This window comes from Canis lupus, chromosome 28 (genome assembly GCF_003254725.2).
Source record: "Canis lupus dingo isolate Sandy chromosome 28, ASM325472v2, whole genome shotgun sequence".
Lineage (NCBI taxonomy): Eukaryota > Metazoa > Chordata > Mammalia > Carnivora > Canidae > Canis > Canis lupus.
In genome coordinates, this window is record NC_064270.1 from 16,539,221 (window position 1) to 16,779,615 (window position 240,395).

A 240,395-nucleotide genomic window follows, 5' to 3' on the forward strand; every position below is an offset into this window, starting at 1 on the left:
GAAATGTGACTCATTTGTGGTTGATTGTACATGAAGAAAGTCTATCTAGGGATTTTTGGGAAAGGCTTATTTCTTATAAGGAGACAAGTGATAACCTTTTCCTTTTTCAGGATGTTGTTATGTCTGGATATGATGTGGAACTGCTAAAACACTATAGCCACAAGAGCACCACAGTGAGGAGATGAGAAATGAAAACATCCTTGTTCCTCATGACAACACCGAGTGTCAGATTAAATAGTCATGGAGCCACCCTATCTCTGGACTCCTTGTATGTTGAGATTATAAACTTCCTTATCATTTAAGGCAATTCGAGTTGGTATTTTCAGCTATTGGAGTTGAAAGCATCCTCACTGATACATAATTGTAAATAATGGTATTCTCCAAACTTAGATGCATAATAAGTAATGATATTGTCTAAATATACACAGATGCTGTTGTGAATAATAAAATGTAAATTCATTTTAAGTGTTAATGAAGTCAAAGTATTCCTCTGGCATTGCCTAATTTTTTTTTAAAGATTTTATTTATTTATTCATGAGAGAGAGAGAGAGAGAGAGAGAGGCAGAGACACAGGCAGAGGGAGAAGCAGGCTCCATGCACGGAGCCTGATCCTGATGTGGGACTCAATCCCAGACTCTGGGATCACGCTGTGGACTGAAAGCAGGCGCTAAACTGCTGAGCCACCCAGGGATCCCCCACATTACCTAATTTTTTAATCAATTGGTTCCAAAGGTACAAATATTATCATGTGGAACTCTGTAAAGTGCTTTGACCTTAAGAAGAGATATTCACATTTCAAAGGTTGAGAGTGAGTCACTCAAATGTAAAGATTCAACTATAGCTCTCTCCTTGTCAAGACCATAAGTACACAAGATTTACAAGTACCAATTCTCTAAAGATGCTAGAATATTTGAGATTAATTTTAGTAAAAATTGGCATACTTTTAATGTTAATACCATAAAATTTTGGAACTCAAGAGGTCTTAGAGATCACCTACAGATAATGAAAAAGAGAAAACTGAGACCCAAAGAAATGAAATATATTATTGAATGTCATTAATGGTAGAGTCAGGATTAAGATGTAGGTTTTTGTTTGCTTGTTTTGCTATGGCTTTTGGGGAAATGTTCAAGAGAGCTGTTTGGGGCTCTTAACCATCCTCACTACTGAGGAGCTTGAAGGATTACCAAACATTGTGGACTAGGCATGTGCCTCTAATATTCTGTGCAGGTTTTAGCAATTCTCAGTGATGAACCTAAGCAGAAAAACCCTGCTCTTCATGATTTTACCATCCATTCATTTGTCTTGGGGGAAAGAAGTAACCTCAGACATTCTACATTCTAACAAGATACTTGAAAGGGCAGGATAGTTAGTGTGGCATAAAATCAAATGTATTTTATAAGGTAATTTTTTGCTATGTACTTTATATTTATCAGACTATGGTTACTTCATCTATATTAAATAAAGCAGCCATAGCTGAAAGAATATGTGAAATGGGGTACTAACACGTAAAAGAAAATGTTATCATTTCTGATTTTCTCAAATCCTCCACCTCTTTGGCCTATAGAGGACTTAAAGTTTTATTTTTTTTAAGATTTTATTTATTCATGAGAAAGAGAGAGAGAGAAAAAGAGAGAGAGAGGCAGAGACATAGGCAGAGGTAGAAGCAGGTTCCATGGAGGGAGCCTGATGTGGGACTTGATCCTGGGACTCCAGGATCACACCCTGTGCTGAAGGCGGCGCTAAATCGCTGAGCCACCCAGGCTGCCCAGACTTGTTTTAAATGGCCAAAAAATGATAAAGATCCAACAACCCAATGCTAAGTATCACTGTTCATCGGGAAAATGAAATATCTATAATGATATATGACCTCACACAAAATAGCTAAAATCAGCAACAGAAAGATTCATTCAACAAAATGAATCTCACACAAAATAGCTAAAATCAGCAACAGAAAGATTCATTCAACAAGTGTTGGTGAGGATGTAGAGAAAGAGGAAACCTCTTGCACTGCTGGTGGGAATGCAAATTGGGGCAGCCAGTAGAAAACAGTGTGCGGGTTCCTCAAAAAGTTAAAAATAGAGCTACCTAAGGTCCAGCAATTGCACTACCAGGTATTACCCAATGAATAAAAAAATTCTAGTTCAAAGGGACACATGCACCCCAATGTTTATAGCAGCATTATCTACAATAGCCAAATTATGGAAACAGCCCAAGTGTCTATTGCCTGATGAATGAATGAATAAAGATATCTCTCTCTCTCTCTCTCTCTCTCTCTCTCTCACTCTCACACACACACACACACACACACACAGGAATATTACTGAGCCATAAAAAAAGAATGAAAGATTGCCATTTGCAATTACATGGATGGAGCTAAAGAGTATAGTGCTAAGTGAAATAAGTCAGTCAAAGAAAGACAAATGTCATATGATTTCACTGACATATGGAATTTAAGAAACAAATGAGCCAAGGGGAAAAAGAGAGAGAGGGGGGAAGGCAAACCAAGAAACAGACTCTTAACTATATAGAACAAACTGATGGTGACCAGAGGGGAGGTGAGTGGGAGGATGAGAGAAACAGGAGATTGGGATTAAGTAGGGCACTTGATGTGATGAGCACCAGGTATTATATGGAATTGTTGAATCACTATATTATATATGTGAAACTAATACGACATTGCATACTAATTAACTGGAATTTAAATTTAAAAAAGAGAGAGAGGAAGAAAAGAAACATTGTTAAAAAAAATCCAATAGTCCTCTTTTCCCAGAACTGATAAGAAGCAACTTTAATTTCACTATAGTTATTTTATAATAATCTCATGTAACTTGGAAGAGTATCATAAATAAGGTTCAGGTCATCAATAATAATACATTACCATAATTGAAACAACATTTTAATAGGCAATTTTGGAGGGAAGTAGACAATCTAAACACAAAATCTGGAAAAACAATCCTAGACTGAGTAGAGAGATCTGAGTTGATTGCAGCCGTATTGACTTAACTATATATAGAACCTTATACCAACATTCAAGGCTTCCTGTGTTCTTAGCAGTAATCTGTGGCTAGAGAGCCGTGTTCTTGGCAAAGGAAAAACACAAAAGGGGACTTTTCCTTTAAAGGGATAAAAATGCCGCAGGTGTGTGATCTTTGGGTTTCCATTTTTGGTTTGTCTGAGTTAACTCAGACATCTGAGAAAGAGCTGGGAAAGTTAGGTTGTTTATGTAAACCTTAATTTACCTATCAGACTCAGGATTTTTTAGGTTAGAAGAGAGATACAAATGGGTGACTGATGAAAGACAGGAGAGTTTCCTCTGATTCTCAAACAAATGGGGTTGGGAGTTAGGGTAGTGTGGGAGGGAATTTCCATTAGTTCAAGATCTGATAAGTCAAAGGGGATTTTACCACAAAAGCTAGGGAGAGATTTTGAAATATAAAGTTAATTTTGTCAGATCTCACACGGCCAAGAATCCTCACAGCAATTATCTCCTTGTGCTCTCAGAAAAGCCCATCAGACTGCCAGCTTTATTAAAGTCTGCACACTATCCCAGAATACCATCAGGCTTGTTCTAGGAAATGCAGGGGAAGAAATGCAGCAATCATTGGCTATTTAGCAAAATCAGCATAGTGTTAAGCCTGACAATAAAGCTAAAAAGTTTAGGCTTCTTGTGACAACTTGGGCAGGAGGCCTTGCAGGTAGTCCCAGATTTTCTGTCCCCATGTAGAGATGGAGACTGTTTTGCTCCTGGACATCAGAGTCCAGTTAGAGAAAGAAGAATACAAGTCAGAAAAGCTAATCTTACCCTATGGGCAAGACTGGCTGGAACAATTTGGTATCAACAGATCTTCAAGGTCCAATTACAAATTGAATGCCTGTGGACACCATCCTGGTTAGTCTGTTTAATGAAACTGAGGAGCCAATCTTACCTCATTTCCCACATAGGACACTTGACTTGTCCTTTGGACCTCCTCAGCCCCTGCTCATACTCTTTCTGCATCACTAACACTTGAATGCACCTGTTTGTTTTCTTAAAGTCCTTGGAGAAATGGGCTGGGTTTTATCTTTTTTACTCCATTCCCAACACCAAACACAGTACCTATCATATAACAGGCATTCAAAAATCTTCCTGTTTTCCTAAACTCCTGATTTGTATTCCCAACTGGTACCATCTACCTCCATGCACATCCTGTGGGCACTTCAACCTCCACATGCTAAAACCCAGACCTGTCCTGCTACCCTCACCCTCCACCGCATCCCCTTCTCTTGGCCATGTCCCTGATGCTGTATTCATGTTTGTGTCTACAGCCCCTGGTCTGTATCAGGCTCACTGTAGTAGTGAGAAAAGATTCATTCCAAGTGGAATGAGAAATAAGGAAAAAGAGAACACAAGAAGTATGAGGAAGAAAAGTAAAATGCAGAAGGGAGTCATGAAGTAACACAGAAAACAAGAGGAGAAGCAGAGGGAAGAGGAGGATGATACGCAGGAAGGTGAGAAGGATAATTTAGATTGGTTTTCCCTAAATTGGGAGGGATAGGATGCATCTAGAGCCCTCAACAGAAGAGCTAGAACATTCTTCCAATTTCTTCCACTCCCTTCCAGTATTTTCTTAACTGCTTCCAATTTGGGTTAGACTCTCAATGTTTCATGAGCGATACGAGAGAAAGGACTTGTGGGCATGTTTCCACCTCCTCAGCCATTCCTGGATGCACAGATAATATCAGCAGCTGGGCTCTTTTCCACTGTGGAGCCTGATAACAGGTGAAAATAAAGTGTGATTAGACTCTTCATTCTTAACGTAGGAGTTCTTGAGATCAGGCTCTGAAATGAAGATTTGAAACAAAGTTAGGTTTCATTTGCTTTTCCCATGGGGGATGACTCTCTATTTTGCCTTAGGTGGGTTGAAAGGACAAGATCTTGCTTGCTTTTCTGGTCCTAGAGTTTTTACAGTCTTGTAAATTTTTGTATGTTTTCTTTTTGGGTTCTATTGCCAGCTTATTCTAAGTCTGATGCTCTAATCTCTTTGAGTGATGACATGTCATAACTGTAACCCCAAGACATTTTCAGGTAAAGGCAAGATGCAGGCACTCCTTAATTTTATTTGTGGGAGGTACATTCTAGCCCACAGGGAAATGCATAAGAAATATTCAGTCATTGTAAGGAGCTTGGTCAAATCGTGCTGACATTTGGTAGTTGCAAAGTGTGTTTAGATCGGTGAAAAAGAGCATTTTCCAGAGAAATTAAAAATTATCTTTTTTTTCAATGCTTGTTCCCAAAAGAGGTTTAAAGGATTCCTTTGATTTTTTTTTTTAAACCAGTGAAAGCACCTGGTATTCCTAAGGCAGCCATCCTTACATGCTGAGTATCAATCTATACACCCCAGATTCCTGGCATCCCTGGGAGAGGTTTTTCTATTGGAATGGAGAATTTTACTGAAATATAAATGGGAAAGAGTTTGTAAACTAACTCCCTCAGCACATGAGGCATGACGTGAAAACCAGCTACAGGAGGTCCCTTCCTGCTAAAAGTCCTGGCCCAGAGACTTAAAGGATATTCTTTCTTGCAATCTTTTAAACAAAACAGTACAAGTCCTCATAATAATAAATTATTTACATGACAAAAACTCTATTAAAATATTTTGGTATATTTCTGATATAAATGAATATTAAAAAAAAGAACCATTCAGCTTGTTGCCTTCAGGCATGGTGCTCGCAAAGAAATTAGGCAACAGTATAGTTAAGGCTCAGTGGAGTCCCATACAATGCACAGGATTGTCCAAAAAAATTGGAGTTCAGGGGTAAGAATCCTTTTCATGTAAGAAGAACAACACATTCTTTTTTTTTTTTTTTTTTTTTTTTTAAGTAGGCTCCATACACAGCGTGGAGCCCAGTGTGAGGCTCAAACTCACAACCCCAAAATCAAGACCTGAGATGAAATCAACAGCCAGATGCTTAGCCAACTGAGCCACCCAGGTGCCCCAACACATTCATTTTTCTTTTTTTAAGATTGTATTTATTTAATCATGAAAGATCCACAGAGAGAGAGAGGGAGAGAGGCACAGGCACAGGCAGAGGGAGAAGCAGGCTCCATGCAGGGAACCTGATGCGGGACTCGATTCCAGGTCTCCAGGATCTGGCCCTGGGCTAAAGGCGGCGCTAAACCGCTGAGCCACCAGGCTGCCCCATATTCATTTTTAATAAAACAAATGACATCCCCCATACAACAGAAAAAGTGAGTGCACAGTTCAATCTTACATAAGTTGGATATTCCACAAATCATTAACTGCATGGATGGACACTGCATTCCGTTAACATTGTTTATAGTTGTGCAGCTCTGTTTACCTGAACACACCTGAGAACTTTGTACGTTAAAAGGCAGCTAACAGCGTTTGACAGAAAACAGATGCAGCCTCAGGGGCAGAAGCCCTTTGGTATCTCACAGACCTTCTCAGCTACATCTGAACTCCAAGATCACAGTTTATCACTGGGTAAGAATATTTTCAGAAAAGGATAAGTCTATATATTTGCTATTTTATTTTTAAAGATTTTATTTATTTATTTATTTATTTATTTATTTATTTTTTACTAACTGGAATTTAAATAAAAATTTGAAACAACATCAAGAAGAAAGAAAAAGTGGTTTTCTTTTCTTACAGTTCTAAATAATTCCTCATGATCTTGTTGTTTTAATATTCTCCATGGAGAAAAAGCTCATTAAGCCTAGGATCATTAGATGTCAATCTAATCCTTTCCAATGTTTTGGTTTAGTAAAATTCGTATTATAATGAGACCACACGAGTGGTAATTTCTATATAATTTCACTTAAAATGTTTGTAAACTCATCCTGCCTCATGACAACTTTGAATTGCCTTTGATTTTTTCTTGACTTTGGATTTCATTAGTTCTATTTACAGATTGTGTTTATATGACATGGTTTTTTTGGTTGTTTCTGAACACATTTGGTGTTTCTGCTTTCTCTTCTTCTAATATATAATCAACACTCCTGGTATGTTGTTCTTTTCAATGACTGAAAAGTGGGTTTATCTCTAATCTGGTGCTCATAATCACACATCCAACAAAGTTCACTCTAAGACCAAATTGCAGTCATTAGATTTTCCACATTAGTCCTGAATACTTACTAGCAGCCACCACTATTTGCTTCTTTATGAACGAAGGCAGTTGAGAACAGTTATCTTCCTTTCTAAGTCATTTCTAAGGTGCTACCCTGAGGAAAGCAGGGGGAGGAGCAGAGGGAAAATCTGCCATCCAGACCTCCAGGTTGAATACGGTTGATATTCACATATTAATACATATTAAGGTATATCAAGCCTTTTGAGATGACTGTACCAGGAGTAAGAACTTGCACATCCTGTCTTGAGTCTTGTGTTGATTCAGAGCATGACTCAGTGATCCTCAGTGTGGGGGCTGAGGGTTGATGGTTCATGGCAGGTCCTCCCTGAAACATAATAATAGAATATTGCGCTGGAATATTGACACATCTTCTAACTGGCATAGACAAATGCAAGGTAGGCTATCTCTGAAATTTCAGACCTAGGAAGCAATGTTTTTTGCCCAGTACTTGGCACTAAATCCTTAACTTGATGTTACTTAAACCACTGGCTGATAACATAAAAAGAAATTTATATCCTCTCTGGAAAATAGCTATAGTTATAAAAAAGACAAAATCAACCAGCAATGGGAAAAAATAATCATTATAGAAACTGTATGAAGCTAATAAACTAAATACCAATTTAAATTAAAAATAACATGTAAAATCCATTCTATTATAAAGGTAGATACATGTCATTATGCATTTGTCAAAACCCATAGAATGCACATCACAAAGAATGAACTGCAATGTAAACTATGCACTTCACTTAAGAATAAGTATCAATACTGGCTTACAATTATAACAAATGTATCACACTAATGATGCAAGATGCCAGTCATTGAGGAAACTGGTTGGTAGGGAGAGAAAACGGGGGATATATGGGAACTTTGTACTTCCTGCTCAATTTTTCTATAAACTTAGAAGCGTTCTAAATAATAAAGACTATTAATAAACAATTTTTCATATTCAATGAGTACATATAATATAGCTATGTAGAAATGCTTGTTGCTACCTCAAAACTTTGGAACTTGAAAAACGAATAAATCTTGAAGCATGAAGAGAAAGTTATTGATTCATGGGCTGCTTGTCTTTTGTTTTCATTGCTTTAAAAAAATACACACATACAGAAAGTTACACAAATTATAATAATACAGCTTAATGAATAATCACAAAGCGAACATACCTTCCTAACCACTATCTGGGGCAACAAATAGAACTTCACCAGCCCATAGCAATTCCACTTTTCAGGAACTTTTAGTACCATAAATTAATTCTGTGGGTTTTTGAAATGATTAGGATGGAATTACATGATAATAATCTTTTGTGTATGACTTCTTTGGCTCAACATCATAAGATCCATATTGTCATGTGTAATGCTGTGCAGCTTCCATTGTATTACATGTTATTTATATATTGACATTTGAATTGTTTCAGTATATGTGCCTCAGAAAGCCAGCACATTTGAATTGTTGCAGACTTTGACTATTATGAAAAATGCTACCACTTTCTTATACATATCTTTTGTTGCACATGTGCACAAAGTTCCTCCTGGACCTATACCTTGAAGTGCACTTGCTAGGTTATAGGGTATGTACACATTTAATTTTAGTAACTAATGCTAGGTATTTCACAAGAGTTTACATTCCCACTAGCAGTGTGTAAGAGCTTCAGTTGGTCTGTATTTGATTCAGACTTCCTCTCCCTCTGCTCCCCTACTACACTGACTTCTCTCAAATAAATAAGTAAATCTTTAAAAATAAATAAATAAAAGATCCTTCTTTCTTAGCATATCTCCTTAGTGTTATCTTTATCATAAATCAAGTCTCTACTTCTACATGAGTATATTTTGGACTATGCTTCACTATTATCCATCTCTTTGCTTCGATTCCACAGCGCCTAGATATCAAGATATCTTTTTTTTTTTTTTAAAGATTTTATTTATTTATTTGACAGAGAGAAAGAGAAACTGCACGAGTAGGGGAAGCAGCCGGCAGAGGGAGAGGGAGAAGCAGACTTCCTGCTGAGCAGGGAGCACAACACAGGACTTGATTCCTGGGATCGTGACCTGAGCTGAAGGCAAATTCTTAACTAACTGAACTACCCAGGTGCTCTTCAAGATATCTTGATATCAATGAGGTTAATACCTTGTTCTCTTTCTTTAGTTCCTCTTTTTTTTTTTTTTTTTTTTCCCCAATGCCTCTTGGCCATTTTTGGGTCTTTGCATTTCCACTTAAACTTTACAATGAGCCTGCCATACACATACACAACATCTACTATGAATTTTTAAAAATGGAAATTGCACAAAATCCATATACCAATTTGAGGGAACTCAACATCTTTAAAATGTAGTCTTTCAATTCAGGAGCCTTTGTCTATGTCTCTACTTATTAAGCTCTATGAGTTCTTAGGATGATGTTATACAGCTGTATGTATTTTATAGTTTATATGCTTTACAAACATACTGTTAATATGTTTTAATGGTTATTGTTTATATGCTTATATGTTTTATAAATACAGACTTGATATGTTCCACAATTTTATTTAACATGAATTAGTATTTAACTTTCTCAAATGCTTTTTATTAACCATCTATTTAGATGGTCATATGAATTTTTTTTTCGATCAATACGGTGAACTATGTTGATTATCAAGTGCTAAAATAGCATTATACTCCTGTAATAAACCCATTTTGGTTGTTCTTATACACTTCATGATTTGATTTGTTTAGGAATAAAAAATATTAAGATTCTAATTCCTTAAGTTCAATGTTGATAGAGCATAGAAAAAGATTTTGTGGACTGAAGGATTTATTTCTGGTATGTTTAGCAATATCAGGGCTTATATATCTACAATAAGAAAAAGTTTTCCAGGAAATTCTTCAAAGGGGATTGTAAATTTACTTTGTTTAAAGCTAAGGCTAACCATCGAGCTTTTCTTATAAATCCAACTGTAGTCTGGGTACAGAAGCCTTAGGAAGAAAGATTGTTACTCCTAATTTTTGTTAGGGTGTCCGATTCACTTCATAACAATGAAGCCAGCACTTGAGATAAGAAATTAATAAAAATACAAACAATGAAACTGTTGTGCATGATCCTTCAATGTGAAGCATTACTTGCAAAAATGAAACTGAGTTAAACAGAAGTGTTCATCCAGGCCTTCAGCAGTATGAAGTATCTGGAGAAGCCTAGACTTGGGTCTCAGAATTCATGTCATGTTCTTTGAGCCATTTTATTTGTGTCTGGAGAATGAGATTTCCAAATCCTTTTCTTCCATGTCTCCAAATTAACATGGAAGACTTATTGAGTGGGTAAACATGGAAGAAGTAATACTGGGCCCTATTGTAGAGATGAGGACTGCCCAAGGCTATTCAACGGATGGGCTTTGTGCTGTACTCAGAAATCAGTCATACCAGCCAACACCTAGAAATGTGCTAGACTCACCTACTTATCAAGAACAAGCGTCGATAAGTTACTCTGAGCCTCAGAGAATTTATGAGAGGAAAATGAGTCAAGATTTAGTCATTCATTTTCCAAAGCTTGAGCAGCTACCTTGAACAGCACTGTTCTCTCTTCTTGGGGATGACTAGTACAGAGCATAGGCTAAAGCAGGATGTGTTTCCTCTATGTTCCCAATTCTTCTTACTCTCACTCTTTAGGACATCATCATATATAATGACTCTCAGAGATACAGATGTACTTATCCATTCACAGAGTGTAGCATAAGTGAAGAAGTGTCTAGCAACTTAGATTTCAGTTTTAAAAAAACAATTCTGTATTTTTTAATAAATTTATTTTTTATTGGTGTTCAATTTGCCAACATATAGAATAACACCCGGTGCTCATCCCATCAAGTGCCCCCCTCAGTACCTGTCACCCAGTCACCTCCACCCCTGCCCACCTCCCCTTCCCCCACCCCTAGTTCGTTTCCCAGAGTTAGGAGTCTCTCATGTTCTGTCTCCCTCCCTGATATTTCCCACTCATTTTTTCTTCTTTCCCCTTTATTCCCTTTCACTACCCTTTATATTCCCCAAATGAATGAGACCATACAATGTCCTTCTCCGATTGACTTATTTCACTCAGCATAATATCCTCCAGTTCCATCCACATCGAAGCAATGGTGGGTATTTGTCGTTTCTAATGGCTGAGAAATATTCCGTTGTATACATAAACCACATCTTTTGTATTTTTAAGGCAATATTCCTTCTAATATAATAGGGGATTAGGAGAGGAACACTGGGATTCTCCATGGATAGTTTAGTAAAGTCTAAAGGGTGCCCTAAAATCCAAGACACTAAAGCTTTAGACTATGGGATGCTGGTAATAGCAGACCATGTGCTTCTACTAGTGGTCAAGTATGGTGATGATATGGTGCTCTTGGCAGAACAGAAAAAATAAAGCCATTTTGTCATATGAAATAAGAGCAATAATACTAGCAAGAAAACTGACCAAAGTCTTTAACAAAACAAACAAAAAAAGCCCCCAAAACTTTTAAAGTTGAATGTTGAATATTTGTTGAATGTTAAAATATTTGTTGAATGTTAAAAAAAAAAACACTTAAATCAGTTTACTGATGTTTCTTTTTTTAAAAAAATATGTTATTTATTTATTCATGAGAGACAGAGAGAGAGAGAGACAGAGACATAGACAGAGAGAAAAGCAGGTTCCATGCAGGGAGCCCGATGTGGGACTTGATCCCTGGACTGTGGGATCACGCCCTGAGCCAAAGGCAGATGCTCAACCACTGAGCCACCCATGAGTCCCACTGATGTTTCTTAATGTTCATTTGCTATGTAGTCCACTAGCAGACACAGAAGTGTTAAGAAGAGTATGTAGAAAAAATTGTAATTGGAACTATCCTATTTCTTTTCTTTTTTTTTTTTTTAAAGATTTAACTTATTTATTTGAAAGAGAGAGCATGAGAGTGAGAGAGAGAATGAGAGCACAGTGAGAGAGGGAGAAGCAGACTCCCCACAGAGAAAAGAACCTGATACAGGTCTTGATCTCAGGACCCTGGGATCATGCTCTGAGCTGAGGGCAGATGCTTAATCAACTGAGCCACCCAAGGGCCCTGGAAGCATACTATTTCTTATTTTAATTTTTTTCTGTAAATTTAGAAAAGATCACCTACTTTCAATTTTACTTGTAAAACACCTTGAACCAGCTCACAGAACACCATTGTTCTATGGAGCACAATTGAGAAAATCTGGCTAAATGAAAGAGACTGAGAAAAGTTCTCTAATCAAGCAGCTCTATTATACTGCCCCTGCCACTTGTCTCCATCTTTAGTTTTAACATAATCACCACCCAGCACTACCATCTTCACCATTATGTGGAGAGTTACTATCCGGCAAGTTCCATATTAAACACCTTATCTGCATCATCATATTTAATAGAGTAGATATTACCGCATTTGATAAATGAAGAAACACTTTTAGTGAGATTATCATTACTATCCCTCTAAAAGGCAGAGTTGAGATTTAGATCCAGGTATATCTGACTCCTCTGTCTATTCTTTTAACTGCTTCCCTATACTTCCTTCTTTATAACCTGGCATACAGCAACAGGAGTAGAATATAACAACCCATTATATTTTGTAAGCCTGTCAATGAGCTTACAATAAGAAATGTCCTCAGACTCTCTGGATCCCTGTAGACATAGCCATACAGCTAGCATCTGATGATTAAGCTTTTCCCCACATACAGATATTCCAGAATAACTGGATCAGATCAACTGGATCAGATCTAAGCAAGCCTACAAAGAGAACAGATGTTAACTAAACAATTCTATTTTCTAAAATATTTGTGTGATTTGATTCCTGACTCTTTCCAGCAGCTGGTAAATTCTCAAGACAGAAGTAACCTTCAGGTAGTTCATGCTTTTATCTTAGAGTAGTTGTCCCTCAAATATTTCTTGAATTAACAGTTCAGCTTCTCATATTAATTCTTGCCCTTCAAGCAGCTTGGCATGATAAATGAGCAAAGCATCTGGGAATAAATTAAAAGGTTTGGTTGAAGAAACAGGGTTTGGGAACCTAACCTGGGCAAATTGGTTACTCGGTAAATGCTAGAGTGTCTAGAACTACTTCTAAACACGAGTTATCCTCCATATTCTTGGCTTCAAGAATACCCAAGGCATATCTGTGTCCTATAATCAGGGTCATATACTTGTAGAATATATGACAGAATTAGTTGTAAAACAAAACAAAAAAAATGTTGTGGCAGCTGGGTGTCTCATTCAATTAAGTGTCTGATTTATAACTGAGAAATGCTAAACCTGATTAAAGTGTCCGACTCTTGATTTCAGCTCAGGTCATGATCGCAGAGTTCTGGGATTGAGCCCCAAGTCAGGCTTTGCATTCAGCAAGGAGTCTGCTTCTCCTTCTCCCTCTGCTAATGCTCCCTCTCTCAAATAAATAAATTAATTAATTAATAGATAAATAAATAAATAAATAAATAAATAAATAAATAAATAAAAAGATGTTGACTGAAAAGCAAAAAGAAAGATTCTGTCAAGATTGTTGTGAAAACAATGAAATACAGCTCAAATACCATCTTTTTCCCCATGAAACCTTCTTTGACTCAACCTTCTCAGAATTTCCTGAGGACTTTTCCTGTGCCCTTAGCACTTTATCTCCCAATTAAACCCCAAAAACCTGCTAAGCTTTTTGTGCAGATGCTGGGGATACAGAAATCAAAGATGTAGTTCCTATTCTCGAATAACTCATGGTAAAATATGTATTATTTCACAGCTACAGGGGACAGTGAAAGAAGAAGGGCATTTAACTAGCTAGCAGACTAGAGTGAGGAGGAGAATAAAAGGAGAATGTGGGCCACTGGGAAGGAGGTGAGAGCAGGTGGGGATTTTGACCCTTGATCCTAGTCTTGAGGTGGAAATAGGAATTAGGCCTCTGAAGGTGTATTTGTGTGTCTGCACATACACATATGTGCCTATGTCTTCCAGGCAGAAAAACCAAGCAAGATGATCAGGAGAGGAGTCTGGCCTGTTTTGGTAACCACAAGTACATAATTAGAGAAGGCTTGTGTGCAGGGTGTGTGCTGAAAAGTGGCACAGATGAAGCTGGAAAGGTGTGAGTGATTTGTGCCTGGCTTATTTCACTTAGCATAATATTTTAAGGTTGGATAATATTCCATTGTATCCATATACCACATTTTGTTAATCCATTCATCTGCTGATAGTTATTTGGGTCATTTCCACCTTTTGGTTATTATGAATAACATTGCTGTGAATATTGGTATATAAATATCTGTTTGAGTCCCTCCTTCCAATTCTTTGGGGTATATACCATGAAGCGGAATTGCTAGATAATATGTATGTTAGGAAAAAAACCGAACTTGTCTCCTGTGTGTCTCCTTTAGGCAAGTAGTCGGTCCCCAGGTTATCCACAACTTCTGTCCAACTTGGCTACAAATCAGAGGTACCTGTGACCTCCTCCCCCTTGGATTCAACTATCTGCTAGAGCAGCTCACAGAACTCAGGGAAACACTTGTGTTTACCAGTCCATTTATTATTATATATATTTTTAAGATTTTATTTATTTGAAAGAGACAGCATGAGCAGGGGGAGGGGCAAAAGGACAGAATCTCAAGCAGACTCTGAGCTGAGTGAAGAGCTCAACACAGGGCTCAATCTCATGACCCTGAGATCATGATCTGAGCTGACATCATGAGTCAGATGCTCAACCACTTGAGCCAGCCAACTGGTGATGCCCCACTTTACCAGTTTATTAAAGGATATGATATAGGATACAAATGAGATGAATATCCAGATGAAAAGATGCATAGGGCAAGGTCTGGGAGAGTCCTAAGCACAGGAGTTTCTGTTCCTGTGGAGTTGGGATGTGTCATCCTCCTGGTAACATGGTTGTGCTCACCAACCTGGAAACTCTTTGGGATTTTACCCAAACCATTGGGATTTTTACCCATACCATTGGGATTTTAGGGAGGCTTCCTCACATCGACATGATCAATTATTAACTCTGCTTCTAACCCCTCTCCCCTCTCTAGAGAAGTGGTTGGGGAGGAGGTGTCTGAACATTCCAAGCTTCTAGTCACGGCTTGGTCTTTCTGGTAACCACCCCAGTAGTAATTTAAAGGGCACAGTGAAAATTCTGCCTACTGTTAATATTTCCCCATCCCTTGCTCTATTAGGCTGCTACATTATAACTTTCTCTCCTCACTTTGGGATTTTCATTAAATCTTGAACTTTCATAACCTTTTGCATTATGGATTAAATAATCATTTATCCTTAAATTTAACCTTAATCACTTATCCTTATTTATCCTTAAATAATTAATCATTTATCCTTAAATCATTTATCCTTAAACATTCTTAAAATTAATCATTTGTCTTTAAATTTGAATTCATTCAAAACACACTTATTGAGCACCTACGGTAAGCAAGAAACATTAATAAAAGCAAGGGCATGGGTCCCAGAAGATGATAGTACAAGTAGGCAGACTAACCAGGAGTATGTTCTGCAATGGCAGTGGCAGGTAGTGGGAGTTAGCCTGAGGCCCAGGGCTTGGGAGATTGGGACTCTGATGATATGGGAAGGCTGCTGAGAGGAAGGAAAGGTCATTGAAGAAAAAAAATCCTCCACATAGCAAATTTTCTCAGGGCTCATACTGATTGAATCTATGTGATAAATGCTGATGTGCCTAATTTGTCTTTGTAAACTCCTAAAAAAATATATTTACTTTTCCATCTTTAGCACCTCGAACATCTTCCATAGTGTCAGTTTTAATGATTGTTTCTATTGGGAATTTTATCTGTAATTTTAATTTTCTGTGAACTGAGAATTAGTGGGAACTGGTAATGTCAGGTGTACCAAAATGCACCCAAACTTGAATTAGAAAAACTCAGAGCTTGGAAAGATCACTTGTCTCTCCACAATTCATAGATGAGAAAACTGAGACCATAGAATTTAGTTGAATCTGCCAAAGTCACAAAGCACCTTAGTTGTTAGTAGTAGGGTCAGTAAAGAACTCAGCTGCTCTGATTCAGTCCTATCCCTTGCTACAGCCATACTTCCAGCAGAATGAATGAATCAGAGAAAAACAGTTGTAAACATCAATGTGTATCATTTGTATTCACCTAAATTTGTATTCAAACAAAAATCCTAAATGACTTTCCCATTTTCCCCAATTTAAACTGATAACCCATGATTATGTCATGTTTAAGCAACCTCACCTTCACAATTTGTGACCACAGCCCATTTAATCCCCAATTCACTGCACACAACAAAGAAACTCAACAAAGAAAAGGTTTGGAATGCTAAAGAAAACTGAAGTAAGGTCTGTGGCTTTACGGCCTTACTCATTTAAAATTTTACCTACTGTAAAATTGGGTTATCTAATTTACAAGATATAATCAGTTTTAACCCAATTATTATAATATTGCATCAGTCCTAAGAAAATATAGGCATATCTACAATGCATGTTTACATGTTTATTAATCATTAAATATTGAACTTTCATAACTCTTTTTATTCGATTGTATCAAAGATCTTAAAGAACATGAGGTATGCATTTCTCATTAAGGAAGAAATCAGGACTTTCTCAGAAGATAGCCCCAATCAATGTACCCAGGTTTCTTGGTATTTGATCTGCTATTTGAACCTCAAAACCCAGGTTAAATCATAAAATAACTTGTATTATGGCATAGGCAAGCCTAGTAATCAATAATCTGTTATAAAAAATAGTGTTTTGGGACACCTGGGTGGCTCAGCAGTTGAGCGTCTGCCTTCGGCTCAGGGCATGATCCCAGGATTCAGAATCGAGTCCCACATCGGGCTCCTTGCAGGAAGCCTGCTTTTCCCTCTGCCTGTGTCTCTGCCCGCCCCCCTCTCTGCTTCTCATGAATAAATAAATAAAATCTTTAAAAAAATAGTGTTTTAAATACAAGACTTTTATTCTTTCTTAGGGCAAGAAACATATAGTAAAGATGTCTTCCTCCTTCCTTTTCCTTCTCATTCTTTCCTCTCCTACAGAATTCTTGGCACTGAATTTTGAACTCTTGAGGATGGGTTCAGTTATGAAGGTAGTGATCCAGGAAAGCTTCCTATAATCTTAGCTTGAGCAGTTATTGATGGGTTTATAAAGCTTGCCTTCAGAGCTGCTAAATAGTATGCAAATACTCAATTTTAGCTTTTTAGTACAGACTTATGATGGTCCAACTTATGAATTCTCAACTTTACGATGGTGCAAAAGTGATATGCATTCAGTAGAAACCATGTCAAATTTTGAATTTTGATCTCTACTTTCTTGTGATGCTAAGCAGTGGTGGGGAGCCACAGCTCCTAGTCAGCCATGTAGTCACGAGGGTAAATAACCTATACACTTAAAACTGTTCTGTACTCATACAACCATTCTGTTTTTCCCTTTCAGTACACTATTCAATAAATTAGATGAGATATCCAACACTTTATAATGAAGTAAATGATTTTGGCCAACTGTAGGCTAATGTAAGTGTTCTGAGCACATTTAAGGTAGGCTAGGCTAAGGGAGATTTTTGGTAGGTTAGATGTATTAAATGTATTTTTGACTTAATGATATTTTCACATTACAATGGATTTATCAGGATGTAACTCCACCATAAGTAGAGAGAGATTTGTACTCTCATTAGTCCATATAACTCTAAGCTGTAGTCTTTCAAATCTGTAATAATATGCTATTTTCACTCCTTAAAATCAAGTCACTTCAGGTACTGGCTCACCACATCTACTGTTTGATATCTGTGAATTTCTTTTTCTGAAATGAATTCTCTTCCTGGGAGTTTATTTTGGGAACTTAATCCCATTCTCAGCACAGAAGAATTCTATTTAGGTTGAGGGGATCAGCAAGTCTGATTCTTTCAAATTATAAAAATGGAAATAGTCATGGCAGATTATATTGGTCGGTAAAATTGGTTTGGTTAGGATTGATTCATCCTGAAAATTTGTGACTGAAAATAAATTGCTATCCCTATAGACAGTTATTGGAATGAAACAAAGTCAGCTTCGCATACCTGCAAAACCTAAGGGAAACAGCTCTGGGTGAAGATAATATATACTGGCGAAGCTGCTTTTTTTTAAAAAAGAGGAAATCTTGCCAAAGATTCAAACTCATTCCTTTCAGGGCAACTTAATTGCACAAGCTTTATGTTAATTATTGTTATATTAAAGATTTGGCAGCTTTACAAAAATCTTAAACTTGTATATGCAGGTTTAAAATACCCTATTTCAATGGCTCAGAGTTAGGCTAGGAAAGCATTTCAGATAATGGCAACCTGTAGTAATGCTTTTTTTTTTTTAAACCTATGGGCAGCTTATAATCTATAGTTCATTGGAATTTGCTTAACAAATGTGGACGTGATTAGTTGCCTGCCTTCCAAAACCCAAACCTGTGTTCTTTGGTTTCATGGCATGCTATCTGCTCAGTGAGAGGCTTTCAAACGTCTGAGAAGATCATGTTTGCTGGTGAGTATTATCCCTGCATTTGATCTGAATTCCACTCACAGTAGATCTTTGGTAACATAGAGGTTGAGTTTTCAATATCCAGCATTCATAGAAAGACATAGATTCACAAGTTATAACACAGGGTAAGGAAGAAAGTAAGCAGTGCAATGGAGGTAGATTAAGCCAGTATTCCCAGGCATTGTGGAGTACCGGAAAACAACTGAGTGACCTACTCTTGGTTAAAAAAAAAAAAAAAAAAGATAAAAGGAAAGTTTGTAAATGACCCTAAGAAAAGGATAATTTTTTAAAAGATTTTATTTATTTATTCATGAGAGGCACAGAGAGAGAGAGAGAGGCAGAGACACAGGCAGAGGGAGAAGCAGGCCCCATGCAGGAGCCTGATGTGGGAATCAATCCTGGAACCCCAGAATTATGCCCTAGGCTGAAGGCAGGTGCTAAACTGCTGAGCCACCCAGGGATCCCCAGAAAAGGATAATTTGACTTAGACCCAGTCACTTACATGGAAAAGTGAAAAATAACTGAGATAACGTAGGTTCTTGATAGCTGCTATAATAATAACCAATGTGGCACATAAGGGGAAATTTGGGAGGTGGGAGGTTTGGGAAGAGTTTGAGTTAAAGGTGTACATTGTTGAAGGAAAAGTATCTGTCTTAATTTTATGTTAATGACATTTAAATAGCTGGGTGAAGTCTTGGAGGACTGGGTCAGGGTGAATGTAGCTATATTCTATGTTTCTTTTCCAGAATCCTATGCATGGGAAACACATATTTTCACTATAAAAAAATAGTGATATAATTTGTCAGTTGAGGGTCACTAGCATCATCACTAAGTTTCACACTTATTTTTTCGGTGGCCACACAGGTGTGATGGAGTGGAGAGCTGGGTAACATCGATGTCACTGACAAGTTAGGCACAGTGTGGGGAACATGGGCATGAGATGGTCTTGGAGCTGCAGGAGAGAGGATCAAGGAAGAGATGCCTTTGCTCAAGCCGTCTCCCCCATCTTTGATTATGCCTCTCCAATGGATCCTCCCTAGAGATTCAGATCTCTTGGTCAGGGGCTCTGCATTCAAGGGGGTTTGGTACTGCTCATGAGGCCCATGATGAAAACCTAAGACATTTCATGTTGCCTTTGAGAGTGGTGGGCAAGGGATGAAGTTTCAATTTAGCAGTCAGATCCTGAGCTAGACCAGAAAATTCCTGGTTATAGGCGGATTCACAGATATTCTCTACTACTATACTTATCATCAAAGTTTGCCAAAGGGTTAGAAGAACAGAAGAAAAAAAATCAATAGTGTCCCAGAATATAGTAGAAAGTTACTTTAACTCCTTATTTTCCTGGTACCATTAGACATTCTTGCTTTTCTTTCTAAAAAAACATCACCAGGAAGAAAGCTTTTTGTACTCTCAAGACTGAAACAGTAATGAGAGGTAAGGGTAGAAAATTGCATTGACCTTTTTTTGCCAGCACTTCAAACAGATTTCAATACTGTGGAATTATCTTGGGAGTTGTTATCTCTCAAACTTCAGGTAGTTAAAGATGATTATAAGACATGTTCTGTTGCTTAAGGATTTGCTGACATCTAATGCTTTTTTCTCCAAATGAATGCAGCAGTGACATTTGAGTTAATAAAGGATCTGAGAAAGACGTGGCCTTCAGCTATACTTTTACCATTACCATTCCACAGTCTAACTCCTCTGCCACGACCCTCCCTCCCACATACACCCAGCCTCGTTCCTCACCATTATTAATCTAACCTGAATCACTCTATTCTTCTCCAAGGGAACACACCCCAGTAGCAGCAGTGAATCATAGACGCTCTTGCTTCTCTAGTCTCTAATGGACTTGTCAAAATGCCAGATCTAATATAATAAAAGGACAGGAACTTCATGTAAAAGGAACTTGTTAGGTTCTTGTTTAATATATTACCCTCAATATTAGTTATCATATAAGTTTTCTAGTTGTTTGGTGGTGGACAAGTTTTTATCACACTAATGCTATTGACCCTCCCCATATCTTCACACTCTAAGTAGCCATCCTACTCAGTAAGGCAACCTCTCAGGCATGCCTAGTAGCTAAGTCAAGGGCTCTTTCCTCTTGAGGTAGAAAATAAAAACTGTTCTTGCTTAATGTCACTAAAGAATACTAAGCAGTTTACCCACAAAGGTCATACCTTGATTTAAAAAAAAAGTCTTCAACAGTCTCTACAAGTCAATCAATTATACATTATAAAATTCCATGTGAGATCTTTAAGCAATAGAGAAAAGAAATAGAAATAGTTTGTCAGTTACTCAAAGGGAAATTTATAATATGACAGAGCACTAAAATATATCTTCTTTACCATGGATAGGTCTATGATAATTGAATTCATGGCAGAAGAAATATAGAGGAGACGATTTTCAACTTACATACAAATGTCAGAAGATATTGAAAGCCACTTAAGAGAATTTAGTAGATTTTTCTTGAATGTTATAAATTTGTATTAAGTTTTGTTTAACTTGCCCTAATGGACATTATAAATCAACTTATTCATATGGATTTTATACAATACCTCACCCAATGGGATTTTATTCCTGGTTTTTAAAATGTGTATTTAGGAGCTTACGGGTGGCTAGGTCAGTTAAGTGTCTGCCTTTGGCTCGGATCAAGATCCCAGAGTCCTGGGATTGAGCCCCACATACGGCTCCCTGCTCCACAGAGAACCTGCTTCTCCCTCTCCCTTGCCTGCCACTCCCCTTGCCTGTCAAATAAATAAAATAGTTTTTAAAAAGTTAAATTTTAAAAAGTCTGTTTATATTTTTAATTGTTAAGCAATAATCTATGGATGCTAGCTCTATTTATATGATATAAAAAATTGTGTTAATACAGAAAAGTTAATGGAATGGGAGTTAGGTCACCCTGAGATTACAGTTAAGATTTTTAAAATAATGCTACAGCCAAGAATTTTAAAAATAAGTAAATCCAGTGAGATGAACTTTTAAATTGTGGCTTAAACATGTGTGTGTGTTTGCATGGAGAAAGAAAGAGACAATTTTCTTCTTGCTATTAAAAAAATAATAAAAAAGTCTCATAAAGATTATTAGGCCTATGTCATCATTCCACTGACAATAATCACAGACAAGAAGGGAAGAAACATTTTACCACTCCCTAATGAATAACAAAGTAGCTAACAGTAGCCTTGGGTATTGGAGAAATTAAAAAACACACAGGGAAAGCCTGCCTTAGGTTAATATTAATTACTATTATCATTGACTTCTATTGTTCCAATTGCTCTGTATGGTAGAGTAAGGAGTCCTTGCCTTCTGGTTTTCTAGGGCAGTATTTTTCCCAGCCTGAAGTTTCAAGTACCATACAACGTCCAGTGTCACAAACAACAAACTCCTGATAAGCCAAGAGATTTCAGGTGCCTAATGTCATGGAAATAGTTGCTAGGCTTTATCTAAAGGTATAATGAAAACTGTTCTGGGGCTATATTCCAGATCCCTTACACTAAGTTGTGGGTGTAAGGTATGTTTCCACTTGGGTTTGTCTCTGGAGTAAGTGAAATACAAACTTAAATGTGGGAAGGTCATTCAGTTCTAACAACATTGGAGGTTAGAGATGTAGGTCAACAAACGCACATTTCTGAAACACAAATTTTTCTGAATACTTATTCTGAAGTTCTTTGAAAATCAGGCCAACACGATCGCATTTAATATACCAGTTCACATAATAAGCAAGTCAGAACATTTCCAAGACAAGATGTTGTTTTCCTTTATGCAGCCAGCAAAAACACAGCTCTAAGCCTGGGCTATCATGATAAAAGGACTGTGGAGCAGCTGATTTTAGAGAATCATAAAAACAACCCAACCTTATGCCCCGAGGTATAACGAATATGCAGAGTCTGCATTGTGCTTCTAGTGTCAGGACAAATCATTCTGCTCTTTTCAGTGTAACTGGTGCCAATGGATGAGGAAGGGGAGAAATAAACGTACAGACTGAGACCTGGGGCTTGGTGAGGTGAATAACGCTTGTATCAGAAAATCATGAGTTCTCTTTCATTTTGCAAATACCTTGAGACTGATCTATGTAATTTTTGAAAAACTTAGGAGAAGTGGACTATATATTATTAATTATATATGGAGGCACCAAGTTTTCTGCTGGTTACGGTTTAAATCATGTGGGGTTTTATGGAGTACAGCATCTTTTTTTAAAATCTGGGGAGATAAGTGCAAGGATGAAATAACTGTATGATGCGTACCTTCCTATCAATTAGGGAATGGTGAATATCATGGTGTATATAAAATAACAACTATCGAGGGCTTCCTACATATCTTGTTTTCGGTGTCTGTGGCGAATGCTCATTTAACCCTCCAATTGCCAGGAGGTCAACGTACTATCACCCCCTATTTTACAGATGAGGAAGCCCAGGCATAGACACTACTTTACAAAGCATATAAAATAATGTCAGGATTTGGACCCAGGCAATTTGCCACCAAGCTTTACGTCCTTCCTCACTGCACTCGGTTGTCTTCAGGTTCCCGATTTCCGACTGCTCAGTCAATCCCTCAGGGCCCTGGCACTTCTGTGCTATGAGGTGTTTGTAGAGAGACCGTATCAACGTTTCCAAAGGCCATTTATGAGGGTTGAAAACACCAGCTCCTTAAAAATCCCCGACTTCCATGTGACTCAGAAATTACGAACCGTCTTTCCCCAAACCCAGGGCTCCGCCCAATTGACTTAACTTTGTTGTTGCACAGCAACAGACCATCGCCACCAGGAAGTGAGGATTATTTCTTTTTTTTTCAAACCTTTTATTTATTTATTTTTAAAAGTAATCTCGGGCAGCCCCGGTGGCTCCGCGGTTAGCGCCGCCTTCGGCCCAGGGCGTGACCCTGGGGACGGACCCGGGATCGAGTCCCAAGTCGGGCTCCCTGCATGGAGCCTGCTTCTCCCTCTGCCTGTGTCTCTGCGTCTCTCATGAATAAGTAAGTAAAATCTTAAAAAAAAAAAAAAAAAAAGTGTTCGCGGCAGCAAAGGCTGGAGAGGTGCGCAGCCGCACGGGCCTCCTGGAAAGGTCTGACACGTCGGAGTCTCCCCCCGCCTCAGCTGAGCCGACCGTGAACGCCAGCCACGGGCGGCTCCGCGGCTTCGGCCCCGCCGCGTGACACTGCGACGTTAGCTGCGGCGAGCGAGGCCCGAGGGGCCGCGGGGCACGCCCGGGCTTCCTCCCTCACACACAAACACAAAGAAGCCGGGAGGGGAAGGCGAGGCCTGGAACGTCGGCGAGGGAACCCGCCCCCCCGCATTCCCTCAGAAGCCGCCGCCCCTCCGCCCCATTCCCTCAGCCGTTCCCTCAGAATCCGTCCGTCAGTCATTCAGAAACTCAGCCCGGCCCGCCCCCAACCCTGCGGAGGCTGGCGGCCGCGCGCGCCCTGTGCCGCCGCGCTCCGGCGTTGGGCGGGGCAGAGCGCCGAGCGACTGTCGACCGGGCCAGTCACACGTCTCTGCGGGCCCCGCGTGACCCCGCCCGCTTCCGCCTCCTCGCGGCGCTGGAGACCGCGCACGCGCAGTCCGGCCGCTCCCGGGGCGCTGAGGCACGCGGCGCTGCGCGTCGGTCAATCGGACCAATCGCGCGTCTCTTCCGCTTCCCCTGCGGCCCCGCCCCCCAGGGCAGCGCGCGTTTTCCGCGCTCTGGGAGGTGGAGGAGGGAGGTAGAGCGCGGGCGGGCGAGAGGATGGGAGTGTGAGGGGTGGGCTGCTCCGGGGTCTGCGGGCGCGGCGAGCGGAGCTCCCTTTGTGCGGGCAGGGCGCCTCCCAACCCTTCCTCTGACCCGGGGGGCTCCCGAGGGCTAGTGTGGGTTTTCTGCTGTGGTGGAAGGAGGAGGAAAATGCCCCCCTCCCCCCCCCCAAAGTTGATGCGTTTGTTTGAGGAAACAAACTTGTGCCAACTCTCCTTTCCAGGGTCAGTTCGCTGCTCAAACGACACAGACGGGCGTACACTTACCTGCGCTCCTGTTCCTTGTTCCTCAGGCCCCGTGGTCATTGGTTCTAGTCACACAGCTTTATAGGGCTCAAGGTACTGTGACAGTTCTGATGATTTTTTCGGGTCAGGATTTGAGTTTGTATTTCCTTATAAATTAGAGTTCCTTAAGAATCCCGGAGTTAGGGGATCCCTGGGTGGCCCAGTGGTTTAGCGTCGCCCTCAGCCCAGGGCGTGATCCTGGGGTCTTGGGATTGAGTCCCGCGTCGGGCTCCCTGCACGGGGCCTGCTTCTCCCTCTGCCTGTGTCTCTCATGAATAAATAAAATCTTAAAAAAAAATGCCACAGTTAATTCTCCCACCCCGTACACGACAGATCTGAGGATATTCTAATGTAGATAAAACAAGTGGAGAGCGTTTCTATAGGGAGATGCCAGCTCGTTTGTCCTGGTAGTCACCACGTGGACCCACACGGTCGTAGGTAGGAAGGTAAATGGAAAACTGCAAAACGAGCAAGAATGGACCCCAACTAAGTGAAGTTGTGGCTGGCTTATTCGTGGAGGTGATATGTACAGCAGTAAAAAGTTCTTTTACAGAAACAGTATGTATTTACATTCTGATTGGTTATTTTTTGTTGTTATTTTTCAATTTTGTAGAGGTAAGCCAAGATTGCGTTTTCAAGATGGAAAGCCCATCCGACCCAGCCGTGGTTTCACCTAGCACTCCGCAGGCCTGTGCCAGTCCACCATCTCCCCGCCCAAGTAGTTCAAGAAAACAAGTATGCATATCCGAGCTCTTGCATGGGAGCTATTCTTTATTTCTAGGTATTGTGCCAGCAGTGGGTTTAATTCTACTGAAGACTGTTAATCAACGTAATGTGTAGATCAATAAGTAGAGATTTTATTGACTATTAAGTAATTTTAGGCCTTTCTCCTATGATAATGAGTTTGAACTACCCCCACCATTTTCATCTGGTATCAATTATGTTCATTTAGTTTCAGATCAGGTTACTACAAAATTCCAAATTGAGCAAGTTTGAATCTGCAGTATTCTGAAGGTCTTTGGTGGCAGGGAGCTAGGTCTTCTCCTTAATTTGTAACTCTGAGGCACTCAGAAGTGTCAGGAGTGTGACAGTTGCTGAACAGATGTTTGGGATGACTGGGGTAAGTGTCTCAACACTGTTTTGGAAGGGTGCTGACTTTGCTAAAATAAAAAGAATAAAATTAATGGGGCTTGCAGGAATTGAAAGACATTTTGTGATGGTTACTTTAGATCCGTGGAAAGAGAAAGCCATCTAGTGGTGTCAACTATAGTAATGTTAAGGTCTTTATTTCACTATAGAAATGTTAAGGCCTTTATTTCTAGCAGATTTATTTACACAAGAATGTTTTTCTTGATTACTATTTTGTGCTCCTTTTCAGCCGATGAGTGCAACACTTAGAGAACGACTAAGGAAAACTAGATTTTCATTTAATTCCTGTTACAGTGCGGTAAAACGTCTTAAAGTAGAGAATGAAGAAAACGATCAGACTTTTCCTGAGGAACCTTCAATAGAGGAAAACTGTTTGGATTTTCAAGAAAATTTTAAACACATAGACAGTCCATTCAAAGAAAGTACATGTTTGAAAAATACCTTCAAGAGTATCAGTGCTTGTGAATCTAAGTCTCTTGATACTGAGTCACGCAGTGATCTCCAGAGTGACTTTGTGAATGAGGATCTTTCCAAACAAGGATTAAGTGAAGAAAGAGCAAAATTGGTGAAGCAGATTGAGGAGAAAGAAGATCTTCTTCGGAGGCTAAAACTGGTCAAAATGTATAGATCAAAGGTGAGAATAATTTCAGAACCACTTCTTATTTTTTAAAAAATAAATGATAGGAAAGTAATTTCAAAGAGAAAATAAGTTTATTTAAGCATAATAAACAATAAGCCAAATATTGAGAAAACTGTCCTCCACCAACTGTAACTCAAATGTAAGTCATAGATTTAGAGAAGAGGCCCCTAAACACCAGATTCAACTTTTAAAAAGTCCCAGCTATCATTTAATATGCAGTTGAAGTTTTTCTAATTTCCAGCCTGTAGCAATATTAGTTTCAAATGAGAGGCAAGCACAGTGAGACCGAAAGTGTGACAGCTGTCAGTGAATGATTTAAAAAGCTACAAACAGGCCACAAAGTATAATAATAAATATTTTTAGTAATAATCTTGTATTCTTCTAACTTATTAAAATGTTCCAGTATTTTGTTTGATAAGACAAAGAAGTTAAATTTTAGATTTCAACACAGATAGGTTGAATTAAATAGAGGTTGGGCACTTGGAAGAAGGTAACCTTTACTGACGTGGATCATTTATGTATATCTAGTGGCTCCTTCTTCCCACCAATGTGGAATAGATGGTGGAATAGTTCATCTTTATTTGCTGTCTTGAATTTTTAGGATTTTTCTAAATATAACGATTTGGGTTTTATGAGAGAATGAAATGAATATTGAATATTGAATGAAAATGAATATTGAAAAATATTAAGTTGAATATTTTTATATTACATTGAATATATTCATTTTTTAAAAGTACAGCTGTAATAGAAAAAGCATGTTTTAACCCATATTGTTGCTTCTGAACATAGTTTTGCCCTATTTTATGATTTGATTTGTCCCTGAGGGTAAGAATGGTCCAAAGCTTGGACCAAATAAAATAGCCATAGAACTCAATTTCTGGGTCATTGTAACCATTCCACTTAAAACCATCCTACTTTTTCCTGGGTAGAAGTCCCAATCCTGACCGTGTGTTACCCTTTAAACCTACTCATTGATTAACAACTTTCATTAAGTATGTTAAAATAGGATGCCTCGCTAGTTATTGACTGATTTTTTTTTTATTTATTTCAGAATGACCTGTCTCAGTTACAGTTGTTAATACAGAAGTGGAGAAGCTGTAGCCAGCTGTTGCTTTATGAGTTGCAGTCAGCTATGTCTGAGGAAAACAAGAAACTCAGCCTTACTCAGTTGATAGACCACTGTGGGTTAGATGATAAACTGCTACACTACAACAGAAATGAAGAAGAATTTATGGGTGTTTAATTCATAATTTTTTTCTCTGGAATATTTTTGAGAATGACAAATTTACTTAACACATCTTAAAAGGAAGGTAGAAACCATTAGGGCTTAGAGAAAGGTGTCTTGATGAATGTCAGTTTAGGGCACTCTGCAATGTAAAGTAAGTTCTAAAATGAAAATTTAGTATTTTGAATAAATTTGCCAGAGAAAACTTGACATTTAAAGAAATGTGAAAAAAAATTAAATCATGTTTACAAAGTAATTGGGTCATTTCTGGAGGTCAATTTTAATACGTTTTGTTTATTGTGGTAAAAAAAGTTTTAGAGTTTTATTTTAAATGTTAAAAATTAGTTCAGTCTGGTGAATGTCTAAACCTAAAGTTGTCTAAAAATGCTGGCCTGTCTCCTCTAAGTTTATGACCCTTGTTTCTATCCATTTACCCCACATTTCCATCTGAATGGTGTAGCAGGTAATTAAACTTATTTATATGTCCAAAATTTCTATTCTTCCCTGTCTCTTCAAATTTATTGCATTCATTTCATTTAGTGAAATGGCCATCTCTCTCTTAAAAACAACATATCCTCATCCCCCACATTAAGACATACAAGGTCCTTCACATTCGTCTACCTTTCTAGCTTCGTCTGTTCATTTCATAGTGACTCCTCAGCCAGAAACCCACCTTCATAGGGCTGCTTCTGCCTGCTGTATTATACACTGTTACCTGTCATTGTGGCTGCATACAGAAATATGACCCAAGCTGGCCCAGTGTGAGAATTGGAATTGTGCTTAGGAAAAGAAAGCCCATCTCTTTTTGTGGCTGAAGCTGTTGTAGGTAAATTTGGAAACAGAAAAGCTGGTGTGTTAAGAAGGACAGTATGTGCCCTTACCAAGAAAAGCAGAGGTGATAGATGGAAAGAACTTTGTGGATCAGTGTCTTCCTGGTTCTACCTGCCAGTCCTTCTGGAGGGCCTCCTCGGTTTCTGCTTTTGGACTCTTTTAAAGGGTAAACATCTTCACTTAGATTAAAAAAAAAAAAAAAATCCTGAAAGAAAGTATTTCCCTACTAGTAGGAAGATAGTCATTACCCTGAGGGCCCTCCCCCTCCAAGTGTACCCTGTTTTTGGCCCAGTCCTGCCCTATATCTAACAAACCATTAATATTTGGCATAGCAGGAGACCTTAGGACCCTGTTCTTATATCTATTCTCATTGTTAGTGTCCATGCTGGTATTACCCTTCCCCTCTTGCCACACACACAAATTCTTACCTTCTAGACACTGCCATTGTCTTTGTGATGAACCCAAGAGGACTGGCCCAGGCCTCAGATGGGCCTCCCCTGGCCCTGAGAGTCCCACATGGGTATCTCTAGGGAGCTGTCCTGTTGTGAGCTTATCAGCCTCCATTGCTGCTTACTGCACAGCTAGAAGGCCTAAATGTGGGAGAGTTGAGAGCAGATGGGGACATAGTAATGGGCATTTTCAAGGCACTGGCTGGGTGCCAGGGGCTCTAGCAGATATTCCTGCAACAGGAGGTGGGTCATGGAACATGGATTAGACTTCTGGGAGAGTTTGAAATAAAATGAGGGACTCTATTTTATAATTTGTTGAATTTCACCTCTATTTAATGGGATACATTTATTTTAAAAAATCACTGAGTACTATATTTTTATTCATAAAAATGAAAAAAATACTGTATTTTTATTCATAAAAACTTTATTCACTTAGCAATTGCTTTGTGCCAGTTTAAAAAGTATGTTAACTCATTTGAGTTTTAAAATTATAGGCATCCCAATTTTAAAGGCATCCCAAATTTAAGCTAAAGTAGTTATTTAAAAATTAAGTAGTTATTTAAAGCTGAAGTGGTAAACCCAGGATTTGAAACCAGCAACCCAGCAGGAGAGCCCTACTAAGTCCTATACTTAGAACTGTGCTATATTTGTCCCAATTAATTACCTTACTACTTGACAGCATAGGTAATTTAAAGAACTATAAAAATATAATTGCTGTTAGTTCACCAGAAGCTGAGAGGAATCAGTACCATAGACAATATCAAGAGTTGGAAAAAAAAAAAAAAAAAGAGTTGGGATGGATGACCCTGGTGCCCTTCCAATGCCAACCCCCAAAACCAGAAAATGTCTCTTGAATAGTGCTGCTAGTAGAATTTAGCTTGCAGGCAAGAGATTTCGGCTAACCTCCACTCTATCTATGCCTCAAAGCAAAAAGCTTGAATTGTCAGAATCACCCAGAGTAGCCACTAAGAAATAGAAATCACATAGGCTGTTAAGATCTAGGAATCTACAGTGAAATTTGTGGTATTGACAATGAGCAAATGGAGCCAAATTAGGCAACAGATTAATCTGGGTCACTGGAATTTGTATCACCATAAAAAATGGAGAGAAAAAAAGCCTAGTAGAATGATGTTTGAATCAGGACAGAGACCAACAGGACAGAGAACTTTGGTGATCTCATAATAAGTACAAAGTATTTGTACCTTTCACACACTTTTCCACCGTTGGGTCCAGCCTCCCACTCCCACAATCACTTAGGAGGATCCTAAGTGGATCAATTCTGAAGGATCCAAGATGTAGGAAATGTTACCAGTGGGCACTCCTCTGCTGAATCAGCCAAATTTAGTACTTGAGTCATTCTGGTACTAAGGAAGGCTATCATTAAAAATGATGTTGGGGGAAAAAAAAATGATGTTGGGCCTATTATTTCTCTTATGATTCCTACCCAGTATTGAGTATATAGGTAATCAGATACGGTATAACTGGTCCTCTAAATAGGAGCTTTTAAATCTCTTAAAGAGTTTTTTTTAAAGATTTTTAAATTTATTTATTCATGGTAGAGAGAGAAAGGCAGAGACACAGGCAGAGGGAGAAGCAGGCTCCATGCTGGGAGCCCAATGCGGGACTCCATCCCGGGTCTCCAGGATCATGCCCTGGGCCAAAGGCAGGCGCTGAACCACTGAGCCACCCAAGGATCCCCTCTTAAAGAATTTTTTTTATAAATAGAAGGTTGTATGAGCTCTCTTGCTTTACCTACACCTGTGCACATTGGATATGGTGTTGCAGATTAAATTTAACATTTAATTGACAAATTTCAGAAGAATGAGACCATGACGTTACTTGGAGATTATGCTAAATAATCCTAGTGGTACCATCTTGGAATGCAGCAGTGGACAGGCTGTTGAAGGGTGAAGCAGGTTTCTGACCACTTAATCTCATTATTTAATTATCTATTACATCATCTATTACAATGAATATGCAATGTAGAAGACTATATGCAGAAAAAAATGTACTTTTCAAATGATTTAAGGCTTGGTAAAAGGAAATAGTTCATTTTATTCTCATTGCTAGAATTGGGAATAAACCTAAATGTTCTGAGAAATTTTTTCTGATTATAGAAGAAATGTTTTCTGAAGAAAACTTGGGAAATAGAGAAAAATGTAAAAATATTCCATTAACTTAAGTTTTCTGGTAATTTTATAAAACTAGAAATGCCAGGAGTGGCTAAGAATCTTTTGTTTTTATGAATAACATCAAGACTAATGAGAAAATGAGTAAAATACATTTTGAATATTTTCAGTTCACTTGTGAATGAAAACAATTCATGATATTTTACACATTCATGCAAGACAAACATTTTTATAATGATTAAAGTTAAATAATTTGCTATTAAAAATGCAACTAAGAAGCTCTACTTAAATTTCCAGATATGGGAGAAAAATACCATTTTAATGAAATGAAATTATTTTTTAAATCATTGGTTGTCTTGTGTGTTCCACCAGCGTTTTTACATTTGAACAAGTGCAGGAAATGTTTTCATCCTTAATCGTTCAAGTTCAGTCTGCAGTATTAAAATTTGTTCAGCTTGTTGTTTTGCAATATTTGTTAACTTTTGTTGTTCCATCATGTTTTCATATCGTTCTTTGGCAATCTTTTCACAAGTCAGTTTAGACCCTACCCCAAAAATGAAGAAGAGAATTAGTTGGATTACTATCTAAGGCATTCAAATATAGAAACAGCACTCAGAATCAGTTAAACATGTGGAAGAAATGCTGGTAGCTTTGTAACTACTGACCAGATTTCAGGAATGGTAGTAACTTTTAAAGAAACCTACAGTTGAGTGAAGAAAAAAAAATTCTTACCCACTGCATTACAGATCTCTTTCCTTTCGGAGATAGCAACCAGCTCTTCTCGTAAATTGCAGCTTAGAGTATAATTTGCTATATCTTTTTGATTGCTGTACCTTCCCAGTTTTTTTAGTAGTTTTTTGCAGTTTTCCACATTCTTTTTGTGGGTCTGAAATTTTTGTTTCCATGACACCCCAAAAAATAATTTTGAAAGAAAAGTATTTTATAAAGACACTATTTTTAAAATTTAAATTCATTATCATCAAGATATCATTTTATCACCATATCCCTACTGCCTAACATAATGCCTGCACACAGTAACTAAATTATTTAAAAGTAGCATGATATTTTAATACCTGAATTTTAAAAAAATTTAGAATTTTTTAGATATTAAAAAAAAACACATAAAGCCTTGAGATTACTTCTTTTCCATCTTTTTTTTTTCTTTTCCATCTTATATATGCTATACAATCTACACTGAGCATTTGTTAAGCAGTTATGAGAAAACAAAGGCATTACAACTCCAAGGAAAGACCATCAACATTCTGTTACATAAATCACAACTTAATGTGAAACTGGGAATTCACATACACTTAGATATCTCCCAAGGGGTTAATTCTAGTATTAAAATAAATGCTTCAGGGATCCCTGGGTGGCGCAGCGGTTTGGTGCCTGCCTTTGGCCCAGGGCGCGATCCTGGAGACCCGGGATCGAATCCCACATCGGGCTCCCCGTGCATGGAGCCTCCTTCTCCCTCTGCCTGTGTCTCTGCCTCTCTCTCTCTCTCTCTCTTTCTGATGACTATCATAAATTAAAAAAAAAAAGAAAGTGCTTCAGTCTACCACACTTTTTATGGTTGCAAAGACACCATTCAGGGGCCTCTAATTAGATCATGAATGTCAAAAAAGGACCATGATTTTATTAAGCTGTGTTTGAATTCATTATTTGGAACACTATTACTTTGTTTAAATAATTCACAACTGTTGGGATTATAAGGATCAATAACTTTGAGACCTACCTTCTCTAAAACAGCAATGGTTTGCTCCATTATTCCAATCTGAATGGCAATCAGAGTCTCATAGTTTGGTTCATTTAGGTACTTGGAGAAGAAAAAAACCCCAAAATATGTAAGAATATTTTTCTCTATTCTTTCAATAGGTAACTTTATAAAGCAGTCTTAGTTTTGAAAGTTACCAATTTCATAAAAGTTATCTAAGATTGATATGACTTTTGTGCCATAATATTTATTTATATTTGGCTATTGATAATTTACCTGTATATTAATAATTACAAATGCCTAGAGTTTATTTTCTCCTTTATTCAACTCACCAAATACTTACTGTCTATCTAATTTGAGTCATTAATTAAGAATGTTCGAGTTAAAGGTACTAAGGAAGATACAGAGATAGATAATATGACTATAGCTTTCAAAAAAAAAAAAGTAGACATGATTAGTTGCCAGAAAATGTGTATAGTGACATGTAAACTCAAAGGTGGTTTGAGAAAGAATGTACTGGAGAAACCCAGAAGCTTTTTAGAGCAGGTAGCATTTAACTAGACTTTGAAAAATAGATTTGGGATGTGAAAAAAAAATAAGGAAAGATATTTCAAGTTAAAAAACTAATGAGCAAAGGCACAGAGTAAAATCCTAGAAAATATTAATGTTTGGTTTGATAATACTGATGTATATGAGGAACAGTGGGAATGAATTTGAAAAGTTAGGTTGAAGGGTGCAGAGCACCCACCTAAAAATTTCATAATTTGTTTGCCAGGAAGAAGTTGCAGTTTAAAATGTTTTAGGAGAGTAGTAATGTTATTAGAACTGAACAGCAATATTAATCTGACAGTAACATATAGTATCGATTGGATAAGAGAAAGCCCAAAGGTCAAGAGACCAGCTAGGAATTTTTTTTTAAGTTTATTTTTTTAAGTAATCTCTACACCCAACATGGGGCTTGAAATCCCTGCGGATCAAGAGTTGCATGCTATTCCAACTGAGCCAGCCAGGTGTCCCCCAGTTAGATCATTATACAATAGTCTAAATCATGGAAAAGAAAAACTGAGCCAGGCTAATGGCAGTGGAGATAAAGAATAAATAGGTAAACTAGGCAAGGCTTGAAAGACAGGGGAGAGGGAAATCAAAGATGACTGCAACTATAAGCCTGAGTAAGTGGTTGAAAAGAACAAAAATGAGCACATTAAGAAGGGTTGCTGTTGAGAGGTGGGAATGTCAAAATAGAGCTTGAGGGAGATCAGGAATAGAGAACTTGGATCAGTCTTTTAGAAGTGGTCACTGAAGTTAGAAAAATCGAGATTATCAAAGGAGAGGGCATAGAAGGAAGCAGAGCTAAAGGCAGGATTGTAAAGAATAGTCATATTTAAAATTTAGAGGGCGCCTGGGGAGCACAGCTGGTTGAGTGTCTGTTTCTGCTCAGGTTGTGATCTCTGGGTTATGAGATGGAACCCTGCAAGGGGCTTCCCGCTCAGCTCCGAGTCTGCTTGAGATTCTCTCTCACTCTGACCCTCCCACTTGTGCTCTCTGTCTCTAAAATAAATCAATCTTTAACAAAAAAAAAAAAAAAAAAAAAGAGTTAGAAGCAAAAGAGAATTCAGTAAAAGAGGCAGAGTGGCCTGACATGCAAGAAAAATAGAAGAAAATAGAGTTGAAAACAGCCAGAGGAATGAGCAGTTAAGATGGTCAAATTGCTACTGACAGTTGAGGGATAGTGATAACTGGAGAACAGACCCCTGGATCTGACAATTAGGAAATCCTTGGAAGACAGAAGAATTCATAGACATATCCATGAAAAACAACTGGCTTAGAATGTGCTTAATATTACAGAGGCATCTTAGTAGATACTGTTTGAATGAATGAATACATTAGTGAATGAAATTAAAATTATACGGTGGGGCAGGGAGAACTTACCTTTTGACGATCTCTTGAAAAAAATAGCATCTGAATATCCCAAGCCTTCTGATTTAGATCTTCCATTTCCATCTCCATTTTCTTATGTTCCCACTCAATCTGAAATATTCCTTTGTGGACATCTTTACTTTCCATCATGCTAGCAACTTTCTTCTGTCCTTGAGTCTTGAAAAGAAGTACATTTTGATATTCATAGGACTCTGCATACAGAATATCTGAAGCTGAATGCTATTCTTAGAAAACACTTGGATCACAGAGGTAATTGCATCATCTTTTTAAGAAATTATTTTTATTTAGATTTTTGAGAGTAAAAGCACATGTGTGAGTTGGGGGAGCAGAGGGAGAGGGAGAGAGAGAGAATCTTAAGCATGCTTCATTGCCAGCATGGAGCCCCATGAAAGGCTTGATTTCACAACCTGAGCCGAAATTAAGAGTCAGATGTTTAACTGACTGGCCACCCAGGCACTCTTCTATCTTCTTTTAAAAAAATGTAGCAGATATTAAAAAAAAAATGACTGATCACTAAAAAGCTGATAGGTACTAAACAGAAAGGATTATCAAATACATTTGAATGGCATAGCTAATTTACTTTAATATGTCAATTATAAGGCAGGAACTCCTTTTGCCATCATCAATCTACCAGTCTGTATGCATTTGTACCCTGACTCTGCTCTACTTCCTGACACTATCAACAAAGGATTGATTGTAGGGATGCCTGGGTGGCTCAGTGGTTGAGCATCTGCCTTCAACTCAGGGTGTGGTCCTGGGGTCCTGGGATCGAGTCCTGCATCAGGATCCCTGCGGGGAGGGAGATTGCTTCTCCCTTTGCCTGTGTCTTTACCCCCCTCTTTCTGTGTCTCTCATGAATAATAAAATCTTAAAAAAAAAAAAAAACCCACAAAGGATTGTAGTTTAATGCTGCTAGGCACAATGATATCAGGTTTGTAGCTAGTGGAAAAGCAAAAAAATAAAAAAATAAATAAAATTGAGTGAGTTAAATACATTTAAACACCTAGATATTTTGCACTTACTTCAAATTGCCTACATGAAGTTGAGGAATATTCTTTTTTTAATTTTTATTTATTTATGATAGTCAGAGAGAGAGAGAGAGAGAGAGGCAGAGACATAGGCAGAGGGAGAAGCAGGCTTCATGCACCGGGAGCCCGATGTGGGATTCGATCCCGGGTCTGCAGGATCGCGCCCTGGGCCAAAGGCAGGCGCCAAACTGCTGCGCCACCCAGGGATCCCGAGGAATATTTTCATGAAGTTCTCCCAGACTGCTAATACTGAAACTCTAATGTCTCTAAAATAAATTTGTGTAAGAGTTCCATCGGTTAACATTTTACCTTTCCTCTCTTCCTCAAAAGCTTAGCTTTTTGTAGTTCATGCCACTATATTATACCACACCACCTACTATTCTTTTTAAAAATTATTTTTATCTTATGATCACAGCTTTGCCTCTCAATTCCTTGAATTTCTCACTTTCAATGATCCCTTCTCCATCTAAAGACACCCAACTCCCACAATCATACCCTTGACCTTGTATATACCAGCTTCAAAATTTTCAGTTCAAGCATTTCTCTAGGGTAGCATTCCTCAAATATTAGAGATATTGCCCTACCATAGGAAATTAAGATTTTGTTTGCAGAAATTTTTGGCTGATACAACTGGAGGGAAGTATTGCTACTGGCATCTAGAGGATAGATGCCAGGGATGCTACTAAACTTTGTGATACACAGAATATCTCTCACAACAAATAATCATCTGGCCCAAAATGTCAATAGTGCCAAGGTTAAAAAACACTGTTGTAGAGCTACCACATCTCCTTTCTGCTCTCCTTTGGTCAACTTTTTGACCTCTTGCCCAAACTTTCCACTGTTCTTATCAAGTAACTGACATAGTGCACTAGTTCCTTATCGTTGGAGCCATTTCTCTCATGATTTTCAAGTTTCCTCTCTCACTGGCAACTCTTTCTCAGTTTTGCTACTGACTCCTTCTCTGTTATATCTATCAGAATTGGACTTTGGGCATCGGCCAACGTCCCATTCCTAGGTGGTCTCAAGCATTCTCATGGCTTAATCAATCTACCAGTCTGTATGCATTACCAGTCTGCATGTATGCAGATGTACTGCAATCTACCAGTCTTATGCATATGTAAATATCTATATGTGATAATTCATATGTATTTATTTGTATGTGATCTATATATAGAATACTTCTAAGTTTATATCTCAGTTCTAAATTCTGTCCAGTTGATATTTCCATTGGAATGGGTCTTTAAAAAATTTGTTGATTTGAGAGAGAGAGAGAGAGAGTATGTGCATGCTGGGGTGGGGGGCGGGGTGGCAGAGGAAGAGAGTAGAGAGAATCTCCAGCAGACTCCCTTCTGAGTGAGGAGCCAGATGCAGAGCTTGATCCCATGACCCTGAGATCATGACTTGAGCTGAAATCAAGAGTCAAATGCTCAAGCCACCCAGATGACCCTCCACTGGAATGTTTTATGTGTATTTCAAATTAACAAAGGCCCAAACTCTTTGTTTTATGTCCCAGCCCAAAACTACATGTTCCGTCTTTCTCATATCAGTTAATGACACTATCATCTACTCAGTTGCTCAAAAGCTAACATTTTTGGAATTTTTTTTTTAAGATTTTATTTATTTATTCATAGAGACAGAGAGAGAAAGAGAGAGGCAGAGAGAGAAGCAGGCTCCATGCAGGGAGCCCGATGCGGGACTCAACCCGGGTCTCCAGGATCACACCCCAGGCAGCAGGCGGCGCCAAACCGTGGCGCCACCGGGCCTGCCCAACATTTTAGGATTAATTCTTGATCTTTCTCTTTACCATTCACATTGTATCCATCAGCAGTTTTGATAATGATTTTTGCACCTACACTAACAACAAAATATGAAGGAGAATTTAAGATATTCTGAGGAAAAAAAAGATATTCTGAGAAAATAAAGCTGATGGAGTTCTTCATTAGTAGACCTCCAGTACCAGAAATCTAAAGGGAGTCCTTCAACCTGAAATTAGAAGGCACTAGACAGTAACTCAAAGTCATAAGAAGAAATTTTAAAAAATTAAATTAAAAATGCAACTACATAGGTAGATATAAAGTCAGTACTATTGTATTTTTGGTTTGTAAGTACTTTTTTTCCTGTATGATATAAAGGAAAAAATGCACAAAACATTAGTTATAAATCTATGTTAATGGACACATAATGCATAAAGATGTTATCTGTGACAATAACAGAAAAGGTGAGGGACAGAATTGTATTGGAGTAGAGTTTTATATTCTAGTGAAACTAAGTTGGTGCTAATTTGAATTAGTTTGCTATAAAACTAAACTGTCGGGCAGCCCCGGTGGCGCAGCGGTTTGCGCCGCCTGCAGCCTGGGGTGTGATCCTGGAGACCGGGGATCGAGTCCCGCATCAGCCTGCTTCTCCCTCTGCCTGTGTCTCTGCCTCTCTCTTCGCTCTCTCTGAATGAATGAATAAATAAATCTTAACAAAAACAAAAAAACCTAAACTGTCAGTTGTAATCCCCATGGTAACCACTAAGAAAATAACTAAAATGTATATAGCAAAGTAAAAGACAAGGGGATCAAAATGGTACTCTGCAAAAATATCAACCATATACAAAAGAAGGCAATAATGGAGGGATTGAGGAACCAGAAAATATGATAGAAAACAAATAACAAAATAGTAAAGTCCTTTTTGTTTTTACTAGCAATTACTTTAAATATAAGTGGATTAAACTCTATAATTAAAAGGTAGAGAGAGGCACAATCAATTTAAAAAATGATCCAATAATACTCTGTCCAGAAGAGAACTTGAGATTCAGTGACACAAATAGGTTGAAAATGAAAGGATGGAAAGATATCATCTGGGCAAATTGTAATCAAAAGACAGCTGGGGTGCCTATACTAATATCAGACAAGCACATTATTTGCTGATAAGAGGCTAATGCTCTAGGAAGATATAGCAATTATAAACACATATATTTTAAGAAGAGAGCCCCAAAATATATGAAACAAAAGCCAATAGAATTGAAGAACTAGTTCCATAATAGAAAAAAAATTAGAGATTTCACCATCCCACTTTCAATAATGGATAGAACAAGTATATAGAAGATCAATAAGGGAATAGAGGATTTGAACACTATAAACTAATTAGACCTAAGAGACATACACAGAACACCACACTCAATAACAACAGAATACACATTCTTTGAAAGTGCAAATGGAACATTCTCAAATATAGACCATATGTTAGGTGATAAAATGAATCCTAATAGATTTTAGAAGAAATCTAGAAAATTTTGAAATAAGACAAAACATCTGTTCTGACCACAAGGGAATGGAACTAGAAATCAATAATAGAAGGAAAAGTGGAATATTCACAAATACATAGAAATTAAATAACACATTTTAAAATATAATAGGTCAAAGAAGAAATAACAGGGGATATTAGAAAATACTTCAACATGAATGAAAGTGAAAACATAACATGCCAAAACTTATGAGATGCATCAAAAGCAGTATTGAGAGGGAAATTTATAGCTGTAAGCATATATGTTAAAAAAGGAGAATGATCTCAAATCAATAATCTAACTTTATACCTTATAAGATTATTAAAAGAAGACCAAATTTAACTCAAAGCCATTAGAAGGAAATAGGAAGATTAGAAGAGATAAATGAAATAGAAAGTAGGAGATCAGAGAGAATAAATGAAACCAAAATCTTTTAAATCAAAATTGACGAATCTTTAGCTAGAATAAGGAAAAGGAGAAAAGACTCAATTTGCTAAAATCAGAAATGAAATTAAGGACAGTTGCTACTAACCTTACAAAATTCAATAAGAATATAAGAAAATACTGTGAACAATTGTATGCCAACAAATTAGATAAACCTAAATGAAATTGAAAAAGTCTAGAAACACGCAAACTATAAAATCTGACTCAAAGAGTAACAGAAAAATCTGAATAAACTATACTAACTAAAGACTGAAGCAGAATTTAAGAACCTCCCAACAAAATAAAAAGCCCAAGACCAGAAGACTCCATTGGTGAATTCTACCAAATATTCCAAGAAGAATTAATACCAATTCTTCTCAAACTCCTTGTAAAAATAGAAGAGGAGGGAAATACTTCCAAACTCATTTTACAAGACCAGCATTACTCCACAAGAAAAGAAAATTACAGGCCCATATTCCTGATGAACATAGATGCAGAAGTCCTCAATAAAATATTAGCAAACCAAAGCCAGCAGTATGTTAAAAGGACTGTATACAGATACACACACTCCTAGATATATGCTCAAATTGCTGAAAACTAAGACAAAGAGAAAATCTCAAAGGCAGACATATTACATTAAAAGGAACAAAGAGGGCAGCCCCGGTGGTGCAGCGCTTTAGCGCCGCCTGCAGGCCGGGGTGTGATCCTGGAGACCCAGGATCCAGTCCCACGTAGTCCCATGTCGGGCTTCCTGCATGGAGCCTGCTTCTCCCTCTGCCTGTGTCTCTGCCTCTCTCTTCGCTCTCTGAATGAATAAATAAATAAATCTTAAAAAAAAAAGTAATAAAGATTTAAAAGTAGACAGTAGTCTGCTTGTTAGAAACTCTTAAGTCAGAAGAAAATGAACACCTTTAAAGTGAAAGGGATGAAAGAAGAGGAAAAACCCTGCCAATCCAGGGAACCTGGCAAACAATCAACAATGAAGGTGAATCAAAGACAATTTCAGATAAAGATAAACTTAAGAGAATTCATTACAGGCAGACTTGCAATTCAGTTAAAGGTTCTTTAAGCAGAAGATTACAGTACAAGACACACCATTTAATCCACACAAAGAAAGATCTCTTGACATAGTGAAAATGGAAGGAAATAGAAAACGCTTCCAAGATCTATAAAGAACTTCTTAAACTCAACACCAAAGAAACAAACAATCCAATCATGAAATGGGCAAAAGACATGAACAGAAATCTCACAGAGGAAGACATAGACATGGCCAACATGCATATGAGAAAATGCTCTGCATCACTTGCCATCAGGGAAATACAAATCAAAACTACAATGAGATACCACCTCACACCAGTGAGAATGGGGAAAATTAACAAGGCAGGAAACAACAAATGTTGGAGAGGATGCGGAGAAAAGGGAACCCTCCTACACTGTTGGTGGGAATGTGAACTGGTGCAGCCACTCTGGAAAACTGTGTGGAGGTTCCTCAAACAGTTAAAAATATACCTGCCCTACGACCCAGCAATTGCACTGTTGGGGATTTACCCCAAAGATACAAATGCAATGAAACGCCGGGACACCTGCACCCCGATGTTTCTAGCAGCAATGGCCACGATAGCCAAACTGTGGAAGGAGCCTCGGTGTCCAACGAAAGATGAATGGATAAAGAAGATGTGGTTTATGTATACAATGGAATATTACTCAGCTATTAGAAATGACAAATACCCACCATTTGCTTCAACGTGGATGGAACTGGAGGGTATTATGCTGAGTGAAGTAAGTCAGTCGGAGAAGGACAAACATTATATGTTCTCATTCATTTGGGGAATATAAATAATAGTGAAAGGGAAAATAAGGGAAGGGAGAAGAAATGTGTGGGAAATATCAGAAAGGGAGACAGAATGTAAAGACTGCTAACTCTGGGAAACGAACTGGGGGTGGTGGAAGGGGAGGAGGGCGGGGGGTGGGAGTGAATGGGTGATGGGCACTGGGTGTTATTCTGTATGTTAGTAAATTGAACACCAATAAAAAAAAAATAAAAAAAAAAAAAAAAAAAAAAAAAAAAAAAAAACCTAATGACTTCAAAATACATCATTATCTGGCCCATCAAAAAAAAAAAAAAAAAAAAAAAAAAAAAAAAAAAAAAAAAAAAAAAAGAAAACGCTTTTTTCTTATTTTTCATCACTCTAAATGATAATTATTCTAAAGCAAAATGATGGCAATGTTTTGTGGGCGTAGAGCGTTTGCATAAAGTAAAATATATGACAACATTAGTATGTAATTCCCACATAGTAAAAAATCTCCAAATATTTGGAAATTAAATAACACACTTCTAAATAGCCCATGAATCAAAAAAGAAGTTACATGGGAAATTAGAAAATATTTTAAATGGAAAGAAAATGAAAACACAAAATGTCAAAATTTGCATAATACAGCTAAAATGGTGCTTAGAGAGAAATTTATAACATTAAATACTTATATTAGAAAATAAGCAAGGTCTGAAATCAATTATATAATCTTATCTAAAATTAGGTAAGTAGACTGAGCTTAACAAAATGATGGCATATTAGATTGAACATTTAACTTTGTAGTTCTGAACTTTTTATACCTTAGAATCATCTGGGAGCTTTAAAAAATACTATGCCTAGGGGTGGGGCCTGGACACATTCATAAAGTTCTTTAGGTGATTCTAATATACAGCCAGGGTTAGGAATCACTGATTTAACTGAATGAAAATTATTTATCACAGAAATGGGAGAATAATGAACAAATTTGGTACAGCAGGTGGTATGTTGGCTTTCTTCTCCATTAAAAATGATAATTACCCGAATCACAGAATTCAAGTCTTCAATTATGCTCTTGTTGATGAGAATAGCATCAGGATACTCTAGTAATAACTGAAAATTTTCCAGCTCCACTTGTCCTTGTTTAAGGAGAATTTGGATTGTCAAATTCAACTGGAATCTCACTTTCTCCTCCTGCAATCTACATTGAAAAGACTTCAAAGTAAGTAAGTAGACTTCAATATTTCAAATTTGACCTATTATCTGAGAACATAAAATTCAAACTTAATTTTCAGCTTAAATTTCAAACTTAAGCTGAAGGAAAACCTACTGGAGATTAATGCAGAACATCTTTTCCTGATGATGAGCTTTCTTGGAGGTCTTTATGATACCTCCTCTTGTTGCTATGAATAACACTTGGGCTGCTCAAAGAATGGTATGGGCAAAAATACATTAGTAAAGTTTTTGCTTTATGATTAAGAAAAGATTCATATAATTTTGGTTGCAAGTAGAAAAAATTGAGATGCTACCAAATATCATATTTATTAAAGTTCTGACTTTATGTATTGACTTCTGATATTTTATTAACAATGTTTAACCTGCATGCTACTTCTATGTATTTCTTGCTAAGTCCCATTCCTCCTTATAGTCTAGATCTGAGGATGATGTATAGTGATGAATTTGGGAGCATCAGAGAACCATTTATCAAAGTGGTTGCAAATATGGAAGAAGTGAAGCAAGGACTTACAGCAGTATCCCAATCACTCAGCAAAATACAACAAAGCTCTCTTAAAGGAAAAAATATTAGCTGGTTCGTTGTCTACATGGGAACTTATTGGATATCTGCTTAGTCTTCCACAGCGTTTTCTTGTGTGCCTTGAGCCCCAAAGTGCTGACTAGCAGGAACAAGGTCTTTGTATTTTTATGGGGAAGGAGCAGGTTAAAAATAGTAAGATTTTCCCAACACTTGCCTGTTTCTAATAAGAGCAATGGAACCCGTAGGTAAGTTCCATTCTGAAGTAAGGTCTTCTGTAACAAAATGCACTTTTTCAAATAGAATTTATAAAGCTCAGCAAGAGAGACCAGCCCATACCAGCTGTAAACCAGCAAGTAGGCTTTCTGCCCCATGACAACACAATCTAACTTAGTCCTAGACTTAGTCCTTAGACTCTGTGTGAATGTACATGAATGAAAGTTTCAAATTACACCGTGAGTTCATGGAGCACTTTTTCAATTTCCTGTTGCAACTTCTCATCATCTTCTGTTCTCCTCTGGAGGAAAGCCATCATTTCCATTAAGCCAGCCGCTTTCTGTTTTACCTAAAGGAACCAAACCACAAACATCTCAGAGCATATGGGGCTTTAGAAATAAAAGCAAACTAATTTTAAAGAACTTTAGAAAGCATACATGTTTTAACTTAGATACAAAGCTTTAGAAAGCCCATTTTTCTAGGAGATTAATACGAATTTAAATCCCTGCCATTATGTAATATAAGATACCTAAAACTTACATGGCACATTCCATGAATAATTTGAAAAATATTATATTTGCTTCTCACTAAAAAACAAATATGCAAGAAACTGTAATTTTCCTTATATCTTATCTTAAAATTTGTTCTTGTCATCTTAGATAAAATGATAAAATCATAGATTCCTCAGCAAAAATATGCCATGCTGATGCTTGTGGCACTGAATTTAGGGAATTTTGCGGAGAGGAGGCAAAGGGAGGTCAAGAAATAGCAAGAAGAAGGAATCTTTTCCCAATTAATACATTCTCAAATTATTACCTTTGCCACATTAAAAAAAGTATTCTAGCAAATGTAAAGTAGGTTCTAGTGAAATATAATTCTAATCTATGCTAAAAGGGATGAGGACAACTCAAGACCAGGGCAGAGAGAAGGGAAGTTGTATCTACAACAGTGCTGCCCAAGAGAAACACAAGAGCCATAAATGCGAGCCATGTATTTAATTTTCAATTTTGCTGAAGCCACATTATAAAAAGTGAAAGGAAATGGTGAAATTAATTTCACTAATATATTTTATTTGATACAATATATCCCAAACATTATGACTTCAACTGTAATGAATATAAAAAATATTGAGACATTTTCCATTCCTTTTTCATACTAAGACTGCTAAATCCATATATATTTTCTACTTATAACGTGTCTTAATCTGGCCACATTATTTCAAATAAACAGAAACCACATGTGCCCAGGGGCCACCATTTTGGACAGCATGGACCTATAAGTATAGACCTATACTTAGCCCTCAATACCTCTAAGGTTAATATTTTATCTCATCATTTTACTAACATTACTAACTACTATCCTAGCAGGAAAACCTAAATAATTAGAATTTCTGGAAGCATTGATCAACATAAACTATATATTTGATATTAGTACACTGAAATGAAATGAAATTGAATATAATAAAATGTTATTATATACCTTCTGCTCATTTTCCACTTTCGCTCGTCTGGTCATGCAGAAATGTTCCCAGACCGAAGGGTCCAAGCCTTCTGGCATGTTATTAATATTGTCCAAGTCATCCATGGCTTTCATCAACTGGGCAAATGTATCCTTACTCAATTTCCCAGATTCTGGTCTCTCTCCAAAAGGCACAATACTGGCTGTGTCTAAGTGAATTTTCTGTTTGTGAATCCTGGTATTAGCAATAAAAACCCATCAACCTTTCATATTCTCACACACAAGAAATCAACTGTTAAATGATACAACTCTTAGCATCAGTACGACATTGCATGACACTTTCTTTTGGCAAGTGGAGGCTGGTAGGTGGATTATTCCAAAGAGAAAAGCATCCACTTTGACCTTCTTCCATACTTCTGGATGCTCAGAATGTGACCTTGGCTGGAGTATCGATGTCCTTAACTGTTGTCAGCACTGGCAGCTTTACCTGCACTAAAGAAGTCTCCCTTCCGTGTATTTTAAGAAGGCAAGTACATGCCCAAGAGGAGTGTGGATATTCCGTGGTTATGTCCCACATATCCTCTGCTAGTATCCTTGTTGCAGATGAGATTAGCCTGGAGTATTTCAGATATAAACTGAACTAGAGAAGCACCTTTAAAAATCTACATTAATAGAATAGTTTTGTTTCCCTGGGCTCTCGTTGGGAAGGAAAGAAATGTACAAAGATTTGTACTGGGCACTCACTATCAAGATGCTTTACAATATGCTGTGAGTTACTATTGTATCCTCTTTCTCTAGATGAGGGAAGTCTGGGAAGTCTGTTGATCCAAGACCCCAGGTCTGATAGATGATAGAGTTAGAAGCTAATTATGTTTGACAATGAAGCTTATAATTTTTCCACTGCTGCCTCCCAATATGTGGGAAGTGTTCCTTCTTTCTTCATTAAGACTTATTATGATTCACTCCTTTAAAAATAGGGAAACCAAGATATGAGGCATGTTCTAGATTGAATTTCCTGGATTGCATATAACCTGTTAAAGGTGAGAGAACGAGTTTGTATCTTAGACACAAATAAGCCTACACTTTTGTGACCAGTTCCATGATTTCTAGCTTACCTTTGATTGAGAATTATGGAAATTTGAGTTTGTAAAAATTTGGAAATATGTGAAATAAATTCTAATGCTACTCTCAGTATAAAATCCAGATATTTTAGGGGCAGCCCCAGTGGCTCAGTGATTTAGCACTGCCTTCAGCCCAGGGCCTGATCCTGGAGACCTGGGATTGAGTCCCGTGTCAGGCTTCCTGCATGGAGCCTGCTTCTCTCTCTGCCTCTCTGTATGTGTCTCTCATGAATAGATAAATAAAATCTTAAAAAAAAAAAAAAGCCCAGATATTTTAGAACCCTTTTTCATAATGATTATTTTCAGTCATTTATACTGGCATTTTCCAAACTTTGTCATGAACACAATCACTTGAGATGTCTAAGTGGTCAAATATGTTTGGAAAATACTGCTTACTCTATTTTTTTTTTTTTTTAAGAGAGAGAGAGCATACACGTGCACAGGAGTGGGGCAGGGGAGGGGCAGCAGGAGAGAGAGAGGAAGAATTTAAGCAGGCTCCATGCTCAGCACTGAGCCTGACTAGGGGCTAGATCTTGTGACCCTGAGATCATGACCTGGGCAGAGATCAAGAGTCAGATGCTTAACTGATTGAGCCATCCTCTCTATTTTTTATACATGGAGATCCAAAGGCCAAAAACAAAGAGAAATTCTTCAGTAAACTGCTTAACTTTTTCTTTTAACCTAGTATTTCCCCAAACTTATTTGTTCTGGAAGCCTTTTACATGTAATTCTAATTTATACTACAAGAGCGTCATATTTGCTAGTACAAATCTTGGGAAAAATTATAGATCTGTATGCCATCTATGTCTTAAGAGGAACTACTTTCATAGCACTATGATAGTACAGTGCTTACCTAGATACTTAGTTTTCAGAAAAATGAAATTATTTTTCTTCATTGCTTACTTTAAGATGTAAGAATAATCTAAAAAAACCCCTGAGTCATGATAAAGACACTTGAACATTTTCACATAAAAGATGTTATACTGAATATTTCCATCTAGTTGGGACTGAAAAAGCCAAAATCTAATAACACTCCTCTTCATTTATGAACTTTTTTTCTCAAAAAATGATAGCAAAGAAGAAACAAACCTTGGTCGGCGTTTAAAAAGTTTGTAGAGTATATCCACCTGATGACTGGGAATTTCAGAAAATTCTTTTTTAAAGCTGCGATCCAGAACCTAAGAACAGACATATCATTGCTTGGATTGCAACTTTGTTCAGAAGCCCTTTCTTTAGAGATGTGTGGGAAATATCAGAAAGGGAGACAGAACATAAAGACTCCTAACTCGGGATCCCTGGGTGGCGCAGCGGTTTGGCGCCTGCCTTTGGCCCAGGGCGCGATCCTGGAGACCCGGGATCGAATCCCACGTGGGGCTTCCGGTGCATGGAGCCTGCTTCTCCCTCTGCCTATGTCTCTGCCTCTCTCACTTTCTCTCTCTGTGACTATCATAAATAAATAAAAATTAAAAAAAAAAAAAAAAAGACTCCTAACTCTGGGAAACGAACTAGGGGTGGTGGAAGGGGAGGAGGGCGGGGGGTGGGGGGCAATGGGTGACGGCACTGAGGGGGGCACTTGACGGGATGAACACTGGGTGTTATTCTGTATGTTGGTAAATTGAACACCAATAAAAAATAAATTTATTAAAAAAAAAGAAGCCCTTTCTTTGTTGACAATACTCTTCAAAATATAGGGTTGAATGACTTTGTTTTAAAAAATCCATGAAAATTTGATTTATAAAGTAGACTTGTTTAAGGGTGATCACTCACTATACAAGGATTTATCAAAGATTCATTTTGAATAGGAAGTACCTCTGTGAATTATAAATATTATTTCATATAAGGTTCTAGAAATCATTCAGAACTAAAATTTAACAAAATAATACCCGTATGCAAAATATGCAAGGTATTCTATTCTATTCTATTCTATTCTATTCTATTATGTTTTTCTATCTTATTCTTTTACATTATAAAACTACTCATCATACATATGATCCAGTAATTCAACTACTGGGTATTTACCTGAAGAATATGAAAACACTAATTCAAAAAGATACATGCACCCCTATGTTTACCACAGCATTATTTACAATAGCCAAATTTTGGAAGCAACACAAGTGCCCGTCGATAGATAGAAGGATAAAGACGATGTAATATGTGTATATTACATCATATATACGTGTGTGTGTAGTATATATATATATATATATGTAAATATATGTTGGAATATTTACTCAGCCATAAAAAGAATGAAATCTTGCCATCTGCAAAAAACACAGATGGACCTACAGAGTATAATGCTTAAGTGAAGTAAGTCAGTCAGAGAAAGGCAAATATCCCATGAATTTAAGAAACAAATGAACAAAGAAAAAAAGAGATACACAAAAAACCATACTCTTAAATATAGAGAATAAACTGATGGTTACCACAGGGGAAGTGAGAAGGGAGATTAGGTGAAATAGGTAATGGGGATTAAGAGTACACTTTATCATGTGTAATATATAGAACTAAGTAATACATAGAATTGTTGAATCATTACATTATACATCTGAAACTAATATAAGACTATACACTAATTATACTGGAATTAAATAAAAAAAATTCTGGTCATTGTCTACTAACTTGATTTCTTGACCAACTAGTGAGGACTGCAACTTAAAGTCTGAGAAGCCCTAAGGTCTTGGTGACTTCTCTCTCTCTTTTGTACAAGAGAAAATTTAAACCAGAGAAATTTATAAAAATTTATTTTCCACAGTGATTATCAGAAATAGCAATGGCTCAGAATGAAATTCACTGATAACTGAGAATTATAAGCGGGGGGCGGGGGGAATCTATGAGGAAATTAAATTATATCCCTGTGAATCTTCCCCAAATCTAAGCAGCATCTCTACTGCATTGGTAAGTGGGTAACATAATAGCTCTCACTTTATCTTCTGCCAATAAGTTGTCATAGTTTTCCTTGTACACATCAAGGTCTTCTCTGGATTTCTGGATGGCCTCTGAAGACTGGTTCTATAATAACATCAAGAATAGGTCATTGGAACTGAGTTTTTCAGGATAAACAAAAATATTGGGGATGCTAAAAATTAGAAATTTCCTAGTACAAGATAAATATGTCAGTGTAATATCCATTATAGATAACATAGCAGAAAGTTAATCAATTGGAGACTTTGAAAGAACAAACATCTAATCACCTGTTTCTAAGTACAGCCCGCTATGTGAGTGTGTGACTATGGAGCAGAGAAGTATGATGATAAAACTGCAGTCTTGGGATTCATATGGGCCTGGCTTCTGACAGACTGAATATATAAACAGGCAATGGCCAGACCATATATACAAATAGAACTCTGACCCACAACCCATGTAGCAACTAGCCAGGAAACCAAACCATATCCTCAGCAGCAATCAGTCCCAGACTGTCAGGATTTGATTAATAACTTTCAACTTTCCTAATTTTTGCCACCATTTCCGGCTTAGGACCAAACAGAGAAAGCTGAATATGCTCCGCAAATTAATCACATAGGTTGCCTGTCTTCTAATTAACTTGCCCCTGACTTCCTTGTGCCAACAACTTATTATTTTTTTAAGACTTTATTTCACAGAGAGAGAGAGAGAGCAAGTGAACACCTGTCCGGGGCGGCGGGGGGGGGGGGGGTGCGGGGAAGGGGGCAGGGCAGTAGCAGAGGGACAGAGAGAAGCAGACTCCCTATTGAGCAGGGAGCCCCATGGAGCTTGATCGCAGGACCCCAGAATCACGACCTGAGTCGAGTGCCCTTTCATGCCAACGATTTCTAATCAGGGTGCATCTGAAGCTCTCTCCTCATTCCATTATAAAGCTTTCCCAACCCCCTGCCTACCTTTGAGAGTCTGCCAAATACAAGTGATGGTGGCCGATTCCTTATTATATGTATCAAGCTCTGAATAAGCATTTCCAAGTCTTGCTGTTTCAGATTCTAATGGGTGACTTAGACATGTTAGTAGCCTCTCTAAGATGGTCTCCTCACTTCTGGAACAACTCCAGTACCTTGCAAGGTTGCTATGAATAGGGCTGCATTCAGAAGGTGCTTTGCATATGCTATTTAATGGGCTTTTAGCAAAAACTAAGTTCATATGCCATATATATGATACTTTAAATCATTCATTTGTAAATATTCTTTATTAATACTACTAATAAAAAATGACATCTTTAAAAATTATGTGACAAGCATTTTGCATTCATTGTGTCTTTAATGAAACATATCTATTCGTGCTATTTACTAGAGTTTTCCAGAATATGACAGCTTTTCATTCTATAAGCTAACATGTTACTTACATGTTCAGCAAACCTTAGGGTTCCAAGTGATCCAGGGAGAACGATATCCCCAGAGAGGAGCTTACAAAGAGCTTAAAAGGTTATATGTTCTGTCCAAGGTCCCACAGTCCCACAGCCAGCCAGTGGTTAAAAGTACGTCCTTTCAACCATGAAGCTATATTGTCTCATTTTATAAAATCATATGTTATATGAAAGTCTCATGATTCTTTTGAGTAAATTATTACAGATGCAGAATCATATAACTTCCTGCATGAACAGATAAGAGCGGGTGCTTTCACCTGACCCTGGAGCCAAGTCCCTGACAGGGAGCCAAGGAACACATGCAGCTGAGATGTATGTGAAAGGAAGGAAGGGTCTAGGTGTGTGAGCTCTTGTTTTTTAAAAAAATATTTACTTGAGAGAGCAAGTGAGCATGAGCAGGGGGAGGAGCAAAGGGAGAGGAACAAGATGACTCTGTGCTGAGTGCAGAGTCTGATTCAGGATCGATTCCAGGACCCCAAGATCATGACCCCAGCTGAAGGCAGGTGCTTTACCCATTGAGCCACCCAGGTGCCTCTGAGAGCTTGTTAAACAAGGAGCATGTCTATTAGAAAATACTTGTACTCAAGCTATCAAATACTATTCTTACTTTCTCCTCCTGCTTCCTTGCAAGGTAGTTGTTCAGAAATGCTTCTCTGGAGTTTATTTCTTCATCCAACAGTAAAGAATATACAAGATTATTTATTTTCAATTCCTCCTGTAGAAACATTTTAACAGGTGGAGAAAATGATCACTATGTCTATTTGAGAAGGGATTTTTTTAAAAAAGATTTTTATTTATTGTTTGACGAGGGAGAAGAAGCAGGAGGAGTGGCAGGCAGAAGGAGAAGGAGAAGCAGACTCCTCTGAGCAGGGAGCCTGATGCGGTGCTTGATCCCAGGACCCCGGGATCATGATCTGAGCCGAAGGCACATGTTCAACTGACTGAGCTACCCAGGTGCACTGAGAATGGATTTTCTACTGAGGGTCAGACTGGACTCTCATCAAACAGGTTTACAAATAAGAGAAATCCTTTTTTTTTTTTTTTTTTAAGAGAAATCCTTTTTAAGAAAAAGGAAATACAGACTGAGGCACCAACTACTCAGTTATTTTACCTTTTTCCTTATAAGATAAAACATATATACTGAAAGATACATAAGACAATGTATAGTTTAATGAGTTATTGCAAAGGGAAACACCCTTGCATTTACTACACTGTTCGGGAAATAGAACCTTCCCATCCCAGAAGCCCTCTTATGTGTGTCCCCTTCACAATCTTAAGCCCAGTGATAACCACATTCCTGACATTCACAGTAATCACTCCCTTGTGTTTCTTTAAGGTTTTATCACCCAGGTATAGCTCTCTAGGACACAATAGCATAACCTGCCCATTAAAAAAATTGTCACATTTTGGGATCCCTGGGTGGCGCAGCAGTTTGGCGCCTGCCTTTGGCCCAGGGCGCGATCCTGGAGACCCGGGATCGAATCCCACGTCAGGCTCCTGGTGCATGGAGCCTGCTTCTCCCTCTGCCTGTGTCTCTGCCTCTCTCTCTCTCTGTGTGTGTGACTGTCATAAATAAATTAAAAAAAATAAAAAAAAATTGTCACATTTAAAAAATCTCTTATAATCCATTGGTTCCCTTCCACCTCTTTCCTCTCTTCACATTTATTTGTAGTTTTACCTTGTCTGGGTTTTGCTATCTGCATACATAATGGTGAGTTCCTCAGTATCCTTCATCTCATGTGCTTTCTGAAAACTGGCAGCTGATCAGAGGCTTGATCAGACCCATGTTTGATTCTTTTGGCAATACTGTAGGTGATACTATGTTCTTTGATCAGGACACAATAATATTAGGGTGTCTGCCTTTTTTGTTAGTAACTGTAGACACTCCATATCTAGGTCCATTATCTATGAAGAGTTGCAAAATGGTGGTATTCTATTTTTATTGTTCCCTTTTCACTTACTAAAATTCTTTTATAAATAAACAGATGCCTCTCCTTGTCTGCAGTATAGTTACCTAGTGGTACAGTTTATATAGGAAGGCAGAATCAATACATGATGCTTTCCCTTTATCAGTTTTTACATAATAAATTGGCTTTTATCCTCTGAAGGTGAACGATAGGCATTTTTCTTTTTAAAATATCACCAATTCACAAATTTAAACAACTTTGGTAGATTTTAGTTAGTTGCAATGATTATCATTTGTTGAATCTATTTTTTTTTTTTTTAATTCATAAGAGACACAGAAAGAGAGAGAGGCAGAGACCCAGGCAGAGGGAGAAGCAGGCTCCATGCAGGGAGCCCGATGTGAGACTCGATCCTGGGACCTCAGGCATTAAACCACTGAGCCACTCAGGGATCCTTCCCTCAGAATTTAAAGGCTTCCCTCTTTGGTTTTCTTGCTTCTAGTTACTGTACACTTCATTTATATTCCTACTGCTGAATCAGATTAAACCAGATTTTTCATTGGATTTTTTGGGGCAGGTAGATTATTCATGTATTTAAGACATAGTATGAGCCTAGCCCTTTGCTAGTTGCTGAAGATACAGGGATGAAAAAGACAGACTTCAAGGAACTTACAGTTTTGGGAGCATTAAAAAGTTATCTAATGTAAATTGAAATTCAGTTGCAGTAAGTAACAGAAAGTTAAAGAGTTGAGCATATACTGGGAAGCTCTAACCTAGTCTGAGGAACTGGCCTGTGAGCTGGGACTTGACAGATGAGTAGATGCAGGCCAGGAGGCAGAGCTGGGAGGAAGGGGCATACTGGTGTGGTCAGGGTACCAGAGGAAGAAGTGTGGCAGGTGAGGCTGAAGCAGGACCACGGTGCCAGAAAGGGTGTTGGTCTTTTTCCTAAGAACAAAGAGAAGCCCTGGAGGCTCCTTAAAAGAGAAGGTCGTGTAACTAAAGCTTTTATTTACCTGGTTAACAACCATTTCTGCCTTCACTCTTCTTTCAAAGAGTCTTTTCAAATGTTCATCAAAAGTCTGTGTGCTTTCTTGAATGGAGTTTTGAAGTTTCTTCATTTCTGCTTCTAACGACTGAAAGGAAGCCAATCGCAAAGTTAACATTTAGGAAAATCAAATGGTCCAAGGAAGGGGTGTTCACATTTTGCTGCAAGGGAGGGGCTGGGGAAGAACAGGCCTTGTGAAGTGTCCTGGGCCCTCCACCCTCTTCAACCAGAGATGTTCCACTTGGATCTGTTTAATGTATTGTGAGTCTGAGATTTTTGCTTTAAAAAGATTATACTAAAAAAAAAAAATAAATAAAATAAAATAAAATAAAATAAAATAAAATAAAAAGATTATACTAGGAAAAAAAAAAGGAAATAACTGGTCATGGCTAATGGTGCAGGCAGAGATAAGCCTAGTAAAACAAATCACAGCAGGGATCCCTGGGTGGCGCAGCGGTTTGGCGCCTGCCTTTGGCCCAGGGCGCGATCCTGGAGACCCGGGATCGAATCCCACATCAGGCTCCGGGTGCATAGAGCCTGCTTCTCCCTCTGCCTGTGTCTCTGCCTCTCTCTCTCTCTCTCTGTGACTATCATAAATAAATTAAAAAAAAAAAACACATCACAGCAAATCTTTCTAGAAAATTCTGACTTCCTCCTTAAGACAGAAATTTCCAGGTACACAATCTGGCTCTAAAAAATAATCTTGATTTTTTTTTTTTTTAAGCCATGACCTATCTTAATGGAAGTTTTTAGATTTTAAGGAAAAAAAGACTGAGTATGTAGATATATAGGTAGAGACAGAGATAGAAACATACATTAGATATAGGCGGATACAGACATAACACATATACTTGTTCTTGTTTTCAGTATATGTTGTCTCCAAAATAACTGTATCAGGGGAAAAAAGTCCCACCCACTCTGTCTACCTGCCCCCCCTTTTCTGAGATTCCACCAAGATGCAGAGCTAAGCACACAGTAGGTAAGTAGAAAGCTATAAATTTATATTTATTTTTAAAAATATTTATTTATTTATTTAAGAGAGAGAGAGAGAGAGAGCCCCTATCCAAGTGGGGGGAGGGAACTAGAGTTTGCGCTGAGAAGGACCCAATAAAGACTAAGGTCATTAGAGGGAAAGCAGTCAGTGTATTTTCTCTCCCCACTGCATGGTGCAGGTGCAGAAAACGCTGACTAGGGCTTTAGTCAAGGCGGGCTTTTACCCACTGAGGACGACCAAGGAGCAGGGAGGTGAGAGTGTAGGCAGCAGACTATTTCACAACACAAGACCAAGGAACAAATGCCACCACCTAGACTCCCTAACTGCTTGAAATTTTTACTGCATTCAAGACTGATCATTTTGGCTTTTCTGCAAATACTATCTTTGGATGAAATGTTAGAGCACTGTTAGAGGTTTGCAGTGAATAAAAATGGGAATAGGGTAACAATAGGTTCAAAGAAGTTGCTCATGAGATATAGCTACTATAAAGCTGACGAAGTGTCCTGCCTCCAACGATGGCATGATTTTACCTTCTTCACAGAGTAATAGATATTTTTATCTGTACACCATCAGCTTTTATATCTCTATTATAATTGTAAGCAATTTTAATGTGGGAATGTTTCTTTGTGATGCAAAGAGATAACGGTAGGAGAACTACCTTGCAAATATCTCAAGTGAGAACTGTAAAGTATTTGCTATTGATTGTCCTTCTTCTGTCAAGTCCTCTCCTTGGGATTGAGAAGACATCAAGCAGGAGTTATTACTGAACTCAAACAGATATAGAAGACACAGAGTAGTGCCTAGAACATACTCTAAGGGATGTTCTTAAACATTTGAACAATGAATGGAGGACCAAATGAATTGTAACAATGTGGGAAATGTTGAAATCAACAAGAACTTAAAAAGAAAACAAAGTGACTGTTGCAATATATTCTTTTTGTTTCTTTTTTTCTTTTTGTTTCAAATTGTGCTAACTCTTCAAATTTATTTCTACCCACTTCCCCAAGTTCTCTTGAAAATTTAGGCTGAAACAGTATTCTTAAACTACTAATGACACTGAGGGAATCTTTTCACTTAATTTGAAAAGATATTGAAACAAAACCTTGGTAGGGTTTATTAATTCTTTGCTCCTCTGACCTTTCTATACTTATCTCTTTCTTCATTTAACTCTTTGACTTTCTTCTCATAGTCTTTGAATTGTTTCCTCTCCTCTTCAGACCACAGAGTATCAGCTTTTGCCATGAAAGGAGGTTGAGGAATCACCTGAAGATGAAATGGAAAGCATACTCTGTGGCTCAAACATAAATACAGCAGTATGGTAAAAGTTCAGAGTTATCATTACAGTTAAAAAAAGGAACCCTTTAAAAATAGTATATAGTTCTTTATAGATACAGTTTTTCACATTGGCAAGACAATAGCCTGACACTTTGATTAAAGGATATGAAAAAGTTACAACTATTTTTCTGTGACATAAGTGAGGATGGGTAATTTGGGATGTACAGAGACTCTTAGGTGACAGGTTCAGAGATGTGTGTTGAGATTTTCAAAACTAGAACTACACCTGAGCTCCAGAAACACTTATGACAGAAATCAAAGGGAATGTTTCTTGTTCAGAGAATTACAGATGCAACGTTATCACTGCTTTTTATAGAGACCAAAACCACTATGGTTGCTTGTTTTTGTTCTTTTATCTGCTTTATGTAAGATGGGGAAGCAAGCCTGGGGTTTCAAATTTCTTATTTGTCCAATGTGGTATGTTTATGAGGTCCTGGGAGGTTGTATATTTGTTGCTGTAGAATTTCTAAAACTTGGGTTAATATAGACAAGAACAATCAAATTTGAGTAGCTCTCTCTACCCTGTTCCACCTTCCATAAGAATGTCCAGAAATCTTACCATTTTCAAAATATCTTCCTTCTTGACTTCCAGGACTCCGCCCATCATGTCCATCAGGGCTCGGCGCCTTGTGTCGGGACCCTGGAAAAGAGCCAGGGTCAGGGAGGGCAGCTGAGACAGAGATCTGGCCCTCTGGTGGCACCAGAGGCAGACACCTATCCAATGTTAGAATGACTGCATTTAGATTTGGGGAGGGTGGTGAGTGGTATGGAGAGAAGAGGAGAAGGAAGCCACTGAGATTCCAGGGACCTCTGACCATGACAAATGTCTTGATGTGTTTCTATAGTGGAGTAAAGTACAAGACTATTCTACCAAATTAGCAACAAGTATCCCTAAAGAAAGAGGGTCTTAGGTACATTTGAGCAAAACTGCATACCTGTGTCAGAAGCTGTTGCTCCATCTCATGGGTCATGGTCAATTCTGCTCTGCCTTTTAGCCACGGATTAAGAGTTTTCTGAGCTGCAATCTGAACAAGAAAATGTAGTTTTCTGCTGTTATTTTTACAAAATTTAAACCAAACCTTCCTTCCACACAAACCAAGGAAGAGGTTAGAAAGTATGAAGAGAATAAAGGAACCATCCAGGTTTCCTATCTTGAAATAAAGATGAGATCTAAAGAGGATTGAAAAAAATCAATCATAACTTCTATATTAACTCTCACAGCTCTTCTCCATTACTAAAGAGATTATAGCAGGGATCTGATTTAGACTAGGGTGGCAAGAGAGGGGTTCAAAGGAGTGTCTTCTAAGCTAAATTCTGTTGGATGAGGGCCCTGAAAGGTCAATAGCTTGGAACATTCAAGCAATTATGGGAATGCAAATGTGGCCAGCCCAGAGCAAGTAGTGAGAGCAGCTGAAGAGGAAGGGGGCTGTGGTAGGCAGTCACAAAGGGACTTGCTATCTGAAGAGAAATGAGCAGCCGCTGCAGGGGTTTAAGCAGGGGAAAGATATCATAAGTTTAGCTTGTAACAAGATCACCCTCCTGATGTAGAGGAGATTACAGAAGAAGCAAGTGTAGTGAAGTTAAATTATGCACATACAAGAACTGTCCACAGCAGGATTATCAGTGAGAGCTGCAGAGTGAGGTCCTTGTTATTACTGTGCTCCAGAGTTTTAGGTTGGCAAGAGTCTGGTTCTGGAAGAAATTATTTCCTTAAGCAAGTACAGTAGACTGTAGAGATAAGGATGTACTCTGAAGGATAAAGGTTTGGGTTCAGATTCCAACTCTGTCACTTACTAACATTGTAACTGTGGTCAAGCTACTTAATCTCTCTGTGCCTCAGTTTCCTTATCTGTAAAATAGAGGTAATAGTAGTACCTATCTTATAAGGTCTTATAATGATAAATTAGTCTCCATCTACCTAGGGCACTTAGAACTGTATCTGGCTTTTAATAGGGACTGAATAAGTGTTTGCTATTATTTCTAAGCAATACTATTACCTTTTTTGTCCCAAAGCAGTCACACTTGTTTCATATGAGCAAGGACTTTTAAAAAATATTTTCTAGTATTTCTTATGTTTTAGAAGTAAAATATGGTTATATTTAAATTGTTTTATTTAAGCATTTACTTGTAACCACCTCTAGCCAAACACCTTTTAAGAAGGCTGACCAGTGGGGTACCTGGGTGGGGGCTGTTGGTTAAATGTCTCACTCTTGATTTCTGCTCCAGTCATGATGTCAGGTTGGTGAAACTGAGCTCCATGTTGGCCTTTGAGCTAGTCGTGAAGCCTGCTTTAGATTTTCTCTCTCCCTCTGCCCCTCCCCACCCCTCTTAAGAAAAAGAAAGGCTGACCATTGAACCCCCTTTCTCTGGGATCCATACTGCCTTAATGACCCAGATAATTACTGGAGTTTTGTTAGCCTCTCTCCCACAGTGTGACCCAAACTTTTTTGGCTCTGGACCTAACCGGGTCAGATGAGATATTGGGACTAAGAGATTCTAGCTTAGACCAGTTGTCCACTTGGGTGAGGAGAAGTAAAGTAGAAACTGCTAGAGGAAGGTAAAATGCAGAAATAAGTAAGCTAAGAGAAAAAGAAAGTGGACTTCTTGATTCCCCACAAGGTTCCAGTCTTTGGTCCCTGCTTCTTTCTAGGCTTGACATCCAAATCTTCCTTAGATTCCATAGGATTCCGAAAGAAATTCTCATTATTGCTGAAGCAATATCAACATTTTTGTTTCTTGTGACCGAGAATACCTACCTGATACAGTCGCTTCCAGTAGTGCCCATGAGGAGATGAATATGAAAGAACTCGGGAGAATGTCCTGAGGGAAGAGGCAAGGGATGATGCAGCTAGCCAGTACCTCTTTGTTTTCCACAACGAGGGTTCTCTCTGGCTTCTCACAATCATCAAATTCTGGTTGCCAGACCACTTCTTCCAAGTCCAGATCTAAAATAATTTCTTGAATCCTTACATTTTTTTCCTTCACACGTGCAACTTCAAACTCTTTTTGTTTATATGCAGCATCAAACTCATGGTTGAAAGCTGTTTTTACTTTGTAAATGACATCCTAGAATATCAATGTGACACTGAGAACACATTGCATGTTATAGATCTTTACTGGTAACATGGTCTTACAGTTTTAATTTTCCTTCAAAATCACCTTATAAATCATCAAGAAGTTAATATTTCTAAAATACAGTTTATAGTAAGTCATTTATTGGATCAATAATCCACAGCCACATCCTATCATGGGTAAGATTAAGGCAATAGCCTTAATTGCAATCTACTTTCTGAAATGTAAACTATAACTCAATTTGCAGGTATGTTGATAAATGCTGAAGCAGGTGACGGATACCTGGAGATCTTTGGGCTATTCTCCCAACTTTTGTATATGTTCTAAAAAATCCATCATAGAATATTTAAAAAGCAATATGTGGTATTTAAATTGGGAAATGACTTTTCTTTGAAACTGTGTTTGGGGGAGATGTGGTAAGGAAAGGATGGCCTATAGAGATTGGACAATTTCCCAGAAAAGCACAACAACACAATATTTTTCCTCTATATAGTCAGGTCATTCTCAGGTAGGAAGGGGACCTAAGTGGGCTAGCCAGATCAACCAATTGCCCAGGTGGCAGTGGGTTCAATTGGATTGCTCCCACCTGTGCTACTGAGTGGAATGATGGTCAACTCAAAGTAGCCTTTATTTTACCATCAGTGTTCAGTCTATATATCTATCCTACTGAAGATGAAGCCATAAAAGTAGGTAGAAAAATGAACTTAACAGCTGACACCAGAATTTCTCTTAGGCTGAAATTTACCTTCTTGTAGGGAAATGCCTTAATTGAACAGCAGAAAGGTGAGACACCGAGGGCATGGGTCAGCAAAAGCTGAGCAACAAAAGTGATATAAATGCACAGGAATTTCAGGGCTTAGAGGAGGGGAAGAAAAGAGAAGAGAAGAGAAAAATAGGAAGAGAAAGCAGAGTATCAGGATAGGAGGTTGGAACTCAAATTGCAGATTTGATTGGAGGACTTTTAGGAATAGGAACTGACAACATTAAATTTTGAACCATCCACATTGGTGCAATCTCAGTCACTGGATTTTTAAAAACTTTTGGTAGGTATATGTATTCTGAGACTGACTTGTTCAGTGGAGAGTAAGGAATAGTATCTTAGAGCTTGTAGGATGCTGTACCTTATTCCTGAGACCCACAAGAGAAGTTATGGAAATCTTAGAAAATGGTATTTCCTTGGATTAAGGGGATAGATAAGCAATCATATCTTGATCTTACAAGAGGTCCTAATGGACATCTGAGTTACTTAGAAGACGGCTTTCAAGGATCACATTTATCTTTAAGCTTACGGAAGATATAAGTAGATGAATGGTTTGTTTGTGGCAGAAAATGTTATCATAGAACCCAGGCCAAATAGATGAAAGCAACTCTTGTACACAAGTTCTGTTTGAATAACATGGACACTAGCCATCTGGATGTACCTTAACGACATCATTTGACTGGCATTAGATTTCAATTTGAACTTTTACAGGAAGCCTCATGGGGCGTTTTAGAGATTTTAGAGGATAAAGAAGAAATTCACTTACTTTCAGTAATATAATTTGGTTGATTTTCTCCTCTCTGGAATGAAGTTCCAATTGGCTTGACAACAAAGAGGCATGTACCCCAAAATCAGTACTCAGACTGCCAAGCAGGTAATTGGGCAAGTTGGCATTTTTTACTGCTGTATCTTCTTCTTCCTCTTCTTCATCCTCTTCTTCATGATGCTTTTTAGCCAAGGTGATTGTAGACTGAACCTCTACAATTTCCTTCCGTAACTAAATATAGAAAAAGGTGAGACAAAAGTTATGCAATAACAAGAATTCTCTAAAGGGCAATTTTGCAATGACTTAATTATTTCAGTCATTTTAGATGTTAAATTATCTTGCCAACAACTGAATTCAAAGTGATGGATGGAACATGAAACTCATGCAGAAGAGTTAAGCTCTGGAAACTGAGAAACTGGATAAGTCAGAAGAGTGAAAATTGCCCTTGATACTATGTAATATTTATATTTCTGTCAGGATGACAGCTACTTGTAAATATTTTGAATCTTTCTTGGTACCTAAACATTTAAAAATATATCTTCTTTTCATGTTTACAAAGAAACTTATTCACATAGGACTGGTGAGTATCTGTTAAGAATTAAGTATCTTCACTTATGTTTCAGGAAAAGAATGGATGCAAGATTCTGGCGAAACTACATTGATGGGGCAGTGTTTCTCTAGCAGTCTGAAAGAGATTGTTGCTGCTTTGAAACAGACAAAAAGCTGGAATTGCTCCAGGAAAACCATAATTCTACCAAAACAGATACTTGTTCATCTTTGGTCAATTATTTAAAAATATAATTCCTCATGATAAAAGAAGATAAAAAGGTAGGGTAGATAAAGACAACTTCTGACCAGAACAAGAACAAAATCTCAAATCTCATTTTTTAAAAGTATGTCCTCCTACTTGAGGGCTAGTCAGTATTGTATAAGATTATAGGCTTCTTGATTTACCATGCAGATTTATCTCCTATATTTATTAAAATATATTCTACAAATGAACAAGGAATGAAAATATAAACAGTTTCTAAACTTAAATTGTATCCTAACTCAAATCTGTATGGAGATCCTAAAATAAAACACATTTCTTATATAAACACATATATATTTAAAATTGTACTTTAAGACACTCTGTTTCAATCTTCTTTTGCCACAAAACTCTCTTTAATTCTTTCAATTCTTCATCTGTGCGTTCTTTCATCGGAAAGTTCTCAACCACGTAGGGCATGTGAAAGCACTTGGAAAAACAAAAGCAAGATGAGATAAATTCATTTGTAGTACAATTGTGTGTATCAGAGGTGGAGTGAGGGATATTATTGCCGATCAAAATTAATTCACAGGTCATCATGCACGAGTGAAATTGGCAGTGGGAACTTTCTTTAAAATAAAATAATGTACATCATTAGCACCGGTGTAAACTTTAGGTAGAAATACTGTACTTTTGTAAGGGATTTATTTCTAGAGCAGTGGTTCTCAACTAGGAATGATTTTACTTGCCCTGTTCCCGTCTTCCCCAGCCCTGCAAGGGCAGTTGGCAATGTCTGGACATATGTCTGATTTTCACTAATGAGAGTTTTGGATGCTACTGAGGCCTAATAGATAGAGGCCAAATCCATGAGACAATCCATAAGACAGCCCCCACAGCAAAGAATTGACCAGCCCAAAATGTGCCTCTCTTATGAATAATACTTAATCACAAATACGTAGGGTGGCCATATATTTCATTATCCAAATGAGAGGGGCAGCATATTTGAAAGTGAGAAGAGTGCTCTTAATTATTATTCTAGGACCACAGGCATAGGCTGGGCCTTCTGGTCACCCTACACAAAGAGGGAAATTGTGTTGGGAGGAATCTCAGTGAAAAAGGATTAAAAAACAGACATATAGAGGATGCAGGTAGAACTGTAACCAGTATTGTGTCTAGTTTTCGATCTGTGTGGAATGCGAGTGAAATGGCCTTTTGGAAGAGATAGATCGGAAGAATGAATGCAGGTAGTTCATAGGGAAAGAGAAAATCTCAAGAGACTGCTGGTGTGGAAGCTTACAGGAACTGAGCAGAGAGGAAAAAAGGATAACAAGAGAAAGTTGTGCAACTAGTGGAATTCGGTACAAGGAGGGTAAAGCATGCTCTGACTGTTTTTCCATGTATGCACTTTCTTAAAATTATTTAAAAATTTTTTCTGCCGTGAGACTTTCAATGAAAATTCTCATCAGCTAAGGTGCTAGGCCTGGAAATATGTCTGTTACCTTAAGAGCTCGACCTTTCACAGCCATCGAGTTCCAGCATTCTTCTTTAATAAGTTCAGCCAAATAGGCCTTGGCGAGGTTATGCATCTCTGCATCTTTTCTTATCTTGTAGAATGTCGATGAAGGGGAATAATAAACATGAATATGTGGCTTATGGCTGCACATTTTTTTTCAAAGATTGATTATTTATTTATTTATTTATTTATTTATTTATTTATTTATTCATGAGAGACACTGAGAGAAAGGCAGAGACAGAGGCAGAGGGAGAACCAGGCTCTCCATGGGGAGCCTAATGCGGAACTCGATCCCAGGACTCTGGGATCACGACCTGAGCCAAAGGTAAGCGCTCAACCACGGAGCCACCCAGACGCCTTATGGCTGCACATTTAATGGCTATCTTCTTTCCCTAACACACGGAGCTGCCCTATGCTGAGATGCATTTTGGGGGAAATACTGTCTTATCTCAAGGACCTTTCCTAAAGTTTAGTCTGGTGGCTTGGGACTCCATTCCTTGGGCACTGGGGTGTCAATTCAAACACCTCTAATGGCAGGCAGGTCCTAAACATGAGCCAGGGTGGTGTGAGGACAGTTGCATGGCCATAGTGGGATGGATAGTTAAAATGCTCACTATCACAGATCTGGCAGGTTGGTGCAGGACTGGGGAATAAACCGCTGTGCCGGGTCTTCCTGATTTATTAGAGAAGTTCAGAAATGTGTATTTTTTTTTAATGCAACTATCAGATATCTAAATGTTGGCTTAATTCTTGTCAATGCATACTTGAAGTGTCAGTTTGTGATCTCTGTCTTGAGGTCACTTAATTCATCTATTATTTATGTCCACTATAAATAATGCTCCATTACTCTTGGGGATCATATGCTTGACCTTTTAGAAACATATGTTACCTCAATTAGTTTTATCTGATTAAGTAAGCCAATTGTTTGACCTTTAAGTGATTAAGAATTGTTTTTTAAAAAATATTATTTATTTATTTGACACAGAGAGAGAGACAGTGGGTGCACAAGCAGGCAAAAAGAGAGGGAGAAGCAAGCTCCCCACTGAGCAAGGAGCCCAACGTGGGGCTTAATCCCAGGACCCTCAGATTAAGACCTGAGTCAAAGGCAAACACTTAACTGACCGAGCCACCCAAGCACCCGAAGAATTCTTGTTTTAATGGAGTTTGCTAAAGACCTAATATGAAAGTGAGGACCAACAATTTTTAGTCCTTAGGGTCCCCTTTAGAACCTCTTTAGCATTTCTCTTTGTTAGCAGAATTATCTACAAACTAGCTAAGAATAATATCCCCCGGATTAGAAAATGTCATAGTTGTTCATTCAATCATTCATGTTTGTTTTATTCATTGTCTGATCAAAGGCTTTGTCTAATTTGCATTTAATTTCTTTTTTAGCCATTGGGTTAATGGCTAATAAAGTTTTAAATTATTTTTTCTTAAATAAACAGCTGTTTTGGCTTGTCAGCTATCAGAACCTGCTTGATTCCCAGCCCACCAGCTTTTTCCTCTCTTCTGCTGAGGCTGTTTGATCAACCCCTCCGGTCCCTAATTCCGTGTTGAGATTGTCATTACTGGGCTTTGGTCTTTTTGCTCTGGTTGAGATCCTGAACTAGGGCTAGCTAATAGCCTGGTCCCTTTAGGACTGGGCTCCCTGACTGGTGGGTACCACTAACTCTTCCCAGGGACTAGTGTCCTCTTCCCAAATGTGCCTGGGTTTGTGGTGTCCTCTGCTAACACTGTTCTATCCTGGACTGTCTGGTTCCACTATCACATCCAATCTGGGGCTAATATTTTTTCAAAGCCCAGAGCTCAAAAAAGGTAATAATATTGGGGAAACAAGCATGTCACGAGCCTTTCTCTGTACCAAAACCTGCTCAGAAGATTAAGAAGGCTTCTGGAAGAATATGCAGGAATCTGAAAAGCAGCGAAGAGTATCTGGAACAGAGGCATGGGGTGGGGGTAATCAGGGTGGCTTTATCAGTGGTCTGTAGGTCAGCAGGCCAGAGGAGCAGGTTTGTGAGGATGAGTGGTCACACATGAGCTTGGAGGCAGAAACAACACGAGTGAGGATGAGGTTAGGCACCCCACCCAAAGTTGGTACGGAGTGGTCAAGCTGAGCAGGCTAGGAAAGCCTCATGCCAGAATGGGAGGAGGCATTCCAGGCTTGGGTGAAGCCAAGGTCAAAGGGGAAAAGCACTGAGAGTGCTTCCTGGATCTTATCCAGTTTGTGAGACCTTAGCCAAGTGATTCTAGGTCCAAATCCTCAGTTTCCTCAAGTCAGGACAACAACCACCTACCTTTTTGGATGGTTGCAACTATCACGATAAATAATTCAAAATGGTCCTAAATTGATGCCTATTTGTTATAAGAAAATGGGATCATTTCTAATAGCTTTCTGTTGAATGTAACAAAAGCCAAATTCTTCACCATGATTTCAAGGTCTTCAGAGCTGGCCTCTGCTCCTACCTCATTCCATGAAACTCTCTCCTGTCTACTGTGCTTCTGCCCTCCTGGCCTTTCAGTCCTGGAATACTCTAAGCCATTTCTGCCTCAGGGCCTTCATTCATGCTGCTCCCTTCATCTGCCATTCTCTTCCCCTAACTTTGCATAGCCAACTCCCTTTCTCCTTTTCAATCTCAGCTGAAATGCTTTTAAAGTGGTCTTCTTTGACCACAGAAGTAGATGCCTCACATCTATCACAGAATTCAGTTTACTTTCATTATACAATATAGAGAGATTTGTTTAGGGTCTGTCTTCTCCGCCAGATCAGCCCCATGTGGGAAGGTTTCAGTTTAGGCTTTTCTCTAAACTGGACAGATAATAATTGGAGTTCTTGGGTGCTATACCCAAATATAATGAAATCAGATGGAAAACGCATGATGATGAACCTATCGAAACTACATTATATGATGGCCATTGGAGCTGGGATCGCTAGCATAGATGAGAGAAGATACATAGGGAACATAGTAATTGCTAATCTTCTATATTTTCAGAGTGGCCATAGAGTAGATGATGCTCAAAGGGTGAGCAGTGAATAAAGGGAGAAAGATTTCAATTGTAATTAAGACAGGGCTATTGGCACCTGGGTGGCTCAGACAGTTAAGGGTCAGACTCTTGATCCTAGCTCAGGTTTTGATCTCAGGGTTGTGAGTTCAAACCCTGCATTGGGCTCCTTGTGGGTGTGGAGCTTACGAAAGAAGAAGAAAGAGAAGAAAGAGAAGAAAGAAAAGAAAGGAAAGAGAAAGAAAGAAAGAAAGAAAGAAAGAAAGAAAGAAAGAAAGAAAGAAAGAAAGGAAGGAAGGAAGGAAGGAAGGAAGGAAGGAAGGAAGGAAGAAAGAAAGAAAGAAAGAAAGAAAGAAAGAAAGAAAGAAAGAAAGAAAAGAAAGAAAGAAAGAAGCTCTTAAACCAGAAGGTCCAAAGTTGGCATAAGGTGACTGAGAGGATTTCTAAAAACTTTCAAACATATGGTGGAAAATGGTTGGAACAAATGTCATGAGGAAAGACAAACATCAGATGTGTGGCTGGCCTAGACACTCTTCTTTCTCCTAACTCCCAAATTTAATAATTTTTTAATTTATTCCATTTATATACACTAAGTTTGCTTTATTCATATTGTACTGGAGAAGTTTTTGTTTTATTCACATTATCCTAGAAAAATTCTTCCCATTTTCTTTTTTTTTCTTTTTTTTATTTTTATTTATTTTTATTTATTTATTTATTTTTCTTCCCATTTTCTTTTTACTTCTTTCAGTATATTTCTTTATGGTGCTTAAATTAGATTTTTCTATACCTTTGCCACTTCTTCCTCATTTTCATCATGAAGCCTTTCCAGTTCTTCAAGATCCAGGCCAAATTCTTTTTGGTCTAATTTTGCAATATTGTCTACTGTTTCATTTTCTTCCATCATAGTCAGAACCTGAATTTTCAAATAAGAAAGAATGACATCAAGTACAAAGAATTAATCTTTATAGACATGCTTTTCTGAGTCTCTTTAGACAGCAGTCAATAAAAAAAAAGAGATTTTATCTAAATGAAACTATCAAGTAAAAATTAGATTATGGGCTTATTGTGGTTGTTTAAGTTTTCAGATTTAACCCTTAAAACCTCATTCATCTAAAAACAACAACAAAAGTGTGTAAGTTCATTGCTTCATTGAAATAAATTAAGGAATTATTGATATTTGGGTGTGCTGATGGTATTGTGGTTATATGTTTTAAGAGTTCTTATTTTGGGGTGCTTGGGTGGCTCAGATCCAACCCTTGATCTCAGCCCAGGTCTTGATCTCAGTGTTGTGAGCTCAAGCCCCATGTTGAGCTCCATGCTACGTGTGGAACCTACTTAAAAAAAAAGAGAGAGAGAGTTCGAGAGAGTTCTTGTCTTTTAGAGGTACTTACTTAAATAGTTAAAGATGAAATGATCAGGAGAGGGGATAGTGAGTAAATGTATAGGATGAAACAATATTGGCCATTGGGTTTATTATCATTTTATTATTCTCTCTCCTTTTATATATATTTGAACATTTTAAAAATAAAAATTATCTTTAAAAGTTTATAACTTCAGAAAATTCAGGGCCAAAGGATACACATTGTAACATATATGACAAAGTATTAATATCTTTAGTATATAAAGAGCACTTATAAATCAACAAAAAATCAGAAAATATAATAGAAAAATTGAGCACTTCACTTTCAAAATGACTGACTGAGAATGGGCTTTAATATTATTCTTTCCTGCCTCAATCCATAAAATTAAGAGAAAAGAAGTGTATAATAAGTAGATAAATCTATTACTATAATTAAGAGGGAAAAAAGGATCCTTTAATACCATGGACACTGTAACATCTGAAAGATGAAAATCAGATGGATCTGAATGATACATGATGGTCCCAAGAACCCACGAGAAAATATTTAACAAAATGTAGAAGCTATACCAGATATGGGGTAACCTAGAAGTAGCTGGTAAAGTGATTAGTTGGAGGTCCTACATCAGAAACAGGCAGTTGACAGAACCTGCATGTATATGTACCACCACTTGATAAAACTCTTGGGGTCCCAGTAGTAATAACAGGGGTGTTTGCTGCCAGGTGAAGGGAAATGGAATAAATATTTGGGTGGGAGGTCAGCCTGGTGGCTCAGTGGTTTAGCACCGCCTTTGGCCCCAGGTCGTGATCTTGGGGACCTGGAATCAAGTCCCGGTCGGGCTCCCTGCGTGGAGCCTGCTTCTCCCTCTGCCTGTGTCTCTGCCTCCCTCTCTCTCTCTGTCTCTCATAAATAAATAAATAAATAAAATCTAAAAAAAAAAATATCTGGGTGGGAGAGATAGGGCAATAACAAGAAGTGTGTCAGTGGCTAGAAGGAATTAGAGAACATCTCCCTCTGCCATAAGATAAGTGGCCAAGCCACTTCCCAACACTATCTACCCCTTCTCATTTTACTGAAAAACAGATCAGAATACCTGCTGACTTCAGAACTCCTACAAATCTTCCCAAGCAGGTTCAACTGGTGTAGTGGAATTATAATGGGGCATGTCAATTTTAAAGTTAAGTAGGCAATAATAAAAATAATAACAGACTACCAATATTTTGGGGAAAACAAAGCCACTGAAGAGAGACAACAAATTCAATAAACAGAAGGCTTGTTACACAGAGTTAATTAAACAAGAGTAGAATTTTACAGTAACTAGAGATGCAAAATACTGTATCTCATAAAAAGAATCACAAGATTATAGAACTTAAAAGTTTGATCTTTGAAACAAAGAAATTCTGTAGATGGGCTGAATAGCAAGATGGACAAAACTGAAGATAATTAGTGATCTGCAAGAATCAATTAAGAATTCTGCTGGGTATAACCAAAAAAATAGAGATCGAAAATGTGAAAGAAGAGTGAAGGCACTTATATGACACACCTAGAAGGACCTATAAATAATACACATCAGAAAAGAGAATAAAGAGAAAGGGGGGCCACAGGGTTGAAAGAAATAACATGGAAGAATTTCTAAAAACATAATACAGCATGAATACTCAAGACTGAAAAAGCATAACTAGTATGGTCCAGGCCCAGGTCTAGACACAGAAATGTCGTAAAATTTGGGGCCTGGCTGGCTCAGTTCGTTAAATGTCTGCCTTTGGCTCAGGTTATGATTCCAGGGTCCTGGGATCGAGTCTGCATCAAGCTTCCCACTTACTGGGAGTCTGCTCCTCTCTCTGCCCCTCTCCAGCTCATGCTCTCTCTTGCTCTCTCTTTCTCCCTCTTTCTCTCAAATAAATAAGCTATTTTAAAAAAAAAGAAATGTAAAACTTCGGAACCAAATCTGAAACATTTTTAAAGAGGAAAAGAATATTGCAAAGTAGAAGAATCTAATAGAAGACCTACTTTAGCAACACTAGATGCAAGAATACAATGGGTCAATAACTTTGGATCAAATTTTGGAGTGAAAGAAAAACCTTGAATCTGTAATTCTATAGTCACCAAACCATTATTCAAGTGCAAGGTTAAACTAGAGTCATTTATAGATAGTCAGAGATTCAGAAAATTCACCAGTACCCATACCTCTGAAAGGATTATTAAGGATATCCTAATGTCAGAGGAAGTTGGATAGAAAGACTTAAGTCTAAATAAGAGTTACATGTATTTAAGAGTCTTAAAAACTGGCGATTTAGAGCTATAATTCCAAATAATATCCACTGAGAGAAGGTGAAGGAAACAGAGAAAGCTGAAAAAGTAAAAACTAACAATAACACAATGATCTTGTCTTATTTGGAGGGTGGATATGGTATGATACACACTAAACCAGAGCTTCTCTAACTTTAATGTGCCAATGAATCACCAGGAGGTCTTGTTAAAGAACAGATTCTGACCAAGAGATTTAGGATGGGGTTAAGCTTCCACGTGATGTCAATGCTGCTGTGTTCTTCCATTGACTAGGAAGGTACCAGGTGATGTAGAAAAATAGAAAGTTAAGCATGTAGGTTGGAATTTTTATTTTATTTTTATTTTTTAAAGGTTGTATTTATTTATGCATGAGATACACACAGAGAGGGAGCAGAGACACAGGCAAAGGGAGAAGAAGACTCCGCAGGGAGCCCAATGTGGGACTTGTTCCAGGGACTCCAGGATCACACACTGAGCTGAAGGCAGATGCTCAACTGCCGAGCTACCCAGGCATCCCGGGTTAGAATTTTTAAAATAGAAATAGAATTATGAGTCCCAAAATAGTTTTAAAAAAAAGAACAATAATTTATAAATGTATGAGCAATCCAAGAAGACAGAAAGAGGGAAAAGAAAGGAGTTGAAAACATGTTAGATAGAACACCAAAAATAAAATGCAGGAATAATATTAAACATATCAATAATCACAATAAACATGGCTAAACTCACCTGTTAAAAAGTTTTGACAGGATTTACAAAGAAATAATCCAGCTGTATAATGATTAGCAGACAAAAGAAAGTTGTAAATAAAGGAATGGAGAAAGATATATAAGTACGTGAAATATATAACAAAAAGAAACAGCAAAAAACTTAATATAAAAACCAAAATGTAGATTAAGAACATTGAAAGTGATAAAGATAGATATTTCATAAGGATAAAGGAATAATTTATTGAGGAGATCTGTTGTGTACATTTTGGCATCTAACATAAATACTGATAGAAAGACAAGGATAAATTGACAAATTGCTAATCATATCCTAGAAGACAACAGTTCAAATAGCAAACACATAAATATGGATATAAAGTACCCTGACACAATTAGATTGATCTAGTAGGAAATTAAAGAACATGGTACCTTCCCCTACTCATCCACTCCCCCCACCCCCCACCAAAACAACAACAACAAACCAACCCCAGAGAATAAAATATTATTTACAAACATACATGAGATAGTCGCAAAAAGTGACTGGATACAAGGCTACAAAGAATCTCAACAAGCTTTATTACTGACCGCAGTGAAATAAATTTCAAAGTTAGCAAAAGAAAGATATACAAAACAATCTATAATAATATACAAGGAAATTTGAAAACAGAAAAATGCATACACTTTCTTTTTTCTTTTTAAGATTTACTTATGATAGAGAGAGAGGCAGAGACACAGGAGGAGAGAGAAGCAGGCTTCATACCGGGAGCCCGACGTGGGACTTGATCCCGGGACTCCAGAATCGTGCCCTGGGCTGAAGGCAGGCGCCAAACCGCTGAGCCACCCAGGGATCCCTGCATACACTTTTCTAAGAAACCCTTTGGTTGTTGTGTTCAAAATGGAATTACAAATGTTTACAACTAAGGAAAGATGAGAAAATTACTTGTCAAAATCAATGCAATATAGTGAAAGTGGTACTCAGAGGTATATTTACAACCTTTCATACACTGGAAAACAATATGAAAGAAACCACTTTTCAATTCAAAAAACTAACAAAATGAGGACAAATAAACCTGAAGGAAGTAGGGAAGAACAAATAAAATTCTAAACTGATAAAACCCTAAAGTGGTCAAATGTATAGGTATAAAATTATATGTTCTTATCATAATAGAGTCATCAATAAAAACTGTACTATATTAATAAAATAGAAATACTGTTATAAAGTATATCAAGATAGGGATCCCTGGGTGGTGCAGCGGTTTGGCGCCTGCATTTGGCCCAGGGCGCGATCCTGGAGACCCAGGATCAAGTCCCACGTCGGGCTCCCGGTGCATGGAGCCTGCTTCTCCCTCTGCCTATGTCTCTGCCTCTCTCTCTCTCTCTCTCTGAGTGACTATCATAAATAAATAAAAATTAAAAAAAATAAAGTATGTCAAGATAAAAGATAAAAGGTATAAATATACAATTAGGAATAAAGAGAGAGCTATAACTAAAAAATCAGAAAGGACTTGAAATTAGAATATTATATAAATTTATATACTTTAAAACCTAGATGAGATAGAAAATTTTCTAAGAAACTGTAATTTATCAAATTTTTATTTGAAAAGAAACAAAACTTGACAAGACTGTAGATAAACTTGAAACAAAGAAAAGAATCAACTCCTGTAACAGAAATTAGGCACAGATGGTTTCATATGTGTGTGTGAATATTTTGGTTTGTTTTTTAACCAAATTAAAAGAAGAATTAGCACTTTATACATACTGATCCAAAGCATGGGGAAGAAAAGTAGAAAACTACTCAAATCATATGTTAAGGCTGGTATAACCCTGATACCATAATTAAACAAAGAAACCACAAGAAAACAATCTTACTTCTGGATAAAGATACATAAATCCTAAATAAAATATTAGCAAATGGAATCTGTTGTAAAATGACCAATGTCTATTGGAGGAACACAGGATATTTGAAAACTTCACAATAAAAACTCTTAGGTAACAAGAGATGGAAAGGAATCCAACTTGTGAAAGAATATCAAACAGATGCTGAGGCAAATATCACACTTAAAAGTTAGAAACTTTCCTGTTAAGGTCAGGAAGAAGACAAGCATGTCCACTCTTATGACTACTAGTATATTAGAAGCCCTTAGCATAAGACAAGAAAAAGAAAGTATAAAAATTGATAAGACACATGATTTTTCAGAAGATATGATACTTTACCTAGACAATCAAAAAGAACCAACTGACAAAATAGCAGAACTAAAAAGAGAATTCAGCAAGGTGATCAGATATAAAAGATAAAATCAGGGATCCCTGGGTGATGCAGCGGTTTAGCGCCTGCCTTTGGCCCAGGGCGCGATCCTGGAGACCCAGGATCGAATCCCATGTCAGGCTCCCAGTGCATGGAGCCTGCCTCTCTCTCTCTCTCTCTCTCTCTCTCTCTCTGTGACTATCATAAAAAAAAGATAAAATCAGTAACATTCATATATACTATTAATAACCAATTAGAAAATATAATAGAAAAATATTCCATTCACAAAAGCAAAAAACCCTATCAAATATCTAAAATAAACCTAATAAGAAAATTACACAAAGTCATTTTTAGACTATAAAACTTCACTGAAGAATTTTAATTGAATAAAGATATATATTTATTTACATATAAATATATTTATACAATATATATTATATATAAGATTCATATTATAGGGGGAGTGGTAAAATAGTGAAATAATAGGGCAACTCTAATCCTGCTTCCTCACTGGAACATAGGTAGATAAAGATAGGATCATTCTAAACTTCCATGAAATTGATTAAGAAGTCTTGCAGAAGAAAAAAAAAAAAAAGAAGTCTTGCAGAAGGAAGCTGCACATCTGCAAGTCAGAAAAACGACTCATGGAAGATGGAGGAATTCACTCTAAATGAAAGAACAGGATGAAATGATGGCCAGAGATTTAATCAATGCAGATATAAGTAAAATGTCTGAACTAGAATTTAAAACAACAATATAAGGATACTAGCTGGGTTTGAAAAAAGCATAAAAGACACCAGAGAATCCCTTACTGCAGAGATAAAAGACTAAAATCTAGTCAGGCTGAAATAAAAATGCTATGAACAAGATGCAGTCCCAAGTTGAGGTCATAAAAATGATGAATGAGAAGAGTGAATCAGTGACAGAAGATAAAATTATGGAAAATAATAAAGCTGAAAAGAAGAGGGAAAGAAAACCATTAGATCACAAAGGTAGACTTAGGGAACTCAGCGATTCCAAAAAATGAAATAATATCCATATTATAGGAGTCCCAGAAGATGAGGAGCAGGAAAAGGGAGCAGAAGGTTTATTTGAACAAATTATAGCTGAGAATTTCTCTAATCTGAAGGAGGAAACAGGCATTAAATCCAAGAAACACGGAGAACTCCCCTCAAAGTCAACAAAAATAGGCCAACACCTTAATATATTATAGTGAAGATTGCAATTTACAAAGATAAAGAGAAAATACTGAAAACAGCTCAGAACAAAGGGTCCTTAACCTATAAGGGTAGACATAGAAGGCTGACAGAAGACCTGTCCACACAGACCTGGAGGCCAAAAAGGACTGGCATGATATATTCAAGATGCTAAATGAGAAAACTATGCAGCCAAGAATACTTTATCCACCAAGGCTTTCATTTAGAATAGAAGGAGAGATAGTTTACAGGACAAACAAAGACTAAAGGAATTTTCAACACTAAAACAGTTCTGCAAGAAATATTAAAAGGGACCCTTTGAGCAGAGAGAGACCAAAGTCAAAAGAAAGCTAGAGTAGCCATCCTTATATAAGACAAACTAGATTTTAAACCAAAGACTGTATTAAGAGATGAAGAAGGATACTATATCATAATAAAGGGGTCTACCCAACAAGATCTAATAATTGTAAATTTTTATTTCCCTAAATTGGGAACAGCCAAATATATAAACCAATTAATAACAAAATTAAAGAAACTCATTGATGATAATACAATAATAGTAGGGAACTTTAATACCTCACTCACAGCAATGGACAGATCATTTATGCAGAAGGTCAACAAGGAAACAGGGGCTTTGAATGACACACTGGACCAGATGGGCTTAACAGATTTCTTCAGAGCATTTGATTCTAACCAGCAGAATACATTCTTCTTGAGTATACATGGAACATTCTCCAGAATAGATCACATAAATCAAGTCTCAACTGGTACAAAAAGACTAATTTCATACTATATGCATGTTTTTAGACCATACTGCTATGAAATTTGAAGTCAGCCACAAGAAGAAATTTGGAAGGACCACAAATACGTGGAAGTTAAAGAGTGTCCTATAAAGAATAAATGGGTCAACCAGGAAATTAAAGAAGAATTTAAAAAATATATGGAAGCAAATGAAAATGAAAACATGACAGTTCAAAACCTGCAGATACGGCAAAGGTGGACCTAAGAGGGTAGCATATAGCAATATGAGCCTTTTTCAAGAAGCAAGAAAAGTCTCAAATACACAATCTAAACTTACACCTAAGGGAGCTGGAAAAAGAATAGCAAATAATGCCTAAATCCAGCAGGAGAAGAGAACTAATAAATAATAGAGCAGAAATAAATGATGTAGAAATAAAAAAAAAAACAAGTAGAACAGATCAATGAAACTAGGAGCTGGTTCTTGTAAAGAATTAAGTAATAAGATTGATAAACCCCTAGCCAAACTTATCAAAAAGAAAAGAGAAAGGACCCAAATAAATAAAATCATGAATGAAAGAGGAGAGGTCACAACCAACAGTGAAGAAATATGAACAATTATAAGAGAATATCATGAGAAATTATACGCCAACAAATTAGGTAATCTAGAAGAAATGGATACATTCCTAGAAACGTAAACTACCAAAACTGAAACAGGAAGAAATAGAAAACCTGAACAGACCCATTATCAGCAAAGAAATTGAATCAGCAATCAAAAATCTCCCAACAAACAAAGAGTTCAGGGCTGGATGGCTTCTCAGGGGAATTATAACAAACATTTAAAGAAGAATTAATACCTATTCTTCTGAAACTGTTCCAAAAAATAGAAATGGAAGAAAATTTTCCAAACTCATTCTATGAAGCCAACATTACCTTGATCCCCAAAGACCCCGCTAAAAAAGATAATTACAGAACAATATCCTTGATGAACATGATTACAAAAATTCTCACCAAGATACTAGCTAATAGGGTCCAACAGTACATTAAGAGGATTATTTACTAAAACCAAGTGGGATTTATTCCTGCAGGAGTGGTTCAACATCTGAAAATAAACCAATGTGATATACCACGTTAATTTTAAAAATGGTAAGAATTGATAGATGCAGAAACATCATTTGACAATATACAGCATCTTTTCTTTTCTTTTTTTTTTAAGATTTTATTTATTTATTCATGATAGACATAGAGAGAGAGAGGTAGAGACACAGGCAGAGGGAGAAGCAGGCTCCATGCCAGGAGCCTGACGCGGGACTCGATCCCGGGACTCCAGGATCGCTCCCTGGGCCAAAGGCAGGCACTAAACCACTGAGCCACCCAGGGACCCCCTAAAGCATCTTTTCCTGATAAAAACCCTCCACCATGAAGGAATAGAGAGATTATAGCTCAACATCATAAAAGCCATATACAAAAGACTCACAGTGAACATCATCCTTGATAAGGAAAAACTGAGAGCTTTTCCCCAAAGGTCAGGAACACAACAGGGATGTCCACTCTCACCATTGCTGTTCAACATAGTACTGGAAATCCTAGCCTCAGCAATCAGACAATAAATAAATAAATAAATAAATAAATAAATAGCATTGAAATCAGCAAAGAAGTCAAATTTTCACTCCTCACAGACAACATGATACTCTGCAGTAAACCCAAAATACTCCACCAAAAACTTGCTAGAACTGATACAGGAATTCAGCAAAGTTGCAGTCTATAAAATCAATGCACAGAAGCCAACTGTATTTCCATACACTAAAAATGAAGCAGCAGAAAGAGAAATCAAGGAGTCGATCCCATTTACAATTGCACCCAAACCTATAAGATATCTAGGAACAAACCTGACCAAAGAGGTAAAGGATCTGTACTCTGAAAACTATAGAGCACTTATGAAAGAAATTGAGGAAGATAAAAAGAAATGGAAAGATATTCCATGTTCATGGATTGGAAGAACAAATAGTGTTAAAATGTCTATGCTACCCAAAGCAATCTACACATTCGATGCAATTCCTATCAAAATTTTTCACAGAGCTGGAACAAACTATCCTAAAATTTGTATGGAACCATAAAAGACCTTGAATAGCCAAAGTAATGTTGAAAAAGAAAACCAAAGCTGGAGGCATCACAATTCTGGATTTTAAGCTGTATTACAAAGCTGTAATCATCAGGACAATATGTTACTGGCACAAAAACAGACACATAACTCAATGGAACAGAATAGAAAACCCAGAAATGGACGCTCAACTCTGTGGTCAACTAATCTTTGACAAACCAGGAAAGGCTATCCAATTGAAAAAAGATAGTCTCTTCAATGAATGGTGTTGGGAAAATTGAACAGCCACATGTAGAAGAATAAAACTGGACTATTTTCTTATACCATATACGAAAATAAACTCAAAATGGATGAAAGACCTAAATGTGAGACAGGAATCCATCAAAATCCTAGAGGAGAGCATGGGCAGTAACCTCTTTGACCTCAGGCATGGCAACTTCTTGCTAGACACATCTCCAAAGGCAAGGGAGCAAAATGAACTATTGGGACTTCATCAGGATAAAAGCTTTTGCACAGTAAAGGAAACAATCAATAAAACTAAAAGGCAACCTACAGAATGGGAGAAAATATTTGCAAACATCTCATCAGATAAAGGGCTAGTATCCAAAATCTATAAAGAACTTTTCAAATTCAACACCCAAAAAACAAATGTCAAAAAATGAGCAGAAGACATGAATAGACATTTCTCCAAAGATGACATACTAATGGTTAACAGACACATGAAAAAATGCTCAATATCACTCAGTGTCAGGGAAATACAAATCAAAACCACAATGAGATATTACCTCATACCAGTCAGAATGGCTAAAATTAACTCAGGAAAAACAGATGTTGGCAAGGATGTAGAGAAAAGGGGAACCCTCTTACACTGTTGGTAGGAATCCAAACTAGTGTAGCCACTCTGGAGAACAGTATGGAGGTTCCTCAAAAAGTTAAAAACAGAGCTACCCTATGACTCAGTAATTTCACTTCTAGATATTTATCTAAAGGATACAATAATCATGATCTGAAGGGGCACAATGCACCTCAATGTTTGTAGCAGCAACATTAGCCAAAATATGGAAAGAGCCCAGATGTCCATCAACAGATGGTGGATAAAGAAGATGTGGAGATATCTCCAAAAATAGCAAATAAATTCTTACCCAAATCCAAGATAAGCAATGTATTCTCAATCAAAGTCAAAGCAGAGTTTTACATGGAACTTGACAAGCCAATTTTAAAATTCAAATAGAAAAATATGTGTGCATAAAAAGGTCAACAATTTTTTTTTTCAAAAGAAGAGTGGGGCACCTGGGTGGCTCAGTGGTTGAGCATCTGCCTTTGGCTCAGATTGTGCTCCCAGGGTCCTGAGATCAAGTCCCATATCAGACTCCCCACAGGGAGCCTATTTCTTTATGTCTCTGCCTCTCTCTGTGTCTCTCATGAATAAATAAATAAAATATTTTTTAAAAAGGAAAAGAAGAGTAAAAGGAGAATTACTTTCAAGGTGTAAAAATGTTTTATAAAGCTATAGCTATCAAAATAGTTTGGAATTAGCTTGGGATCAATACTCAATTTCAGAATAGAGGGTCCAGGAATACTGTCTACATGAGAATCCAGGAACTGACAGAGGAAGCACTGCAAATCAGTAGAGAAAGGATGGTATATTCAATAAAAAGGACTGGCGAAATGGGCTATTTATTTGAAAAAATAAATTTAGATACATATCTCATACCATTCATGAAAATAAATTACAGGTGAAATAAGGGAGTATTAGAAAAAAAAATATGTTGAGACTTTGGAAGTCCTTTTAAAGCCACACATACAAAACAAAAGCTCTAAAAAAAAACTATCAGTACATTTGGATCATAACTAGATCATAGCTCCAGATTTTCCCCTTGCATACTCTGTGCTCTTTCCCCCTCCCAGCTGATTGTGGTGAGCTCAAGCAAGGCAACTTACTTCAGAAGCTGGGAGCTGAAGACCCTCTGCCACCTGCATCTCTGAATGACTGCATGGAATAGAGCACCTAATGACCTGAAATAAACTTCCAATCCCTATGCCACTATATTTTTGGAGTTTAGTTATTATCACAGCTTAACTAGCCCTAATTATCATAAATATAAATTAAAATAAAAATAAAAAACTCTACTATCAAAAAGAAAAAGACCAACAACCCGATAGAAAAATAGGCAAAGGATATGAACAGAAGAGGGAATACAAGGTATTTTAGAGTTATAAAGAGATATTCAACCTAATTAGTAATACAGAAAATAAAACAAAGAGGAGGAAATTCCCGAAGAAAAATCTGAGGACATTTCCCAGAACTGAAAGACAAAGGTTTTTTTTATTGAAAGAGCTTACCAATGTCTGGCACATGAGGATGACAAAACAAGCAAACAAAGTAGGATCCTGGTACAAAATAGATGACACACAAATGGGATAACTATGGAGAGGGACTTTTACAAAAGTATTGTCAGGGTAACAGAAACCAGCAAGGCATGATAAAGCATCTGAGGCTAGCATCCACAGAAAATGATCACCACTCCTATGTGTGATGGACAAGGGTGGGGAGTGATTACTGGAACCTGAAGAGATCAGTAGCTGTAGGAAAGGGCTGACTGTTACTGCCAACTCATGATACCACAAAGAAGCCACTGGAGGAATAAAGACCCGGCTCTCTGATCTGCTAAGACCACTCACTGGCTAAGTGCAACCAGAAACTAGAGGCAAGATAGCATGGTGACAATATCCACAGAGGGTAGCCTCTTGAGAACAAGGTGGAAAAGTGTGGGGAGTATATCTGCACCAGCAAACCAAGAACATCCATCAAACCTATCAAGGTGTATAATTATGAAGTCTCCTAAGAGCTGGGATAAAAAAAAAAAAAAGGATCCTGTAAGTTTATAAAGACAAGAATCTGGTTACTTACAAAGAATTGGGAATCAGAAAGGTATTGGATTCTCTGAAGCAAACATTGAGAACTAGAAGATGATGGATCCAGCCTTCAAAATTCTGAGGGGATATCGAGGAACACCTAGGCAAGTTATCAAATGAGTGTGACAGTAGGATAAAGACATTTTAAGAAAAATAAAGTTTCAAAAATGTCTCTCCCACATGCCCTTTCCCAAGAACAGAGCCAAAGCATTGTACAACTTTAAGGGCCAGGCACCATTCACACTGTATTATATTTAAATGGCATGCCAGAAGCACAGCTAAATGATGTCCTCAAACATGGGACGACACAACAGTCCTGCTTAGAAGCCAGCAGAAGATGTCCATCAAAAAAACAAAGAAAAACTCATGGGGTCCCTGGAAAGAGGGGCTCTAACTCAGAGGCAGGTGAGAGGATTTCCTAAGAAGATAGACAAGAGGAGTTCCTAGGACCAGGTACATCACCTAGGGAGCAGGGTGCTTAGACTGGACCTGGAAGATGGAAAAGGTCATAAAACCAACCAACCAACCAACCAACCAACCAACCAACCAACCAATTTGCCAAACAAACAAAACACTGACAGCTTGATTTCCTCAGGTATTTGTATAAAGAAGAGTTATTAGCATTTTGAGAGTCTGAATAGGTAATAGGTACATAAAAAGGCTTAATCTGAAACAAAGGCAATTATTAATTCCAGGAAAAATATGATTATAAAAATGGAAATGTAATATACCATGTGGCTCAGCTTTGAAGAACATTTATGTAACTATAATAGTGTGCATACTGAGTATGGATATATGTGTATGTTGTAGTGATGGGGGTGTAAAAGAACCTTATACCATCTTCTATACCAGAAAGCCCACAGTTAGTGTCAAAATAGAAATAACAGTATTAAAAATATGATTTAGAATGATAGAGGTAGATATCCAAACAAAAAAGCTGAAAGAGGGATCCCTGGGTGGCGCAGCGGTTTAGCGCCTGCCTTTGGCCCAGGGTGCGATCCTGGGGACCCGGGATCGAATCCCACGTCGGGCTCCCGGTGCATGGAGCCTGCTTCTCCCTCTGCCTGTGTCTCTGCCTCTCTCTCTCTGTGTGTGACTATCATAAAAAAAAAAAAAAATGAAAGAACTGGAAACATTTACCTTGGGAGTACAGGAATCCTAGTGAAGAGAAGCAGGGCAGGTGCTGCTTTTAAAACATTATTCTTAATTATATAACTCATTATTTAATTTGTAAAAGTGTAAACATATAACTTTGATAAAAATAAGTACTAAAAAAACAAATAAGACCCAGTGTTTCAGGAAGACAGAGAAGAAAACCATTGTTTATATATAGTGTGGTATGGTTCAAATTCCACCATGGTACAGCACTGGTAAAAAAAACTGAACTTACTGGCAGAGGGGAAAAATGAGTACAGCTCCTCATGCTGTGTTGGAGAAAATAAAGCTTAGAAAGGAATTTTAGACTGAGGGCTAGCATGTAAGTTTATGAAATCATAATACTTAACAGTTTTAGCAAGTGCTTTGATTCTCGTTTTTATCTCTTTCCTTTTCTTGGAAAACAGTTTAACTTCATTTTTGATGGCCTGAAATGGAACAAGTATATCACTTAAACATGCAAGAGAAATGACAGTTATATGATAAATACGTTGATATATACAGAGGCACATAGATACATAGATAGCACTTCTCTAGAAACACAATTTTTTAAAAGACTAATGATACAATACAAATATTTATTACAATTACAAATAATAATACAAAGTGTACATGGAGTAACACCACTCCAATCCCTTGCTTAAAGTTCACTGCAACTATGTAAGTGACCGTCAAAGCAATTTGCAACTGATATCATTTTTAAGGTCAACGGAGAGAAGAAAACAAACAAACAAATAAATAGATGACAAAGGAAACCAGTCTGCTATTTTATTGGGGTCTTGAGTAAGATTAACAAGCTAAATCCAGACACGAGCTGCTGGCTTTGTCACCTTCCTGTACATCTGAAGCCACCATGTCCTTTTTCCTGTTCCTGGCTCACACCTTTTCTTTAAATCAACTTTGTGGCATCCCCCAACATTTGCCTCAAATGAGGTATCTGATTATTCCTCACTTTGGCTTCCCCTAGACACTTTTGTTCTGTCTCATATTAGCTTAAGTACTGTTCTTAAAGCTAATAACTTCATCTAAAGGTTGGCCTGGATGAGGGTGTTTGCTTTCAGCAAAGTTATACTCATATGATGTAATGCACTGCCAAGTAGATCTTGTTCTATCTTCTAACTTTCCAGTGGGTTTTCAAAGGAAACTAATCTATTACTAACTTACAAAGCATTATTTCAAACCTCTTCCATGTTTTATAAATACCTCTTGGCTTTTTTGTTGTATCCAGGGAATCTCCTTTATACCATCAACTTGGACTAAGTCCTCTTGTGATGATGAATCAATGCTTGACTTCATATTCTCACTCATCTTAGAAGAAGACAGACATTTCTTAAAATTAAAATTCTTTGCCTCCCACCCTACTTCATATCATTGCTTTGGATCTTTTTGTACTTGTTGCATTTTTAAAATAATACCAAAAATTTCGCCTGCCTAAGATGTAATAACTTATTAATTTAATTCCTACCAGTCTGTCCTTATATCAGCCACACTTTTCTCTGAGAAGGCAGAAATGATCAGACAAGTTACACATTTACCAAATTACTCTTGGCCTCCTTCCTGTCATTACAGACTACATGCTCCTGCCTATCAAGCCCAGTCTTGCTATAGTACTTAGGAATTCAATCTTTTCCTCCTTTTTGAGGAAAAAAAAAGAAAAATCCCATTGCCTTTCTGCACCATCCATTTCTCCTTTCTACTGAATGTTTCCCAACAAATCTTTTCCAAACATGTTCTAGTATATGCTGTCCTAGGAAAGCTATTGACTGCCCCCTCTCTATGCTCCCCTTTGTAGGAGAATGTCTAGAAAGTTTGGGATGTCACACTCTTCTGAGCCTTCTAGAACGTCACCAGCTGCCCCCTTCTCAGACTCCTTTGCTTCCCTGAACTCTTCTCATGGATCTCTAGAAGTTACTCTGTCTTGATCTCCTCTGTTTCTTGCCATCCCCTCCTCCACAATAACTGTACCTGGTTTTATGGCTTTAAATTCCTTGCATGTGCCCTTGACGCTCAAATCAACATCTTCAATCCTGACCTCTCCTCAGAACTCAAGTTCATCTGTCCAACAGTCTACCTGGTATCTCTCCTGGATGTCTAACAGGTTTCTCAAGCTCAGCATGGGTAATTGATTTCAGAATACCTTCTTCCTCCCCATAACAGCTCCCTTCTCCATAGTCTTCCTCCTCAACCTGCATGGTACCATCTTCTACAAAGTTATTTAAGTAAAAAAATCTAGGAGTCATCCTAGAGTCTTTTCTTTCCCTGTCCTATATCCAATCTATCAGTGATAAACTGTCAATTTTATTTATTTTTTAAAAGATTTTATTTATTTATTCATGAGAGACACACACACACACAGAGGCAAAGACACAGGCTCCATGCACGGAGCCTGATGTGGGACTCAATTCTGGGACCGTGGGATCATGCGCTGAGCCAAACGCAGACACCCAACTGCTGAGCCACCCAGGCGTCCCAAACTGTCCACTTTAACTCTGAAATCTACCTGGAATCTATTACTTCTTCTCCATAATATTTCTCCTCCATTGTTGTAACCCAGACCTCTGCCATATCCTCTTAATTAATCTCCCTGCTTCCATTCTTGTTCCCTACAAGAACCATTCTCTAGGCAGTGGCAAGTAACTATATATATATATATATATATTTATATATAATGATCTTGTATATATATAATATATGTAAATGATTTTGTAAATCCTCTGCTCACAACACTTTAATAGGTTCTCATTACATGTAACATAAAATCCAAACTCCACCTGTGGGCAGCTCTGGTGGCTCAGCGGTTTAGCGCTGCCTTCAGCCTAGGGCCTGATCCTGGAGACCCAGGATTGAGTCCCACCTCAGGCTCCCTGCATGGAGCCTGCTTCTCCCTCTGCCTGTGTCTCTGCCCCTCTCTCTCTTTGTGTCTCTCATGAATAAATAAAATCTTCAAAACAAAACAAAACAAAAAACAAACTCCACCTGGTTTACAAAGCCTTTATCTACCTCTACAATCTCATCTCCTATTGTTTCCCTTGCTCACTTCAACTGCACAAACTTCTCGGGGCCTCAAGCATGCTGTTCTTTCCCCTTTTGCCCTATTCTTGCCTCTCTGCCCCCACCATTGCACCCTCTTTTAGTTCAGATCTCAGTTTACATGTCTGTTCATTGGAGAGATTATTCCAGCCAAACATTAGCATTTTTATTCACTAAATGGATCTTGTCACTATCTAATATTTTCTTGTTTGAGTACTTATCTATCTCTCCCTGCTCACCCACAACTCCTAATTAGAATGTAAGCTCCTTGAAAGCAGAAAATATTTCTGTCTTGTTCATGACTATCTCCCCTACAGCCTGGCACTTTGTAGGTACTTGATAAATATTTGTTAAATAATTGAATGAATGAATAAATGTTCTCTGGCTAGACACTTCCTAAATAAAGTATATGATGTAAAGGGAGAGAGAGACTGGTTTGATCAAGCACCAGAATTAGGAGTAAGATTTGTTTTTCAGGCAAGCCCAGATCTTATATTATGGTTTAAATAAGATCTAGGATATAATATTAGCTTTGAGAATATTGCTTTGAGAAAGGCTGAGTATTTTCTCACAGAGGTAGCTCATGCTCTTTTCAAAAACCACGGTATACCTGGATTAAGTATCTGCTAAAAGAAAACCACAAACTGAAAACTGATATCTGATTTAGTAAAGGAGAGGTGGTAGGTGGGGGGAAGAGGAGAAGGAAGGAAGGAAGGGAGGACAGAAGGACAAATGCTATGTTGGAACTCAACTGAGCATTCAGATTTTGATTCCAGATTCAAGGACTCTCCTTGTTGTATACTTAAATAATCATTTTCCTCATCCATGGTGTTGTGCAGAGAAATTAAAAGTTTCTCGTAATATTCGATAACTTCACTGGCTAAGTTTCCTCCAAACCGCCTATATTAATAAAAAAGAAATAAACAGGCTACAAAACCACAATTTTAAAAAGTCACATTAAGTAGCATTATTTCCAGATACCTAACTATTTCTACACAAAGAAATATGGTGTCAATTCTCCACAGTGCCCTGTAGTTATCAAGACTCTGCTTCTTAGAAGAGAGCCCTTTCATGGGCTCCTAGACATAATAATCCTCTTGACCTCTCTGAGGGGACCTCTCCTCACATTGTCCCTGTACTCCTCCAACAGGTGTTATGAAAGGGAGGACTGATCATCTCGTATGTACTAACTCTGTCTTGTTATTTTTTGCATTTTGATGCTCTAACAACTGGAGCCTTGCTGACCCTTGAGGCACCGCTCCTTCCAAGACCAGCCAATTGCTACAGGTAGGAAACCACTCACCATGGAGCCTCCTTTCAAATACAAACCAACCGATCCAGAGCCCACACCTCCAATTCAGGGCTACTATTTCTTTACCCTAATCACCTCAGGGCCAAGTATCAGACAATGGGGGCCATTATCCAAATTAGCCAATGCTAAACCTACCTGCTTCTTCCCATGGAAACCAAAATAAAGCTTTTGCCCACATTTCCTTTCTTCCCTCTGCCTCCTTACCCACCTAGGTGATTTCCCACACGGCCCTATCACATAGTTTGGCAAACGTCCTTCTCTCGGGATCTGTGAGTGTAATAATCTTCAATGGCAGTTGTCTCCTGTCATGGTGGCCTTGCTACATATAAATAATAACAAAATCTTTATTTTAAAACACTATAGACATGAAGTTGCTTTGTGTATACTGTACATACCTCCATCTCAGGTGAACAAGGGTGCCATCATCTTTCCCATTCACCAGAATGTTTTGTCCATCCATTGAAATCCTCACGGATTGAATCCCGTGCCCCTGGTGAGAATGACTCCGACTTCGAGCAAATGTTTCCTCAATAGTTTTAAGAACAGAATGCAAGAATTACAAATGCAATTCTAGCAGACAGTTTTCCTAAGAGGGTCACATGCACTTTTGCTTGTGGATAAATCTTTTTCTGTTTGTTAACAGCATTTTATTTGGCATGGAAGTAGCCTCTCAGTAATACAGAGCATTGGAAATTGCTAGTACAAAACATGTTCACCAATACTGATTTATTTTCTCATTTGTGTAGGATAGGAGGAAAGGGATTATAATCACCAATTTGTAATAGGAAAACCAGACACAGAAGCAACTTGCTGAAGGCTACGCAGTTATGGGAGGGACCTCAAGCAAGCGGAGATGGCAAATACAGATGCTTTCAAGGGTCAGGTAGGTTTCATTTGTGTGTGATGAGTGGTTGAGAGAGGGGAAGAGGAACTCTGAAGAATGGAAGGTAACATGCCCCACATGGAGGATGCCAAACCAGTTCAAGTAGAACCCAAACAAAACACATCACTGATTTGTTACACAGGGCGACAATTTAACTAAAAACTGGGATTTCTGTGTCACACTGGTTCTCAACCATGATTTTTTTTAGTTTAACTTTTTAAATAGGCAATACATTCACATGGTTCAAGATTTAAAAACTATTAGGAGTATGCAGGGAAATCTCCTTTCTGTTTCTATTCCCCAACTACCTCCCAAAGCCAATCAGTGTAATTAATACATTTAATATCCTTTCAGAGGTTTTTAAAAAATGCATATGAACAAATTTTTATGCAGACATAATTTTTGACATAAATTATAGCATAATACACTGTATTATGCATCTTGCTTTTCCTCCCTAAAAATAGATTTTGAGGTTCTTTCCATATTGTGACATAAATATTTTCTCATCCTGGATAATATTCCATATACATTATTTATGCATTATTTATATACTGTTATTTATTTATTCAGTCCTCTGTTGATAGTCATTAGGTTGCTTTGACAAACAGTGCTGCCATAGAATCACCCAGGAGAACTTTGATGTCTTCCCACATCATGCCACCATCAGCTCGGCATACAGTATAAATCATTTGAATAAGACAATGTAGCAAAGTTTGCAAATTATGAACTTCAAAATAATCTCTAAAAGATTCAAGATTTCCCCCATATAATAATAGTATCACTTTTGCCCAGCTGTAGTTCAAATATGTTTTCTTATACAGATGAATAAGGACAGCCAGATGTGCCCACCAGGGCCCAGTTTATCTGTGAACCTGCAGAAGTATGTCATGTAGGTAGCTGCAAGGCTTCAGGTGTGTGGATAGAACCCTGGGTAAGAACTACTGACCTCATTAAAGTACACTGATAACCAGTACAACTTGTCTCAAAGCCTAGAAAAGGCTCCTCCACATTCTGGGGAGTCTATTTTCACTTTCTCAATGGAAATCAGAAATAGTAAGAGTATTGGAGCTGTTGAGGTCTGCAATTGAGGAGGAAGGACTTGGTAAGGGCCGCACCCTCTCCTTTATGCTCTTCCAGCATCTCTAGAAGAAATAAAGAGGAGTGGGAGGGTGGCAGTAGCAACCAGCCCAAAGTCGCTCCAGGACAGGGAGACAGGAGTAATAATCTCTAGATTTGCACAGTAATTCACTAATTCCAAAGCAGTTTTGCATATCCCCTCTCCCTGGCTCTCATCAGAATCCCACAGGCTGAGAGCACAGAAGATTCCCCCTAATATTCCAGATGAGTGTCTGTAGCGCAGTGAAGCTCAGTAAATCTCCGAGCCTCACAACTAAGTGGTGATGGAGCTGGGCTGCAATTTTCCTACAGTATCCCTGTCCCATGCTCTTACTGGTAGATCTCAGTCTACTGGTTGGTGTTTCCTTCCTTGGAAACTCAAACCTCAGTACATAAAAACACTTGTAAAATGTTAAAGTCATTACTACCATCAGTGGTAAGTTATGAATTAATTTACCTAAGAAAGAAGCCCAATTCCTTCCCTGAGGGCTTTTGTTCCTTATATGAGATTAAGATATACATCCCAATATTAAAAAAGCAGGAGGGAGAGGTGGTGGTAGCTTACCAAAGTCCGAACATCTCGGATACACAGAATTCCACCTTTAGCTATTGTTATGAGCCACAATCCATGTGGAGACAGAGAGAGCATCCCAGGTCCATAGTGTTTGCTTTGTACTTTTTGGTGTGGCTTAAGAATGCAAATACCACTGTGTTCCTGCCAATCAAAGAACATGGCCCCATTATAGAAAAGATCAGGGGAGCAATACCTTAGGGTTTGCACTTGTGCTGTACGATCAGATACAAATCTACAAATATGCTGATGGAAATAAACCTATACACCATTTTTTAACCACATTTGCACCATATTTTCATCTCTGTTTGAAAACTAAAGTTTGTTCTAACCAACTAAGAGAAGTCTTTATACATTAGCTACTATTAAAGATCCCAGCCTACACTAACAATCTTTGTTTTTTTTTTTTTTTTTTAAAGATTTTATCTATTTATTTGAGAGAGTGAGTACAGGAGCAGGGGGAAGGGGCAGAGGGAGAAGGAGACTCCCCACTGAGCAGGGGACCTGCCATGGGGCCCCATCCCAGGACCCCAAGATCATGACTTAAGCTGATGACAGACACTTAACCAACTGAATCACCCAGATAGATGCCTCTGACAATCTTTATCTATTACTACTTCTTTTCACATACCCCTATGCTTAAGTCAATTAAATGAGTCAGTATTCCCTCATGCACTCCCACCTCCAGTCCCTACACATGCTATAACTTTTGTTTGGAATGCCTTCTCCCCTTTTATTTCCACCAATCCTGTCCCTTCTCTACCTCAGCAAACTGCCCCTACCCCCACTAAGATTGTACACATATTTCTCCACATCTAAATCTGACCTATTTTTCAAAGGCCAGTTCAAGTATTACTTCCTTCATGAAGCTTTCCTTGAATTCTCTTTGCCACAAATATTTCTTCTTTCTTGGAATTTCTGTCTCATACCTTGCTGACATTGGCTACCCTGGGAGAGGAGGGTTTAGAAGGAAGGGTGGTAGATAATCTGGGCCTGTGTGTGTAGCAGGAGTGGTATGATACTGAGAGATTTTTGAAAAGAGTATGATACAAGGATGGCAGAGATGTAGTTTATCTATTTTGTGCAATTTTGCTTATGACTCAGATGCAAAGTTCCACCAAATCCATCCACCCTGTAGCGCCTGACACCTATGGAATAGATGTTCTAAGGCTACTTTGTTGTTAAAGGCACTAAAATAATTGTGTTACTTGCATTTTTGTTTATCTAACAAGTATGACATATGTAGCACAAGTATGGTACTCAAATGTGTTTAGTATTTATCATGGATTAACAAATAATGCTAATAATGTATCTAATTCAAGAGAATTATGTTACTATAATAAAGCCATTTGTTAACTGGACTATAATGTTAAAGCTTGGATCTTGTCTAATTAATACAGTGTGTGAATCTTGATTTCTAAGATATATAATAGCACACTTAAGTTTTGGCATACTTGTTGAGGAATAAGGTAGCTGCAGATGTATGGCACTTGGTTACAGAAGCCATATATTTGGTGACTTTGAAAGTCCAACACGGCAGAGGACAGGGTGTGTTCTATCTCATACCGGAACTTGTGAATGAGTTCATCTTTCAGCCTCCCTCTTTCATCTGTAAAGCTTGCAGAAACTATAAGATTTGGAGGAGAGGAAAGATCATTTGCACTGTATATTGATTTTATTTTTTAATCATTATGCATAACTATGAAAAATGAAGTAAAAATTTAAATGCTTGATTAATAATGCAGAAGCCATTTAGAGGATAAAAATGATCCAAAAACAACATAGCTTCATTAGAACTACTTAAGTATTAAATCACTGACAGCACATAAAATATCCTTTATAAGGCCTTGGTTAAATTAATCAATTAAGTAGAGACATATTAAAAGATACTCATGCTGGTCTAGAGATTCTTAATTAAGACACAAGAGTACTTGGAGATTTTCAGCTCTCTTATACTCTAATTATGTATTTGTAAACTAGCTCCTCAAATATATTTGTTATTTAAAACAAAGTGTCTATTTTATCAGATTGCTTTATCCAAAAAGCTTTCTTTACAATTTTATCAGTGAAAGTAACTGCACAGTAACCTGTCTGAAGTTAACTATGTATATTTGAAGCTACAAAACAAGAGATATCATGAAATGACAAATCAGTCTGACAAAAGTGCCAGTTGATCCTATTTCTCTTGTCTGGTAATAAAATAAGATGAATGACAAGGCCTAGAGGTAATAAGATAGGTTCATATGAATGACAAGACCTAGAGGTCCACATTGCATATTGGTTAGCAGCTACATCAGTTTCACTTTGTATATGTGCTGCCGAAGCGAGTACATATCAGTTTTACTTTGTAAGCACAAAAGATGGCCCTTTTACCTCTTCACATATTGAGGGGGAAAAAAATGCAATCACTAGGGGATAAAAAAGAAAGCAAGCTAAGTAACTACTCATCTGGGCCCAGCACAGAATTGGCTGCTTGATTTTTCTTTACCTTGTGGTAGTATTTTAGGCAGAGTAAATATGTCCAATCTGCTTCTTCCTGTTTCTGTAAGTGGGGAAAGCACCATCACTTCTACTATGTCTGTTTCCAAAAGAGACACTGTGGATATTTGTAAAATGTCTTTGCCCACCTCTGAAAGCAAATGGAAATCATTATAAATGGTCATTCACAAGTTTAAGGAATCTTTTATCTTCCCAAATAAGATACCACATTATAGAATTGCCTTCACTAAATCTTTCAATTTCAATTTATTTATTGCATATTGAAAGTAACCTTTAAATATGAGTGATGGGGACATTTTTGATAAATGATGAGGGACTATTGTGATTAGGTATCTGGGTTGGCAGATGCAAGCCAGCTCAGTTGGGCTCAGCTTCTTTCCCTGTTAGGGAAGCCTCTGGAATCTGCCATGTTCACCCCACTCAGGAGCACCTGCATGCTCCAGCCCCTTGATGCTCTGCTCTGGCTTGTTCATCCACTCCTGTTACTGGATAAACTCAGAAATCAGTGTTCTTTGAATCTGTAGTCAAGGTATTGCAGGGGTGGTGGAAATGCCCATGACTTGATGAGTTTGCTCCTCTGGAAATCAGGCCTCTGAAACGTGCCATACCTTCACACACCTTTGGTTCTTTCCAGAGTCACTACTCCCCCTTTCCACAGGGGCTGCTCTGTATGTGTCCACTTTATCAGTCCCTCCCCTTAGGTGTTCAGCTGATCATTTATCCTCTGACATAACAAAGAAGACCAAAGACATCTGATACAAAGTGGACTCAATGTTCTTTTTCAGAAAACATTTTTGTATGAACAAAATGCAATCCTTTGTATCTCTGATTTTGAGTCCATACCACCAATCTCCTATTAGACCAGATGCTCTCAAGGACCTCATTTTATCTTCTTGTGTCTTTTATGGTTTCTTCTTTTCAGCACTCAAGACTCCCCAGTCTTCAAATTGAGACCTTGCTGCAACCCTGCTTCCCCAACACGGTTGCTATCGATGCCAATTCTCTTTTCTCTGCTGCAAACTTCTTAAAACAGGAATTGCTACTTACTGACTTCACTTCCTAACCGCCACCCCCTCCCTAACCTCTTTGTCATTCTGCTCCAAGGAAGCAGCTCTCCCAAAAGTCACCTGCTAATGGGCACATGCATGAGGGCCTCATTCCAGCCCTCACTGTACTCACACTCAAGTTTGTGCCAGTCCACACACTTATCTTTCTGGAGTGGGTGACTCCACTCCAGTGCTCTCATTACCATGGCTTGTCCTGTTTGCTTTACTGCATCATCTTCCTCTGTCCATAACTTCAGTGGAAGTTGCTTTTCCCATCCCACACTATGACTGACCAGATATATTAAAAAATGGAATATTCAGGCAGGATGTGCATCCACTATGAGATAAGCCATAGGTCCTACTATGCTCTATGCCTTCAAATTTCTATATTTAGCTTGCTTGTTTGGCCTCATTAAGCAATTAGATTTGCTTTTGCTCTGTATTCTTAAGCCATTTATTTCATCAGCTTCCATAATTTCAAGATCAGAATTCTATCATTGACTTGAACTATAAATCTTCAAATATTACTTAGTATCCCCCAACTAAAGAGCATATTAGCTTCAATTCTACAGAGCTTATCAGCTCACACTATCCCTCAACTTCTTTAATTTCCTTTTGTCTTGAGTGTATCCTTCACTTGATGAAATTGTGAACTTTCACCATCTGGACTAGAAAATTTGGAGTCACTGCTGATCCTCACCTCTCACATCTAATGTAATACCAAGTCCTATCAATTCCATCATGCAGAGCTGTCCCCTCCTTCCTCTTTCTGGGGCTGCTGTATGGTGTGTACATTGTGGATAAGAGTATAAGCCTGAGGATAGACTTCCTGAGTTTGAGTCTTGGCTCCATCACTACCTAGCTACATGACTGGGAACCAGTATTTAATATCACTGAGCCTCAACTACCTCATCTATAAATTGGGATAGTAATAGTCTCTACCTCATAAAATTTGTCTATGAGGGTTAAATGAATTAACACACACCAAATTCTTAGGACACTATCACATGGCAAGGAATCCCTCAATAAATATTGGCTGTTGCTATGATTAATATCATCTCTTGCCTGGGCTACTATAATTATTCCCTTACTCATCGTTTTTATTCCATACTCTTGCCTTTCACCTCCATCCTTCATACTAATAGCAGAGTCGCCCTCTAAAATCCAAGTCAAGTCATACCTGTCTCATCTTGAAAACTTCTGATGGTGTCCCATTACCCACAGGAAAAAAGTCCAGACTCCTTGGAATTACATTCAAGACCCTCATCTTCTTTCAGACTTCATTGCCATGATCATCATCTAGTAAACTCTTCTGTTTACCTATTATACTGGACTTCCTGCCATTCTAAGTGCCTTTGCTCAGTCTTTTATCTTTTTTTTTATTTATAAATGTATTTTTTATTGGTGTTCAATTTGCCAACATATAGAATAACACCCAGTGCTCATTCCGTCAAGTGCCCACCTCAGTGCCCGTCACCCAGTCACCCCCACCCCCTGCCCACCTCCCCTTCCACCACCCCTAGTTCATTTCCCAGAGTTAGAAGTCTCTCATGTTCTGTCTCCCTTTCTGATATTTCCCACTCATTTTTTCTCCTTTCCCCTTTATTCCCTTTCACTATTTTTTATATTCCCCAAATGAATGAGACCACATAATGTTTGTCCTTCTCCGATTGTCAGTCTTTTATCTTGAGCTAAAATACTAATATGTCCCATCCTCCACTATTTACATCCTCAGAGAACTCTCTCACAATCCTCTGTACCTCCTTACCTGTGCCCTCTCTACCTCCGCTCCTTTCCTTGCACCTGGGAGAATTGCTTCTTCCTCTGAGACCACACAGCACTCTACTTATTCCTCCACCACTAAACTGTCTTTTTGAACTTTCTATTCAGCACTCACTGGCCTAGGTTCAGCATTTTACACCTAGTAGTCACTCACTAATTTTAAAAAGTCAATGAATAAATTTAAAAATATGTTTTGGGGGAAAATTTACATATATATTTGGTCCTTAAGCCAGTATTTAGTTCTTACTATTTATCACATAAGTTTTTCTTCACCTTCCAGTTCTGTGGTTTACCTGGGCATGGGTATCGCATTACTGAAAAACCTGGATGTCATTTTGTTTAAAAAGGAAATATTAAAGATACATGTAATAAAACTTTCTTTAGATATCTTTATTAAATAGAGATAAAATGTTTTTTAAAGATTTTTATTTATATATTCATGAGAGACACAGAGACAGGCAGAGACATAGGCAGAGGGGGAAGCAGGCTCCCTGTAGGGAGCCCGATGCAGGAATCAATCCCAAGACCCCAGGATCACGACCTGACCCGAAGGTAGATACTCAACCACTGAGCCACCCAAGTGCCCCGAGATAAAATACTTTAAAATATGTTTAAAGGATAAAACAACTGAATTTTTAGAAATATATAGCATTATATATAATATATACAATATGCACATAAATTATATAGTATATAATGTATATAATATGCATATATACACTATATACAATGTCTAACATTAGAAATATCTAAATTCATTAATTAAGAAAGTTTATTTAACATCAACTATATACCAAGAAGGTGTACCAAAAACCCTTTAAATATGATGTAGGAATTCTCCTATGCAACTTACCGCAGTTATTTAAATGTCTCTCTTTTAGAAAGTAAACCACAAATTAGCCCCATTTCCACAACCTTAAATTCTTTAGGATGAAGTGACCAATATTTCATATTAATAAGCTTTCCATGTAGTACCTGTGAATCCAAGGACCTGAAACAAACTTGATGGACTGGCATTGATAATAAAGATGTAGCCTCCTGATGTTCCAACTAATAGATATATTCCTTGCTGGTCATAGCTAGAGAAGAAGAAATCTGAGAATCAGATTTTGCTTGTTTCACTAAGATGGTAAACAAATTTAATAAATTAATAAATGACAGTGTGGAGATGTACTCAAAACCAGTAATTCTTCTAGTTTGTAACATTTTTTAAAAAAGATTTTAGTTAAAAAAAAAAAAAGATTTTAGTTATTTTTTCATGAGAGATACAGAGAGAGAGGCAGAGACACAGGCAGAGGGAGAAGCACGCTCCCTGTGGGCAGCCTGATGCAGTACTTGATCCCAGGACCTTGGAATCATGACCTGAGCCAAAGGCAGACACTCAACCACTGAGCCACCCAGGTGCCCCTAGTTGGTGACTTTTAATATTATCCTATCTTATAAAAAAGCCAAGTGATGACATAGCAATGCAATCATGACATTCTAGGTTAACGCTATTTTGAAATTGCAGCTTCTAAGTGCATAGTCAAGAAGATGCAGTAGCACTGGGTAAGTTCATCAGAAGTGAATGAACTATGACAGCAGAGCCTTCTTGGTATTTCCGGGGGAAGTAAACAATTCTCACACTAGTGATCAGTGCCACATCAAAGCACTCTTCAGTACTAGTGCCCCCCAGGAGGAGGACGAATGCAGTGAAATTTTTCCGCACCTCCATCAAAGTAGGAAAATAGGAAGAAACAAATTAAAATAAGAGAAGAGGATCTGAGAAAGAGGAGGCAGTAAACATGTAGATGGAGGGAAGTGAGGGATCCTCTCCTCTTGTGCGGGAGGGGGCCACTTGCAGGAACAACACGATGGTGGAAACCTGGCTCCTCCAGGCATGAGCTGGGCAATCCTCCAAAGGCTTCTCTTAACTTCTCTGAACCTGAATTCTCTCATTTGTTGAACAGGGACAAGCATAATAACTTTCTGACCGGATAGTGAGGATCACATTCAATAAGCTACAATGTATGACAGCACCTCAAACTGGAAAGCAGGGCACAAATGTCAGTTCTGATAATGCTTACTATTATGATCAATTAACAAAAGAGAAAAATAATTGCAATATACAAGTCTAAATCCAATGTCTTTATGCTGTCTTCTAAAAAGTATTATTTCAAAAGATTTGAAATCAGGAGAGGGGCAAGATGGCGGAAGAGGAGGGGTCCTCAACTCATCTGGTCCCACAAACTTACTTATATAATTTTCGAAACATCCTGAACACCTATGAATTTGACCTGAGATTTAAAGAAAGAACAGCTAGAATGCTACAGAGAGAAAAATTTTCACTTCTAACAAAGTAGGAAGGTGGAAAAAAAAAAAAAGAAGGTGGGGGAGGGGAACTGCCACTAGCAGGGCTAGAGCAGAGCCCCGAAAGCCTCCAGGGCACAAAAACCCAGCCACGGAGAAGCGGAGAAGCGGGAACTTTAAAAATCCGCTCCGTAGTTTTCTCTGATGGAAAAGTGCTTATCAGGGAAATTGGGCAGAATTGCAGGAGGGGCAGTGAAGCCTAAAGATTCCTAGAGTCACTATAAGAGGGGCCCCTGGGGGGGAAAAGTTCACTGCAAACCCTGATTTAATATCGGTAAAGGGCTGGAGTGCTGCAACCCTCTGGGGCATTTGCGAGAAGCCAGTGGGTTATGCGGCCCAGCTCTGAAGAGGCCTTTATACTAGAGGCCAGCAACAGATGGAGGTGGCTGTACTCCATTCCCTTCAGGAGAGGCGGCCCCTGGGAGCGCAGGTCCAGTGGCCCAGGGCCCGGGATCCCAGGGCACCCAAGGGGACAAAGCCAGTGATCCTCCATGCCCCCTGGGACAGGCAGAAGTGGGGAGGGCACAGGAAAGTGAGGATTCTCCTGCTGCTGGGCACCCCACAACCTGTGAAGATCAGTGCACCCATGCAAGCCTCAGGAGCATCTAGGTCAGTGCAGACTGGGAGACTGCAGTTAGTTACCACAGGGAGCTTGACTCCAGAGCTGGAAATCTGGCCACTGCCATTATTGTTTTTCTTCTTTGTTTCACTGTGTGCCTGGGAGAGGTGGGGCCTCTGTGGAACCGAGGCCTCATGGAGTAAACAGCTCCCACTGAGCCCAGCACCTGGTGAAGGAACAGGGCATCTCTGCCCAGGCACAGACACATGAGAATCAGCACAGCAGACTCCTCCCCAATAGAACTGCTGGAAGTACAAGGGAAAAGCAAGTTTACTGAACAAGCAGCACTGGAAAGCACCAGGACTGAGGGAAAATAGTATATAGAACAAGAGGGTCCTTTTTTTTTCTTTTTCCATTACAACTCATTTTTATATCAGACTAAAAATTTCCAATATTTTTTTCTCTTTTTCCACCTTAACTACAATATTTTACCAACTCTTCAATTTTAAGTTTTTTCCTTTTTGACCTTCATATTTCTACAATTACATGTCTTAGATATATTATTCACTTCTATATTCCCTTCAACGTATTCAATTTAATTTTGGTAGATATACGAGATATGGGTTTGTTTGTTTGTTTGTTTTTTGCCTCGTTTTGTTTTACAATGGTGGAAGTTAGTACCTTCTAACACGCGACCAAAATATACACAGAACCAAATTGAATACCATGTTGGTTCATTCTGTGAGATTAAATTCTCTCTTCCTTCCCATTCTGCCCCCTTCTTTTATCTTGTTTATGTTTTTGTGGTTAGTGTTGGGGCTTTATATAAGTATTTGGTATATATAAATTTGGGATTGAGCATCTTCTAACATACAGTACAAAATACACTCAGAACCAAGAGGATCACCCTCTAGGTCCCCTCAGGTAGACTACATTCTCTCTCCACTACCATTTCCTCACCACCACCATCCTCCCTCCCCCGTTTTTCTTTTTTCTCTTTTCTTTTTTTTTTATTCTTTGTTTTTGGCTTTTTATTTTTTACTCCTTTGTTTTGAAATTTGTTTTTCACTTTAGTGGTCCTTTTATTTTGTTCTGTTCTTTTTCTTTTATTTTCTGGTCTCTGACCTCTTCAGAATCATGTAGGGTGTATTTTACTTAGGTTGTGGTTGATTTTGTGTATGTGTGTGGTTGATATTTTTGACTCAGCCTGCTCATACGGCCAATCTGCACTGGACAAAATGACTAGAAGGAAGAATTTAGCACAAAAGAAAGAACTGGAAACAATAGTCTCTGCCACAGAGTTACAGAATTTGGGTTTAAATACAATGTCAGAAATTCAATTCATAAATACAATTATAAAGCTACTGGGGGCTCTGGAAAAAAGTGTAAAGGAATCTAGAGACTTCGTTACTACAGAATTGAGATCTAATCAGGCTGAAATTAAAAATAGATTAAACGAAACACTATCCAAACTGTATGCTCTAACTGCTAGGGTTAATGAGGTGGAAGAGATACTGAGTAACATAGAAGACAAGTTGATGGTAAGGAAGGAAGCTGAGGAAAAAAGAGAAAAAACAATGAAGAGCCCATGAGGAAAGGCTTAAGGAAATAAATGATAGCTTGAAAAGGAAGAATATATGTCTAATTGGGATTCCAGAAGAGACAGAGAGAGGACCACAGTATATTTGAACAAATCATAGCTGATAACTTCCCAAATCTAGGGAAGGAAACAGGCATTCGTATCCAAGAGATAGAGAGGACCCCGCCCCCCCCAAAAAAAATCAATAAAAGCCACTTAATTCCTCGACATTTAATAGTGAAACTTGCAAATTTCAAAGATAAAATGAAAATTCTTAAAGTAGCTCGAGACAAGAGATTCTTAACTTACATGGGGAGAAGTATCAGATTAACAGCAGATCTCTCCACAGAGACCTGGCAGGCCAGAAACGGCTGTCATGATATATTCTACATATATATAATATATACTAAATGAGAGGAAAATGCAGCCAAGAATACTTTATCCTGCAAGGCTGTCATTCAGAATAGAAGGAGAGATAAAGAGCTTCCAGGATGGGCAGAAAATGAAGACTATGTGACCACCAAACTGGCTCTGCAAGAAATATTAAGGGAGACCCTGTAAAAGAAAGAGGGAGCCCAAAGAAACAATCCACAAAAACAGGGACTGAATAGGTAATACAATGAATGACACTAAATTCATATCTTTCAATGGTAACTCTGAATGTGAATGGGTTAAATGATCCCATCAAAAGATGCAGGGTATTGTACTGAATAAAAAAAGCAAGACTCATCTATATGCTGTCTACAAGAGATTCATTATAGACCTAAGGACACCTCCAGCCTGAAAATGAAGGGATGGAGAACCATTTACCATTTAAATGGTCCTCAAAAGAAAGCTGGGGTAGCAATCCTCATATCAGATAAATTAATTTATACCAAATACTGTAGTAAACCAAATACTGTAGTAAGAGATGAAGAGGGACACTATATCATGCTTAAAGGGTCTATCCAACAAGAAGACCTAACAATCATGAATATTTATATCCCTAATGTGGGAGCTTCCAAGTATATCAATCAATTAATGACCAAAGTAAAAAGATACTTAGATAATAATACACTAATAGTAGGAAAGTTCAACACAGCCCTTTCAGCAAATGACAGATACTCTAAGCAGAACATCACCAAAGAAACAAGGGCCCTAAATGATACACTGCACCAAATAGATTTCACAGATATGTACAGAACATTCCATCCGAATGCAACTGAATACACATTCTTCTCAAATGCACATGGAACTTTCTCCACAATAGACCACATACTGGGTCACAAATCAGGTCTCAACTGATACCAAAAGATTGGGATTGTCCCCTGAATATTTTCAGACCACAATACTTTGAAACTAGAAGTCAATCACAAGAAGAAATTTGGAAGAAACTCAAACAGATAGAGGTTAAAGAGCATCCTACTAGAGGATGAATGGGTCAACCAGGAAATTAGAGAAGAATTAAAATGATTCATGGAAACTAATGAAAATGAAGATAAAACTTCAAAATCTTTGGGATACAGCAAAAGTTGTCCTAAGAGGGAAATACATTGCAATACAAGCTTCCCTCAAAAAATCAGAAAAAAACTCAAACACACAAGCTAACCTTGCACTTAAAGGAATTGGAGAAAGAACAGCAAGTAAATCTTACACCAAGCATAAGAAGAGAGATAATAAAGATTTGAGCAGAACTCAATGAAATAGAGACCAGAGGAGCCGTAGATCAACAAAACCAGGAGTTGGTTCTTTAAAAGAATTAATAAGATAGAGAAACCCCTAGCCAACCTTATTAAAAAGAAAAAACCAATTTAATAAAATCACAAATGAAAGAGAGATCACAACCAATACCAAGGAAATACAACGATTTTAGAAACATATTATGAGCAGCTATATGCCAACAGATTAGACAATTTAGAAGAAATGGATGTATTTCTAGAAAACCACAAATTACCAAAACTGGAACAGGAAGAAATAGAAAACCTGAACAGGCCAGTAACCAGCGAGGAAATTGAAGCAGTCATCAAAAACCTCCCAATACACAAAAGTCCAGGGCAAGATGGCTTCTCAGGGGAGTTCTATCAAATGTTTAAAGAAGAAATAATACCTATTCTACTAAAGCTGTTTCAAAGGATAGAAAGGGAGGGAATACTTCCAAACTCGTTTTATGAGGCCAGCATTACCTTGATACCAAAACCAGACAAAGACCCCACCAAAAAGGAGAATTATAGACCAATATCCCTGATGAACATGTATACAAAATTTCTCACCAAGATACTAACTAATAGGATCCAACAGTACATTAAGAGAATTATTCACCATGACCAAGTGGGATTTATCCCTGGAATGCAAGGATGGTTCAACACTTGTAAAACGATCAACGTGATGGATCACATCAAGAAGAGAAAAAACAAGAACCATATGATCCTCTCAATAGATGCAGAGAAAGCATTTGACAAAATACACTATCCATTCCTGATTAAAAGTCTTCAAAGTGTAGGGATACAGGGAACATTCCTTAATATTTTAAAAGCCATTTATGAAAAGCCCACAGTGAATATCATTCTCAATGGGGAAAAACTGAGAGCCTTTCTCCTAAGATCAGGAACATGACAGGGATGTCCACTCTCATGGTTGTTATTCAACAAAGTACTAGAAGTCCTAGCCTCAGCAATCAGACAACAAAAAGAAATAGAAGGCATTCAAATTGGCAAAGAAGAAGTCAAATTCTCCCTCTTTGCAGATGACATGATACTCTACATAGAAAACCCAAAAGACTCCACCCCAAGATTGTTAGAACTCATACAGCAATTCAGCAATGTGGGAAAATACAAAACCAATGCACAGAAATCAGTAGCGTTTATATACACTAACAATGAGACTGAGGAAAGAGAAATTAAGGAATCAATCCCATTTACAATCACACCCAAAGGCATAAGATACCTAGAATTAACTTAACCAAAGAGGTAAAGGATCTATACCCTGAAAACTACAGAACACTTCTGAAAGAAGTTGAGGAAGATGCAAAGAGATGGGAAAATGTTCCATTCTCATGGATTGGAAGAATAAATATTGTGAAAATGTCTACGCTATCCAGGGCAATTTACACATTCAATGCAATCCCTATCAAAATACCATGGACTTTCTTCACAGACTTGGAACAAATAATCTTAAGATTTGTATGGAATCAGAAAAAACGCTGAATAGCCAGAGGAATATTGAAAAAGAAAGCCAAAGCTGGGGGCATCACAATGCTGTATTTCAAGCTGTATTACAAAGCAGTGATCATCAAGACAGTGTGGTACTGACACAAAAACAGACACGTAGATCAACGGAACAGAATAGAGAACCCAGAAATGGGCCCTCAACTCCATGGTCAACTAATATTCAACAAAGCAAGAAAGACTATCCATTGGGAAAAGGACAGTCTCAGGGGATCCCTGGGTGGCTCAGCATTTTAGAGCCTGCCTTGGGCCCAGGGCGTGGTCCTGGAGTCCCGGGATCGAGTCCCACATTGGGCTCCCTGCATGGAGCCTGCTTCTCCCTCTACCTGTGTCTCTGCCTCTCTCTCTCTCTCTCTCATGAATAAATAAAGAAAAATTTAAAAAAGGACAGTCTCTTCAATAAATGGTGCTGGGAAAATTGGACAGCCACATGCAGAAGAATGAAACTAGACCATTCTCTTACACCATACACAAAAATAAACTCAAAATGGTTGAAAGATCTAAATGTGAGATAGGAATCCATCAAAATCCTAGAGGAGAACACAGCCAACACCCTTTTTGAACTTGGCCACAGCAACCTCTTGCAAGATACATCTCTGAAGGCAAGGGAAACAAAAGAAAAAATGAATTATTGAGACTTAATCAAGATAAAAAGCTTCTGCACAGCAAAAGAAACAGTCAACAAAAGACAACTACAGAATAGGGGAGAAGATATTTGCAAATGACGTATCAGATAAAGGACTAGTATCCAAGATCTATAAAGTACTTGTTAAACTCAACACCCAAGAAACAAAAAATCCAATTATGAAATGGGCATGAGACATGGACAGAGATTTCTCCAAAGAAGACATAGACATGGCCAACAAGCACATGAGAAAATGCTCCGTATCACTGGCCATCAGGGAAATACAAATCAAAACCACAATGAGATACCACCTCACACAAGTGAGAATGGTGAAAATTAACAAGACAGGAAATAACAAATGTTGGAGAGGAAGAGGAGAAGGGGGAACCCTCTTGCACTGTTGGTGGGGATTCAAACTGGTACAGCCACTCTGAAAAACTGTGTGGAGTTTCCTCAAGAAGTTAAAAATAGAGCTGCCCTATGACCCAGCAATTGCACTACTGGGGATTTACCCCCAAAGATACAGATGAAGTGAAATGTCGAACACCTGCACCCCAATGTTCATAGCAGCAATGTCCACAATCGCCAAACTGTGGAAGGAACCATGATGTCCTTCAACAGGTGAATGGATAAAGAAGATTGGTATATATATACAATGGAATAGTATTCAGCCATCAGAAAGGACGAATACCCACCATTCACTTTGATGTTGGTGGAACTGGAGGGTATTATGCTGAGTGAAGTAAGTCAACCGGAGAAGGACAATCATCATATGGTTCCACTCATATGTGGAATATAGGAAATAGTGAAACGTATTATAAGGGAAAGGAGGGGGAATGAGTGAGAAAAAATGAGTGGAAGACAAACCATGAGAGACTCCTAACTCTGGGAAACAAACAAAGGGTTGCAGAAGGGTACGTGGGCGGGGAATAGGGTAACTCGGTGACGGGTACTGAGGAGGGCACTTGATGGGATGCACTGGGTGTTATACTATATGTTGGCAAATCGAACTTAAAAACAAACGTAAAAAAAAAAGAAATCATCTAAATGCCCATCAATACAATCTTTTAAAAATGATGGTATATTGGGTATTTATCCCCAAAATACAAAAACACAAATTTAAAGGGATACAGGTATCCCTATGTTTATTGCAGGATTATCTACAATAAGTAAATTATGGAAGCAGCCCAAGTACCATCAACAGATGAGTGGATAAAGAAGATGTGGTATTTTTACATGCAATGGAATATCACTCAGTCATAAAAAAATGAAATCTTGCCATTTGCAAAAACATGGATGGAGCTGGGGGGTATAATACTAAGCAAAAGAAGACAATTATTGTATGATTCCACTTATATGTGGAATTTAAGAAACAAAGCAAATGAGCAAAGGAAAAAGAGAGACAGACAAATCAAGAAACACTCTTAACAATAGAGAATGAACTGATGGTGACCAGATGGGATGGGGATGGGGAATCAGGTGATGGGGATTAAAGAGCACAATTATCATGGTGAGCACCGACTAATGTATAATAGAATTATTGATCACTATATTGTACACCTGCAACTAATATAACACTATGTTAACAATATTGTAATTAAAATTTAAAAATTAAAAATGGTAGTATATTCATATAATGGAATACTATGTAGCCATAAAACAGAGTAAAAAAGGTCTTTATGTGTGAATAGAGAACAATGTCCAAGATATACCATTAGGTGAGAAAAAAATGAAACGTAGAACATTGTATGTGGTTTTCTATTTAAAAGCAAAGGGACGCCTGGGTGGCTCAGCAGCTGAGCATCTGCCTTTGGTGCAGGGTGTGATCCTGGGTCTAGGGATTGAGTCCCACATCAGGCTCCCTGCAAGGATCCTGCTTCTCCCTCTGCCTATGTCTCTGCCTCTCTCCCTCTCATGAATAAATAAATAAATCTTTAAAAATAAATAAAAGCAAAGGCATTTAAACAAAAACTTGAAAGAATAAAATAAAAGCAAAAGCAGTGACTCTGGACCAACTGCTTGGGTTCAGCTCCTGATATTGCCATTTACTACCATGTACTAACATGAGGAAAATTATTTAAATATTTTGTGCTTCATCTCCCTGTTCTGTAACAGAGACTATAAGAGCCTCCATCTCGAAGGTTAATACAACAAAGTAAAAAGCACATTCCAAGTGCTTGATAGTTATTTGTGAAGGTAAAAGAAAGGATTTACATCTTTGCTTATTTATGGATAGAATATCTCTGGAAAGAAGACATGACGAATCAATCGGGAACAGGCTGCCTCCAGAGAGGAGAACTGGGTGTTTGAGGACAAAAGTGGGAGACTTGTCACTATGCACCCCTTGACTCTGAACTGAGTCAACGTGTTGATTTTCAAAACAAAACATGTAAAATTTGAATTGAAAAAAAATTATGGCTGGGGGCATCTGGGTGGCACTATCGGTTGAGCATCTGACTCTTGAGTTTCAGCGCAGGTTGTGATCTTGGGGTTGTAGGATCGAGCCCCACGTTGGGCTCCATGCTCAGCACAGAATCTGCTTAAGACTTTCTCCCTCTCTCCCTCTGCCCCTCCACCCTCCTCTTTCTCCCTCTCTCTCAAGTGACTAAATAAATCTTAAAAAAAAAAAAAAAAAGAAATTATGGCTTCACTGGAATTTTCAACAGACAGGCCTGACAATGTGGCTGCCAGAAGCAGAGAATACTTACAGGAGGTGCTGCACAGACCATTCAGATGGGAGGGCCTTGTAAATTGCTTTAGGGGCCTCAGCATCTCTGACATCAAGGAAGTGGATGGAGCCCCCCATGGTGCCCACAGCCGCAGAGAGGGAGGAAGGAGAGCAAGCCAGAACTGTTGCCTGTTTAAAACAACCCCAGATGCTTCACTGCACTGTGCCAGAACACAAAGCCTGCCCTACTATGTGTAAGAATCTACAATTTAGTTGAAAAGCCCTCTGAGTGTGGAGAGTGGCATGTGTTATGTAGTATTACAAATTAGACATGTGGCATTCCTGAGTTAATCGATTGCATGAGTCACAGGAATCAGTACTTGTTATTCTTTTATTCTAATGTTAGAATCATAAAAATATAAAGAGATTTCTTGAGCTTTAAACCATGGCTTCATTTTTGTCCCCAAATTATTATGAAATAATCATATACCAACAATAATTAAAAAATAAAATAAATTTAAAATACATCCCTAGCATCTTTTGGACATCTTTACAGAATGTTAGTGATTTTTAAAAATCAGCATTCATCTGTTGGATTATGGTAGATCCTGGGATGCTGGTACAATGGAGGAAGACAAGAAAATAATCATATTACCACACTGTGTATTCTGTAACCAAAGACATGCATCACAGATCCCTGCTTATCCCACAATCATTTATAGAATATGATATCTGGGAGAATAAATTTGCTTTCATGACACTTAAGTAATCAGATTCATTCTTCTATAATTAATTATTCTTTGTAGTTGTTTTGAATAAAATCATAGAACATTAGAAATAGAAAAGACCTTAGGAAATCATCATTTTGAGGAAAGAATAATGGAGGCCAAGAAAAAAATAGCAATTTGCCTCAGAATCCCATAGCCGGTGACGAAGCTGAGAGCTCAGGTGTCCTTCTTCATTAGAATGCATAGTTGCCCAACTGAGCAGGTTTTTACTTAAATTTTAAAGGTGAATTTTATTTATTTTATTTTTATTTTTGAAGAGGGGGAAGGGCAGAGGGAGAGAGAGAATCTCAAGCAGACTCCATGCTGAGCACAGAGCCAGACATGGGGCTTGATCTCATAACCCTGAGATCATGACCTGAGCTGAAATCATGAGTTAGATGCTTGACTGACTGAGCCACCCAGGTGCCCCTAAAGGTGAATTTTAAAGGTTGAGTCTTCAGTGTATCTCAGTGTGAAACTGGAAATGAAATGGCAAGGGTTTTTCTTTTTCTTTCTTTTATTTTTTTTGGCAGGAGTCTCTCTCAGTGTGTGTGTGTGTGTGTGTGTTCTCAAAATAATCTGTTGGAATCATTCTCTATTCCAGGATAATAGTAGCCTAGGCTAAACATAGATAGCAATATCTAGAGGGGTCTTATGTGCCTTAGCAAGTACCACCAAAGGAAGTTGTTAGTGTCCAGATCTGAGAGTTCTCTGAGGACCACTGCCTAAAATGTTTGTGGGGAACACAGTCCCATGCACAGGCAGGGAGATCTGGCCTCAGCATTGCTGGGTCAGTGCACTTATCAGTTCCCCACAAGGCTGCAGTGTTCTCCAGTGAGGAAAAATCACCAACTGCCCCCAACTCAGGTCGAACCACGAGTATACCATGCCTGGTTTGGAGCTCAGTGAAGGTTTGTCATTAACTGTGAAAGCTGTCTGAATCTCTCCCCTCTGTTCAGATGAGGGGAAGATCTCTCTGGCACAGAAAGTAGACCTTCTCACAGTGCCTATGTCTCTCCTTAGCCAAGAAGAGCAAGGTTAAATCCTGATTACAGAGACTCTTGGGTGGGTTGTTAATCCTTTGTATGTCTCCTGTCTGCAAAAGGAGATGGGATCAGATGAGCTTTAAGATCACTTCTAGCTCTAGTAGTTTTAATAGAAATGAACACATTGAGCTCTTGTCACCAGAGCATGTAGTCTACTCATATTTCAATTTTTCAGGTAAGAATGTTTATGTTTACTAGTTGGCTGAGTTTTATAAAACCTACTGAGTTGTGTATCTTTTGTGTCTTGTAATTTTATTATATGAGTTATGACACTTCTTCCTATTTTATAATTGAGATTTTAATTTTATAAAGAGGAAGGATTGCAACTTCTATCTCTACTACCAAGATCCTTATCTCATCTAGAACTGTATAATACATCAAATGATGATAATGTAAGGGAGAAATAGAATGGCCATTGTTTCTTGGTCCTTTTTTAAAAATACTATTTAAAAAAATACGATTTTATGTAAAATGTACTATGAACATAGCAGAAATAATGGTATCACCTTGTGGTGAGTGTTGTGAACAGTTGTGGTTTGCTACCCAGCATCCATACAACTTTCTTCTGGAAAATCCCTTGAATATCCACTAAGAAACCATCTCTTTTATTTTGGGAGTTCAGTGAAACAGATCTGACTCCCATTTTCAAGCCTGAGCTGAAGCCAATTAGCATTTCTCATTTCCCTATCCACCGTGATTAGTTCAGGGATGTTATTAAGACATTTGGCTTTGTGGAAAGGAGAAACTTCTTTTCTCTTCCTCTTCCCACCAGAGGAAGAAAACCTTCCCTGATGGTCTGACATCTGTGAGGTTGACACCTGTGGCATTTGGGGACCACTAAAATAAGCCTAAGATGAAACTATAAACATAGAGATAAAAACAAGATCCTTGGTGATATCATTTGAGTTGCTGGACTGAACCACAGCTGAGGCCAGACAAGTCCTATACGTTAGAGTTGATTAAGCCAATAACCTCCACTTCTTAATTTTTGGCTCAAGCTGGTTAGAGTGACAGTTTTCTTTCATTTCTAACTAACCTCCTTGAGGTTAGAAGGGACCATTTAACTAATTATGGCCAAGGGGGTGATTCATTTCTGAGTAAAAGCACCTAGTTCAAGACTCTCTAGTAGTCCCATCCTGTACTGTGGCATTGAGGAACAATTCATTGGTGGAGACTCCTTCAGCCTGGCCCTGAGAAAGGGACTCTGTGGAGCAGAGACCCTGCCAATCCACAACAAACTTATAACATGAGTGAGACACAAACCACAAGAACTTCAGAAACAACTGCCATCACAGAAAAACTTTCCTATACACCGATTTAGTATGTTAGGTTCCACCCTCTGGGCTGTGAAATGTTTTATATACAAGGTAAAGATGCAATAGGCATCTGTAACAAGTATTTTCATAGACTATTGACATATAATTATGAAAACATGGATTGGATTAGAATTCAATATTTTAATCCATTTATAAGGCACACTTACTGGGGTATTCAGATAGATCTTGCCGGCACAAGTACCATCTTCTATACACCAAACGCAAACTTCCCCTGAATGTGTGAGTGTCTACAAAAAAAAAAAAAGATAAAACTCTCAATAGAAAGTAGGACTCTGTTATGGAAGCACGTTCTAAATCTCCTTATAGTATATCAATAACTCTGATGATTTAATATAAATTTTCATTTTATCCATATGGGTTATAATGACAATGACAACTTCAGTACTTCTGATTTGAAAAAAAATTAACTATTACCTTTTATACAATTTAAATAACACATAATAAGTAATTAGGATTAGAAAAATTAAATAAAATTTTTTTCATGTAACATAACTGAGTTACTTGGAAATTCAACAGGATTATTGCTTAATGAATAAAGCTCAAAATAGGAAATTATATATATTTTTTTAACTAACAGACTTTACTTTTTCAAAAAAAGAAAAGCATGAGGCTTGAACTCAAGACCCTGAGATCAATACCCGAGCTGAGATCAAGAGTTGGACACTTAACTGACTGAGCCACCCAAGCATCCCTGACAGACTTTGCTTTTAAGAGCAGTTTTAGTATTACAGGAAGTTTGAGCAGAAAGTACAGAATTGCCCTTACCCTTCTCCCCTACACGTATTATTTCCTCTATTATTATCTTGCATTAGTGTGGTACATTTATTAGAATTGATGAGCCAATATTGATACATTATTATTGACTAAAGCCCATAGTTTACATTAGGGCTCATTTTTTGTGTTATACATTCTATAGGTTTTGACAAATGTATGATATGTATTCATCATCACAGTATCGTAGCAAATAGTTTCACTGCCCTAAAAATTCTCTGTGCTCCATCCTTCCCCACTGAACCCCTGGCAACCCCTGATCTTTTTACTGTTAACATAGCTTTTCTTTTTCCAGAATGTTATATGGAGAAAATCATACAGATTTCTCAAATTGGCTTCTTTCATTTAAGGTTATTCATTTAAGGCTATTCTATGTCTTTTCATAGTTTAATAGATAGTTTATGCTTAGTGCTGAATAATATTCCATTGTATTGATATATCACGGTTTGTTTATCCATTTACCTATTGAAGGACATCGTGGTTACTTCCAACTTTTGGCAATTTTGAGTAAAGCTGCTATAAAAATTCATGTGCAGGTGTCTGTGTGAGGCATAGATTTTCAACTAATTTAAGTAAATACCAAGAAGCTCAATTGCTGAATCATAAGGTAAGAGTATATTTAGTTTGTGAGAAACTGCCAAACTTCCATAGTAGGCTGTACCACTTTGATTCTTATAGGCGCTGACTAAAGGTTTTGGTTGCTCCATATCAATGCTAGCACTTGATATTGCTAGTGTTTTAGATTTTAGGCATTCTAATATGTGTGTGGTGTCATATCATTGTTTTCATTTGCAATTCGCTAATGATGAATAATGTTGAACATCTTTTCATATACTTATTTGCCATCTGTATATTTTCTGTGGCAACATATTTGATCTTTTGTCCCATTTTTATTTTTATTTATTATTTATTTTACTGGGATTGGTTATTTTCTTATTGTTGAATTTTAAGGGTTGTTTTTCCATTTTGGAAACCAGTCCTTTATCAGATATATGTTTTGCAAAGATTTTTCTCCCAATCTGTGGCTTGTATTTTTTGTCTCTTAGTGGTGTCTTTCCCAGAGTACAAGTTTTTTATTTTAATGATGTCCTACTTACCAATTTTTCCTCTTGTAGATTATGTTTTTGTGTTGTGTCGAGAAAGTCATTGCCAAACCTGAGGCACTTAGATTTTTCTCCTGTGCCATTTTCTAGGAATTTTCTAGTTTTTCATTTTACATTTAGGTCTGTAATTCAATGTGAGCTAATTTTTTTATAAAGGTGTAAGGTCTGTGACTAAATGGTGATGATGGTGATGATGGTGATGATGGTGATGCTGCTGCTGCTGATGATTCTGCAGGTGGATGTCTAGTTGCTCCTGCAACCATTTGTTGAAAAGACTATCTCTTCTCAATTGAATTGCTTTTGCCTCTTTGACAAAGGTCAGTTAACTATATTTGTGTGGATCTACTTCTAGGTTCTCTATTCTGTTCCATTGTTCTATTTGTCCAGTCTTTTACCAATACCATGCTGTCTTCATTACTGTAGCTTTGTAATAAATTTTGAAATTGGGTAGTATTAGTCCTATACTTTGTTCTTCAATGTTATATTTGCAATTCTGAGTGTTTTGCCACTCTGTATACACTTTAGAATCAGTTTATTGATACACACAAAATAACTTGCTAGGATTTTGACTGGAATTGCATTGAATCTATAGGTAAGGTTGGAAAGAACTAACACTTTTACAATATTGAGTCCTGTTTCCAATGTACATGCAATACTTATTTATTTAGATCTTGTATTTCTTTCATTAGTTTTGTAAATTTCTCATATAGATCTTGTACATATTTTGCTAGGACTCCCAAAATCTTAATGGATTCGTTGATCAATCATATAAAAAAATGAAATGTTTCTTGAGATCAATAAAGGTAAGCAATTAAACACCAGGAAAAAGTTTATTTTCTGAATATAGTAGGTGGGTTATTTTTCATAAGTAGATTGAATTTATGTCTTGAGTATGGCCAGTATTTCATTTTTATCCTCAGAGAGTCTGTACCACTCAGAAAGAGGGCAAACCCTAATTGTTTAATGAGTTTTGGTAACTCTTTAGCAATGAATGTTGAAAGATCTGGCTTGGAAAACTTGGATGGTGAATATAAACAGGATGGCTCCTAAGATTTCAGTTGCTTTGACTGTTTTCAGATGCTTACTACTATGAAGTCACAATACAATTATGTCATTCTAACTGGGGAGTAGATTTGATGATGGAAGGGATTGGCATTTCTCCCACATCCTCAAGAATACCCTCTGCCTCCTATTTGTGTAAGGTTGCACATGATCTTCCAAAATCTTTTCTTTAAATCCTACTGTGAGATAATAAGATATTCCTTACCATGCAGTATTCATTTCCGGGTGGGATAAAGTCAATTGCCTGAAATTTCCCATCACAAGCCTCTAGAACTTTATCAAAGGTTGGCTCCTCACCAAAAGTGTAAATATAAATAGATCCCTGTTAAATATACAAAAAGAAAGAAAGAAAGAAAGAAAGAAAGAAAGAAAGAAAGAAAGAAAGAAGAAATATAATGCAATTATTGTATATGCAGTTCAACAAATATTTATTAAACACCCACTGTGAGCAAGGCACTGTGTGGGAAGAGGTGATGGGAAATTAGAGATTAATTTACCTAAGGCCCTGACTTTGAGGAGCCTAAAATCTGGATGCTTAGTTTTTTTTGTTTATTAATTAATTAATTCATTCATAATTTAAAATAATAAATAGGACTTTCTTCTTCTCTCCAACTCCAATCCTTTGTTTTTTAAGTTATAAAACAGAACAAATATTTTTTCTAACCCCCAAAATAATGTCTATTTATACAAAAAATTAGGAAAATGTGGAAAATCGAAAATTGGTGAAGGTAAATTAAGGCTTAGACCATGGTGGGCACTGGTACAAACTTTTAAATAAGCCTTTGTGGAAATTGTGGAGATGTGGCTGCAGCTGTTACTTTATGTTACTTTATGACTTATGACTTTATGACTTCTTTATCATTCTCAGCTGCCAATTCACCTCTCAAAAAAATGTATCCTTTTAGTTGTGACTCTGCCAAGTAACCATAATATGGTGTGGGCACTTAACTAGCAAAGAAGTCAGCTTTCGACTAACACAAGTTTTTCAGGTTTACTCAAGTTAAAAGTGAATATTTCTGTTCTTGTTTATCTGAAAAAAAACAACTCTATAGAGTCTAAATTTGATAGATATTTACTAATTTTACCTTTCATTCATTCCTTCAACAAATATTGAGTGGCTACACTGTGCCAGGCACTGCTCTGGATGCTGAACCTACATCGGAGGACAAAACAGACAACAATTCTCTGCCCTCATGGAGTTTACATTTTGCTGGGGGATTCAGACAATGGACAAGGTGTCTAAATAAGATATACTGTAAGTTAAACAGCAGTGCTTGTAAGAATTAAAAAATAAAGCAGGGAAAGAGGATATGACACGACAAAATAAGAATGTGAACTGAGTATCCAAAAAGGCTTTATGGAAGTGACCTGAAAGACTTGAAGGATGTGGAAGTAGCCCAGTGTCCATCGAAAGATGAATAGATAAAGAATTGTGGTCTATATATACAATGGAATATTACTCAGCCATTAGAAACAACGAATACTCACCATTTGCTTCAACATGGATGGAACTGGAGGGTATTATGCTGAGTGAAGTAAGTCAATTGGAGAAGGACAAACTTTATATAGTTTCATTCATTTGGGGAATATAAATAATAGTGAAAGGGATTAAAGGGGAAAGGAGAGAAAATGAGTGGGAAATATCAGAGAGGGTGATGAAACATGAGAGACACCTAACTCTGGGAAACGAACAAGGGGAAGTGGAAGGGGAGGTGGGTAGGGGGATGGGATGACTGGATGACGGGCACTGAGGGGGGCACTTGACAGGATGAACACTGGGTGTTATACTGTATGTTGGCAAATTGAACTCCAATAAAAAAATATACCAAAAAAAGAATGATAAAAAAAATAAAAAAAGACTTGAAGGAAATGAGGAAAGAAAGGATTCCTGAGATTCTGTGGGAAGAACATTCCAGACAGAGAGAGCACCTAGTGCAAACACTGTGAGGGAGGAACATGCTCGGTGAGTTAAAGAATACGCCTGATGGCCAGTACGACTGGAGCAGGGCAAACAAGAAGCAGGGTAGGGGGAGATCAGGCCGAATGGTGAGGAGAATCCACATCATGAAGGGAGAGTAAAGCATAGTGAGGATTTTGGCTCTTAGTCAGAATAACATGGGGAATCACTGGAAGGCTCTGAAGAGAAAATGGAAAAGTGTTTCTCACTTTGGCTGCTGTGTTGGGGATACAGTTTATTCTATCATGTACTGAGAAAAGTATATTAAAGGCTTCCATTGAGATAATGACTTTGTTTCTCCTTGTCATTTGTCACATTTTGCTTTATATATTTTAGGACTGTTTATTTAATACCTATATATTTTTAATTTTCATATATTACTAGTGAATTTAACCTTTTATTATTCTTGAAATAAAGTCATTTATCTTTAGTTGTGATTTTTGCCAGAACATTTATTTTGTCTAATATTAATATAGCACCACTGGCTTTCTTTTTTTAATGTTCACATGTTAGAACTTTTTCTGCCTTTTTACTTACTTTTAATTTTTTTAAAATTTATTTATTAGAGAGAGAGAGGCAGAGACACAGGTAGAGGGAGAAGCAGGCTCCATGCAGGGAGCCCGACATGGGAATCGATCCTGGTTCTCCAGGATCAGACCCTGGGCTGAAGGAGGCACTAAACTGCTGAGCCACCTGGGCTACCCTTTCTTTCAATTTTCAATTTACCTTCAATGTTTCTGTATTTTGTATTTTTATTTGCTTTCAATTTTATTGTATACTTATACTTCAGCTGTGTCAGTTGTAAATAGTATATAATTGGGTTTTGCTTTTTTAAAAAAATCCAGTATTGCAACCTTTGCCTTTTAACTATATTTATTATTCTGTTTTACTTTTATTGTAATTACTAATATATTTGAGTTTAAATATTACATTTTAATTTATTCTTCTACTTTCTTACTTGTTTTGTTTTTTTCTCTCTTTTCTAACTTTGTCTTGGGTTGCTTTTTTTTAAACATTTCACTCTCATCTACAGTGTAGAAATTTCATCTACTGTTTCAGTTCTTTTAGTGGTTACCTTAGAACTTATAATAGGCATACTTAATTTATAAACACTACAAGGTTACTTAAAACCTTTACTTTCTGTTTGGGAAAGTAAATAATGAACTTGAAACACTTTCTTCCATTTACTCCGTCCCTTCTAGTTCACATTATTGTTGTCTGGAATTTTAATTCAATGCTATTTTTAAACCCAACCTCACATTATTTTTACTGTTTTATATAGGCAGTGTTCATTTACACTTCTCCACACAGTTACTATTACTATTATTCATTCTTGCAACATAATCCTTCCATCTGGGATCATTTTCCTTCTGTCTGAAATACATTCTTTAGAATTTTCCTAGTAATGATCTGGGAGCATCTAAAAATGCCTTTTTTCACTCTTATACTGAAAAGTGCTTTCACTGGGTACAGAATTCTATTAGGTGATAGTTACCTTATTTCACTACATCAAGGGTCAGCATACTTCTTCAACAAATGGACAAATAGTAAATATGTTAGGCTTTGGATGTGATCTCTTACAACTACTTAGTGTGAAAGCAGCCATAGATAATACATAAATAATGAGTATGATTGTGTTCCAATAAAACTTGATTTATAAAAACTAGCAGCAGGCTGGTTGGGGCCTATGCGGCCATAGTTTGCTGATCCCTGCTCTACACAGAAGATAACACTTCACTATTTCTTACTTGCATTATTGCCACAGACAAGTCAGCTGTTAGTCTAATTGAAATTCTTTTGAAATAAACTGTTTTTCTTTCTGATTGCTTTTAAGATTTTCTGTTTTCGGTTTTCAACAGTTTCACTTTGTTAAGTCCAGGTATGGTCACCTTTTTAGTATTCTGCTTGAGAGTGAATAGACCTCTTGAATCTGTAAATTCATATCTTTAATCAGTTCTGGAAAATATCTCTTTAAATACTGTCTGTGCCCTACTCGCTCTCCTCTCTGGGATTCCAATCAAACATACACTGTATTATTCATGTCTCTTATTTTCCCTTCCATATACCCTCTGCTTTTGAATATCAGGGCTACATTCTATATAACTTCTTTTGATCTATCTCCATTCATTAACTTTCTCCTTGGCTTTGTCCAACCCCATGTCAGACATATTCATTTAATTTTTACTTTTTTAGTATAGTTTCTCTTATAGAAGTTCTATTTCAGTCTTTCTCCCTCCTGTTATGTTACATTTTTTTATTGTTTCCTGTCCTCCATAGATATTTTAGGATTGTCATTTATTTGTTATTTATTAAAACATAGTTAGAACAGTGGTTTTTGTTTTTATTTTTTAAGATTTTATTTACTCATTTATTTGACAGAGAGAGCAAAACTAGGCAGAGTGGCAGGCAGAAGGAGAAGGAGAAGGAGACTCTGAGCAGAGAGCCTAATATGGGGCTCAATCCCAGGACCCTAAGATCATGACCTGAACCAAAGGCAAATGCTTAACTGACTGAGTCATCCAGGTGCTCCAGCACAGTTAACTTTGGGTATTTACTTACCAGCAACTGAAATCTTTCTATATTTAAACTTAAGTTTCCTTTAGGCAAAAAATCATTGATCTTCCTTTATAATCCACCTAAAGTCATTGTCTCACAATATAAACTATTGCTAATACTGACTTTTGAGAATCATTCCATTAATTAGGAGTCTAACAGTATAATAATTGAGGTGGATATTTCATTTTACCTTGTATTTATTCCCCTGCCCTTCTTCTTTTACAGAACCCATATTTTCCTTAGAGAATCATCCATAACTCTAATATCAGTCCATGTTTGGTTGGGTTGACTCTACACAGGGTCCAAGGGTAGGCATGTGACTTAGGTCTTGCCAATGACAGCTTAGAATCCTCCTGGACATAGTAATTGCCACAGAGGTAGAGAGGTGACCCAAGTAAATACAATGAGTCTAAATTCAAGGACATTTTTTTGTGATGTCTTTCCACAATTGTCACCATGAGGGAAGAAATAAAAACTGGAGTTGCAGAAGGCTCTCTTGACACTTCTCAGATGGAGAATCTGCATGGGAAGATTGATAGCAGAGAGGAAACAGAACCAAAATATGGTCACAAAACAAGGCCAGCAGCATCAGAGGAGCCCCTGGATTCAGATTAACTCCTTGCTCTTTTAGTTACATGCACAAAAACAAATAAATGAACAAACAAAACCCTCTTTGTTATTTAGGTCTATTAAATTAGGTATTTTTTTCATTTGTAACCTAAGGAGTTCTGACTTGTAGAGGATCACTTTGCAGCACTATGCCCTTCATTCCTGTAGTGCAATGATAATAATAATAATATTTGAAAATTGTCTATCAGGAAATTGTCATCTAGCATACCTTGTCTGTTTGAATCAGCAACATTTGGCAATTTGGAGAAAACCTCATATGTTCCACGGGCTCTTCAACATCAAGGAAAGTCTCTATTTTGTAAGTTGAATCTTTAATAATAAAAGAATACACAAAGCCATCCTAGAGACCAAAAACAATGATATAAACACAGAAAATCAGTCTCAATCAGTACAGAATATCCATGTCAAATGACTAAGACTTATTGACTATCAACCACAGTTTATTTTATTGACTATCAACCATCAATGTTTACATTATCTAGAATGCCCTGTCTTATCTTTATTTAAGCAACTTTTAACCACCCTTCCTGGTCAAGTTTCAATTTTATCTCTTTTGTGACACAAAATTTTGTGACCTAAAATTTTACTGATATCTCCTTTCTTTGAACTTCTCAAGCATCTATCTATTTTTTTCAAGTAAGATCGTCTTTAATAAAGTTGGAATTTTGTTTTATTAGCTTCAAAGGTAGAATTTAGTGATTCATCAATTGCATATAACACCCAGTGCTCAGCCCATCAAGTACCCTCCTTAATGCCCATCACCCAGTTATCCCTCCCCCCTACCCACCTCCCCTCCAGCAAGGGGACTTCGTTTCCTAGACTTCAGGGTCTCTTACAATTTGCCTTCCTCTCAACTTTCATCCAATTTTATTTTTCCTTCCCTTCACCTATGTTCACCTGTTTCATTTCTTAAATTCCACCAATGAATGAAATCATATGGTATTTGTCTTTCTCTGACTAATTTTGCTTAGCATACTACTCTCTAGTTTCATCCATCTAGCATCTATCTTTTTACCACTTTCTTCATTATTAGGAGATAGGGCAAATGAAGCAGTTCATTATGTGGTTTGCATATAGCAGTCTCCTTACTTCAAGGAACACTAGCCTTAATGTGTTAATCATTACTATGTGCGTTTCTTTAACCATTATTATGTGCATTTATTTTCTCCCTAAATACCCAAAGGTAGGAAGTGTGCTGTTTATTTCCTTTAATCTTCTTATCGCATTTCTCACCCTGCTAGAAACAGTAAAAATCAGTTGGTTGGTTGGTTGGTTGGTTGGCTGTAAACAGACTTAGGTTCATTTATTCTCAAGAGGAATTTGAGTTATATTCACAGTAGTGAGGAGGCTTTGGGCAAATTAATCCATCATTTCTAGATTAGATCCCACTATCAAGTATATACATTAGTGAGATGGCTGAGTTCACATATTTGGGAACTGAGGGACAAAACATGCAAGGTGCTTTCTCCAAACTCATCATCATTCTCCATCTCTCATGGAGTAGATGCTCCAACTATTCCTATAAACTATTTGTTTAGTTTTTTAAATTTTATTTTTAAAGTAATCTCCACACCCAATGTGGGGCTTGAACTCACAACACCAATAGCAAGAGTCACGTGCTTTACCAATTGAGTCAGCCAAGAGTCTCTAAACTAGGCTTTAAAAAATGCTAAAAAAAAAAAAAAAATGCCAAGGGTGAGGGGCGCCTATGGGGTCAATTGGTGAGGCATCGGACTTTTTATTTCAGCTCAGATCATGGTCTTGGAGTTATGGGATCAAGACCTGCATTGGGTTCTGCGCAGAGGATAGGGCCAGCTTAAGATTCACTCTCCTCCCTCTGCCCCTCCCTGCTTGTGCTTTCTCTGAAAAAAATAAAAATAAAAGTAAAAAATGCCTAGGGTGGTTTTGAGAAGGACAAGAGTCATAAGAGGTCATTAATGCAGACTAAATGTAGGAAGTGGAGCACTGGGAGGGGGTGCAAGGATAATAGTCTGTTGCAAGTCTGCAGGGGAGGGGAATGGATCACCAGCTGAATGTAGGTTTATGAGCTCAAGATTGCTTCTCATTGATGGAGCTACATCTCTTGTCATCACGGCCTAACTGCTCTCAGGGTCCTGGAAATGCGATCTGTGGCAATGGAAGAGACAAAGCTAATAGTGGTCTTGGGCCATCTACCAGTAGATCTCAGATTTTAGTGTAAGTCAGCTCTGAACTTTAGCACTGATTCCAACACTGTGAAAAGCACTGCAGTCTGACCCCTTTTCATACTTAACTGAGGCTGTATACTCTAATAAATGAGAGCAAAGACTTTGGAGTTTGACACACCTAGGTTCAAGTCTCAGCAACTCCATTTACTGGCTACCAATGCTGTAAGGCTTGGCTCCTTCCTTTGTATAAGGAGGTTATTAATAGTTCCTACTTGATAGCATCATTATGAGAACCAATAGGATAATACAAGCAAAGGACGTAGCATGGTGCCTGGCACAAAGTAGGTGCCAAGTAAATGAAGGCCATTAATGCTAATTCTAATATGAACAATAATAGTATAATACATGTAAGCTAAATGACATGTACAAGAAGCTAGGCTGAAGCTTAGACAAAAGGTTCCATTTGTGTCTGACAACCTAATGTATTTCGTATACAAAAAGGCATGAAGTTGGGTGACAGATATTAGGTGTTCTAGGGGGCTTGTAGTTTTTATTTTTGTAATTATTTAATTTATTTATTTGAGAGAGAGAGAGCACAGAGGGAGAGGGAGAGGGAGAAGCAGATTCCTCACTGAGCAGAAAGCCTGATGTGAGACTCAATCCCAAGATCCTGAGATCATTACCTAAACTGAAGGAAGATGCTTAACTGACAGCCACCCGGGCACCCTAGGCCTGGAGTTTTTAATTCTATTTTTGATTATTTGCAATAGTCTAGATATATGGCAGCCCATTACACTGTTGTCTCTACTTTCATATACATTTGAAAAATTTTCATATAAAAAGTTTCTTAATAGCATCCAAAAAGGAAACAATTTTATTTTTTATTATTTATTTATTTTTTAAAAAGGAAACAATTTTAGTTAATAATCTGATAGAACCTGACATCCCAAATTATGACTCATAATAATAAGTAGCAGCAAGTGGAAATTGTATATATTCTTTTTTTTGAAATTGTATATATTCTTGACAACAATTAATTTTGAAGAAAAAAATAATTACAATTCCAGAAATCAGCACGCCTCCCTTCTGATATGCCATGGTGACTGGACTGATAAGGTTTCTTCTCTCTTTTGGAAAAGAAAAACAAGATAAAACAGGTGGCACATAACTAAAAGTGCAATATAAAGTAATTAATCTCATTTGCTTTCCTAGGACTATTCATTTTTTTGTAATCCTTTCTAAAAATCAACTTCCTATCAGAATATGTGGTATGATGTCTTCCAAACAATGAATAATAAAAGCTGCTCAGCATTGACTACTAATGTAAATCACATGAGTTTCTTTTTAAAGTTCTGTATCATCAGATCTGTGGAACTAACATTGTAGAATTATATAGCAAATATATTTTCTTATTTTAGAAAAGCATTGTCAGAGATTTTAAGATGACAGGAAAAAATAAATAAACCCAAACCTAATTTATTATCCAGCTGCATACTTAAGATTTGTACATTTTATGGTATGTAAATTCAAACTTCAGTAAATAAAGTAGATTAAAAAAGTGAAAAGAAAAAATATTCTATAAGAATAATTGTTATGAATAAAATATTGTCCATGGGGGAAAAGAACAAAAGTAAATTACCTTTTATGTAGACAAACCATGAGAACTATACGATCAAAAACTAAGAGAGGATTCATCAAATTATTTGTTTACTATATACTACGTGCTTGGCATTTTGCCACATGATAAGAAGCATACTGTCCTTTCCTTCAAAGACTATTCACCTCCCAACAGTTCCTTCTTTTCCAATACAAATACCACTAGAGTCCAGGTTCTTATCACTCAAGGCCTAGTCTAGGTGCCTGATGCTTTTGGTACCTGCTTCTAGTATCATCCTTTTTTGGATGATGACTAAATTAATATCCCCATGCACAATTCCAGTTGGGATACATCCCCATTCAGGAGTTTTTGATGTCTGTCCACTGTCAGCTGAATTAAGTAGAAGTACCTTAGCTGGACATTCAAGGTCAGACATGATATATATGTCCCTTTGTTCCCCACTAGCCCCATGTAACACTCAATGCTCCAGACAGACTGGTCCATTTCTTGTATCTCAATCCTCCCCAGTTTTTCTTGTCCACAGATATCATTGCCCAAAACTCCATCTACGCTTATCTATCTGTGAACCCATCCTGCAATGCCCATTTCAAATGCAACCTTCAAAATGACTTAACTTGGCCTGTTTCCCTCATTTGAATTCCCATAGCACTTTGTTAAGTTTCTCTTTAATGAAATTATCTAATCCACCTGGCAATAATTATCTACTTGTTTAATTCTCTTTAATAAAATATAAATCCCTCAAGGGTGGAAATTATAAGATCATATATTTGCCATTTATGTCACCTCTGAGGCACCTTGCTTAGTGTCTTCCACATTGTAGACATTAGACAAATATTTATATGAAAGTATATATACTATACTATGAAAATTATTAGGAATAGTATACAGGAAGGAAATAGTAAACAATATAAGATTATACATGATTAAGTCCTAAATTGTGTATAACATTACAGATGTGACAGAAGTTTGGACATGAGAAACATTGCTTTAGAATTCATTTTACAAAGACATACAGGTGTTAAACTTTGGAGCCAAATGATGAGTAAAACACAGTTCCTGACTTCAGAAAATTGATACCTGATGGGAAAGACAGACATGCACACAGGACATTGTAAAAGCACAGGATGAGTCTCTAACAAGGGAGTGAGTCTGATAGAATCCCTAAGGTTGTGGTGGAGACAGGGAAGGCTCCACAGAGGATGATCTCACTAGGTAAACAAGGAAGAGAAGGACAGCCTAGACAAAGATAACTACAAATGCCAGCAGGTAGAATTTGGAGACAGCACAGGAACAATGAGAACTTCTCTAAGGCTTGTGCGGGAGGAGCAGGAACTGGGAAGGCAGGCCACAAAAGAGGTTTACCTTTTAGAGAGCTTTGGGATGGTACTATGGATACTAGATTAGAGAAAACTTAACCTGGAGGGTAGAGGGACAGTAAAAGGAAGGCAGGGCTGGAGCAGGAAAAGTCAAACTTAATGGCCTCAATGATGTCTGAACCAGAGAAATAGGAGCAGGAATAGATGAGAGGCACTGCCCTGGGGGAAACTTGTAGGAGGTGGTATTTAGCTGGAAACTTAAGGATTCAGAGAGTATATTGGCAAAGGAGTGAGCTAGGAGACAGGTTTGTGAAATGACGAGAAGAAATGACTGGCTAGATCAGAAAACTCATCCTGGTGGGTAGAAGGAAATAATGTCAGTGGAGCAGGTAGGATCAGATCAGAAAGGGCTTGGAACCAAGGCAGAACAGTCCTTGAATTGCATGTTGAAGTGGTCTTTAAGAAGGACGGTTTGACAGGGATGAGACACCTGGTTTGGGTTAGCTGTTGGTTAAGGTCAATGAAGTGAGTGCTAAGGTTGCTGCAGAAATCAAGATGTGAAATACTAAGACAAACTGGAATGCAGAGTACATTGGACAGATTGGGGAGCTGGTGCTGGTGAGGCTCTCTTCTCAAAAGGTCTACACCTAGCCCCTAATGAGTGGACATTAGCTTCTGTGACTAAAGCCCAACCCTGGCCACAGTTGATGGGACCAGGAATGGACAGAAGATCTAAGAACAGATCACATTCTCTTAGAAATTCTATACAAGGAACACAAACGTAATTTTCAAGATGGCAGTTAAACTTAAAAGAGGTCAATGTGAAAGAAGGCCTTGAGAGAGTAGAGGGCAGGAAAGGGCATACTTTGCTTAAATTAAACAGAACAGGCATATATATAGGAAAGGATACAGCTAAGAACTTGGATCTGAAGTCCTATTGCCTGAGTTCAGGTGTCAACTCCACAATTTATTAGTTATGTGAGCTTGGGAATCAATGCTTCCATTTTTTCATCTGTCTCATGGCAATGAAAATGTATCTCTTTATAAAGTGTTTGAAGGGTTACAGGAAATATATCATGTGGAATATAGCAGAATGCCTAAAGCATAGACTAGTCAATAAACACTAGCTATGAGGAACACCCACGGGACCTGGGAACTATGGGATAAAAGAAAAGAATCAAAGATGTTCCCCAAAATAGGGAACAAACATCTATCTTCAAGTGTGAAACCATCACCAATGGCTATACTTCTGGGAATAATGAAATAAAGCAGTTTCTCACCCTTTGCTACTGTGTCTTCTATCTTAAGTACAGTCACTTTCAAGGTTTCTCCATTAATCATTAAAAGATGACCTTCTTCACAGCCAACATATAGGTCACTTGTTGGAGTCCAGCAATGTATAGATGGGTGAAGCGAAGGATATAGATCATCTTTAGGCTTTAGGGAAAGATGAAAAACTTTGTGTTATGAGAGCATTAATGGCTTAAGAGCCAGAGAAATACCCAATAAATAACTTCCAGAAAGAGGGCGGCCCAGATGGCTCAGAGGTTTAGCACCGCTTTCTGCCCAGGGCGTGATCCTGGAGACCCGGGATCAAGTCCCACGTCGGGCTCCCTGCGTGGAGCCTGCTTCTCCCTCTGCCTGTGTCTCTGCCTATCTGTGTGTGTGTCTCTCATGAATAAATAAAATCTTTAAAAAAAAAACTTCCAGAAAGAAACATGAATATAGGCTTATTACATTCATTGGTCCTGCCATTTGCCAAGAGCTAAGTGAACTTATCCTTCCTTGCTCCATTTGTCTATATTTTAATTCAGTAAGAATATATAAGATGGTCTTGCCAACACATTTGGAGTTCTAGTGTTACAGGTTTTCATGAAAATTTTGAGTAGTAACTTCTACACTGTTCCTTGGTAGACTTCTTTGATATCTTGAATCTAAGAAAGTCATTATCTAGCTAAAAATCACTCTTTTTGAGGAAATCTTTCATCAACGTTCATCCTCCTGATTCTGCAGTGGAGGACGGGTATGATTTTCCTGGAGTGGCTAAGGAGAGGTTGGCCTAGATCTTTTGCTTAGTTAGCTTTTGTGGGAAATGAGAAGAGGACACTTGACTGGTTCTGGAGGCCTCTCTAATTTGGTTCATGAAATATCCTATGTGATTTTGATACCATGGAAAACTCAAAGAGAATTTACAAAATCTATGGAATGTACCTAAAGGAAAAGTTGGCTTTGGGGAGTAAAAATAACATGGACAAGGATATAAGGCAAACTTTTCTTGTAAAGGAAGAGACAGTGAATATTTAGGCTTTATGGACTCATAGGTCTCTGTCTCATATCCCTATTATTTTTTTAAACATCCCTTTAAAAAGTGTAAGAGAATATTTTTAGCTTGGAGCCAAACAAAACTTGTCATGGCTTGTTGATCTCTGCCTTAGATGGTAATACCTCAGTGGTATGGCCCTTGCAGCCTTAAATACTCATGTCTGGCAGGGGAGAGCTATCTTTATCAGCATGGGGCAGTTCTCCTTATAAGTATAGGCCTACCTGCTCTCCTTCCTGGGGGTCAAGGCAGCTGTGGCAGCTTTTTAGGGCATATGCTTCCCCTCAGCATTGATTAAAATGTGGCATTCAGGATACTGTCATAACAGTACTCCTTTTTTTCTATTTAAACAAATCAAACATACTAGTTTACACACTTATTTATTTGAGGATGTAACATTTAGTACTACCTGTGCTTTGTGTTATGCTATAGCATTAATTAGAATTGCATTAGTTATAACACAATACTTTTGTTTTCTTTAGGATTGTTACACCTATTGGAACAGAAAACATTTTTTTAATAAGCTATTGGCCAAATTAATAGGATTTTTAAATTCCTTGAGGACTCCATGTTTATTTCATTCTTTCATTCACCTTTTCATTCATCTAACAAATATTTATTGGATGCTTATTAAGACATTCCAGGTACCTTTCTAGGTATAGGGATGTAGCAGTGAACAAAATAGACAAAACAATCCCTGGCCTCACAGGGTTAACGTCCTGGTGAGGGGAAACAGAATAAAAATAAGTTAAGAAGTTAAATATCTAGAATATTATATGTTGAAAAGCACTGTGGAGAAAAAGAAAGCAGAATCTGGAAGAGGTTCCACAGTTGGGGAATACCATAAACCTATATAGTTATTTTTCCATTAAAACAGTAAATAGGGACTCCTGGGTGGCTCAATCAGTTGGGGATCTGCCTTTAGCTCAGGTCATGATCTCAGGGTCCTGAGAGAGAGGCCCACATTTGACTCCCTGTTCAGCTTGGAGCTTCCTTCTCCCTCTCCTCCTTTCTCACTATCTCTGTCTTTGTCTCTCAAATAAATAAAAATCTAAAAAACAAACAACAACAACAAAAAAACCTCAATATATGTAAGCCACCCTTCTGATAATTACTCAATTATTTGAATAATGTATTATGTACTGTCCTTTTAATTAGGACTGGTTTGTTCAAGGTAAAGCAGGTGTGGTACTATCAAAGTAACTATTTCTACTAGATTCTCAACAGATCTAACTTTGTTATGTAATTGATGTTTAAACAAATATTTATCAGATGCTGGTTATATACCAGGTATTGTACCAGGTCCCAAGGGATCCCTCTTCTCAATAGGATGGTCATTTGTTGAGGGAAGAAGACTTATCAACCAATATCAGAATCAGAAAACATGGGAAGTTATAGCAGAGGGGTGTTTAAATATTATGGGAGCACTGATGATAAGAAAGCACTTGGTTCCTCTTGGTGGAATGAAGGAAGTGTGAAGAGAGAATTATCATTTAGAATGGACCAGGAAATATGATTAAGGCAAAAATCATACATAGCAAAAGTCACCATGATGATTCTTTAAAAGGACATATTGACTTTGGTCAATGATTGATCTATTTCAGGCCCTGATAGCCTTGGATTGTTAGAAAATAAATACTTGATTAATAATCTGGCCACCCTATGGGCCAAAAGGTGGGGGCAAAACCACCTGAAAGGATTAAACTGCTGCTGATTGATGACATTTTTGTGCTATCTAATTGAGATTTGACTCACAGGGAAGAGTTTATTCACTGAATGCCATTATTTAATCACCATTATTTAAAAGTTTCTTGGGTTGTATTGATGACATCTAACCTTAGGCTATCTATCACAAAGGGACAGATTCTTACCTGTTATGGCAATGGGCTCAAAAATCTTAAAAAAAACACATACATCTGGTTCTCACACCAGCGGATCTATGTGTATGCAACAGATGGTGAAGATTTAAAACTTTAAATTTTCTGGCTTTATTATGTTAAACTAGTACTGTGTGTGACTTTTGTTACTTTAAGATAAACCTGGGCTTATTTTTCTATTACTCTCTTTCATCAATAAATATGTTTTGTGCCATTTAAAAATGAATTTAAGGGGACACCTAGGTGGCTCGGCAGTTTGGCGCCTGCCTTTGGCCCAGGGCCTGATCCTGGAGGCCCAGGATAGAGTCCCTCGTTGGGCTCCTTCCGTGGAGCCTGCTTCTCTCTCTCTCTGCTTCTCTCTCTGTCTGTGTCTCTGCCTCCCTCTTGGTATCTCTCATGAATAAATAAATAAAATCTTTGTAAAAAATTAAAAATAATAAAAATGAATGTAATACTATATGGATTATGTGAGCAGAAACCGTAATTTTTAATTCTAAAAATTCTAAAAATTTTAAATGAAAAACGTGCCAGTAGTGTTTAAAAACATTTGTTAGCACCACCTCATTGTTCATCTCTCTGGAGTCATAAATCAAACATTTTGATCACTTGAAGACTGAACATGAAAAACTGAACTTAATATTGCTTTAGAAAATGTAAGCATCTAAATATGTTTCAGCATAGTTCAGTTTACAAGCTGAATTCCTATTTAGTGACTTCTGTTAAAAAAAAAAGGGGGGGGTAGATGGAAAAAGAACATTGGACACTTGAGATAAAATTCATTATCTTGGATCCAATTTCTGCCCAGATAACATCTGCCTTTGATTGCTCCCCTTTGACTGCTGGATACTGTTTCTCAGGCCTAAAATAAGTTGTGTAATGTGATGCTGGCCTATTTAGAGGCCTATAATGTGTTTATAGTGTTAGCTATAAGAGACATAATGGGAGTATTTATTGTTTGTAATTTTATAAAAGTCCATAGCTTGTCAATTTATAAGACTCATATAGATCAGTTCATTACTAATTTCTTTGCCATTGGTTGGTACCCAGGTCACAAGAAATGTCATTCAAATGAAGGAATAGAATCAAGACCTTTGAGATCTATTTTTGGTTATGCTTTCACCCATTGTACAGACATAATTACTGTTTTAGTCATTTTTCTCACCTTACTTATCTATCAGATGAAAAATAAATATTGGAAAAATTAATTTCTAGTATAAATGTGAAGCATATGGCTTTATGAACATTCCCTGTATGACTTTTAAAATGTAGAACTTTAGTGTTAAATTTGTTTTCAGAAAAAGGTTAAAATGCACTGAGTACACAAGTCCTAAGAAACAAAGATTTCTGTTTATTATGAGCATTTTAAAAAATGGTGACTCCACATTCAAGTAAAGAAGGCATTTCACAGCATTTTTGAAATGACAAAGAGAGATGCCTGAATTTTATGTATTTTATGTAGGGTTCATCCTGTTGATGCAAAATGTGAAAGATGAGTGCTCCTACAGAAATTTGCTACAGAAGAAGATTCCAGATAGTTGAAAATACGGGTTCCTAGGCATCAAATACTAAACACAGAAACTTTTTTTCAAGCTGTAAAGCCTGATGGCTGATCTATTTGTATTTACTTTGCTGCCCCATTGTGGCTAAGTGTGGTTGTATTTCTCAGGTTAGGATTTGTGCTATTAAAAGGAATTGGTCATCTTCTGTATTTAAAAAATGAATAATCATCCTTTAGAGGAGATACTAAGAGCATACACATCCTTTTCTCTTGCTTCCCAGAGACTTTTAATAAACCAATTACCATATTAAATTATTTTTAACATCTATAGCTTAATTCTCTGGTCAAAAACATTTGGGAGCTACTACTTCCTTTATCCTTGGCCTAGAGCTTGAACACAAACATTAGCATACTATAAATTCCAGAGGCTTAGCAGAATCAAGCTCCTCATCTTCACTCATGTGCTGTCTCTGCTCCCTGCCTATCCCTTGACCTGCACCTGCACCCCAGTCTCCTCATTTACTGTGTTGCAGCCACCACAGATTTTCTTTCTTCAAAAACACTGATTTATCTTCTTTCCCCCAGGGCCTTTGCACATACAGCACCCTTGCCTGAACACTCTTGACCCTGTTTGTACCACTTGAGCCTCCTTGTCCTTCAAATCTCAGGATGAGTGTTGTCTTCCCAGTGGCCTTCCTTGACCAGCATATGTTAATCTCTTCCTCACTTCCATCCCCCTCCTATTTATCCCATTATAATAATTATTGCATTTTTCAATGATTTAATGTATTTCCCTACTTTTGTTGTTGTTGCTGTCTCCCTGATAGAATGTAAGCTCTAAGGGTAGGGATTATGCCTGGTTGGTGATCATATGATCCCACCGCCTAAAACAGTGCCTGTTACATAGAAGGAGCTTGATAAATATGTGAATGAATGAGTGTGTAGCTGTTAACAAACTCCCTTTTGTAGTTTTCTTCCACTATTTTCCAGGGCCTTGATCTTCTCGCTTGGATTTGTTCCTACTTCTGTGTCCCTTGTCAGAGTCTTTTTCTAATTCCTGATTCTTGACAAATCAGTTTCCTCTCTGGCTCTCTTCCCTGATACCCTCTCTCCTCTATCATCCTTCCCCCACTCCAGTGCTCCACTAACCTCCCTGTGGTAATGACTCTGACATCAGTGTCTCCAGCCCTACCTTCTCTATCCTAGTAATAGTTCCGCTTGCCCAGCTTCCACCTGGTGTCTATTGCTGGATGTCTTCCCAGCACCCCAAATCCAATATGTCCAAAACTGAAATCAGGTCTGGGCTCCTTGTTCCTCTTATCAGTACCATCTTCCCAGTCAACCAAACTGGAAACTCCAGAGCCTTCATTTCTTGTAGTCTCCAAGGCCAATCTGTATTGAAAACAGGATGATCCTCTCTGTCCTGCATGTCTCATGGGATGACTATGAGAATCAAATAAGCAAACAGGAAGAGGTGCCAGGTAATTACCCTGAAAGTTTCTGCCTCCTCTCCTACTAGCCCAGCAATGGCTGACAGCGGGAGTATAGGTCCATAGATAAGATCCTTGGCCAATGAGGTGGGGAAAATGACATCTGTTTCATTAAAGAATGAGCCATCTTCCATAGGTAGTTTTACTGACCTTCAGAAAAAAAGAGAAGTCAGAATAATGAGATTAACAAAGACTGGTCACTGATATAACCACTATACATTGGTGATAAACAAGGTGAGGAGGTATTGTAACGTGTAAAAAACAAACAAGCAAACCAGATAAACACCAAGTAGTAGATTTAAGAATATATATCACAAAAGAAAAATAATGTAGTTATAAATTAATATACAGGAGTTTTCAAAAACTTTTCAAAGTTAATATCTAAAGTGGGAATTATATACATTTGAACATTGGTGGGACTGGGCAAATGAGCAGCAGCTGGGCAAATGAGCTGCAGCTGAGTCGCAGGGGACTGTGGCAAATGGGAAAGTGTGTTCCCTCCTAAAGGAGTAGGTGTCATTCAATTCCAGCCAAGAGGGTTTGTTGAGAATTCTGGTTTCAAAATTTCAAGAGATTATCATAATCTGGATATTTATGAGAAATCTCTCAACGTATTAAATGTTGGCAATTAATTCAAATAAAAATCAATGTGATTCAAAATAAACATATAGATCTTCCTCAATTTATGATGGAGCTATGTTCCAATAAACCCATCATAAGTTGAAAATACCCTAAGTAAAAATGCATTTAATACTCCTAACCTACTGAACATCATAGCTTAGCCTCACCTACTGTAAGTATGCTCAGAACACTTACATTAGTTGGGCAAACTACATTAGTTGCCAACTTACAGTTGGTCCCAATCATCTAACACAAAGCCAATACATTTTAAAATAAAGTGGTGAATATCTCAAGTAGTTTATTGAATACTATAATGAAGGTAAAAAACAAGACTGGTTGTAAGGGTACAGAATGGTTGTCAGAGGATAGGCTGTTTATCCTCATGATCATGTGGCTGACTGGAAACTGCAGCTGCCACTGCTTAGCATCACAGGAGAGTATAGGAACACATATCTTTAGCCTGGGCAAAGGCCAAAACCCAGTTTGAAATACAGTTTCTACTAAATGTGTATCACTTTGGCATCATCCTAAAGTCGAAAAATCTCAAGTGGAACCAATCTAAGTCAAGGACCATCTGTATATGTAGCTACCTTTGCAATCTCTAATATCAAGAATTCATTTTCAAATCTACCCTATGTCTTTTTAACCCATAATATGGTTTAAAAGGGGTGTGTGAAGAATTCATGGCTTTATGCATTAAATTCAAAATTTCCTTGGTTATGTTTTATGCATGATAAATAATTTTGAAAAATTATCATGTAAAAACAGTATCTACTAGTCAAATATAAGACTTGAGTGTTTTCTAATCCTGCTTGCTTTCTGAACCAGGACAATCCACTCACCTTGTCTCTCACTTTATTTGCTTATAGAAAAATCACAACTCAACATTCAGAACTAGAGGAGAATATTCAAAGCAAGCAAAAGGAGAATGCTGGGATAAATTACTGCCTACCTGGTAAGAATTTGATAGAGACATTACTCATTTATGAACATCTCTGCCTAGAGACAGATTTGACTATTCATTCGGTTCTTATAAAAATGAAATCGAGACACAAGGAGTACTGAACAGAAATAAGTATCTTTCTTTAGGGTTCTGCATTTAGACATTACATTTTTCTTAAGAAGGCAACTTTTCAAAAATTTCAATTTCAAGGATACACATGTCCAATATCAACTTAGTCTTTGGCTTTGGGGAATATACTGAGAATAGTCCATTCAGATGCACCTTGAGCATTTGAACTCTTCTTAACAAAGGCACCATTATTATTAATCACCAGGACATTGGTCATAAAATTTCTTTTTGACCTAGTTCTATTTAAACAGGTAACTCATGACCTCACTATATGGACTGCCCTTCTGTTTGTAGATTATGTGTCTGAAGGCAAAATCTATGTTTTACATATCTAAAAGTTTCTTATATTTTATGTTCTAGTTAGGCATCAAAGTAATAGGAGCAAAAATTCATAACCATCCTTTTTATAAATAAGCATGTTTTGGAATACTAAGAGCAAATCAAATTCGGTAAATTAGACCATGTTGGGAAAAGCTCAAGGAAGACTTGATATTTAAAAGAAACTCATTGAGAAATCAAGTCATAAAGAATCCTTTCAAAATGCAAGCAATCACTCCAAGGTAATTAGATACGTAGAAAGATGTTATAATTTAAGATGTTTAATATGTACATATAAAGCCAGTTAATTCATCAAATTGATGCAATCACATTACATGAATGCAAACTAAGACCACTACTTGGCTGTGTAGTCACTAAGTCTCTTACTTTGCTTTGAGATAATGCTCCTGGTTACTTCTTTCAATGGTCCACACAGTCACTGCACTTGGACTTGATAAGCACAGCTGGTGCCAGTTCATAGGGTTAAAGGTCATCTGGCTTACATCCGTACCAGGTTGTGACTTCTTGCACAAAATGACACTTGATTCCCAGTTCCTTAGAGGGTAATTGTGTTTTGTAAAAAAATAATTCATTTGAACTTCGCATCTTGAGAACATTTATCTAATTATTTGAAAACAATTCACATAAATTTGAGCCTTAATTCGTGATACAATTTATTTAATCCATGATATTAATATCAAATTAATAACTATGCTTATCATTATACTGTACCCTTCTAAGCAAAATAACTATGTGTTTTAAAGACATTACTCTCTCATTTGCTATCGAGGCTATTTTATCCTCCTGGTTAAATTTGAGTTTAACTCATCCAAACCTAGAAAGTGGAATATATCATCACACTTGCTGAAAAACAATTGTCTAAGTTTCAATATGCTAAATATGAATAATCCATATTAATCTGTATGTACTATACACATTGATACCAATTAATCATTTACTGAGTTCTAAAAATCATAGTACTAGTACTTTTTAATTTAATTTTATGATTTATTATTTATTTATTTATTTATTTTTAGAGACAGCATGTGTGAACAAGGGCAGAGGAAGAGGGAGAATCACAGCAGACTCCATACTCTGTGCAGAGCCTGACATGGGGTTGAATCTCATGACCTGAGCTGAAACCAAGAGTCAGACTCCTAACCCAAGAGTCACCCAGGTGCCCTTAAAATCAAAGTACCAGTACTTTAAAATATTTCATTCATTTACCCATTTGAGAGAATATCCCGAATCCTTACCATGGGTAAAGTCTTTTGCTAGATGAAATGGGAGGAAAAAATAAATGAGCTAACTCCTCCTCCAGGAGCCAGCATTCCATTCAGACTTGAGACTGGGAAACTGGAATTAGTATCTACCAAGCTCGCTCTGCCTTTTGGCACCCTTGTGCTCTCACTTCCTTCCACCTCTATCACAAATGTCCAGTCCTTCATGTCAGCCATTCTATTACTGGTATCATGGGTTCCCTGGATCTTTGGACTTTCTGCTTCAGATGCCTGGTCAAACCATCAACCCTGGATGGATACAACTGAAAGCCCAGGCTGCTACGGACATAGGGATAAAGATCATAGGACTATGTGTGTCCATGACATAATTTTGTGGTTACTACCCCACTGGACCCTCAATACAACCTCTAATCCTGCTGTGTTTCTCTGGTCTGTTCTCTCTCCATTCTCTAAAGCAGCCATTTTTAATATTTTCCCCTCTCCTGAAGCCTCTAACCACTCCAGCTCCTTCTTCCTCTCAGTGAAAAGACTTCCATGAAAAAGATACCTGGGAATCCGCCCCCCACCACCACTTCCCTCAATTTTCTGCTATCAAGCATAGCAACCTGTCTGGATCTGCATCATTCTTTTCTTCTCTCCTATTGCAGGGGAAGGCATGTCTTTCCTCTGACCTAAGGCTAATTTCACCATCTGTGCATTAGGTCATTAGTCTTGTCTCCTTAGAAACATTAGTTTAAAAAAAAAAAAAAAGAAACATTAGTTTATCCATTATTCCTTCTCTTCTATATCTTTAGACTCTTTGTTTCTCATGACTCCTTCCTTAAGTGTTCATCTGTGCCATCTTTAAAAAAGCCTTTCCTCAATCTCACTCTTCCATGTCTCTCCTCCTATCCCCTACTCTTTGAGGCAAACTCCTTGATTGAGTTGTTCTAAACTCACTGCCTCCTCTTTCTCACTCCCACTCTCATGCCTGGATATCTGCACCGTCAAAACCATTCCACTGACTCAGCTCTCTCCAAGACCCACGAATATCCACCTTCATCCTGTATCAAATAGGAAGTTCTCAGTTTTTGTATAACTTAACCTCTGCAGGATTTGACACTGCTAAATACCTACCTTCTGAAGTGACTCTTGGTATCTCTGTCACATGCCTCTTAGGGGACATCTCAGGCTTCCCAGCTTCCCCCTGTCTGGAGCTTGATCACCTGTTCTGACTAGCAGACTCAGTGGCTGTCCAACTGTGCAGGCTTTGACCAAACTTATGTAGGCACAACGCCCCCTGTGCCTCAGCTCACGCCTGCTCCACAGGCCCAGAGGCTCCCCTGGGCCCCTGGAGATGACATGCAGGAGGTCTAAATAAATCTGAAAATGTGGCAGTTAACACTTTGTGCAGTGAACCCTGATTGACGGGATAACAGGAATCAGTGGTTAAACTTTCATCTCTTCCTCTCCTCTTCTCAGCCCAGGGTCTGTCACTGCCCAAGGACTGTCCATGTTCAAAGTAGTTCATTCAGCCTCTCAAAAGACTACCTGTGAGACTGAGCAATCAGTCAATTGCAATTGAGACCAAGTGCTGGCTCATAAAGTAATGAGCCCTCATCCTGGCTCTCCTCTTCTTTGTTCCTTCCCCTTTCCCACCTCCACCCACTTCCTTCCTGGGGTTGCACTCCCTTCTAAAGAAGTGGCTCAGGAGCTGTTACCTCAGGCTCTGGTTTCTAAGGAACCCCGGATGAAGTATATTCTGGAACCCTCCATGCCCAGTGTCCTTCCTCCTTCCATAACTGATCCTTCTGTGTTTCCTATGAGGTTTCTCTTTCTCTTTCAGATCCTTTTACTGGTGCTCCTCTAGGTTCTGCCCTAGGTTCCTCTTTAAGCATTCTTATCCACTTGCAGCATTTTGTTTGTCTGGATTTTTAAATTCTAGTATTTTGAATACCACTTTGATTTAGCAACTCCCAAATGTTTGTCTTCAGCTCTCTCCTGAGCTCCAGTCCTGTATATCTGTGGCAGAGGCATTGTGTCCTCCAACATCTCTTCTCCATTTCTTTCTCTGAGTAACAGAACTCCTGGTTTTTAGCCAGCCACATGGTCACCCACAATGATCACCGCATTTCCCAGCCTCCCTTGTAGCTCCACATGGCTTGTGACTAAATTGGTCCGTGGGATCTAAGTGGCAGTGATGTGTGCAACTTCTAAGAAAGGTTTGTGACCTTCCCTTCCCACTGGTTCCTCAAAATACATGGGCAGTAGTACTGCACTTTAGACTAGAGATGAGGGCAATGCTCCAAGAGCAACAAGATAGAGGCAGACTGGCCCACGACACCAGGGAACCACAATTCCAACCATTGGTGGCTCATAGCCAGACTCCTCTACATGAAAGAAACTTGTCTTCTCAGCTCCCTCAACTGGTTATCTCATTTACCTCAGGCACCTTCACCTCAGCTTATCCCAACTTGTCTTCCCCCATTGCCTCTTTTAATTTCCCTCCACCTGTGCCCTCCACACCTTTCTGAGTTGTGCAATAATGACCACAAGTTGTTCAAGTCACAACTCTGGGTATAACCCTTGACTGTCTGTCTCCCTCAGCACCACACCCAATATTGTCAGTCACCCAGTGCCATGGTGCTGCCTCCTAAATACCTCCCCAATCTCTCCTTCCCTCTGTCCTTATTTCCACCATGTCACAGTCACCTCTCCTCTGGATCACTGAAGCCTGATTCATGTTCATGCCTATTTCCCTCCAATATACTTTCCATGATATGGACAGAAGGAGGCTTCTTGCATGCAGATCTGCTCATGTCGTCGCATCCCTGCTTATAACCCTTTAATAGCCTCCCATCACCTTTAGGATAAAGGATGTGCCTAATAGCATGGCTTAGGCATAAGGTGAGTATCTGTCTGAATTAATTATTAACAATATCCCCTCTCACTCTCAAAAGTGTCCTGACTTGGATGATAAACTACATGGTCACTTAGTCATAAGGCTGCTCATGAGCTGGCCTCAGACTGACCCCCTAGACTTGCCTCTCATGGCTAATCTCTGGTTGCCATTGTTATGATCTCTCCAACCCTCAAGCCTGCCATATTTTCTCTGATCTCATGGCCTTTGCACATGCCTTTCCTCTGCTTAGAATCCTCTTCCTTACCCTCTTCACAGATTGGTTTCTATTCATCCTTAGGTATTGTGTAGGTTGAACTTGTCTCCCTCAACTTCATATGTTGATGTCCTAACCCTCAGTACTTCAGAATGTGACTGTATTTGGAAATAGGGTCTTTCCTAAGTTAAATGAGGTCATTTAGTGTGGTTCTACTCCTGTAGGATGAGTATCCTTATAAAAAGGAAAGGGGAAATTTGGAGACTGATCCATATACAAGGAGAATACCATGTGAACATGAATATAGTTATTCACAAGACAAGAAAGGCCTAGAATAGATTCTCCCTCACAGCCCTTGGAAGAAACCAAGACTGCTTACACCTTGATCTTAGACTTCTAGCCTCCAGAATTGTGAGACAATAAATTTCTGTTGGTTTAGCCATTCAGTTTGTAGTACTTTGTTAACAGCAGCCCCAGCAAACTAATCTATCCATCAATAGGTGAGTGGATAAACAAACTGTGGTATATTCATTTCATGGAATAGAAAGGAATAACTATCGAAACATACAGCAGCAAAAGAGAATTTCAAAATAATTATGCTGCATGTAAAAAATAATTGTGCTGCATGAAAGACAGACCAAAAAAAAAATCGATAATGGATGACTCTCTGTACATAAAATTCTAGAAAATGCAAACAAATCCACAGTTATAGAAAACACATCAGTGGCTGCTTGCAGGCAGGGGCCAAGGGTTTGGACAGGGATGGTTTAAGGGTGGGTGTGGAAGGGCAATAAGGAAGGATCAGAAACGGGCACAAGGAAACTTTTGGAGTGACATCTATTTATTATCTTGATTATGGTTATGGTTTCATGGGTGTGTATACAAGTCAAAACTTATCAAATGATATTCTTTATATATGAGCAGTTCTTAATATGTCAATTATACTGCAATAAAGTTGTTTTCTGAAAAAGAAACTGCATAAACTATTTAAAAGAAAATAAACTGCATGAACAGTTTGTACTTCCCCTTACAAGAAAAACTACCCCCTAAAGGAGTTTATATTATGCATGGAGGAGTCAGTACAGCTTTGAAGTTGGCCCCATGAAGTGACCTAGCAAAGACCACAATTGTTTCTTAGGAATATTTCTAAGGGAGTACCTTAGCCACAGGTATTTCCTATACAGCTGGCAAACGTGGTGCAATGTTCCACTCTCTGAACATGTAACTATTTTAATGTCTCCAAAAACAATTACTTCAAACTGAGCCCTAATATGCAGAACATCATAATTTATTCATTAATTAATGAATAATTAATTATTTATTCATTTATTGGAAATTTATTCATTACTGGAAAATAAGCAAACAACTCAAAGCTACCATTTATTTGAAAACAAGATGAAACTTTATCAAAGGAAACATTATAACACTTAACCAAAAGATGATAGTTTTGCTCTCATATAGCTTTTGCCCTGCCAAATTTTATGCCTAAAAATAGCAACTATATTAAACCTTATAATCAGGACTTCTATTCCTTCCATTTTTTTACCTTGTTTCAGATTTTTCACATTCATATCTTTTTTACAATCCAAAAATACAAGATTAAAATGTAATCCGATGAAAGGAATTCTGCAGCATGCTGTAACTTACCAAATGGCCAGTTCAAATTCTGGGAGAGAGGAATAACTAGCCAGGTAGGTGCCACAGTAACTGAATGAAAGTAAAGTATAGTCCAGAAGAACATTGCCTAAAATATAAAATCCATTACAAGGATTTAATGATCATGTTCAGATTAACTAGTCTTAGAGTTTATTTCCCTTATCTAATGATTTTCACATAATTCAAAAGCATTTAGCTCTTGGTATAACAGATCTCCTAATTCTAAAACTGTGAACAGGGGATCCCTGGGTGGCACAGCGCCTGCCTTTGGCCCAGGGCGCGATCCTGGAGACCCGGGATCGAATCCCACATCGGGCTCCCGGTGCATGGAGCCTGCTTCTCCCTCTGCCTGTGTCTCTGCCTCTCTCTCTCTCTCTGTGACTATCATAAATAAATAAAAATTAAAAAAAAAAGAATCCTAAAACTGTGAACAGAAAGTTAGGAGCAAAGTTAAGATTCTTTTTTTAAAGACATTGGGGTTGGGGCCCTTCACTGGCTCAATCAGTAGAGCATGTGATTCTTTTTTTTTTTTTTTTAAGATTTTATTTATTTATTCATGAGAGACACACAGGAAGAGGCAGAGACATCGCAGCGGGAGAAGCAGTTTCCCTGCAAGAAACCTAACGTGGGACTCAATCCCAGGATCCCGGGATTACAACCAGAGCCAAAGGCAGATGCTCAACCACTGAGCCACCCAGGCGCCCCCAGAGCATGTGATTCTTGACCTCTGGATTGCGGGTTTAAGTCCCATATTGGGCATAGAGATTACTTTAAAAAAAAAGAAAGTAAAGATATTAAGGTGAATTAAGAGCATTAGGTCACTGCCTCTAGACTTCAATCAAAACTAGGTGTACTGACTGGGTGCTTGGGTGGCTCAGTGGCTGAGCATCTGCCTTTGGCTCAAGTCATGATCTTGGAGTCCTGGGATCAAGTCTTGCATCGGGCTCTCGGTAGGGAGCCTGTTTTTCCCTCTGCCTGTATCTCTATCTCTCACGAATAAATAAGTAAAATCTTTAATACAAGCAACAACAACAACAAAAAAACTAAGTGTACTGGACCATGTATCTCCCAGTGCGATTTGAAATGACCTAAAAACTAACATATTCCATAAGTAGGTGAAATATTTTAATTAGAAAAGTTATTCAAACAACTTTAAATACTTTGGGGTGTTGTAATCATTTCAACTTATTCCAGATCTCTGTACCTTGGGCCACAGCTGGCCCTTTGTTTAATCTCTTCCAGTTCTTGGAACGACTATAAAATGTTCTATCTCATTTGTCCCTGTAGTTGAAGACATGAAATAATGACTTTAAAAGTCTTAGTGGCAACGTGTTTAAGATGTGTGACATGAGGATGCTTTTGCCCTCCTACATATCAAGATCTGATTTTCCCCCCTCTATCTGCTGATCTTCAGTGTGGTTCCATAGGTACCAGCTCTGCCTTCTTCCCTGTTTGTCTTTTGACATCCATGTCTCTATTGCTAGTTCTCTGTCCTTTTAATGGTTGTTTCCTGCTTTTATTGCTCTTCTCACTTTGACAATAATATAATGCTAACTTCTCCATTTGTTGAATTCATTTAGCACAGTCTGATCAACAAAGAAAACTTGTATTCTTTGAGCATTCAATGCAAAAATAATTTTTTTTTCTATGGGATAGAGGCCTCAATACAATAATTTTCTATCCTTCCTAGATATTTCCTCTCATAGCTGTAGATTATTGATTTTATATTTTACTACTATAAGTTTTAAAAATTACATGGTATTTGAATACAAAAAAAAAAGAAAGAAAAGAAAAGAAACCTTTACAAGAAAATATATCTGGGGTTCCTGGATGGCTCAGTTGGTTGGGCACCTGCCTTTGGCTTAGGTCATGGTCTTGGGGTCCTGGAATTGAACCCCTGAGTCAGGATCCCTGCTCAGCAGGAAGTCTGCTTCTCCTTCTCCCTCTTTCCCTCTCCCTGCTCATGCTCTCTCTTGCTCGCTCTCTCAAGTAAAATCTTTTAAAAAAGAGAGAATATATCCTCTGTAATCTCACTACCAAATTTGGTCAATTTCTGGTATTTTCTTTTGTGCTTACTTGTAAACATACATTTTAAAAATATAACTGAAAAAAATAAAAATATAAATATAACTGAGAAAATATGTTGCTTTTTATAGCTGTAACAGTCATGGTCATACAGTGTTACTCCTATTGTTTATATTATATTGAGCATTTTATCATTTATAATTCTTCAAAATGTGATTTTTAATGTTTATATAATACTCCTTTATGGGATGTTTTAACTTATTTAACCATATTCATATTACTGGAGATGTAGGCAGTTTCAGTCTTTTGCTATTATGATAGTGCTTTTAACTCCTGCACATACAAATCTTTGACTATATTTCTGATTCACTTAAAATTGAATTCTGGTCCCTCAACTGAGTTTAACTGGGTCAAATATGGTAATATTTACTTCCCAGAAGTTTGTATCAATTATTCCCACCTTGGAGGGATGGGCTAAATGGGTGATGGGCATTAAAGGGTGTTATATGTAAGTGATGAATCACTGAATTCTACTCCTGAAACCACTACTACACTGTATACAAGTTAAATTAAAGTTTATTAACTTGACTTTAAATAAGAACTTGGAAGAAAAAGAATTTACACTTTCAACAAGAAAGTGTGCTCCAATTTCATTTCACTCTGCCTGGCAGTTATCAGCTTTAAAAAATTGTGACCTTGATAAGCAGAAAAACCTCATCTTGGTTCAAACATCGTTTTTTTTAAAAAAAGATTTTATTTGTTTATTCATGAGAAACAGAGAGAGAGAGAGAGGTAGAGAGGCCAGAGAGAGAAGCAGCTTCCATGGAGGGAGTCTGATGTGGGACTCGATCCCAGGACCCCAGGATCACGCCCTGGGCCAAAGGCACACACTCAACGGCTGAGCCACCCAGGCATCCCTTGAGCATTCTTTTATTAGTCCTAGTAGACTGTTGCATTACCCATAATCTCCTTTTCCATAGCTATACGTTTTGTGTTTCATATTTTATTGCATTGGCTAGAAATTTCAGGTTTATATTAAATAATTGTGGTAACAAGTATCCTTGATGACTTATCAAGGATATCATTTTATTGTGAATGCCTTTAGAGTTTCATTATTTAATATAAATATTGGTTACCAGTTTAAATTAATTTTTTAATTACTTGGACAGGGCTTTAGTCAAATAAACAGGCTGGGGAAATTTTAAAGATGAAGAGTAATTATAGCCCATATGGACAGTAACAAGTGTATGAATGGGTAATGCTTTAAAAGTTGTTTTAATTTGTTGAGAACACAAATTTCCCCACAAATAAATGTTATAAATCATAGTCAAACTCCCTGGCTTAACCCAAAGACGTATTTGACCCACAAGGCTAAAAAACTAAGACCAGTCTCAAGCTCTTCTGAGCTTTCTATCCATGATGTGTTAAATGAAGGAATCATTAGATGGAAACTCCAAATGTACAGCAGCCCATTGTTGGTCAGCTGTATCTATGAGTAAGTCAATAAAAATAAATGGTGGGTAACACTGATTGACATATTATGTATGTGTATGTGTGTGTGTCATATTGATATATAAATTATATATGTCCTGCTGCTACATATATAATTGATATAATATGTACATATAATTTCATTTATTATCACTACAGCCTTAACAGTACCTACTACCATTTCCCCACACCTAAGGAAATTGAGGCTCAGAGACTTTAGAACTTGTATGACATCAATTTACTTGAATTTTCAATAAATCATCAGAAAAGAAAAAAAAATGTTTCGAAAAAGGTTTCAAACTGCATTTAGTGCTACAATAGTGTTCTAGCCTAGTGCTTCCCAAATTTAATGTACTTATGAATCACCTGGGGAATCTTGTTAAAATGCAGATTCTGATCAGTAGGTCTGGGATGGGAGGCACTTCTGCATATATAACAGACATCCTAGGTGAGGCCAATGTTGAAGGTAAACAGACCACACACTTGGAGTAGCAAGGCTGTACCCACTTAATTAAATTCTCTTTGATCAGACTAATTCCTTCTTTTAAAATGTGTATTATGAAAAGCAAACAAAAAAATCCTTCATTTATAAGAACTAGATTTGGTCACATAAAAAAACCTTCAGTTACGGCAAAGAATCTTGCAGGTTACCTTTTAATTTGGTCCTTCTGATCAATCCAGGAAAGTTGTAAATGTAGATGAGAGGTCTTAGCCTCCGATCAGAGAAAGCCACAACTTCACAAGGAATGTTAGTTGCCACGACGCCCACAACTCCATTCATACACTGGAGTACAGTCTTTTTCTTGGTTTCAATATTAATAAATATTACAAAATTCCCACAAGGGTAGCAAATGGTGCTGTCGTTGATAAAATGAACATTCTGCTTAGGGTATCCTTGGACCCATCTTGGGGAAAAAATATGTCATCATCAATATAACACATTTCAATTTTTTTAAAAAAACAAAGCAAACAAAAAGGCATCAAAAGGCAAACAAAAAATATATTTGAAACATATCAATTCTATTTTCACTCCCTTTCTGCCCAAAACAATCTCTAAGATAAAATAACTCCTATGCTGGCTACAAGACTACTTTTTGTCTTAGGTCTTTTTTTTTTTTTTTAAGATTTTATTTGTTTATTCATGAGAGACACAGCGAGAGAGGTAGACATGGGCAGAGGGAGAAGCAGGCTCCATGCAGGAAGCCTGATGTGGGACTCAATCCCGGGACTCCAGGATCACACCAGGAGCCGAAGGCAGCGCTAAACCGCTGAGCCACCCAGGCGTCCCTAGTCTCAGGTCTTAAAAGCCTATTTCAGAGAACTTTTTCAGTGAAGCAAATCCTCTGATCAAACCTGAGAAAGTCTCAGAAGGATTTCTGGGGTCTTGAATACTTGGGAAAGTAAAAACAACAGAGGGAGAAAAGAGCTTGACCTAACAGAAAACAGGGTGTATCCTGGGCCGTTCTATTATCTTTAGTTTTGATTTTAAAAATAAGCTTTAACTTCTTCTTTGCCAATTTGAATGCCTTTAATGTCTTTTTGTTGTCTGATTGCTGAGGCTAGGACTTCCAGTACTATGTTGAACAGCAGTGGTGAGAGTGGACATCCCTGTCTTGTTCCTGATCTTAGGGGAAAGGCTCCCAGTGCTTCCCCATTGAGAATGATATTTGCTGTGGGCTTTTCATAGATGGCTTTTAAGATGTCGAGGAATGTTCCCTCTATCCCTACACTCTGAAGAGTTTTGATCAGGAATGGATGCTGTATTTTGTCAAATGCTTTCTCTGCATCTAATGAGAGGATCATATGGTTCTTGGTTTTTCTCTTGCTGATATGATGAATCACATTGATTGTTTTACGGGTGTTGAACCAGCCTTGTGTCCCAGGGATAAATCCTACTTGGTCATGGTGAATAATTTTCTTAATGTATTGTTGGATCCTATTGGCCAGTATCTTGTTGAGAATTTTTGCATCCATGTTCATCAGGGATATTGGTCTGTAATTCTCCTTTTTGGTGGGGTCTTTGTCTGGTTTTGGAATTAAGGTGATGCAGGCCTCATAGAACGAATTTGGAAGTACTCCATCTCTTTCTATCTTTCCAAACAGCTTTAGGAGAATAGAAGTCAAACTCTCCCTCTTCGCCGATGACATGATACTCTACATAGAAAACCCAAAAGTCTCCACCCCAAAATTGCTAGAACTCATACAGCAATTTGGTAGCGTGGCAGGATACAAAATCAATGCCCAGAAATCAGTGGCATTTCTATACACTAACAATGAGACTGAAGAAAGAGAAATTAAGGAGTCAATCCCATTTACAATTGCACCCAAAAGCATAAGATACCTAGGAATAAACCTAACCAAAGATGTAAAGGATCTATACCCTCAAAACTATAGAACACTTCTGAAAGAAATTGAGGAAGACACAAAGAGATGGAAAAATATTCCATGCTCATGGATTGGCAGAATTAATATTGTGAAAATGTCAATGTTACCCAGGGCAATATACACGTTTAATGCAATCCCTATCAAAATACCATGGACTTTCTTCAGAGAGTTATAACAAATTATTTTAAGATTTGTGTGGAATCAGAAAAGACCCCGAATAGCCAGGGGAATTTTAAAAAAGAAAACCATATCTGGGGGCATCACAATGCCAGATTTCAGGTTGTACTACAAAGCTGTGGTCATCAAGACAGTGTGGTACTGGCACAAAAACAGACACATAGATCAGTGGAACAGAATAGAGAATCCAGAAGTGGACCCTGAACTCTATGGTCAACTAATATTCGATAAAGGAGGAAAGACTATCCATTGGAAGAAAGACAGTCTCTTCAACAAATGGTGCTGGGAAAATTGGACATCCACATGCAGAAGAATGAAACTAGACCACTCTCTTTCACTATACACAAAGATAAACTCAAAATGGATGAAAGATCTAAATGTGAGACAAGATTCCATCAAAATCCTAGAGAAGAACACAGGCCAACACCCTTTTTGAACTCGGCCATAGTAACTTCTTGCAAGATACATCCACGAAGGCAAAAGAAACAAAAGCAAAAATGAACTATTGGGACTTCATCAAGATAAGAAGCTTTTGCACAGCAAAGGATACAGTCAACAAAACTCAAAGACAACCTACAGAATGGGAGAAGATATTTGCAAATGACATGTCAGATAAAGGGCTAGTTTCCAAGATCTATAAAGAACTTATTAAACTCAACACCAAAGAAACAAACAATCCAATCATGAAATGGGCAAAAGACATGAACAGAAATCTCACAGAGGAAGACATAGACATGGCCAACATGCATATGAGAAAATGCTCTGCATCACTTGCCATCAGGGAAATACAAATGAAAACTACAATGAGATACCACCTCACACCAGTGAGAATGGGGCAAATTAACAAGGCAGGAAACAACAAATGTTGGAGGGGATGCGGAGAAAAGGGAACCCTCTTACACTGTTGGTGGGAATGTGAACTGGTGCAGCCACTCTGGAAAACTGTGTGGAGGTTCCTCAAACAGTTAAAAATATATCTGCCCTACAACCCAGCAATTGCACTGTTGGGGATTTACCCCAAAGATACAAATGCAATGAAACGCCGGAACACCTGCACCCCGATGTTTATAGCAGCAATGGCCACGATAGCCAAACTGTGGAAGGAGCCTCGGTGTCCAACGAAAGATGAATGGATAAAGAAGATGTGGTTTATGTATACAATGGAATATTACTCAGCTATTAGAAATGACAAATACCCACCATTTGCTTCAACGTGGATGGAACTGGAGGGTATTATGCTGAGTGAAGTAAGTCAGTCGGAGAAGGACAAACGTTATATGTTCTCATTCATTTGGGGAATATAATAGTGAAAGGGAATATAAGGGAAGGGAGAAGAAATGTGTGGGAAATATCAGAAAGGGAGACAGAACGTAAAGACTGCTAACTCTGGGAAACGAACTAGGGGTGGTAGAAGGGGAGGAGGGTGAGGGGTGGGAGTGAATGGGTGACGGGCACTGGGGGTTATTCTGTATGTTAGTAAATTGAACACCAATAAAAAATAAATTAAAAAAATAAATAAATAAAAATAAGCTTTAAAAACAACTTCGAATTGGGCAGCCTGCTTTGTGGTTGTGAGCCAAGTAGGAAAACTGTTTATCAAGATGAAGTGTGTATAGCTGTACTTTAGATCTAAAAATACAGATAAACGCAGAAAATAAATGGAATTGAGGCACCTGCGTGGCTCAGTGGTTGAGCATCTGCCTTTGGCTCAGGTTGTGATCCCTGGGTCCTGGCATGGAGCTCCCTGCAGGGAGCCAGCTTCTCCCTCTGCCTATGTCTCTACCTCTCTCTGTGTGTCTCTCATGAATAAATAAATAAAAATCTTTAAAAAATAAAAAATAATAAAAGAATAAATGGAATTAAATTGACATGAATGAAAAGGTTAGAACACAAAAGAAACATTTTTTTAAGAAAAGAATGTGAGGTGGGTATATGCTTCGGAAGGAGAGTCTGATTCTACTTTAAATATTAAATATGGGATCCCTGGGTGGCACAGCGGTTTGGCGCCTGCCTTTGGCCCAGCGCGCGATCCTGGAGACCCGGGATCGAATCCCACATCAGTCTCCCGGTGCATGGAGCCTGCTTCTCCCTCTGCCTATGTCTCTGCCTCTCTCTCTCTCTCTCTCGCTCTGTGACTATCATAAATAAATAAAAATAAAAAAATATTAAATATATGCTTAAAGATGGTGGGGAAGGCAAGAGAAGGACATTAGTTTGGTGAAAGAATTTTAAGAGACTGGAGAGCACAGCTGGGGCGAGTGGAAGATACTGTATGAAACTCTAAAATGTGGAAGCAAAGAAATACCACCTTGTGTCTGTGCAGCTCTTTATGCTCATCAAAGACTAGTAAAAATGCAAAGAACTCCAAAGTTGGTGGGTAGTAGTTAGAAGGAAGAGTCTGACGGCCCTAACTTAGAGGGGAAAAAAAATCACCAAAGATGACAAGGCCAGGATGGCAGGGTGGGGGTGGGGTATGTACGAAAGGGCAGGGGAGAACAGGAATACTGAGCCAGAAAGAGAAGGCAGAAATGAAGAGAGGAGGGCAGCCCGGGGGGCTCAGCGGCTTAGCGCCTGCCTGCAGCCCAGGATCCTGGAGACCTGGCATCCAGTCCCACGTCAGGCTCCCTGCAGGGAGCCTGCTTCTTTCTCTCCCTCTCACTCTGTGTCTCTCGTGAATAAATAAATAAAAATCTTTTAAAAAGAGAGAGAGAGAGGGCAGCCCAGGTGGCTCAGCGGTTTAGCGCCGCCTTCAGCCCAGGGCGTGATCCTGGAGTCCTGAGATCGAGTCCCACGTCAGGCTCCCTGCATGGAGCCTGCTTCTCTGTGTCTCTGCCTTTCTCTGTGTGTGTGTCTCTCAATAAATAAATAAATAAATAAATAAATAAATAAATAAATAAATAAAATTTTAAAAATTAAAAAAATAAAGAGAGAGAGAGAGAGAGGAGGCGAGCAACCCTTGATGAGCGAGAGTGGGTGGGGCCCCAGAAATGGGGGGGAGGAGGTAGGGGGAGGAGGGGTGTGGAGGGGGAGGGGTGGGATGGGGCGGAAACAGCTGGAGATGTGGTCCCTGAATAAGGGGACGGGGAACGGAGACCGGTCACACAGAGAGGGGGTTTGCGGGACCGCTGGTTGGGGTAGAGGAGAAGAGGTTCACGTTTCCGGGAGAGCGGGGCTAAAGAATAGGAGGAGATGCGGTCAGAAGGAACTTTCTGGGAGATTCAAGTGAGTGGCCGGGCGCTAGCCGCCGCACCTCACGGACAGGGAAGCGCCGACGGTGGCGTAGATGTTCTCCTCTCGCTCCGGGCCCTGCGCCATGGGCTGTGCTTCTCCCCGCCGCGCCCCGCGTCCGCAGCAGTTAGCGCCGGGTCCCGGGCCGCGGGCCCCGCAAAGCGTCCGTGGTTACCACCGTATCCAGGAGACTGTAACCCCCGCTCCCATTGGCTCCGTCCTGTCGGCCTGCTCATCTGGAACCTGATTGGCGGAAGCGCTGCCGAGTCTCAGCCAATGGGAGAGCGGTGAGCGAAGTGAGCGGCGGGCCCCTCGGAGCGGGGGCTGGACAGGCCTAGCCTGGAGCAAATAATTGTAATATTAATAAGTGTCAATAGCAGAGGTTAATATTGTGTGCTGACCACCGCCAGACGTTCCAAAGGCCACGAAGCCATTATTTCATTTAAGCTTCGAATAACCCATCAGCCCCATTTTGCAGATAGGCAAAGTGAAGTGGAGAGAAGTAACTTGCCTCAGGCTGCAAAGTTGAGTGGTTCTTAAAGCCAGGTGTCAGGGGCTCCTGGGTGGCTCAGTCGTTAAGCATTTGCCTTCCGCTCAGGTGACGACCCCAGGGTCCTGGGATGGGCCGCATCCGGCTCACTGCTCATGGGGAGACTGCCTCTCCCTCTGCTTCTGCTGTTCCTCTGCTAGTGCTTGATCTGTCAAATAAATAAATAAAATCTAAAAAAAAAAAAGTCAAGTGTCATCTAAATCTAGAGCTCCAAATCTTTAATTACAATATTACTCTCAAATATAGCTACTTCAAGGAGGTGGACAGCTTCAGGAAGTAACCTGAGACAAGGCCAATATCTTGTACTGTTTCTTCCCTTCCCTCATACCCTCTCTCCCTTTCCTTCTTTCCTCCTTTCAATTCCTCCCCTCTTCCCTGCCCTACCCTTCTCCACCGTAGGTCTCTCTCCTCTGTCTTACCACTTTCTCTCTTTCCCTTCCTTCACAAATGTTTACTATCTCCTGGGCATTGAGCTAGTCACTTGAAAGTCACTTGAAACAAACAAATAGTCACTATTATCAAATCAAATATGTCTCCCTTCTTGGAACCTAGAGAGTGGCAGGGTCCAGGAAGGGGACAATTGACATCCACTTCATTATATAGATACAGAATTATAGATTGAATTAAGAAGAGGAACATGATACTGTGAGTGCTTATGTTGAGGGCCTTGATGTGGGAAACTAAGGCAAAATCTTAGCACAACCTCCAGGATCCTGTAAGTCTACTTTAACATATAAAAATTCCTTTGGAAACTTCCTTTATCTCTACCCCCTCAGATACAAGTTGGCAATCATCCCCCAAGCATATGACCCACCAATATACATCTGCAGGGTCTCATGACTAAGGTTTTATTGGACAGGAATAAATTACCATTTCCTAACAATAGCTAGCTCCCTCAAGGTCCTAGAAAACTTCCTTCCAAAATTCCTTAGAGACTTTCACTATCCCTAACCCTTTCCCAATTTGAAAGTATATAATCAGTCACTCCTTATGACCCCAGTGCCGCTCTTTCTGCCCACAGGTTCAGTCCATGTGTTTTAATAAAACCACCTTTTGTACCAAAGATGTCTTAAGAATTCTTTCTTGGCTATCAGCTCTGAACTCCCAACATCTTTCTATCAGTCCTCACCTAGTTGATGATTTCTGTGTGCATGTGCCATTTTTGCTGAGAGCAGAAGGATGAAGAGCAGTTGCTTGGGCTGGCAGGGGGGATGAAGGACTGGGAGGATGGGCAGTAGAATTGGGCAGAGGAGAGTTTTTGTAAAGGTGTTAAGACAGTACAACAGATTGGATGAATTGGGAAGGAGTGTGATTGGAACAGAAAGAGATTAAGACAAAAATACTGAAGATGAAGCTAGAGATGGAGCCAAGGGTGAGGTAAAGGCCAATCTGAGAATTCTGGTTTTTCTCCTAAGGGCCAATGCAAACACATTAAATAACTAAGCAGGAAAGTGACATGATCAAATTTATGTCTACAAAAGATTTTGGCTGCAGAATAATTATAAACTGGCTAGGAGAGTAGGGAAAATACAAGTAGGAAGATCTGTTAGGAGCCCAATTTCATGGTCCTAACAAGGGAAGCAAAACAGGGTTTTCAAACTCACCACTACTGGCATTTGGATCTGGATTGGAGGGTTGGTGGGGAGTCCCATTCAGGATATTTTAGCAGCATCCCTGCCAGTAGCACCTTCACAGTTGGGACAATAAAAAATGTCTGTGGACATCGTCAAATGTCCATAGGGGGCAAAATCACCCCTAGTGGAAAACCACTGATCAGTCAATGTATTAGAAATTATTTTACTTTTTTTTTTTTTTTTTTTTTACCTTTTGGCTCCCAGAGCAGCACCATGGCAGTTAGCAAGAACAAGCACCTTACGAAAGGCGGCAAAAAGGGAGCCAAGAAGAAAGTGGTTGATCTATTTTCTAAGAAAGATTGGTATGATGTGAAAGCACCAGCTATTTTCGATATAAGAAAAATTGGAAAAACACTAGTCACAAGAACTCAAGGAACCAAAATTGCATCTGATGGTCTCAAGGATCACGTTTTTGAAGTTAGCCTTGCTGATCTGCACAATGATGAAGTTGCATTTAGAAAATTCAAGCTAATTACTGAGGATGTGCAGGGCAAAAACTGCCTGACAAATTTCCATGACCCATGACAAAATGTGCTCCATGGTCAAAAAATGGCAGACCATGATTAAAGCTCATGTTGATGTAAAGACTACCGATGGTTATTTGCTTCATCTATTTTGTGTTGGTTTTACTAAAAAATGCAATAATCAGATTTGGAAGACCTCTTATGCTCAGCACCAACAGGTCTACCAAATCCGGAAAAAGATGATGGAAATCATGACCCGAGAGGTGCAGACAAATGACTTGAAAGAAGTGGTCAATAAATTGATTCCAGACAGCATCAGAAAGGATATAGAGAAAGCTTGGCAGTCTATTTATCCACTCCATGATGTCTTCATTAGAAAAGTAAAAATGCTGAAGAAGCCCAAGCTTGAATTGGGAAGACTCATGGAGCTTCATGGCGAAGGTAGTAGTTCTGGAAAAGCTACTGGGGATGAGACCGGTGCTAAAGTTGAATGAGCTGATGGATATGAACCACCGCTCCAAGAATCTGTTTAAAATTCAGACATTTAATGGTGACAAATAAAAACATATTTGTGATGTTTTTTTTAAAAAATAAATTATTTTAGAAGGTAAAAATCAAAAGGATTTGGTGGTGGGTTAATAAAGAGAGGTAAAAGAGAAGGAAGAATCAAGGATGTTCCTGAATTTCTTACTATAGTTAGAGATAGTGGTGCCCTTCACTGACATGAGTGAAGAAAGAATGGAAACGTGTTTCTGCTCTAATGATTTTTTTTCCTGAAATGTAAATGCCCAACACACACAGTGCTTAGTGCTAAAAAAAACTGCACAGAATTGTCTGACAAAATCCCATACTTCTGAGTCACGGGGAGAAGTGGCATGAAGAAAAGTCAAGCTCTCCTCTCTGGTACTTCCTAAACCCTGGGCAATTTCTATTGCCACTCCGTCACTAATTGGCTCATTTGTGTTTTGAACAAGCCCTCCCTCTAAACATACATTTAACCACAACCTGAGCATTTTAAAACTAACACCAGAGAAGAATGTGATGAGGCAAATCCTGCCACTGCTCCCAGGGTAAATGATAGATAGAAGGTATAAGGTAGACAGGAAGTGTATACTCTGGAAAAGAGATACTGGCCAGGCTGCATCAGCCATGATCCAAAAAACCTGAACTTGCCCAGTGCTAGAGCAAAAGAGGAACTGAATGGAATCAAATTGAAAAAAAGCCATCTTACTTCATGAAACCCTGACTGAGGTTTAGATGAAAAGATCTCCAGCTGGGTTTCTGGGATATCTGTTGTTGATATTCAGGAGGAGATGCCCTGTTCTCTGGAGATGCCAGTTACAGGAAAATGAACAGCCTATCTTAGTCTAGAGGTGGAAATATAGATCATCCCAGAAAATGGACTGGTAGGGGCAAATCAGGAAAATCTGTTCTAGTGCTCACTCCGAAAGATTTACAGATGGTAGAAACAAAAGCTTCCTCTAGAAACTAGTTTTCTCTAATCAGTGACCTGAAGGAGCAGCCCTAAGCATTCTGTGATGATAACCAGTATGTTCCACCATTTTTGAGAAGCACCCAAACCCCCTAAACACAACCTATCCCTCTCAACTCCCTTTCTCCTTGCAAATCTCCACCCTACCACCTTAGACCAGTCCTGGACAGAATAAGCATAAACCTAAGCATTAGGTTTTATAGCTTTGTAGGAGAATTCAGCTTAATGCTCCCCCCCAAAAAAGTAATGGTCAATTTAAGTCTACTGAACCCTAAGACCAAAATCTGTCCACAACCAGCCACAGAATAAAAAATTGCTTATTTCCCACTAAGAGATTATTTCACTCCTGGCTTCTCTTGAGTCCCAGCCTAACTCCATGATATCTGAAAGATGAATTTTCACTAAATTTTTCATCAAGCCCGGGGCCAAAGGCAGGAGCTAAACCACTGAGCCACCCAGGGATCCCCTAATGAATAGTTTTAAAGTAAAGGAAAACGATTTGCAATAGGCATTACCTCCTTATTCTTTGGAAACTGGACCATTTTACAGTAGTGTTGATAATAAACCACAATTTATTGAGCTCCTACTATGTATTGAGAATTTAATATGATCTGAATCCTCCCAACAACCACAGTACAGAAGAAACTGGTGCTTAGAGAGTTGAAGTATGTAACTTAAGTTTGCACATTAATTCTGCACAGATTTCCTCTCTGCTCAGTTATAATAGCAGCTGACTCATGCTGCTACTCTGTCTGCTACACATTTATTAAATGTGTATGATTTTATCCCTACTGAATAGACAGGGAAATGGAATCTCAGAAAAGTTAAGAATTTTGTACTGGATATCACAACCTCAAATGGATTTGAACCCAGATAGTTTTAATTGTCTTAAAGGGCCCTTCTTTCCAGAGATGTGCAGACTTGAAATTTTAGAACAAACTGAGCATTTAATTTGAATCGACCACTTTTTTTCTGGAAGAGGAAAAATGGGGAATCCTTCATAATTCCCACAAGTTTTAGAATACAAAATATGGGACCAGGTTACATTTTTATGGAAATTTTGGGCTAATTAGTAAAAATGGCTGAATGTTATTTCCTGCATTTAATCTAACATTTTCAGGCTTAACTTTCACATTTCAAATATTTTATAGTGTATGTAGAACAGACTTTTATGATCACATTTCTTGTCTTGTCCCAGTTGCTTCCTTGATCATGATACTGAAATAACTACACTTGGTTGAAACATGGAAAGGATTTGCAAACAATATCCAAGTAAGTAATACACTGGATCTACAGTGTTAGGGAATGCTTTAAAGGAGATGACTGAGAAATTTAGTTATATTAAGGGGAGAGGGGAGATTATCACATCAGGCCCACCCTGAATTCCAAGGCAAGAATATAAATATATACCTTTAAGCCATTTATCCAAGTATTTTAAATGATTTATTTAAATTTAAAAGTCAAAATATAAATTACAAAAATGAAAATTAAAAATTCAAATAATAATTTTTAAATAAAGCCAAAATTGTTTCCTTTTTTATTTTAGTTAAATCTTTCATAATATTTTATATCAAAAATTAGGGGCAACCCGGGTGGCTTAGCAGTTTAGCACCACCTCCCAGCCCAGGGTGTGATCCTGGAGACCCAGGATCGAGTCCCACATAGGGTTCCCTGCATGAAGCCTGCTTCTCTTTCTGCCTCTCTCTCTCTCTCTCTCTCTCTCTCTGTGCCTCTCATGAATAAATAAATAAAGTCTTAAAATAATAATAATAATAATAATATTTTATATCAAAAATTGTAATTCTAATCTTCAATATCCACCTAGTCAAAGGAAAGATTGGTGTCAGGCTCCAACATGTTTCATCTTGACCTACATACATAAATAAATGTAGACATAATAAGATTTGTATCATATTGTAAAACACTCGTCAGTCTCGTGTTAAAATTGCCAATGCCACACTAATTCACGAGAACTCCTGGAACCACAAATTGGAGCCCAAAGAGAAGTAAGAAAATAGTTACTTGATTCTTGATTCTACTGGGGAAGTGTACTATGAGAGCAGTGATGCATTCATACTCTCAGAAACAAAGGGCTAGACAAATTAATACATTAATACACCATGCTGTTGGGGAGGAAAATTTTTCTCTAGACAAATATATTAATTTGTCTTTTCTCTTATCCAAGCATTTCTGCTAATCAGTATTTCCCTACACTCCCTAAGTAGTTTCCACCTCTGATGTCAGTAGAAGAAGTTCATTATACAAACCTTGAAGTGGTCAAACACAGTAAGTAGTCTGGTTTTGAGGAAACCAGCCACAGCGGGGGAATCCGGGGCAAGAAGAGGGTTAGTTACTGCAGTAGATCATTAGGGTCACCAGGTCCTTGGGGAATGTTGAGCACTATATCCTACACCACAGAAGTGTGGGCCCTTTAAAGCATGGGGTCCCTGGTATGGGCACTCCATGTGGCAACTGTGGATGGTACTGTCACATATGTTTGACAAACTATTTAGTGAAAGATAAAATAACGTGGGAGAAAAACTTTGTAGGAGATAATGAAAGAGGAAAACAGTGAAATTTATAAGAAATATGATTTAAAAAAATTACAGTGTAACAAAAAGTCAGAAGTTAACTCCTGCTGAAGGTACCTGGTAGTAGAGTGCATTGAGATGGGCCGGGCGAGGCTTCTGAAGTTGCCCAGGGTCTTGGATCCCCTGCAATTTCACAGAATACTGGTATCTATGAATTCTAATATGGACTTTATTTAAAGAAAGCCAAGGACCATTAATAGACCAAAACAACTCAATTTGCATTGTACCATAAATATCACTTAAAATAGCGCTTTAGGAGAGCATTAAGTATCAAGTTTTTGAAGACTGTGGTTTACTATCATTACATATTCAAAATTTGAGTTTGAATGTCCTCTTAAGAAGCTTCAAGATTGGGGATCCCTGGTTGGTGCAGCGGTTTGGCGCCTGCCTTTGGCCCAGGGTGCAATCCTGGAGACCCGGGATCAAGTCCCATGTCGGGCTCCCAGTGCATGGAGCTTGCTTCTCTCTCTGCCTCTCCCGCCCCCCGTGACTATCATAAATAAATAAAAACTAAAAAAAAAGAAGCTTCAAGGTTCATCTGCATTAAATTCTTCACTGAAACTTCTTACAAAAGTAAAAGCTAAAAGCACTAAAATCCAATAATACATGCTGTTTTATATACTTTTATCTGACTTCCCTTCCATTTCCTTTGCCCATAGGGTCTTTCATACTTGTGTTCCCTTAAACTGGAAGCAAGGCAACAGTGCTTTGCAAAAAATACATGTTCTGCAGCCATATGTTTTTACAGGTAGAAACCTGGCGTGACAAATTTAGGATCAGATGCTTCATTGTATTCTATGACAAATCTTGAGTCTACAATAAGAAAGTGAGGATGAAGTGGTGAAAATACACATTTGAGTTCAGATTATACTGTAGAGGCTATGTGATTTAGAGAAAAGAGCCTCCAGGTTAAAAGTTCATGTTCTTATTCTTACTTATTACTGGATATGTGATAGCTGGAAGAGCTGAAACTTTCTGAAATACACTTTTGAAAATTGGGCTATATCTTAAAATCACTATAGGGTGGGTCTAGTCCTGACATGAATGTTATTGTTTGTGCTTGAACTTGCAAGATGGATTGTCAATGGCTTGAAAGAAAATCCCAGAGACAATAAGAGAGCATCCTTGTTCCATTATCAAATGAAATGCTCCTGTTGGCACAGAGGACAATGCAGGGGGAGAGGGTTGGCAAGTGAGGTAGGTGTAAATGAACACCTATGACTCTGACTTGAGAAATTATTCAAAAGAGCTGGATTGTAAAAGTGAACAGGTTGTAAAAAAAAAACTTAATTCAATCACTTACTTTTTGTTTTTGTTTTTTATACTTCCACAAGAGTAATATAGGATAAAATATATATTGATGAAATACGGTAGTAGTTAAGAGATCAGACTCTGATCTCAGTTCATAATTGAAAAACCAGCTCCACCATTCAGAAATATGTTGCTTTTGGAAAGTCATTTAATTTCTGTCTCTGAGTTTCCTCATCCATGAGATGGTAATATTAAATATTAATTTAATTTAATTTTATGTAATTCTTCGGATTGTGAGAATTAGAATTTTTTCATGTAGAACACTTAGCAGACACCTAGCAGGTAGTGTGCATTCACCAGATTGAAATGATCTCTACATCCTGTTTAACAATATTTTCATTTAATAGTATATCTTGAACACATTCCTGCATCAGTATATATAGACCTACATCATGCTGTTGGGGAGGAAAATTTTTCTCTACCCTTCCAGATTCTTTTGACTGGTCTAAGAATTAAGTTGACATGGGAAGGATTAATAGGAGAAAATCAAATTTCATTGCATATGTTTGGGAATCCACATAAACATGAGAGATTCCAAAGATAGGCAAAATGAAGTATATATTGTTGTGCCCAAGATCGCGATTCCGAGAAACCACCAAGGAGCCGACACCGATGCAAGCACACTAGGGTTTATTTACAAGCTCGAGCTTAGATCCAAGTATACTCCACACAGCGGAGCAGGGATTTGGACCCTGAAGTGGGTTACAGCTGGGTTTTTTATGGGCTGGCCTAGGGGATTTTCAGAAGGTGTGGAGGAATTTTTTCCATTCCAATATGGGGGAAAGGGTGGGGGAGTTTCTTAAGATCTGATATGGGATTCTCTGCCGAGGGCATTCTGAGCTTTATTGTCTTTCCGATATGGGATTCCCTACCTAGGACATTCTTAGCTTTATTGCCTTTCCTATATGAGAGTCCCTGCCTAGGACATTCTGCAGTTTTTCCTGTAAAGTTCAGCTCTTATTCCCAGGGGCTTAAGATAACTGTACTTGTGCTAATGCTAAACTTGAGGTGGAATGGCCTTAATTTTTCTCGGCCTCCACATATATGTCATCCTAAACTTGAGGAGAAGGGTATAGGAATCTGGGGCTTCAAAGAGGAGGACAATTTACAGAAAGGTGAAAAAGAGCAAGTGCTTGGTAAACAAATGTTTGCCGGGCCATATAGAAAGAGTGTGACATAGGGGGGAATCTTAACAAACAGATTTTTCCAAGTTTCCTCCTGTCTACTACACCTAGTTTATATTCTATTGTCATTTATGGTGATAGCTCCTTCCTCGGACAGGTCCTTGATCTAAATTCTTTTAGGTAGTTAGGGGGAAAGTCAAAGGTTCTTCTTGAGGCTTCTGTTTCTTTAAAATAATCAGCCTAAAATCCACATGCCAAAGAAACACATTTTGGAGTGGCGAATTTTTCTTCTCTACAATCCCTTTTAATACTAGTTACATTGTGTTTTTGTTTTTTATGTTTTTTTCAAAATCAATTTCTTAAACTAAAATTTTTTTTAAACTAAAATTTTTTGAGATATAGCATATTGTAATAACTCAGACTATATAGAAAAGTTTTCAAATGAAGACAGTCTATTTCATTTCTTCTCATCTTATCCTTCCCTACCTCAATTCCATTGTCCAGAAGCCACCTTCCAGCATAAGAAATGGAACATAACCAATACTCTGGAAGGGTCCCACCATGCCATTTCTTCCTTGCCCTGGAGGTATTCACTCTCCTAAATTCTGTTTATTGCTCCTTGTTTTTCAATTCTACCCCATATACATGGGCCATAACTGACATGGTTTCATTTTGCATGGTTTTTTTTTTCTGTTTTTCTAGTTTGTTTGTTTTTTTTCCAATGCAGGGCTTGAACTCACAACCTTGAGATCAACACTTGAGCTGAGATCAAGAGTTGGACACTTAACTGACTGAGCCATCCAGGCACCTCTCATTTTGCATGTTTTCAAAGTTAATATACATAGTCATATATATACCATTTTGTGACTCACTTTTATGATTCAATTGTGTGTTTTTGAGATACATTTATGTTAATAGCTGCAGCTATAGTGTATTAGTTTTCATTGCTGGATAGTTTGTCATTATATAAATATACCACAGATTATTTACCCATTGTACTCTCCGTGAACTTTTACCACCCTGTTTTCCTTTTTCTTTTTTGTTTTGTTTTGTTTGCTTTTCAAGCTCCTTTCTTTATGGACTGTTTATTCCTGTATGGCATCTTATTTATGAGGATTATAATGATTTTTTTTTCCTACTTGACCTCATTCTGGGCCCTACTAAATTTTTCAGTCATTCAGCCTGTATTCGTCTATGGAATCTTTTTGATGAAGGCAGCTATGGACTGTCATAGAATGTTAATTCTTTAAGAAGGCAAGGGCTCCTAATTTTCAAAGAAATTTTAAATATGGTTAGTTAAAACAATAACAAGTGAAGCATTTCATGTAACTTTTAATATTCCTAACTCACTCTGTAAAAATAGCTTATTAATTTTAATTGATCACATACTAAAAAGTATAAAATTATTCAAATTACATTTCTTTTTTTTTTTTTTTTTTTTAAAGATTTTATTTATTTATTCATGAGAGACAGAGAGAGGCAGAGACACAGGCAGAGAGAGAAGCAGGCTCCATGCAGGGAGCCTGATGTGGGACTTGATCCCGCGACTCCAGGACCACGCCCTGGGCTGAAGGCAGGCACTAAACCGCTGAGCCATCCAGGGATCCCTCAAATTACATTTCTGATGTTTATATCAGCATTATGAACAATTGACAAATTATAGAAAGAGCCCAAATGTCCATCAACTGATGAATGAATAAAGAAGATGTGGTATATGTATATACAATGGAATATTACTCAGCCATCAAAAAGAATAAAATCTTGCCATTTGCAATGTGAATGGAGCTAGAGTGTATGATGCTAAGTGAAATAAGTCAGAGAATGACAAATACCATATGATTTCACTCATATGTGGAATTTAATAAACAAAACAGTTGAACATAGGGGAGAGGGGAAAAGACAAAAGAGGGAAGCAAACCATAAGAGATTCTTAACTATAGTGAACAAACTGAGGGTTGACAGAGGGAGGTGGATGGGGGATGGACTAAATGAGGGATGGGTATTACAGAGTGCACTTGCTGTGATGAACACTGGGTATTATATGTAAGTGATGAATCACTTAATTCCACTCCGGAAACCAATATTACATTATATGTTAACTACCTATAATTTAAATAAAAACTTGAAACAAAACAAAAAGAAAACTCAAGCAAAAAACACCAAGTTACATTCCTGAAAAGTCCTAAAAGAATTTTGTATCAGGTGGTTGTATATGGTCAGAAAAGACAGGTGGTACTTGTAAGGTTGAAAACTGTTTCTTGGGCAGCCATGGTGGCGCAGCCGTTTAGCGCCGCCTGCAGCCCAGGGCGTGATCCTGGGTACCCTGGATCGAGTCCCACGTCAGGCTCTCTGTATGGAGCCTGCTTCTCCCTCTGCCTCTTTCTCTGCATCTCTATGAATAAATAAAATCTTAAAAAAAAAGAAAATTGTTTCTTATCACCAGGACCTCCAAGTCTTGATTTTCAACCAGTAGAAGTAATTCAAGTTAGCCCCCTCAAGTTAATTATTGACAATTACAGCTGTAAAAAGTGAAATACTGTGCCCTTTCACCTGTGACTAACAGCTGTGTGAATCTAGATGGTTACATTATGTACACAAACACAAAAGGCTTGGAGATGATCCACTATAAATCGCAGCAGTACTTCAGGACAGTAGTTTCCTGGGACAATATAGTTTCTTTTCAATTTCTTCCTTTGAGCAATTAACATTTTAATTGGATTTTTCAAATCATTACAGCAAAATGTTACTCTGTTCAGGCTAATTAGGGGACAAGCCATTAAAGAAAAAAGTGTTCAAATAATGTCCTGACCTGCAATTATTAGGTTGGCCAATCAGAGATTTAAATTTATAGAGTTAATTTGCATGACATCATAAATGTGCTAAAAGACATCAAAAGTTAGTGTTCTAAAAAAGAGTTAAATAGGACACATGTTTTAGCAAAAAAATGGGCTTTAATTTTTTTCATTTATTATCTGTAACAATAAGCATCTATTTAACATTTCTTTTGTGCCAAGAACTGTTCTAAGTGCTTTTTATATATTTATTAATTTAATGCTTCTTCAAATTCTATAAAGGAGGCAAAAAGTTTTTAGCACTGCATTTACAGATGAGGGAATTAAATCACAAAGGAGGGGCACCTGGGTGGCTCAGTCAGTTAAGCATCTGCCTTTGGCTCAGGTCATGATCCCAGTGTCCTGGGATCAAGCCTCCTGCCGGGCTCCCTGCTCAGCAAGGAGTCTGCTTCTTGTTCTTCCTTTCCCCCTACTCATGTTCTCTCTCTCTCTCTCTCTCTCTCTGTCTCAAATAAATACAATTAAAAAAAAACACACACACAAAGGGAATTTGCCCACATTCACACAGTTAATAAGGGGTTATTCTAATTCATATGGTTTCATAATAAATTCATATGTTGAATTATTAATTCATAAATCCATATGCTGAAACCCCAACCACCAGTACCTCAGAATGTGACTTTATTTGGAAATAGGTTCATTACAGCTGTAATTAGTTAAAGTAAGATGAGGTCATACTAGAGCAGGGTGGGCCTCTGATCCAATATGACTAGTATCCTTCTAAAGAGGGGCAATTTGGGCATAGACACGCACACAGGGAGGATGCCATGTGAAGGTGAAGCAGAAATGGGGTGATGCTTCCACAAGCCAAGGATGCCAAAGATTGCCAGGGAAGCCACCAGAAGCGAAGGGAGAGGCATGAAACAGTTTCTCCCTCACAGTCTTCAAAAGGAAGCAACAACACTGCTGACACTTTGATCTCAGACTTCTGGCCTCCAGAACTGCAAAAATAAATGTCTGTTGCTTAAGCCACTGAGTTTGTGGTACTTTGTTAACCTAAGCCTTGCAAAGTAATACAGGGGTGGAGTCAGGATCAAACCCAAGCAGGAAGGCTGCAAGATTGGTGTGCTTATCACCTCACTCTCTGCCTCTCTCAGAACAGAACAAATCAAAATAAAAACAGACACCAACACGGAGCAAATAAATGGCACAGGAGTTACCAGCTTTCAAATCTAGGCAGAGGAGCAAAACACTGACTACTCTTTTCCTGTGTCCCTACCATGTACTCTGGACCTCTTCTTCTCTACCCTTTAAGTTAAGGGGTTGTTTTAGCAGTGGCTCCAGCCAGATATTTTTCCCAGATCTACAAGTCTAAATCTACTCAGCCCACCTGTGGGACTTTGAGCCCGTGTCCCCCTACTTGGCTTCAAAATCCAAAGTTTTAATAGATTTCTGAAAGCAGCACCATCATTTTGTTAGTAATATCCACATATGTGCTATTTCCTTTGGATTAAAATTAAAAAGATTTTAAGGGGTGCCTGGGTGGCTCAGCGGTCGAGCCTCTGCCTTTGGCTCAGTTCGTGATCCTGGGGTCCTGGGGTCGAGTCCTGCATTGGGCTCCCTCTGCCTGTGTCTCTGCATATGTCTCTCTGTGTCACTCATGAATAAATAAACAAAATCTTAAAAAAATAATAAAAAAGATGTGTCCTACAGGTGACAGTCGCAACAATGGCCGTCCTAGTAGTCATATTAAGCTAATAGTGACAAGGAAAGGAAAAGGCTGTACACATGGCTGGGCGACCTGGCACCGGGCCATGGACAGGTATCTTTGCAGAGTAAATTCTGAACTGTGAGCGAACTCTGGGCCCGGGGCCACGAGCCCTGAAATCAGGAAAATCAGGAGAGTTCTGGGGCTGAGGGGGAACTTCAACCAGACCCGTGCCTCCTGCGAGCAGCCGGGGGCGGGGTGGGGGCGGTCAGGGTCAGGGGGAGGCATGCACCTGCGTGGAGGCAGGACTGGGGACCACTCTGCTTCTGCGGGGGGTGGCTCTGAGGGTGTCGAGCCGCTTCTGCGCCTCTGGCCGGGGGCGCCTGGCGGCCAGCACAGTGCTCCTGGGCACAAGGAGGGCGCGTCAGGTGGGCTCCCGGCTGCGGTTTCCTGCGGCCCACCTAGGCCACGGGGGCGGCGCATCCCTCCCCGCGGAGAGCGGGAAAGGGAGCCGGGGCGCCCGCGGGGCGGGACTACAGGGCCCCCAGCTAGCGGCCGGCCTAGGCCTGCGCTCCGGAGAGGAGGGGGAGGAGGAAGCTCCGAGGGAGGGGCGGCCACTTCCTGACTCGCCTGCCAAGCGGAGGCCCGAGCTCCGAGCTCCGTCCGCGCCGCGCCGCGATGTCCGCAGGGTCAGCCAGGAGCCTGGCGAAGGGTGAGGCGCGTGGCCTGGAGTGGCTGCCCCGGAGCCGCCTGGGGTCCCCCACGGGGCGGGGGGGGGGGGGCCGGGCCGGGCCGCAGCGCGCGGGACCTCTGGGCGGCCCTGGGCGGCGGGGGGTGCGGTGCCCGCCGCTCTCGCTCTCGGGAGCTCACGGCCTCCGCGTCTGCCCCGCAGGAAGCGCGCCCCCGGGGCCGGTCCCCGAGGGCCTCATCCGCGTCTACAGCATGAGGTTTTGCCCGTTCGCCCAGAGGACACTCTTGGTCCTGAAGGCCAAGGGGATCAGGTAAGGGCTCGGGTGGGAGCCGTTCCCCCAGCGGCCTGGCAGCAGCTGCTGGGGTAGGGGGCGGCCGGGTGGGCAATCTCAGGGCCCCAGGGTCTTCCCTTCCTGCAAAATAAACTATTCTCGGACTTTTGGAGGACAAAGCAAATTATGAACCCACTTCCCAGGTGAGGGGTGGGAGGACTGCCACAGATTACACCAGTCTGGGATACCCCATTTCCATCAACCTAACCATTTTATGGATCTGAAAAGCTGAGGTTCTCATGAAGTTGGTGGTAGGCCGAGATCCCTTGACAGGTAATGACCAGCGGCCGCTCTTTTAGCTCTGGTAGATCACTGATTCCTGGTTCACTGACCTTTTGCTTTCACCACACTTATACATGCATGCCCATCTTACATGATACTGTTTGCTGTTATTCTGATTATATAGTCCCTTCCCTAATAGCTGGCAGTTTACCCCAGTGCAGAGTCCAAGCCTTGACCTGGTGCTGAGTCACTATACTGTACATATTTCTGTAGCTTGGGTTGTTGAGTCAAAGTGTATATGCTTAAAAATTCAATCTTTTGTGAAGCCTCTTTGCAATTAAAGTTTTTAAAAAGATTGATTTATTTATTCATGAGAGACAGAGAGAGGCAGAGACACAGAAGGAGAAGCAGGCTGCTCACAGGGAGCCTGACATGGGACTGGATCGGATCACATCCTTTGTTTTTTTTTTTTTTAAGATTTTTTAAAAAAAATATTTATTCATGAGAGGCAAAGAGAGAGAGAGAGAGAGAGACACAGGCACAGGCAGAGGGAGAAGCAGGCTCCATGCAGGGAGCCCAACATGGGACTTGATCCCGGGACTCCAGGATCAGCCCTGGGCTGAAGGCAGCGCTAAACCGCTGAACCACCCGGGCTTCCCAAAACCAAATGGTTTTTGAGTATTGGTTATCCATGGGGAATATACAACAGTCACATGGCTCCTGACACCAATATCCATTGGAGTTGCTTTCCTTCCAATGATCTTTGGAATCTGTTGAGCAGACATTAGGTACCTGTGGTAAAGAAGTTTAAAACATAGTCCTCATTCTTAAGAAATTTTCTATCCATGTGCTTAGGGTTTATAAACTAATTTTAGTCTTCTAGGGAAAGAATTAGGCAGACAATAATTTTCCCCAAAAGAATGTAAGATACGTTCCAAAGAAAAAAATATATTTTCAGATTAGCCATCACTTCACTAAGATTTGCATCTTATTCGGATGAAATTGATCCTGAACACATAGCAAAATATTCAACATTTAGTAACATTTATCCAGAATGTTATGTTTTATCCAAATACTACAATATTTTCCATATTAGAATTTCTTATAATAAGAAATTAAGAGTAATCTTATTCAAATAGGATTGAAAAAAGATATATCTTGTGCTCATGTAATTGAAAAGTACAGGAGCAAAGAACAGCTGGATTGGGAAACATAAAGTCCTGATTCATGTGCCCCTCTGGAACTCTAGGTTGAAAACAACCCTACCTTATTTACTGGGATAGTTTTCTAAAGGAAAAATTGAACTGATTTATAGTGTGTGTATGGGGGTGGAGAAAACAGTTGGCAGGTAGTGCAAACAACAGAGGTCTTCTACATTCATGGACCAGTCTTTAGTTTGATGCCCAGAAGACTTTTGTTAGAGAGGTGCTAGATTTTTGCTACATGGTATCACCTAACTAAGCGTGGTTTTCTCTAAAGTGCATATTCCAACTTGTTACGGCAGGTGTGTTGACTTGTGGGCTCATAATGTCAGGTTACCAAATGCATGTGTGTTCTAAGAACTTTCTTTATCACAAAAGCCAGGCTCTACCTTTTGTTTTCATGGTATAAGATTTCAGAAATGTTAATTCCTTGGCAGGGATTGGCCTTGGATTTCTTTTGATGACTCATAATCTGTCAGCACATGAACCTCTATATACACAAATGTATACTAGTGTTCAATCCAGCCCTTCTTGTTTCCATGGGGGATTACATATTTAAATCCTCAAACTAAACACTGTTCTAACGACTGAGGTGGATGGGGAAATAGGAAACAAGAGGTGTTGGAGTATATTATTTTTTAGTAACTAACTTGTTCTATTGAACAGTTACCCAGCTTGGACAATTACACGGACCTGGCTTTAACAATTATATGAAACTTTCCTTTCTCTCATTTCCTCTATAATCTCTCAGGCAGGAAACAAGTTAGATCTAGTTACAGTCTGAATACAGCTTGGATTTCATCTGGTTTCTTCCCTTTTGGTTTGCTTAGTGTGATTTACCCATGTAACATTTAAAGATTTTATTTATTTATTCATGAGAGACACACAGAGGCAGAGATATAGGCAGAGGGAGAAGCAGGCTCCTTGAGGGGAGCCTGATGTGGGACTCGATCCCAGGACTCCCGGACCATGACCTGAGCCAAAGGCAGATGCTCAACCACTGAGCCACCCAGGCATCCCTACCCATGTAACATTTTAAAAAATATCAGTGCATGGACATTTAATCTGAAACTTTATATTGTGGGTGGATTTTTTGGATTCCTTAATAACCTTCTTTTCAATTTAGCAAAAGGAATTGAATTTTATCATATTGATTCTCATATAGTAATTAGTGAATACAATTTGGCTAGTTACCTTATATAATTTACGATTAGAATACTGCTTAGTCCAAAATGGGGTATGTTATTGACAATCTTGAAGCATTTCCACTTATTCATTCATTCATTCAACAAATATTTGCTCAACCCTATCCGACAATCTTGAAGCATTTCCACTTATTCATTCATTCAACAAATATTTACTCAACCCTATCTGAAACCATTTTTGTTTTCATAGGATTTAAATGTATTTGAAATTTTATTCCTGTACATGTTTATTAATATGAACAAGGTGTTGTGTCCAAGATTGCGAATCCGCGAAACCACCAAGGAGCCGACACCGATGCAAACACACGAGGGTTTATTTACAAGCTCGAGCTTGGGTCCAAGTGTACCTGACACAGTGGAGCAGGGACTTGGACCCCGAGACTAAGAGGCGTAGCAGCTTTACAGGGGCCAGTGGCCAATGAGATTGTAACGTACGCAGAAAGTTGCAGTCCACACACAGGTGGCCGATTGAATTACATTTTACCCTATAGTATCCATTTGAGCTGGCCTATTACTTTGGTCAGAATTGGCGCTCAGTTTTGGCTGGCACAAGGCAGAGTTACATGGTTATGAGCCGATTTCCGATTAGGGTGTGCCCAGCGGCTGGACTAGGGTGGGGCAGCGCCTTAAGCAATAAGCAGGTCATGTGGGGGTGATACAGGAGGTGGCAGGTGCAGCACAAAATGGGAGTTAATCCTGCTCTGCTTGTCAAGGGGTAGGGGATTTTTGTTAAATTTCCTGGGTCCAAAAAAAATTAAAATTTCCTGGGTCCCACACAAGGTACATAAAATCCCTGCTTTCATGGAGCTTGCATTATCGAGAGGTGACATAAGCATGTAAATAAATGGGCAAAGTAATTTCAGGTATATGTCATCGGTTCAACGAAGAAAGTGAAACAAAATGATCATGTAGTAGAGGCTCTCAGCAGCTTCAGAGACAGTAGTCAGGGAGGGCCTGAAGACAGGCAGAGATAGCAGAGGAACACAATGTAAATGCTCTAAGGTGAGAACATGTTTGGCAAATTCAAGGGACATAAAAAAGGCCAGTGTGGCCAGATTGTAATGACCGGCGGCCAATTCCTAGGAAACAGGGATGACAGGAAAGAAGGGGCCAGAGCACATGCCACAGAGGGGTTTAGTTTTTTTATCCTCATTGCAATGAGAATCAATCAATGGGTTGCAAACAGGAGGGTGACCTGATCCAATTTACTTTTGTGTGTGGAAAATGGACTGTGGGGAGGACACAGTGGAAGCAGAGAGGCTGGGAGGAGAATACAGTAGAGGTCCAGCTGGCAAATAATGTTTTGGACAAGGAGGCAGGCAGTGGTCAAACTGAGATGTTGATATGATTTGGAGGTCTAACTGACAAGTCTTGATGATCCATTTGACTTGAGGAAGAGGGAGCAAGGGAAAAGGGATCCAGACTGAGTTGAATCCTAAATTTGGGGTCTGATGAGCTGAGTGGATGGTAGGACCAGTGAGGATTTACTCAGAAGTACAAAAAAAAGTGCCACTCTCTTCATTGCTTTCCATGTCTCTTTCAGGCATGAAATCATCAACATCAACCTGAAAAATAAGCCTGAGTGGTTCTTTAAGAAGAATCCCTTTGGCCTAGTGCCAGTTCTGGAAAACAGTCAGGGTCAATTGATCTATGAATCTCCTATCACTTGTGAGTATCTGGATGAAGCATATCCAGGGAAGAAGCTGTTGCCGGATGATCCCTATGAGAAAGCTTGCCAAAAGATGGTGTTTGAGTTATTTTCCAAGGTGTGTATATAAGAAACTTCAGCTCCTCTCTGAAGAAACTTTGCTTTTCAAGCTAAGTCAGTGTTGTCATTTGTGATTCAGTGATGTAGGAAAGGAAAACAAAGCAGTGCTCCCGTCTGCTCTGACATGTCCTGCAAACCTGCTTGCCTCTCCAGAGTTAGCCCTCTTCACTCTTCAGACCCTGTGTTCTAGCCACACCGAAGGTTTTGTTTTCCCAGACTCCCTACCTCCTCCTAAACTTTTGCTGGGAGGTTCTTCCCCCTTCTCTCACTTTGCCTGATTATCTCCAAGTTCTCTTTCATGTGTCTGCTCAGGTTCTGCTGCCTTCCAGAAGCGTGTCCGGGCTGGGTTGGTGCCCAGCCCTAGGGTCTGACATGTGCTAACTCCTGTCAGTGACTGCCTTCTTGCCTGTGTTGCACCGGGGCTGTGAGCTCCTTTCGGCAGAGGCCGCGTTCCCATCACTGTTGGCTCCCTGCCTCAGTCTCCCACCAGCTCTGCCACTCCCTAGCTGTGTGACTCTGAGCAAGTTACTTATTTACTTCTGTGCCTCAGCTTCTCACTTGTAAAAGGAGTATAGTAATTGCTCTGTTCTTCTGGATAAAAATCAGTTTCTATAAAACAGGGAGCCTGTTTCTCAGCTCTGACTCGGGGCTTGATCCCAGGACCCTGAGACCATGACCTGAGCTAAAGGCAGTTGCTTAACCAACTGAGCTACGTTGGCACCCCTCCCCCCACCAAAAAAATAAAATTTTTAAGGAAGCAGAAATTAAGAGTATCGTTGAGGGACTTGATAATATATGAAGCAGACATTTAAGGAAAAGCAGGGATAAAAAACCAGGTAGGCCCAGTTGGAACTGTGGACAGAAGTGCTGCCTACAAACCTTCAGTTCAATGAGGGCAAGCTGTACTGACCTGGATGGGATTTCAGACATTCTCCTATATTTTTTACAAGCACCTGTTGACTTAAACTGGGAAATGATATCAAAGACTGAAGTATTAAAAGATATAAACACCTCCAGCACGACCACCACGCGTCTGACGCTACACCTGGTGAACATCCTTCTCACGTCCTCCCCGAGGTAGAAAGCAGAAAGATTCTCTTCCCCAGTGCCCTTTGCAACTGGGGTGAAGGCCTGGGACCAAGGCTCTTCTGTCAGAAACGGACGAGGTAGAGCTGGATTCAGAAATGAGCAATGTGAGGAGACAGGCTTGGTGTGGGGCACCGGTTCTGCTGGCGAGAGTGCTGTGGGGCAGAGCTGCAGGCTTTGGGGAGCCGTAGTCGTGGTTGCAAGATGAAATTCTGGAGCAGAAGCAGCGGCAGGGCTAAGGCATTAGTTACCCCAGAACCCATCCTCTGGCAGGGCACGAACTAGTGCACCTACTGCTCAACTCCCTGGCAGCATGGGGTGCTTCCCATCAGGTCAGTTCTGAGCATGACTTTCAGAATGTTCCAGCTTAGTTCCCAGCCTATCTTTTCAGACTCTCAATAATTCTATGAGTTACTCAGTGTCTAATTAAGACATTTTTTGGCTCAAACTCACCAAAGTGGGTTCTATTATTTGCAACGTATAAAATCCTGACTGGGGAATTTCTGACTGGGTAGCTCAGTAGTTGGGCATCTGACTTCGGCTTAAGTCATGATCCTGAGGTCCTGGGATCGAGCCCTGCATCGGGCTTCTTGCTCAGCAGAGAACTTGATTTTCCCTTCCCTCCACACTTGTGCTATTGGTCACTATCTCTGTCTCTCCCTCTCATGTAAATAAATAAATAAAATCTTAAAGTAAAATCCTGACCAAACAGCACCTCACTCCCCAAAACTGTTTCTAAGATCAGTATCCAACCTCTGGGAACACAGAAATTAGTGCAGCTTTAAGGTGTCTCCAACACCCTGACCTGGGACTCGAGGGTTCCATCATGCTTTTCTGTGAGGAAGTTGGTATAGTTTACATCACACCGATAACTACAAAATTATTCTCTGTCTAGGTTCCATCTTTGGTAACAGGCTTTCTGAGAAGACAAAATAAGGAAGATGGCTCTGGCCTAAAAGAAGAATTACGGAAGGAATTCAGCAAGCTAGAGGAGGTAATCTCTTCTCCTGGGTTTTGTCAGAGTGAAATGAAACATTGTATCCTCTGTCTTCTTTCTTCCTTCTTCTTTTTTTTTTTTTTTCAAAGATTTTATTTATTATTCATGAGAGACACAGAGAGAGTGGTAGAGACACAGGCAGAGAGAGAAGCAGGCTCCATGCAGGGAGCCTGACGTGGGACTCGATCCCGGGTCTCCAGGATCATGCGCTGGGCTAAAGGCAGTGCTAAACCACTGAGCCACCCAAGCTGCCCTGTCTTCTTCCTTCTATACTGTCCTTTATACTCCCTTTCCCCAAATCACTTTGTGGCAATTAGTAATAATATCAAAAGGAATTTGAGGTTATGACAGATTGCTATGAGCTGTTGTGTTAAACATACAAGCCAAAACACCATTATAAAATAAAGCTTAACACCTTAATAAGCTAAAGTTTATCAAAATGAACAGTCATGGAACCAGCACCCATATCAAGAAACGTTAGTTTTGGGTGTTTTAATACTTTCTACACATGGAATCATATGATATGCACTCTTTTGGGTCTGGCTTCTTTCATACAGTATTAGATTTGTGAGATTCATCTGTGTTGTATGTAGTTCATTCCTATCTTTTATGTACTGTTTCAACATATGATAGGAGTTTGTTTCTCCATTTTACTCCTGATGGACAGTAACATTTCCACTTTGGGGCTATTACAAATTGTGCTGCAATAACATTTTTCAACCTTTCTTTTGGTGAACATATGTTCATATTTCCAAACAGTAGAATTACTGGGTTAGAGTATGCACGCACTCAGCTTTAGTTCATACTGTCAAAACACAGTTGCACCAGTTTATACTCCTACCAGCAGTGGTTCCACACCCTTGTTGACTTTGCCTTGTTAATTTTAGCCATTATGATGGATATGTAGTGGTATTACATTTTGGCTCTAATTTGCATTTCCCTGATGTCTAATGTAATTTAATACCTTTTCAAATGGTTTTTGGCCATTTGAATATCCTCTTTTGTGAAGTTCAAGTCTGACCCAATTTTCTAATGAGTTGTCGTTTTTATTATTGCCAGTAGTTCTCTCTATATTCTGAATACCAGTCCTTTGTTGGGTATATGTATTACAAAGATCCTGTACTCTGTTGCTTTTCTTTTTTTTTTTTCCTCTATTTTCCAGTTCATTTTATCAGTTGCTGGTTTCATCCCAAACCAGGAGATTCTAAAGTTCAAACAAAAAGCAGCTTGAATACGTCAGTAAAAGCTGCTGCTCTCACTTGCTGTACTTAACTTGCCTTACTCATTTCTAATGATGAATCTTACTAAGTGCACAAATAACAAGTACTCTTATGCTGTTTATGTCCAGGTTCTGACCAATAAGAAGACAACTTTCTTTGGTGGTAATTCTCTTTCTATGATTGATTACCTCATCTGGCCCTGGTTTGAACGGCTGGAAGCTCTGGAGTTAAATGAGTAAGACATTTGAATATTTTATGCATAATTTAAGATAATGATAACTGGAAGAGTATATATTGACCTTTTTTTCCGAACAAAAATTAAAATATTTTATATAATTGGTATGAATGGGAACAAGCAACAGGAGGAGCATCTCAGACCATCCAGGGCATATACTCACCATCCTTCTCCATTCCTGGAGTGTGTAGGGGAGGGGTGGGCAGAGAGTTCTATGACATGTAGTAAAATGTTTTAAAAGTAACTTACTCCCTTCTCTCCAATTAAAAATCCGTAAGGATGGACATTTTTATAAGCATGTGATGCAGGATTATATGACCAATACTACCTCCCATTTACCAGAAGGATTCCCACACTATTTTCCAAATTCCATGTTTTGAAGTTTGGCAGCCACCTTGGCTTACTCCCAATTCTTAGAGCTTAGAGGTATTCAAGTTTACTTTTAGTCACAGTCTGGCTGTAGAATAATAAATATATGACATTCATTGTGTCTTTCATGTTCTCCTTCTAAAAAGTTATTAGTCTAGGGGATCCCTGGGTGGCTTAGTGGTTTAGTGCCTGCCTTTGGCCCAGGGCGTGATCCTGGGGTCCCGGGATCGAGTCCCACATCAGGCTCCCAGCATGGAGCCTGCTTCTCCCTCTGCCTGTGTCTCTGCCTCTCTCTCTCTCTCTCTCTCTCCCCCCCCCCACCCCCGTGTCTCTCATGAACAAATAAATAAAATCTTAAAAAAAAAAAAGTTATTAGTCTACCTGGACAAATTCTCATGCTGACTGAGCAGGTCACTTCACTCTAAGATTCCTTTTCCATGAAACAAGGACCTCTACAATATCTATCAAATCTACTATTCTGATTATATGCATTTTTAAAAAAGATTTTATTTATTTTTCTTTCAAAGATTTTCTTTATTCATGAGAGGCACAGAGAGAGGCAGAGACATAGGTAGAGGGTGCAGGCTCCCCTTCGGGAGCCCAATGTGGAACTCCATCCCAGGACTCTGGGATCACTACCTGAGCCACCCAGACATCCCCTGATTATGTGCATTTTAAAGAAATATTTTAAAAGATTAGAGGAAAACAAAAGGAAACTGCAGAGTGATACCGATACAGGAGGCTTTGCAAGGCTTTCCTAATTAATCTAGCTCACATCTTCATCCTTTTCCCTCCCCACAGTTGTGTAGACCACACTCCAAAACTTAAGCTCTGGATGGCAGCCATGAGAGAAGATCCTGCCGTATCAGCCCTCCTCAATGAGGCCAACACCCTTCGAGGATTCCTCAATCTCTACTTGCAGAACAGCCCCGAGGCCTGTGACTATGGGCTCTGATGGGGGCAAGAGTCAGCAATGAAATGTCTGATATTTTCTTTCACTAAATGTCTGATATTTTCTTTCACTAATATGAGTAAAAATGCGCTTTCATTTTACCTCTCTCTCATCTCACATTTTTACACTCTCACGTCTCATTGGATCACCGTCTCTGATTTGACATCATGGCTTAACTGTGGGGTTTCCTTGAGGCTCTCCTGTAGAAAAGTAAGCACATTTCCTGTCTCACGATGCTCACAAGATTCTAAGGATTTTATCAGTGTGTGCTGCAAACCTCTAAGTCATCGTCTCTGGTAAGAACTGGACTTCAGTCTAGATTTCTTACTGCCCACAGGACATTTCCACTTGGATACCCTGTCGTTTCAAGAGCTGCCCTCTCTCTCAAGTCTTCAATCCTCATTCTTTCCTTTCCATCAACTCCACTACCTTTCTTATTCCCATTGTCACCACTGAAGACTAGACTCATAGCACCTCAAAGTCAGGTAACTAGGAGTCCTATTTGGTCTCCCAGTCCCCAATCTCAATCCCCTTCAGATTTTTCCTGCCAACTCCCGTGTTGGGTAGGATACCCCAGCAGGGGTCCCATAAATGTAATTATATACTGTGAGGACAGCCTCCATCAATTCGGTATAAATCTAAATGAGTAATTCAAAAACATTCACGCCACCTTGCATATACTTCCACAGCCCACTAGGCTTCTATTTCATTTCTAACATCCCATCACCTCCATGAGAAGGCAGGTCGGAGAGCATCATTTCATTGTACAGATGATTTCACCCAGATCCCGAGGTTGAGTCCGCAAGATGCTGGCAGAGAGATCCGGAGAGCACAGCCAGCACACGACTCTTCCCATCAAAATCAGGGAGCTGTCCACCCGCCCCCATCGGTTTCCCCTACTTATTTTTGTTTTTTAAAGATTTATTTATTCATGAGAGACACAGGCAGAGGAGAAGCAGGCTCCATGCAGGAGCCCGAGGCGGGACTCGATCCCGGGTCCCAGGATCACGCCCGGGGCTGCAGGCGGGTGCTGCACCGCTGGGCCCGGCTGCCCGCCCCTGCTTATTCTGAAACGTAAGAGCGCATAACAATCAGCCGAGGCTCGCCGCCGGGTTCCCCACTCGGTGGGTCCAGGGAGCGCCGCCAAGTCCACATTGGAGATGAGCCCCCCGCGCCCCGTGATGCAGGCGATCCGGGGGCCGCGCCCCGAGAGGCAGTGAGAACCGGTTGACTTCACAAAAGGCTTCCCGCAGCCCACCCTCGGCCGCCCCCAGCGCCCAGGCCCCGGGCGGACCCACCTCTGCCGCCGGCCGCCTGCCCCGCCCTCCAGGCCCGGGTCGGATGCAGACCCCCGCGCCGAGGCGCCACCGCCAGCCACTAGCGGGCCTCCACGGCGGCCAGCCACGGACACGGCGAGGCCTCGCGACTCCGGCGTCCAGCAGCCTGTAACGCGGCCGCCCATTGGCTCGGCTGCGTACTGCTCGGCCGCGGAGCTTCCAAAGGCCTTAAGGATTGGCTGGAGCTCCGGGCGCCGCGGCCAGTTGGCGGGTAGGATCGCGGTCTAGGGGGCGGGTTCGCCTGGGGCCCCGCCTCCCTCCGCCCCCGCCCCCGCCCCGCGCTGCCGCCGCCGCTCCCGGTCCGGTGTCCGGTCCCCCAGCCCGGCGCGGAGGTCCCTGGCGGGAGGGGGAGGTGGTCTGTCCGGTCTGCGAGGCATTGGAAGGGAGAAGGGGCTTGAGGTCAATTCTGGATTTGGGGGTTTTTCAGGAATTTCGGGTTTGCCTAACCCTTCTAAAAGAAAAATCCGACGACTTAACCTCATCAAAGTTTCATCAAAGATTTTAACATCAAGAAAGGCACAAGGTCTATGACTTAAAGAATAGGTCGTTAAAGCGAATCCCTTTAGCGTAAAAAGGAAGAAAAAAAAAAACCTCACTGAATTGTTCTTATTGTTCTGATTTGGCTGGAGACAGGTAAAGGGGACCTCAGATCAGGATTCCCAGTCCTGCACTGGGCACCCCTGGGTTAGCTACATTACAGGACACTGGGAGGTGCGGCATTTGGTCCCCGGGAATGTCTTCACTTTATGAATACTTACGGGACTTCCCTGCTGTGTTCCAATACTAATAAAAATAATAGCTGATGTTAGATGCTTACTAGATATGAAATGCCTCTCAACCAGTATCTGAATTAATCCTCCCCAAGCCCTAGAATATATTGGTACTATTGCCTCCAAATTATGGATGGGATCAAAAGGGCATAGAAAGAAAAATGTGTGTTTCTCAAGGTCACCAACCTAGGTAATGCTGAAAAAGGTGATTCAAATCCAGCCTGAGCTCTTAGAGTCCTTGAGAGAGAAGAACTCACATATGCTTCCACCTGGGTCTGTCTTTAGTCACTAGCATTTAGAGGTTAAGCCAGGAGAGGATAGTATCCACTTTATGACACATCATATGTCTGGGACTTAACAGGAAGTGTTGAGGTTCCTTTTCCAAACTTAGTGTTTTGTTTGATTTTACGGTGTTTAACTTTGGCTGTTTTCGGGATCTTGAAAATCTGCCTTTGCTCCTTCAAATGTTATCATGTTAAAATGTTTTAATTTTTTTTTCTGTGATCCCCCAAGCTGTAAAGAGAAATAGGAATAGGAAAGCAGAATCTAGTACTTAAAAAGTCTCCTTTGACTCAGGTTTACCTAATGGGGAGGTGAAGTTCCGCTTCTGATAACTTTAGTAATTTTATTTGATATGTCCCAGATGTGTGTGTGTGTGTGTGTGTGTGTGTGTTTCGTGGAGGAGGGATGTAGGATCTGATAAAGGTGGTCAAAAGGTACACAGTTTCAGTTATAAGATAAGTAAGTCCTGGGGATGTACTGTGCAATGAGATGAGTGTACTTAACATTGCTGTTTGATATATTTGAAATTTGCTAAGAAAGTAGATCTTAAAAGATCTCATGGGGAGAATTTTTTTATATACCTGTATGAGGAGATGGATGTTAACAAAACCTATTGTGGTAATTATACCAGTTAGGTAAATCAAGTCATTGTGTTGTGTATCTTAAACTCATTCAGAGCTGTATGTCAATTATATCTCAATAAAAATGAAACAAAAACGTTCCAAGGGCATTAGAACATAGGATTCCTTATGATCCTAACTTTCTGGAAATAGTCCTGAGTTTAGACCTATTTGAAAATAGAGCTTTTTCCCTTACTTATCTCACTCTTTGAACTTGGTGAACAATTTTTGAACACCCAGTAACAGAATTTTTCATGTAAATTAGGCTTCTGAAATATTAAGAGAATGTCCTCCAGTTCCTGCCACTGCCAGAGACTAATGTGGAAAAAAAAAAAAAAAGATTTTAAGAACTACAAAACGCAAACTCCACTTTCCTTTCCTTAAAACAGAGACTTGTGTAATGAGTAAAGAAACTATTTCTGGGATCCCTGGGTGGCTTGGCGGTTTGGCGCCTGCCTTTGGCCCAGGGTGTGATCCTGGAGTCCCAGGATCAAGTCCCACCTCGGGCTCCCAACATGGAGCCTGCTTCTCCCTCTGCCTGTGTCTCTGCCTCTCTTTCTCTCTCTCTCTCTCTCTAGGTCTATCATGAATAAATAAATAAATCTTAAAAAAAAAAAAAAAGAAAGAAACTATTTCTGTGGTGGCATTCTTTTCCTAGAAGGCTTGAGTCATTATTACCCATGACTGAAGTTTCCCACATTTTCAAAACAGATCTGATTATATTTCAGGTGGCTAGAAATATTTTAGAGTAGGTTTCATATGGCCATATTTCTATTTGTTTTTTGCTTGAGTTAATCAGTATAATAGAGGTCTAGACATGATACAATAACATAAGAAAGAAAGTTTGCGTAGAGGATTTCAAAGAGGTACGTATCAGTTCTTAGAAAGGAAGTGGGGAGGGCAGCCCGGTGGCTCAGCGGTTTGGTGCTGCCTTCAGCCCAGGGCCTGATCCTGGAGACCCAGGATCCAGTCCCACGTCAGGCTCCCTGCATGGAGCCTGCTTCTCCCTCTGCCTGTGTCTCTGCCTCTCTCTGTCTGTGTCTCTCATGAATAAATAAATAAAATCTTAAAAAAAAAAAAAAGGAAGTGGGGATAAGTTTAAAGGTCATTTTTTTTTAATTTTTTTTAAATTTAAAAAATTTTTCCAGGGAAACCATAGCATTCAGTGGTAAGATTAAAAACCACACTACTGAAATGTAGCCTGCAGCATTCAACCCATTCAACTGGCATTAAATTGGTAACTGGTGAAAGAAGTATTCTGAGTTGAATTTCCATCCTAATGCACTTGACAAAACAGAATTGCAGTGCATTTCATCTTTCTAGGTACAAAATTGGAGTGCACTATGCTATTAAACATGTGTTCTTATTCACTATTATTAGTTATTAATTTTCAAGTGCACACACTGAGCTTTTACTATACTGAGAATGTGCACGATTACATTCAATATTCAAAACCTATCAAGTAGGTACTGTGTTCTCTTTTTATAGATGAGGACGATGAAGATCCAAGAAGTTAGAGAGCTTGCCTAAGTGCCAAAGCCAGGGTTTAAATACAGTGCCAAGTGAGAATCTTGACATTACATTGCTTCCCTTCAGAGGAAGAAGTGTTTCCATTGTTCTCCCTATTCTTTTCTTTTTTTTTTTTTTTCCCCCTATTCTTTTCTAACTACACTAAATATACTCCCAATTTAGAATGTGGCTTCCCATACACAGGTATACTTTTAATAAATAATATCCTCCAACTCTTAGAGTTGGTTTCCCTTAAAAGATGGGAATAAGGAGAAGAAAGCTGGAAATACATTCTCTTTTGGCATAGTAAAAAGGTGATCCAGTAACTTAACTTTACAAATGGAATTCTCAGTTTGTCCATTGCTAATTAAATCATTGTCAATATAGAGCAGGGATGGGGAAACTAAGGCAAGCAGGCTAAATCCAGTCCACTGCTGGTTTTTGTACAGCCCAAGAACAAAGAGTGGTTTTTACATTTTTAAATGGTTAAAAAAAAAAAAAAAAAACAAGAGAAGAACCATAATTTGTGCCACAGAAAAATTATATGAAATTCGCCAAGAGTGAGCCCTAATGAAAACTATGGACTTTGGGCAATAATGTATAGATGCAGGTTCAGTAATTGTAAAAATGTACCTCTCTGATGGGGACTATTGATGGTGGAGGAGGTTGTGTTTGTGTAGGGGTAGTGAGTATATGGGAAATTTCTATGTATTCTCAGTTTTGTGGTGAACCTACAACTACTCTAAGAATAAAGTATATATATGTATATATATATATATATATAACTTATTGTATTATATTATATATATAATTTAAATTCAGTGTTCATAAATAATGTCTTATTGGAAGACAGCCATACCCATTCATTTATATATTGTCTATGGCTGTTTACATAGAGGTAAGTAGTTGAGATAAGATGGATGTTAATCCATTGACAAGCAATTCTCTGTCTCGAATAAATAAAAAAATTTAAAAAATGAAATTATAGAATTCTTTTTCTTTTTAAAAGATTTTATTTATTCATGAGAGAGAGAGAGAGAGAGAGAGAGAGGCAGAGACACAGGCAGAGGGAGGAGCAGGCTCCATGTAGGGAGCCCGACGTGGGACTCCATCCTGGGTCTCCAAAATCAAACCCTGGGCTGAAGGCAGCACTAAACCGCTCAGCCACCAGGGCTGCCCCAAAATTATAGAATTCTTATAGGACTGTTTTAAAAATTAAATGAGTGAATACACATAAAGCACCAAATACATGTAAATAATAATTTATTTTTATTTTGTCAATTTCACATTCCTCTTGTGATCCTCTCCCTTTAGAATTTGGATACATTTTCTCTTAACTCTTTGAAAGCTGCTTTATTTATATTTGTTTGCCTAGGAGTCATCGCCTTGTCTACCCAGAAGCTCTCCCATGACATGGTTATGTTTGTTGCTTTCATTTTACCACCCAATTTTTTCTTCTTGATCAAAATTAGCTCCAGAATAATAGTTATTCTATTACTTAATTTGTCTTTCAAAATGCAAAATTATTAGCATAGCAAGTCAATTTATCTTTTCCAATCCCAGATGTCTTGCTGACATATATGCATTTTCCTTTCAGAGAACATTTATTCAAACATTTTTGCCATTCTCCAATTCTTATAAAGTGACAACTATTCAAAATCATATGAAGTCACTCTGACTTAGCAAAAACTGTAACTGAGTCACACTCTGAAGATTTTAAAAGATTCTTATTCATTAGAAAAAACATAGTTAACGTACTAACCAACAATTTCTGGATAGATTGGAATTCTGAAGGCCAGAAGTTATCCATTCATAAGTTACATCATTAGGTTCTGTCATTTTAATAAAGATATTTAGATTCAGCTAACATTTGAGCAGCTATTATGTGCTATATTTTTTCCAGGGCTTATATTTCCTCTTCATACTGTGACCACTTTTAGAGGTCAAGACAATTAGTCGGGCTTTGGACTTTTAAAGTACTTTGACCCCACTAGCTGGTCATGTTGGGCAAATACTTTCATTTTTCTGAGGCTGTTTTTTTATTTTGTAAAATAGGAACAATATTAGATACCTAAATGAGTAATCATGAGAATCAAATAAGTAGTCGCTGGAAATCATTTAGTGTGACTGGGACATATATTTTTCTTTCCTTCTTTACCTATCAATCTTATACAATCCATTGACAAGCAATTCCTACTTCAACTAAGTCCTGCAAAACTAAAGGAATTATTTTAGCACCTGCTGAATTTCAGGATCTCAGCCTATCAGGGTCAAAGCAAAGACCAGCTATCTTTTCTACTTAAGGTAGATGGAAGAGCTATCCAAGTGGTCCCACATGGCTGGGCTGTTGGCATGTTTTCCATAGCAGTCAGAAAGGGTTTCCTCTGAAATGCATGCTGGGGGCGGAAAGAGCTCATACATTTGTTTCTGCCTCTAGGTAAAGAATGTTTCTATTCATCACCTGTTTTCCACAGCAGGGTAAAATCTCATAAATAGGGCCAGAACTAGGGTGAACCAAGAGCTATGTCCAGGGCACAAATTTTAAGGAGGCGCTCACTCTTAGGGTTATGCAAGATCTCAACACTACCAAGTTTTTCTTCCTTACTTGCTCTATACTGAGGGAATGCGGCTTTATATAAAATAAGCAAACAAATCTTACTTGTTATAGGGAGGTTGTGTCCAGTTGTCTTCCAGATGCGGAGGGAGGGCTTAGGATGGGAAAGAAAATATATCATCACTCTGGTCAAGTTTTATTAAACTCCCTTGAAAGACTTGCTGGAGCTTAAATACCCATTCTTCAGGGGGTTTTTTGATGTGGAAGAGAGACCCCAGTGAATACACTACTCACGAGTTCAAGGCAAGGGGTACTTTTCAGGGGTTTCTTGCCCAGCCCGACACTTAGGCCTCCAAATCTGGGGGTGTGGCTCTCTTGGTTAAGTTATCCTAGCTCCCGTCCCAGATCACTTCTCCTCTGTCCCCCTTTGCCACCCCACAGGCCCTCCCCGCCCCCACTCCCGCCCCGAGCTCAGTCGCTCAAAAATTGAATTTGGGGCAGGAGGGGCGTGCTGGAGCGCAGCTGTCCCGGGAGCCTGCGGCCGCGGCGACCACTGCACGCTGCGCAAGAGCCCAGAGACCATGGAGGATGCGAGCAGGACCTTCGGGAAAGGTGAGCCCCCTCGACAGCGCTCCCCGGCCTGGGGCTGGGGGCGCCGCGTGGCTGGGGAGGCTGGCTCTGGAGACCGGGTCGGGGTGGGGGGGGGGGCGGTGCTGCTCGGCCTTGACCCCCAGACCAGCGCGGCGGGGAGGAACCTCAAGGGATCCTCTGCACAAAAGTCGTACAGGTGTGTCGGGAGGCGTGGCGTGCACGGTCCCCTCGGGGTCCCGGGGAGGCGAGTGACCCCCTCTCCGCGCGGGCTCACGGGCCTCTGCATCCCCGCTCCCTGCACAGGAAGCCTCCCCCCGGGGCCGGTCCCAGAGGGCCTGATCCGCATCTACAGCATGAGGTTCTGCCCCTACGCGCACAGGACGCGCCTTGTCCTCCGGGCCAAAGGCATCAGGTGAGACGCGGGAGGCGGGGACCCGATGCGCGAGCGGAGGGCTCCACCTGCGGGGCGCCCCTCGCTTCAGAGGGCTCCTGGTGGCTCTTTCTAACGAGGCAAATCAGCAAACGGGGCAGCCCGGGTGGCTTAGCAGCCCAGGGCCTGATCCTGGAGACCCGGGATCGAGTCCCACGTCGGGCTCCCTGCATGGAGCCTGCTTCTCCCTCTGCCTGTGTCTCTGTGTCATAAATAAATATCTTAAAAAATATATATCAGTAAACGGTTAGCCGAGGGTGGCATGCAGCCTGCTTCTCCCTCTGCCTGTGTCTCTGTCATAAATCAATCAATCAATGGCTCAGCAGTTTAGCACCTGCCTTCAGCCCAGGGCCTGATCCTGGAGACCAGGGATCGAGTCTCACATCAGGCTTCCTGCATGGAGCCTGCTTCTCCCTCTGCCCGCGTCTCTGTATCATAAATAAGTAAGTAAGTAAGTAAGTAAATAAATAAATAAATCTTTAAAAAATTATATCAGTAAACGGTTAGCCGAGGGTGAGTTCTGCAGTGGGCATGGAGCCTGCTTCTCCCTCTGCCTGTGTCTCTGTGTCATCAATCAATCAATCAATCAATCTTAAAACACATGGATCAGTAAACGGTTAGCCGAGGGTGGGTTCTGCAGTGGGCGGTCCTGAACTGCAGAGCTTTCTTCGGAGCCCTGTCCCTGGTGAGAGTCTTGGGACAACTCCCTGGTCTGCAAGGCCGCTGCAGGCGGGGCGCTGCGGAGGCTCCGGGCCTTCTCCGACCGCTCCAGCCGCCGCCCCCCGCCCCCCGCCCCCCCACCCCCGCCGCCCCAGGCACCTGCGCCCCCCCCCGCCCCGCCCCCAAGCACCTACGGCTCTCCTCCTCCACTGCGCTTCCCGCACCCAGCCTTTTATCCGTTTATTCCTCTTTCCTCCACGCTGCCCAGCCCCACTTCCACCGCTGCCCCAGCTTCACCTCCTCCCCACTCAACCCCCCACACCCCCACCGGGACTAAATGTAAGTTCTTCTAGGTAGGGCTTTTGCCTCTCTTATTCCTGAGCTAGAAGAAAGCCTGGTGCCAGATAGGTATTTAAAAATACTTTCTGAATGACTGAACAAATAGTTCCAAACAATGAAAACAGAAAGAACTTCAGTCGAGAGGTGTCTTGAAGGTTCTGACATACTGAGAAATAGGTACATTTTCTTCCAGAAGGAATTTTGTAAAACTAGCACCTGCAAAGGAGGTCTGGAATAGGGACTGCCAAATGCAGCTGGCCTCAAAGCCAAAATGTTAAGATTGTGTTATTCCAGGCTTTTGACTCTTGGAGAGCCCATCCTTTAAGGGACAATTTCAGAATTTCAGAATCATGCCAGAGACATACTAATATAGAGACTATATTATAACCTATACTAATATAGAGATTTTTACAAAAAGATTGTATTTATTTATTTATTCATAAGACACATGGAGAGAGAGGCAGAGACATAGGCAGAGGGAGAAGCAGACTTCTTGCAGAGAACTCAATGTGGGACCTGATTCCTAGACCCCGGGATCATGCCCTGAGCTGAAGGCAGATGCTTAACTGCTGAGCCACCCAGGCATCCCTATAGAGATATCTTTAAACAAAATAATGTAATTCTGCTTTGTCGAATGTATATGACATGCATTTCCAGATTTTTCCTTATTGCTCAAGTCTAGTCGGCCCTAAAGTTACCTATTTAAAAAAACAATAGCCTGATGTTTTACCCTTAGTGAAAAATTGGTAGCTTAGGAACTAAGGTAAATATTTCTTTAGGGCAGGGTTTCTCAGCCTTGGCACTATTGACATTTTGGGCCAGGTAGTTGTTGTGTGTGTATGTGTGTTTAGGTTGGGGTGGAGTGCTGTTGTGTGCATTGTTGGACATTTAGCAGCATCCCTTGCCTTCTACCCGTTAGATATAACAACCAAAAATGTCTCCAGACATTAACATGTGTCCCCAAATGGGGCAAGATCACTTTCTGTTGAAAACCACTGCTTTAGGATTCAAGACAATCTCCTTGATTGAGCAAAGAATATACTCATTTGTTTCCTTTAATCTTTTAAACATAGGTGAGCACTTCTGGTAACTTTATAGGCTTGAGCCTCTAATAATAATTAATAATGAGAAGAATAAGAAGGTTATTGATGCTTATGTACCTAGGCACTATCCTGAGCACTGTAGACATACTCACTTATTCAGTCCTCACAACAATGCCAAGAGGTGGGTACAATTATTACTCCCGTTTTACAATTAAGGACTAAGCACAGAGAGATAGAGGAATTTGGCCAATATCACAAGGTAGACCATCCAGACCCCAGTCAGTCTGAAGCTAGAATGGGAGCTCATAACTGCTAACCTGTACCATATTCGGTTGTGACCTGTTAATATCAGATTTGTATTTGCAAGCTCTATAGTGTATAAAACTCTGTAATGCTATGGTTAAGTGAATGAGCTCTGAGTCAGACTTCCGGGCTCTCCTTGGCTCTACTATGTCCTTGCAGCAATGATAATGGGCAGGAGGTTCAACCTCCTGGAGCCAGGAATCCCAAGGAGTGCATGAGACAAGGCAGAGAAAACATTTAGCACATATTAACTATTGGGATGAAGACAGTGATGTTGCTATGTAATTTTCTTTGTAAACACCTAAAGTTTGAGAAACTTAACTACAAACTTAAATTTTATAAATTGATTCCTTCTACCTTCCCAATGAGGTTCTGTCTGCGTAAGCCTCTCATTTTTGTTGTCTTGTTTTCCCTTTGCTTTTTAAGACATGAAGTTATCAACATTAACCTGAGAAACAAGCCTGAATGGTACTATACGAAGCACCCTTTTGGCCAAATTCCTGTCCTGGAGAACAGCAAATGTCAGTTGATCTACGAATCTGTCATCGCTTGCGAATACCTGGATGATGCTTATCCTGGAAGAAAGCTGTATCCATATGATCCTTATGAGCGGGCTCGCCAAAAGATGTTATTGGAGTTATTCTATAAGGTATATGCAGTTTTTTAAAAAGTCACTTACAGCATATTTTACTTTGTATGTCTTTCTCAAACTTCAGTTCATTTTTTAGGCTATATCATTGGTCAAATTGTTGTGTTGTAATACTACGCATATCTTAGGAGGATAACTAGTATGGAATAATAGTAGGGCCGTCACCTCTAATATTAAAGATTAAAGGCCTAAAGCAATTTTCTATTTCGACAAGCAGTCTCAAGGGGTATGGTTATGGCATGGTTATGACCGTGTGACCCAAGGGAGGAATGTTGAAAGAGCTGAAAACTAGTAGGGCTTTAAAGGGAGTATTTCTCAAGTTTCAGGCATAAAAATATTGGGGTGTGAAGAAGGTAATAGATGAAAGGGAATTGCCCTTTATGTGGAACAACAGTGCCAACTGTCCAGGAAATGCGAAGGAGAGAGAAAAGAGGTCGGTACCTGTTGATAATACAAGAAAAAGTGATGGGGAAATTTTTTGATGGTTCTCTTTGAAAAGAGATAAAAGGAAGTCAAGGACATTAAGGGTTGACGTGGCTTGACCATTTATGCTGTACCAAGCACTATCCTACCTGCTTTATAAAGATTAACTCATTTAATGCTCACTAGTACACTTTAGGGTAGGTACTGTTATTGTATCCATTTTTCAAATGACAAAACTGAGGCTTAGAGAGGTTAGGTGTCCTGCCTAAGTTTGTAGAGTGTGGAGTAGGTGAACAAGGATGGAGCACTGGAGAACCCCCTTTAAAGCACCCTGTTTTACCAGGGGCTGGACAGTGGATTCCTGGAACCACAGAGAGGACCCTCTGAGGAGGTGCAGAGCCCAGATGTGGGTGTTAGCCTGTTAAGTTGGAGTGATAAAGCTCTGGCTGCATTTTTAGGCAGAGCAGGAGCACAGTGTTTCCTGACTTCTCCACTAAGAACCTGTGTTCTCTGATTAGGTCCCACATTTGACCAAGGAGTGTCTGGTAGCATTGAGATGCGGGAGAGAATGCACTGATCTGAAGCTAGCCCTGCGTCAGGAATTCTGCAACCTTGAAGAGGTACAAAAAGGGGCCCTTCTCCTGGTTAGATACAGGGAAAAAAGCAATGCAAGATCCCTAGCCTGGTCACTCTGACAGCCCCTGCATTCACAGACTTATTCTTTTTGCCAGACTTTGGTTAAGTTCAGCTACTACTCATCTAATTTTAACTTGTGGGTACTTGCCCTCCACTCACTTGCTATAGAATTATTCTTGAAAATCTGGCAAGGAAGGGGGAAGGGCCTGTGATGAGTTTCTTCCTTCCCCTGAGTTACCACATTCCTTAAGTAGCTCTGCATGGCTTCTGTACCTTCTGCCAATGAGGTTAAGATTTATATTCGTTAGGGATTTTGCTTGGCTACTAGTAAAAGGAATCTACTGACTGTAAATTTATTTTATAAGGGTTTATTCTCTTACACAAAGAAGCCAGAGGTAGTGCAGTTCAGGGCTAGTTTGATGGCCTTTTTTTAATAGTTCCTAATAGTTCCTAGAGACTTCATCTTTTCTGTCATCTTTAATACAAGTCTTTCATCCTCAAAATGACAATATAGCTGCTGGAACTTCAGCCATCACATCCAAGCTCCAGGTTGCAGGAAGGAGAAAAGAAGGGAAAAAATGGCAAAAAGCCATGCCCCTTTATTCAAAGGCTTTCCCAGAATTCTTGCTCAATGACTACTTAAATCTCACTTAAATCTCTTCTGATCTACTTAAATCAGAACTTAGTTGTAGGGTCATAACTATGTGCAAGGGAAGCTGGGAAATGTAGTCTTTTTTCTGGGGACACCCTGGATAAAATCAGGGTTCTGTGGTTAAGAAAGAGGGGAAAGTGGCTATGGGTAGGCAAGGAGCAATCTCTGCCAGGAGACCCTTCCCTAACCTGGCAGTAATACAGCTGCTTACCCCTTACCTCTAGAATAATCTAGAAGGTGGTTCTACAATGTCCTTTATCTTTGTTCTAGAAACTGATACATTCCCTTTATGGGTGGGTTGTAACTCTGTTGACAGCTATCGGAATGCTGTTTTTTCCCCTTAAAGGAAGGCTCATTATTAATACTCTTCCATTTGACCTTTGTCAAGTGGAAGCAGATTAAATTTATTTACACTTCCAGCTGCCTATCTTAGATTTGTACATTTGCAGTATTTATGAATGATGAATAATCATCTATAAGAAATGACTCTCTGAAAGAGGAAAAAGCAGCTCTGATTTATAGCATTTTCTGATTTCAGTGAAGAAAATATTCCCACCAAAAGCTGATTTTGACCTACCAATGTTTTGTCTCTAATCTCAGGGTTGAGAAGAGATGTGATTGGTGATTGGTCAGCTCCGCACATCACTGAATAACACATTTCCACTTTATCTTCAGTAGCTGAGTCCTAGAAATAACCTGTTAACTAGTCCATGTGTAGGTAGCTTTCAATGATGGGATTTAAGGACCTCTGAGTAAGTATTCAGCATTGTTGTAGCAGATTTTTTTAAAAAAGATTTTATTTATCCATTCATGAGAGACACACAGAGAGAGAAAGAGGCAGAGACACAGGCAGAGGGAGAAGCAGGCTCCATGCAGGAAGCCTGATGTGGGACTTGATCCCAGGTCTCCAGGATCAGGCCCTGGGCTGAAGGCGGCGCTAAATCGCTGAGCCACTCGGGCTGCCCTGTTCTAGCAGATTTGAATGTGGTTTTGTTCCATCATTAGCAAGAATTATAAATACAGTGTAGGCAATATCAGAATCTGAAACATGCCCAGTTAGCTTGAATTATTTGATTCAATCCTCTAAATACCAATATACTGACTCTAGGAGATTCTAATGAAACAGAAACTTATCAGAGTCATTTTGATAGAGAATGTTCCCTGACTTGTGCAACTCTTTTGCATGGTTTTTATAATCAGGATCTTGTGTGGGCTAAAAGCGTATTAAATATACATGGTCCTTCTGAGGAATAAGCAAGTCAAGGTCCTGATTCATAAGTTTCTGCCATGTTCTCCTCAAGCAAAAGGCTCAGTTTACCTTTTACAGCTTTGAACTTTGACAGTTTTTTCTTTTGAAGTCAATACCCTGAATTTTAATTTTTTTAGAAAACCAGTTCCATCAAAATTAAAGATTCATTGTGCTTGTTCTATAACCATATTTTCCTGTAATATGTTCACAATTCTATGAGATGCCTTACTGCTGTTTTATGATCAAACCAGCAGCCTCCCCACGTGCTTTCCTGTTCTGAACATTATTGTGAGTTTTAAAACAATGGGGATGTCATTTTGTAACTAGATTTTCTGTTTTGAAACCAACTTCCTAGCCTTTACTGAATCAGTCTCAGCGGCACTCATTTTTTTTAGCTTTATTCTTTTTTTAATGTTTGTGGTTGACTTTGCCATATCAGAATAACACTTGAGCCCACCTTCATTTTATCTTTGTGGGTTTGAATGTGCCAGACCTTTCAGCGCTGCTGTTCCTGCTTCTTCTCCGTGTGTGTGTGTGTGTGTGTGTGTGTGTGCGTGTGTTTGCCATTCTGAATGTTTTCATTCAGCAGTCAACTTACGTACAAGGGCAGTGAAAGACAAAATTTGGCCAGATTTCTCTGATGCTTCGGAATTTTGCTCTAATTCAGTTTCTGTGCTTATGAATTCTGTATTCTGACTGTTGCTTGATCTGCAGCTAGTCATCAGCAGAACTCAATAAAAGGGAACGGGAAGGGTGATAATGTAGATAACTCTGGAAAAACCCTGCGGGAGTGAGAACCTGGCTAATAACTTGAGGCCTTCAACTTCTAGGCCCACAGGACACTTGATGTTTTTAATTCTTGGCATTCTCAACCTGCCTTGTGGTATCTCCATGCAGTTTCCCATGTTGCCAAATTTGATTACATGCCTTGTGTGTGTAGCTGAGGTCAAACTTGTATAAGTTGTATTTATATCACTCAGAAGCATCTCTAGTTAAATATTTTCTTGCTTCAAAATTTCTTCCATAACCTTAATCTTTAATCTGTCTATTCTCCAATAGATAAGACAATATTGTCTTGGTTATGTTTTGCTATTTTTCTTTCTTAATTTTTATTAATTTCGATAATGAAATTATCTGTTGCTTAGTTGGTTCTCTTTTGATGTCACTAGAACATGAAGGAAAGAGAGTTTGTATCTGGCTAATTGTTTACCAAAAATAACTCTCTGTAGCCTTTTGAGTATGGCAAACTATAAGCTAAATTCATTTTATTATCAACTATCTTATTGTGTCTACAAACTAAATTCATTGTTACTAGCTATTTTTTATAACAGCTTTATTGACATAATTCACATACCATAAATTCACCCTTTTCAAGTGTATAGTTCAGTGGTTCTTAGTATATTTACAGAGTTGTGCAACCATCACCACTTGTTAATTCTAGCACACTTCGTCATCATAAAAAGAAATCTCTTAGTCATTAGCATTGGCTTCCCATTTCTTCAAAACTTTTCTAGCCATAGGCAACTACTAATTTACTTTTTGTCTTTACCTGTTTTGGAAATTTCATATAAATGGAAATATACAATGTTAACCTTTCACGAGCTTTCCTTACTTAGCATAGCATTTTCAAGGTTCACTTTTTTATTCCTTTTTATTCCTGAATAGTATTGCCTTGTATGGATAGATATACCATATTTTGTTTATCTATAATTTGTTGGACACTTAGGTTGTTTCCACTCTTTGGCTACTACAAATAATCATATTGTGAGCATTTGTATACAAGTTTTTGTGTTGGATATATGTTGTCAGTTCTCTTGAGTTTGTCAGCTGATTTAGCATGTCTACTAATTAATATGCCATTTTTAAGTTGCAACCACCATCCTTTCTCACCAGAGAACTGATTATCCTCTGTTCACAATGGCTAATTTAGTGGTGTTAGTGCTGTTGCTACTTTGGCAACTTCATCCATTGTCCAGTTCTGATAGCTGCTTTCTCAGGAAACTAATATTTGCTGTATTTCTGTTAGTAGCCTTCTGCTATACCATCTACCACCATGTAAATAATAGAATAATGCTTATCCCAATTATTTAGAGATTACTTTTACTCTTCTCCAATTGTAAAGAAGTACTTGTTCATTAGAATTTGGGAAATATAGAAAAATATAGAAACCAAGGCAAAGAATCCATAATCCCACTACTTAGAAACAACTACTGGTATCATTTTGGACTTTTTGTTTTCTGTCCTTTTTTGCTGTGTATATTTTTATGCAGTTAAAATTGTACTGCATATAGAACTGGATTACCATTATGATGTAAAGATCTTTCTATATTTTTATAAACTCTGTAAAATGCTTGTTTATATGTATAAGAGCTTTTATTAGAGAAGCATTGTTTATGAGGGTGAAAAATTATAAACCTTAATGTACATTAGACAGAGAATGGTTAGATAAATTATGTTCGTCTTGGGAAATTCTATACAGCAGTTTAAAATGAATGAAGTAGATCCATGTGTACTGATGTGAAAAGACTGCCTGGAAATATTTAAATGAATTACACAGTAATAGAGATAAAATGATCTCATTAGAAGATATAGAAGATATACATGTAAAGATATAGAAGATATACATATAAATAGATGTTTAGAAAAATGCCTAGAGGGATACACATCACATTCCCAGTAGAGGCTGCTACTGGGAGAGTGACTAGTACTGGGTTAGGAAAGAAAAGTGGATAAAAGCAAGAATGAGCAAGGGCAGATCTTTGCCATTTATGCTGCTTTTTATCATTTGAATTTTTTTAAATAATGAGAATGTATTTCTGGGGGTACGTGGGTGGCTCAGTCAGTTGGGTGTTTGCCTTCAGCTCAGGTCATGATCTCCAGGTCCTGGGATGGAGCCTGGTAGTGGGCTTCCTGCTCAGCAGGGAGTCTGTGATTCTCTCTCTCTCTGTCTACCCTTCTCCACTGCTCATTCTGTCTCTCTCAAATAAATAAAATCTTTTTTTTAAAAAAAGAATGTATTTCTGTATTACATATGTAATCTTTAAAAATAGAAAAAAAATCACTTTCATTTTACATAATTTGCCATGTGTATAAATGAATTATTTATCCAGCACCCCCATTAGGAGTATGTAGATTGTTTCTAGTCATTTACTATTGTGAATGAATGGTGCTGCAAGAAACAGCAGCTTTTTTTTTTGCATAAAAAACATTTTCTCTATTTGAGAATATGTCCTTGGGCCAGACTTCCAGGAACAAAATTACCAGATCAAAGGGGATGAACATTTAGAGACTTGAGCTCTGTGTTGCTGAATTGCTTCCCCAAAGACTTGTGGTGTTTGCCCCCACCAGCAGCAGTATATAAAAATTCTCTTTGCACTTCCCCTTTTCACTGTTGGGAGATTTCAATAAAGAAGATATTTGCCTGCTTCGGAGAGAAGCAGTAGTTTTTCATTGTTGACTTAATTTGTATTTCTTTGATTGCTAGTGAAATAGAAGATTTTCCCCCAAAGTATGCCATCTCTTTGTATTTTGTTTGTGAAAATAGTCTGTTACCCATCTGTCTATTAAGATCTTCGTGATTTTCCTTGTTTATTTGTAAAAGTTCCTTTTAAAGAGTTCTTTATATTTAAACGATATTTGCCTGTTTTTCAAAAATGTGTGTTTGTGTGTGTTTGTTTTAACTTTTAGTTTGGCTTATCTTTTTTGTATGTAACAGAAATATAACATTTAACAATATTGTGCTATAGGTCTTCCCAGTGATTTCTTCCACAGCTTTTATGAGTAAGAAGTCATCTTCCCCTCTAGGGGAAATTAAAAACATTCATTTATATTTTCATCCACCATCCATTACTTTAAAGGTATTTGACTTGTCAGGTGTTGGTCTACTAGCTTCCCCCACTACTATTGTACACATATATATTGACAAAAGAAGTAAGCCTATTAAATGGATTCCAGTATAGAATTTTCAAAAGGTTTTATTTATTTATTTGGCAGAGAAAGAGAGAGCACAAGCAGGGGGAGCAGCAGAGGGAGAAGGAGACAGGCTCCCAATGGAGAAGGGGGCCCAATATGGGGCTTGATCCCAGGACCCTGGGATCATGACCTGAGCCAAAGACAGGTGCTTAACCAATTGAGCCACCCAGGAGCTCTCCAGCATAGAATTTTCAGGATGGTTCTTTAATCCCTAAATATTGACAAATTGCATTCTGAATCTTCATAGGGGATTCCAGGTCATAATTGATGAGCAGCAGGAGGGGCATGTTCTGTCCCAGACTCTGCCTCTAAGGCTTCTTTCCAGAGGAGAAATGGTTTTATATGCATTCCAAGTTTGTTTCTATTCCTTTGGTTCATTTTACAGGGAATTGGTTCATTCTCATTAGCTCAACCTCAGCTGCACTTCAGTGCAACAGGGACCCAAACTTTGAATCTTGAGAACCTTATCTTATCTTTTATGGACTCAGTGATTTCTGCCCTGGAGTTGAGTACTTTGCTGCTGCTTCTTGAGAAGGGCCTGCTTTGTCTTGGCCTGCATGTATTGGCAGGTGGTTTTGTGTCCTTTGGGTGGGTGGGTGGGGGGGAACTATTTCCATCAAGAAAAAAAAAAGCTTTCTTTGTTCTCCAGCAAGGAGGGCATCACCTCTGCAAGCCACAGCGTTGTGTCCTCCTTAGAGGCAATGACAGTGGTGCAGGGCAGCGACCTCTTCAAGGTTAAGCACAGTTAGTGAAGCTGATCCCAAGTTTCACTACCCGAGACCGTAGATGGAAGCTTTTTAGAATGCCTGGCATGAGGAAGTCTGGGATTTGCTTCTCTTTGTGATCTTGCTTCTCTCCCCAAAACCTTACAAAATTTCTTTCACCTCCTTGGTGAACTTCCTGGGAAAGCCACGGCCAGGGAGCCTCACATCGATGGCCACAAGGGGGAGCCCCACACACTTCTTCCTTCCACCTGCTCTCTGGCGCCAGCCTCTTTTGGGTCCTCCTGGGGGAGCCCGAGAGGCCTTTGCAGAAGAGAAGGAGCCTTTCCATCCGAGCTTTTTCATGTTCAAGGGGTGGAAATACTGTACCTTTCTCATGCCCAACAGTCCCTCCTGCTTAATCTGCATGTTCACTCCTTATCTCTTTGGACATTCAAAAGCAAGAGAAGGCTATCTAATCATTTTTCAGTGAGCTGGAGAACAGAAGATTTTAAAAGTAGATTAAAAAAAATATGTTGCAGGATATAAAATGGCTTTCCCCCCAAATATCCTACTTCTTAAGCCTGGATTGGAGATGTGTTAATACTTTTAGGAAAGTGGAGAGCTAGAAGCTGGAGCCTTACCTCCCTCTGCTGGCTGTGTGTGGCCTGGGGTAGATGTCTGGAACCTTGAAAGAAAAGCATCTTTTCTAAGCAGGTTATTTTATCTTGCTTGGCATACCGAGGACAGTAGTTCTGAAAGTGAGGGATTCTATTGTGGGAGAAGCTATTCAACATTAAGAATGGCCAGTATCAATCATGTGGTAGGTGGGTGACAAAAAGAACTCAAAGTAGAGTTTTGAAAATGATGTTGGATATTAGTATAACCACTGCTGAGTGGGTTGAGCTATAGCACAGCTTCCTCTTCCATTAGTGATGATACAACACTTAGGGAGGATAAGCCACTGAAGAGAAGTTTACTGACTATCCCACTATCCTATTTCACTGTTTATCCTAAAGCCTGTCAGAGTTGCTAACTGGCTGTAAGCAGAGGACTAAGGTTAAACAGAACACAGGACAACTATTTTAATAAAGTTTCCTAAGCACCTTCTTATCAATGGAATAGAACAGGAAAGAGAGAATTTTGTAAAGATTTTAGTTTTAGGAATCACCATACAACGTGGGGCTTGAACTCACAACCGGGAGATCGAGAGTCACGTGCTCTACAGACTGAGCCAGCTAGGCGCCCTGGGAGAGAATTTCCATCAGGTTTTTCTACCGTGATTGTGTCTCGCCTCTCAGCGGGGTAGGTACTCTGGCCAGGCCCTTGTTTGAGGAGAGAAAATAAGACTGGGAAGTACTTCTCACAGGGAAGCTCATCGCTGGGCAAGCCTTGGCTGTAGAGGCTTACAGAGTTTGCTGATTCTAAGCTTTTTGCTGATACTTAAATTGAAAGAACAAAGAATTCAGAAGAGACTTGGCAAAGCTGCTGTGCTTAGGATCCTCATACTTACATATTTAAAGTTCGGTGACACAAGGGCTGGCTCTCATCTGGGAATAAGGAGAAAGCTGTTTTTGTCTTAGCTCTGCACTGCCCAAGAGCTCCTTGACCTCCCTGGGACTGTTTCATCCCCTGAAAAGCGAGAGGCCCTTTGTGCTTCCCCGTGAGAGGCAAGAATCAATCCTCTCCCCTTTGGCTGCCGGGAAACTCAAGTCAAATTCAAAGCTTTCTTTAAGGAACTCTGTGGGACCCCGGGCTTGATATCTTGATGTCCTTTCCTTCCTTGTTTTGACCTCCTCTTTAGACTTTTGTTTTCTCTGATCTTAGTGTTTTCTTATTTTTCATATATAATATTTTATGGTACACATATTTTTTTTAACATTGCATCTCCAATCCCTTGTGTAATGAGCATGGTGTAGATAAATGGTAGAATGGGAGGGGAGTCCCATAGCAGAATTCCAGTGACCCTTCCAGTCCTGATGTTCTTTGATTCTCAAGGGAAAGGCCACTGCACGTATTTGGAAGGTTATCAGGTTCGCATGGAAGGGAGCTCTCCCACTGAGGGTCTTAAAGATTTCAAGAGACCTCTAAGGAGGCCTGGCCAGGATGTTTTACATCACTGGCATGTTTTACATCACTCTGAAAAGAAGCCAGCACTTTGTGCTACTTTACAGCAAGATGGCTTTTTTTTTTTTTTTTTTTAAGATTTTATTTATTTGACAGAGAGGGGGAGAGAGAGAGCGCGCGCACCCAAGCGCATGAGCACAAGCAGGGGGAGCAGCAGAGGGAGAGGCAGAAGCAGACTCCCCCTGAGCAGGGAACCCGACTCAGGAGCTCCATTCCTGGACCCTGGGATCATGAGCTTAGCTGAAGGCCGATGCTTAACCAACTGAACCTCCCAGGCACCCCAGAAGATGGCTTTTCCTATTGGGACTTTTAGACTTGCCTTATGAGAAACCCAGTAGAGAAATGCCCGTCTGAGGCAAGACTCAAGAATCGGCAGCTGTATCAAGAATTCTAAGGAATTTTGATATTAAACTTGGATTTGGGGCACCTGGGTGGCTCAGTGGTAGAGCACCTGCCTTTGGCTCAGGTCATGATCCCAGGGTCCTAGGGTGGAGTGCTGTATCAAGCTCCCTGCGGGAAGCCTGCTTCTCCCTCTGCCTGTGTCTCTGCCTCTCTCTGTCTTTTATGAATAAATAAATAAAATCTTAAAAAAACCACTTGGATTTAAGAAAGTCTGAGGCAGGGTACCTGGGTGGCTCAGTTGGTTTAGCATGTGTCTTCGGCTGTGGTCGTGATCCCTGGGTCCGGATCGAGTCCCATGTCAGGCTCCCTGCTCAGCAGCAAGTCTGCTTCGCCCTCTGCCTCTGCCTCTCTCCCTCCGCTCATGCTCTGTCTCTCGCTTTCTCTCTCTCTCTCTCTCTCTCAAGTAAATAAATAAAATCTTAAAAAAAAAAAGTTGGAGGGAATGTGAATATGTATTTTGGGGGTGGGAGAGGCTGGCAAAGTGATGCCACATCTTTTCCATCCATATGTTCATCTTTTTATTGTACCATGTACTTTGATTGGACTTGAATTATTGAGCGTTCATATAAGAATTGATTGTATTTATAACATCATGTGTATTAAGGACATACTTCTATTTTAAGTAAATAAAAAGCTTAAAAATATATACTAAATAAATATCAATGACTAAGCAGTTATTCATTTTCAAAATATCACTTTACCAAAGGACCTGTCACAGGTTCCAATAAATGCCCATGTGTGATTTGTTCTGACAAGGACTTTCCCAAGAGCACCCCTGCTCTGTAAAGAGAAGAGCTATACAGATGTTCCAAGGTTGATCGATTTAGATTTTGTTCTGATTTGCGCCATGAAGGCCAATAATAAGCTGGAAAAGTATGTTTCCAAGCCAGTGATAAAAGTTTGGGTAATCACTATCCATTCCTGAACATAAAAGAGATTTGATGCTCTCTGGAATCCATGAAAACTGAGCAATTTCTTCCTTTCTGTTGTAAGTCCGATGTTTTCCTTATGCCTTAAAATAGCCTCTGTTTTCAGTTTTCATTGGCCAGACTCTGCTGGTTTAGTACCATCCTGTTAGTTTTCTTGAACAAAGTGGTGCTACCTCACATTTTTTCAGACTTCCAGCACACGTAATGGGAACTCCTCCATGCCATATTGAGGGATTATGAAAACTTGGACTTCAGGGCAATAAGATTTGCTTTCTTCTGTGGGGAAGGGTGGCAGGTGGGAGATCGCATTGATCTTTTCTGTCAGAGATGCATCTGCTCTCTGTAGAGGTACACTTTGGTTGTCTTTGTACTTTCTCATCGTAAAAGCTTATGTTAATTCATGCATGGTGACGGCACTCTTCACCATAACCTCTGAGGTGGGCACTAACTTACCACTATTTTACACTGAGTCTTGGAGGAGAGGTAGGTACGTTGTCCAGGATTCCATATTGAATAGGAGGTAGAGCCCAGGATAGGACCAGGTCAGCCTGCTCCTGGGCTGACCTTCTTAACAACAACCCTAGACTATATCAGAGAGTCTAAAAGCTGGTCTGGAGTACGAAGAGTCAAGCTTGAATGATAGAGATAGGAATACAAAATCCAGATAAAGGATAGAGGAATCTGGCTCTATAGCTATAGAGAAGTATGTAGTTGTCTATGAGTTATATGGGTCAGAAAAGTTATTTATTTGATTTAATTACATAATTGGCACCATCTTTTCTCTTTACAACGACCTGGTCCAACAATAACCTCTAGTAAGCATTTTTGCTTTTAAAATTTTCAACTATTTTTTTAACCATTTTTTAGTTATCTGCTGAGAGTTTATCTGTTGCAGTATATCTATCTGGGCAAATTTGGGCTAATGAGAAATTCTATTTTTTCAAGGTTTTATTTATTTATTCATGAGAGACAGAGAGGGAGAGAGAGAGAGAGAGAGAGAGAGATAGGCAGAGACACAGGCAGAGGGAGAAGCAGGCTCCACACAGGGAGCCCTATGTGGGACTCGATCCCAGGTCCCCAGGATCACGCCCTGGGCTGCAGATGGCACTAAACCGCTGAGCCACCCAGGCTGCCCAAGAAATTCTATATTAATGTAAAAAGTTGATAGTGTTGAGTGGCCAAAAAGTCTGAAGTTCAAAGAGCTCAAAAAAAGAAGAAAAAGAAAGAAGAAAGAAGAAAGAAAGAAAGAAAGAAAGAAAGAAAGAAAGAAAAGAAAGAAAATATTATATAAAGGCAATGTTAGAATTTGAAGGAGTCCACTAAAATAGCATTTGCTCTTTCTTGCCTTAGTTTTTTTTTTTTTAAGTTTTATTTCATTTAGAGAGAGACAGAGCATGTGTGTGTGAGAAGGAGGAAAGGCAGAGGGAGAGGGAGAGAATCTCAAGCAGACTCCTCACCTAGCATGGAGCCTGATGCAGAGCTCGATCTCACTATCCAGAGATCATGACCTGAGCCAAAACTAAAAGTCAGATGCTTAACTGACTCAGCCACCCAGGCACCCCTTTCCTGCCTTAGTTTTGAGTCAACTGAGAAATAAGTCTAAAGGGGGAGACATATAGACTAGGGTATCCCCTTAATTATGGATAAGGTGGATCCTGGAGAACAGGTTTCCTAATGTGGTCCCCTCCTTCTCAGTAACGGGCAGTGTGGGGCAGGCCCCTGCCTCCAGGGACTGAGCTCCTCCATAGAAAACTTAGCATTCAGAGGAACCTCGTTTCGGCTAAGAGGGAGGGGTTAGGCTCCTTCTGCCTAGGTTTTCCTCCAAATTCCCTAGGTCACCCTGTTGCTCCAGTGTTGAAAGGGGGGAAAGGCTGAGTGTGGCTGGGAGTTTGACCTTAAAGGAAGTGGAAGAAACCTTAGAAGAAGAGAAGACACGTTGTCTAACAAATTGGAAGGAGAATCAGAGCCTTGGCTCTCCCCCTTTGGGAATCCATTTGATACTTGTATTTAGCATCTGTAAATACGTAAGCAGGTAGGTAAATTAACTTGCTTTTGTTCTGTTTAAACTTATAGATTCTTGGCTATCAGAACACCGTCTTCTTTGGTGGAGACTGTATATCCATGATTGATTACCTCTTTTGGCCCTGGTTTGAGCGGCTGGAAGTGTATGGAATCGCCGAGTAAGACCTTTGACTGTGGGGTTGCACGGGGTAACAAACAGAGTGGCCAGCCATTCACCATGGAGATGTAGGGGTGTTTAAAGTAGAAGAAATTACCCAGTGGACTCAGGAGACCGTGTCGGGTCCCCAGGTAGAACAAGTGCTTTGTTCCCATGATGCTGAGACGTTGAACTTGAGTTGGCACCTGCTCTACTCCCAGCCAGTCACAGGGTGGGTGCTGGACAATTCTGGCATTGGGGAACCGGGTCCTGCTGAGGCAGAACTGTATCTGTACCCTCACAATATGTGGATGTGAATCCACCCAGCAGTGCTCTCCTACACCTCCGAAGGAAGGTCAGATAGAACATATTTAGATATTTTATTTTATTTTTAAATATTTAATTTATTTATTTATTCATGAGAGACATAGAGAGGTAGAGACACAGGAGGAGAAGCAGACTCCCTGCCAGGGCTCAATGCAGGACTCGATCCTAGGCCCTGGGGGATCACGACCTGAGCCAAAGGCAGATCCTCAACCACTGAGCCATCCAGATGCCCCCATATTTAGATATTTTAAACATATTAGATATTTTAGATATGTCTCAACATAAACATTACCAAAACCTGTGTCCCCTAGGGACAGAGTACTGAACCATGGCTCAAACCCTCACCTTCTAGATTTCCCACTGACCAGTTGTACTGTCTTGAGCAAGCCACTTGTATATCCTAGACCTCAGTCTCCTGATCCATCTTTGAAAGGGCTCAGTCAGCTCCATTATTTCAAGGTTTGATGTTGGTTTTGCTGACTTTTAAAAAGTGTTTTTGGGAACTACTTGTCTTCATTCTTTTCAGACTTCGGTTGGTTAGCAAAGCACAGACACTTTCTTTCCCCAGAGCAGTCGATCCACAAGTATTATAACTCTTGCTAAAACCAACAACAGCTTCTGTCATTCAAAACATACACAGCTGTGCCCAAAATAAGATTTTTTCCTGCAGTATATGATCATGGTCAGTTTCATAATAAGATAACTAAGATAACTTTATTGCCCATGTAAACCAGTCTTTTGTATCTTGTAAATCTAAAACGCAGTGCACGCCATGTCTCCCGATGGCCTCCCTTTCAGACGAGCTAACAGTTCTTTCCTGTCCTGCAGCTGTTTGAACCACACGCCAGCACTTCGGCTCTGGACAGCAGCCATGAAGCAGGACCCCACAGTGTGCGCTCTTCTCATAGATAAGAGCGTTTTCTCGGGCTTCTTGAATCTTTATTTTCAGAACAACCCTGATGCCTTTGACTATGGGCTAATTTGCTGAGCCTCAATCCACTCCTTCACCATCCAGAGTTCCCAAGCATGTCGTGCCTCTGCATCAGGAATTGTTTTGGTGGGTCAGTCAATCTCTGTTCATTTTCTTTGAGATTCCCAATAAACATGGAGACAGAAAATGTATTCTTTCTGATAATCCATTTGTTTTTTTTTTTTAATTTTTTTAATTTTTATTTATTTATTTATGATAGTCACAGAGAGAGAGAGAGGCAGAGACATAGGCAGAGGGAGAAGCAGGCTCCATGCACCAGGAGCCTGATGTGGGATTTGTAAATTTTTTTTTAATTTTTATTTATTTATGATAGTCACAGAGAGAGAGAGAGGCGCAGAGACACAGGCAGAGGGAGAAGCAGGCTCCATGCACCGGGAGCCCCATGTGGGATTCGATCCCGGGTCTCCAGGATCGCGCCCTGGGCCAAAGGCAGGCGCCAAACCGCTGCGCCACCCAGGGATCCCCTGATGTGGGATTTGATCCCGGGTCTCCAGGATCGCGCCCTGGGCCAAAGGCAGGCGCCAAACCGCTGCGCCACCCAGGGATCCCTCTGATAATCCATTTGTATGACTCTTCTGGCCCCTACCTTCTAGTGATTGTCTAGAAATTTCTAGGGCCTGGTGCTCATGTCCAAGCTCATTTGGGAGCCTGTGTGCCTCCTGGCTCCTCGACCTTTGGTCCAGTTTGACCTCCAGATGTGGAGGTTCAAGGCCTGCCCATCTGTGATGATCATCACTCCCGATTGGCACCATCCACAACCTTCCTGGTGAGAGGAGAGCTAGAGAAGAGGAGGAAGAAGAAAAACACTTCAGGTCCAAATACTTTCCATTTGGCACGCAAAAGCTGCTGTCCGCATGGGCATGTGAGTGTCATTCGGCTTCCCACTTTGGCATGGGCCTAGGAGACACCAAGGGTCTCATGACTAAAGGAATTCCAAAGCAGGAAATGAAACACCCGTTGTCTCCGCCGAACTAACTACGTCAGAATTTCACCGGTGCTGACAGGGCTCAGAATGGCTCACAAAATGTTCTATAGCTGACATCCTGCCTTAAAAAAAATAAACACGCCCCAAACCCAGTCACAGGCAAAGGTCACTTTGTTGGATTTGCGTCACACACACTTTCAAATCCCAGCAGATGCCTCTGGTTGCCTGTTGTGTACCAAGCCCTGGGCCATGTGGGGGCTAAAGATGACAAAAACACAGGAGCCCCTGGTCCTTCCACTCATCTTGGTTGAGATTTTAAACTTAGTGCTTTGGAGCTGCTTGTCTGGCAGTCGGAATGCTTGTCTTGGCCTCGTGTGGCACCTCTGCTGACTCTGCCCCGCATTGCTCAGCACTGAAGGTGACTAAGATCCCCGGAGGGTGGCCAGGGATGCTGGTGGGTACCCGAGGCTGGGAGCTTCCATCACTCACCCCATAGGAGTGGGACGGGATTGTCCAATACCATTTTATCTCATGGTCTAGGGATCAGCCTGTGATCATTTCAGCTGTGTTCATGCCCAATCTTTTCTCAGCCTCCCGGCCATGTGAAAGGCCAGGCAGTAGTGGGAGTGATGTTTTGACTTGTCAGTGCCCACTGATGGGCTGTCTACAGCCCCTGCCTCTGACTCAGTCCAACTAGCCCAGTTTCTCCCCACGTCTCAACCTGGCCTGGCCATCTGCTGCCTCTGGGTGGATTTTGACTCATGTAAATAGTTACCAGTGTGACTTCGAGCCAGTTGGACAGAAGCAAGCCTGTTTGGTGAGGTAGCCTGGGCTGCCAGAACAGGCGCCGCGTGACAGGGGCAGTCTGCTGTGGCATCTGCTCAGGATGGGCCTTGTTGTCATGGCACCTGAGCCAATGCAGAGTACAGTCTGCGAGTCACATTTTCCTGGGATCTTTGCTCGGCCCCTGTAGCCTCTCCTAGGACTTGGGGACGGATCAGTCTCTTTGGGAGTAAATCCTGTGTGCTGGCGAGTATTTGGCATGAGACCAAAATTGCTGTTGACACAACAGATAATGGCATGTCTTTGGATGACCAAAACCAAAGATGTTCTGTTTGGGGCTCTACATACTAATTTAGAAAGCTTGAAAAACCAGGAAACACAGGATGAGAAACGTGCTCGTGGGGAGAGGTTGCAGGCTGGTGGCTCGCAGCCCAGTTGAGGATGTGGATGCCTTTCAGCCAGGCGTGCTCTCTGCAGTTTGCCATGGTCACCTGCACTGCCTTCCACGTCTCCCTTCTCGTTCCTTTATGTTACCTGTCTGCCCCACAGAGGACTCAGTTGTCAACCTCTGGATAAAATTAACGAGGATTTAGCCTGGAGACAAGAGGCAATTAAATAATGCTCCGTGAGGAGCTTTTGAAATACCATGTCTTTTACTGCGGGAGAGGGCAAGAAATAATATATCAGGGTTTTAAAAGAAATGCAACAATGCAAAAAAAAAAAAAAAAAAAAAAAAAAAGGGAATCCTTCCACCATCTCGTGTCACAGAGATAACCACTTTTAACAGTTGGTATCTATCTTATAAAAGCATGTTAAACCTACAGATTTAAGGTGAAAGCTCTTCTCTATGTCCTGCAGAGCAAAAAAAGAGAAAAATAGTTTGAACCACCGCATTTGAAAGAGCCTCATCGCACACGAGGTTAACATCCAAGTCCACGACCAGAGGAGGTCCTGTGAAGCTCCCTTCCTTAGAGGTTCTGGACTGGAGTGAGTCCAGTGACATCCTGATGCGGTCTGGGGGTCGGTGGAGTGACTAGGACAGCTGGGCTGGCAGTGGTGGTGGGGCGGGAAGGGTTGGGGGGCAGATGGTGACTCAGTGTTACGTGGAATTGCTTCTAGCTCTCAATTTCTCTCATCTTTGACAACACAGTCACTAACTGTTCAGGTGGATTAAATCTGAATTATAAGGTAGAAGCTGGAATGTTTCTTCTGCGTGTGCCTCCACATTGCTCTCTGGAGCTTTGGTGGCACGTGGCAGTGGCAGAGTGTGCGTGGGGTGTCTCTCCACCTGATTCCTTACTCTCATGTCTTGCCTGGTCCGCATTTCCTTTGTCAAAGTCAATGGCCATCTTGATGCAGGGGTTCTGTTCTGCTCTGCCTTCAGAACCAAGCTTAACTCTCATGGTTTATGTCGATCTGGTTCCATTTATCTAAAATCTTCACAAACAACCAAATATCCTGCTCGAGGGGGTAGGGGGCTTTCTTGTTTTCTTTTTCTTTTTTTTAAGATTTTATTTATTTATTCATGAGAATACACAGAGAGGAGAGAGAGAGGCGGAGACACAGGCAGAGGGAGAAGCAGGCTCCATGCAGGGAGCCAGACGTGGGACTTGATCCTGGGACTCCAGGATCACGCTCTGGGCTGAAGGCGGCGCTAAACCGCTGAGCCACCCAGGCTGCCTGGGGCTTTCTTGTTGACTAAGCTTCAGTCCCTTTCTCCCTCCCCCTGCCACAAACTGGAGAGTGTGCCCACCTTAGAGGCTCATTTCCCACTACCTTCCTCTGTGAATCCCTGGAAGGCTGGACATTGGTTTTTTTCAAACATTTTGCTCACCTCTGGCTACTCAGAGCTCTTTAGCCTTTTGCAAATGCTATTTCCTCCACTCTACAGTCTTCCTCAGAATAGCGTCTCGTTGTTTCATTTTTATTTTTCAACCAGCCTTTTCTCTTGCAAAGTTCAGATGAAAATTCTTTGTGCAAAGAGGTAGTGTACCAGCATGGGTAAGAATAGAGCTATTTGGTCAGGCACACTGCGCTCACATCCTAGCTCGGCCACTCATTAAATTCTGTTGCTTAGGGGATCCCTGGGTGGCTTAGCGGTTTAGAGCCTGCCTTTGGCCCAGGGCATGATCCTGGAGTCCTGGGATCGAGTCCCACATTGGGCTTCTTGCATGGAGCCTGCTTCTCCCTCTGCCTGTGTCTGTCTCTCTCTCTGTCTCTTGTGAATAAAATCTTAAAAAAAAAAAATAAATTCTGTTGCTTAGCCTCTCTGAGCATCAGTTTATCTGTAAAATGGGACCATGAAGTGTCTATTTCATAGGGTTGTTGAAGAATAATGAGACCATCCATGAAAGGGCTCAGCACCTGCCGGGTAAATGCCCAGTGAGTGGCAGGCAACCCTGTTATCATGGTGAGACTTCTGCAAAAGATCAAACTTGACCTGTGTCCATTCTCCCATCACGGTTCGGAGTGTTTTCTGGTTCTGTGCAGGTGGGTTTAATTTCAAATGACCTGTGATCCCTTGGAAGCCGGGACTTTTGTCTCCTCCTCCCTTTCCTAGCCCTCCAAGCCTAGATGATCACCGAGTCCCTGGATCTTGCTACACTGTTGAGGAACGTAAAATAAATACCGTTTCCCGTGTTGTGGAGAAGTACTCAGAATCCGGCTACTCTGTCTCTTGAAGTGTGTTTAAGTAGGAGGGATTTGAAATGACCGAAGGCCTGCACAATTGTTAGGTAGCTTGAGTGCTGCGGGGAACATACAGGCGCCCCAGGAGCAATACTGTGTCTTGTCACTTCTTCCCAAGGACCCAGCACTGCAAGAATCCCCTTGTAGATAGGGGCCCCTGGCTGGCCTGCTTCCTTGTCGGTAGCAGAGGGCCTCACTCGAGAGTGTGGCTGAAAAATCAAGAGTCAGCTAGCTCCCTAGCATCGAGGCAGGATGGAAAGAGCATTTGTAAGCCTGTCAGGCCCAGACAAAGCCATCGAGGCAGGCTCTGACGGGTAGCCCACCCCAGGTAGCCTGAGCCGACTGTCTCCTAGGAGCAAAAGATGGGTTTCAGAACCTAGGATGGTGATCTGTTAGCAGGAGCAGCTTTTGATGAATCTGGGATTATGGTTGTGGAATTTTTGGGTTATGCTCAGGGATTTAGTTAAGTCTTTGTGTGTGTGTGTGTGTGTGTGTGTGTGTATTTGCATGCTTCTGTGCATTTCTGTCATAGAAGGAAGGTACTAGGATAAATAATTAGAAACTGTATAGATGGTAAGGGCAGGAATTATTTTTAAAATTCCATCCTAAAATAAGTGGCAATTGGTCATTCACTTGATAAAGAGAAAGGTCCCCTTTGGGGACTTTATCTGAGACAGTCTGATGGTAGCAGGTGTGGGGTGGGGGGTGGACATCCCAGATGTAGTGGCAGCAAGAGCTGCTTAACCTGGAAGCCAGAGCAAGAGCTCACTGGGGCTCTGTGAAGCCCTAGCCTAAAGCCAGGCTTCAGGAGTGCAGAGGAAGGAACCAAGGTAGAGTCAGAATAGAAAACTTCCTGTTTATGTTTTTTTGTTGTTGTTGTTCTGCTTGTTTTGGTTTTATTGTCCAAGTCCCAAGCTAAGCGCTTCATTTGTGACCATTTTACTCAATCTTCTCAATGGCTCTATGAAGTGGACAGTACTCCTGTCTTCTAGAAGAAACTGAAGCAAAACCTAGGCTCATAGAAATTATGAGGCTTGCTGAGCTAGGACATGGCACAGCTGGGATCTGAACATAGAGCCCAGGCTCTTAGCACCTGTGGTACTTATACGGTCTGGAATCTGACTCTTTGCTCTTTGTATCGCTTTGTCATGGGAGAAATTGGGTATCTAGTGGGCAGTGCCTCACACATGGGGATCCATTTTGAGTGAGTACATGGAGATAGGGCAGAGGTCCACACTTCCTTGTCTCTTCCTGGATCATGGAATGTTGAGGCTGAGCGATAGTGCTGCTTGAAGTCTGGTACTGGATGGGTGGGGCTTCAGTAGCTCCCTTGGCTAGTCAGATTATAAAATGTTGCAAGGAAGACAAAAATGTGCGGAGAGGGCTTCTAGGAATTGGCCTGGACAAAGCTTGGGATATCAAGAGGGCAGATTGCCACCAACCTCCTTGGCCCTGCATCTGGCTCTAGTTAAGGTCTCTGCTGTCATCTTGGTTAGCCCAGATTCCTGGGGTGAGGGGGTATGTATGTATAGGCTGACTCATTGTCCTTGGCTGATTCAACACTAGCCATGATTTTTTGGAGGAGACCCAACACAACCATCAGCCACTGGAGGTCCAACCATCATCCCGAGAGACTGGTCCAACATAATCCAGTCTACTCTTCAGAAATAATAGTGAGGCCTTGGGGGCTGTGTGAGTCATCTCTGGCCAGGTGGGAAGACAGGCCCAAGGGAGGCTTGTGAGAAGTGGTGGGAAGTGGGTCTTAGCTTTGTTTCTATTTTAAATAAAGTTACCTTAAGAGAGACCTACAAGATCACTCATCAGTGGGTTTTAAAGTAACAGATGGGAGCACATTCTTCCCAATCTCCGACCCCACCCCTGTCCTGCAAATTTCATTTGGCACTTTTAAGACCTACCTTTTCCCAGCAAGAAAAGAAGAAAGGCCTTCGAACATCTCTGAGGTTTATGCACTTCCATCTTGCTGGAAGAGAGTTTGTTGTTGACAGCTTTATTTTCTGGTTTCTTTGTGGGGCTGCAGAGGAACATTAAAGGAATAGAAATGCCACTTATACTAGGAAAGCAGGGGCCCCACATTGTCCAGGAGGAAACAAAGTAGCCCTGAGCACAAATGAACAGAACACATGCATCTGGGGACAGGAAAACAATCAAGTTGATCTGATTTTCTTTGGGATGCTCCTCACCTTTTCCTGAGAGCTGAGACTGTTTACAGCCCAAACTCAAAGCTGACCTGGGGGTCCTCGAATTCTCTCTTGCCATGCAGGCCTTAAGAGCCACATCATTTCACTTTCAATGACTTAACACTCTCTACTGTTCTCTGGCTTATTTTTGGGCCATCAGTTTTGCCTTTCCCAAAAGACTCATGTCCTTGGGGACAGATCCCTCGTCTTACACTTCTATTCCCCACATAGCCCCTGACCCAGGGTGGAACACAAGCTGGGTGGTTCAATACTTGGCTAAAAATGCCTTTTCCTCGCTTTGGAGTCATAATGATGGAATAAATATGGTAAGATACTTGGTGGTGAATCCGTATGTACCAAGTTGGTGAGTACATATTATAGCAATGACCAGGAGGGAGGATCACTTCAAAGCAGACTTTATGCCCTGAGATGTTCACTGGTGTGTTGTTTGTAATAGCAAAAAAACTGGAGACATGTCACTGTCCCTCAGTAGGAGAGGCTGGGTCAATTAGGGTATGTCTGCGCATACAGGGAGATAGTAAGCAGCTATTTTGAAAAATAGGGTAGAACCAAATGTTGAAAAATGGTATCTAAGAAAAGTTAGATGGTAGGATGTAATTTATATAAAAGGGAAAGGGATGCATGCACACATGTGATACATACACAGAACAATTTTGGAAGGATACACAAGAGACTTCATCTTGGTTCCGGCTGGGTAATGACTGGAAAAGTAAGAGGTGGGTGCTTTTGTCTGTTACTTAATTTTTCTGTCATTGGTTGAATTTTTTTATTATGAGTCTACTGTTTTTGGGATCCCTGGGTGGCGCAGTGGTTTAGCGCCTGTCTTTGGCCCAGGGCGCGATCCTGGAGACCCGGGATCGAATCCCACATCGGGCTCCCAGTGCATGGAGCCTGCTCCTCCCTCTGCCTGTGTCTCTGCCTCTCTCTCTCTCTGTGTGACTATCATAAATAAATAAAAATTTAAAAAAATTAAAAAAAAAGAAATGTTTATGAGTCTACTGTTTTTATATAGAGAGAAAGTAACTAATTAGAAAAGCAAGCTATTTTTGGATGGCAATGAGAAAAGTTAACTCAAAAAGATGTCCTTCCCAGGGTGGGGGTCCTGGGGCAAGGCAAGAGGAGGGTGAAGTAGGGTGGGGACAAGGCAGGTGGTCATTGGCGCTCTCTGCTCCCGGTCTGCTGGCCAAAACAAACAACCTTCCAGCTCTATCCCATGAGATGGAGACCACGTGGAGCATGAGAATGTTCTGAATCACAGCCTATGGGGTGATTTCAGTTAGAACTTCCGGGACATTCACTGACCCTGCCACAGATGCCACCGACCCCACCCTGGATGCGGGCCATAAATCCCTGCAGCACCTGACACAGCACTGATCACATAGTTAGGGGCTTTGAGGTTTGGGGTAAATCTAGTTACTGTCTCACTCAAAAATCAACAATGGTTCACCACGGCTTGTTGTATGAAGTGCAAATTTACCTTGGCTCTGCCTTGAAGGCTCTTCTGTGATCAGCCCCAACATCTTCAAACTCATGTGCTAAAACTTCTCATTATCTGTCCACATATACACCAGCCCTGTGTGGATTCAGCCCTGGCTTTGCTGCTTACCCTTCTGTGCCTCAGCGTCCTCCTCTGGAAAATGGGAGGATTTTAACAGCACCCACACCATAGGGTTGACATGGGAATGAAATGATACGTAAGTGCACATAGAAGGGCGGCTGGCACAAAGTAGGTGCTACTTCAATGTTGCCTGCACCTATCATGCTCTCCCACCCTCACTCCATGGTTCTGGCTGGAACACTTGTCCTGCTCAGGTCCTATCCATATTTCAGAAGCTGTCTCAGGCAGGGCCTAATCCTTAACATCCCCGCCCAGGTAGCAGCAGTTCTTGGGCTTTCAGAATCACCTGGGGGACTTGGCAAAATGCAGATTCTTGTGCTGGACTCTTAGAGACTCACTCAAGTCTGCAGCGTGGCCAGAAGCCTTCACCCGTGTGATACCCAGGCACGGAGTGCGGGGCCACAGCTGGAGAAGCAGGCTCTAAGCTGGCTTCTCCTTTGGACCAGTGAGCAATGTGTTTCCATCCTTCTTTGGCCCATCCCAACCTACTCGATGTCTTGGCCTCGTAGCTGTACCCCTTTCAGCGTTGTCAAGAGGTGCAGCAAGCAGTGAGCGGATGCCCAGAGAGGTCAAGCATGCTTGGGAAAGGAGAGAACTTCTTCAGAGAAAGAGGCCTGGGTGTCCTCTGTGGGAAAGCCTATTAAATGCCCTCATGTACTAAAGCCTCCACTTAAAAGATAATCTCTTTCCTCAAAAACCACAAGCTGCGTGTTCCTTGTAGGTCCCCATGTGTTTGCACATTGAGCTCTGTGAAATCGGGTCTGGTGCAGGCAGCTACCACGTTCCCCTTCTGGAACTCTGCAGGCTGCTTCAGAGATGGGCTAGAAATGTTCTATTTTGTTATTTTTTTTTTTAAAGTTTCCTGAAAGCCCAAGAATCAGAAGGGAGTGAAAGCTTCCGCTGGTCAACAGGAAACCCTCCCTGCTCCCCAACTCTGCCCTGGGAATCTCACAGACTTCCTGAAGTTAAAACAAACACTGTGACCAGTTTCTACTCCTTGCAAGAATTTAATTCTTCCTTTAATATAAATAAGGCAGCATGAAACACTGAGAGCCCTGCTGCTTTCTGCTTCAGAAGCAGCTTTGGTACAAAAAAGATCCCCCCACCCCTGTCCCGCTAAGTTGTTATCTCTGCATAAACAAGGGGCCAGAAGGTAGTTTTTCAGTGAACTTTCCCCTGGAAGCCAAGGGGAAGCCGAGGGAGGTTCAGGTTCGGTCTTAGCTTCTGGAGGCTGGTTCCTGGCTGGGGGTCTCCTCTAAGCACAACGAGATAAGGATGAAAGGGGAAAGGCAAGGCACGGGCAATAATAAATACGGAAATTCCCCCTGATTCTGGAAACACATCACAACTGAATGGGGGTGTGGGCTGCTGTTGAGGGCCATGTGAGCTTAATCCTTCCTGGCAGCACCGGGCCACTGTGGTGCTGGGGACACACAGACCCAAGTCTGCACAGTCTGGCTGCAGCTCACGCGGAATGGTTCCTACAGGCTTCAGCACCCCATCACAGCCGAGCCTCCTGCTGCCAGTAAACCCTGTCAGGCAAACCGTCCATCTTCCGGAACCCTGGGGCCAGGTGAGAGCACCCTTAGGGAAGGGACAGGATCCTCACGGAGAGCCTGACACCCCTGTGGAACTGGGTATGCTGTCTGGCAGGCATGGCCAGCTTGAACCCCAGAGCAGATCCCAAGTGCTGGTTCAGGCGTTCTTGGCTTGCTGCAAGGGTAATGAGGCAGTGTCATGAGAGAAAGTCCCAAAGGGCCAGTGAAGCCACAGGTGGGGTTGGAGTGGCTTCCCAAGCCCCCTACACAGGCCCGGAGATAGGCTCGCTCCCACTGCTGGCTCTGGTGCCTGCTCAGTGACCAGGTAACCTCTGTGGGGCTCAGGGGCTGGGTTGGCAGCGCTGTCCTTGCACGTTCCCAGGCAGCCAAGTATCTCTGGGTCTTGGTCATCTGTGTGGCTGCCAAGGCTCATCCAGAAAGGGGGGTTCTTGTGCGGTGGGAGCGCCCCACTGGAACAAACAGATCTTGGGGCCCAGAGATGGAGCTGGGTATCCTCTTGCCTCCAGGCGTGCTCAGCTCTAGGACTGGGATCTTGCTGAGGAAAACTCAGGTCTATGGTATCCCTCATTTCTCAGCTCTGCTGTTTTCTCTGAACTGGGCATCAGAGGCAGAGCCCAGCACCCCTGGGCACAAGGTTCCACCCTTTGCCCCAGTCACCCTGTGTCTCTTGCAGCTTCCATCTTCAGTATCTGCCCTCCCCCACCACACAGATGATCAGAGACCAGCTGTTGGAGCTTGTCCCTAGCATGGTATGTGGCACCAATGCCACTCAGGGCACAGCACCCTGGGGGAAGGGGTGGGGAGAAGGGGGCGCACCTTAAGCGAGACACGTAGCTAAAAAAGCGGCCGATCGAAACTTCTCTCTGCCACCAAGTACCCACTTCTGTGCAACAAAGACATCGGCCCTTCTGGGCCTTGGACTTCTCCTATGTCTTTTCTCCAAATAGTTTAAAAAATGGCAGCCACAGGTGGGCCCCTCCTGTGCAGGCTGGAGATGGAAGGTTGCAAACTCCCAAAACTGTCCCATCCTGTCAGGGTGCAGGGTCTCAACACGTGTCCCCATCAGCACTCCTGTAGACCCTCTGTTGATATTCAAGTAAATGTAAAAGTCACACCCACGGCGATGTTTGTGCTGTCTTTACCTCAGTGACCAGAGAGTATCCTGTTGTCACCTTGGCCATATGGGGTGATCCAAAAGTAAGCTGCAAAGGATCAACCAGACGCAGACAATAGCCTCATCGGTAGGCCCCGGTGGCACGAGGGCAAACCAGCTCCCGGCTCGGGGTTCCGTTTCCTCCGTGCCGCGGGGCCTGGCTTCCTTGGCGGGCTGGGCCATGGCGCCCGGCAGGGCCCGCCTTCGTCCTGGGCCAGGGCCTGCAGATGCCCCCGGAGGTGTGGACGCGTGGGTGCCCCGCGCCCTGGCCCTCTGGGTGCTGGACGCTCTACAAGGCCGCAGCTTTGTGGGGCAGGCCGGGGTCTGAGGGGACGTGCAGGGAATACTCGCTGATGAGCACCGGCGCGTTCTTCAGCATCTCGTAGAAGGCGTCCACCGTCTTGCGGTAGAGACTTCGCTGCAGGACGAAGGGCCTGAAGAGGTTGAGAGGCTCGGCCCGGCGAACGGCCTCCGGGAGCCCCATGCCGTCGGGCACCTCGCGGTTGCCGATGAAGAAGTGATGGAGCTTCTTCTCCAGCAGGCTCTTCTCCAGGAAGCGGAGCAGCTCCCGCAGGCGAGCGTCCAGCTGCCCGGCCCTCCAGTCGGCCGGCCGGCGGCGGAGCAGGAGGTGCAGCAGGGCCGTCTTCAGGTGGTAGTTGCCGAGCCCGCTGCGGCCGGTCAGGCGGCTCTGCTTGGAGAGCAGGAAGGAGGCGATCTGCAGGCAGCTGAGGTGGCAGGCGCCCTCCGGCAGGGCCTTCGAGGTCACCCTGAGGAAGTGCCGCTCGTACACAGCGAAGGACAGGAGCCAGTCGCTGCTGGACGCCGGGGCCTCCCCCGAGGGCTCCCTGGGAAGGTGGGAGACAAAGTACAGGTCCGAGTCGTCACACTGGATCACCGGAATCAGGTGGAAGGGCATAAACTTCCCCGAGCGGAACTTGATCTTGAGGGAGCCGGGCCGGTCCAGCTGACCGAAGGCCAGGTCGAACTCGTACTTGTGGGCGATGCGGTGCCAGGCCCGGGTCAGGGCCATCTGGAACCACTTCATGACCCGCGCGGTGTCCAGGTACGGGGAGTCTCCGGCGCACAGCAGGCTCTCCAGCTCGCCGCCGGGCCGCGCCACGCTGCTCCTGCCGTGGAGGAGACACAGCATGTCGTCCCCGAGCGTGGTCTTGCCGCAGACGCAGCCCAGCGCACCCTCATCGGCCCTGACCACCCTGATCTGGCCGTAGCCCTGGCGGCCCAAGGGCACCGAGCGGCGGGAGCAGCAGAGCTCCGGGCGGAAGTGGTAGGGCTCGGGGGGCACGAAGGGCACAAAGAGCTCGCACAGCAGCGGCCTGTCCACCTGCCAGTTCTCGTACATGCTGTCCACGCCGATGAAGTCCTCCAGCTCCATGTCCGTGTCCCGGTTGCAGAGGCTCCTCAGGGCTTCCAGCAAGTCATCCACGAAGCCTTCCACGAACTCCCGGGTGCGGGCCGCGTCGGCCGTGGCGCCCCGGATGCAATGCTCATAAAAGTGGTGGAGGGTGGCCTTGTTGGGCAGGGTGAGGCCCCGGAGCGGGGCGCCGTCCAGGCCGGGCAGCTCGTCCTCGTCCCCGCCCAGGCACTCCGGGGAAGGCCCGTCCTGGTGGTCCTGCCGCCACACCTCGATCACCAGGAAGAGGATCATGCAGAGGGTGCTCCACAGGTCCCAGGCTGTGCGATTCTCATTCTGCTGCTGCCCTTCCTCTGCCACGTGCTCCAGGGCCTCCTTCTCAGCTGCCAGCCGGGCCACCTCCTCCTCCAGGCGGAGCTGCTCCAGCTGCAGCTTCTCCTGGTGCGCCTGCATCTTGCGGATGATCTCCTCCTCGTTCTCGGGCACTGTGGCATTCTCCCGGGGGAACAGCAGTGGGTGGTTGATGATGGCTGTCACCACCACCAGACACACCCGGAAGAGCCCCAGAGCCATGGCTGGAACTTTCCTGCCACACAGAGAGACAGATCAGTGGTCACACCGAGCTTCCCTCCGTGCCACTTCCTCCCCGGACCGTCACACCAAGCTCTGTCCCACTGCGTCGGTGACTGTCTTGTAGGTCTTCTCCCGCTCAGCCTGCAGTCCTACCTCCTCCCCCACTGCTGTGTCTCAGTGCAGCCTTGGAAGAGGGAACTACAAAGTCACACACCAGGAATCCCGGCTGAGCAACCCATGGAAGCTGTCCTGTTTCTGGAAGCACAACCCACTTTGGCCAGGAGCCAACCCTTTTCAGTGGTCCCCGTCCATGATCGGGTGGGGATAACTCCAACTCCAGCTACAGGGGTGAACATATAACCCAGGCCCAAACTATTCCACACCCCTGTCTCCACAGTGTGGATTCAGAGAGGAGCATAGGACCTCACTCCGGCCAATGTGAGACACAGAGAGATAGGATGTGCTGGGGCCGATGGGGAGAAAGACGGCCCTGGGGCCTAGGTTTGCCAGGGAGCAGGATCATCGCTGCCCATGGCTCTCCAGCTCCCGCAAAGGGGGGTCTGCTTGAGAGGGATGCCAACGTAGATACAAGCAGACTCCTTGGATACAGCTATGCCTGAAGCTGTTGCCTCTGGACTCATAAAGTCATGTAAGTCCATAGTTGCTTTGCTTTAAGTCAGTTTGAGCTGTTTTCCTATCACTTCAACCCACCTCCCCCCGGTTAATGCCGTGTAGCGAATGTGACTTTGCTCGAGGCAATAAAACCTAGTGGTTAAGAATAAGAAGGCTGAGTTCCAAGGCCAGCTCTGTCACTGATTAGCTGTGTGCCCTTGGACATGTTAACACACCTCTCTGAGACCCATTTTCCTTAATGGACAGGAGGAAAGCTATATGTAGTAACCACAGGGCGCAGTATTGAGGGATGTGGTGACCCATGCAAACTGCGTACACAGCACCGTGGATGGTGCACAGCATACATTTGTTGAATGGCAAGTGTTTTTGAACCAGTTTTGGGTCCTTGTCTTCCCCCACTGCACACCTCTCCTTCTGATCTGTAAGGCCTCATCCAAATTCAGACACTGACCTCCTCGACTTTTCCCAGGTCTCTCCCCAGGGCAATCTTGGATATAACCAGAGTGACTGAGTCATTGGATTTCCTTTCCTCTCATGAGTCGTCTAAACTTAAATCTCACTTCTTAAAATTGTGTTTCCACATGCCATTCCTCCAGGACAAATGGATTTTTAGATCTCAAGCCACCCCTTATAATTCTGGGAGTTTTTTAGATACGCTGAACCTGGGGCCCCATCCTGGGTCTGTTGAACCGGAATCTGCATTTTAATATCATCCCCATTAAAGTTTGAGAGGCACAGTCTTATGGGGTAAGCCTCACATTATACCCTCTCCTCTTGCCAAGTAACAATGAGCCTTTCCCATGCTTTGCCCTGCCCCCTTTCTGCCTGGGACCTCCGCTAGGAGAGCAAATGGCCAAATGAGGTTGTTGTTGGACTACAAAAGACACAGAAGGTTCCCCTGGCCACCCCCCAGCCTCGTATGCCAACACGCGCTTCTCCACATTGCTTGAGCCCCATTCCCTAACCTTGCATTTACACCCTTCCAACCACTTGTGCTGGTTCTTACCCTAATGGTGCCAAGAACAGGTGTGTGTCATCAGGTGAAGACAGCTCTGCAGGTTCTAGCCAGCAGTGCCAGGATGTACACGACTCGGGTTGCCACAGGTGGGTAAAGCCTGCTTCTCAGATGTGATTCTATCCCACACATAGCTGGACAACGAGCAGGAACCAAAAGCGGGATCCAGCGGTAGCAGAATTCAGTGTGCACATATATTCAGGCCCCAGAGGTGGACTTGGGGAGGAGAGGGAGGACAGGAGAAAGTGCAGGAAGTCAGATCGGAAGGGGTGTGGGGTGAGGAAGAAGTCCAGGGGGAAGCTAGCCAGCTTTTCTTCCCTAAGACAAGGAGTGGCTTGCTGGATAATTGCAGAAACAGGTCAGCCCTGGTTTCCACACAAGAGAAACATCAATGGAAAGTTTTGCCAGGGTGGTCCAAGGCAAAGCCACGAGGCAGGCTTACGAACGTGGATCAGGGTTTTAAGATAAAGGTGTGCAGTGCTAATAAGCACAGCACCAGGCAGCAGCCAGCTGGGAGAGAATTTGGAGGTTTTGAGGCCCTTGAGGGTCCCTGTACTATAGGCAGTCCCCTTTGGGCATAGCAGACCCTGACAGGTCACAGTAATAGTCCTGGGTGGCCCCTGACCCAGGAGGTTGGTCTCCAAGCCAACTCAGGGTAGGATGCCAGCAACTGGGGAATAGTGCCATCATCAAGCCTCCTCTTTCCCCAACAGCTTCCACGGGGCTACCTGTGTGCATCCTCGTGCCTTGTTCAAGGGCTGTAATGGCCTCCTTGTACTGGGACAGGCAAGGTTCAGAGCTCCAGACCAAATGGAGCCATCGACTCTGTATGGAAGGGGTTAGGAGGATGGATTTTGGATTCCAGAACCCAGCATGGGCACGTACTAGCTCTGTGACCTTGGACAAACCACCTAACTTCTTAGACTCTCAGTCTATTCATCTGTGAAATGGAAAGAATAATACCTGATGTTGGAAAGCTTGAACAAGATCATGCATATAAAGCCCTTAGCGAAATCCTTGCCCCTGAGCAAGTTTATAAAAGGGTCTCAGAGATGGGATGGGGAAACGCAAGGGCCCTGCCTGTACAGTTTCCTGATGGGCCATGCAGATGCCCCTACCAGGTACCCTGGCAGGAGGCAAGCAGCCCACAGTAACACTGACAGGAGTAGGGTTACAAGACTCACCCGAGCATGAGGGAGATGAGGTAGCAAAGTGGAAGGAGCCCGGGCTATAGAAACAGACAGGCCTGGGTTTGAAACGTGACTCTATCCTTGCCGAGTGGTCTTGCTTCATGGCACCACTGCTTTACCTTTGAGATGGAGCTAAGAGAAGTTCCTCCTTCCCAGGAAGGCTGAGTTAAGGGAGATAATCCAGTTCAGGTGCTTGGCACAGTGCCTAGCACAGAGTGGATGCCCTACATTAGCTCCTTCCCCCTAGGCTTCCACGGGCCTCTGTTTTCTCACCTGCTAAGCACCCCAGCCCTGCCAAGTGCTAAGGGGTGCGGAGGAAAGCACGCTCAAAAGTGCTTTGAAAGCACAAAATGCTCCTCTAGCATTGCTGTCCCTTGGCATGTCACTCTGCCCACCCTGCCCCCCAGCAAAGGGGAGAAGCCTTTGGAGCCTTGGATCCTCTTGGAGGTAGAGTCTGACTCACGTCAACTCCCTCCCAGGGATCAGATGAGATCCCAGTTGTCATTTTGCTCCTTTTAACGTCTGGGCAGGCAGGCTCTGCCTACGGCACCCTAAGGGGTGGGGAACAGGCTGTGGTTGCTCAGTGCTCACTAGATGGGGCAAAGTTGGAACCTCTGCTTCCCCTCCCCAAACCAAGCCACAGGGAACACTCCTCTGGGGGCCACAGGGCCAGAAGAATAAGGAGAAGGAACCAGAGTGGTGTGACTTTTATTGGAGACCACAGGGACAGGCAGGTATCTGGGAGCCTCTCCCCAAACTGTGGATACACATGCATGTATACACACACACACCCCTTCCCAAAGAGCCCCTTTCCTCTCAATTTCAAATTGTCCACTTCTCTCACCCCATGAGGCTGCCCCATACACGTGGCCTGAGCATCCAGTTGGGTTTGGCTTGAAAATTAACTTGGGTTACTCCTCGGGCTTTTGTCTGTCTGCTTGCCAGGAAGGCAGCAGGAAACCTGCTGAGTTCCTCTCCACCCCCCCGCTCCTGCCCACAGAGTGTGGTGGCCCATGCAGGTCACAGCTAAACTTAGCCTGGCAAAGAGCCAGGGTCACGAGGCAGCAGGGGCTGGGGCAGAGGGCTGCAGATGGTCAGGTCAGCCTGGACCATTGGTTTTCTCAGACCCTTATTCTGTGCCTGGCCAGAAGCCTCAGACCCTCCCTATCCCCTGGGGTCGATCACTCCTGCATCCCCCAGAGCCCTCCAGCACCCCAATCAGAGCTTAATCCAGTGAATTCCACTAGGAGTTGTCTAGTAGAGATTTGTTTCTGTTTATCAAACCCTCACTAGGCTGTGCTGGGTGCACTGTGACCCCCTTCCAAGTGGTAGGTGGTATCCCTGTTTCACAAACCTGTTAACCAAACCCAAGAGACGAAGCAATTCTCTAGCACACGACTAGAAAAGGCACAGCTGGGTTGAGATACCGTCTGTTCTGTTTCCACCCCGAAAGTCCACGTTCTTTCCACCCTGCTGTGTTTTCAGAGCACCTACTATGCACAAGGACCATGAGCCCAGCCTGATCCCAGGCACGGAGAGCACCACAACCCACATGTGGAGGCAGACAGCCACCAAGGCCTCACAGGACTTGAATGGGCTGGGGAGCGTTAATGGCACATGAGCAGTAGGCTATGAAAATGCAGAGGGAATTTCATTTCTGTTCTTTGGGGACCCCTCCTTGTCTGTGGACCTTCCCTGTGTCCCCCCTGCTGCAGAGACGTGGCTGTGCTAGCTTTTGGCTCCATATTGGTGAGAGCAGTGAGAGCCTGTTGTCCAGCCCCGTGTGTTCATCAACATCCCTTCTGACCTGTCACCCACCTACCCCCACTCGGGGCTGGGTGGCTGTGGCCTCAGCAGCAGAGGCACCCAGGACCCATTTCTCAGCAGCCAGCAGTCCCCTGGGACAGTGGTTCTCAAAATGTAGCACCGTGATCATCTGGGAACTTAGACATGCAAATGCTCAGATGCAATCCCAGTCCTGCTGATCAGAAATCCCAGGGCTGGGGCCCAGCACCTATGTCGCAAGGAGCCCTGTGGGTAGTTCCAGCACCCACTCAAGTCTGAGAACCAGCCCTGCCCAAGCCAGGCAGGCCTCCAGGAGGAGGAGGGTGCGGCTCCTGCGGTGCCCCTGCAGCCCAGAATCCTGCAGCTCGCCAGAGCTCTGCCCCACGCCCAGCTTGTCAGATGCAATTAGCTCAAGCGGCCCTAGCGTCATCGTCAGAGCTAAAAGGAACAGCTGAGTGGTTTCCTTATAAATAGAATAAAGGAAGGTGGGTTGATGGCAGGGGAAGCCACCTGTAGCCCAGATCCTGGGGGGTTTCTTGGGTCCCTCTCCCACTGCTGAGACTCTGCACCCTCTGAGGAAGAAGAGGCCAAAGAAGACAGAGCTGTCGTTAATTTTGGGCTGTGTGCCTGGTCTTGAGCTGGACTTTCTCAGTGCCAGCTGGCAAAGTACAGGACTGTTTGGGGGAAATCAAGCCACAAATTTAAGAAAGTCAGAATTTAGTGTATGCTCGTCTAAGCCCCATTTTACAGATGAGGAAACTAAAGAGACCTAAAGAGGAGACTCCTCTGAGCAGGAGTGGGGCGGGGAGGGTGTGGTTCAGGCTGGTGGGGTGAATCCCACATGGAGAGACAGGCCAGAGAAGTGGCGGCAGGTGCCCTGCAACAGCCGGTATGCATGAAGCTAAGCACTTTGAGTATATTTTGTCATTCGATTCTCGGAACATTAGTTCCATAGTCGCAACATCCTACCTTGTGAAGAGACTGACGGTCAGAAAGACCCACTGTGTGGCTTCTCAGATTCCCTGTCTGCAGGGAGCCTGTCCCCCTCCCTCAGTGCTCCTTCCATCCTCCCAGGGATGAGTGAGCCCTGCCACCTCCCAGGTATCACGGCCAGGCCAGCGGCAACCACTCAGATCATGGGGAAACTACTGTAGAGTCTGACCCTGCGTCTGTCTTGGGGGTGGAGTTTGGGCCCCGGAGAGCAAGAGAGCAAGCAGTCTGTCTGAAGCCCTGGTGAGGCTCTCCTGGGGTCTGGCTTGTCTGATCCCTGATTCCATGTCTCTTTCTAGCCCAGCCCATGCTGCGCCCCGGCGTCAAACAAGCTTCCCTGCCCAGCCCAGGGGCCCCTCCTCAGGGAGGACAAAATACATGCAGAGTAAGGAAGGGGTTTGTGGCTCTCACCGGCAGGCCTCCCTCGCCCATCTCAGAACTCCTGCAGCTCAGGCCACCTTCCCGCTCCCCCTTGTGTCACTTTGCCCACCAGTCCCTGCCTTCCTGGCTACAGTTCTAGCAAGTTCCCAAAGCTGAATGTCCTCTCACCTCCTCCAGGGCACCAGGCTTCGGGCAGCGCATGCAGCAGGCGCCCAGTATGCCAGTCAGAGCTGACTTATCATGCATTGGGGAGGAGATGGCCACTGCGGGGATGACATGTCTCCACAAACTCCTTTTTCTTCCCCTCAAGGCTGGGGGTGGGGTGTAAACGGACTCATCCTAGATGGCTCCCGCCCTTTCAGGACAGGAGTCTCCTACAGGAGAGGAGAAAGGCCTTGCAGCCTGGCCCACACCCCAGTGAGGGCATCTCTTGCTGAGGTTCCTCTTTGCCTGCACCCCAAATGGAGGAGGTGGGGTAGGGGAAAGGCTGAGCAGCACTGGGGAGGGGGCTGGGGCCTGGGGCCTCAAGCCTGACTGAGTAGGAGATGGAGGGCAGGCAAAGAAAGGAAGTGAGGAAAGAGGAAGGAAGAGAACCAACAAAGCATAATTGAGAAATGGGTTGAAGGGTGAGGTTCTGAGCCCCCAGTGTCTCTTCTCCATGTCCTTACAGCCACCCCCATTACCTTTCACCTCACTCCTCCCACTCAGCAGAACTTCTGTCTTGGCCGCCAGCCAAGTTCACCTTCCTCAGACCTGCCACCCTCACAGCCACTGAGGTCCTTCCCTTACCTGCTTTCAGTCACCCTTCCTGAAGGCAGGGGTTATAAGACCAAATGTGGGGGAGAGGGGTGGGGAAGGGGAGAGGTGACCATAGTAAATGGTCAAGGCTGCAGATGCTACAGATCCAAGTGATGCGCATGGGGTCAAATGGGGCCCACATGCTTTCCCTAAAGGGGAGAGCCACCACATGGCATGTGCTGTGTGTGGAGAATGGCATGATCTATTTTTTCCCCCCAAGAGAAGCCAGAAATCTGGATTTTATCAACATCCCTCAATTTTACAATGTTGGGTGCTATTTCAAAAATTCTTTGAAAACCATGGAAGCCACACAAAGTATGTCAGTGGGCCACCTAAAGTCCATGGGCCCTGGTCCACAAGCCCCCTTTATGTGCCTTCTTTCTCCTATTCACCGGAACTCCCCACTTCCTCAGCATCCTCAAGGCTGCCCTTGACCTTGGGACTCTCCTCACTCTTCCTCCTTGGCAATACGACCATCTACTATTTCCTCCGTGAATAGGACTCCCTGGAATAGCCCCCCTGGCTCGACCTTTCTCCCCAAACCCAGTCCTGACTGTATTCCAGCGTCTCCCAGTCATCCCAGCAGCCGCCCCCAGAATAATCATAACCGGCATTTATGAGGGCTGGCTATGTGCCAGGCCTTCTCCACAGCCAGGCCTTCTCCACAGCCTCTCCAGGGACTAGAAGAAAGCAAACTGTGGCCTAATGGGTGTGCACTAAGGAGCACTTGGTATTACTGTCTAAGGTCTACGGTCCCCAGGACTGGAGAACTGGACCCCCACTGCCCCTCCCTAACCCAGGGGACCTGAGTGAGCAGGGGCCTGGGCTCAGAAGAAGCAGGGGTCAAGACTGTACCCCAGTAGGGGTGCAGGAGAGAACAGGGAGGAGAGAAAACTCCCCTCCCTGCCATGCCCAGTAGAAGAGAGCCCATGGCAAAGTTTAGGCTGGGAAAGGAACAGCCTTCTCACCAAGGTGAGCTCTGCTGTCATCGCCCCGTGTCCACACTGGCCAGACTCACAGGGGGTGCCCAGTCACACCAGCCAAAGTCACATCGGCCAAAGCACTAAGTTTCCTCAAGGCCCACTTTCAGAGGGGAGAGGTTCAAAAAGTCACCAGGAAGCCAGCCCCCTCCTCTGGTCTGGGGTGAGGCAGCTGACCAGCCCGAGCTCAGGAAGGACAGAGGCCTGGATTCGGCTGCCGTGGGTGGGAGAGCCCACATCCTTCCTGTTCCCGCTCTTCCATCAGCAGCCCATACATATCCCTTGGCAAGCAACAGATGGAGAAGGCAGGGAAGCCATCAATCTCCCAGGAAGGACACGGTGTCTGACATCCCCACAGCACGTCATGGGAAATCACCGTGTCCTGGGACAGATGGACTCCGGGGAGTCTCAGAGGCTTAGGCCCGGCAGACCCCAGAGACAGCAAGGGGCTCCCCCTGGCAGCCTTTCGTCCAGGCCCACATCCAGCTTTCTTTCACCTGTTCCCCCAGGGAACTTTGAATCCAACAGTTCCTGTGGTGGGTTGGATGGTGACCCTCCAAAAGTTAGGTAGGTCCACATGCTGACACCCAGGCCCTGTGAATGTGACTTTACTTGGAAGGAAGGGTCTCTACAGATGTAATTAAATTAAGGATCTTGAGATGAGCTCAGCCTGCATTACCTGGGTGGGCCCTAAATCCGGTGACAAGTGTCCTTTTTTTTTTTTTTTTTCAAGTGTCCTTATAAAGAGACGGAAAAGGAGCAAACAGACACAGAGGAGAAGGTGATGGAAGCCAGAGGCAGAGGCTGAAGCAAAGCTGCCACAGCCTGGAAGGCCTACAGCCACGGCACGCTGGACAGGACAAGGGAGTAGCTCCCCTGGAACATTCAGAGGCAGTGTGGCCCTGAGGGTAATCTGATTTCAGATCGGGCCTCCAGAATTTTGAGAGGGTCCTTTCTGTTGTTTCACGACCCAGTTTATGGCGTTTTGTCAAAGCAGCCCTCAGAGAACAACACAGTCTCGAAGCCCAACGCAGCCTCCTCGCCCCACTCTGATCCCCAGCTACCTCTGAGGCAGCCTTTCCTCTGCACCGAAGCCGGGGGCTCCCCATCCTGGCTGGCATGAGCCTTTGGAATCGGCTCCTTTGAGCCCTCCCTAACGCCCAGCCACCCCAGGTGGCCTCCTCCTCCCTGGAATTCTCCTTTCTCCATCTCACTGGTTTCTAATTTCCATGTGACACAGGTCAGAGCTTTAAGACTGATGTTCAGGGCCTGGTCCCACCAAGCCTTGGGGGTCCCCTCCGTTCCCTTCCCACCTGCCCTGGCTACTTCAGATTACTGACTGCCCCCAAACACCTCCTACACGGCCCCAAATTCCCTGCACCGTGTCCACACCACACAACCCAAACCCTACTCAATGGTCCTCACAGCAAGCACACCTCAGAAACTGCCTCCAAGGGCCTTCCCCATCTCTCTCCACCCCTAACTCCTGAGACAGATCCTTCTTTCTTGAAAGGGAGGAGACCAAGCCGGAGTTGGGGTGGGGGGCGGGCTGGAGCAGATGGCATCTGTATTAAGCCCTTCTGAGTACAGCTAAGCCTGGTGCCTTGTGCAGATGGCATCGCCAGAGAGGTCCCATAGCAGGAACTCCCCCCCCCTCCCCGCCCTGCTGCCCGCTGCCCGCCTCCCTCTGTAGTTAGCTCAGCTCAGCAGTACAGCGGTCCCTGGAGCTGAGAGGTGGAAAAATCACTCAAGGTCTCACAGGAAAAGAACAGGGGAGCCAGAGGCCATGCTAGGCCCACAGCTCCAGACCCTGCCCTCCACCTGGTTCACCCCATCCTGCTCTTTTATCACAGTGAGTTGCCTGAGCTCTGTTACCCCATGACTCCCGGGGCCAGGAAGGCTTGTCCTGACATCCCCCGAAGTGGCCGGCAGAGACCAAACAGGTGGCCTGCTCCATGCTCCATGGACCCATGCATCCTGGGGACCCACCAGTGCGCTCACATCCTGTGCTCTGGAGACACACCCGCTTTCAAAAGAAGGTATCGCACAAGTCCTCCGTTCTAGGGAAGGATGCGTTTCCTACAGCGAGCGTGCACCAAAGCGTCTCCCTTGGTCCCCAGATTCCCACCTGGCGTTTCTGGACCTGAAATCACATGTGAACAGCGGAAACACAGAGGTGACCATTTCCCACAGTGAAGCAGCCCTCATCTACCACCAGATGCTGGCTAGGCTCGAGCTAGTATTTCCCTGAATCTCCCTCCACCTCTGGGCCCCATCTCGCCCACAGGAGCACCAGCTGGGAAGGAACATGAACACCCACGTCAATGGGGGGGATGCCGAGGCTCCCCAGGCTTGTACCCCCTCTCTCCCTCCACCCTGTGTCCTCTACACCCCCGGCCTCCCAGCAGAGTAGTGGATGGGCAGCATGGGCAGGCTCCAACAGCAGCAAACATGCTGCCTCGATGGGGAGGGTATCTGAGGGGATGAGCAGGAACCAGAAAGAAAATATGAAGGCAAACAAAGTGGAGACAAAGCCGTGCTTCCGCCACCACCCTGCTTCCCCTCTCACACATGAGCTGGGGATGGATGGAATGAAACAGGCTGCTGGGCGCCACCTTCCTGGTGATCCCCTGGAGAACAGACTAGCTCATAAAGATGACCTGGCTTCTCCGGGGAGGGCAAGGGCGCCTAGGGCTTTCTATGGCCACAGAAAGGCCAGCTCCCTACCTCCTCAGTCCCCATTGGGCTCCCTCTCACTCACATCCTGGCTTGAGGGCTTCTGGCCCCCACACATTGAAATCCCAGGCTGTCTCCCACCCTGGTCCCCTGTGGCTGGGGCGGTACTGGACACAATGCCTGGGCCCCAGCTGGGCAGGGCTGGGGGGGGAGGCATTGGGGAAGGGAAGAGCTCTGGGCCTCCTGCATGTACACACACACACACACACACACACACACACACACACACACACACAGCCTGCAAAGATCTAAAACCCCTTTCATCTTTATAAAGAGACACAAAGGCAAGATGGGGGCCAACCCAGTAGTTAAACACTTCAGAGCTTGTGGCGGGCCTCTCTGCTTGCGCTCTCTGCTGCAGGCACCTGGGCTGAACCACAGGCCCAGAGCCGCCTCCGTCAGGGCAAACCCGTTCTCCCCGTCCGGGAAAGCAGAGGGCCTAGACTGTAGGCCAGGAACAGAGGGCAAAATTACCCCCAGAATCGTCTATGGCTGCACAGAGTCCCCTTCCCCTGAATTAGTCAAAACACCGACAACCACAGGAGGCAGCCACAAGGGACCAGGGTGACGCCTGTGCTCTGCCCTGGCTTCTGCCCGAGGCTGCGCGGGGCACGCAGTGGGTGGGCCCGAACCACGGGCAGGTACCAGCGGGTCAGGCCGGGGCGGGCAGCCGCTGCCACTGCCAACGTCCCGGGGACATACTCCGCCCCAAGGCCACCCAGAAACAAACAGCCCAAGGCGCTTCAGCTCAGGAGAGCTTAACACTTGGCCGAGGCTTAGTGTACAGCAGCGAAGGGGCCAGACTCCGGAATCAGAGGGCCCGGGTTTGAACCCCAAGTCTCTCACGGGCGGTAACGACGGGCATGGTGGTCACATACATGGTCGTGCTCCCTAAAGGACATGCTTATCTGCGTTGGTATGGGTCATAAGGCCAGGGCTCCCCTTTGCTCCTGCATCTTAGGGACTCTGACTCATCTTAGGTGACCCACATCCCTGTGGCACTCTAGATGCCTGGGGACTTGGCCTGGTTGTCTCCTCCGCCTCCCTGTTTCTCCAAAGGCCCCAGGGGCTGCCACAGAGGGAGACAGGAAGCTTGGCACCTGGGGACCTCATAGCCTGCCACCACCCCCACCCCCCAATCTGGCAGCATCAACACTGACCCTCCTCCAGGACCTTCGGAGCAGCTAGAAGGAGAAACCACTGTTGGTGCCTGATGTCCGGTATTACAGTGCAGGCACCCTGTGATGCTTGCTGAGTGAATGAATGATGTCAGGACTGGGGGGAAAACCTCACTGCTTTTACTCCCAGGAGCACGAATTTGAAATGGGGGTGTAGTGGGAGATCCCTGACTAAGTAACTTCTAAGTTTTTTCTTCCTGGGAACGCTCTGCAGTCAGAAAAGCAAAGTGCTGACAGTGGTGGGTGCCTTGGGGAATGTGAGCAAAAACTCTTTCAGATGCAGGCCCCCAGAGACAGACCTCAGCCACTTCAGGTCTGGACAGCCTTCGCTGAACCATAGGCTGACTCACCACTCGAGTTTACCAAGAACACAGCCCAGGAATGAACCCCAACACAAGTTTATCTGACCGCCAGCTGCCTCTCCCTTTGACGCTCACTTCCTTGCTTGAGAGTCTTACAGAAATGTAAGATAAATGGAGGATATGGGATTTGAAGCAAATTCAGGAAAAGAAGCAGAGAAGCACCGCTTGATGGAATGGCAAGCAGTTTTCCCTTTCTGGAAAAGAACAGACTGGCCCTATGGCCCTATGCCCCATGGGAGAGTTTAAACAGTAGCAGCCCAAGTGTGACATTTACTAAGATTTAGGCATTCTGCAAAATGCTTTGAGTCTCATCTGCACAATAAGCCTCTACGAGAGGCAATATCTTCATTTTACAGATAAGGAAACTGAGGCAAAGACTGGAGGGATCCCTGGGTGGCTCAGCGGTTTAGCACCTGCCTTTGGCCCAGGGCGTGATCCTGGAGTCCTGGGATGGAGTCCCACATCGGGCTCCCTGCATGGAGCCTGCTTCTCCTTCTGCCTGTGTCTCTGCCTCTCTCTGTGTGTATCTCATGAATAAATAAAATCTTTAAGAAAAAAGACTGGAGAGGCTACTTGCTCATTATCAGCATTGGAATTTGAACTCAGGACTGACTTTCAAGTCTCTGGTTTTCCCATGATGCTGTGTGACCTGATTATCTGTGAAATATTACACGCACCTCTGGGCTTCCCTGTACCATTTAAGGCAAGGCAGGTGACAATTTAAGTGAAATCTGGATATGAAGCAGGGAATCAGTCTTAATGAGCTTTCAAGGTACTTCCCACCCAGAGATTCTGGGTGTGCGACCTGGGATGTCTGAGACCGCTTTTCAGCCAAAAGGGCAGTGTATCAGGAAAAGGGAGGGAGGACCCTTTGGACACTGGACAGTGTGTTTTATGGGGAGGCCTCAGGAAGAAAGTGGCATTTTGGGGGGGGGGGCACTCAGGGGTAAGACCTCGGCATCCCGTCTCGTGCCCACCAGCCCAGGCTCACTGCGGTCCCACACTCCTCCGCCTCCTGCCTCTTCACTTGACTGGGAACAAAGTCTCAGCAAACAAAGGACCTTTTCATGAACTTGAGGCGGGTCCTCTGACTGCTACTGAGAAGGCTATTGAAACAGGCTCCCAGGAGAACAGTTTGTTATGAGCACATGGTTTTGTACCAACAAGCAGGGCTAGAATTATGACAACGCCCTCCCTATGGTTTGGTGCAGGTTAGTTAGAAGGAAACTCTCCTGTTACCCACTTAAGGCAAATGACCTGGGGGTGAAAGTAGGAGTAGCCCAGGACAGCTCCAAAGCTGAGCCCTCCTCCCGGGCAGCGAGTGCTCCACTCTGCCATTCACCTGGAAGAGAGTCATTTGAAAATTATGGGTTTTCTATTTTTTCCCAGGACTTCTGAGGATTTTATTTTTTAATTTATTTTTAAATTTTATTTATTTATTCATGAGAGACAGAGAGAGAGAGGCAGAGACACAGACAGAGGGAGAAGCAGGCTCCATGCAGGAAGCCCGAGGCAGGCTCGCTCCCAGGTCCCCAGGATCACACCCTGGGCTGAAGGTGGTGCTAAACCACTGGGCCACCTGGGTTTAGGTTTAAAAGGTTTAAAATCCTTATCTGAGGATTTTAAAGTGCTCTGTATATTCATTCTCTGGTACTGGCTGCTATTATCCCTATTAACAGGTTGAGAAACTGAGCCCTAACTGCTAATACCAGAGTGAGTCACAGCAGAAGACCTGGGTAGGTGGTTGGCCTGGTGTCTTCTCACCTCTTGACACTCAGACTTTGTGGGATTCTGCTCTTTGGCAGGACGCAGTTGATACCTGTGCCCATCCTCTCTAATGCCACTCTCCAAATCCTGGGATGTATCTCAACCACTTCCGAACCCCTGTATGAACTACTGGGGAGGAAGGGATTCTGTAGCTTTAGTTTAAGCCAAGTTGAAACTGTGGCGTGCTAGAGCTGGCGAGAGGTGAGCTGTGCGACCTTGCTTCTGTTCCCAGCTGTACCAGCTCTTGGAGCTGCAGATCCCAGATATTCCTCTTCTCTGCGTGCATTTGATTATAAAGCTCCATGAGGTCAATGAATCCCTAGCACACTCATTGCCTTGCACATTGCAGGAGCACAAGAAATACTCGAGCAATGAACGGACAGTCTCTCTTAAGTCAGTTCCTGTAGCCAGGACGTGGGCATCCTTGTTTCCCACTTTCCTTTGGGGGTGAGGGTGGAGAAAATGGGAAAGCCACTCTTCTGATCACCCTATCACTGCTCCCCTACCTACCACTCTCCCCCACCAGATCAGGCTGTGAAACCCAAGGCCATGGAAGCTGCCAGAAGCTACTGTAAGATGTCATACTCTTTGTTTCAAGTCACAACTCAGAGAACTACACAAAACTGCTGGTCTCAGCACTGAGCTCTATTCCCTTGGGCCAAGCCCAAGGCCCAGAGGCCTACCACCAACTGGCTCACAGCCCAGACCTCTGAAAATGCAGCCCCTACCTGCCCCCCTTGCCCAGCCCCTGAGAAACACACCTGGGATGTCACACCTTCTATGCTCCCTCCCTTCAACATCAGTCCTACAGTTGGAGTGGTTCTTATTCCTCAGTTGCCTTAAGGTAGAGGTGTTGCCGTGGGCAACAGTGATGTCACCTTCCAGGTGCTTCCATTCTGCTGATGTCAGGGGGTGGGCCACTCGGATAGAAGGGCAGTACGCTTTCTACAAGAAAATATCACAGGTCTCAAACTCCTGAGGAGGGCCCTATAGACCTCTGAGGCACCCCCAAATGACCCTCTTCCTCTCCCAGAAGACCTCACCTTTCTTTCCCCTCTGGATGCCTGTTCAGGCCAAGCCTCAAACCTGGCTGTCCCTCCCCCAGAGCTGGCGGAAAGGTGAGGACTAGCGGCTGTGTCCTCACCTCTGAACAAACCACAGCAAGGGCACCGATGAGCAACTTTCTTCTAAGCCTCTGAGACAGTCTGGGTCCCTACAGCCTTGTCCTTTGGCCAGACATCAGTGGCAGTAATGGGGAAGCCAGAGGCCCAATTCGGCAGAGAATGTGGATGAACTCAACCTGTCTTTAAGAGCTCATACTAGCCAGATAAGTTGATGCCAGGTACAGGGCTTGGAGTTTTCTACACATGTCCTGTGAGTGGTTATCCCCAATTTACCAATGATGAAACTGAGGCTTGAAATAGTCAAAGTGCTTGCCCAAATACAGAGAACATCGATCTACTGGGTGGTGGAGCCAGGACTCAACCCAAGTCCACGCTACTCCAAAGCCCATGAGGGTCATAGCTTCTTGGCACCGGGTCACCTAGAGACTGTAGCTTACTAAAGATGAACCGTGAGGGAGCCTGACCAGAGATCACAGAGAGCCCTTTAATTCCAAAGAGGCCATTTGGGCAGGCCAACTGATCCGAGACAGCCAAGGCAAGCAGTGCCTTAGTACAGCTTCATGCCTATGCTCACAAAGGGGCTGCCATAAGTGGCCAATCTGGGGTCTTTCACTTCCCCAAGCATCTGTGATTAGCGATCTTGTTTCTTCGCTAAATCCTCTTAATTTACATACAGAATTTATCCCTGTGGCCTGGCCTTCAACCCTGAAACTGTATAGTGGTTGACTTTTACAAATAAAACTACGTAGCTGGGAGCTAAGTAAAATAGAAGTAAGCTAGGGGCACCTGGGTGGCTCAGTGATTGAGTGTCTGCCTTTGGCTTGGGTCACGATCCCAGGGTCCTGGGATCAAGTCCTGCATCAGGGTTCCCCACAGGGAGCCTGCTTTTCCCTTTGCCTGTGTCTCTGCCTCTCTGTGTGTGTCTCTCATGAATAAGTAAAAAATTTAAAAAATAGAAATAAGCAAAATGATGCAAGAGGAAATGGAGAAATCCTATCAGGTAGACACTGCCCCCAAGGCACTGGCCAAAAAGATCTAGACAGCCAGGCTGACTGGAGTACTGGTCTATCTGGCAAGTATCTCTCCACTGATGAGAGGGCCATAGAGTCAAGAGAACCCCATTATATTAGACACCCCACTCCATGCCCCGCTTTGCCAAGCATGAGCTGCCTGGATCTTTGTATTCCTATGTGGCTCGGCCAAGATAGTCTGCATGATGGTGACGGTCACAAGTCTTCCCAATTAATAAACTAGCATTCTAATTTGCAATTAATAAACTAGCATTTTAATTTCCCACTTCTGGGAGCTTCTCGAGGTGACTCAGTACTCCAAGTCCAAAATACTCTGAAAATTGTGGAGATGAGGTTTCTGAATAAGCATAGCTAACTAAGAGCTAGGCTTGGGACAGGTGACAAGATGTACATAAACAGCACCCTTTATGGGAAATCTGCTGGGTATCAGCTGGTCCTTCCCAGGAGACTTCGAAGCATCCTCATGGCCCAGCAGCTAGTTTATTTAAAATACTGTCTATAGATAGTATAGTAGTAAAATGCTTCATTCCAGCTAATTAAATGCTAAAATGTATAGTGTGGAAAATAAATGATCATTTAGATGTAGCTATAAGATGGAATTTTGGGAAAGATTCCCTGAACGAGTTTGGGAAGGGCATTTACAGGTGAACAGGGCCTAGACAGGGAAGGGAAGAGGGGACAGATGGGGCCCAGGAGGTGGGAAGAGCTGGGACAGCATGTTTGGACACTCGCCAACTTGTTCTACCCCTGAGGGCATTTCCTGCCTTGGTCAGGGGCCCCACGTAGCTCTGGCCTTCACTTTCTGTACAACGCCCAGGTGGCACTTACTCATCACTCTCACGTCAGGCCCCAAACTGGATTTGCCACCTCACACTGTCCAGCAATTAAAGACGAAAGTCAATTGATACTTGGGCCTGGCCTCCATGAGCCATCAAGGCTGACTGAGCATGCTCTTTTCCCCTTATCTTTCTGCAGCCAGATGAGTTTTCTATCTTTCCTCCCTCTGAGCAGTTTTCTGTCTTCCTCTGATAAAGAAAAGACCAAATCATACAAGAGGCTTGCTCTTCCCTTCTTCCCACTAGGGCTCCCAACCAAACAAGTTTATTTTTTTAAGATTTATTCACTTATGAGAGAGAATGAGACAGAGCATGCAAGTGGTGGGAGAGAGAGAGAGGGAGAGGACCCCAAGTTCCTAAGCAGACTTCTTGCTGAGCATGGAGCCTGCCCCTGCATGGATCCTATGACTCCCGAGATGATGACCTGAGTGGAAACCAAGAGACGCATGCTCAACCAATTGAGCCACCCAGGCACCTGGCAAACTAGCTTTTTAAAATTAACCGACTTCTTACTCTAGGTTCAGTGATTGGGACTCAGCTTCCAGGCTCCTAAACACTTCACTGCTCTGTGTCTTAGCTTCCTCATCTATACAGGGGTAACAACACCTACCTCATTGGACTACTATGAAGATTAAATGACTTAATGAAAGGAAAGTGGTTTTGGGAAAAAAAAAAAAATCCTGGCAAATAAATGTTAGGCCTTCAATAATTGTTGGTCATCTGGGCTGCTGCGTATGGTTGCACAGGTGATATACTGCTCAAGAACACTTGGCCTGAGTATGGTTAAGGATGGATCCAGCTCACAAGCACTTGCCCGGCTATGCGCCTGGGCCATATCCATCAAGATGAGACCCCAACATGGCATCCTAAATGTCACCAAGGTTCCACCCTCTTGCAGAAAGATGCATCTTACTCTAATTCACACAAGGGACGGAACTGGCTAGCAATAGCCTTGGCGATTATTAACAACCCTTGGCATTCTCAGATATATCCCTCTCCCCAGCAAGACTGGATTAGAGGGGGATTGGTCTGAGATGGACTGGTCTCAGCCATAAGTAAGGTCCTAGCACTCTTGGTAGGACATTTCTCTGTCAAAACCCCACAGGCTGCATTGCGACCTCATCCCTACTGAGGGGACTTGTCTGCCCCAAACGTGGAGCCACAGTTTTGTGCTCTCTCCTTCCTGACTGCTAGTGGCCACCTGCCTCTGCTGGCAGGGATGGCAGTGCACTACTAACTTCTAGTTGTTGCCAAGTTACTCCTTACTTCTGAGTGAAAGCTATCTCCCTGCTTCTAATTGGTGCGTCTCTGAGCAAACCTTTGTGTCTGTGAGCAAACTTTTCCTCAAGTGACAGTGCTGGAGATTCCTGAGGGCCACGGCCTCATCCCCCTGGGCTTCTCATCCTGGAGACAAATGTGGGTGGTTCACTCCCTTCTCCCTCACAAGATGCGCTTTGCTGACCCCCCATTGCCATGCCAGCCCCTCTCCCCTGGACCACTTCCCTTTGGCAGTGCCATCCTTTGCTGGAGGGGGCCTGGAGGACTGAGCTCACCGTAGGGGCTCTGCTGGTCACTGCCTCCCAACTGAGATGTGTACCTCCTCCATCAGACAGAATCCCCCACCTTCTTTCTCTTTATTGACTCCAGGGCGTTTGAGAAGGGACAAATACAAAACCAGCTTTCTCCCAGGTAGTACTTTCTCGGGTGGGCACTTTTGCCAGAAGCCCCTGCTAGATGTTCTTCCCTGTTCTTGCCCTCAGATAAAAAGTTCACCCCCACACCCTGGTCTTTGTTTCACTTTGAATCCTGCAGGAGCTGGGAACCACTCCTGGTAAGGTGACAACTTCTGGGATGATGGCATCGGGTTAAAAGTTCAGATCCTTGCCCCCTGAAATCCAGAGCTTGAAATTGCTGCATCTTTGCAAATTACGGAGCTAGGGGATGGCATCTGAACAAAAGCCATCCACCCAGGGAGAGCAGAGAGTCAGTATAACCACTTTATGGTTACCCACAAGTGGAAAATATGAGGGCAGAATGGCCTGGAGCAGCAGCAGGCACAGGGAATTAGCAAACAATGAAAGCCACTTAGGCACGTAGGCTGGAAGGAGGGCTCCATAGCACAGCCCATTATGTTAATAATAAAGAGGTGAACAGCAGCAACTCCACCTGCGTGTGCGGTGCCATGTTCACAGCTAACCTGGACCTGTGACTGCAGCGGGCTCAGATCAGCTTTACCTGGCAGCCTCTCCGGGGTACAACTGGCTTGTAAAAGGCAGGAAGGGCTCTGGGTCAAATCCAAAAGAGTAACAAGAAAACAGAACAGGATTCTCAAACTGATTCAGATCCCACAGGCCGGGGTCCAGGATCTGCCCGGCATCTGGAGCTCTTCTAGTTTTGAAGGCGGTTCCTTCTCACACCAGGCAGGGGATGTGTGATCCCTGAGTGGCTCCGTAAAATATGTTCCCCTTCTTGGTTGGCAGCATTTTGATTTCTAAAGAGGAGCATTTGGGATGGGAAGCCCGGCCCTGGGGCTTCTGAGTCCCATCACCTGGAAGCCAGAAAGCTGGAGACACAGGGGGGAGAGGTGGGGATTGGGTTAAGGGTCAGGCGATTTGCAGCCGCAAGAGGAAAGTCCTGCACTGCGCGGGGTCTCTAACACTCGCAGTCCCGAAAGAGGAAGCTGCGGAGGCTCCCTCGGGCCCCCGTAACCCCATAACTTCACTACCTTAAACCGAGAGAGAAAACAGGCAGCCCTCCTACTGCCTCCTTGCAGGAGGGGAAGAGCCGGGGACCGGCCCGTCGGTCTGTCCGCGCACGCACGCTGCACTCAGAAGTAACGGACCCCGGGGCGGGAGCGACCGTCGCCGCGCGGGGGTGCAGCCAGGAGGCCCGGGGGCCCCGGCCCGGGCTGCAGCGGAGACGCCGGGGGCGCGGAAGGGCACGCAGCCGGCCGCCCCGCGCCCCCAGCCCCGGCGCCCTCCGCCGCGCCCCCAGCCCCCGCTCCCTCCGCCGCGCGCCCCCGGAGCCCTCCACCGCGCGCCCCCGGAGCCCTCCACCGCGCCCCCAGCCCCAGCGCCCTCCGCCGCGCCCCCAGCCCCCGCTCCCTCCGCCGCGCGCCCCTTCCCCCCCGCGCGAGGCGGGCGCCCTCGGGACTCACGCCGGCCTTCGTCCCCTCCCGGCCTCCGCGGGGACCGCGCCAGCCCCGCAGCGCGCGCGGGGCCCCAGGGCCCGGAGGCCGCGGTTCGCGTCCCGCCGGGCGCTTAGAAGGACGGGGGCGGCGGCTCCACGGCCGGCTCCCGCCCTCGCGCCTCCATCCGCGCGGCCCCCAGGGCGGCGGAGTTACTCATTTCCTGGATGTCACAGAAACTTTTTCCTCCTTATAAGAACAAAACACCCGCCTCTGCCACGGGCCGCCGCAGCTCCTTAAGGAGGACCGCGCGAGTCGCGGTGAGGCGGCCCCAAGAGGTCGGCCCCCGCCCCCCACAGGAACCCCCGAGAGGCCAGCAGACCCGGAGGGCGACCCTGCGAGTCGGGCTCCGGCCTCCCGAGTCGGCCGGCGCGGGGGGCCGCGGGGCGAGCAGGACGCCCTTAAAAGGCAGCGCGGGCGGGCGGGGGGCGGGGGTTAAGGCGCGGCCCCTGGGCTGCGAGCTCTCCGCGGCGCGTTTTACAAGCGGCGGGATCCCAGCCCCCCCCCCCCCCCCGCTTTTGTCCTGGGAGGGAACTGTACGTCCAGACACGACGCCGGCCCCTTTCTTTTTCCGCGGCTCGAGTGGACGAACAAGGAGCCACGGGCCTCCGTGCCTTGCTCCCGGCTGAGGCTGCACAAAGGATGGGCACCGCCCGCCTCCCTGCAGAGGGCGCTGTCGGGCCCCGAGCCCGCCGCCGTAGTGCAGTTAGACCCCGTGTGTGAAGTTAGGGTCCCGGGAATCGGGTGCCCAGGTGCCCCCCCCGCCCCGGGTGCGAAATCCGTAGCCTCTCCTCCTTGTGACCCGCCGGCTGTCCCGGCCAGGGGGAGTGGCGGCCGCGGCTGGAACAAATCCTGCATTAAGTGGCTTTGGGGGAGTCCAGCACGACGGAGGGCGGCCTGGGGGGAATGAGGAGAACACGCTGTCCAAGGGGTTGTCACCAGGGCCGCTGCGGTGGGGCCTCTTAGGTCACCTATGCCCTTCCCTCTTGGAGCCAGCCCAGTAACGTGAACACTCGCCTGCAAGACATTAGGCTGAGGCTCGAAGATAAACAGGCAGTGAGACAAAGCGCTAAAAATAGACCCCCCTGGCCCTTGGCCCAGGTTACTCTTGTTTTCAAGCTTCTGCTTTGCTCCTAGCGCTTTCCTTACATCAGGGACAGTTAGGCGGAGTTGGGGGGGCACTGATGGGGAGGATGGGGGAACGGGCTTGCAGGGGTCAAGGGGCAGGCTGCTCTGAGATGGGCCCCTTTGGCCTGAACATTATTTTGAGTTAAAAGCAATGGAACCCTGCCTGGGCAGATTCTGGAAAAGCTCTTTACCTCCCCCTCCCGGGGGCCAGCCAGCGCTAGGAAGAGAGCTATTAGGAATTCCTCTTTACCTAAGAAGCGTAATGAGGCAAGCTTTGTTTTCCAAACTCCTCCTTTCACCATCCTCCCAATAGTCTTTCTCCCTTTGTAACCTCAGAGCCCACCCCCTCTCCTGGGCTCACCTTAGCTATCACTGTCTTTGGAATTTCCCTGTCTGGGTGGGATCCCCCCTTACAGAGGCACCTAAATGTGATTTTCTCCTGTTAAAAAAATCTGCTTCATGTCAGTTTGATTCTTAGTCTTACTAGAAGGATCTTGAGGGGTAGAAGAAATTCTTCCTCCTTGACTCCAGGAATCTAGGGAAACGTTTGCGAAAGGGCTATGTATTGCCAAAATGTCTGTCAAGTTGGATGGGTGGGGTACTCCTTCTCCCCAAAGCAGGCAAAAGGAATTCTTGGAGGGTAGGGACACTGACCTGAGCACCTCTACACTGCCTTATAATCCTTGGGGTAAGAGTTCAGGGTTCTGTATGCTGGAACATGAAGGTTAGTACTCGAATGCCCTCTGGGATTGTCATCCTGTGTGCAAAGTCCTTCTAGCAATTTCTAACCGGCTGTGTATATTTATTTATATAAGGAATATTTATTAGATTTGTCTTTCTTTCAAACCGGATGATTTCACTCTGAGTGACCTAATGGTCACCTGCATTGGCTCCCCTCTGCTTTCAGCACAGAATCCACCATCCTAACCTGGCACACAGGCTGTTCATGAATTAGCCTCTACTTATTTTGATGCAGAAAAAGGATGTTAGGGTTCGAAGCCAAGGGCCAAGAAAGAATTCTTGAGACATCTCTGGTGCGAAAAGGTGGTTTTGTTAAATGTGGGGACAAGACTTGTGGGCAGAAAGAGTTGCACTGAGGTCACTGAGGAGTGGCCCATTATATATCTTCAAGCTGGGAGGGGATTAGAGAGAGCCTTAGCCTCCCAAGTATTTTGGAAACAAAGTTTCCAGGATCCTGAGGGGGATAGCTATTGTTAGGTAAAGGTCATTTATTATTATTTAGTAAAAACTCAGGAGACCCTTCAGATGTATGTATGTTATCGGGTCATATGCTTGGGGATGATTGCCAACAAGTATCTTGGGGGCGAGGGGTGGAGGGTAGAGACAAAGGTTTCCAAAGGAATTTTTATATGGTAAAGTAGACTTACAGGGTTCTGGGGGTCAGGCTAAGATTGCCTTTTGCCCTTAGCAAAGTACCAACATCGACATCAAGGCAGTTGAGTCCCTAGAGGAATGTCACTCTGCCTGTTTCAAGGACTTGTCCATGGGCTGTAGGTAGTAAGGGAATTTAACAAGTTTTCTTCTGCCTTTGTTTCCACATCAGTTTCACCAACCTCATATCTCACTACACGTTCCACACTGAACTCCTTGTAGTTCTTGGAATTCATGCTTCTCAGAATGTGATATGGGATCTGTTCCCCGCCCCTACCCTTAGATATTCACAAGTGCTCTATCTTCTCTGCAACCGTCACCCACCTCTTTCTCCAACCTGTCACTCCTTGCACACACACACTTTTTTTTTTTCCTAGCTAAAGGGGACTGGGTCTTCAAAATTGGCAGTTTCTCTTCCAGGAACTCTTCCTTGAACCACCACGCCGTGGTTAGAATCCTCCTCCCCATCATGTAGATTCCATAGCACCTTGTGCTTACTCTAGAAAGGGTTTTTAAAAGACAGGAAAGTACAAAGATTCAACTTCTGGGAACAGTAGTGATCAAAGAGTTCATGACCCTCGGCTTTAAACACAGAACAGCTGAAAAAAAGATAGTAATGATTGAAAGGAAGAAAGGGGGAGCCCTAGGGTTGATGCAAGAAAAGAGAACTCAGAAACACCTCGGGAGAGTTGACTTATTTTAAATAAACCCAAATGGCTGACCGGAGTTCAGGACTCATTCAGGCCTTGGGTTCTAAAAAGGTAGGGATCTGCCCACAGTTGGGACCCTGCAGAGGATCTTAGGGACTAGAAGATGGAGAGAAAAAATTCTCCACTCATCCAGGGGCCCAGCAAGGAAGTTTGTCGTTTGTCTGGGGCTTTGGATGAACTGAAGTTGTCTGCTGTAGAAATGGAAACCACTATGCACAGATGTGAGGCCCTAATCTACACAACGGGTGTGGGGAGGGAATCCTGAAGTCAACACAAAATATCAAAGCTGGTTCCAGAGTGATGACTTGGTCCTGTCAGAAGTGAATGCAAAACCTAGCTGTTTCTTCTGATCTCTCACAGCACAAACAACCCTCATTGAAGATGAGCTTATAATGAGAAATTATAAACTAGGAAATGAACTGCATGAGGAATGGGATCGGTAGGTGTAATAAACACGAGAATTAGACTCTTAAGAACTTGATACAATAGAACAATTTTTTTAAAGATTTTATTTATTTATTAATGAGAGAGAAAGGCGAACAATTTGAAGAATACTATAAAATAGTTCTGTTCAAAATAATTACAAAGATAAAATTATAAGAAAGATAAACAGTAGAACATAGCACTATGAAAAAAGAATAGGCAAATTTGAAAAGCATAAATGCAATATGTAGAAATAAAAAGTTTAGTCATTTACACTCAAAAAATCTTAATGGTTGGAATTCTTAGGCAGTAATAATGTATCAGTCAAAAAGCCAGGAACAATAACTCATTGAAAAGGGGAACGGGTGTCTGGGTGGCTGTCTACTAAATGCCCAACTCTTGGTTTCAGCTCAGGTCATGATCTCAGGGGCCTGAGATGGAGCCCTACATTGTTGGGCTCTGCCCCTAACCCCTGGTCCAATAAATAAATAAATAAATAAATAAATAATAAATAAATAAATAAACAAATAAATAAATAAAATATTTATTTTTAAAAAGATTTTATTTATTTATTCATGAGACACACACACGGAGAAGCAGGCACCCTGTGGGGAACCCGATGCAGGACTTGATCCTTGACCCCAGGATCACAATCTGAGCCAAATACTGAGCCACTCAGGTGTCCCAGTAAATAAAATTGTTAAAGGGGGGATAAAGAAAAGTGACATACTAATCTCATTTACAAATACTCCTTCAGAAATCCTAACTAAAATATTGATACAGAATTTCAGCAGTATATCAAAATGTAATTCAACACTTCTGGGCACCTTGGTGGCTCAGTGGTTGAGTGTCTGTCATAGGCTCAGGTCGTGATCCTGGGGTTTTGGGATTGAGGCCCACATCAGACTCCCTCTGCCTATGTCTCTGCCTCTGATTGTATTTATTTATTGTAAATAAATACAATCTTTAAAAAGAGAAACAACTTCTGTAGCATGATAAAAATAAAAGGTGACATTTGGCCTCCAAACCAGTGTCCTGCTTAATGAAGAAATACTAGAAACGTCATGTTCAAGTTAGTGCAGGATAAGGATGTCTTCTTTCATCTTTTTTTTTTTTTGTCAATTTGGAGTGTGATTGGTTGCAAGTAATAGAATACCTGACTATAATTTCATATGTGTTTGAGACTACTAGAGAATTAAAGAAATAGGGGATTTATTTTTCTTAAATGAGAAGTCTGTATAGAGGTGGCTGCTTTGGTTGAATCCTTTGATAGTTTTGGGTCTGGTCAAATGTGATGTACATATTGCAAAACCCGTCCTCCAAGGCTGTTTTCAGTTTAGACTGCCATTGATAAGGTATGTGAACAATGTTTCCCCACATCCTTTCCAGCACAGGCTATTTCCTTACTTCAACTAATGTGCTTCTTTTTTTATTTCTTCTTCTTCTTCTTCTCCTTCTTCTTCTTCTTCTCCTTCTCCTTCTCCTCCTCCTCCTTCTTGTTCTTCTTCTTCTTTCTTCTTCTTCTTCTTCTTCTCCTTCTCCTCCTTCTTCTCCTTCTTCTCCTTCTTCTTCCTTCTTCTTCCTTCTTCTTCCTTCTCCTTCTCCTGCTCCTTCTTTTGGAAATAAACTTTTATTAACTTATTTATTTTAGAGAAAGGGAACACAAGAGCGGGGGAGCAAAGAGAGAGGGAGAGAATCTCAAGCAGATTCCATGCTGAGCTTGGAGCTCTATGCAGGGCTCCCTCTTACAACCTGAGGTCATAATCTGAGCTGAAATCCAGAGTCAGATGGTTAACCAATGGGGCCACCTAGGTACTCCTAGTGTGCTTCTTTTATAAGTAAAAAAAGATATCTCAATGTGTTGATGTGTATTTCTTTAATTATAAGTGAGGTTAAATGGAACATGATTGTTGGCCATTTTTATTTCTTCATTTGGAGATAGTTGATTATAACTTTACTCATTTTTCTGTTGGCTTGGTTCTCGTGTGTGTGCGTGCATGTGTGTGTGCATGTGTGTGTGTGTGTGTGTGTGTGTGAAGGTAAATGGAACTCTTTTCATAATCTCAGGTGTTAGCTGTGACTTCAAATTTTACAGTGAAAGGTGACTTGTGACCAACACCAGACCAATTGCAGGGCAGCCTCACACTGTGCTTCACAGTCAAGAACATTTAAAAAAACCAACCCAAATGTGAGGACAGATTTCCTGTTCACCCCCGGCTGTGGTTATCCCCATATGTAGAATAGAATACACGACGATGGGAGAAACAGGAAGCCAATGCTAGTCATGAACAGAATGATGGATGAGAAAAATAGGGCATTTTCTTTGATTTAGTCGATCTCTTGCCATCATGAATTCACCTTTGTGTGTAGTTTTAAGAGATAATAACACGGTGGTTTACAGAGCATTTCACTGGAACGGGCTACTTTGCTGAGACCTCAGATGTGTCAGTTGAACAGGATAGATGATTTACATTTAGCTATTTCTTTCCTCAAAGTCTGTGCTGGAAATTCCTCCCTCTCCTAGGGATTTTGGAACCAGCAAGTTAGAGATTATTTACCAACAAAAGTGGAGCCCAGAGAAACCAGGTCACATATTCAAGGTCACATTGTTGTTTAGTGACAATATAATAGGGAAAACTTACATGATGTGGTTATACTTTTGCTTTAAGCACTTTAACAATTCATTAATTCTCATAATAACTGCACACAGGAGGTATCATTAGCAGTCCCATTTAATATATGGAGAAACTGAGGCCCAGAGAGGCTAAGTAGTTTGCTTGAGGTCACCCAGCTATTAAGTGGCAGAGTCAGGATTTGAAACAGGCACTTTGGCTCAAGAATCTTGACCTTAATTACAATGCTGTATCTTTCTGTTTAAAGTAAACCCCCTCCAAATGTACAACTACAATGAATTTCCCCAAGAATGAGATTTCAATGGTTAAAATGTTTTTCAAACTTTTTTGAAACTACATTTTACCTCAGAACCCAATATACTCACACATAAAAGTCTGTTATAATTGAAAGATTCCTTAAAAACAACCCTTATGCTTATTGCATGTGAGATACTCTGGTATATTCCTTCTTTCTCTACCGGTCTCTTACCCTTTCCTGAAGATAAAAAATGCAGGTTACAACTGACTAATGAGTCATGATCCAAAGTAAGAGAAAAAAGTGCTTTCTTGTTTTTATTTTTTAGAAGATTTTTAATATTGGGGTGCCTCGGTGACTCATTTGGTAAAGCATCTGACTCTTGATCTCAGCTCAGGTCTCGGTCTCAGGATTGAGTTGAAGCCCCATATTGGGCTGCTAGGCATGGAGCCTACTTTAAAAAAAAGAAAGATTTTTAATCTTAAGTAATCTCTTCACCCAGTGTGGGACTCGAACTCACAACACCAAGATAAAGAGTTGTATGCCCCACTGACTTAGCCAGCTAGGAGTCCCCCAAAAATGCTTCTTTAAAAAAATAGATTTTATTTATTTCAGAGAGAAAGAGCACACACAAGCATGAGCAAGGGGAGGGACAGAGGGAGAAGCAGACTCCCCGTTGAGCAGGGAGCCTGACATGGGGCTTGACTCTAGGACCCCAGGATCATGACGTGAGCCAAAGGCAGACACTTAACCAACTCAGTACACAGGTAGGTACCCCCAAAATCCTTCTTAAAATCACTTTTCTAGTTCACATCTGTATTATGAAAGCTGTTAGTGGTTTATAAATGTCAAATTTCCAACCGCACACAGCACTTGGAGTGGGGAAAACTGTCAAATAATTTCTATCAAACTTGTTTCTGGTTAGTCAGTATTCATCGCTCTCCGTGTAGTTAATGTCTAAAGATGGTACCCTGGAACTTTAAATCACCATGCTCTAACCTTTGGAAAACCTGCCTTCAGTCATTCACATATTCATTCATTTACTCATTCACTAATTCAATAAATATTTGAGCACCTACTACATGCTACATGCCAGGCATTGTGCTAAATCAGGAGTTGGCAAACTATGGCTGGCAGGCCAGCTCCGGAGTGCCTCCTGTTTCTGTAAATAAAGTTTTGCTGGATCAAAACCAGGCCCATTCATTTCTGTATTGTCCGTGGCTGCTTTTGCACTACAATAGCGGAGTTGAATACCGAGACCCTGTGGCCTATGAAGCCCACGATATTTCTTAATCGGGTTCTTCACAGGAAAAGTTGGCAGACTCTGGTGCTAGATTCTAAAAATACAATGTCAATTTAGACTGGTCTCTGTTGTCCTGGAGGTTTGAACAGTCCTGCTCAGCTTCAATTGGGTTTCAAGCTCCTTGGAGGGTGGGAGGAGGGGCTCGAGGTTTTTGCCTCCCTCCCATTGTGGCCTCTGAGAACACCTGTTCACAGTAGATGCTCAGCAGTCATTTTCTGCTGCTGAAATTATTTAGTAGATCTGGCAGCAGATATTGGAAAGAAAGAAACCTACCCACAGGGTAGAAAGGAGAGTTTATTCCTTTAACATAACAAATACTTTCATTTTATAGATGCCTATCTGCTGCTATGAAAAGCGAGTCGTCAACTTTTATTGAGTACCTACTGTGCATCTGGCCCTGTGGGTAAGAAAAAAGATTTGGTTCAAACTTTGGCACTTGTATCAAAACAGGGAAAGGAAGGAGATAAACGGATTTTATTGTAATCCTTAATACTTCTGGTGGGGGACCTGGTGTATACCTGGAGATGATTTTGGTTAACTACCTTAGAATCTCAAATGTTTGTGTTCCAATAGCTTTTAACTTCCCTTAGTCATTAATCACTCCCCAAAGTAACTGCTGTGTGCCTGAAAGTATGAGCTAATTGCATTTTTTCCTTCCTTCATCAAACTTTCTATTTTGAGGGGCACCTGGGTGGCTCAGTCAGTTAAGCATCTGCCTTCCACTTGGGTCATGACCCGGGGTCCTGGGATTGAGTCCACATTGGGCTCTCTGCTCGGTGGGGAGTCTGCTTTTCTCTCTGCCTGTCACTCCACCTGCGTGTGCTCTCTCTCTGTCAAATACATAAATAAATTTAAAAAAGAAACACAACTTTCTATTTTGGCTGTCTCTTATGGGTCAGCACCATAGATATATTTTAAAGAAAAACTGGACCTTCTAATCTGGTGGGAAAGACAGAAATAAACACATGGCTACAATATTGTGTATTGACAGTGAATAGAGGTTTTCTAGCAACATAGAGGAGGAATACCTAACTAGGGAAGGCTTCCTGGAGGAGGTGACACTGCACTGAGTTTTGAAAGTCTAACTGGGCAAAGAAGGTAGATGTAGGATATTCTTGACAAGGGACCAGCATATGTTAAGCCTAGAGGTGTTTGAAAATATGGCATTTTCTGGGAATAGCAGACATAAGAGTATTGGGTCATCATCAAAGGGATTTGTGCTTTGATTTTTAAAAAAATCATTTGTGCACTCATTTGTTTATTCAATTTATTTATTCATTTGTACTGGGAACAGGTTGTGTAGAGCGCCTAATCTGGTTAGCCAGTTGGTTTGTGTACGTCCTCACTGACTCTAGGAAGGCATCAAACTGCAATCTTGACCTGGCCTTTCTGGCAAAAGCACCAACTGAATGAGCCAGTCATACCCGAAAGTAATCTGACTGGGAGAAACACAGTTGCTGTTAAACCAATAAAATGCAAGGCAGGCTGGATGACAGAGTGGTTGTGACACTGTCATCCCTTTTTGGTAAAAATTATTGCCTGCGGTGGCAGATCGCCCACTGCTTCCACCTCATGGCCAGTCTTTCAATCTTCCTGATAAATCTGCCCGAGCTTCGTAGCCTCTGCTGGTATCAAGGGGGGAGTTTGTATGGAGACCCTTTGGGAACTAATGTCAAATGCTCAACAAATGTTCTGTTAAGTTAGGTCCGCAGCAGGCTGGGAAAGGAGCAGATTAAAGGAATAAAATATAGCCCTGCACAGTTTTGGAGAGCACCAGCCAGCTGGGACTCTGTTCTGTCATCTAAGGTGAGCAGGGGGTCGGCTGATAAATGCTAACAATTTTCTGTAACACGTGGGCCTTTAATCTTCTCAACAGCCTGGAGGAGAAATGTTAGATATGATGACTGGAGCAGTTTCTACGCTGTTGTTTGGGGCCCCAAATACAGTTTTTAGATTTCATGGATACTAAATTCAAGCAACATCACAAGAATGCCTGCATAAACAGGATTTGTGTTGGTCAAGGCTTTTGGGTTTTCAGGAGGGGTATAAGCAATGGAAACTAACTCCATCTAGCTTAAACAAATGAGGTGAATTTGTTAGGAGGTAGTATCTGGCAAAGCTCCAGAGTGCAGGTGTTGCCATGCCTCCCCAGGAACTGTTACCAGGCCCTGAAGAGGCATCAACAGCCAAGGAGGCCCCTTTCCCCCACTCTCTCTTCTCTTGGGCCTGTGGCTTCCCCTGTACATTCATTTGCTTCATTCTTCCTTCTATGCAGCCTACCTTTTTCTCTGCCTCTCCTGGTTTTCACATGCTCAGTTCCAGGCCCCAGCAATGAGTGGCTTGCAACTTGACCCCAATTATAAATCCCCAGGAAAAGTAATGGAATTGGCCTCACGTGGGTCAGATCTCCACCCCAACCTCTTCAGCCATGGTCCCAGGGAGCCAGAGAGGGTCATCTACAACATTTTGGCTTCCAGGAGGAACACATTTCCTGGTGGGAGTTACTAGTCTCAGAGAAGGGGATTGTGGACTGCTCAGACTCCCTCCAAATTGCCTCCAGGACCTTTCTGATCCCATAGAGAAGGAGGTTTCCTTTAGGGCATAGTTGCTTTGCATTGCAGGCTGGGAATTTCCATGTAGGGCTACAGTGTTTCTTTCTGCTTTTCTGGAGTTTCATTTTATATCCTCACTGGGTGCTAGAGAGGAGTTGAGCTCTATGTATATAATGCTGTTCTTATTACTGAGTCACAACACACAGTTTAGAAATCCTAGGAGGACACCGTCCGTAGAAGGCACTATATCCAGGTTTAAACAAAGAGCTTTGCAGAGGTATTACAGTTCATGATCATATATTCAAGTTATCTGGCAGTGCAAACGGGTGTGTCCTTGGCTGTCCCTGGTCTTTGCATTTGCAGCCACTTCTCTGTTATTCCTCCAAACCTCTACCATTCACCCACGCCCTCTTATCAACATTAGTGTCCACTGGCCCCTGAGACGGACCCCACCCTCCCTGTAGCAGGATTTTTGCATTCTTGCCTTGGTATCTATTCCCAATGGTCCCTCCTATACTTGGGATTCCTTCTATTTTCTCATTTAAGGTCAAGTTCAAGGGCCATGTCTACGATGTAGCTTTTCCTAATATGCCATCCTTCACTATTCTTCCTTATTTTAGAACTCATTCAATAGACATTCACTTAATAGTTATAAACTGAGAGGAGTGATGGCCATTTATATCAGTTTCCTGGGGCTGCTATAATAAAATACCACTGACTGGGTGCCTTAAACAACAAGAAATTTATTTGCTCACAGTTCTAGAGGCAAGGAGACCAAGATCAAGGTGTCACTGGGTTTAGCTTCCCTACTTGGCTTGCAGATACCCTTCTCACTCTATTTTCCTCTGTGTATGTGTATCTCTGGTGTCTCTTTGTACGTCCAAATGTCCTCTTTTTATAAGGACACAATATTGATTGTTTTAGGCTCACCCTTATGGTCTATTTTAACCCAATCACCTATTTAAGGGCCCCATCTCCAAATATAGTTACATTCTGAGGTAGGTGAGGGTTAGGGCTTCAACATATGAATTTTAGGGGGACATAGTTCAGCCTATAACACCAGCAGAGATAGGGCTGAACAAAGTATACATGATCCTTGTCTTCTTATTGTTCGATAGTCTGTTAGAGAAGACAGATTTTAAGCAATCATTTCTATGAATACATGATTAATTACCCATTGTTGGAGGGTCCAAGAAGTAGAAGACATGGTATTTGTAAAAGTAGTCTGGTGTTGAGGGCTGGTCAGAAATGATCTTGAGAAAATGAGATCTGAAGGAAGGGTGGATGGGAGTCAGCCAGGTAAAGAGGGAGGGTTGAGCATACCAGACGAAAGATCAGCCTCTGTGAACTCCAAGTAGTGGGAGAGAATGTGACATACACAAGGAATTGAATGAAGCCATTGGGGTAAGAAGTGAGCTGTGGGAGAAGGCACCAGAAAGTCAAAGAGGCCAGATTACACTGGATATTATATTTCGACATCCTCATTTCAGTGCTCACCATCCAGCCTTGGACTGTATTGAAAATTTTTTTGTGTAGGGGAGGGGTGCCATACATGTTTTGCTTCTCCTTATGTTCCCATAGGAGGAGATCCTTTCTTCAGCTCCTTTTTTATTCTCCACAGTATGCAGCATAGGATGAGCATATAGTAGATGCTCAATAAATAAATTAAGTGGATGTTATGAGAAATGAAATTGTTAGAAGCAGTCTTGTCTAAGATTAGGAGCTGACTCAATCTTGGTGGGGGAGTTTTCTCCTTGAGACTTTAAAAGGTGAGGACTTTTGGTAGTATGATGCCACCTAGTGCTCCTTTTTATTACAACCACAAAGGGGAGCAGGGGCCTCAGTAATCTGGGAAAATGGAAATGAAGCACCTTCTTACATCAGCATAAATTAATTTGTCCAACCACTCATCCTCTCATCCATTCATCCATCCAAGATGATGTCCACCTGCATCCCTTTCCTGTGAGTTGAATGCATCATGTTCCTTTCCACCTCCTGTGGATTCCTGATTTCCTTGGTTCTGGTCCTTTTGTCCCCATATTTTGAGTAATGCTCTCAGGTATCAGTGTCTAGATGGCCAGAGCACCCATAGTGCTTGCTGTTGATATGCCATGTTCTAGATGATGCCATCATATAGTATTAGAATTAATTGCAGATTTTCCTTTCTCTCTTTCTCCCAAAGCCAGATTGTGAATGCAAAGGGCAGTGACTCTGCGTTACTTAACTCTGTGGTTCCTGAGGCCAGCCTTGTACGAACAATGTAGCCAGTGCTTTAAAAAAGTGTTGTCTGGATTGAATTTCTATCACCCTGGCAGATCATCTACTTGTAAAACAATCCTTCAGGTGATTTTTGGGAAATGGGAAGATATGTGGCGCCACAATGGACTCCAGCACAAGATATGGGTGGTTAGGGCCCTCTAAGTCTCTCTTTGTTGTTATGTACTTTAGAGAATGTTATAGAGTCTCTCTGGATCACGGTGGTCCCACAACCTGATAGTCTCCATATGTGATCAGGTCTCCTGTAAACACACAGAGCAGTCTGAGTCATGTTCACTGCCCTATGTTTACTTCATTTCTATTATCTTGGCTTGCAGTTTGGTGCAGACTGCTTCTCCAGCTTCTCTGTTATTCCTCCAAACCTCTACCATTCACCCACGCCCTCTTATCAACATTAGTATCCAACATTATCTGCCACCTCTCCCATCACCTCCATGCACATTATGCCTCAACCATATTATGTAATGTTTGTCTACCACATATACAATTTCTGTTCACAACGGAGATATAATTATACAAATGTGAATTTTCCCCAAGTTAATAAATTCAGTGATGTTCCAATTAAGATTTCTCATGAGGAACTTGAAAAACATCCTGAAAATTATATGGGGTGATGGAAGTTCACGAGAAGCCAGTGCAGTTTTGACAGAAGACATAGGGGTGGGGGACTTGCCCTTCAATCATGATGACTGGCTATAAAACCATCATAATAAAACCTTGTATTACTGGCATAGGAGAAAACCAGAGAGCTCAGAACAGACCCATCTAGGTTAGGGGACAAAGATGTTGAAAATGTGCTCACTCCGTTGAGAAAAAAAAAAAATGTCTCCTTATCTCATACCATATGTAAGAGTGAACTCCAAATGGACTCAAGAACTGAATGCTAAAAAATGAAACTATGAAACTAATGGAAGAAAATGACAGAGAATCCCTCTATGACCCTCCTGAACTTGGAGTTGAGAATGTTTTGTTAAGTCATTTGAAAAGGCATATAAAAAATTAAAAAAAAAGAAAAAAAATGACGGGCTACAAAACGAAGGATTATTGTCTTACAGAGGATGTTACAAGCAAAGTTTCTAGTCTTTGAAAGCAGATTAATGTCCAGACTTTACAAAGACCTCTTGTAAATCAAATCAAAAAGAAAAAAAGCAATTGAAAAATAGGCAAAGGCTATAAATAGAAAATTCACAGAAGGGGACCCCCAAATGGCTTATGAAGAAAGCCATGAAGAAATATTCAATTTCACTAGCAGAGTGATGCAAAGTAAAAAAAAAAATATGTTGACACTACTTCCATGATAATTGACAGAATTTATAAAATTGGCTAATTAGACAAGTCAGTATTTGCA

General features: G+C 41.2%; 5 protein-coding genes, 3 long non-coding RNA genes and 1 pseudogene across 28 annotated transcripts; 5 read left to right on the forward strand and 4 right to left on the reverse strand.

Moving 5' to 3' along the window:
- Positions 1-2,577: 2,577 nt before the first annotated feature.
- LOC125753928 (uncharacterized) lies at positions 2,578-23,958 on the reverse strand. Of its 4 annotated transcripts, none has more exons than XR_007406873.1 (3): positions 8,121-10,969; positions 7,137-7,453; positions 2,578-4,749 (listed from the first exon to the last, which is right to left on the reverse strand). It is a non-coding gene; the product is annotated as an uncharacterized LOC125753928 (long non-coding RNA). The 4 variants fall into 4 exon arrangements; XR_007406872.1 differs by having other exon boundaries at positions 2,578-4,819; XR_007406869.1 differs by lacking the exon at positions 2,578-4,749 and adding an exon at positions 20,341-23,958 and having other exon boundaries at positions 4,844-7,453; positions 8,121-8,211.
- A 170-nt stretch (positions 23,959-24,128) lies between these two features.
- Positions 24,129-28,091, forward strand: SFR1 (SWI5 dependent homologous recombination repair protein 1). 4 transcript variants are annotated; one of them, XM_025467123.3, is made up of 5 exons: positions 24,129-24,276; positions 24,526-24,640; positions 25,200-25,321; positions 25,965-26,369; positions 27,427-28,091. In XM_025467123.3, the coding sequence occupies exons 3-5, from the start codon at positions 25,226-25,228 to the stop codon at positions 27,616-27,618; spliced, it is 693 nt and encodes a 230-aa protein (XP_025322908.1). In that variant the 5' UTR covers positions 24,129-24,276; positions 24,526-24,640; positions 25,200-25,225; the 3' UTR covers positions 27,619-28,091. The 4 variants fall into 4 exon arrangements, with proteins under 4 accessions (XP_025322908.1, XP_025322910.1, XP_025322907.2 ...); XM_025467125.3 differs by lacking the exon at positions 24,129-24,276 and adding an exon at positions 24,289-24,360; XM_025467122.3 differs by lacking the exon at positions 24,129-24,276 and adding an exon at positions 24,290-24,314.
- A 3,218-nt stretch (positions 28,092-31,309) lies between these two features.
- CFAP43 (cilia and flagella associated protein 43) lies at positions 31,310-144,094 on the reverse strand. Of its 3 annotated transcripts, XM_025467119.3 has the most exons (38): positions 143,936-144,094; positions 138,775-139,028; positions 134,599-134,695; positions 129,003-129,170; positions 126,604-126,754; positions 120,700-120,856; positions 117,545-117,612; positions 114,547-114,678; positions 109,401-109,517; positions 106,406-106,486; positions 103,150-103,298; positions 93,102-93,205; positions 89,288-89,428; positions 88,254-88,426; positions 86,794-86,943; positions 84,625-84,755; positions 83,670-83,817; positions 81,091-81,195; positions 80,238-80,315; positions 65,973-66,098; positions 62,172-62,276; positions 61,045-61,161; positions 59,925-60,155; positions 58,186-58,392; positions 56,262-56,351; positions 55,886-55,966; positions 55,129-55,254; positions 52,966-53,085; positions 50,656-50,763; positions 48,641-48,727; positions 46,808-46,896; positions 44,619-44,832; positions 43,376-43,488; positions 42,212-42,371; positions 34,653-34,817; positions 32,745-32,825; positions 31,742-31,895; positions 31,310-31,553 (listed from the first exon to the last, which is right to left on the reverse strand). In XM_025467119.3, exons 1-38 carry the CDS (start codon positions 143,998-144,000, stop codon positions 31,387-31,389), a joined length of 5,010 nt encoding a protein of 1,669 aa, XP_025322904.3. In that variant the 5' UTR covers positions 144,001-144,094; the 3' UTR covers positions 31,310-31,386. The 3 variants fall into 3 exon arrangements, with proteins under 3 accessions (XP_025322904.3, XP_025322905.3, XP_025322906.3); XM_025467120.3 differs by lacking the exon at positions 109,401-109,517; XM_025467121.3 differs by lacking the exon at positions 58,186-58,392.
- On the forward strand, positions 109,224-130,181 carry LOC125753930 (uncharacterized). Its single transcript, XR_007406876.1, has 3 exons — positions 109,224-110,730; positions 128,095-128,180; positions 129,653-130,181. It is a non-coding gene; the product is annotated as an uncharacterized LOC125753930 (long non-coding RNA).
- Positions 144,095-146,310: 2,216 nt separating the features above from the next.
- LOC112672593 (40S ribosomal protein S3a-like) lies at positions 146,311-147,094 on the forward strand (annotated as a pseudogene).
- Positions 147,095-158,026: 10,932 nt separating this feature from the next.
- Positions 158,027-167,958, forward strand: GSTO1 (glutathione S-transferase omega 1). The gene is made up of 6 exons (XM_025467129.3): positions 158,027-158,291; positions 158,472-158,580; positions 162,774-162,996; positions 164,980-165,078; positions 166,430-166,536; positions 167,707-167,958. Exons 1-6 carry the CDS (start codon positions 158,258-158,260, stop codon positions 167,858-167,860), a joined length of 726 nt encoding a protein of 241 aa, XP_025322914.1. The 5' UTR covers positions 158,027-158,257; the 3' UTR covers positions 167,861-167,958.
- LOC125753929 (uncharacterized) lies at positions 159,280-169,294 on the reverse strand. Its single transcript, XR_007406875.1, has 2 exons — positions 169,156-169,294; positions 159,280-168,924 (listed from the first exon to the last, which is right to left on the reverse strand). It is a non-coding gene; the product is annotated as an uncharacterized LOC125753929 (long non-coding RNA).
- Positions 169,272-193,642, forward strand: GSTO2 (glutathione S-transferase omega 2). 3 transcript variants are annotated; one of them, XM_025467127.3, is made up of 7 exons: positions 169,272-169,405; positions 175,431-175,541; positions 175,824-175,932; positions 178,722-178,944; positions 179,886-179,987; positions 192,109-192,215; positions 193,349-193,642. In XM_025467127.3, exons 2-7 carry the CDS (start codon positions 175,511-175,513, stop codon positions 193,506-193,508), a joined length of 732 nt encoding a protein of 243 aa, XP_025322912.1. In that variant the 5' UTR covers positions 169,272-169,405; positions 175,431-175,510; the 3' UTR covers positions 193,509-193,642. The 3 variants fall into 3 exon arrangements, with proteins under 3 accessions (XP_025322912.1, XP_025322911.1, XP_025322913.1); XM_025467126.3 differs by having other exon boundaries at positions 169,273-169,405; positions 175,371-175,541; XM_025467128.3 differs by lacking the exon at positions 179,886-179,987 and having other exon boundaries at positions 169,273-169,405; positions 175,371-175,541.
- LOC112672291 (inositol 1,4,5-trisphosphate receptor interacting protein) lies at positions 193,639-226,756 on the reverse strand. Of its 11 annotated transcripts, XR_004810058.2 has the most exons (5): positions 220,978-221,489; positions 208,041-208,265; positions 204,120-206,414; positions 199,824-199,939; positions 193,639-194,289 (listed from the first exon to the last, which is right to left on the reverse strand). XR_004810058.2 is itself a non-coding variant. In XM_049103491.1 (4 exons), the coding sequence occupies exon 4, from the start codon at positions 206,399-206,401 to the stop codon at positions 204,746-204,748; it is 1,656 nt and encodes a 551-aa protein (XP_048959448.1). In that variant the 5' UTR covers positions 206,402-206,414; positions 208,041-208,265; positions 216,163-216,316; positions 226,365-226,754; the 3' UTR covers positions 202,732-204,745. The 11 variants fall into 11 exon arrangements, 10 of the variants coding, with proteins under 10 accessions (XP_048959448.1, XP_048959447.1, XP_025322920.1 ...); XM_049103491.1 differs by lacking the exons at positions 193,639-194,289; positions 199,824-199,939; positions 220,978-221,489 and adding exons at positions 216,163-216,316; positions 226,365-226,754 and having other exon boundaries at positions 202,732-206,414; XM_049103490.1 differs by lacking the exons at positions 193,639-194,289; positions 199,824-199,939 and adding an exon at positions 226,365-226,754 and having other exon boundaries at positions 202,732-206,414; positions 220,978-221,161.
- Positions 226,757-240,395: the final 13,639 nt, after the last annotated feature.

What these genes read in the sequence shown, in the direction of transcription:
- SFR1 (XM_025467123.3), top strand. Translation starts at nt 25,226, where the DNA reads ATGGAAAGCCCATCCGACCCAGCCGTGGTTTCACCTAGCACTCCGCAG. An exon ending in CAAGTAGTTCAAGAAAACAA is followed by an intron (nt 25,322 to 25,964) that starts GTATGCATATCC and finishes GCTCCTTTTCAG; the next exon opens with CCGATGAGTGCAACACTTAG. An exon ending in TCAAAATGTATAGATCAAAG is followed by an intron (nt 26,370 to 27,426) that starts GTGAGAATAATT and finishes TATTTATTTCAG; the next exon opens with AATGACCTGTCTCAGTTACA.
- CFAP43 (XM_025467119.3), bottom strand. Translation starts at nt 144,000, where the DNA reads ATGGCGCAGGGCCCGGAGCGAGAGGAGAACATCTACGCCACCGTCGGC. An exon ending in GAATTTGAACTGGCCATTTG is followed by an intron (nt 129,171 to 134,598) that starts GTAAGTTACAGC and finishes TTACCCTCTAAG; the next exon opens with GAACTGGGAATCAAGTGTCA. An exon ending in TCGTTGTGGAAAACAAAGAG is followed by an intron (nt 56,352 to 58,185) that starts GTACTGGCTAGC and finishes TTTCTTGTTCAG; the next exon opens with ATTGCAGCTCAGAAAACTCT.
- GSTO1 (XM_025467129.3), top strand. Translation starts at nt 158,258, where the DNA reads ATGTCCGCAGGGTCAGCCAGGAGCCTGGCGAAGG. An exon ending in AATTCAGCAAGCTAGAGGAG is followed by an intron (nt 165,079 to 166,429) that starts GTAATCTCTTCT and finishes GTTTATGTCCAG; the next exon opens with GTTCTGACCAATAAGAAGAC. An exon ending in GAAGCTCTGGAGTTAAATGA is followed by an intron (nt 166,537 to 167,706) that starts GTAAGACATTTG and finishes CCCTCCCCACAG; the next exon opens with TTGTGTAGACCACACTCCAA.
- GSTO2 (XM_025467127.3), top strand. Translation starts at nt 175,511, where the DNA reads ATGGAGGATGCGAGCAGGACCTTCGGGAAAG. An exon ending in GAGCAGGACCTTCGGGAAAG is followed by an intron (nt 175,542 to 175,823) that starts GTGAGCCCCCTC and finishes CTCCCTGCACAG; the next exon opens with GAAGCCTCCCCCCGGGGCCG. An exon ending in GAAGTGTATGGAATCGCCGA is followed by an intron (nt 192,216 to 193,348) that starts GTAAGACCTTTG and finishes CCTGTCCTGCAG; the next exon opens with CTGTTTGAACCACACGCCAG.
- LOC112672291 (XM_025467137.3), bottom strand. Translation starts at nt 206,401, where the DNA reads ATGGCTCTGGGGCTCTTCCGGGTGTGTCTGGTGGTGGTGACAGCCATC.